At 35.2% G+C, this 249,410-nt stretch overlaps 5 protein-coding genes and 1 long non-coding RNA gene across 20 annotated transcripts in view; 2 read left to right on the forward strand and 4 right to left on the reverse strand.

Moving 5' to 3' along the window:
* LOC138707505 (acidic proline-rich protein HP43A-like) overlaps nucleotides 1-44,606 on the reverse strand; it is a 308,063-nt gene extending 263,457 nt beyond the window's left edge. For all 4 annotated transcript variants that reach the window (XR_011334247.1, XR_011334246.1, XR_011334245.1 and 1 more), the window contains exons 1-3: nucleotides 44,566-44,606; nucleotides 40,321-40,411; nucleotides 34,572-34,607 (exon numbers count right to left, since the gene is read on the reverse strand). The gene's annotated coding sequence lies outside the window, so the exon portion shown is untranslated. The remainder of the gene's footprint in view (nucleotides 1-34,571; nucleotides 34,608-40,320; nucleotides 40,412-44,565) is intronic.
* A 12,293-nt stretch (nucleotides 44,607-56,899) lies between these two features.
* Nucleotides 56,900-65,321, forward strand: LOC138707506 (protein Asterix). Its single transcript, XM_069837019.1, has 4 exons — nucleotides 56,900-57,118; nucleotides 59,617-59,725; nucleotides 64,567-64,664; nucleotides 64,746-65,321. Exons 1-4 carry the CDS (start codon nucleotides 57,063-57,065, stop codon nucleotides 64,825-64,827), a joined length of 345 nt encoding a protein of 114 aa, XP_069693120.1. The 5' UTR covers nucleotides 56,900-57,062; the 3' UTR covers nucleotides 64,828-65,321.
* Nucleotides 64,921-81,096, reverse strand: LOC138707503 (uncharacterized). Its single transcript, XM_069837014.1, has 5 exons — nucleotides 80,775-81,096; nucleotides 78,419-78,524; nucleotides 76,571-76,729; nucleotides 74,539-75,074; nucleotides 64,921-72,696 (listed from the first exon to the last, which is right to left on the reverse strand). The coding sequence occupies exons 1-5, from the start codon at nucleotides 80,991-80,993 to the stop codon at nucleotides 69,481-69,483; spliced, it is 4,236 nt and encodes a 1,411-aa protein (XP_069693115.1). The 5' UTR covers nucleotides 80,994-81,096; the 3' UTR covers nucleotides 64,921-69,480.
* A 13,712-nt stretch (nucleotides 81,097-94,808) lies between these two features.
* LOC138707507 (uncharacterized) lies at nucleotides 94,809-107,736 on the reverse strand. The gene is made up of 4 exons (XR_011334248.1): nucleotides 107,538-107,736; nucleotides 103,041-103,146; nucleotides 97,735-97,893; nucleotides 94,809-94,944 (listed from the first exon to the last, which is right to left on the reverse strand). It is a non-coding gene; the product is annotated as an uncharacterized lncRNA (long non-coding RNA).
* A 3,510-nt stretch (nucleotides 107,737-111,246) lies between these two features.
* On the reverse strand, nucleotides 111,247-211,899 carry LOC138707508 (CTTNBP2 N-terminal-like protein). Of its 9 annotated transcripts, none has more exons than XM_069837025.1 (15): nucleotides 198,631-199,127; nucleotides 191,009-191,110; nucleotides 190,397-190,636; nucleotides 190,132-190,236; nucleotides 186,798-187,138; nucleotides 182,385-182,623; nucleotides 181,617-181,637; nucleotides 178,402-178,563; nucleotides 176,391-176,542; nucleotides 153,458-154,124; nucleotides 141,211-141,281; nucleotides 137,773-137,899; nucleotides 135,837-136,427; nucleotides 131,231-131,347; nucleotides 111,247-130,200 (listed from the first exon to the last, which is right to left on the reverse strand). In XM_069837025.1, exons 1-12 carry the CDS (start codon nucleotides 198,754-198,756, stop codon nucleotides 137,885-137,887), a joined length of 2,241 nt encoding a protein of 746 aa, XP_069693126.1. In that variant the 5' UTR covers nucleotides 198,757-199,127; the 3' UTR covers nucleotides 111,247-130,200; nucleotides 131,231-131,347; nucleotides 135,837-136,427; nucleotides 137,773-137,884. The 9 variants fall into 9 exon arrangements, with proteins under 9 accessions (XP_069693126.1, XP_069693122.1, XP_069693123.1 ...); XM_069837021.1 differs by lacking the exon at nucleotides 141,211-141,281 and adding an exon at nucleotides 137,551-137,695 and having other exon boundaries at nucleotides 198,631-199,126; XM_069837022.1 differs by lacking the exons at nucleotides 141,211-141,281; nucleotides 198,631-199,127 and adding an exon at nucleotides 211,560-211,899.
* A 1,038-nt stretch (nucleotides 211,900-212,937) lies between these two features.
* LOC138707510 (probable cytochrome P450 CYP44) lies at nucleotides 212,938-237,209 on the forward strand. 4 transcript variants are annotated; one of them, XM_069837030.1, is made up of 10 exons: nucleotides 212,943-213,139; nucleotides 215,815-216,002; nucleotides 219,631-219,859; nucleotides 221,962-222,152; nucleotides 224,873-225,071; nucleotides 228,478-228,652; nucleotides 229,525-229,691; nucleotides 233,905-233,983; nucleotides 234,069-234,228; nucleotides 236,964-237,209. In XM_069837030.1, exons 1-10 carry the CDS (start codon nucleotides 213,135-213,137, stop codon nucleotides 237,119-237,121), a joined length of 1,551 nt encoding a protein of 516 aa, XP_069693131.1. In that variant the 5' UTR covers nucleotides 212,943-213,134; the 3' UTR covers nucleotides 237,122-237,209. The 4 variants fall into 4 exon arrangements, with proteins under 4 accessions (XP_069693134.1, XP_069693131.1, XP_069693133.1 ...); XM_069837031.1 differs by lacking the exon at nucleotides 212,943-213,139 and adding an exon at nucleotides 214,982-215,105; XM_069837033.1 differs by lacking the exon at nucleotides 221,962-222,152 and having other exon boundaries at nucleotides 212,938-213,139; nucleotides 219,631-219,774.
* Nucleotides 237,210-249,410: the final 12,201 nt, after the last annotated feature.

Raw genomic sequence — 249,410 nt, forward strand, 5'->3', positions numbered from 1 at the left:
TTTGCTGGATTACTGCAGCGATTACTAGGGAAGATGCGGGGATTGCAACAGATAAAAGGGCTGGTCTCTGAGCTGCTTCGTTCTCCTTGTGTAGAAAAAACCAGTTTTGGAATTTTTTCCAAATGACCATTTTTTTTTTTAATTTGCCGGCCTCTCCCGTACAAAAACGTGGATAGAGAATTTTCTTTTATATCAAAGATAGAGTTCGGCGATCTCTTTTCAACCAATTCATCAGCCTTGTTCTAGCTGTACCTACCGCGGAGTTATGGCGGCTGAAATGTCGAAAATCAGAAAGTGTTCGCGAATGCCATTTTGATGCTATCGTGTAAGAAGTAAATCAAGGGGTAATGCAGAGCCGCATCCCGTTAATCGGTATGGCCATTATATCCGGAATTAGAGACTCATCGGCATTGTTCTAAATTATACGATCTGCGGAGTTATGGCGAATAGAATGTCGGCGGAATTTTTTTCTCGAAAATCAGGAAGTGATCGCTATTGCTACTTTGATGCTATCGTGTAAGGAGTAAGACAAGGGGGAATACAGGGCCGCATCCCATTCCTGGCTATGGCCGTTATTTCCGAAATTAAAGACTGAAATATTTTAGGGCCCGAAAAAATAGGGATAGAAAAAAGTGCGGCTGATATGCTGCACATTTGCGGTGATTACTGGGGAAAATGCGGGGATGCTACCGTTAAAAGGGCGGGCATCTGAAACGCTTCGTTCTCCTTGTGAAAAAAAAGTTTTGGAAGATCAATATGACCATTTTTTGATAATTTGCCGCCCTTTCCTGTCCAAACGCGCGGGGATAGAGTTGTATTTTATACTGAATATAGAGTTCGACGAGGTGTATTCAACGCACCCATCGGCATTGCTCTAACTATACGTACTGCGGAGTTATGGCCGCTAGAATGTCGGCGGAATTTGGTCAATAGTACCCTTTTTTTCTTGAAAATCAGAGTGTGTTCGCGATTGGCATTTTGATTCTACCGTGAAAGAAATAATGCAAGGGGGAATACAGGGCCGCATCCCGTTCCTCGTTATGGCCATTACTTCCGGAATTAGAGACTCAAATATTATAGGTACCCAAAGACTGTGGCTAGAAAAGAGTGCGACGGATTTGTTGGATTTTTGCGGTGATTACTTGGAAAAATGCGGGGATGCTACAGTTAAAATCGGGCATCTGAGATGCTTGGTTCTCTTTGTGTAGAAAAATGTCAGTTTTGGAAGGTCAAAATGACATTTTCTGAAATTTTGCCGGCCTCTCCCGTCCAAACGGGCGGGGATAGAGAGTTGTCTTTTATACTGAAGATAGAGTTCAATGACGTGTATTCAACGCAGCCATCGGCATTGTTCTACCCAAGTTATACGAACTGGGGAGTTATGGCGAATAGAATGTCGGCGGAATTTTTTTTCGACAATCAGAAAGTGTTTTCTATTTCCATTTTGATGCTATCGTGTAAGGAGTAAGCTAAGGGGCAATACAGGGCCACATCCCATTCCTCGTTATGGCCGCTATTTCCGGAATTAGAGACTCAAATATTTTATGTACCGAAATTTAGGGCTAGAAAAAAGTGTGACGGATTTGCTGGATTTTTGCGGTGATTACTAGGGAAGATTCGTTGATGCTACAGTTAAATGGCTTGCCTTGTAGACGCTTCGTTCTACTTGTGTAGAAAAAGTCATTTTTGGAAGGTCAAAATGACAATTTCTTGAAAATTTGCCGGCCTCTCCCGTTCAAACGCGCGGGGATAGAGTGTTTTCCTTTATACAGAAGATAGAGTACGGCGAGCTGTATTCAACGCACTCATCGGCCTTGTTCTAGCTATACGTAACAGAATACAAAGAAATATAACTTGAATATTATTTATAGTGATAAAAAACGATAACAAAATGTATATAACTTGATATCGATCAAGAACGGTAACAGAATATAAAGGATAATTTGAATATTAGTTATATCGCTAAAGATAGACTAAAAATAAAATGAAAATTTGAAGAAGGCCCGAACACACAACCTCCGAATCATTAAGCAAGTACTCTACCGCTGGTCTACGAGATGCAGATGTTATGCCCCGCTAATTTAAGGGATAAATTACGGTGGTCAAACATAGCAACTGTCATGCACTTCATAGTAAGTTTTACGAACATTACCCTGTATGCAAAAGTCCTTCACAAACTGTACACGTTGCATATACGACGCGAACATGTGGGCTCGCATTCTCGAGGAGAACGTGGAGTTAACATTTCAGTTACGACGCGTGCGAGATTAGATAGTTCCATAGGCCTCTCTTGCTCTGGAACTCATATGTAAGGCCGGCTATTCGCAGAGGATCCCATGATTTTCTGTATTCTAAATTAACGCAAACCCAGCGTTTGCGTTGAGAGTAAGACTGGCGTATACGAAATACGCTTCATTTCAGTAGTACTCATCCTTTTCTCACGCGGCCGGGATAGCGTCATGACGCGACCGAACTCAAATACCAAAGGCTCAGTCGGGCCCTTCCTCTTTAGTGTGTTCACTTCGAACAAGATCAGTCAGTTTTGTGACCGCAAGACAGAAGACGGTGAGAAGCATGTAAGTCAACCAGTCGAAGTCAGGACCATGGCGTCCGCCATCGTCAACACTACTTTCGTCTCATGTACTGTAAGTTATAACATTTCATCATATACCAATTGCTACTAGTGTCGAGAGAGATTTACTAAATGTTACTGATGTCAGAGTAATAAACCACATAGAATATAATAAGGAAATATCAGTGCTTGAAATTCAGTGAATCGTGTTTATTTCAAAGTTATATTTTGATCGCATTTATTTAAGACATAATGGATTATTCCGAGGTTTTTGAATGGTACTACCTCACGAGATATTTCGATGGACAATATTATTTTCAGTATTCGGGAATCAAAGCCGAATGGCACCTGAGTCAACAAACGCCTTTGTAGATGAAAACTTTAAATGATTTTACATTGTGTAACGAAGTTTGCTCGACTAATTGCACTTTACGTAACCAAGTTGACGCACTGAAGTTTCCATATTATTTCACTGTTTAATCAATTGCATTCAAATATAATCAATGATTTATTTTCCATTTTGTTTTCATTTAAACTCATGTAACTGAGTAGGTATACCAAGTAGGTATATCCTAGATTCTCTTTTATTGCTTAAGTAAAGTAAAGTAAAGCAAAGTAAAGTAAGGTAAAGTAAAGTAACAAGAACCATACATAACTTACTAGATCTGTTAAACATTCTGCAACTTTTCATAATTTAGCTGAATAGCTAAATGTATAACTCATGTATATAAGAAAGTTTACAATATATTATAGTACAACCAGTGAAGTGACTTATTTGATTTGATTAAGTTGATATTCTTCGAGCCTGATCCAACCTGTGATCCTGTTCTTGAATACGCAGTACCTAATTAAGATAATAGCTCGACCATTACAATCCTGAAATATCCTGACGTAAACTAAAATAAACTGGTGTCAGAATTTAATTATAACCTAACTGTGACCGACAGCATCGGCCATAACAAAGTTGTGCACAACAACAATGTTGAGCCAGAAGAGCTCAAACACAACAATTTGGTGTCCAGAATCGGGATTGTAACTGCGACAATTAAAATCAGGAACAGGAACACGTCAGGCTAATGTTAATCAAGTGTTTATTTTCAGCAGCTGAATTATTTCATGTGTATTGATTTTGTTTTTGTGTGTTTATTGAATTAATCCGTTTTCTTTGTATCCCTCCCATCCAATTGTTACTCGCTGATAATTTTTTTTGGATAGTTATATTAAACATGGCAGAAATAAAGTCCTGCTGTATAGGATTCAAGCGCGTACAGCTTAGGGGTGAAGTCGGTCGCCAGGTTCGTCTTCGTATGCCAAAGACGATGAGTGAAGCAATACAAGTAGCAGTTACGACGCAAAATAATGAGCAGCAGAGCGAGGGACGAAACCGTCAACACGAATCTCAAGGAAAAAATTTCTCTTTTTATCATGAAGAAATTAAGTGTTATGCTTGTAATAGCAAGGGTCATATTGCTCGCGGTTGTAGAACCAAGGTACCAGGGAGTACGTACAAAGCACCCCGAGGGCAAGGTCCACCCTCACAATTTAAGCGAAACCCCACTGCGAACGGAACTTTAGACAATAAGATTCAGACTTGTTTTTATTGCAAGAAGCCAGGGCATATGATGAAAGACTGTAGAAAGAAAAATGGGATAACCAAAAATCGGAAAACGCGAACGCTACTTCGGTAACGGTTACCCGCCGACGCGGCGCAATTACACACTTCATGCCCGAATAACTTGCAAGGCCCGGTGGAGTTACCGGTCATAGTGAATGTTGAAGGTAGGCCGGTTCAGTTTATAGTAGACACAGGCGCTACAGTATCAGTGTTGAAACCAGGCGTTTCAAATAGCAAGTTACAGGAAACAGAAGTGGCTGCAATTGGGGTAACGGGACACAGATTATTGACACAGGGCTCACAGGAAGTACCCCTTGAATTTTTGAACGGAGAATGCATTCATCATAGATTTATGATATGTCCCCCGAGTGTGAAACAAGACGGAATCTTAGGTCTTGATTTTTTGTGCGCGAACGAAATCAATGTCGACATTGTAAATAGAGAACTCCTTACGAACCGAGGGAAGACCACTGTCGCAGCAACCCACTTGTTGCGAAAGGGTGCAGAGCGAAGACTTCGGCCTGATCACCCGAAAACAGTCTCTCACCGGATTTTGTATTAAATCGAACGGTGACTCTCATCAAGTAGGACAAGGAGAGGTGGAAACGACAGATCGTTTAGACGACTCCCCAAAAGTAAGCGAGGGTCCGATTCATGTATACTGTAACGAGAATGTTAAGATCCCTCCGAGGAGTGAGGTGATTGTAAAGAGTAAATTTGGGCAGATAAGAGAACCCCATTGGAGAGGACTGGAGCAGAGTCCTACAGAAGTAATCACAGTGTTAGACCCTGAAGAGCTAGGAATAAATGGAATTTATGTACCTCGGGTAATTAATTCGTTCTTTCCCCATGAATCAAGGAAGATTAAAATACCTGTTATACTGATAAACTGTTCGAATGAATTTATTGAGATCCCTAAGAATAAGAAATTGGGAGTAGCATATGTACAACCCTCACAGGCAGTAAGTGAAGGGGATGAGAAGTTATCAGAAGGCGGTAGGAACGTAACGAAATCGAGAACGTAAGAATAGACGACAATTATAGACACCGCGGATCTGAGTAACTTAGACTATGCGATCACGACGACAAGAAAAAAGCAATAGAGAACGTACTGCTTGAGTATAATGACGTATTTCAAAACCCTAAAGATAATAAGCTGGGATGTACGCATAAAGTAAAACACAGAATAGAGACAGGTAACGCCCGTCCAATAAAAGTAAATCCCTACAGAATACCGTATAGTTTGAAGGAGAAAGCAAGGGAAATGATAACGGATGTTAGACAAAAACATAATACGCCCATCCAGTTCACCCTGGAGTGCTCCGGTTGTTCTTGTAAAGAAACGATCCCCGGACAACGAAGATCAAGTTAGATTTTGCACTGATTTCCGAGGACTAAATAGTGTCACACATGGCGATACGTATCCTATACCCAATATCACGGAGACCCTAGAGAATTTGTCAAACAAAATATTTTAGCAAAATTGATCTGTTCAGTGGATTCTGGCAGGTCGAGATAGAAGAAAAGGATAAAGAGAAAACTGCATTTTGTTCCCCCTACGGAAGTTTCGAATACAACCGTATGGCATTCGGTTTAGTGGGAGCCCCTAGTACACTTCAGAGATTCTCGCAATCTTCCACAAAAAAAAAAAAAATCTTTCAATCTAATTTGAAAGCAAATCCTTTAAAATGTTCATTTGCTGTAAGCAAAATTGAGTATCTAGGCCACATAGTGTCACGAAACGGAGTGTCACCTTATCCAATGAAGGTGGAAGCAATCAAAAACTACCCCCGAGCTAAAACACCTCGCCATATCCGATCCTTTTTAGGACTGGCAGGTTATTATAGGTGCCATATTTGTAATTTTGCTGAGATAGCTAAACCCCTCACAAATTTAATAAAAAAGGATGTAAAGTTTGAATGGACAGATGAGCAACAACAGGCGTTCGACACCCTGCGAGACGCTTTGTGCGACGAACCAATCTTAAAATTTCCCGATTTTAAGTACCCGTTCATCCTTGCCACCGATGCCTCAGGCGTCGCAGTCGGTGCTGTATTATCACAGAAAATAGGAGATTTAGAACATCCGATCGCTTACGCCTCCCGAGTGTTGAACCAAGCGGAAAGGAATTACTCCGTAACCGAGCGAGAATTACTGGCACTCGTATGGGCAACAAAGTATTTCCGTTGTTACCTATACGGCCATGAGTTTGTAGCAGTAACTGATCACTCAGCATTGAGATGGTTACTTAGTCTGAAAGACCCGAGTTCGAGACTTCTCAGATGGAGTCTTCGACTAGCAGAGTTTAAATTCACTGTCCAATACAAGCCAGGAAAAAAGCATCAGAATGCTGACGCCCTGTCTCGCGCATATCTTATTTCATCCATACCACAGGACCCCGACTCAGACTGTACGAAGTCATCAGCTGACTGAGCCTGAGTATTATAAGTGGTTAGTTGATCCCGAGACATTCCGACTGGATGAAAACGGAATTCTATTCTACCAACCAAAAGGAAGCAATCCTAGGCTAGTAGTCCCCAAGACTATGCGGAATATGATTCTTTACAATTTCCACGACACATCATTCTGTGCCCACCAAGGACAAAGACGCACGGTTGAGCTCTTAAAGCGTAGATTCTATTGGCCCGGAATGAAAACGGACGTAGAGACATATTGGTAAGTGTGTATCATGTAATGAGAGAAAAGTCAGAAAACACCCTGTAGCTCCCCTCCAGTCGTTTGAACCTATTCTGCAACCCTTTGAACTTGTGAGCATGGATATTGTAGGACCTTTTGTATATTTATTCAAATTTAGCATTGTAAACATAGAGGTAACCCGCGGAAATTTAGTAAGTCTGTAAGATAACCCAGCTGATTGCCGTAAGGCAACTCTACTCGCAAGATAATAGTTCCGCTAGTTCTACCTCTGTTGATTTATCCTTTTCGGTACTTAGTTGCTGCTCTCGCAATTGATCACCATTGCATATTTTAGGTGCGTTGAGTGGCAGAAAAGATAGCGTCTTGATATGGTATTTTACACTAATAACAGACACATACAATTCCCGCGTTGTATAGTTTAGTGAACTATGTTTAAACATGGGTTCATCGTCAGATATAATGTTGCAATATCGGTTCCAATAAAGAAAAGTTAATTTAGTAGCGAAAGGTTAAAACATATTCGTGGTTAATAAAAGAGAAAACGATTAGCCTGTAGTATTCACTCTATTGTGTGTCCTTCGTATTTTAGCGTTCCTCAAGGAGGCGAGTATTACATTATAAGCACGCGAACACTACTTTGCAGAAAACAACTATACAGTGATGATCAGTCTAATGTCTTAAGTCAGCGTCTGATATCCCGATTTCTCTGGCAGAAAACGTAGCAACTCTGCTGATAGCAGAAACACGGTATTAAAGGTAAATCGCAAAGGAAATTTTGTTCTTGTAAATAAAACCATTTAGCTTTCGGATACGCAATACAACGCGTATTCAAATAGCGGTTTCGAAATCCCGCGCGTTTTCTACCAACAAATGGCGGCTTTCGGCTGCTTCAATTTGGGAACATATTTCTCACTTCTTCGCTACGGCGTGGTAGGGGCTCGATTAGACCGTGATATTACGTCGGTGCATAAAATCGTTGCTTTTTTTGTTAGTCACCACAACACTGAGTTGCTATGAGATTGTTTATCGTTTGTCATTTGTCATTTGAAGCGTTGTGCTTTTAAATACTGTACATCTAGAATAAATTTTTGCGGACTTGAAGGAAGTCTGTGCTAAAGATGGAGTGTCAAGTGGAAAAAACAAACACATCCGACATAATGATATTCTTCTGTTTGAGTTTAATAGAGGAGCAAAGGCAGCGGAGGCGGCTCGAAATATTTCTGTCGCGTACGGGGAGAATTCCATCGCAGATAGCACTGCCATAAAATGGTTCTGTCGTTTCAAAACAACACTCCGTACAAAAGTTAGTGCCCATCCACAGAAGATAATGTTGTGCGTGTGGTAGGATAAAAAAAGGCCCTGTGCTAGGAATTGCTACCGAGGAATGTGACTATAACTGCTCACCTTAAATTTTCCAAAAAATCAGACACCTTGCGACCGCAATTTAAGAAAAACGATTTACTTCCATAAAAACCACAATAAATTTAAATTTGATCCTCACGAATACCATAACAGACAAAATTACAGTTTCTTTCTAAATATTCCGAAATGCCACACAACTGCCGGATTAAAACAGCAGAAGTTTTGGACCCAAAATATATAATGAATTAATTACAGCTTACCCTGTGCTAAGTACACTTAACTCACATAGATTTAAGAAACAAATCAGATTAATTATTTAATTGTTTAAGCTAATTGAGTTAAAATTGATACTCTTAATATTTAGGTACTTTTGTATTTTCTATTTGTATATAGACCCTATTATTACATGCTGTATTATTTTACCACTTATTATTGTTATTGTGCTCAATGAACTCTCTTAATTTTGTGATATATTTTGTATAACTGATCTGAACTGTGCCCGAGCACGAGCTTCTGCTCTTTCGGGCTGCAATACATAATGTAGCTCAAGTGTAAAGTATTAAATTATTATTATTATCATCATCATCATCATTATTATTAGGTAAGACTGCATCAAGTGCTACGATAATGCAATCTCACACTCCGCAAATGTGACGAAAGCAGATATCTAGGAGATTGGTTGGGAGGTGATTTCACATCCCCTAATTTCTCCTGATCTTGCGCTCTGAGATTTACAATTTTTCTGTTCCATATCCATCAATATTCAAGGGAATTCCTTTGATAACGAAGATGCTTTAGAAACTTTGTTTTCTTATTTGTTTAATGCCAACCGGTAGATTTTTTCCGATGCGGAATCTAAATACTACCCCAGCGTTAGCACAGAGTCGTAGATAATGCATGAGATTTTATTACTGACTAATTTGTCATTTGTATATCTGCTATAACTTTTGTCACAGCGAAGAAATGCTACGAACATTTGCATCAACCCAATATAACAGAATAAATGTATTCCATTCATTCTGTTGTTAGAAATACAAATAAACTGACATACAGTGTTATAAGGCTATTTATAAGCAACATAAATCATTTATATTTGAAGCAATGCTTAGTTACAGAATTTAGATGTACTTCTGTTGTTTTATATACGTCAGAAAATACGTAAATAATTTATTTTAGTTACATTACAAAGAAGGGAATATCCGCTAAGAAGACATTTTGCAATTCATTTTGTATTCAGATAAATCTAATATAGTATAGTGAAAATACTGTATTTTGAATTCAATCATAAGATTTATCTGTTTGCAAATGTTTATTTGCTACAATATGTATAAAATATTAACGTTTTCGCCTTTTCGGCACCATCAGATATGTTAAAACACGTAATCTATAACTTGAACAAATTGACGAATATACATTGTAATATACATGACAGATAAATTTCATGAGTTTTATGTATTATGTAGTTACGTAAAATTTTGTAAAAATGAATTCAAACATGTAAATCATGAAGAACAATTGTGATTGCATATACATATAACTTATGTTACAAACATATGTGAATGGTAGGCTGAGGGGTATACACACCAAACCACCCATACGTAGTTCTTCTGAAACCACTACGCTAGTACACAGCAAACCACCTACGATCACTCTATTTTCAGAATACATTAAACCAAGTAGAACACCCACACGTAAGCCGAGACGCACATATACTACATCACCTATTTTAAATCTACAAGCATATATTTCTGCTAACACAACGATGTTCTTGCTACTATTTGGATGCAGTCATCTATATACGTAATCAATAAATCCAAGATTGAAGAACAGCGAAATGTATTGCATAACAACCACCTATGATCAATTGTAACATGACAATACGACACATAAAATTTTATTATTTTATCATTACTATTAATCATTAATCATTTCTTATTGTTTTATAATAATGTTAATTTATTGCTATTATATTACCATTTCACTTATGATTAACAAACTCAAATTAAACCTTTCATATTAGTGATATTCGTACTTGGCAATAATTTAATGTGTGTCATTTAACCATTCACATATGTTTGTAACATGAGTTATATGTATATACAATCACAATTGTCCTTCCTAATTTACATGTTTGAATTCATTTTTACAAAATTTTACGTAACTACATAATACATAAAACTCATGAAATTTATCTGTCATGTATATTACAATGTATATTCGTCAATTTGTTCAAGTTCTAGATTACGTGTTTTAACATATCTGATGATGCCGAAAAGGCCAAAACGTTAATATATTATAGGCTACATATTGTAGCAAATAAACATTTGCAAATAGATAAATCTTATGATTGAACTCAAAATATTTTCACTACGCTAAGAAGACGCATTTTATAAACTCCGAACGCCGTGTAGTGGATACAGCATGCTTAAATAACCAACTAAAATAATGATACTGTATTTTAGAACTTGCGCATTTTATTCCCTGTTCATGATACCGGTATCAGTATCAGACATGAGTTGCCATGTGGATTCTGAATGCTGTTAGTATCGTGTTTCTTTCCGGGTAGTTAATGGGGCTGGAACATTTCTACGCAGGATAAACGGGAATTGAATGAGTACATTTTAATTGTAGTAGATATTGTATTACAACTGCTTGGTTATGTGAAGGATGTGAAAGACAGACCTTTAGACAATAGAATACATGATCACAACTCAACACTACGCAATTAAAATGAATTTCACATGCTGTAATATGACAAAAGTATGCTTATTTTTGTGTAATACTGTACTTCGTACAACTTATAAGCAAATTCTGACAAAAAAATGTGCAGACGCTATAGTTGCCTGCATTCTGATTGGCTGAATTACGCCCAAGACGCCACTGCCCTCTGGCTGCGCCGGTTGGGAACAGCGCTGCCAACTGTAGCTGGAACCGGCTAAACGTAGGATGATTTAAGGACCCGTAGCTGGTAGCCGGATGGCTGTAGCTTGATGACAAAATGTAGCCGTTTCGAGACTCGACCACCGGACCACAATAAAATATTATTCAATTTCTTAAGTTTGTCTGAGAGATGGTATAGTTTTAGGAAGGCAAGTTCAAAGCACGTTCATAAAAAGGGGGAAGGTAGGGTGAAGAATTTTTTTGAACAATCTCTGGGAAAGGTCTCTGAATAAAGTCATAAAAAAGGGACGGGTCTCAATTTATATACAAACCCATGAAAGGACTGCCCGGTCAAAAAGTGAAAGTCTTGTTACCAGTACAAGTTAGCAAGAACTGTGATATGTTTGAAGGTGTAAAGAAGCAGATTCATAAAAAAGGAATAGAGGTTGTTTCGCATTATTCCTGTCCGCTGAGAAGCTATGAATAAAGCCATAGGAAAGGAAGAAGAATGGGGAAACCATTTTTGTATGTTTTTCCTTGAGATAAAAATATTATGGTCAACTTTCTAAACTGAAAACTTGAATGGGCTGCGCAGTGAACGAGTCAACGCATATCATTAAGAGGAGGAAGGAAGGGTGAATAATTTTTTTACAATATCTTGGAAAGATTCTGAATAAAGTCATAAAAAGGAATGAGTCTCATTTTCTAAGCGAACCCATGAAAGGACTGCACGGTCAAGAAGTGTGATATGTTTCAAGGTTTAAAGAAGCCTCTTCGTAAAAAGGAACAGGGGTTGTTTCGCATTATTCCTGTCCCTGAGAAGCTATGAATAAAGTCGTAAAAAAGGATTAATGCAAACGCTATTTCTGTATATTTTTTCTGGATATAAGTAATAGAGTCAACTTTCTAAACAGAAACCTTGAATTGGCTGCCCAGTATAGCCGTCAGTCTTGGACAAAAGGTCCTACAGTATTTTTTTAGCTTTGAAGGTTTCATTTTTATTGTTTTTGAGAGGGACTCTTGAACTGCAATTTTTAACAAACTTTTTTTCTTAAACTTTCTATTTCCCCACCCTTCTTCATCCCCTTCTATGCCCATCGTTTTTTTATATTTTAGCCTCAGTCTGTCTGAAAAATCAGTAGAGTTCACTTAGTTAATCTTGACCTACGTTTGGCCAGTTTTGTGATAGTTTGTCAATGTGCAGTGTCTTACAATAGTGCTAAGTATGAGTTCTTCGGAGAGTGTATGTGAATCCACGCGTAGAAGAGGTGTAGAGACTCCCGAGAAGAAGAAATTAATTCGTGGTGAATCTAAATTGAAACTAGAATCTCGACAACAAAAGTACCTATAGGGGGGAATGTTTAAAGGATGGATACGACTTGTAGTAGGGGTGCCGAATAAAGCATATTGCAGAGCGTGTAGATGGGGAAACTGTGGCGAAATTGAGTAATTTGAGGGAACATTCAAAACTGAGAAACATTTGAAGTCTGTCAAAGGACTTGTTCATGGGCAGCGTACTTTGTTTCAGTGCAATTCACAACCAAGTAGGAATGTACATGCCGACGCGAATACTTCTGTTAAAAGAGCAATTTTATGGGCCGGGTTAATAGCTAATAATATCAACCGTAGATGATGTATTTTTCAAAATGTGTTGAACTGACGATAAATCATCTTCAGTCTATAAATATTATATGTAGGGCTACATAATTATACAATATATATTTAAATGAAATTTAGGACGGTAATAGTGATTTAATTTCAAGACGTACGTGTAAATAGTGATTTAATTCCCACGTGTAGATTAAATAGCGATTTAATTTCAAGACGTATCATGGAGGACAACAATGTTGCATCAGAAATTGGTGAGTTTAATATTCAAAAACTTATTATTAGAATTATTTTTATTCCTTCTTGCTTATGATTATACACTTTTAACACTTGGGTACATATTACTAATCTAATTGTTAGACTTGTTAAATTAACAACTTTTTAAAATTCACTGTGTAAAATAATGAAACTATAATATTATTGTACTTTATCACAGTGACTAGTTTCGTCATAAAGTCTCGCCGTTAATTTAACAAGTTTAACAATATTACGTTAATGATATAACAGTGTAATCAAGAATGAACCTGCAAGACGATACCAATTAATTATTTCTGTTTGGTTCTTTGCTTATTAAACGTATTATTATGTAAAGTAATGTACACGTATTAATTTAAAGATAATTGCGAGCGTTATTTTGGTTTATTTTCATATTTTTATTTGGATAAACAATTCTAAATTTATCCCTACTTTACTTTAAAGGGTTTTCATACTACCAGATGTTCATACAAAGTAGGTTAGTATAACAGCTGTCATTCAGTAGTAAATTTAAGTTCGGGATCTTTGACCGCTGTAAATCAAGAGACCCCTGTTCTTTAGAAAATTCAGGTAGTCGTTTCTAAAGGGAACCTCAATTTCTTTGTTCGTTTGGTTCTCTGTTTACTATAAAACAATAATAATAATAATAATAATAATAATAATAATAATAATAATATAATAATAATAATAATATTTACAATAACATTTCATAGGTAGCTGGTTTTAGAGCAAAGTAGCTGGATTTTGATACAGATATGGCTGGAAATGTAGTTCCGAGGTTGGCAACGCTGGTTGGGAAACGAACTTGGCTTCAGTGTTGCCAGGTCTCCGGAAATTTCCGGAGATCTTCGGAATTTTTTAACATCCCGGAAAAATAGGAAATAAAGTTGTAATCTCCGGATTTTTTAATGTAGGAAATTATTTATTTATTTATTTATTTATTTACTTAGAAAAACCAATCCCTGGCATACATTAAAACTGGTAGATGAACATTATGTAGTTAACATTTTGTTAATATTTTATAACTTGACTACTAATGCTTCCCTAAATGTAAAATATGTAACGCATAAAAATGAACACATCTGGTCTGGAGAAACGTTTCGATTCCGGTATGTTCATTGTATTCTTCCCACTGACGGGCCGTGGGAATTACCGAATTTGTTATTTTTCCGACTCGGCCATGTGGTTTGGAGACAACGTGTCTGAGCTTCGATTTTGTTTAAATGTCACGCGTAGGACCTCGAAGGGCCAATAAAACGTGTCTCACAATGCTACGAGTTGTATTTTTGTAAACGTGCTTTTACATTATTTTTGAGGATATAAACTTTCATTTCTTGAGGTTGTGGGAAAAATTTAGCTCCACCTACGAAGTAATTTCAACAAATAAAATCGCAGAAATTCTGGTAGGACTGGGATATGAAATATTCGTATAATCCAATCAGAAGTAACCTCTTACAACAATGCCTGTAGTACATTAGATTTTTCATTTATAACAAATCAGTTTCTACTAGAGATGGGCCGGAGTCGTTCATTGATGCGAGCTAGCTCTTTGACTCCCGCTCCTTTTGAGGAGTCGTTCATTGAGAGTCGTTCAAAAGAGCGGAGCGGTACAGTGCCCTCCCTCTTTCTCAACCAGCTCGCTCCTAGTGATCACTCATCCCACGCTTCACCACCGCACCGCTCCGACTCTTCTACGATAACTGCAGACGGGTTGTTAACTGTATGACATAGTACACATGCTTCTCAATAGATGCCATTGCAATAGACATTCGAATCGGTTTGCATCGGTCTGTGAATGCGGAGAAAAGCTTCTTGTACACGTACTACTGTACATGGAAACTTACCTTGTACACGTACAGTAGTACGTGTACAAGGTAAGTTTCCATGTTATCCCAGAGGGAGAGAGCCCATTTACATTACTTACGCTATTTTACGAACCAGTAACAATCGTGAAGTATCGGTATGTAGTATAAACAGATCAATTAAAAACGGTTATGAAAGTGTTGGTAAACGGGGACGTCGCTAGGGGGGTGCGAAAGGGTGCGCAAGCACCCCATAAAAAATCGGAGCACCCCTTTCCACACTCCAAAGGGCAACTTATTAACAAAATACTAGGCATAAATTATTTTGAAGAACAAAAACAAACAATTTCTTGGATGTGAAAAAACTGCGTCCCATAGTGTATCGTAATGGATTGAATAATAATAATAATAATAATAATAATAATAATAATAATAATAATAATAATAATAATAATAATAAACAGATGTATAGTATGCGCGCAAGTGCATGAAAGAACATTTTGAATTTTTTATGTACCACATTTTTACAGCTCGCACCCCATTTTTAAATCTCGCACCCCATCCGCACCTCCCTTGCTCTGATCCTGGCGACGTTACTGTTGGTAAAGTAGTATAAATAGCAATTATGAAAGTGTACAATGGTAGGCCTACATAAAAACGGCTAATGTGCAAACATGATCTATTTAGCAATAAGGAGAACAGAAACACGACAATAGGCAACGTTTAAACGTGTCTGCATTGAAGCGCATGACCACACTGACAGACGTGCTGCGTATCGTTGTGATCAGGGATTATATACAGCTGTAAAGGAGTTGTGGAGCGCTGTGCTGTTGTGGAGGGAGCGGAGCGTTGGGAGTGAGCCAGAAGCAAGAGAGCGAGGTGAAGTTGCCTTGCTCTCCCAAGAGTAGGGAGCGAAATGCAATGAACGACTCGCTCTTTTGTAAGGAGGGAGCGGAGAGCCGCTCCAGAGCGGGAGTCGTTCATTCGAAACGACTCGCTCATGAGCGGCCCATCACTAGTTTCTACCAAAACGTTTCGCGGTTTAGACTGTTGCACGTAGTGCTGTGAAACTCACTTTCTATCAAGTGTTTGTATTTTGACAAATAAGTAGGCGTAATGGTATTCGGTTTGTGTTCTAATTATTGGTTTCAGTGATTTTAAAAGTCGTTAATAATGGATTCGAGTTCAGATTCCGACGCTACAGTGGTGTCAAAAAGTAAAAGTAAAAAAAATAAAATACACATACAGTACAAAATATAATCCCGAATGGGAGAAAGACCCAGTATTTTGTGGGTGGTTACAGAAAAGCAAGGACCTTACTATGCTTATTGCTGTGCATGTGATTGTGATTTGAACGTTTCGTCAGGGAAAAATGATCTCAAGAAACACGCGACAGGTAAAAAACACCTAAGTAATTGTGCTGGAGCTAAAAAACAAATGAAAATTAGTGATATGCCGAGCATTAGTGTCAAAACAAAACTTAATGAAACGGTTAAGGCGAGTGAGATACGTCTTGCAAGTTTTGTGACTGAACATGATATACCAATTCGAGTCATAGAGCATTTACCTAAACTCATTCAAGCTGTGTGTCCAGATTCAGAAGTTGCTAAGCATCTACAATGTGGGAGAACAAAACTGACGGGTATCATAAATCACGTCACAGGGAAAGAAAGTTTAAATCAGCTGATTGAATTGCTTAAGAAAAATCAATTTTCTCTCATTGTCGATGAATCCACCGATAAGGGCTGCATTAAGCATTTATGTATGGTAGTACGTGTAATGGGAAAGGGTAACAAAATAATAGACGCCTTTCTTGGACTTATTCCGCTTACTAGTGCCACTAGTGACATATTATACCAAGGAATTGTTAAATTTTTCAACGATAATGAAATTCCCTACAAACAAAATATGATAGGGTTTGCAGCAGATGGAGCAAATGCAATGTTAGGGGCGCGCCATTCATTATCCACTTTATTAAAGCAAGATATCCCTGATCTGTTTATAATGAAATGTATTTGTCATTCCTATGCTCTGTGTGCTTCTTACGCTTGTATGAAACTCCCTAGGGGCATTGAAGATCTTGCAAGGGATGTTTATAATTACTTTCAGAGCAGTCCAAAACGCATCAGTGACCTGAAACAATTTAAAAATTTTGTAAATGTGAAACCTCACAAAATATTACGTCCCAGCCAAACGCGTTGGCTTTCTTTACACATGGTGGTTGCTCGACTTCTGGAACAATATGATTCACTGAAGTTGTTTTTTACTGATGCTTTGGTCAATGATAGGCTTTTGGCAAGTGACTTAATTTTGCAAAAATTGAATGACCCCACAACCAAGCTATACCTTCAGTTCCTGGATTTCATCCTTCCTCTCTTCAATAGCTTAAACATTAAAATGCAGTCCGAAACTCCACAAATTCATACAATGTATCGTGACGTTGAGGGAACTTTTAGGACAATTTTAGACTGCTATATGAAGGAGGGCTATCTTGAGAAAACTTCCTTGAAGGATGTAGAATACCGAAATCCTTCCTATTTTAAGTCACTAGATGACATATTTCGGTGCAAAAGTGGCTTTGAATATCCAGAGAAACACAGATATCCGTGCTGAACAAGTGAAGGGCTTTAAAGTGAGATGTTTAGATTTTTTCATCGAGGGTGCCCAACAGTTATTCAAAAGATTTTCTTTCGGGGATACTGTAATAAAAGATCTAGAGGCTCTTGACCCAAACTGTAAGAAACAAGAAAATCTCATCAATTGCTAATCTTGCGTCAAATTTTCCCAACTTAGTTAAAGACGACGACCTACAGGAGCTTGATACTGAATGGAGGCTACTAAGAAATATAAATATAGTTCAAGCAGAAGTAAAAAGTGTAACACCAACAGAATTTTGGGTGGCTGTAAGTAGTGAAAAAAGGGGGGATGGGGCACCCATGTTTCCAAAACTATCGTCCTTAATGTTGTCACTTCTGTGTTTACCACATTCTTCCGCCAGTGTTGAGAGGGTATTTTCAACTATAAATAGAATGAAAACAAAAACCAGAAATCGATTATCAACCAAGACAATTAGCGGACTCCTGCATACTAAAAGGTTCACTAACTCAGCATCGTGCTACGATTTTGATGTTAGCGCCGACTTAACTCGGCTCATGAACAGTGACATCTATAAGAAAGCAGAGGAAGAAGAGGAAAGAGACTGCTAAGTTAATAAATAAGTGACATCTATGAGGAGAGGAAGGTGGTGACTACTAATCAAATTGGTAAGTAGAAAAATTAAAGTAAAAATCTTTTTATTATAGATTCATGTATTGTGATAGAAGATTATAATAACATCTTATGTGATTTTCGAAAGTGCCTCGGGAAATTGTGGACAATTCTCCGGATTTTTTCATTACGACCTCCGGAAATATTTTTTCAAGACCTGGCAACACTGCCTTGGCTTACTCCAGCGGCAGAGCGAGAGGAGGGCGGTCGTATTTTGTGTAAATCCCGTATTTTAAAATTGTTTGCAGACTCATCGGGGATAATATATTGCACTGAATTAAGAAATTGATTAATAAATTATGTTACAGTTATAATCTATAACTTCACAGACTTAATAAACCCAAGGGTGTAGTTCGTATTTAAGATTTGGAATTAAATTGCGATACGAATTACAGTTCAACTTTCCATGAGCTGTACATTAAATGAACTAATAGACGGAATTTTATGTTCATAGGTTTTTAAGAATATTCGAAAATTAAAAATTTAATAGGCCTACGAGTTTTAGACGAAATTTGATATATGTAGATACATTACTCGAATACGTCTATATAATGTAATGTTAATTTCTCCCATGTTCGATTTTATCTTCGAACGCTGAATATAACATTAATTTTCATAAAGCGCTGTTGAAAAAGTGCGACATTTGCGAATACATTATTTTAAAGTAAGTTTCCAGATTAAAATGACTATTTTCTGTGCATATTTTAACAGTTTGGTTCCATATACATACTATTATGCTTCATAGAGATCGTTTTTTTTCCCCCGATATGCATTTCGTTGCTATGGTAACTGTGATTCTTGTATAAATAATTGTGGTTCAGAATACAGACGGCAATAATTTTTACAATAGTTTTCCCTTTACGAGTTCGTATTGGCCTCGTTCAGTGCTATTACGAATGCAATAGACAATATCTCAATGCATTGAGAATATTTCGAACGTTACATGGTTTGACAAATGGACTGTTCTGTAAAATCATTTCGTAAACTGGTGAAAAAATTTGAGGTAACTGTATAGTTCCCGATAAAAAGCGATCGGGTAGCGGTGATCATACTTGATTTTTTTTTCTTTCTAGTTTCTTCTTGTTAGAATAGAACTCCATTTATTTAGAAGCAAATTGGTGTTTTATTTTTTCAGAATCTAAAATTTGGTAGTCATGACCATTTGAAACTAGGAATTAATTATATATATATATATATATATATATACATACATACATAATTTGAACTCTTAATGGAAATTACGGGAAAACGGCTGAACGGATTTTAATAAATGACCCCTCATTTTGAAGCTTGGAATCCAAAGTTTTACGGCAAGATAGTAGTTTTCAGTGAAATATCAATTTTCCTACATCATTTTCCTTTTTTCCAAAATCCATCTCTCGTCAGTTTTGAGAACTAATTTATTGCATTCACGGCCGACTTGATGTTCGCTTCCTTAAGCGAAGCGAGCATCAATTCTGCCGTATTGCATTTCAGAATAAAACAAAACACACACTACAATAAACAATAGGCTATTACACGAAGGCCATGACCTACAGGATTGCTGACAGAGTTCAGACGGCTCAGATTCTTTCCCATCATAATGCCAATATGTCGATCTTCATTTTTGCAATTTTTTGAGAACTTATAAAAATAATTTACAAGTCTGATTCTCTGGTCTGTAGTTTTCCGAGTGCAGCTGTGTATTGGATATTAAGAACTACAAAACTTAAGAATGCTTGACGACATTATTACCATTAAAAATGAAATATTATAGTTAATGCAACACATAATGCTATACTGTTTATATGAAAGTGAAACCTTTTGCGGCTTTATGTAAGTAGACGCAGAGAAAGAATATTTTATATTAGATCTTCATTTCTATAATTTACTGAGTAACGGCTATAGGCCTATATAAACTTAAGTTACTGAAAACTATCAAACTTACGTAAGGTAACAATATTGTTATTAAAAATGAAATACTTTTACAATTATTAATGAAGTGATGTGGATCCTTTTCATATATCGTCGATTATCTGACGAAGTGACGAAAGCGCCAAAACCAAAAATTTGGAGATACTTCGCCAGCACACTTCGTTGGACCATATCTATATTCTGACGAACTGGCGTACATCCATCTCTAATGGTTACTTGGCAGTGAACATCGTGTTATCGTCGTAAACGCCATCGCTCTTTCATTCTTTTTCAGACGAACTGGCGTATCAGACTCGCAAGTCGCTTACGTCTCTTCGTTAGGTATTACCATTTTTAAAATTGGTCGTTAACGTCTATGTGTGCAGTGTATTGCTAGGCTCCCTATAATCCATGGATTGCCACGTGATGCCAAAAATTAACATTTATTTATAAATTCGAGCAAACTATTTCAACATTATTAAGTTGTCTAGAGTATGAAATTGGCACAAAAAGAAACAGATTGAATGGACTACAGTCAGAGAAGTCAGAGTGACCAAAGACGACTCTAACTGCGTTTTTGTAAAAACCAGTCATTTGGACGAACATTATGAGCAGCTATCTCTGAAATCACTGAATATTTCTGAAATTTTGAAGCTTCCTCTGCCTCTTCTTAATGTCACCTCTCCAAAGATTTCGGTTGAGAAGTACAACGATTTGCAGCAGCTATGCAAAGGGTCGACACCAGTAATAAGAGATGTTGTTTATAAAACGTTCTACAAGGAACTCCCACCTTAATTCTAGGGTACAATAATTATTATTATTAACCCATGAACATTTTCAATACTTGTTTGTGTTTCTTAAAATTGTTTGTAAACAAATAAATACATTGAATAATTTCAAGAGAAAAATTGTTCCGGGGCCGGGTATCGATCCCGGGACCTCTGTTAAACGTACCAGCTCTCTGCCAACTGAGCTACCCGGGAACTCCACCCGACACCGTCTCAACTTTTCCCTTTATATCCACATAACTCGCGTGGGCTGACGAAACGCCAGAGACCCACATCGAGTGCACACAATCTATGTGTGACTTGGAATTGTGGTTTTCTGTTAACGTACACAGTAACGTATATATTATGCAAATATAATCATTCAGGTAAAGCTCCCTGTAAAGCCGATTTGAATAATTTCAAGGGAAAAATTGTTCCGGGGCTGGGTATCGATCCCGGGACCTCTGTTGAACTTACCAGCGCTCTGCCAACTGAGCTACCCGGGAACCCCACCCGACACCGTCTCAACTTTTCCCTTTATATCCACATCGAGTGCACACAATCTCTGTGATTATGTGCACTCGATGTGGGTCTCTGGCGTTTCGTCAGCCCACGCGAGTTATGTGGATATAAAGGGAAAAGTTGAGACGGTGTCGGGTGGAGTTCCCGGGTAGCTCAGTTGGCAGAGCGCTGGTGCGTTCAACAGAGGTCCCGGCATCGATACCCGGCCCCGGAACAATTTTTCCCTTGAAATTATTCAAATCGGCTTTACAGGGAGCTTTACCTGAAAGTTTAGTTTTGCAAATAAATACATTATTCATTAATTTTATGTAATTTAAAAAAATTCTTCATTTTGCTTTATTAAAATAAGTATATAATCCTCTTTATTTCCTAACTTTCAAATAATTATAATGTATAATAAAAATAAAAAATAAATAAAATTAGTCAAAAAATAAATAAAGAATAATACAACTTAAAGAATAGCATAAATTAGTATTATGCGATCAGTCATGTGTATGGCGTAAGTGCCTTCCTATTATGAGTGAAATCTTTCGAACAGACGTATCTCCAATTAAGGCCTTCTTGGCCAATAAGGTATCAAAATTTTAGAGTTTGCCATTAGTCATTAAGAGAAACAATAAACGAACTGAATCAATGTATTATCTTTGACCTGTCAATTTATTACTTTGAGTTGTAGGTCCGCATATAAATACACTTTTCTTTGAACTGCTCTCCTGTAAAATTACACATTTGTCGCTTACGCCACTTCGTCTTTTTAGCGACGATATGTAATGGCAGTGTGAGATATATATATATATATATATATATATATATATATATATATATATATATATATATATATTCTATTATATATTCTCTGATTCTATAACTTTCCTTGGTAGTAATTGAGTCATGCTTCCTATTTTAGCTGCGTCTTTAAACTACATCAAAATTATTTTCATATTTCTTTGGTTTAATTGATTAGATTTGTGATCGCTGCCAAGCATATTTTGTTGTAGGGAAAATAGCATGCCATTTCACTTCTTGCTACCGTGATGAGCAAGTTTATTTCCCGCAACCAGCAACAAATGAAACACTGAAGTTGCTAACGATTTACAATGGACAATTTTATTTAGGGCGCATATAAGATTCTACAACTCTGACATATCATTCGTCTCATTTTCCACATCTTAGCAATAAATTTCTCACAACAGCCTAAATTACAGAAAATATACGAAATAACATTCATTAGTACACAAATTAATCCAGCAGTATTTGATAGATCAGTATTGTCTGGAAGAAGCGCAAAAAATTACAATTCATAAGAAAAGACCAAAAGTATTACTTATTGATAAAATAAGAGGCCTAGAAGACAAGATTTTGTAATCTCTTGATCACCTCAGCAAGATCTCTTAGTGGGGAAAAAAGTGATTCTGCCCTCTACATTTCAGGATAGTTCACGAAACATGCAGCAGCTATACCAAGATGCTAAGTCTTTTGTTCAAAGCATGACAAACCTTACATTTTCTTAACTTTCACATACAATCCGCAATGACCCGAAATAGCTACTGCATTACTCCCATATGAAAACTCCACTGATCATCCTGACATTGTTACTACCGATTTCGCATTGAAACTCAAGAAGTGAAGACTGATAGGTTCAAGGAAAAGTATTTGGCAAAAAAAAAAAAACACATTCAGAGGGAGTATGTTTCACTATTATGGAAGCAAATAACTATCAAAATGTCTGGTATTCTTCATTGAAAATAAATCTGAACAATTTTTATTTGAACATTTTATGGACGTAGTTCGCAGCAATTGCTGCACAAGCCACTAGTATGCATATAATTATAAGTAGGCCTAATTTTATTGTTACGACCAACACAATTGAGCAATCTGAAATAACTGATAGGTTAGGTACGATACATTAAAAGAATAATTCTAAACAGGATTTTTGTTGGAATGCGAGGGAGGTTTCTTAGTATTAATCTGTTATTGTCTTCTGCTGTCTAGGAATATCTGTGAAAGAGGAGTTCGACAGGGGACACAAGAATATCGCCATCTTTTCAAGACGAATTCGAGATTGTTTCTTCACTGATAGCAGGTGAGCATGTTTTTTGATAGTTACAGATATTTTACAGTACCGTTAGTATTTGCTATTTGGTTGTAAAGTTTTCAGAACTAAAAGCTAACTTGGGTACCCATGTTACATTTACGTCTCGATATACTTTTCAAAAATGTTAATAGAAGTCCTTCAGTTTCGAATGTTGAATTAATCTAGATAAATTTGAATGTTAAAATTTAAGTATAAAACCCACGCGCATCTGGGGTAACGTACAACTTAAAACAGCTGATTCTTTACATAGTTACGTTTTATTTGTAATTTCGTTGTAAGAAGAAATTCCTTCCTCACATTTCAGTACGTTTATTTCTTTCTGTGGGGTTAACGTTGAAATCCAGGCGATATTTACAAGAGCATTCAAAAGCAAATTCGCTTTAGAGAAGATTCCGTAACGCGAGTCCCAGGCAGGACGCCTTAGATCACGACGCCACGGCGCGGGACAATCTATGTTTACATATGTATATTTATTTTTTTGACGATATAGGCCTACTGAGTCCGTAGAGGCTATCCTCAATGTGGGGCAGTTTGTAATTATTTTTGTTGTTTAGTCAACTGTCCGAAGACATGTTTGAACTTCGTAAGTAACACGAATAAGCATCACTCATGAGGCAACTAGGCCAGGAGATAATGGGTCCTTTCCCCCCTCCAATGCATACTTCGCCGATCAGCTACATATTCCACTAATCAGACTTCAGATGCATACAAACAATTGTTCTTCAAATGAGATATACTGCCCAGTGCTGTCATGGAGGCCATATGGGGCCATACATCGTGTGGCAACCTACGATTTTTTAATTAATCCTATGGGGAAAAGAAAATTTTGTCTACGGTGCTATACGGCATATGGGTGCCAAAGTTTTGTATGCGGAGCTCTGTAGGTACAGACCTTAGATCATCTCTTGGTGTTCCTAATGTATTTCGTTTGATATTCCTAAACAAAATTGTCCACCTCTGCAGCACTGGAATCGAGAATGATATAAAATAATGGTTGAAAAACAAGAAGTGCTGCAAATACATACTCCAAGATTCATCGAGACAAGTGTGCAACTACGGTGGTGCTACATGGTGTATTCTTTAAATCAAACTTATTGTACAATTAAAATATAGAGCAAAACTATTTCTTTACTTTCTTCAATATTAAAAAAAAATCATTAAATGACAATCGGAGACCTAGAGGAGAGTCTTTTATATGAAAGACCTATTTAACCTTCAGTGTTGTTATTTATGATAGACGAAATAAAATTGATAAAATAATTTATAATATTAACAGCTAATAAATTAACATGCGAGGTAAACGTTAAACGCTGCAGTTAAGTAAAAAAGAAGATAGAAAGAAACTGACTCCACGAAGCACTGCGTAAAGCATTTAAAAAAATAATACACAGAATTGGTTACTATTACAGAAAGTTGATAAAATAGTCAAAAAAACGTGGAACCTTGAACTGAAGAATATAATGTTTATTTATTTTATAATCTGACTAGCCTTCCATAAAATCATGTTCTCTTTGGTGAAGAGTAATATTATTGATAAATTAAATAATTGGGTAATATAAATAACAGAAATAAATACAAATAAAGTGATGGCTGATGAGGTAACAAATCCAAAAAACACAAATATAGAAACATAATGCATATTTCAATATTAATCAAACACTCTAATATATTATTATTATTATTATTATTATTAATAATAATAATAATAATAATAATAATAATTATTATTATTATTATTATTTCCTCATTGAGCTTAAGGAACCTAGAGGTTCATTGCCGCCCTCACATAAGCCCGCCATCCGTCCCTATCAGAGCAATATTAATGCAGTCTCTACATTTATACTCCACCTCCCTCAAATCTATTTTAATATTAACCTCCCATCTACGTCTCGGCCTCCCCAAAGGTCTTATTCCCTCCAACTAACACTCTATATGCATTTCTGTATTCGCCCATACCTACTACATGCCCTGTCCATATCAAATGTTCATCATCGTCATCATCATCAGCCTTCAAGTATTAGACCTACGCGAGTTGTGTGGATATAAAGGGAAAAGTTGAGACGGTGTCGGGGGGGGAGTCCCCGGGTACCTCAGTTGGTAGAGCGCTGGTACGTTCAACCGGAGGTCCCGGGATCGAAACCCTGCCCCGGAACAATTTTTTGCCTTGAAATTATTCAAATCTGCTTCACAGGAAGCTTTACCTGAGAGACTAGATTTGCATAATACTATTTTCATTACATTATACATACAGTATATGTAGATATTGAAATGTTTTTACGTGTAGTAAGGATCCCATACACTATCAGTTGCAATTGAGGGGTTTGCCGGAAGAAAGGCAGATAGAATTCTACGCCCTTCTTCGGGAAAACGGTTTAAAATGCAGTGAATAATTCGCTAATTATAGTAGCGAAATTTTGTTTTGATTGTACTGTACATACCTGCAGGACAGGGCTGCGTGCGTGCGCGATTTAGTCAGTCAGTCTACAAGTAGAGCTAGTGCTGCGCGTTACCGCATACTGTACTGTGTGTGTTTTCTCTTGGTAGAGACTAAGCAAATATATATATATATATATATATATATATATATATATATATATATATATATATATATAGTTCAATTTAGTCAGTCCAGTTGTTTCCTTTGACTGCTTTTATGTTCATTATTGTCCTTGCTTTAAGAGTAAACAAACTTATGAAACTCATAGATTCAGACGGAAATATTTTATGTTCTATAAAGAGATTTGTTACAATATGCAGATTTTTGGGCTTATTGTTATCAGGATTATACAAAGAATAAATTTTATTTATTTATGTTCACAAAATGGAGATTTTCTTTTTCTGTTATATTTAGAGATTTTGCTTTGCGTACTTAATGTCTACTCAGTATATCGGAAATAATGTAAATTACTTTAGAAGTAGATAATAAATGTCATAAACTGTACCTTTGTTTCAATTCCGTATGAAATTTAAATCTGAAATCTACATTAAATCCCCTAAGAAAATAATCATATGGATAATGGGCGTATAGACCGAAGTTTTATATGGTACAAATATAAGGAAATTTAATAATATAAATTACCTAAATGCTACAAAACATTAATTTATACTCGCTAAGATTTTTAATTTAATGTATAATTTTGTTCACTATCTGTATAACATTTTATTCAGGTGAGTTTTAAAATCTTAGATTGCCTGTATCTCAATTCACCATATTGACGTATACGCCCTATTTCTGGCAAACCCCTCAATTGATTAGTCGTGCGAGCGACACATTGAGCGAGCTAGAACATCAAGTAATGAAGTTCAGAGGAGCGATAGACGTCACCGCAACAGGAAAATTGAGTTCTTACCTAGTACCTCCACATCTTTTTGCTGACCTATTAAGTCGAATTGCTTTGAAATTACCAGATAGTGTTTCTTTACTTTCTTTTGTTGAAACTAGCACCATTTTTATGTACTATTCGATCGCTCAAGTTCATGCATTAGCTTCGGAAAATAAGCTCAGAATTTTTATTGATATACCTCTGAAATCTCCTGACAGATATTTCGAATTATATCGTGTAAAGGAACTGCCCTATATAAACGGAACAAGTAAATTATATGAAATTGGCTCAAATGTGATTATCCCCGATTATCCTTATTTTGCTATTACATCGAATCGACTTTATTACGCTCTGTTAGAAGAACGAGACGTTTATAATTGCCACAGCGATTCCTACACCCTATGCCCCGCAGATTTTGTAGTATTTTCAGCAACCCAGCCACACTGCCTAGCAGCTCTATTCCTAGGACGATCTACATCAGCCCTGGAGACCTGTGATCGACGCATCATTGGACACCAGCGCTCACCCATTTGGTATCGACTACCACAGAGAAACTTTTGGATCTACAGTGTACCTACTGTGACAAAGCTCACAAAAAGTTGTATGTATGTCAACAACTCCAGAGCCATTACTCAATCTGTGTTGATCCACAACACAGGAATTCTAGAAACCTCCGCAAATTGTTACTTTTACTCACAAAATTTTAAACCGTTTCCTCAATACGGAAATAGTCATGCATCGTATAAAATTAATGATATAGTAATACCTGAAGTAAATAATGACTTGTTTAGTCTAGATGGTCTCGCCCCAGAAATTACTTTAGATCAAATCAAAGGAACTTTACCTACATTAAAAGACTTCCATACTGAGGGCATAACCATGCATATAATGAAAGATAATTAAAGGAAGTAACCAATTCAGTAAATACATTTGGCGAGCAAGACAATCACTCAATGAGTCTCATAATTATTATAGTTCTATGCACTATAATCGGGTTATTTTTTATTATACAGATGATCCAGTGCTGCAGGAAGAAGCCGTATTTGACTGTGCCTCCAACGCCCCAACCCAGGAGTCCTGAGGAAAGTCGACACCCAACCCTCAACGGCTACACTGATAGCATCGACAGAAACCATAACTTCGCCAGAACGTCCTACTCGAATTACTCCTCAGCGTCGCAGCACCCGAGGAAGACAAGAAGAAACAATTGAATTTGTAGCATAGAAAAGAATTGATGTCACTTTGTTTATCATGTAATAATAGGTTAAGCACACTCAAATGACTTAGTAGCAATTGAGAGATTGGTATAAAACTAAATTTCAGAACTCTCTAAGTGAAGCATGTTTACTACTGAATGATGAAGTTACGTTTCACGCGACAGTACAATGAAACAAATCTAACACTCCTAGTTAACCACCTAACAGACCACATATGAGCCCCACCGACTAGTATCGAACCGTGGAGCCACCCAGTTTGTATGTCCACACGCTATGAGTGGAAGAATGATTCTTACACACTCCGAACAATTGCTCCACAGTGGATTCTAGTAAAGAAGTGGAAAAGCACGTGCTCTTCTGTAGCATCGTCTTTTTCATTGGGGAGAACATTGTTATGCCCCGCTAATTTAAGGGATAAATTACGGTGGTCAAACATAGCAACTGTCATGCACTTCATAGTAAGTTTTACGAACATTATCCTGTATGCAAAAGTCCTTCACAAACTGTACACGTTGCATATACGACGCGAACATGTGGGCTCGCATTCTCGAGGAGAACGTGGAGTCAGCATTTCAGCTACGACGCGTGCGAGATTAGATAGTTCCATAGGCCTCTCTTGCTCTGGAACTCATATGTAAGACCGGCTATTCGCAGAGGATCCCATGATTTTCTGTATTCTAAATTAACGCAAACCCAGCGTTTGCGTTGAGAGTAAGACTGGCGTATACGAAATACGCTTCATTTCAGTAGTACTCATCCTTTTCTCACGCGGCCGGGATAGCGTCATGACGCGACCGAACTCAAATACCAAAGGCTCAGTCGGGCCCTTCCTCTTTAGTGTGTTCACTTCGAACAAGATCAGTCAGTTTTGTGACCGCAAGACAGAAGACGGTGAGAAGCATGTAAGTCAACCAGTCGAAGCCAGGACCATGGCGTCCGCCATCGTCAACACTACTTTCGTCTCATGTACTCTAAGTTATAACGTTTCATCATATACCAATTGCTACTAGTGTCGAGAGAGATTTACTAAATGTTACTGATGTCAGAGTAATATACCACATAGAATATAATAAGGAAATATCAGTGCTTGAAATTCAGTGAATTGTGTTTATTTCAAAGTTATATTTTAATCGCATTTATTTAAGACATAATGGATTATTCCGAGGTTTTTGAATGGTACAGTCACGCAAGAAAAATCTGGCCGATGAGAAGCAAAACTAATGTTACTTATGCCGGTTTTGTTGTGATTATCACAGTACAGAGTGTCTAAGAGGGATAGTGTTTACTCCCCTTCGAAGTTTCTGGGCTAAGAAGGAGAGGCTTTCGGACTGTTTCTGTTCAGAGTGTCTAATAGGGACACTATTGACTTCCCCTCGTAGCTGTTACGCTACGAGAGACTGACTTTCGGAATGGTTTTGTTTAAAGTCTACAATATACTGTATTTGTATAATTGCAACGTTTGTTGTGTTTTAGTCGACATATAAAAAGTTGTTTTGGCATTGGTTTTGCCATTGCGGATATGAAGAATGTTGTTAATGTAATTTCCATCCCCTCTGTTCGTCTGTCTTCACTCTACAGACATACTACATTTATGATTTATGACCACTGTATAGCCTACTTCGTGTTTTTTCTAGAGTCCTAGACACGTGACCCTGTCCATCTTTACCGACAGATTTTGTCTATAAATAGCCACAACCACTTCGAAAATCATCATTAGTATTTCAGTTCGATAGCTATGGACGTCAAAGCCAAAGTAATTGCACTGATCGAGGAAGGCGGATTTAGCGCGGCGCAAGCCAGAGAACGCTATGGAGTTGCGACTAGAACAGCGTCCAGGTGGTGAGCGCAGTATCACAGTTCAGTATATACAGTTGCGAAGCTCAATACTTACTAAATATGCAAACATAGACAGTTGAAATATGCATCCATAGATAGTTGCTCACCACCAGGATCGCTACTATCGCCTCATCACAGACTCTCTCCCTAGCAGACGATAACTAATTTATATGGTTGAAACGCCGCCCTTCGTGATCAGGTTAAGCCAGTCACATGGTCTGCCTTACGGCCTGTATTAGATCACGATGGCAGTGACACAGTCTATTGTTCCTAGTACTCACAGCGCTCCAAGCATCTAGCAACTGTCACGAGATTTGCAAAAAATCATCCCAAGCTTCACAACTGTATATACTAAACTGAGGTAGTATCAAGAGCGAAGATACGTAACTCGTAAACCTTGTAGCGGAAGACCCAAGGCATCAACACCACAAGATCTTATGTTAATAGAACGTTCGAGGCACTTTCCATTTCACACTTCTAAAATGCTTGTTGCCAACACGGGATTTCCTGCTTCCAACAGAACGGCTCGTAGAAGCCTCAATAGTGCCAATATTGTGCCGAGAAGAGTGGCGGTAAAGTTCTGACTGAAGACCATCGAATTGATCGTGTCGCATTTTGCCAAATGCATTACAACTATCCATGGCAAAAGGTCATCTTTTCGAATGATAAAGTGTTTATGAACAGGGTCAGTGCAAGTATATCGACCGAAACAATCAAAGAGATTTGACCCTGAATATGTGGTCCAGAGGCAACGCATTGGTCGATGTCCATGTCGGTGTGGGGATGGATTTCTGGTTATGGTAGCGGCGCGCTATGGAGGATTCATAGGCATATGAATGGGCATCGGTACACCAATATACTGGAAAATGTGATGCTACCTAGTGTGCGTGTGTTTCAGCCCGAAAACAAAATAAAATTCCAACACGACTTTTCTTCCGTACACACATGTGTTGCCGTGCAACGGTGGTTCAACATTCACAGGGATGATGTCGTAGAGGTTCCATGGGTGCCAAGAAGTCCTGACTTAAATCCCATAGAAAATGTGGGGCGGAAGTGCAACGCGATGTTAATGAACTACAGGGTCGGCGTCCTAGGAATACAGACGAATTGTGGGATCTCGTTTCAGATGCTTGGGATGATGTTGCATTGTCAGATATATCCACAACCTTGTTAATTCTGTAAGTAGAAGAATGGATACAGTGAACAATGCCAATAGTTTCCAGAAGGAAACTATTGTATATCACTAGAGCTACATAGGAAGAAGAACATTTTAATTTGTGATAAAAAGAACATTCAATATTAATTATTTTACTTCAGGAATGTATATTTTCCCTTATTTTCAGAACTGAAGTAAATACTGTAGGTTTAAAAATATAATAAATAAATAAGTTATAGTAAACCGCTTATATAATCAAACATTTCCTTAAATCGTACAAAAATTACTTCTAATTAACAAATCTATTTATGTTCCTCTTTCGTCACTATTATTAATTGTTTACCTAAATTAATTTATATATATATTTATTTCAATTTATGTTAATGTTCACTTATGCCATTTGTATTGGATTACGTCATTCAATTTATATTTATTCTACTTTATCTGACTGTTCACTTCTATATCGTCCACACCTGTGGAGTTAACGGTCAGCGCGTCTGGCTGCAAAACCAGGTGGCCCGGGTTCGAATCCCGGTTGGGGCAAGTTACCTGGTTGAGGTTTTTTCCGAGGTTTTCCCTCAACCCAATACGAGCAAATGCTGGTTAACTTTCGGTGCTGGACCCCGGACTCATTTCACCGGCATTATCACCTTCATATCATTCAGACGCTAAATAACCTAGATGTTGATACAGCGTCGTAAAATAACCCAATAAAAAAAACTTCTATATCGTCTTAGAACGAAGTTCCTATGTATTGTATCTTTCTCAATTTTGTTTACTTTTCGTCATATTGGCAGTTGTTTTGCCAGGAAGATATTAAAATAAGAATAAACCATAAATAAACGTAGTATGTCTATAGCAGCTGTGCCCAATACTAAAGTTTCAAACTTAGAATTAAAAAAAAAAATATTTGAACAGACCTGTATTATTAATTAAAATAAATTACAATAATCACTAATTAGCAAGACATTTATGTAAATAATTTATTATTGGACGATGTCTGTGGCCCTCCAACAATATTTCTTTTTAGCATTGGCCCGCAGTATTCATAAGGTTGAGCACTCCTGGTCTATAGACTAAAGAGAGACGAACAGAGGAGATGATAAAGAAATCAGTAACATCTCATACCCGCAATGGTAAAAACAATGAAATAAATTTCTGTAGAATATAATATAACAAATATTTATTTGTTATTCAGTCTAAAGGACTTATCAGTGTTTTAAAGAAGATCAATAAAATTTATAAAATATATATTAATTGAAGTTGAGGTTAAAATAATGCTAACGTTTTGCGCCTATTGGCATCTTCAGGCACTTGAGCCAACAATATCATGTGATACATTAGTTTACAGTAAAAGGCATGACTGTTGAATATATACATTAATCAATCTTAAAACTAACATATTAAAATCATTTGTGCAAATTAAATTATAAACCATAGTTGAGTTAATTATTGTTTTGATATGTGTGAGTTGAATTAATTATCCTCATCTCTACTTAAATTTACGACAATAATTAAAACAGCTATAGGACACAAAGATTAAATTGTAGATTTAAAATGGATTCAAATTAAATAAAATATTACTTTGTAATAAAAATTGATTACTTCTATAATGTCTTATTAATGTATACATTTGGTCGTATATTTTTACCAATTACTGGTTTGTGCCGTTGTTATTGATGTAATTATATGTATTACAATGATAGAATCTTATGGTTCTTATTGATTCCAATATTAAACTTCATATTGAGCGGACGTCGAAATAATTTCAGATGGTTGAAACGTAGAATGCAGGTATGGCTTTTAACAGGAAGTTGAGCTGTTCATGATTCAATTCGTTCTATAATATACACGTATCGTAAGTAACCAATATAAAATATTGTTCAAATGCCTAAAGATGCTAATAGGCGAAAACGTTAGCATTATTTTAACCTTTAACTTCAATGAACATTTATATTTATAAATTTTATTGATCTTTTTTTAAAACACTGATAAGTCATTTAGACTAAATAACAAATAAATATTTATGCTATATTGTATTGTATATTGACTTATCTGAAAATTACTACTACAATGCTTACTAAGAAAATTTTTGTAGGCCTATATCGACAAGAACACAAGAGTTTCAACCTTATGGAATGTGAACAGAAACAGTCCGAAAGCCTCTCCTTCCGAGCCCAGCAACGTCAGGGGGAGTAAACAGTATCCCTCTTAGACACTCAGTACTGTTATAATCACAACAAAACCGGCGTAAGTAACATTACGAGTTTTGCTGCTCATCGGCCAGATTTTTCTTCCGTGACTACTACCTCACAAGATATTTCGATGGACAATATTATTTTCAGTATTCAGGAATCAACGCCGAATGGCACCTGAGTCAAACGCCTTTGTAGATGAAAACTTGAAATGATTTTACATTGTGTAACGAAGTTTGCTCGACTAAATGCACTTTACGTAACCAAGCTGACGCACTGAAGTTTCCATATTATTTCACTGTTTAATCAATTGCATTCAAATATAATCAATGATTTATTTTCCATTTTGTTTTCATTTAAACTCATGTAACTGAGTAGGTATAACCTAGATTCTCTTTTATTGCTTAAGTAAAGTAAAGTAAGGTAAAGTGAAGTAAATTAACAAGAAGCATACATAACTTACTAGATCTGTTAAACATTCTGCAACTTTTCATAATTTAGCTGAATAGCTAAATGTATAACTCATGTATATAATAAAGTTTACAATATATTATAGTATAACCAGTGAAGTGACTTATTTGATTTGATTAAGTTGATATTCTTCGAGCCTGATCCAACCTGTGATCCTGTTCTTGAATACGCAGTACCTAATTAAAATAGCTCGACCATTACCATCCTGAAATATCCTGACGTAAACTAAAATAAACTGGTGTCAGAATTTAATTATAACCTAACTGTGACCGACAGCATCGGCCATAACAAAGTTGTGCACAACAACAATTTTGTGCCAGAAGTAGCACAGGCACAACACATATGGAATCCTTTCATAGTTCCGGAACTACTTCTACAAGCACATGCATCTTGTAACATCGCCATGACCCGAAGTGGACTTAGAAAATATTCGTTGTTCACGAGTGCGGCCATTTTTTTTGACAACTACAATATTGCAAAATTTATAGCAGATTTATGGATTTCACTGGGGATCGTCCTGGATAATAAACATTTACTGCAGGCGTAAAATTCGGAGACTTCTACAACTACTGCATATAATCTAAGCTAACATAGCTCGCTGTCGAGGTTGCATATGTTTTTATTATTTTTCTTTTTCCTCTTCCAAAATGAAACTATAGTCAACAATTCCTTACTTGAAGTAGTTACTTTTATTTAATAGCTAGCACTTTCGAGGGCCAATTTTATTACTTATATTTTTAAGGTTTAAAGCATATATTCAGAATATTTCGGGACCTGATTGAAGACAAAAGCTTTCCCTGGTTTTTACATATAGGAACATAACAAAAATTTGCCAATTTTAGTTGTTTTCATGTGTATGTAATATACTAATACACTACGTATATCCTCACTGTTTATATACCGAAAACAAATGCACACGCAAAGCACATCCCTCATAGTACACGTGCGCTATCTGTTGGTGCTAGTTCAGGATATCCCTATTGGAATGCTCAGCAAGGTGTATTGTGGGGGTTGTGAGACGTCATATTAATATCTGCAGGAGACTCGTAAATCAGGAGAATTCCAACAAGTACTCACCACAGCCCCGCTACGCTCCCCGCAGCACCTCGCGACCTGAAATCATTTGAAAGATATTTTATTACACAGTTCAATTGCGATACGAAACGTAACACGTGTTTAAAATACATTTCATTTGTGTAAGGGACACTAATTGCACCTCAACTTCTTACAAGTCCATAAATACAAAGCGGTGTCTGATGTCCTTTACACCACCAATATGATACGGCACTCTTCCACAAGCGCCTAATACACTAGACTAAAATCAGAGTACTAAGAACGAAACCTGCGAGATCCAAGAACATACTCTTATATTGGCAAACAACTGCTTGAACTGTGTATGTGTCATAGCTCCGTGGTGAAACTCTGACTTCCCACGCAGAAAACCCGGGTTCGTATCCGCCTTCGTATAAGTATATATATTTGTTTCGTTTTATTTTTTCTCAAGCTAGAAACAAATAATACATTTATTAACGTGCACAGGAGTTTGGACTAGTTGAAAAATTAAACAAAAACATTCAATAATATCGAAGACTTCTTCCTAATTACCCTTGAATTCAAATAGATGCTCAGTTCTTGGATCTTCTCCCTTCTCCATAAGGAGTATTGATCAGCCACTATAAGAAGCAGCAATAATAATAATAATAATAATAATAATAATAATAATAATAATAATCATCATCATAATATTAATAGTATTGCAAAAACGAGATAAATAATGTTAAAGAAAAAAACCAATGTGTTCCAGATATTCGCTACACTCGTAAATAGTGTCGTTACATATCTGCTTTGTAATAGCTCCATGGTAACAATCTAGCTTCTTGTGTAGGCGATTCAAGGTCTTGTACCCCGTAGGATGCAGACGGAGGGATTACATACCCGGTATTGAATTTTTTTGTCTATTTTGATTTCTGTTTATTGGTCTCCGAGATGTATTTCTTTATTTTGTTTAATACAAAGAAAAGAATTATGTTTGTTTATTCCTATCCGAGAAGGATTTCTTTTACTTAAGGTTTATTTTTGTTTATTTCTATCCGAGAAGATTTCGTTTAATAAGGGAAATGATTGTTATTATGTATCTACCTTGCCCTTTGTAAATATTAACTTTCTGTTAAGTATTTCACAATATTGGTTATTATCAGTATACAAGAAGTAAAAAATGAGAATGAAAAAACAAAGTATAGACTGAGATTCGAACTGGAAACCTTTCGGATACAAGACCACAATGCTACCGACTACGCTATGCGAGGGAGAGACTCTTTAAGAAGCATGTTATATTATCATCATATAGTGGTGGCAGTGGAGTGTTGGAAACATTTACGACAGAAGAAATTCGTCTGCGTGTGTATCATGCTCTGACGAATGCACCCGAAGTCTTCCGAATCTGATATAGAATCTGGAGCCCCGTTTTTTTTTTGTCTAAGAGTGTACATTTTCTATATTTTTAATGCGTTTAAAATAAACCGAACATAAATTATATAAAAAACAAAAAAGAACAGTTGTACAAATTAAAAATATATATTCACCTCACCTCTTATTCTTCAGCATTACTTATGTTTCCAAGAAGTTGTAAACTTTCCTCCCCTACCGATTCTATCTTTTATATCACTTAAATATGTTTGAACAGTATAACCCTCAGTGCTCAGGTCACTTACCAGCGAAAGAAAAGGGATGAGGGAAGTACTGTATTAAAAGCAAGTCTCCAGGTCCCGCTACTATTGTCGCTTGCACGCACAAGTCATGCGTACTTTGAGTCTTTAATCCCTTCTCACACCCCTCTTTTTGAGATAATACAGTGTTTTTCCCGATCTCTTAAAGAAAATAGAGACAGTCCTTCTGAAATAACTTGATTTAAGTTTGCTCCAATCACTTCAGTAGAAGTAGAAAGATCTTTTTCCACCATGAAAAACGTTGTCTGACAGGCGGCTCACTATGACAGTTGACAACTTAAAAAAGCATCTTGTTGTGACATGTAACCAAGGAAAGTGCGTACCGTATGGGATAGTTTATTATGTGCCTATTTTTTGTCTGTTTCCATGAATAATAAATGCCTATTTCAATGCCTACTCTTATTAATTTTAGTGCTTATATGCCTGCCTATTTTAACCTAAATAAATCCGTAAACATCAGGGCTCTACAATGCTTTTCAAGATGAGAAGAAGACTATCATAACCTTAATTTCTTTTCGTTTTGATGTGGTAATTTCTATATTTCACTTTCCATAACACCACATGTGCATGACAAGTCAATAAATTCCAGAAGAAAATCTTTCGACCATGAGATCACTCTGACAAATCATAAATGTACCAGAAAAATATCCCAAAGTAATAACATTACTTTATTTTCAAGAAACAGACAAGAGCAGAACAATCTGACTCAAACGTGACAGACACTCCATTCAGTCAGGCGGGTCGATAAATCGCTAGACTTTCCTTCAGTTCTTCAGTCACAACGATCAGTGGAAAACAGAACGATAAATTGCCACACCATCAGTTTATCATAACAGTCACGACTAATCAATTGAGGGGTTTGCCAGAAAAAGGGAGTATACGTCAATATGGTGAATTGAGATACAGGCAATCTAAGATTTTAAAACGCACCTGAATAAAATGTTATACAGATAGTGAACAAAATTATACATTAAATTAAAAATCTTAGCAAGTATAAATTAATGTTTTGTAGCATTTAGGCAATTTATATTATTAAATTTCCTTATATTCGTACCATATAAAACTTCGGTCTATATGCCCATTATCAACATGATTATTTTCTTAGGGGATTTAATGTAGATTTCAGATTTAAATTTCATACGGAATTGAAACAAAGATACAGTTTATGATATTTATTATCTACTTCTAAAGTAATTTACATTATTTCAGATATACTGAGTAGACATTAAGTACGCAAAGCAAAATCTCTAAATATAACAGAAAAAGAAAATCTCCATTTTGTGAACATAAATAAATAAAATTCATTCTTTGTTTAATCCTGATAACAATAAGCCCAAAAATCTGAATATTGTAACTTAACAAATCTCTTTATAGAACATAAAATATTTCCGTCTGAATCTATGAGTTTCATAAGTTTGTTTACTCTTAAAGCAAGGACAATAATGAACATAAAAAGCAGTCAAAGGAAACAACTGGACTGACTAAATTGAACTATTTGCTTAGTCTCTACCAAGAGAAAAAACACACAGTACAGTATGCGGTAACGCGCAGCACTAGCTCAACTTTTAGACTGACTAAATGGCCCACGCACGCACGCAGCCCTGTAGGTATGTACAGTACAATCAAAACAAAATTTCGCTACTATAATTAGCGAAATATTCAATGCATTTTGAACCGTTTTCCCGAAAAAGGGCGTAGAATTCTATCCGCCTTTCTTCCGGCAAACCCCTCAATTGCAACTGATAGTGTATGGGATCCTTACTACACGTAAAAACATTTCAATATTTACATATAATGTATTTATATTGTAATGAAAATAGTATTATGCAAATCTAGTCTCTCAGGTAAAGCTTCCTGTAAAGCAGATTTGAATAATTTCAAGGGAAAAATTATTCTGGGGCTGGGTTTCGATCCCGGGACCTCCGGTTGAACGTACCAGTGCTCTACCAACTGAGCTACCCGGAGACTCCCCCCGACACCGACTCAACTTTTCCCTTTATATCCACACAACTCGCGTAGGTCTAATACTTGAAGGATGATGATGATGATGATGAACATTTGATATGGACAGGGCATGTAGTAGGTATGGGCGAATCCAGAAATGCATATGGAGTGTTAGTTTGGAGGCCGGAGGGAATAAGACCTTTGGGGAGGCCGAGACGTAGATGGGAGGTTAATATTAAAATAGATTTGAGGGAGGTGGAGTATAAATGTAGAGACTGCATTAATATTGCTCTGATAGGGACCGATGGTGGGCTTATGTGAGGGCGGCAATGAACCTCTAGGTTCCTTAAAATCCATGAGGAAATAATAATAACAATAATAATAATAATAATAATAATAATAATAATAATAATAATAATAATAATAATAATAATAATAATTATTATTATTATTATTATTATTATTATTATTATTATTATATTAGAATGTTTGATTAATATTGAAATATGCATTATATTTCTATATTTGTGTTTTTTGGATTTGTTACCTCATCAGTCATCACTTTATTTGTATTTATTTATGTGATATATATTACCCAATTATTTAATTTATCAATAATATTACTCTTACCAAAGAGAAGATGGTTTTATGGAAGGCTAGTCAGATTATAAAATAAATAAACATATTCTTCAGTTCAAGGTTCCACGTTTTATTGACTATTTTATCAACTTTCTATAATAGTAACCAATTCTGTGTATTATTTTTTTAAATGCTTTACGCAGTGCTTCATGGAGTCAGTTTCTTTCTATCTTCTTTTTTACTTAACTGCAGCGTTTAACATTTACCTCACATGTTAATTTATTAGCTGTTATTATAAATTATATTATCAATTTTATTTCGTCTGTCATAAATAACAACACTGAAGGTTAAATAGGCCTTTCATATAAAATGACTCCTCTATGTCTCCGATTGTCATTTAATGATTTTTTTTTAATATTGAAGAAGAAAGTAAAGAAATAGTTTTGCTCTATATTTTAATTGTACAATAAGTTTGATTTAAAGAATACACCATGTAGCACCACTGTAGATGCACAATTGTCTCGAATCTTGGAGTATGTATTTGCAGCACTTCTTGTTTTTCAACCATTATTTTATATCATTCTCGATTCCAGTGCTGCAGTGGTGGACAATTTTGTTTAGGAATATCAAACAAAATACATTAGGAACACCAAGAGATGATCTAAGGTCTGTACCTACAGAGCTCCGCATACAAAACTTTGGCACCCATATGCCGTATAGCTCCGTAGACAAAATTTTATTTTCCCCATAGGATTAATTAAAAAATTGTAGGTTGCCACACGATGTACGGCCCCATATGGCCTCCATGACAGCACTGGGCATTATATCTCATTTGAAGAACAATTGTTTGTATGCATCTGAAGTCTGATTAGTGGAATATGTAGCTGATCGGCGAAGTATGCATTGGAGGGGGGAAAGGACCCATTATCTCCTGGCCTAGTTGCCTCATGAGTGATGCTTATTCGTGTTACTTACGAAGTTCAAACATGTCTTCGGACAGTTGACTAAACAACAAAAATAATAATTAATTACAAACTGCCCCACATTGAGGATAGCCTCTACGGACTCAGTAGGCCTATATCGTCAAAAAAATAAATATACATATGTAAACATAGATTGTCCCGCGCCGTGGCGTCGTGATCTAAGGCGTCCTGCCTGGGACTCGCGTTACGGAATCTTCTCTAAAGCGAATTTGCTTTTGAATGCTCTTGTAAATATCGCCTGGATTTCAACGTTAACCCCACAGAAAGAAATAAACGTACTGAAATGTGAGGAAGGAATTTCTTCTTACAACGAAATTACAAATAAAACGTAACTATGTAAAGAATCAGCTGTTTTAAGTTGTACGTTACCCCAGATGGGCGTGGGTTTTATACTTATATTTTTACATTCAAATTTATCTAGATTAATTCAACATTCGAAACTGAAGGACTTCTATTTACATTTTTGACAAGTATATCGAAACGTAAATGTAACATGGGTACCCAACTTAGCTTTCAGTTCTGAAAACTTTACAACCAAATAGCAAATACTAACGGTACTGTAAAATATCTGTAACTATCAAAAAATATGCTCACCTGCTATCAGTGAAGAAACAATCTCGAATTCGTCTTGAAAAGATGGCGATATTCTTGTGTCCCCTGTCGAACTCCTCTTTCACAGATATTCCTAGACAGCAGAAGACAATAACAGATTAATACTAAGAAACCTCCCTCGCATTCCAACAAAAATCCTGTTTAGAATTATTCTTTTAATGTATCGTACCTAACCTATCAGTTATTTCAGATTGCTCAATTGTGTTGGTCGTAACAATAAAATTAGGCCTACTTATAATTATATGCATACTAGTGGCTTGTGCAGCAATTGCTGCAAACTAAGTCCATAAAAAGTTCAAATAACAGATTTATTTTCAATGAAGAATACCAGACATTTTGATAGTTATTTGCTTCCATAATAGTGAAACATACTCCCTCTGAATGTGTGTTTTTTTTTTTTTGCCAAATACTTTTCCTTGAACCTATCCGTCTTCAGTTCTTGAGTTTCAATGCGAAATCGCTAGTAACAATGTCAGGATGATCAGTGGAGTTTTCATATGGGAGTAATGCAGTAGCTATTACGGGTCATTGCGGATTGTATGTGAAAGTTAAGAAAATGTAAGGTTTGTCATGCTTTGAACAAAAGACTTAGCATCTTGGTATAGCTGCTGCATGTTTCGTGAACTATCCTGAAATGTAGAGGGCAGAATCACTTTTTCCCCCACTAAGAGATCTTGCTGAGGTGATCAAGAGATTACAAAATCTTGTCTTCTAGGCCTCTTATTTTATCATTAAGTAATACTTTTGGTCTTTTCTTTTGAATTGTAATTTTTTCCACTTCTTCCAGACAATACTGATCTATCAAATACTGCTGGATTAATTTGTGTACTAATGAATGTTATTTGGTATATTTTCTGTAATATAGGCTGTTGTGAGAAATTTATTGCTAAGATGTGGAAAATGAGACGAAAGATATATCAGAGTTGTAGAATCTTATATGCGCCCTAAATAAAATTGTCCATTGTAAATCAATAGCAACTTCAGTGTTTCATTTGTTGCTGGTTGCGGGAAATAAAGTTACTCATCACGGTAGCAAGAAGTGAAATGGCATGCTATTTTCCCTACAACATAATATGCTTGGCAGCGATCACAAATCTAATCAATTAAACCGAAGAAATATGAAATTAATTTTGATTTCGTTTAAAGACGCAGCTAAAATAGGAAGCATGACTCAATTACTACCAAGGAAAATTATAGAATCAGATATATATATATATATATATATATATATATCACACTGCCATTACATATATGAAAAGGATCCACATCACTTCATTAATAATTGGTAATTTCCTAGAAGACGGGCAAAATCCAACATGGCTGACGAAAACTACCAAAAACGTTCTGCCAACTATGAAGTCCAAATGTCACCAAACATTGCTAAATCAAAGATGAAAAATCAAATATATAATCATATTTTTAAGAACAAGCCCTCCAAAGAAATGGAAATATATTTAATTTTTTTCCTTTGATTTTTTTTTTTGGCGTTTCTAGGCATTCGAACTTCATAGTTGGTAAAACTTTTCTGGCAGTTTTCGTCCGCACTTTACCCCCAAAAATCACTAAAACACAAAACAATTTATCACCTTATCAAATAAATTCAATTCTCATTGACGTCTTCATCGACAACCACTTCACTTCCAGTATAAATGACACAGGCTTTAAGGCAATCTAAACTTAAACCATGCAAGCAACAAAGAACTAAACCAACACTGTCGTAAAGTCAACTGTTCATAAATAAACCATGTCTTTACACTGAATGAAATTCTCTTCGAACACTTATTACACCTTAACATCTACAGAAAATTCAGTAAGTAATTCCTTTAAACCGCAGAAAAACAGTTTTCTCAACATTCAACACAATCCTTATTCACCAGCGAAAGAATCAACCCAAAACCGTCACAAAATGTAATAAATAACTTCAGAACACGGATTCCTTCCTTTCCCTCTTACTTAAAAATTCCAACCTTGTGCACACAAAATAAATTATTGGCACTAAAAAGTGCCTTTTCGTAAGCATGATGCGCATTCGACAAATGCAGACAAATCTACAACGTAACATCACTCACGTCAAACCAAGAACAACTGACGTCATTATCCATTCAAAATTAATGAAAATTCTAGAATAAATTACAACTATAAGCAATCAAATCGAAAGAAAATCATAAAATGACAAACTTTCAATACCTTTAGCCATCAGACAACATAACACCACTCACGTCAAACAACTAAGAACTCATAACGTCCTTATCCATTCAAAATTAACGAAAATTCTAGAACAAATGACAACTATAACCAATCAAATTAAAATAAAATCACGGCGACACCTAGTATAAAAAACCTAGAACTAACATGTAAAAGTCACTAAAAGATCACTAACATTTAACTCTGAAATAAAGTTTGTAATACTATATTCAAAACCAAGTGGCCATCTTCTATGAAATTACCTAATAATTGTAAAAGTATTTCATTTTTAATAATATTGTTACCTTACGTAAGTTTGATAGTTTTCAGTAACTTACGTAAGTTTGATAGTTTTCAGTAACTTTCAGTAACTTAGGCCTATAGCCGTTACTCAGTAAATTATAGAAATGAAGTTCTAATATAAAATATTCTTTCTCTGCGCCTACTTACATAAAGCCGCAAAAGGTTTCACTTTCATATAAACAGTATAGCATTATGTGTTGCATTAACTATATTTCATTTTTAATGGTAATAATGTCGTCAAACATTCTTAAGTTTTGTAGTTCTTAATATCCAATACACAGCTGCACTCTGAAAACTACAGACCAGAGAATCAGACTTTTAAATTATTTTTATAAGTTATCCAAAAATTGCACAAATGAAGATCGACATAGTGGCATTATGATGGGAAAGAATCTGAGCCGTCTGAACTCTGTCAGCAATCCTGTAGGTCATGGCCTTCGTGTAATAGCCTATTGTTTATTGTAGTGTGTGTTTTGTTTTATTCTGAAATGCAATACGGCAGAATTGATGCTCGCTTCGCTTAAGGAAGCGAACATCAAGTCGGCCGTGAATGCAATAAATTAGTTCTCAAAACTGACGAAAGATGGATTTTGGAAAAAAGGAAAATGTAGGAAAATTGATATTTCACTGAAAACTACTATTTTGCCGAAAAACTTTGGATTCCAAGCTTCAAAATGAGGGGTCATTTATTAAAATCCGTTCAGCAGTTTTCCCGTAATTTCCATTACAAGTTCAAATTATATATATAATATTATAAAGTTCCTAGTTTCAAATTGTCATGACCACCAAATTTTAGATTCTGAAAAAATAAAACACCAATTTGCTTCTGAAGAAATGGAGTTTTATTATGACAAGAAGAAACTAGAAACAAAAAAAAAATCAAGTATGATCACCGCTACCCGATCGCTTTTTATTGGGAAATATACAGTTACCTCAAATTTGTTCACCAGATTACGAAATGATTTTACAGAACAGAGTCCATTTGTCAAACCATGTAACGTTCGAAATATTCTCAATGCATTGAGATATTGGCTATTGCATTCGTAATAGCACTGAACGAGACCAATACGAACTCGTAAAGTGAAAACTATTGTAAAAATTATTGCCGTCTGTATTCTGAACCACAATTATTTATACAAGAATCACAGTTACCATAGCAACGAAATGTATATCGGGGGAAAAGAACGATCTCTATAAAGCATAATAGTATGTATATGGAACCAAACTGTTAAAATATGCACAGAAAATAGTCATTTTAATCTGGAAACTTACTTTAAAATATATTCGCAAATGTCGCACTTTTTCAACAGCGCTTTATGAAAATTAATATTATATCCAGCGTTCGAAGATAAAATCGAACATGGGAGAAATTAACATTACATTATATAGACGTATTCGAGTAATGTATCTACATATCAAATTTCGTCTAAAGCTCGTAGGCCTATTAAATTTTTAATTTTAGAATATTCTTAAAACCTATGAACATAAAATTCCGTCTATTAGATCATTTAATGTACAGCGCATGGAAAGTTGAACTGTAATTCGTATAGCAATTTAATTCCAAATCTTAAATACGAAATACACCCTTGGGTTTATTAAGTCTGTGAAGTTATAGATTATAACTGTAACATAATTTATTAATCAATTTCTTAATTCAATGCAATATATTATCCCCGATGAGTCTGCAAACAATTTTAAAATACGGGATTTACACAAAAGACATCCTGAGTAATCACTTACCGCTTCAAACACAGAACACGACCACCCTCCACTCGCTCTGCCGCTGGAGTAAGCCGTGTTCGTTTCCCAACCGGCGTAGCCAGAGGGCAGTGGCGTCTTGGGCATAATTCAGCCAATCAGAATTCAGGCAGCTATAGCGTCTGCACATTTTTTGTCAGAATTTGCTTATAAGTTGTACGAAGTACAGTATTACACAAAAATAAGCATACTTTTGTCATATTACAGCATGTGAAATGCATTTTAATTGCGTAGTGTTGAGTTGTGATCATGTATTCTATTGTCTAAAGGTCTGTCTTTCACATCCTTCACATAACCAAGCAGTTGTAATACAATATCTACTACAATTAAAATGTACTCATTCAATTCCCGTTTATCCTGCGTAGAAATGTTCCAGCCCCATTAACTACCCGGAAAGAAACACGATACTAACAGCATTCAGAATCCACATGGCAACTCATGTCTGATACTGATACCGGTATCATGAACAGGGAATAAAATGCGCAAGTTCTAAAATACGGTATCATTATTTTAGTTGGTTATTTAAGCATGCTGTATCAACTACACGGCGTTCGGAGTTTATAAAATGCGTCTTCTTCGCGTAGTGAAAATATTTTGAGTTCAATCGTAAGATTTATCTATTTGCAAATGTTTATTTGCTACAATATGTATAAAATATTAACGTTTTGGCCTTTTCGGCATCATCAGATATGTTAAAACACGTAATCTAGAACTTGAACAAATTGACGAATATACATTGTAATATACATGACAGATAAATTTCATGAGTTTTATGTATTATGTAGTTAAGTAAAATTTTGTAAAAATGAATTCAAACATGTAAATTAGGAAGGACCATTGTGATTGTATATACATATAACTCATGTTACAAACATATGTGAATGGTTAAATGACACACATTAAATTATTGCCAAGTACGAATATCAGTGATATGAAAGGTTTAAATTGAATTTGTTAATTATAAGTGAAATGGTAATAGCAATAGATTTAAAAGACAAAGTATTATAAAACAATGAGAGATGATTAATGATTGTAAAACGATTTCAGACATGTAACTTTGGAAGGACAATTGTGATTATATATACATATAACTCATGTTACAAACATATGTGAATGGTTAAATGACACACATTAAATTATTGCCAAGTACGAATATCACTAATATGAAAGGTTTAATTTGAATTTGTTAATTATAAGTGAAATGGTAATATAATAGCAATAAATTAACATTATTATAAAACAATAAGAAATGATTAATGATTAATAGTAATGATAAAATAATAAAATCTTATGTGTCGTATTGTCATGTTGTTACAATTGATCATAGGTGGTTGTTATGCAATACATTTCGCTGTTCTTCAATCTTGGATTTATTGATTACGTATATAGATGACTGCATCCAAATAGTAGAAAGAACATCGTTGTTTTAGCAGAAATATATGCTTGTAGATTTAAAATAGGTGATGTAGTATATGTGCGTCTCGGCTTACGTGTGGGTGTTCTACTTGGTTTAATGTATTCTGAAAATAGAGTGATCGTAGGTGGTTTGCTGTGTACTAGCGTAGTGGTTTCAGAAGAACTACGTATGGGTGGTTTGGTGTGTATACCCCTCAGCCTACCATTCACATATGTTTGTAACGTAAGTTATATGTATATGCAATCACAATTGTCCTTCATAATTTACATGTTTGAATTCATTTTTACAAAATTTTACGTAACTACATAATACATAAAATTCATTAAATTTATCTGTCATGTATATTACAATGTATATTCGTCAATTTGTTCAAGTTATAGATTACGTGTTTTAACATATCTGATGATGCCGAAAAGGCGAAAACGTTAATATTTTATACATATATTAGCAAATAAACATTTGCAAATAGATAAATCTTATGATTGAACTCAAAATATTTTCACTATACTATATTAGATTTATCTGAATACAAAATGAATTGCAAAATGTCTTCTTAGCGGATATTCCCTTCTTCGTAATGTAACTAAAATAAATTATTTACGTATTTTCTGACGTATATAAAACAACAGAAGTACATCTAAATTCTGTAACTAAGCATTGCTTCAAATATAAATGATTTATATTGCTTATAAATAGACTTATAATACTGTATGTCAGTTTATTTGTATTTCCAACAACAGAATGAATGGAATACATTTATTCTGTTATATTGGGTTGATGCAAATGTTCGTAGCATTTCTTCGCTGTGACAAAAGTTATAGCAGATATACAAATGACAAATTAGTCAGTAATAAAATCTCATGCATTATCTACGACTCTGTGCTAACGCTGGGGTAGTATTTAGATTCCGCATCGGAAAAAATCTAGCGGTTGGCATTAAACAAATCAGAAAACAAAGTTTCTAAAGCATCTTCGTTATCAAAGGAATTCCCTTGAATATTGATGGATATAGAACAGAAAAATTGTAAATCTCAGAGCGCAAGATCAGGAGAAATTAGGGGATGTGAAATCACCTCCCAACCAATCTCCTAGATATCTGCTTTCGTCACATTTGCGGAGTGTGAGATTGCATTATCGTAGCACTTGATGCAGTCTTACCTAATAATAATAATAATAATAATAATAATAATAATAATAATGATGATGATGATGATGATGATGATGATGATGATGATGATGATGATGATAATAATAATAATAATTTAATACTTTACACTTGAGCTACATTAGGCATTGCAGTCCGAAAGAGCAGAAGCTCGTGCTCGGGCGCAGTTCAGATCAGTTATACAAAATATATCACAAAATTAAGAGAGTTCATTGAGCACAATAACAATAATAAGTGGTAAAATAATACAGCATGTAATAATAGGGTCTATATACAAATAGAAAATACAAAAGTACCTAAATATTAAGAGTATCAATTTTTAACTCAATTAGCTTAAACAATGAAATAATTAATCTGATTTGTTTCTTAAATCTATGTGAGTTAAGTGTACTTAGCTCAGGGTAAGCTCTAATTAATTCATTATATATTTTGGGTCCAAAACTTCTGCTGTGTTTTAATCCGGCAGTGTGTGGCATTTCGGAATATTTAGAAAGAAACTGTAATTTTGTCTGTTATGATATTCGTGAGGATCAAATTTAAATTTATTGTGGTTTTTATGGAAGTAAATCGTTTTTCTTAAATTGCGGCCGCAAGGTGTCTGATTTGTTGGAAAATTTAATGTGAGCAGTTATAGTCACATTCCTCGGAAGCAATTCCTAGCACAGGGCCCTTTTTTATCCTACCACACGCACAACATTATCTTATGTGGATGGGCACTAACTTTTGTACGGAGTGTTGTGTTTTGAAACGACAGAACCATTTTGTGGCAGTGCTATCTGCAGTGCTGTTTGTTTTTTCCACTTGACACTCCATCTTCTTTAGCACAGACTTCCTTCAAGTCCGCAAAAAATTATTCAAGATGTATTTAAAAGCGCAACGCTTCAAATGACAAATGACAAACGATAAACAATCTCATAGCAACTCAGTGTTGTGGTGACTAACAAAAAGCAACGATTTTATGCACCGACGTAATATCACGGTCTAATATATACAGTCAAAAGCTTGAGTTGATGAGGGTACTATGAACAATAGAATGTGCAGGTACTGTTTCAAGGCTTCTAAACTCCTCACAGGTTGCATTATTATCGAGCTTGTGGGCGAGGGATTGACGGGGAAAGGAGAGCGATTCTGACGTCACAAGTTAGCTGAGCGCGCCAAAGCTCAAATGCTTCAAAGCAGTATCTCGTGTTTTTTCTCGTTTATGTTGTTTTGAATGTATTATGCCAGGTCAAAGGTGTGCTGTTACGGTATGTAACAATTCTAACGATAGAAATAAAGAGTTGTCTCTCTTTACCATTCCTAAAGATTTAGAAATTAGAAAAAAGTGGGTAATTGCGTGCAAAAGACAGGATAAATTCAATCCTGATGCAAGCAAATTATGCTCTGATCATTTGAAAGATGACGATTTTGTTCCAGATTTTCGAGCAGCTTTAATAAAATTAAAGCCGAAACGACCGACAATGTTAAAGCCTACAGGTAAGTTTAAATAAATCACGTAGGTGTATATAAGTAGCCTATGTTAATACCAGCTTGTAATTAGATTAGGTTCATCTACTAAGTTAACCTACAAATTATTTTCTTTCTTTTGTAATCATGCTACTTATATAAAAAAATACTAACTACTAATACTACTACTAATACTAACAGTTGCATACCAAAGGGGTGGAGGGTTAACGACTGATACCAGTGATGTTTTTTCACTATAATTCTCATTATATTGATTTTATATCAACGATTTATGACATTTTGTCATTATGGCATAATCAGTGGGTTAATCATAATAGCCTCCAGTGACAATTCATTGTTGAGTTATAATGATTATTGTAAATGAACGTGTTGTTGACATTTCATTAACGGCCCTTTTTCCAAACTTTAGAATGAGATATTAAAATCAATCAATGTTAGATTTTTATAAACATCCATTTAAAACAAAAACACCACCATCTTGGCCCTCTTTAAATTTTAGTACATTATTCTATCTTTTGGAGGTTTAACCATGCCAACACCAGCATGGCTAAGTACTTTCAATATTACTGAAAAATTCTACAATGCGTTTCATGGAAAGAACACGATTAAAAAGGGGCGGAATATTATAAAAAGAACCAAAGAATATGTGGCAATGTTCGTACATAACGTTCCACGTGAAATTTTATTGTTGATTGTACGGTCAAAACTAGGTTCTTTATAGACTCTAGTATGTGAACACAAGACTGGAAACTAGCAGACGAAAACGGACGTCAGACACTGAAAGCAGACGAATTGTTAAGAAATACAGAAAAATAATGCAGTGACAAGTACAGCTTTTACATACAAGGTAATAAACATTTTCAACGTATTTATTTCATTCCATGATACGTACACACTTGGTTTATATTCCTTGTGATGTTTTTATTTGAGGCGATTATTTTTATAATGCACACTTATCATTGAAAATAAAGGACCAATCAGCATGGACTCTTCACCCGTCATCAGCCAACTAGCTATTTGATTGGCTATTGGAAATCGAGATAATCTATTGAAAGTATAGAAGCCTTGGTACTGTTTCACATTGTAGGCCTATGTGATGAGGCGACAGTAGCGATCCTAGTGGTCAGTAAATATCTATGGATGCATATTTCCTACGTATTGAGCTTCGTGACTGTATATACTACAGTGGACAGTGATAATATTATAAACGTTATAAAATACGCAAATAACTTATTTTAGTTATATTACAAAGAAGAGGATGTCAGCTAAGGAGACGCCTATATACCCAATAATAATAATAATCCGTGGCGCTACAGCCCGTGAAGGGCCTAGACCGACCAGCCGGCTGCTGGCCTCACGCCCACATGCCGAAGCAGAGGTGGACGATCATCCAAACAGAATGGAGGTATCGTGTGGTTAGCACGATGATCTCCCCAGCCGTTATAGCTGGTATTCGCAACCGGATTTCGCTACCTATCGTAGCTCCCCAAGTGCATCACGATGCTGGGTGGGCACCGGTCCCATACACTGGCCGAAATTTCATGAGAAAATTTCTTCCCCCATGAGGACTCGAACCAGCGCGCATTCCGTAACGCGAGTCCTAGGCGGGATGCCTTAGACCGCGACGCCACGGCGCGGGACATATACCCAATAGTATTTCCTAAACTTCGAACGCTCTGTAGCTCTATGTTATTTAACAACGCTGTATCAGCTACCGGGTTATTTAGCGTCAATGAAATTGGTGGTAGCTAGATGGTATGTAGTGAGATGAGGCCGAGGATTCACCATAGATTACCTAATTTTCATATACAGTTGGGGAAAACTTCGGAAAAATTCCAAGTAGTGATGAGCCCAAGCGGAAATGTAACCCAGGTGCGGTCGCAGGTCCGGAACAGCAGGTAAACGCACCTGTTGTCTGAGCTAGGCTAGTGACAATACGTATTTTGTCCGGAGTTGTGTGCCCAAAATTATTCACTAACATCACTCAATTATGTTGAAAAGCAGGCGTGTACTGTATATTTTTCTAAAACTACATTCTTTGGTCTAAGGCAGCGGTAATACAAACTACAGTAGGAATGTTAATGTTTTATTTCAAAGCTGTCACCGAATCATTCATTACAAACAAGAGATGGACCTGGTCAATTTTTGCAACAATACTTAGGAACTGTGTCAACTTACTTACTTACTTACTTACTGGCGTTTAAGGAACCCGGAGGTTCATTGCCGCCCTCACATACGAGTAAACCCGCCATTGGTCCCTATCCTGAGCAAGATTAATCCAGTCTCTACCATCATATCCCACCTCCCTCAAATCCATTTTAATATTATCTTCCCATCTACGTCTCGGCTTCCCTAAAGGTCTTTTTCCCTCCGGCCTCCCAACTAACACTCTATATGCATTTCTGGATTCGCCCATACGTGCTACATGCCCTGCCCATCTCAAACGTCTGGATTTAATGTTCCTAATTATGTCAGGTGAAGAATACAATGCGTGCAGTTTTGTGTTCAAGGAGGAAAAACAGCCGTCAGTCACCGATGTTAATCGTCACACTATCAGACTGTGAAGCCCTGCGCCGTGGCGTAGTGGTCTAAGGCATCCTGCCTAGGACTCGCGTTACAGAATGCGCGCTGGTTCGAGTCCTCATGGGGGAAGAAATTTTCTCATGAAGTTTCGGCCAGTGTATGGGACCGGTGCTCACCCAGCATCGTGATGCACTTGGGGAGCTACGATAGCTAACGAAATCCGGTTGCGAAAGCCAGGTATAACAGCTGGGGGAATCACCGTGCTAACCACACAACACCTCCATTCTGGTTGGATGGTCGTCCACCTCTGTTTCGGCATGTGAGCATGAGGCCAGCAGCAGGCTAGTCGGTCTGAGCTTTCACGGATTATTATTATTATTATTATTATTATATTAAGTAAACACAAATAATTAAATTTAAAAATGAACAAAGATAAGGGCATGAAAAATTGCGATTGCTATTAATGCGGCACCATGTGATTAATCAGGATTTGACGGGATTTTTTTAACACTGTTATCACGTCTTCTCTGAGATATGCTGGCAGAGCAAATAACCGTCGAAATTCTTCGAAATAAGCTGGTATAGTCCCTCGAGCACCTATGAGCAAGCCGAATATAATTATATTATAACGTAATACAGGGTGTTTAAAAAATACGGGGCATAATTTCAGGTATGTATTTCCCACATGTAGACAATCAAAATAGTTCATTACAACATGTGTCCGGAAATGCTTCATTTCCGAGTTATGGCCTTCACAACATTGAAATTCACCGGAACGTTTTTCTTTCCGCAGGTCGTTGTCATTACACAAGATGTTCAAAATGTCCAACTCCTGCTTGAATACAGACCTCATATCGATGTCTCATTGACCTGCGAACACGATCCCAAACTCCAGGAGTATTGCGTATTTCCTCAGAACATGCCACAATTCGATTCCGAAGGGATTCCAAATCAGGCACCGGAGACGAATAAACCAATGATTTTAAATGGCCCCACAAGTAGAAATCGAGAGGGTTCAGATCAGGTGAGCGTGGAGGCCAAGCAATTGGCCACCTCTACCTATCCATCGATCAGGAAACCTTCGATCCAAGTACCGGCGAGCCGTACGACTGAAGTGTGCAGGAGCGCCATCATGCAAGAAGTGAATGTGTTGACGATTGATCAGTGGAGTGTCTTCTAAAACATGAGGTATGGTGTTTTCCAGGAAGTTTGTGTACGCCTGCCCCGTAAGTCTGTTTACAAGTACATGGGGTCCAACTAATCGATCACCAATGATACCGGCCCACATGTTGAGGGAGAACCGCAGCTGGTGATGAGATGGAACAGTTGCACGTGGGTTTTCATACGCCCATACATGCTGATTGTGGAAATTTGTTATGCCATCTCGTGTGAACTGTGCTTCATCTGTAAATAATACTAAGGCAGGAAAGTTCGGACTTACACCACACTGCTACAAGAACCATTGACAGAACCTAACTCGTGCAGGGTAATCTGCTGGTGACAGGGCCTGTACATGTTGCAAATGATAAGGATACAATTGATACTCTTTCAACAGTCTCCAGACAGTCGTATGAGGAACATTGACGTGCAACGCTACCCTTAGTGTGCTGATAGGAGTCATGTTCACAGCCTCCAGAATCTCTTCCTGTATTTCTGGAGTTGTAGATCTTGGTCGTCCCCTTCCCAAACCAGGAGAGTTAAATTTTCCATACTCGCACAGACGGTAATGGAGACGTACAAATGTCTTCCGATCTGGACATTGTCGCTGTGGGTACCTCTCCTGGTACAAACGACGAGCCAGCGCAGCATTGCCGTCCGCCTTACCGTACATGAAGTGTATCTCTGACAGCTCTTGACTTGAATACATGCCGCACAGTCTAACGCCTACTCAACACTGAATGTAACCTTCGCCTCGGAATGAACTGTCAGAGTGCCCTCTTAATGTCTCCTTTAACGGCAACGACCTGCGGAAAGAAAACGTTCCGGTGAATTTCAATGTTGTGAAGGCCATAACTCGGAAATAAACCATCTCCGGACACATGTTGTAATGAACTATTTTGATTGTCTACATGTGGGAAATACATACCTGAAATTATGCCCCGTATATATATATATATATATATATATATATATATATATATATATATATATATGCATTCATAGCGTTCTGTCCAAGAGTAGGTCTTTCAGTGCACACCCATCATTCTACAGTCTTTCCTATTTTCTGCTTTCCTCTTTGTCTCCTCTTATGATCCATATAATATATAATTTTCAAGAATGTAATAAATGGCATTTAACTGCTAATTCACACAATACTCAGCTTGGATAGTCTATGTCTATATTCGTAATTTACATATCCTCAACGTTCAAGAACGTCGTAAGGAATGTGTGCAGTATACAACACTTGGGAATGAGCTTATTATCATAAATAAAGACTTGCTACTACATCCATACAGCGAAATCTTGTTCTCCCTATCGGAATTATAATATAACTTGTGCTGCGCATGTATATAGAACAAATGTTTTTCGTACGCTGGTACCAGCGTTCGTAGATGTTGTTAATATAACTCGCTTATCGCGATTACGTCATAATCAGGACTACGGAGTCCAGCTCGCTACTAAACGTGGCCCTACACGAGATACTTTACAAGTGCACACAAATATGTTGCAGTTTCAGTAGCGCAGGCCACAATACAAAACTATTCCTTTCCAAGCGAGGGGAGAGTTATGTACAGTAAAAAGGCAAAGGTATCCCCGTAACATGCCATGAAGGCACTTGGGGGGGGGGGATGGAGGTAGAGCCACATGATTTCCATGACCTCGGCACTAGAATGAGGTGGTGTGGTCGGCATCACGCTCTGACCAACTTTGACACCGGGGAAAGACACGGTCCTCAATTTTATAGGAGGCTGAGTGAATCTCGGGGCCGTTCTGAAAGTTTGGCAACGAGAAAGAATTCTGTCACCAGCTGGCATCGAATCCCGGACTTTCCAGTCCGTTTTCAGCTGCTCTACCAACTGAGCTACATACAGAACTATTAGCCTGATAAGTGATATATTTTAAAAGCAGTGTGCCGTAAAATTGTAGGGACACTCTCTGTACTCATATTCCACACTCTGAACTCTCCGTCAACTCTATGTTCTCTCAGTCCACTCTGTCCTCTCTCTCTCATCTCAGTCCAATCTGTCTCCACTCAGTCCAATCTCTCAAATCTTAGTCCTATCTATGTCCTCGCAGTCCACTGTCTGGCCTTTCAGTCCACTCCCTGTCCTCTGATTCCACTCTCTGGACTCTCAGTCCACTCTATGTCCTCTGAGTCCACTCTTTGAACTCTCAGTCCACTCTCTGACCTCTGAGTCCACTCTCTGAATTCTCAGTCCCCTCTCTGTCATCTCAGTCCACTCTATGTACTCTCAGTCCACTCTATGTGCTCTCAGTCCACTCTCTGTCCTCTAGTACACTCTATGTCCTCGGAGTCCACTCTATGTGCTCTCAGTCAACTCAAAGTTCTCTCAGTCCACTCTATGTCCTCTTAGTCCACTGTATGTCCTCTTAGTCCACTCTATGTGCTCTCAGTCCACTCTCCTCTCAGTCCACTCTATGTCCTCTCAGTCCACTTTATGTGCTCTCAGTCCACTCTCTGTTGTCTCAGTCCACTCTATGTCCTCTTAGTCCACTCACTGTCCTCTAAGTCCACTCTCTTTACTCTGAGTTCAGTCCCTGATCTCTCAGTCCACTCTCTGTCCTCTCAGTCCACTCTATGTACTCTCAGTCCACTCTATGTGCTCTCAGTCCACGCTATGTGCTCTCAGTCCACTCTATGTGCTCTCAGTCCACTCTCTGTCCTCTAAGTCCTCTCTATGTGGTCTCAGTCCATTCTATGTCCTCTCAGTCCACTCTATGTCCTCTTAGGCCACTCTATGTCCTCTCAGTCCCCTTTATGTGCTCTCAGTCCACTCTCTGTTCTCTCAGTCCACTCTATGTGCTCTCAGTCCACTCTATGTCCTCTCAGTCCACTCTATGTGCCCTTAGACCACTGTCGGTCCTCTCAGTCCACTCTATGTGCTCTCAGTCCACTCTATGTCCTCTCAGTCCACTCTATGTCCTCTTAGTCCACTCTATGTCCTCATAGTCCAATCTATGTCCTCTCAGTCCAATCTATTTCCTCATAGTCCACTCCATTTCCTCTTAGTCCACTCTATATCCTCTCAGTCCCCTCTATGTGCTTTTTGGTCCACACCTGTGGAGTAACGGTCAGCGCTCTGGCTGCGAAACCAGGTGGCCCGGGTTCGAATCCCGGTCGGGGCAAGTTACCTGGTTGAGGTTTTTTCCGGGGTTTTCCCTCAACCCAATACGAGCAAATGCTGGGTAACTTTCGGTGCTGGACCCCGGACTCATTTCACTGGCATTATCACCTTCATATCATTCAGACGCTAAATAACCTAGATGCTGATACAGCGTCGTAAAATAACCCAATGAAAAAAAAATCTATGTGCTTTCAGTCCACTCTCTGTCCTCTCAGTCCACTCTATGTGCTCTCAGTCCAAACTATGTGCTCTCAGTCCACTCTATGTGCTCTTAGTCCACTCTATGTCCTCTCAGTCCACTCTCTGTCCTCTCAGTCCAATCTATGTGCTCTCAGTCCGCTCTATGTGCTCTCAGTCCAATCTATGCGCTCTCAGTCCACTCTATGAGCTAACAGTCCACTCTATGTACTCTTAGTCCACTCTATGTGCTCTCAGTCCACTCTCTGTCCTCTCAGTTCACTCTATGTCATCTCAGTCCACTCTATATGCTCTCAGTCCACTCTATGTGCTCTCAGTCCACTCTATGTGCTCTCATTCCACTCTGTGTGCTTTCAGTCCACTCTATGTACTCTCAGTCCACTCTCTGTCATCTCAGTCCACTCTATGTGCTCTCAGTCCACTCTATGTGCCCTTAGACCACTGTCGGTCCTCTCAGTCCACTCTATGTCCTCTCAGTCCACTCTATGTGCTCTCAGTCCACTCTATGTCCCCTCAGTCCTCTCTATGTGCTCTCAGTCCACTGTCTGTCCTCTCAGTGGTCTCTATGTCCTCTCAGTCCACTCTATTTCCTCTTAGTCCACTCTATGTCCTCCTAGTCCACTCAATGTCCTCTCAGTCTCTCTATGTGCTCTCAGTCCACTCTATGTCTTCTTAGTCCACTCTATGTCCTCTCAGTCTACTCTATGTCCTCCCAGTCCACTCTATATCCTCTTAGTGCACTCTATGTGCTCTCAGTCCACTCTATGTCCTCTCAGTCCACTCCATGTCCTCTTAGTGCACTCTATGTCCTCTCAGTCTCTCTATGTGCTCTCAGTCCACTCTATGTCTTCTTAGTCCACTCTATGTCCTCTCAGTCTACTCTATGTCCTCCCAGTCCACTCTATATCCTCTTAGTGCACTCTATGTGCTCTCAGTCCACTCTATGTCCTCTCAGTCCACTCCATGTCCTCTTAGTGCACTCTATGTGCTCTCAGTCTACTCTATGTCCTCTCTGTCCACTCTATGTGCTCTCAGTCCACTCTATGTCTTCTTAGTCTACTCTATGTCCTCTTAATGCAATTACATTTCATTTTAGAGAAATATATACTATTGTTCATGCGCTCCGACTAATTCATATCGTTGAAACGCCGCCGTTCGTGATCAGCTGTTAAGCGAGTCACGTAGATGATAGGCCTGCTCTGCACTGTACTGGCTCATGACTGTTGGGCGGAAATTTTTGTGTTAGAATGGAAATTATCACCCGGGTCGGAGGGAATTTCGGCTCTAAGAATGTGTTAACACTGGTGATGGTGACATTCTGCAAATTGTTCGAGTGTGATATTCATTTGCATTATTTTAAAATATTTGTATAAAACATCACGAAGTTATCAAATAAATCAAAATGCATGGAACTGGGTCGGGTAGTTCCGATCCAAGAAGACCCGATAAAGAACACCGGTACGATGGCATTTACTTATGTCATGCGTAAAGATATGGGTCAAACATAACCCTAATTATTGAGCAATCATATTACGAAAATTAATAATATTAAATGATATTCCAGTATTAAGTGGCTAGTGTCTGAAATGCAGGGGTGGGCATAAATTCCTACCAGGCTTGAGCTAATAAATTAGAAGTTTTGTAAAATATAAAACACGGTAACATTGCATCTGGGAATTGTAAAATGTGGCTCATTGAGTAATTATTTGTACGTTTCTTGTGATTATTTATGAATTAGCCTTGTAAAAGTTACTCTTCCCTAATTGTGAACAAAATACCACATGAAGGGGAAGTGGTACGAAATGAAAGGGCTTATGGGAACTGCATTTGGTTCGTTCGTAGTCTCTCGAACAATTCACTAGCTTGAAAATAATTTTATGGCCAATCCTCTTTATCGCCCCATAACACACAAGGTTAGTGGATCAGTTGAGGGGATTATTTTGTGTAGTGTGGGGGGGGATACTGAAGTTTCACCTAATTTCATTCATATTATAAGAATATTTCCCATACTATGTCATTTCTTGTGAAGTGATCTAATGCAAATTACCTTATTCAACTCGAGAATGCCGCAGTGCAATGTAATATGCAAAGAATGGATTCATTTCAGGTTTAATGTCAGTGGGACAGCAAACACGATTTTTGGCTTCTTCGCGTCCATTCACCTCTGCACAAATAACAACCGAACCTAAACTTGACTCTACTATAGTATCTAGTTTCTAGCCATCTCATAAAATGTTTAAATTTATCACTGTCTAAAGTATAAAAAGTTGGATAATTTCGTCATATGCTACTAAACAAAAGAATTTTATCAGACTTCAGAAGATACTACTGCAATAAATATAAAACAAACATTTTCTTTAGAAGTTAAATATTTACTTTATATGTTACAAAACATTAAAAAAAAAGTAAATTATTCTTTGACACTTTAACATTCATTTTCCCATATTTTCCTAATGGAATATCTCTATCAGAATAAGATTTAGATATGGACATGCACTCAAATGAGAATTTTGGATTTATGGCCATATTAAACCCTTCAAAGTCTGACACTACACGAAATAAATTCATATTTTAAATTTGTATTCAGCTTTGATGGTTCACTAAGTCGGTCTGGGTGGCACAGTCAGTATAGTGCTGGCCTTCTGTGCCTGAAGTTGCGGGTTCGATCACGGCTAAGGTCAATGGCATTTAAGTGTGCTTAAATGCGACAGGCCCATGTCAATAGATATACTGGCTTCTAAAAGAACTCCTGCGAGACAAAATTCCAGCATTCCAGTAATGCTGATATAACCTCTGCAGTTGCGAGCATCATTAAATAAAACATAATTTTTTTTGTTTCACTAAATGTGCTGAGTGAAATCAGAACGAAAAAGTTGTATTAAAAAATGAGTAACTGGAAATTGGGTCACTAAATATGGAGTGACTTCATTATGTTAAGTCTTGATTTGAATTGTAAATGCTTTACCAGTGGCAGCTCGTGCCTTTCTTGGATGGGTGTTCACAAAAAAATATGAGTAATGAACACACATATATTCTCGTATAGCTGAGTCACACGTCAGAGATAAACGAGTTCTAATATGCATGCACCAAATCTACGCATATAAAACCAAAATTAAAACCATTAAACAAGAGTAGAGTAAAACTAATTCATGGAACTCACCTTCACTGTTGTTGTAGATGGTGTTGAAGATCTAGATTTATTTGTAGAGAAACTCCATTCGCCTATTTTTGAGCGATGCAAACTTATCAATAACTATTATTGAAGTTTCTAATGTTGTTAACAAGTTTTTTTTTCTTTTTTCCACTGCCAACATAGTCAATATACTTAATCGGTTTTCTGTCATGGTGTTACGGAGGAATGTTTTAATTCTCTTTTCATTTAATACACTCACAAGTTCACACACGTCCGCCTCCAAAATTCAAGTTTCAACTTTCAGTATGCACCAATGCAGCTTGTATTTTCCTTACTTTGCTGAACAAAAGACAACAGAATCAGCCCCAGTGCGTAACGGTATTTTGAAAAGAAAGAGTAAAGAAAGAAAACGAGGAAAGAGGGAGAAAGGAACACGATGCCAGACCCAAGAGAGATGGAGCATCCTTCTTTCTCTGTCACTAGCATGTTAAGACTTGTGCGAGCCAGAGCTATTGTAACCATTGTAACAAACCAGAAAATATTCTCGCCTCAGGCTATTTCACCCTGCTAGAGAAATATTGTGCGAGCTCCTGTCAAGACACACGTCACACGAACGGGATATTCTCTCGAGACAAAAAAATGTAGGAACGTCATTGCACATTGGAAAGTAATAGATGTACCTGTAATAATATTAATACAGTAATATGTATGATTATTGTTGGTTTTTAAGGTGTTCATGTGCTCCTGTGCTCATATAGAGGAACCGCCGCTGTGCTTTACTGTTCTACATACACACTAGTCAATATGGTGTAATGTTTTCCAGGTACAAACCACCACCACCAACAGCACAGGCGGCTCCAGGAGAAGACTTAACACCAGATTATATGAATATCCTGGGCATGATATTCAGCATGTGTGGCCTGATGATGAGAGTAAATATTAACATATTTATTATACTGAATGTTGGACATGATATCGGTTGAATTCTTTTAACTGTTAGGTGATTCCAGCACTGAGCAAACCATAACTCACATTGAATTACAGTGTTCTGGTTAATAGGACCACAACGAGTCTAGCATAGGCTTACTCTGGTCCAATTATGCGAAGTTTTGTCTAATGAACTAATTGCATAATTTAGACTATACACTATATCTTTTCTAGCAATTCAGCACAAAACAAATTGTAAGTAATATAATACATGAACATTACTACACTAAAAAAACACACACACACACACACATGTATATTACACACACACATACATTCATACATACATACATACATACGCGCGCGCACAGGGTGAACCGTAAGTAATGTCATTAATTCTGGTGGATGATTCCTTGAGTAAAGAGCAACAAAAAAAATCAAATACAATTTTATACAATTTTCTATATTTTGAATAGTTTTCCAGAAAAATGTTACTTACATTACTTACAAATGGCTTTTAAGTAACCCGAAGGTTCATTGCCGCCCTCACATAAGCCCGCCAGCGGTCCCTATCCTGTGCAAGATTAATCCAGTCTCTATCATCATACCCCACCTCCCTCAAATCCATTTTAATATTATCCTCCCATCTACGTCTCGGCCTCCCTAAAGGTCTTTTTCCCTCCGGTCTCCCAACTAACACTCTATATGCATTTCTGGATTCGCCCATACGTGCTACATGCTCTGCCCATCTCAAACGTCTGGATTTTAAGTTCCTAATTATGTCAGGTGAAGAATACAATGCGTGCAGTTCTGTGTTGTGTAACTTTCTCCATTCTCCTGTAACTTCATCCCGCTTAGCCCCAAATATTTTCCTAAGCACCTTATTCTCAAACACCGTTAACCTATGTTCCTCTCTCAGAGTGAGAGTCCAAGTTTCACAACCATACAGAACAACCGGTAATATAACTGTTTTATAAATTCTAACTTTCAGATTTTTGGACAGCAGACTGAATGATAAGAACTTCTCAACCGAATAATAACACGCTTTTCCCATATTTATTCTGCGTTTAATTTCCTCCTGAATGTCATTTATATTTGTTACTGTTGCTCCAAGATATTTGAATTTTTCCACCTCTTCAAAGGATAAATCTCCAATTTTTATATTTCCATTTCATACAATATTCTGGTCACGAGACATAATCATATACTTTGTCTTTTCGGGATTTACTTCCAAACCGATCGCTTTACTTGCTTCAAGTAAAATTTCCGTGTTTTCCCTAACCGTTTGTGTATTTTCTCCTAACATATTCACGTCATCTGCATAGACAAGAAGCTGATGTAACCCGTTCAATTCCAAACCCTGCCTGTTATCCTGAACTTTCCTAATGGCATATTCTAGAGCGAAGTTAAAAAGTAAAGGTGATAGTGCATCTCCCTGCTTTAGCCCTCAGTGAATTGGAAAAGGATCAGATAGAAACTGACCTATACGGACTCTGCTGTATGTTTCATTGAGACACATTTTAATTAATCGAACTCGTTAGGATTTAAAATACTGATACATGAATTATGACATCTTGCAATGCCGCACGCTGCAACCAGCCAGGAGTCACATTCAGTTGTTTTGCTCTGAACAACCCCTTCACCTGGCTTGTTGAAGGTCAATGCCATTGAAGGTCATTGTTTTTAAACTCGTAAGGAAAATACAGACGATATGCCATTTAATTTTTGTGTTTGTGTTAGAGAACGGAGAATGAACAATGCTCATTTCACGTTATACAAAATCTTTTAAAATTTAAAATAAACTCTTAAATCTAAGTTTAATTAAATGTTCAGGGAACAGACAATAAAATGCGCTTATTTCAAACTAAAGTGAAAAGATTAAGAAATATTTCTATACACCCTTTTCAGTTGAATATTCTAGAGATTGTATACAATAATGGTGCATATTTCCGGTTACAAAAACAAAATTTTAAAACATTTAAAATTCTAAAGAAAAAAATAAAAATACGATATGTTTATTATACGTTAAAATAACGAACAAAATTAAAATAGTAATATTATGAAACAAGTTTATAATGTTATCGTTTATTACATGAGCAAAAGTTATGAAACAAACACAGTGAGTTTCATACTTTTACGAATGTAATAATTGTATAATATTTTAAAAGAATTTCATACACAATTTTTTTGTACGGTATCATTATAAAACATTATTAATAAAGAAATAATATCAGATTTGTAATGATGTATATTTTGATATCATGTTCTATGAAGAAAGAACTTGCTATGACAAATTTGATAAATTAAATATTATAGCACTGGCAAATCGTTCCATAATGTTAACTTTATGATACAAGTTATGCCTTCTTAATAGAAGTCCTGATGTTTTGGTTGTCATGGTAATATTTTTACTGCACTAGTACGATAATGTGGCATATTATGCACGATTTTCACTAACGATAAAGACTGTTTATAATGCTGATGTACAACAAATTTTATTTTTAATCTCTTCGATTTAATTTTAATTAAATATTTGGTGAACACAGCTAATAAAAAAGCTTATTTTACATTATACAAATGCAATTAATGATTTAAAAAATCTGTTTTGTCGTACTATGATCATTTTCCTCAGCCAGTTAGAAATAGTACCCTCCCGCCTTAAGTTTTAAAGTAGTAATCGGTAAACTTACATACAAGAAATAAAATTTCCCGACCCATATTTAAAAGGAATTGTGTTGTTTCCATTTCTCGTTGTCTCACCCATTCCTTGCATATGCGAGCTGCATACTCCAGGCAGCTTTACAGTGTTGTCACAGAAAGCAAAGTTTTAAAATATGTTTGCGGAACAGAAACTTACACTGGTTTGGATCAAATTTCTGCACAAGAATAGAACTAAAATTCTTTCATTCATTTATTATCATTTTAATACACTCCTCTCCTAAATTCACTGAGCATATTGGGAATTTATTCAATAGCTTTCCCAAAATACGCTATGAAATGTTTCATATAAAATAATTTTTTTCTCGAAAAGGAAGCACAAAATGAACAGAATTGTATATTAAACTTTTTTGTTTGAAATATCTCAAAGAATAAGCCCTTAATAATAATGACATTGTGGTTCACCGCACACGCATGCGTGTGTTTCCCCCCCCCCCTGAAATTGCTTTGCTATAAATTTTTTACCAGCTATTGGCAACAAATTCCACTGCCACATGCTATGAAATCTTCATCTACTTATATTCATTCTTCCTTAAATCTGATTTAAGTGGGGTAGTGGCTGAAATAAGCTAAGAAAATCAATGTTCTGTTCTTGTGAAGGGTTGCCCCAAGTAAATGGCTGCCTTGACTAAATAATGGTCAAATTAACCAGATTCTGCTGTGTACTCTATTCAATTTCGTGTTACATTCTTCCACATGGTGTATTTCATTATGAAAATAACTGTCAGTGTTGTCCAACAGTTACTAAAACTTATTCGAAATTTTGTAAAAAAAAATGCATTTTGAGAGGAAATCCATAAGATGCAGAAATTTTCTTATTTTAGAACTTAATGAATATGGCAAATGGACAAGTACTAGATTGCAAGTTTCTTACAAAAATAATAATAAAACATTTATATATTTCAACACACAGTAAATAAGCATGAAAAAATAATATACAGTCAAACTCAGTTGATGGGACTAAAGAAATTATGTTGCAATAGAGTGTCCCTATAAAAATAAATAAATACAGTAAGTTATATTCAAAGATATACATTCACAATATTACGTACTTCGTATACCACTATAATTTAATTTGTCATTTTATGTAGGCTTATAGTACTACAATTTTTTCTATAAAAATTAATAAATACAATAAGTAAGTAATATTCAAAGATATACATTTACAATATTACGTATTTCGTATACCACTATAATTTAATTTGTAATTTTATGTAGGCTTACAGTAGTACAACTTTTTTAAATTCCAGTGCTTTAAGCCATTATGCAATTATTTTCTGCTTCAGGTTTGCAAAATACTGCATCTGTAAATCATTCTCAATTCTTCTTTAACCAAACCAAATTCACGACATACATCAGGCTTCTTTCTACCATTCTCAGTTTTTTATAACATTAATTTCTTTTCTTTTCACCTTGCTGCATTCTCCTCTATGAAACACCTGTTCACAAGCTGAATGTCTCAATATCTGGATTATAGTACAGTACACAACTTGGCCTGCTATTGTTGTTGCCAGAACAGAAGAAAGAGTTTGACCTACCCTACAATCCACCCTCTTTTCTTGGGATTTCAGTTCTTGCCTCAAAAAATGCTTTTGCCACAGTAACTGAAAAATGCATTTGTAACTGACTAATGATATTAGCCCCTACCTGCGAATTCCTCTCAATGACATCTGTGGGTTAATATACATGAACATGAATTCTTAGAGAATTTACACTGTTGCTAAGTGTTGCTATAAACGGGTTGCTCATTAAAAACTTGCCCCTATAAAAATAACACATCAAATTTATCTAATACAGATAAAAACCATATTTCTTAATTACTGTTGCTGTAGCTAAGGTGTCGTGCTAACAATGATATCTATAACCAAATTGAATTGTATTAATATAGTTTCGTGGGAATTGTCTAAATGACGTAACACTATATTTCCGACCTGTGGCTAGTGATGTCAGGAATTACCTAAAATGCATTGAAGTGTTTCATAATAGGCCTACTATGATAATTAAGTTAGAGTAGTTCTGTTTCTGTGTATAGTGGGACGAAGCCCTCAAGATAGGTAGGTCATATTAAGGTACATAATCTGGACAATTACTTCAATCAAATTAATATTCTTTTTCCTTTTCTTTTCAGCTTAAGTGGTGTGCTTGGGTGGCGTTATACTGCTCCTTCATCAGTTTTGCTAATTCGCGAGCAAATGATGATACAAAGCAAATTCTGAGTAGCTTCATGTAAGAGATACTTAGTTACTTGAATTATACTTAAGTGAGATATGAGTAATCCTGTACCTCATTAGTGTACTTCATTTTCAGGTTATCCATTTCTGCGGTTGTTATGTCTTACTTGCAAAATCCTCAACCGATGAATCCACCATGGTCAGCAATTTTTGTGTGACAGTTAATTTATAATATAGATCTTGTATTATATCTCTATCTCTGTACAACATCACATATGTCCAACGGGGGAGGGAGAGAAAGAGAAATTCGCAATGCTCTGACACCCATGACTATGCTAAGCCATTTGGAATTTACCGGTCACTCACCGGCAGAGATAGGCCTATAATAAAAGAACTGTAATTATGATGAATTGATTTTAAGGTTGTATTGATTTTTCATTCATTAAGCTGAAACAGTACTGAGATACTTTATGTATGTTTGATTAGTAATTTGTAATAATTATGTTGCATTGATTCATACTAGTTTTTCATTCATTATGCTCAAGCAACACCGAGATACTTTATATGTATGTATGATTGTTAATTAATAATGATTAAATTATGTTGAATTTAGTTGAATTGAAGTTTGTACTGGTTTCTCATTCCTTATGCTAAAAACAACACTGGAATACTTTATGTATGTACCTTATGCAATTATACAAACTGAAAATACCATTCTTGTTTTATTTACAAAACATTTTTCAGAGTATGTTTTACAGTATTGTCATTGTCATTAATATAGTATCTTTTTTCTGTCTTTCTTTTTTGTTCCAGAAAGGGAAGTCTCTAGTAAAGCAATATAGATTCAGTAGAAATTGTTACTTTTTCATAGAAGGATTACTAAGGGATGACAATTATTAACAAGGGAACATCACTCAAAGTTAAGAATACTTCCAAACAATTTATACACCATTCGAAAAAACATCCTGAAATATGTTGAAATCTATAATATTGCATTCTGTGATGCACATATGAATGAGAGAGAGAGAGAGAGAGAGAGAGTTAAAGAGGCAGGGGTGGGGGTCTCCGCCATCCAATCAGAATCTACAGTATTACGTTTGACCTGGTAGGCACGAGGATTGAATAAATATGAAGCAGTGTAGGGAGCGAGATGATGGCAAGCAGTGCACTTCCTAAATGTAACAAGGAGTAATTACATACATTAAAAATAATAAGAAAACACAAATATATGTTAAGCAAAGGTCTAAACAATTTATACATCATTTTTGGAAATATAATTTTGGAACATATTAAAACTGCTAATTTTACATAGCCTACTGCTGTTATATTGTGAGCATGTGGGTGAGTGATTGGAGTGGGGAGGGGGAGTTTTAGACACTTTATAATGAATGCGTATGAAATTCTCGAAACAAATATAAAATCAAACACGTCTCCTTTCCTGTCCTTTTGTAGTGCTGCTGGAATAAATGTCACCAAGCCAAGGTGTCCAGCAGGGTGTGTACAAAGCTGAAAATTTAGGCTAATTTTGTGATTGTTGAAATCTGGGAAAATGACAATATGGGAAATGCCTATTATTATTCGGTTGAAAAGCTTTTATCATCCAGTCTGCTGTCAAAAAATCTGAAAGTTAGAATTTATAAAACAGTTATATTACTGGTTGTTCTTTATGGTTATGAAACTTGGACTCTCACTTTGAGAGAGGAACATAGGTTAAGGGTGTTTGAGACTAAGGTGCTTAGGAAAATATTTGGGGCTAAGAAGGATGAAGTTACAGGAGAATGGAGAAAGTTACACAACATGGAACTGCACGCATTGTATTCTTCACCTGACATAATTAGGAACATTAAATCGAGATGTTTGAGATGGGCAGGGCATGTAGCATGTACGGGCGAATCCAGAAATGCATATAGAGTGTTAGTTGGGAGGGCAGAGGGAAAAAGACCTTTTGGGATACAGAGACGTAGATGGGAAGATAATATTTAAAATGGATTTGAGGGAGGTGGGATATGATGATAGAGACTGGATTAATGTTGCTCAGGATAGGGACCAATGGCGGGCTTATGTGAGGACGGCATTGAACCTCCGGGTTCCTTAAAAGCCGGTAAGTAAGTAAGTAATCTAGTCAGCAATGTATGCATTATTAATTAATAAGGGTTTAATGGGATTTATACCTAGAATAACTATATGATGATTTTTATTAATATCTTGTAATATGGCTGCTCCACCTTCATTGAATTTATTGGGGAAAAGGAACTGGTCACCCTACCCCATTATCTCCTGGCTTAGTTGTCTCATGAATGATGCCATATTGGTATCACTTATGATGTTCAAACCTGTCTTCGGACAGTTTACTGAACAATAGTAATCCACAGTCAATAATTTTTAGTCACATTCCACATACACTTGTACTATAATATATATTTGTGTTTTTCCAAATGTCTCATCTGACTTCAGTACCGGTAATTTGTGTTCTGTATAAACAACAACGAATAATTACCTAATTATGATCTGTACACAGCTCTCTTCCAAGGGAGCATATAGTATTACGTGTATGGGATGTAATTAGTTTCTATGTAGTACAAAGGCAAGATTGCCAGATCCTGTAAGGAAACCATGTACTTGTAATCTCTCCACCTCACTGTTAGAGACGTTCCTCTTTTAACTTTTGTGGCAATGTACATTGTGAATATTTCTCTGTCATCTCGTGGTACAACAACAGTACTGAATTTTTATTGTCCAACTATTAGAGTAAGTGTGCAGGAATGAATCTTATTCAGTTTTGATTAAAATACTTCAATATATTGTGTGAACAATAATACATATAAGTATTGAAAGAAACAGTATTTTATTGCGAGTTATTTGACAAAACTCTGCATGACATTAAGAGAAATACAGTATGATCCTGGCTAAAACAACACCTCTTAGTAGTTACTTTTTTTTGCCACATCATTACTTGTATGTTCTTTGCTATACCAGTGATTTCCAACTGAATACTCTGACATCACAGAATCTCATTCTCACTAAGCATGTACTGCAGAGCTCTAGAGCACTGGGTTAGCAAGGCCGGCTCCGTCTCGATTGTTTGGTGTGAATGAAATACGAAATAAGAATTTTTATAACTTTATTAGTTCTCCGAAACTTGCCAATACAATTTTAGTAAAGGAAAATATAATTATGCCAAAGTCGCATAGTGTGATTTTTACTCTTCCACATTTATTTTTAAATTCGAAATTATCGATTTTAATTTTGTTTATTTCAATGACCAAGCAAACTGAGGTTCGTACTGATGTGTGACTGAATCATGATAATTTCGTTGTCAGTTCAGTAGGCCTATACACTTAATTTTCCTGTTCTTTATCGAGACATATTTAGTGCATCAAAATTTGTTTTTTAAAGTAAAGTCATGACAAACTGAAGTAGGAATGTAATGCAACTAAATACTTGCCTATAAAATAACATATTACAAACTTAGATTAACATAAACTGTGTACATTTTTATTATGTAATATAGTGTGATTTTTTTTATAATTTTTATTTTAGGAACAAATCCTTTAGAACAATGCATTACCCTACCTCTAGTGCTCTAATAAATGTTCTATGCCTCTGCTCCAACATCATAAGTTTTGTGAATTGGAGATTACTAACTTACACCTGAGAGTCATCCATAGCTTTAATGAAAATAATTTGTTACTTGTTGCACTGACACATGTTCGGTAATGAATGACATGCAAGTAACTCAATTAGAAAAAGAAAATTGCAGTTATGTCATTTTGCCATACAAGGACTGACATACAGAAATAGTGAATTCAGTATTTTATAGGATGCGTATTTTCCGGGCTAGAGGGCCGTGGTCTGTCGGTGTTACAACCAAACATTTCGTCCACTACTCCGGTGGACATCTTCAGTGGCGTTGTCCGGTTATAGATGCGGTGTGCCTGTGGTGTTAGTTGTTGGCGTCTCATTCTTAGGAACCGCGGAATGATTCTCGTGTCTCGGCAGCATTGTAGAAAGGTCAGAGAGCGGACGACGCCACTGAAGATGTCCACTGGAGTGGTGGACGAAACGTTTGGTTGTAACACCGACAGACCACGGCCCTCTAGCCCGGAAAATACGCATCCTATCAACGCCGGCCGTGAAAGCCTACATTCCAAGATCAGTATTTTATGTCACGTAAAAATTTCAATATAACGAGTTATTTAGAAAAAATAACAAGAAAATGTTACATGTTAAAAATTGTGGACTTGCAGTAACATACTGGCTAGGATTAGTGCATGATGGAGAAAAGTCTCTTCAGTAGACTCAAGAAGGGGACAATCATTACATGCCATGGGAGATGAACTACATAGCACCATATAAAGTTAATGATGATTAATGAAGCAATGGTGGAATGTTAGTAAGGGAAATGGGAGTACCCCGAGAAAACCTACTATCAATCAGAGTCCACCAAAAATTCTACTTGAATCCGCCAGGATTCGAACCCAGATTACTAGGGTAAGAAGCTGATGCTTTAGCTGTTCTGCTAATGGTCGTGCCATGATTATGAATATTCTGAACTGTTGCTTTCCAGGTATTAAAGGTACGTAATTTTCTTCTTACTTATACATAATTTAGAGTGTATAATATTGTCAACTAGGCAGAAAAAATAAATAATATCATTCATAAATTATTATGCAGAATATTAAGAAAATAGGTGCAATATTTTTTTCATTTGTATATAACACAGAAATGAACAAATAATCTTTATACATTTGGATATATCTCGTAGAGCTTTAATGGATTACAAGAATTTTATGTTTCAGCTTAATATTGATGGTAAATTATACTTTAAAATCAGCTAGAAATAAGTATCAAGTGAGACAAGATTCTGTGAATTAGGCATCAGTATCAAGTGATGAATCCAAGAGCCTATTTTTGTTTCTCTTCCTATCTCTGGCTGGCAATTTCGGAACTTGTATATGAAACCGTTTAGTCAAGAACATGTACCACATCTGTCGTGTTGGTTTTGCATTTAATACAAAGAATACAAAAATGAAAAAACCTTGAAATGCACTTAAAATACTAAACAAATAACTGAAGACAATCTGATTAATTACAATCCTAGCAAATCCAAAAGTCCATGATAAGCCAAGTAATACAAATACACAGAGTGACATTTTTAATTGTATCAACTTGTAGGATTGCTTATAATTCCCAATAATTTTCCTACCACATGTTACGCTGTAAAAAATAATGCAGAAAATGGATACATTTGCTGTCCATATTACGAGAATTGGAAGTAATAATGCGTAAGTAAATGCTGTTTCATGAATCCAACAGTAATGCTCATCAATGTACAATTTGCTGTCGTAACACAACACTGCGATAACTGGAATCAGTGGTACACCCCAAGCTACACTCGAGGCTATCCAAATGAATCGTGGTATGTAGGTGGTAAAAATTTTAACATATTTCAAGTAGTTATGAAATGCTTCTACAAACATCCAACAAAATGAGGCAAGAACAGAGTAATGTAGTATTGCAGCAATAGCTATGCATAAAGACTTCCTGGATACTTGAGTGAATCCTGTGACAAATACAAAATACATAATGAAAAGAGACGCCGAAAGAGAAGTAACTATCTGACTTTGGATACTAGACCTCCATTTCTGAAATGTGATAAATGTGAGTAGTACTAATGCAAGACCTATTAGTGATAGGCAGGAACCAGCTATGGAGATAATATCTAGTACTATGTCATCTTTCTCGTCACCTTTTATCTTAAGAAGTAATGTAAACACACTCAGGTGATTAAATGAACATTCATGTAGTCCATTAGCATTTTCCCCCATGTATTGAGAACCACTGTCATCCCATTTTTCCGACTTTCCATTCCAAAACCCACATACAGGTTTTGAAAGGTTCATATATTCTTTTCCAGCAGTGAAATATATTGTGAATGGAAATTTAATATTGTCCCTATCTGTTACATTCATGAGAACAACTGAACTTATTCTCAGATGCCTACCTGTGCTATTTGGAAAGAGAAACCCATTTTGAAATACAGTTACTGATAGTGAAATATTTTCTTCATCTCTTCTGTTTGGAGTTAGATATATGGCTACTGTAACATCGCCTCCAATTTCATTAGTTATGGTAGGAGTGATTTCAGGTATTTGACTTTTACCATTATAAGTGTATCCCAGAATAGTATGATTAATGTTTGATGTTGAATAAATAGCTGCAGTTTCATTCTGTGACTTATAACTTCCATTCACATCATTGCCACTGATGAGGTCCTCAAATCTTTCTATGAAACCGTTTAAGTTACGAGCTTCCAGGGAGGAGAGATCGTCTTCGATAATTGAGGTAACTGTTTGATCTATCAATTTCTTAGCCTGTGGAAGAATATCTACATTGTTTCTTTCTGTGTTCGAGACTGGTTCCCACACAGCACCTGTAATGTATGACCCATTACATTTCCTTGCCAATAATTTGTTTTCATGTGTAATGCACCATTCTGATCCATAAGATGTTTTGTTTATAGCTGTCAGAGTCCATCTTTCTTTACTTGTGCAGTTGGAAATATTAGGATCGACATGCATATTTTCTTCCATGCAATATTTTGTATTTCTTACATACACCACACTGAAATCCCAGTTTCCCAAAATAACTTTCTTTCCAACAGGGAGGAGTGAGGTCGAAATATTTTTGTAAAGTGCCATCAGATTGCTTTCGTTGGAAAAATGTTCTATATGAAAATCAATGTTGATACCTTTGAAGTTTCTGGTTATTTTGTCAACAGTGACATAATAATTACCTTTCAATATATGAGTAAGCTTATTTTCATAAAAAAAACTTCCAATGTGACCATTTTTAAATGACAGGTCATGTACTGCAAAATCGTAAGGAATATTTGGATTATGAATTTGACAAGCGAAACTTACGATCTCTGGATCTTGAACGAGAATGGTTTTTGACTTAAGCAGAATTATTGGCGAATGTGTTAATGCTTCGCAAAACAAATAACCATGATGTTTAACTGTAACAATGGCAAGTTCGTCTGATTTTACAATTCTTCCATTTAAGTAACACTTAATACCAAATACATAACTTGCTTCATCTGTGCCAGCTAACTCGATCTCATAGCTTTCTCCAGCCTTTATAAGATCAAGCTCTGCTACAATATGATCCTTTCCCTTCACACAAGCATATACTTTAGGACTGTCATCTGTGGTAAGTTGGAACCCCTTATTATACGTGAGAAATACTTTCTTAACCTTTCTTGAGGCATAATCAAACCATTCGTCACATTTATTCTCCAAGGCGACATCAGTAGTCGCAGGCTTATGACTGTTATGTTTTCCATTATACAAGCTTATCTCATTTCCATCAGTCTCTGATTCACTTGTTATATACATGAGATCACCGCCATTTTCCCAGCAAATATCTCTAACGTCCTGCCATTGGAGGCCTTGTTCAGATTTGTAATTCTGAAAACAGTCACTATTACATTTGTGAAAACTGTCATAGGTTACTTTCTGAGTCCAAAACACGGAGGGGAAAAGACAGACAAATGATAGAATTTCATTACAGGCCAGAAGAAGCAACTCCCTACGAGATACATCCAGTGCTAAACATTTTTTATTCACATCATAGAACTTGTTTAGCCAAGTGATGTCATACATACGTGTCTCATTAAAACTGTAACTAAAAGTAGAATTTACCGGTCCAGTATAAGAAAGTGGGCCATAATCAGACTTCCTTTCAGCAGCTAACCAGATATAAGTGATATTTTCTAAACGAAGTGAAGATATTAAATTTCCGACCAGAGTTGAATTTTTCCAGAAGTTTTCATCATCAATTGGCGTCTTCTCAATTCCTTGTTGAAAGCAGTCTTGATATGCTTCATTCCAGCTTGCTTTTCTTGTGACGTGAACACAGTATTGGTTCTGGAGAGTGAAGTTTCTAGGACAGCTTCTTACTGGAACCTGTCGTCTTATTCTTGTATTATTTTGTTGCTTTACACCTGCATTGACAACGTAACTCGTCATATTTACAATTGTCAAGTTGCTTCTAACCTCAGAAACACATTGATGAATATCACGAGTCTGTGGAAAAAGAAAGACACAATGAGAGGAATGCAAATAAGATACATAGTAAGGATATTAGCAAAGACATTTTATTACAGTGTGTTTGAAAGTTTTATGCAGTCTCTGTAAAAGAATTTTGAATGTCTCCCTAAAAGAGTATGTTTAAGGAATTGTAATGCATTAACTAGGTACTTAACAACCATTTTATTCTGGTGAGAAAGATACGTAATATCATCATCTGTCTTGAATTCCTGATGAGAAAATCTGGCAACCCAGGTAACTTCATTGCTTTAAACACATCATAATTTTAGTTATCCAAGGCCTACTGTAATTAATATACTTCATTAAAGATGGTTACCGTATAATTACTTGTTAATTTTTATGAATTCCAATACACTTGTGATCAAAATATTGTGACAGCGACGTGAGATTCGAACTCACGACCAGCGTCCCGCAAGAGAGAAGATCGCGCGGGCTCCACGGAGCACTGAGGGACGGCGCGCGGCGGAGAGAAGAGAGGGGAAAGGGCCTACGCGGCGAGGGAGTGTGTGCGCACAACTGCTGCGTGCGGAGTGAAGGGGGAACGGACCCTCCCGACTCTTCGAGAAGTCCGTCGAAGTGGAAAAATCGGGAATTCGAACTTTCCAGGCTACGTCGCTGTGATTATAAAAGAAGCGCGAGGGAACTCGGACAGTATGTGTGTGATTCATGATTAGTTTCAGTTGGTTAGTCAGCCAGTCAGTGAGTAAGCCAGAGCAAGCAAGCCAGTCTTGTGTACCGGAGTTTGACTCGAGTGTGCGTCCGCAACTGTGACAGCATCCGAAGGCCTGAGTTCGAGTGCAGTGGACCACAGTTGGAGGGACCTGAGTTCGAGTGCAGTGGACCGCAGTTGGAGGGACCTGAGTTCGAGTACAGTGAACTGTCTCTGAAGGTCTGTGGTTCGAGATACTGTGAACTCGAGTGACTGAGCTAGAAGAACTGTGAACTGAGAACTGACAGTTCTGATTTGTAAATAGTGCTTTGTAAATATTAGTTAAGATTAACAGTTCATTGTTGTTCATAATAGTCCAAGTAAATTGTCATTGTCGTCAGTGGAGTGCTACAACGAATACTGTGTTGAGTGAAAATCCTATTGTTGACGAGAGTGTTTAAGGTGAATTGTAGAAAGGAATTATTATTGTTGAGTTGAAATAAATTTACAATATTAATTTAACAGAACAAATGGATGCAAAAATTTTTTTCTGTACATAAAACTGTATAACGTTTTGTAGTATAATAATCAGGGAGTTAATATTTCAAAATATACAGGGTGTAAGTAAAATAACCTTGCAGATTGAAAGGGATGATAGGGTACACTGAAATGAATAGAAAACTTATATTAGGCTACATTTTGTGATTAAATGTACGGTTAATTAGAAAATTAAGCTTCCAGTTTCAGCAGTCTGGCAACATCGCCACTAACACACACTTCTCGTGATACAGATGTAAGAGGTCAACGAACTCGGTGTGTCTCGCTAGATGAGCTGTTCTCTGGCACTGTGTTGCAACCAACTTGCATCAAGCAGTGGTTTCAAATTAGAGGTTTTTAAAATTAAACCGTTCACACTATTGAAATATGCCAGAGGGATAAATTATTATTTATTAGTTTTCCTATCAATATGGACAAATATGACAATTCTACTCGCAATAGTTACCGAATAAGAGGGTGTTAAACATTAGAGAAAATATTTTTTTATGAAGAAACTATTAACGAAAATCTGCAAGGCTATTTCACTTCCACCCGATATATTTCAGCATTCAAATCTCTATGGTGTGTGTTACAATTTTCTTCCTTCTGTAATAAATGTTAATGGTACTTACCATGCCATTTTGTAAATAGATGTTCACTTTTTCTGTTGCAATCATTTTATTTTGTACTTTAGTATAATACTTTTGTAAGTCATACTCAATTTTCATTTTAGGAACACAGGAATTAAATGCCACATTCACTTTCTTTACTATCTCCGTTTCATTTGAGTAAGAACTTTGTGTTGGAAAGAAATGCATGCTAATTTCAATTACGTCTTTGAGTGTCACATTCACTATGTTAGAAGTAAATCTGTGCAAACATCCAGGTTTCCTTGCTTCACACCAGAATGCCCCATGCAGACTGAATTTGTTAGCTGTTTTGGTTGGATCGTGTATGAAAGCAGGTCGAATTTTACTGCTTTCTACTTTAAGATAAACACCGTCTTTAATCCAATTTATTTTCATATTCCTTTCTGTAATTTTGCAACCAAATACTACATTTTTTTGATCTTCCTCTCCAAGTTCGAGATGGCCATTAGGAACATCAGCAGATATTCCTAACACTTCAACACTCAGGGTGGGATTCACATTATGATTGCAGTCTGAAACTGAAGAACAAGATTATGATAGATTACAGCATTGTGTTATGTGTTCAAAATTCTGAAAGGAAAAAAACCTCTTTCTGTTTAGAAACACCCCTAGTATTACCGGTATTCAGTGATCTCTAAGCACTGAACAAACAAGGGAAATCTTAATGACTTATTGAAACCCCTCCTCTAATTTCTCACACTGATCTCCACCCACACACAGCAGGTAAATTAGCTGCCCATACTAGTTTTAAGAGCGTGAAAACTAACTTGAGCATCACCATCACTACTACTTGGTTATTATATAATATACATTTTCATTTATTTGCATCTTTAGTCAGTAATAGTGCATTTCTTAGTTCAAAGTATCATTGAAAGTACTAAACAAGATTTCATAATTTTATTAACAGTTAACCCATTTTCCACTATATGTCAGGATGGAGAGCTCTCTGCAAAGCTTCAACACCTTCGAGTAGAAGAGGACTGACGAAGTGAAGTTAAGTGCATTATATAATAACCCATAACCTAGCATATTTACCGTTGCAGAAAATAAATGTCCCCCCCCCCCACATTCTTAGGGTACCGTAGTGATTAAGTCCAGAATAACAAAGAGGGTTTGGAATTGAAGGGGTTACATTGGCTCTCTGTCTATGCACATGACATGAATATGTTAGGAGAAAATCCACAAACTGTTAGGAAAAACATGGGAATTTTATTTGAAGCAAGTAAAGAGATAGGTTTGGAAGTAAATCCCAAAAGGACAAAGTATATGATTATGTCTCGTGACCAGAACATAGTACGAAATGGAAATATAAAAATTGGAAATTTATCCTTTGAAGTGATGTAAAAATTCAAATATCTTGGAGCAACAGTAACAAATATAAATGACACTCGGGAGGAAATTAAATGCAGAATAAATATGGGAAATGCCTGTTATTATTCGGTTGAGAAGCTTTTGCCATTCAGTCTGGTCTCAAAAAACCTGAAAGTTAGAATTTATAAAACAGTTCTATTACCTGTTGTTTTGTATGGATTTGAAACTTGAACTCTCACTTTGAGAGAGGAACAGAGGTTAAGGGTGTTTGAGAATAAGGTTCTTAGGAAAATATTTGGGGCTAAGAGGGATGAAGTTACAGGAGAATGGAGAAAGTTACAATGCAGAATTGCACGCATTGTATTCTTCACCTAACATAATTAGGAACATTACATCCAGATGTTGAGATGGGTAGGACATGTAGCTCGTATGGACGAATCCAGAAATGCATAAAGAGTGTTAGTTGGGAGGCCGGAGGGAAAAAGACCTTTGGGGAGGCCGAGACGTTGATGGGAGGATAATATTAAAATGGATTTGAGGGAGGTGGGATATGATTGTAGAGACTGGATTATTCTTGCTTAGGATAGAGACTGATGGTGGGTTTATGTGAGGGTGGCAATGAACCTCCAGGTTCCTTAAAAGCCATAAGTAAGTAAGTAGGGTAGAGTTTTAACAAATAACAGGCAAAGGAAAGTTGTATTACCTGGTTCACTGATTTCTTCCAAATCACTTATACATATCACTGGTAATCTGACTGAACAGTTTGTTGCCTCTAGTTTCTTCTCACTTGTTAGTTTTACACATGTGTTATGTTCTAAAACTGGGTATGTTTTCCATAGATCACCAAAAAAAGAAGAATAACCTGAAAAATTTAGGCCAACACATATAGGAAAACTTTGTATAATATCATCAATAAAATTATAGACTACTTTATGAAGAAAATTAACATGGGGTGTTGGATTTCACAAGAAATTTATCCATTTTAATAACAATGCTTCTAACATTAGATTAAATTGTAATGGATTGAAAATGATGCAGGAAGCGGATTTTAACCTCCCTAAAACTGTAACCTTATGGCTTATTCATATTTGACATACTTCAAAGTATATCATGAACTTATTTATTCTGACGTTACAAATTATTTAAGTATAGTCAAACACTGCACAACTTAACGATACTGTATGCATTGTGCAGCTATTTAGCATTAGCGAAATTTGTGTTAGCGAGATAGTATCTGGCAAGATGAGTCCGAGGATTTTCCATATGATTACTTCACATTCGCCTTACAGTTGGGGAAAACCTAGAAAAAACGCAACCAAGTAATCAGCCCAAATTAAATTGGAATCCATGTCCGATTGTAACCTAAGAATATTAGACTAGCTCACTATCCCTTATGCTAAGCTAGTGACAAACAAAATCCTCTTTATTTCTATTTCCTTACATACCTACCTGTAATTTATAGTCTTAAGTGATGATGATGATGATGATGATGATGATGATGATGATGATGATGATGATGATGATGATGATAAGGCTGGATATGACATCGTCAAACTTACAAGTTAGTTTAAACAAACTACACTTACAAGTTGTTTAACTTACAAAAGCTAATTAAAATTACTCTTCCACAAGTTATATTTTACCCTAGGTTGCCTTTTATATTTTCTGAGTTATAAATTCTTGGGTTGTAACTTAACATAATTATGGTTGCTTTTTATTCACGTATATTTAAAATATCAGATCCTTTTCACTGCTTTCTATGAATTCCTTATAGTTATAGAATGCCTTACTTTTTAGATACAGTATTTGTTAATACGAGATTTAAATTTCTGATTACAGACTTCCCTTACTCTTAAAGGTACCAGTAACATGTTGAAGAATTTGATACTTAAAAATCTATAGCTATTGCTGGTTTTACTTAACCTAACATTTGGGGCATCAAATATGTAGTGATACCGTACTATTAAGTTGAAAAGGAATGTGCTAGTTAATGTGTCAATAGTTTGATCTCGTATTTAGATAGACAAATGAAACACTCTTCGCAATTTATACATATAAAATGTGGATTTTTTTAGTAGATTATTTTACGACGCTTTATCAACATCTTAGGTTATTTAGCATCTGAATGAGACGAAGGTGATAATGCCGGTGAAATGAGTCCAGGGTCCAACACCGAAAGTTACCCAGCATTTGCTCATATTGGGTTGAGGGAAAACCCCGGAAAAATCCTCAACCAGATAACTTGCCCCGACCAGGAATCGAACCCGGGCCACCTGGTTTTGCAGCCAGATGCGCTAACCATTACTCCACAGGTGTGGACATATAAAATGTGGCTGGAACATGTATATTTCACATATTTTATTTCACCACTTAAATATTTATTATGGAGCATATTACTCTGAAATGGTGACTATTACAGAGGTAGAGTATGTATGCTCTACAATTCGAAATCATAACAATTTATAGGAATATGTAATATACTGGTACCAGTACTTTAAGTCTCATGAACAATGTTAGCATTTTAAGATGGTACCGGTACCTCCAAACTTACTCATTTGTTTGGCGTCCTCCTGGATGTAACCATTGACCATGTGAAGTGATGTCCAAGTATTATTATTTCCAATTATGGTCTGCAGTAACGTGATTCTTTCAGATGACTACGGATGGAAAAGTATAGTTATTCAAAGGCTAGAACACTTCTGAAATGGCTGTAACTTTGTTCAGAATAAGGTTCACATAAAATAAAAACAAAATTCAGCCACAAAAATAATGTTTAACCTTATGAAGCTTGTTTCCAATTATTTTCTATTTTTGTTAGGCTACTCTAGCAAAATTAATTTCGAAATGTAGCAAATAAAAACTATTGTTTTGTGTGTTACTGCGTCTTTTTTTAATTTCTTTCTAGGCAGATTAGTCTTGTCTCTGTGAAGCTATATAGTAGCATGCCAGCTTCATGTTACTGAAGACTGAATTGCATTATCGGTATCAATGATTAAGTTCGTTTCCTTACATATCCTTCCTATTTTAAAAATTCTACTCATTTCATGATATAGGCTATGACCAATCCTGTGCTTAGACGTATACTAAATTAATTACTGAAAGGAAAAAAAAAAAAAGACTAGTTAGGGCTATTTCATTATATGCATGTCGAAGAGAGTGGGTGAAAGAGATAATCTTTGTCGCACACTTTTGTTTATCTCAACAGGATTTGATCATTTGGAATTTATATTTTATTATTTCGTTCTCTTCGTATCATATATATTTTTTTGTCTTTATTGCTTATGTAAGTGGTAAATATTTGTGCAGTAACTATGAAAATGTAGCTAATTATTCGGGATGTCAATTATTCAGAAATTTCAAAACATGTAATATTATAACCTACGTAATAGGGCATGTCGAAAAATATTATTAATAAAAAACACACAGATCTTGAAGTTGGGACAACTACAGTGGGATGTTTTATTCCATAGACAGAGATTACTGCCATATATCATGCTATGTAACATCTAGCCAGCAACTCAAAGACTGCTGTCCAATTAATCTCACACACATTTTGGGTGATTTAAATCCATACGCTACCACGCAATTATCCTTTACTGGTAATCAATAAAATATAGTCCTACAATGAATTTCCAGTCCCTGTGGACAGATGTGTGAAACTGGCTTGTAAACTACATCCAAAACCGAAGACTTAACTCCAACTTACTGTAGCAATAAAGTAAATTACCTCAATCTTCAAACACATGAAGGGTAGACGGAAAAAAGAGCAGGGTCACATAAAGCAAATTTTTCAGGAGAGCAAAGTTAAAGTTCGAACCTGAGCATTTTTCATACATTGCTCAAATTTACACTGTGTGTTTCTCTGACGCCAACTGTTTATGCTTATTAATATTTAACATGATACACTCGCATATTAGTTACCTATTGCTACCATAAAAACTCGTTTTTCAGTTTTGGTGGACCCTGATTTTTTTCCCTATACCTTTCAAATTTGGACAGATGAATGATCTCTTGGGAAGATGGGTGATTAAGAATATAAAACTCCTGGGAGATATAAATTGGCGAGCATTAGCACAGAATAGAGAAGCCTGGCAGGAACTTCAAAGGAAGGCTATGGTCCAAAGAGGGCTGTTGTGCCAATTACGATGATTAACTGATCACTTGCAAAACTGGCAAAAATAAACAAATTACGAAAGAGCTCAAAGACATTAAAATGTATCTGAACCAACATCGAAATCTACAGATTCCGTCTCTAGAACTAGAACTGGACATCAGGTCAGAGAACAGTACTGGTACCTGCACAGAATTAATCTGTATGTGCGATGGAAGTGAAGAAACACTTCTGCACAACCTTCTGGAATGCCCAGGTCATGAACAGGAAAGAACACCTCTAAGAAAAACACATAGAGCAGATCAAAAATTCACTCAACCTGCAGACAATCCTTACGTAGCCTACTCTGTGACCTTTTGCATACAAACTGTACTGTGAACCTCGTGCTATCAACATATAAGTGAAGAATGAATGCAATATTTCACCTAGATGTAAAATAAGGCAGATTCGAAATTGTACGTTAAATATAATGAAAAAATACGTCAGTGAAATATGTTGTAAGACAAAAGTAATTGCCCACTAAATAATGTATAATGTAGAGAGCGACAACTAGGTCTACATCACTTGGATAGGCTATTCCTCAACTTTTATTACAAATCTCGTATATGGGTATGGAAGATAAAGGTACCGGTATCTGCATTTTTAGGCTTTCATGGTGAATGTGAACAGGATTAGACATCTCGATATTTCTGATGAAAGTAACTCTTCACACAGATATTCCTAAGAGTATGAGATTTTAACTTCTTTATATTTTAAAAAGTAAAGGTTTCTCCGAGCAATGACAAACTCTACTTACATTAATCCACGTGTCATTCAGTAAGTATCCCTGTTCTTTCCGGCACAAGTTGTAGGCCTCAGACCATGTAAGTTTCTTGCCTTTCTCCAAAAGTTTGTAGCAATCATTTTTACTGTAACAATCACTATTCCATTTAGCTCCTTCATTTTCACTTATGTTTTGTATCAGTATACCTAGAACATACAAAACTATGACAAAACGTTTCTTTTGTCTCAACATCTTTGAAGTAAATAAAATCTAATTAAGTGGAAATAAGCAAATCTTTTAGAACATCCTGCCTTTGTTTTATCATCTATGAGGCTGTTATCTGCATTCCTCTACACATTTCCTTTTCCTTACTATTTTAAACATGTTAAAACACAATTTCCGGCCAGATGTGGAAATGATTTCCTTCAGTGTATGAGGTTATGAACTTTAAATGAAGCAGACAAGGAAAAATTGAACAGCATGGAGATGACATATTTTCTCATTACTTTATATACGTTTCACAATTCAGTACCATTGCCATGTTGCAAATGACATTACTATTGTACCAGTACAGACCTAGTATATATACCAGTACATATATTTCCCCCCCCCCCCCCGATAAGACATAGACAACGAAATCATTTAATTTGCACCCAAATAAGAAGATGAAATTTCGTTTCCTGGCTTCCACACAAAATGCATTCTTCATAAATCAGAAGTTAGATAATTGGCTTGTCCACACCTGTGGAGTAACGGTCAGCGCATCTGACCGCGAAACCAGGTGGCCCGGGTTCGAATCCCGGTCGGGGCAAGTTACCTGGTTGAGGTTTTTTCCGGGGTTTTCCTTCAACCCTCCTGGCTTCCACACAAAAATGCATTCTTCATAAATCAGAAGTTAGATAATTGGCTTGTCCACACCTGTGGAGTAACAGTCAGCGCGTCTGACCGCGAAACCAGGTGGCCTGGGTTCGAATCCCGGTTGGGGCAAGTTACCTGGTTGAGGTTTTTCCGGGGTTTTCCCTCAACCCAATACGAGCAAATGCTGGGTAACTTTCGGTGCTGGACCCCGGACTCATTTCACCGGCATTATCACCTTCATTTCATTCAGACGCTAAATAACCTTAGATGTTGATACAGCGTCGTAAAATAACCCAATAAAAAAAATAAAAAAAATAATTGGCTTAATTTATATATTGTACGGTTTAAATGGATATGAAGAGGTATAGGGAAAGAACGAGCTTTGTCCACTTTATCAAATTTTTCAGGAAAGCAATTTAAAGTTTGCCTTTAGCACATTCTTTCATTGTATGCCAAATCTAAGATCTGTCATATCACTTAGACTGTTCACATTATCATAGTGTTTCATTCATACGATTAAACTACATGGAATCCTACTCCACACAAAATGTCTTTTTGAAAAAGGTGGACAAAACACGTTCTTTCTCTATACCCTTCGTATATGTAATTAATTTATGTTGAATCTTTCGTACACTACTTTTAACACTTGAATATAAATAATTGATTAAATGGCGATCTTACTCGTGTTAATTATGTCAGCATGTGCGGCTTACAACTGTTTCGGTGCTACTTGACACCATCCTCAGAGCCTTCTGTGTCTCTGCGCCATCGCAACTTCACTGCCTGTTGTGTGGGTGCGTTCATGTGATGAGTTGTATCAAATAGTGTGTGTGTTCTGAAATTGATCTGTGTGTTGAGAATTTGATTAGGGTGTGTTTTAGTATGTCTGTATATTTCATATTTCTAGAACAACGCCGAAAGCTGCCCAGAAATTGTCCCAACCAGGATTTGAATCCAGGGCCACTTGTTTCACTGTGTTACTCCATAGCTGTGAACTGTCTGAAGGCTTAATGTCTTTGTCAGTGGAATTGGTGATAACAAGATAGTCTTTGGAGAGATTAGCCCAATATGAAATTACCTGACATTCACTTTATAGTTGGGGTAAACCTCGCAAAAAAACATAAGTGGGTTTCGAACTCACACCCGATTCCGGCCTCAGATCTCGAAATATATGTTGTTTGTAAAAACTAAGAATTTCTATGTATTCCTGAGCAAATTCCGAGATACGGTAGTACTCAACATTGAAATTATTGTGTTTGCCTATTTTTCCTCAGATTGGACACAAGAAGAATGAAAATAGTTGTGTACAAATCAACTGTAAGTACAGGAATTGAGATAGATGTAAAGAAATAACAATTAATACTGGTACGTTTTTCTATATGGGGGAGAATGCAATGATGATTCTTTCCATTGCTTATGAACTATAAAACGAGCACGTCAAGTTCAAATTCTAGTTGGGACAAGTTACCTGGTTGAAGTTCTTTCCGGGGTTTTGTCCTCAACTCAGTAAGAGCAAATGCCTGGTAACTTTCGGTGCTGGATCCTGGACTCATTTCTCCGGCATTATCACCTTCATATCACTCAGATGCTAGATAAACAAAGCAGTTGATAAAGCGTCGCAAAATAACCCACAAAAAAACTATACAAAAGTGTACAGTGATTCGAAAGTTGGCTCTTAGGAGTACTTCTTTCTTCAGGCGGACAAAATGGTGAGAACATTATCTTACTCGTGGTTATTACAACAAATAGACTCAGTTTTTGTTCACTTCACCTGCCATGTAAAAGTGTAAGTTGTATCTCTTCTCAATAACTTACCATTCTTTTTCCCTCATTTAATGCAATACTGTACAACCAGTACAGACCACACAGCATCTGTCTCAAAAATAGGGTCTATGTCGCAAGATTTAGCAATTTGTATTCATCTCAGTGAGAAATAGGCCTATACCATTCTCACTTTTTCCATCGTTTGAAAACGAAGTTGAAACCAACCTTCAAAATGTTTTTGGTTTTTGCATACCGACACTTCATGAGTAATGAATAAAGTCCAGACTACAAGTCTTCTAAGCAATTAAACATTTTGTAACCGAACATGATACCTATATGATACAGTATTCAAAATAAAACATACAAAGCCCACACTTCCCAGAAGATTTAACCAAAGAAAAATAAGATGTGTTGGGGAATAGGAAAGTTAACTGTTCATTATATGTAATTTTTGACGTTTATATTATAAGATGGAAAAACAATTGGAAGAAGAGCATTTTGGCTTCAGGAAGGAAAAAGGTATGAGAGATGCAATTAGACTGTTACGAACAATCACCAAACAATACTGGTACCTAGAGAAAAATAAAGAAGTGTGTGCAGTATTTGTGGACGTAGAAAAGGCTTTTGACAGAGTGGATTGGAATAAACTGATGGGAATCCCAAAGAAAATTGGTGTGGATTAGAAAGAGAGAAGGTTGTTCAGTAATCTTCATATATAAAACAACAAGTCGAAGTCAAGATACAAGAAGAAATGAAAGAAGGAAGTGAAATTGGGAAAGGAATATGTCAAAGATGCCCTTTATCACCTACATTGTTCAATATCTACTTGGAGAATTCAGTGAAAAATTGTTTTCAGAACATGGGAGAAGTGATAGTAAGAGGAAGGAGAATAAAGTGCATAAGATTTGCTGATGATATGGCATTGTTAGCAGAAGAAAATATGATACTAAGGGATATGCTACTGAAGCTAAATGATAGCTGTGAGCAGTATGGGATGAAGATAAATGCAAAAAGACGAAGGCCATGGTCATAGGAAGAAAAATAAAGAAGATAAACTTGCGAACCCTAAATGAGGCAGTAGAGCAAGTGCACAGCTTCAAATACTTGGGATGTACTGTAAGCAGTAACATGAACTGCTGCAACGAAGTCAAAAGGAGAATAGCAATGGCCAAAGAAGCTTTTAATAGAAAAGAAGCATATTCTGGAGACCTCTGGAAAAAGAACTAAGGAAGAGACTAGTGAAATGCTTTGTATGGAGTGTGGCACTGTATGGTGCAGAAACATGGACATTACGACGAAGTGAAGAGAAGCGAATAGAAGCATTTCAGATGTAGATATGGAGAAGAATGGAACCTGTGAAGTGAACAGACAGAATAAGAAATTAAGCTGTGTTGAAAAGAGTGAGTGAAGAAAGAGTGATGCTGAAACTGATCAGGAAGAGGAAAACGAATTGGTTGAGTCGCTGGCTGAGAAGAAACTGCCTACTGAAGGATGCACTGGAAGGAATGTTGAATGGGAGAAGAGTTCAGGGCAGAAGAAGATATCAGATGATAGACTACATTAAGATATATGGATCATATGAGAAGACAAAGAGGAAGGCAGAAAATAGGAAAGATTGGAGAAAGTTGGGTTTGCAGTGAAAGATCTGCCCTTGGGCAGAACACTGATTGAATTAATACGTAATTTTTATCTCCCCCCATTCCAGTGGCACAAACATCTGGTTGAGTATGTAGACTTTCAATGGGACAGTGCAATGTTACTGATCTGCCTTTCTGCCGCTGTCATATGTAATTTCAGGCAATATTCAAATTTTTCATAAGTGGCTGTGTGTGTATGTGTGTGTGCGCACGCGCGTGCGTGCGTGCGTGCGTGGGCGCACGCTATTTTGGTGAGCAGGGCTGATAGTAATTATTGAAGAATTTCTCCAGTGTTGTTTTGTTTGTGAATATAATTGTTGTGTGCATTAGTGATGGTAATTATTGAAGAATTTCTCCAGTGTTGTTTTGTTTGTGAATATAATTGTTGTGTGCATTAGTGATGGTAATTATTGAAGAATTTCTCCAGTGTTGTTTTGTTTGTGAATATAATTGTTGTGTGCATTAGTGATGGTAATTATTGAAGAATTTCTCCAGTGTTGTTTTGTTTGTGAATATAATTGTTGTGTACATTAGTGGTTTATTGGCGAGTGTATGTATTTCCTGTTTATGTGGTTTAGTTGTGTGAAGAATGGTTTCGTTTTTGTTGTAGTGTAGACTGTGCTGTTTCTGGTGCGTCTGAGTAGGTGGGTGATTTTGCAGAGGGTTCTTCTTTTACAGGCTTCGAATTCTGATTAGGTCGTGGGAGGGATTTTGTGTGAGGAAGATGAAGTGGTGCATGCAAAAATATTCAACGAATGCTTTGTATAGATGGAGCAGTGTGTTGGTGATGCTGCCTGTTGTTTGATGCCACTTAGATAGATTATTTTTCTGATGGCTACATTATATTTCCTCCAGGTTTGTTTTGCTATTTTGGTTCAGGAGAGTTTGGAGGTGAGTGATAATCCTAGATATGTGAGATGTTGCTGGAGTGGGAATTGGATGTTTCCAATTGTTGTTGGGTTGTTGTAGAAGATTCAGAGTTTTAGGCAGAAGATAATTTATATATATATATTTTTTTACGTTTGGATAGATGCCTTACATTTTTTAACATTCCAGGACAAATATAACTCAATCCAGAACACAGGACACACCATTAAAGTCGAGAACAATCCTGGGAAATCCAGGATGTCTGGCAATCCTGGTTGGATTTGAGGCTGGAGAGCCAGCATGTGATTTCTTGTGGCAGGTTCAGCATCTATCTAAACGTTATAAAAACCTCTTTTGGTGTCTAAGACAATCAGGATGCCGTAATATCTGTAATATAAGCCTTTGCTAAGAGACATTTACTATTGGATGACAAATTATAATAAACCGTGGGTGAGAGCTAAAAAAAAGTACAATTAAATGACAAATTACAGTAAACCATATGGGGAGCCAAGAAGTATTTACATGTTATTTCCTTCAATTTACTAAAAAACCAAGCATTTCTGGACCAATGTTAATATAACATTATTTACGCTTTTTGTATATGGAAAATAATCCTAAAGTTTTGTCCAACATTTAATACTACAATAAAAGAAAAGGTACAGTAATGTTCTAGTGACAATTGAAGGAATGGATAAATAAACAAAACATTTAATAATATTAATTAATGTATACATTTCATGTCATTTATATTCTATACAACATTAACACTCACAACACATGTCTGAAACTTTCTCATATAAATATACAAGTACATTATACTATTTTTCTCACCTCAACACAATGAAAATGAGAAAGGTGGTAGAGGATCCTAAGAAAAGTATTCATGGTCAGTGTTGTCATCCCAAAGCACTAATTATACCCCCATACTTTTTGGTGTTAGGCAAGCTTTCTATAACGCCCGACATGTTAATGCCAAATACACATTTGATGGCGCTAGCTGGTCATTTATACCTGTTATTATTAGGTGTATAGAGCAGGAGGGTTACTAATGTTTACTCAGTATTGAAATGAATGTCTGGATAACACAGAGTTGGCAGATTACAGCTGAATATTTTTACCGACAAGATTTCTCAATAGGCATCATCCGAATTGGGAGATTTGTCTCCACAAAGAGGCGCTTGTGGAAATGTGAGTCGTTTATACGAAAAAGGAAAGAACTTAGTGCCAGAAGAATTGTTTGCAAGCATATCTAACCCACGGTTTTACCCATCTCAAAATACTAATATTAGATTCCCCTCCCATCTGTGCTATTCTGACCTGTTGGACTTAGACATTTTGTATAATATAGGCCAGTGGCATTCAATCTTTCTTGCTAGTGTACTCCCAAAATGCATTTTTTTTACCTTTGTAACCCAAAATTGCATTGCAATTATATAAAAAATAACAAGACTATGATCGATGTATGCAAAATAAATTATATAATAATAATAATAATAATAATAATAATAATAATAATAATAATAATAATAGTAATAATAATAATAATAATAATAATAATAATAATAATAATAATAATACCCTTGAGATAACTCTGTGTAACCCTGGGGGTACGCGTACTACAGATTGAATACCACTGATATAGGCTATATTCTACATATGGAGATTTATTTCTATAATTGTAACATAAATATAACAATGGAATAAAAAAAATAGTTGGTAATAAAATAAAACTTCGTAATTTTTATATGTACGTTCATGTGAATTCGCACATGGATGTACACACAAATAAATCGAAGATCATATTGTCAAGGATTTCAATATATCAAATATTACACGACAACTTTTTAACGTTTCCTTTTCTCAGCAAAGCTTCACGAAACCAAACAAGACATGAGCACATTAAAAAGACAATGATGAATGATAAATTTATTATTCTGCTTTTTAAAGGACTGGGTTGCTTGGTCCAATGCAGCCATAATCTAGTGAAGATTAACCCACACTAGTCACTCATAAGTAGTTTGATTCATTGGTCATATATTCATATTACTAGCATGGCGCAAGAGAACTAAAAGAACTTGATGAACAGTAGGGCTATTCTATATCAAAGTGATTTAAGCATCTTTCTGATAATCTTAAAAACTAATACATTCGATTCGTCTATGTAAGGAAGAAAAAGTAAGACAGATGAAATTGACAATTTTTACTCTAAATTTTAAGCATTTTTGTTGAATATTTTTTGAAAGAAACATGAATTTTGACACTGCTGTTAGTATAGTAGTTATTTTATTTTATTTTTTTTCACGTATGGAGGTCAGAAGCAAAGGAGTATAAGTGCACTTAAGTTATTTTTGAGAAAATGTGGTTAAAAGTACTTAAGCTTTTGTAAATTCATTGAAATTTTTTATTTCAATTTTAGTGTGTGATGTGGTTAAAAAGATATATCCCTTTGCCACTAAAATTTTATATGCTTAAGCTTACCCTGGTGCACTTAACTCATGTTCTTAGAAATGTGACTTGTACCCTTTGCTTCTGACTCCTTTGTACATTAATAAGAACTACAGATAAAATATCACTTCTATAGATTATAAAAATTCATGTAAGTACCTGTATTGTGTATTGTTTTATTTCAATTTTTTAGTTTTACATAACACTCATCAGAAAACATAATTAAACTTTATTAATTTTATGTATTATTTTAATGTACCGAAGTACATATGATGTTTCCATGCAGATATTCTATGTCATCGTACAATGAAAGAGTAGTGGAACGGAGAAAAATTCTCTCCGGCACCGGGATTTGAACCCGGGTTTTCAGCTCTACGTGCTGATGCTTTATCCACTAAGCCACACCAGATTCCCATCCCGGTGTCGGATCGAATCCTCTCAGTTTAAGTTCCACCTCTTGGGTTCCCTCTGGTGGCCACCCACTGCACTACATCATAGATGTCTATGAATGTAGGACTAATGTCCACACATGTGGAATTTTTCTCCATTCCTCTACTCTTTCATCGTATGATGACGCAGAATATCTGCATGGAAACATCATATGTACTTCGGTACATTAAAATAATATATATATGATATGCGTAAATCACTTGTGATTTAAGACGGTGCTTATTCCGTTGGATCCCGGCCAACCAGTCACTCATAACGAGTGCACCTCCGCACATGTGTGGACATAAGTCCTACGTTCATAGACATCTATGACGTAGTGCAGAGGGCGGCCACCAGAGGGAACCCAAGAGGTGGAACTTAAACTGAGAGGATTCGATCTGACACCGGGATGGGAATCTGGTGTGGCTTAGTGGATGAAGCATCAGCACGTAGAGCTGAAAACCCGGGTTCAAATCCTGGTGCCGGAGAGAATTTTTCTCTGTTCCACTACTCTTTCATCGTTTATTAATTTTGTTATAGAATAAAAAAAATAAATCTATAAATATAAAAATTTTCATAATGTGGCTTAGTCCATATAACAATTTAAAAGTCTCACTCACTCACTCACGCACTCACTCACTCACTCGCTCACTCACTCACTCACGCACTCACTCACTCACTCACTCAATCACTCACTCACTCACTCACTCACTCACTCACGTGGTCTGTCCATTCATTCATTCATTCATTCATTCATTTTATATACTGTAGGGTTATGTATGTAAAGGATGCAACAGCATAGGAACTCTTTTACAGATAGATTCAATGCTGCAAGTAATAAGTTTGCATGAACCATCTAACAGTGTTATTAAAATTCAATCATTTTAAGATGAATGTGTAATTTAGTATTCTATTATTTGAATATATCACTTGAATTATTGTGTGTTACAGGGTACTTTCAGAATAAATCCACTACTTTCAAAGTATCTGCAGCAATCAGAAAATAGAAATTTAAGCAAAGATGGAGAGAGGTTCCTAAAAAATGGAGATTACAACTACAAAACTAAATAGCCAGACACAAAGAGAGAAGAAAGAAAATAAAAAAAGATGAATGCTTAAAAATCATCCTCGATGTTCTAGTAACTACTATGCTTGAATTTGATCTGAGATTCAGGGTTCAAACCCAGCTGAGATTGAAAATTTTAAAATCATTTGTATATGACCTTCGTATTATCTGGCTTTCCTAATAATGATGAAACATGATGCATTTTTATGATAGCTTTTTAATTATGAACACGAACTGTTTGAATCAGGAATTAATATTCTGAAGAGGGAAATACAGGTACTTTATGAAGTATGGTTCTAACTAAACATGAAGAAGAAAGAAGATGGGCAAGAGTTTTTAATTAGAGAGCTGACTGAACTGAAGATGAATGTGTTCTAACTGCAGACGAGGGAACATGATCACTAGTCACTTCATGTAACAGCATTCTCCATGAGATCCGCGCCCTTCTTTCTTGTACAATAAAAAATATGAATATTGCAAATCCTTGCAGTGTACTAGTGATGCAAAATAAATAGCTGAACACAATACCACCGCCCAGTACACTTATAAATCCGAAAAACCATGACAAACCAAGCAACATAAACATACAAAATGACATTTTAAGTTGTCCTATTATCAGAGAATGTGATTTATTGTTTTTGCTTGGCAAAACTAGCCTTCTTGCAAAACTGACACTAATTATGATAACTAGAAAGAATATTAAATTTGTTCCACTTATTAGTCCCACAGGAATTATCAGATAAAAGTTAATAACTTCTTTATCAATCCAACAGTATTCTTGATGAACGTAAAGCTCATAATTGTGGCTCAACATCGTAATAACAGGAACAAGTGGAAGTCCCCATGCCAGAGCAGAAGCCTTCCACATGAATCTTGGAATATAGGTTCCTATCACTTTAACAAATTTCAAGTAGTTGTGGAATGCTTCTACTAGCATCCAACAAAATGAGGCAAGAACGAAGTAGTGCAAACATGCAGCAATAATGATACACAAAATTTTGTTGGTAGTTTGTGTGAAACCTGTAACAAATATGAAGTAAGTCATGAACAGTGAAAAGGAGAGAGACGCAATAACTTTACTGTCAATGAAAGTTCTATATTTTCTGAATGCGATAAAGGTAATTAGCACGAGTGCAAGCCCGACGAGGGAAAGAAAACAGCCCACTACTGAAATTATACTTAGTGTTGCATCGCCTTCAACTTGAAGCACCAAGGTAAAAGAACTGAGGTGATCATACCAACATTCATGAAACCCATTAAAATTGGTTCCAATATACCTTGAACCACTCTTGTCCCATTTATTTGTTTCTTCATTCCAAAACGTACATAAGATATTTTCATCATTCTCTGTGTAATTTTGGTTTTTGAAAAAAACTTTAACTGGAAATGTAACATTTAAACGTTCTGGAACTTTGACAAGAAGGACTGGTGAGATTTTCAAGTGATTTTCAGTTCGATTTGGAAATATGTTACTATTCTCGAACACAGAAATCAAAATCGTTGTATTTTTCACTTCTTCAGTTGCGGTGTTATGCGATATAAAAACTGCCACTGCATCATTCTTATCAATTTCATCTTTCCCTACAGGTCTAATTTCAGGTTTCTCTACATGTCCATTGTAAACGTAACCCACAATGTTATTCTCTATGGGAGACGAATAGATGTATACAGTTTCGTTATTATTGTTGTAACTGCCATTCACTATTTTATTTTTGAGCAGGGACTCAAATCTTATTAAAAAATTGTTTGTCAAGTTATGAGTATCATCTACTGTGATGTTACCTTGTAAAACAGAAGTAACAGTCTCATCTATTAATTCTTTAGCTTTTTCAAGAGCATCGTTTTCTTTACATATGACAGTGTTTATATCTGAAAGGCGGTAATTATATGATATCCATTCTGCACCTGTACTGAAGCTACCTTTGCATTTACGACCCATAATAACGTTGTCACATTTAACACATCGCTCTAATGTGTAATATGTTCTTTTTCCAATTGGCATACGAGGCCATGTTGCCTTTTCCGTACAGTTGGAAGTATTAGGGTCTATGAAAACTTCCTCTTCCATACAGTATTTTGTATTTCTTAGATACACCACACTAACTATTCTACTACCCAAATTGACATTTTTTCCAACAGGAAGGAAGGAAGTCGAAATATTTTTGTAAAGTTTCATCAGATTACTTTCATCGGAGGAATGTTCTATATGAAAATCAATATGAATTCCTGATCCTTTCCTGGTTATTTTGTCAACAGTTACATAATAATTATAATTTAATTTTTTACTCAGCTCAATTTCATAGTAGGAAACACTTCCAACTGTAATGCTCTTAAATGAAAGGTCATGCAGCTTAAAATTATATGACTGATTTGGATCAAATATTTGACAAGCAAAACTTACGGATCTTGAGTCGACATTAAGATTGTTTGAAGATATTGGTCCAGCTATTATATTTGGTTGTGAGCGAAGAAGCATAGTTGGTAAATGTGTCAAAACTTCACAGAACATATAACCATGTCGATGAACATTAAGTACATTGCCAATGCTTCTCCCATTCAAATAACATTTAGTTCCAAACAAAACGTTTACTTCTACTGCGTCTCGTAACTCAATAGTATACCTATCTTTGTCTTTTACATGTATAAGTTTCGGCACAGTGTGATTCTTTCCCTCTAAACATGCATAAACTTTTGAATCTTCATTAGTTCCATTGAATAAAAATGTCCCTCTGTATTTCTGATATATACTTTCAATAGGTTCTGAAGTGTGCCTAAGCCATTCTGTGAATTTATGCCATGAAGAAGAGTTTTTTACTGAGGGCTTCCTACTGTTTTGTTTTCCAATATATTTTTTAAGGACTATGTGATCATTGTTTTCGATTTTTATTGCAAAGTTTGTTGCATTGGCGTCCATCAGGTCCCCCTGTTCCTTCACACAGCTTTCCAAAGCTTGCCTCCAGGTAATAATGTCCCCAAATGAGTCTGAACCACCGCAATCACTTCGACATTCCTGGAAAGTATCGTAAGTAATATTCTGTGTCCAAAATTCAGACGGGAAAATGCAGACAAATGCTAACTGTTCCTCACATGATAGAATACGCAATTTCCTCTTCACTACATTCAATGCTAAACATTTATTATTGACACCAAAATCATCTTCTGTCCAACTTATGTTATATTTGTCTATTTCGTTGAACAAATAATTGAAATCTGATTCCACTGGCCCCGAATAATAAAGAGGACCAAAGTCGAACTTCCTCTCAGCAGCCAACCAAACAGAATGTGTATTTTGATCTTTAAGTGAACATATGAAACTTTCCATCAATGTTGTATTCATCCAAAAGTCTTTGTGATCAAAAGGTGTTTTCTCAATTCCGGTCTGGTAACATTTCTGATACGCATCACGCCAACTTCCAGGTTCTGTTACGTGAACACAATATGGTGCTTGCAGAAAATAGTGTGGAGGACATGTCCGGCATTCATCACTTAGAGTGCAATTGTTTGAGATACCAGTAGCACGTTTCCATAATGTATTTTTCTTCTTGCATTTCGGCTGAGAACTAACTCCATGTTTGACTATATCTAACGCAGACAGCTGCTTCTTAGCCTCGGAAATAAAATCATCTGCATCACAGTTCTGGAAAAAGATAAATAAGAAATATAAACAGAATTCATTTAACTATACAGCACCGTAATTCATTTACTTTCTACATTAGTGAACTATGTAGCACAAGGAGAGTATGAGGTAGAATTACTGAAGGGCAAACAATCCAAGGAGAAGAGAATGAAAAAGACAATCCATATATTGCAAGAAAAATTTGGTGAACCGGCACTATACAATTACAGAAGGAACTAACAGTAGAAGTGGAAGAACACAATGAATATTTTTTATGTAGTATAAAGAGAGTACCCAGTAAAATTACAGAAATGGAAAATAATAGAAAGGAGACAATTTATACAACGCAAAAACAGTACCGGTACTAGGTAAAATTAATTAATAGATCAAAAGTTCGAGTTGGAATTAGAAGAAGAGGAAGAACAGTACCAGGTAAAATTATAAATGAACCGACAGTCAAAGTGAAATTAAAAGATTACTATAAAAGCGAAAATTTATATAGCGCATTAATGGGGTCAGGTAAAAATAGAGAAGGTCAAGTAATGGAAGTGTTACAGGAGGATGAAGAAGACAGATTTACATTCTTCTGTTTAACATTGTTCTCGCATCTGGGCAATGAATAGGAAGGATAAAAGTACAGATCTCGGATTTTATATCTGCCGGTGAATGGCAGTTGTGATTCGAGCACTTGTCATTATTGAGGGTGTTGAGTACTAGTACAACCACTGCTTTCCCTCTTCCTCTGCACCTCAAGTTATGATGTCGCCCACCAACAGAGATAAAATCCGAGATCTCTAAGAATATGATGATGACGAATACGGAAAGATTTTTTTGTTAGTCACCGTATTTAACTAGTATAAGTAATAGCATGTGAAGCTGAATGTGATTAAGAAGCAGGAGTCTGCTTTTCAAATAAAAACTATTACAATAATAATTGTCCATAGAGAAGAAATTAACTTACTGTGGCATTGCTGTTCAAGTAAACAAAGAAATTGAGAGTTGCAATCATTGTATCATTAGCATTTGTATAACCTCTTCTTATATCAGGATGCTGGTACTCGCTCTCCTGTGTTAGGCATGACTGAAAACTCATTCGAACTTTTTCAGCTATTTCATTATCATCAAGGTTGCCAGCGTTTTTGTGAAAATTCAAATGAGTTGTAATGACATTCTCAAATATTAAGTCCATTTTATTGGAAGAAAACTTTCTTGAACACCCTGGAATCCAGACTTCACACCAGTAAGTGCCTTGAATATTGTATCCTTTAACATTTTCACTGCTAATAATTTTGGAAGGATCGACAGTAATAGCAGGCTGAATTGTTGCAATTCTTCTCTTCAAATATACCCCATCTTTTATCCAATCAATTCTTGCGTTTCTATTTGCACTTTCACAGCGAAATATTATGTCATCCTTTTCGTCTTCTTTTATTTCTATACTGTTACCCTGAATGTCCACAGATCTTTCTAGAAGTCCCCCAACAGTAAGAATAGGCTTCATCTGCACATCGCAGTCTAGAGCTGAACACAGAAAAAAAAATTATTGACGAAGGGTATGAATTCCATGTGAGCAATTTGTTTAAATGAAATCAGTCGATAATTTCAATACTTTAATTAAATTTCCATTAGCCCAGTTATTTTGAGCTTTAATATTACAACTATTATCTCTTTTGCGTTAGTGAGTATTTTCACCAATAAATTCGTGTGTATAACAAATATTATGCCAAATGGAGTATGCTAAAAGCAGTGGTCGTCAGTACTTGCTAAAATGGTGACAGGTAACGGGTAAGGAGTGTATCGGAATATGCACTGTCGTGCAGAAGGAAGAGGGTGGAAGCATACTTTTACATGCGGTTAAGAGATGCTAGTCCGAGGGTGCACTGTGCTGATGACCACTGCTATAAAGGGAAAGGGAATACAATGTTTGAAGATCATTAATATTTTAGGTTGATGAAAGGGTAGGCTTAATTTTTAATTCAGCATTATCTTTGTGTGATGGAAAGAATGTTCTTCAATTCAGCATATTAAAATGTTTTGCTTGTTGAGAAAAATTGTACAAGGCATGTCTGAATGATAAAATGAGATTATGTCTCCTATAATAATTATGACAGCAAATGGGAAATGAAGTTGAAATAGGACTACCTCATCAAATGATTATTTGTCAGTGGTCAACCAAGTATACGTATTAGTAACTTGCCAGCTCTCTTAGTCAGTCTATGAATAAAGTGAGGCAAAAAATACATTTTTATTATATACAGGGTGTTAAAAAAAAGTATCCAATATTTTAGGAGGTGCTAGTATACATCAAAACAAGAAAATAATGACTAATAAACATGGGTCCTACAACACATTCTTTCTGAGATCTGAACGCTTGTTCATAGGAGGTGCTCAATGTTACGTCCATTCATGACAATGCATTCCTCTGCCCCTCGGCGTAAGGAATCACGCACTCTTTGAAATTTGTTTTAATACATTAATAAGAAAGTCCTGATAACGATCCCTAGATCTCTGTGGTAGCACGTATGACCCTATTAATCTATCACCAAGAACGCCTGCCCATAAGTTGATTGAGAACCGGTGCTGCTGCCTCGTTTCTTCAACAGCATGGGGATTTTCATCAGCCCACACATGCCGATTACGAAAATTCACAACACCATCTCTGTTAAACCCCGCTTATATCCACAACCAGATATTGTTTTCAGTATTCCTTGTGACGTATCATTATTCCATGCCAGGGATGTTAACTACGGTATGATTATCTGGTAGTCTGCAGTATTGTAAGGCAGAGAAATGCATTGCTATGAATGGACGTTACATTGAGCACCTCCTATGAACAAATGTTCAGATCTCAGAAAGTATGTGTCATAGGACCCATGTTTATTAGTCATTATTTTCTTGTTTTGATGTATACTAGCACCTCCTAAAATATTGGATACTTTTTTTAACACCCTGTATTATCTTATTACCACACACGGTAGTGGTGGTGGCGGTGGTGGTAGTGATTGTGGAGGCGGCGGCGGCAGTGGGGGCGGTGGCCGTGGTGGTGGTGGCAGCGGTGGCAGTGGTGTGCTAGACAAAATCTAATTCTAAACTGTGACCGATGTAGAACTTATTTTCAGAATACACTGAAAAATGCAATAGAATGTATGAACTAGTTTCGTGAATAACTGCTCCTATTCATTTCCATATTAATTTCTTAGATTGTATTTGAATTTCTCAAGATTATTTTTAATATTATTTGATAATGTGTCAATGTACGTATGTGATTATTGGCTATATGCGAATACCCACTATCATATCAGGAAATAAGATTTAACTATTTATATATGATTTTACATTTTTTAAACGCTTCTGGAACAGGAAAAGAAGCATAATAAAAAAATCAATGTCATTTATATCGTACAATAATTAAGTAGTACATACAAAAAACTGAAGCATCTCTGCAAAAACAAGCATAGTCCAGAAATGGAATTTTTTTCAGTACCGGTAGACTACAAGAAGTAAATTATGCCCAGAGTTATCTGAATACCTTTTAAAAATTGTTATATATTTTTTTAGTTAGTTGTTTAACGATGCTGTATCAACTACGAGGTTATTTAGCGTCGACGAGATTGGTGATAGCGAGATGATATTTTGGCAAGATGAAGCCGAGGATTCGCCATAGATTACCTGGCATTCACCTTAAGATTGGGAAAAACCTCGGAAAAAACCCAAACAGTAATCAGCCCAAGCGGGGATTGAACCCACGCCCGAGTGCAACTTTAGACCAGCAGGCAAGCGTCTTAACGGACTGAGCTACGCCGGTGGTTCCTTTTAAAATTAAAATTGACTTAAATAAAAGGATAAAAAATTCATATTTTTTTTTAAATTAATGATTAGTTCAGGAAATGGATGCTAGAGGGCATCACTACAGCCACTGTAGTGGTCACTGTTTAAAAGTTCAATTTTTGAATTATGTTTTTTTTTTTTTTTTTTTTGTAAAAGACGCCGTAATTGTAATAAAATTTAACAATTTGCATTATTTTAAATTTAAGAAAGGCCATTCAAAAGGAAAGGGATAAGCAATTTGCATGCGAACTCTGATATGAAGCTAATAACATTGTATGCCTACTTATAACCAGATAGCAGATTTTCGGTCCCTACATAGTAACAAGACGTCATGTCCCTTGGCGTTCAGAGGGAGCGTAACAATGTGTTCATTGACCTCCCTGAAACTGACGCAACCTAACGTCAGTATTGGGACCGAAAATCCACTGTCTGCCTTCAACACAGTAGGTACCGGTAGCTAGAAAGCTATTTGTGCATTATCACCTGGCTCTCTGATTTCTCCCAAGTCACTTGTACATACTACTGGTAGTTTGGTTAAACAGTTTGTCGCCTGAAGCTTCCTCCCTTTAGTTAGCTTCACACACATGTCATTTTCCCAGACTGAGTGCTTTTCCCATAACTCCTCAGAATATGAAGAATAACCTGCAAAATTAAGCATGCTGGTAAATATAAAAGTACCGGTAACAGTTTAGGTAATATTATATTCTCTGTTTACTATGACCAAATACCTATAAATGTATTTGCTATGTCTATCTATATATGCATGCGGGCCGGGTCACCTTCACATTTGCGTTTACTATACAAGGTGTACACAAATTAATATAGGAGTTTTAAAGTTGTTTCATTTCATTCACCTGAGATATAAAATAATAAACTACACATGGGGTGGAAGATTAAGTTCCAACTTTTTACAAGACACACTACAAAGGCTCAATGTGGGCACCCTTTGTTACATTGCATACATCCAACCAATAGTCAAGTTCTTCCCACACTCTGGTCAGTGTGTCTAGTGTAATGGACGCAACAGTCGCAACATTTCTCCATCTCAAGTCAAGTGGGTTGGTAGATAGTGGTGGCACATACACTTGATGTGAATTACCTCAATATAAAGAAATCACACTTGGTAAGTATGGGGGAATTTTGGAGGCCATTGAAGAAAAGTCATGCAATTCCTGTAACATTTTTTCCAAGAAAAGGAATGGCTCATAAGCTTTCTGTGTGGAAATTGCGCAGAAGATGTTAAATGTTGCGGAGTTATTTTCCTATTCCCGTACTTGGCGTGGAAAAATGTTATGTTTTATTTAACGACGCTAACACTTGCACAGGTTATATCAGCATCGCCGGATGTGCCGGAATTTTGTCCCGCAGGAGTTCTTTTACATGCCAGTAAATCTACTGACATCAGCCTGTCGCATTTAAGCACACTTAAATGCCATCGACCTGGCCTGGGATCGAACCCGCAACCTTGGGCATAGAAGGCCAGCGCTATACCAACTCGCCAACCATGTCGACCTTGGCGTGGATTCTCCATCACCCAGATAAGGGCTTTATGTGTGTTCACTTTACCACTAAGGTAAAATGATGATTCATCACTGAAACTAACACAACTAAAGAAATCTTCATTAGCCCTTGTTTGCTCTGAATTTCAATGGCGAAGTTTGTGTGTATAAAAATGGTCTGCATGCTTTAGGGTCTGCACCAGCTGCAGACAGTGTGGCCGCATTTGCAGTCATCTGCAACATTGCTAGTTCAGACTGGCTCATCAAACAGATTTTTTAGGACTGCACGTGAAAGACAGAGGAAATAGATTTGCAAGTAGAATTCAAGATTTCCACAGCATTTTTTTCATCATATGTAGAACAAAATCTCCTACAGCTGCTTACACAACCATACAAACCACTTAAAATCCCGATATATTCTTTCATGTACACTCAGTATTTATTAGACAAATAAAAAACTTACTTTATTTCAAAAGTAACTTCTAAATTTGTTTATATATCTTAGTCTGTTTCTTGCTCAAATTGCTAGAAAATCTATTTTGATTCACTATTATATTACAGATGAACTGTAGATTCCGGAATACAATCTCATTGGTAGTAACCATGTCATTCTGATTCATTGAAACTGCTAAAATAAACAATCGGTAGTATTTTCTGTGAACAAAAATTACATTATTTTGCCTTTTACGAAAACAATTGTATTTTTAAGAGATTTTTGTAAATGAAGAGTAGGCCTACCGGTATTTTCCCAAAAACATAACATGTCGTTGCTACAAGCTTGTTTATATGATTCTTCAACCCCGTAAATATTTCTGTGTTCCTTGTTGATATTTTGCTATTACAGTTTCTGTCAGCTCCATTTCTTTAACTGTTGCACTTTCTTATTATTTAATAACTCATTGCATCATGGTCTGGTGTTCTGTATTTGTATTTATTATTATTATTTTTTTTTTTTTTTTTTTTTTTTTTTTTTTTTTTTTTTTTTTTTTTTTTTTTTGCTCGGCACACCACAGCACTACCAATAATGTGGGTTTATTTATTGAGGTTGTATTCTGTAATCACTCTCAGTTATAGTCCAATATGACCAGTTTGACCAGTTTTGTTCAGATTTTAAGATATGATATTGTAGTCCTCCCCAGTTTGTAATTACTTGCATTTCATTTTGTCAAGTTTAAAAGGATAACTAGAATGGCAGGATCAAAAGTGACATTTCTATTACTATTTCACTATTTTTGTAAATTGAATACTGAAATACAATTCACTGGATTTTGCGACATATATGACAAATGCAAATAATAAGTGTAAATAAAAATGTAGATAATATGGAAAACAGTAAGCAATAGTGAGCTCATATCGTCGGTTTCTTGGTAAAAGTGACCAAGTCCAAAATTGAAAATTGTTGGGAAAAGGCATTTAAAGGTTTAATGATCCATCCAAAGATAACTGTTCTTCTTTAGATGTTAGTAACAAGTTATTTTGAAGGTAAATGTGCTATATTATTAGTTTTTAATATATAATTATGTCTTAAATTTTCATAAAGGTTGGATGCCTTGGAATGTGACTTGGTCACTTTTACCAAGAAACCGACGATATGTCTTTAATCTCATTTCGCAGATTCCAAGATCCCTACCTCAAACTGTTCTGTAGAGCATCCCCTATTTCCTATTTAATTTTGCACACTTTTACTGAAGCACCTTATATGAATATTGTTAAATTTAAATGAGAAATATGTTGAAAGACATTGATTAAAATTTTGGTAATATATGGTGGACAGTAACAGTTAAATTTAAGTTTTTTTAAATAATTGATGAACTAGTGGACTTACTCGTGTTAAATATGTAATATTTTTCCGGCTTACAGCTGTTTCAGTGCATCACGCACCATCATCAGAGCCTACTAGATCTCGGCGTCATCTCTTGGGGAGAGCATGTTCTTGGGGAGAGCATGTTTCTTGGGGAGAGCATGTTGATAATGTTACAGGCAGAGCATGGAGGGCACTTCACTTTATTATGAGAATCTTGAGAAAGGCTAGCCCCAAATCGAGGGAAATAGCATATCTAACATTAGTGCGACCGTTAATGGAATATGGAACTACGTGTTGGGATCCCTATAGAATATATCAGATAAATTCCTTAGAAAGAATCCAGTATAGGGCAGCTAAATTTGTTAAAGGTAAAAGAGAAGATGGGAACGATACGATAAAAGAACTTAAATGGGAAACTTTGGAAAACAGACGTAGGAAAACTAGAATAACATCATTGTATAGAGCACATCTAGGTCAGAAAGCATGGGTAGACATAACGGCTCAGTTAGAAAAGCCAACGTACTATGGTAGGAACGATCATGATTTTCAAATCAAATGTAGGAAACAGAAAACGGATGTAGGTAAATTCTCATTTTTAAATAGAACTATAAATGATTGGAATGACCTACCTGCAGCGGTCTTTGAGGGCTGTCCTTCCTTAAGGAGATTCAAGAATAATTTAAAGAGTTGTGTATAAAGTGAAAATTAAAATTAAGGTGACATTCAACATTTAATTTTTTAAGGTGACATGTATTTATCTAGCCTGACGAGTTTACTTCCTTGGTTTGAATTGTAAATTATTTAAAAATAGCGTGTAAGAGGGCCTTAGACTAGAAATGTTTAGTTTAAATGTAGTTCTGTTTATAAGTATGCATAAGAATGCAATTATTTGACTTATTTGAACTGTTGTATCAGTGAAGCGAGGTGAGTCAGTGAAGTTATGGTTTTACAGTGCAGTGAACAGTTCCGATCAGTGATAATTTATAGCGTCAATGAAATGTGTTCTATAGTGTCAGTGAAATGTGTTACAGAGTGTCAGTGAAATGTGCTAAAGTGTCAGTGAAATGCGTCATAGTGCCACTACAGGGAATGAGATGAGAGTAAAGTGAAAGACTATTGAAACTTATGTTGGACCTATACATAATTATGTAGGTTGTGTTGTAAAATTAGGTATTTTATTTTATGTTTTATTATTATTCTGTTAAATTGTATTGTGTATAAAATTGTATATGTGTTGTAAATTGTATTATGTATTGTAAATTTTATTGTGTATTGCTGATCATTTTAACTGTGTATTGTTAATATTGTATATACCACTGCCACCAGGTGCTTGCCCACTTGCAGTGTAAATAAATACATACATACATCTCGAACTTCTCTGCCTGTTAGGAGGGTGTGTTTTATTGTTGGAATGTGTTGGATTGTGTAGTCGAATAGTGTGTGTGTACTGAAATTGATCTGTGTGTTGAGGATTTGATCGGGGTGTGTGTTTGTATATTTCGTATTGTTCTAGTATGTTGAGTTTTTGGTTCTTGGGTTATGTGTGTAGGATTTCCATGTCCGTATTTATGTTATTGTATGTATGGTTGGCATTGGTTATGTGATCGGCGTATGTAGATGTATTGTGTCCTCTGGTTATAGCTTTAATGTGATCTAGTAGGCTCTGATGATGGTGCGTGATGCACTGAAACAGCTGTAAGCCGGAAAAATATTACATATTTAACACGAGTAAGTCCACTAGTTCATCAATTATTTATATTCAAGTGTTAAAAGTGGTGTACGCAAGATTCAAAATGGATTAAGTTTTTTTGTTTCATGATGATATACATACTTACAGACTAAACAAAACAAAAAAAGCTGTGCTGCTTTAGATCAGCCAAGAGCATGGTTAGTTCATTTACATTCAATTGTAGTTAAAATGTGTTATATAACATTATTATGATAACAGTGTGGTTCTCGGATATCAAACTTCTGATATTAGTATTGAAATTAGCAATTTCCATAAGTGGCTGAAGGAGAACGAAATGACTCAAAATAGTCAGAAACATGCAGCATAGTTGCAGGGTGCTAGCTGCAGATGCTTTTGTGGTTGTAATCCACTAAATCCTAGTAATGAAGATGTGTAGGAGTAACAGTCTTCTCTGCCTAAATCTCCGAAAATCATAACAAACCAGACAAACAAGTAACAACTAAAAATTTTTATGCTTGCTACTTGAACAAATATTCAGAAAATTATGTTAGATTAGAATTGCCAAAATTCAGAACTATTTTCTACCGAGTAAAAACTTTTAATTCTCACATTACATAATTATAGTTATTTTAAAACAAAAATAGAGGCATATTGGCTTAGAGTTGAAAGCTTATCTTTCTGTTTCTTTCTAACTCAACACATTTTTAAATAACTCGGAACGTATAGTAACACTGGTATGATCAATAAAATTTGTAATATATAAGAAAATGATAACACTTAAAATTTGTTAGCTTACTTGTGTAATTGGCAACTTCCTGAATGAACCCATTCACCAACTGAAGCGATGTCCATGTGTCACTGTTATTCACTAACTTCTGAAGTAGCTGGAAATTTTCTGTCACCTACAGACGAAATTGATTCCAAAGAATAACTTTTATATTTCTTAAAATTAATTGAATTAAATTGAAATAGTATATTATAAAATTCATCTCAGTTATACACTAGAGATGTAAAATTGTTTTATTTTATTTTATGTTATTTAACGACGCTGTATCAACTACTAGGTTATTTAGCGTCGATGGGATTGATGATAGCAAAATGGTATTTAGCAAGATGAGGCCGAGGATTCGCCATAGATTATCTGATTTTCGCCGTATGGTTGGGGAAATACTAGGAAAATACCCAATCAGATAATCAGCCCAAGCGGGAATCGAAGCAGAGCTTGAGCGCAACTCTGGATCGGCAGGCAAGTGCCTTAGCTGACTGAGCTATGCCAGTGGCTGAAAAATTGCTTTAAATACAGTTTTTAAGTAAGGGTCTCAAATCTTAAAATAATTGGCCTAAGTGAATAATTAATTAAATTACCAATCCTCTATTTCATTACTACTTAAAATTCTACGTAAAACAATTGAACAGCCACCCAGAACAAGGTTGTAACCAGCAAATACGAAATTCTTCAAAAATGGGGAAAAACACATTGTACTGTACATACCTTTAATTTTTTAGAGCAAGGTTGACAATCAGACATGTGTGCTGATTTTAATATGAGTACAAGCATTACACATAGCGCATCATTAATAACCATTATTCACGAAAAAGTCTACTTATGAGAAATGAGGATTACAACCTTGTTCTGGGCGGATATTCAATTACTGTTGAAAACGTCTTTAGAAAAATAGATGATCACTTTATGGCATATGTTCTTGATTATCATGAAGGTGCAAGTAGAAAGTAACATAATTATTAATTAATTCATAGTTTTCTGCTCAAGAGCTGGTCTTTCACTGCAAACCCAGCATTATTCAATTTTTCCTATTTTCTGCCTTCCTCTTGATATCTGCATATGACCATATATCTTAATGTTGTCTATCCTCTGATAACTTTTCTCCCATTCACCATTCCTTCCAGTGCATCCTTCAGTAGGCAATTTCTTCCCAGCCAGTGACTCAACCAATTTCTTTTTCTCTTCCTGAATAGTTTCAGCATCATTCTTTCTTCACCCCATCTGTCCATTTCACATGCTCCATTCTTCTCCATATCCACATTTTAAATATTTCTAATGGCTTCTCTTCACTTTGTCGTAATGTCCATGTTTCTGCCCATACAGTGCCACATTCCACACAAAGCACTTCACTAGTCTCTTTCTTAGTTCTTTTTCCAGGTGTCCGCAGAAGATGCTCCTTACATAATTATTTGCACTGCATAAATTTACAGTAATATTTCTCGATTTTTATGTAAAATTTTTCTATTCAAAGTAAATAAAGAACCAGAGAGCCAGAAATACAAACACAGACAGACAGACAGCACATACATACGTATATTCCACCACTATGGATTAATGGTTAGCATGTCTAACCAGGAAACAACCGGGCTTGGGTTCAAATCCTGGTTGGGACAAGTTACCTGGTTGAGGTTTTTTCAAGGTGTTTTCCCTCAACCTCTTGAGAGCAAATGCTGGGTAACATTCGACACTGGACCTGAACTCATTTTGCTGACATTATCACCTTCATTTCACCCAGATGCTAGATAACCATCACAGTTGATAAAGTGTCGTAAAATAATACATACATACACACACACAGAACAGAATAGACAGATATATATAGACAGGCATGTAGGCAGGGACAGACAGATATAGAAATAAATAGATGGACAGGTAGACAGATAGATAGGTAGGTAGGTAGGTAGGTAGGTAGGTAGGTAGGTAGGTAGGTAGATGGGTGGGGGGATGACAGTGGCTGTTCGCGAGATTTTTGTTTTGGGAGTCCTGGGCCAGATTTTTCAGCCTATAAAATGATCATCAAATATTACAGTGAAATTTGTATTATTAATTTTTTTATCTTTATTCAAGCTGAAACAATAACGAATCTTTGGTCCAATTCTTGTTGTTTTTCCTGCTGCTGAAAAATATATTTATTTTTAAACTGTGATTCAAGTTACGAAACACTATAAATATTAAGTGTTTAAATAGAAAAGGAAAATATGCAATGTTTGGATGTGTCCTTAATAAGTTTGGAAAATGTCACTGTTTAATACTTTCTCCTTCATTTCGGTTAGAAAACTGATGGATCATTTTATCATTAAAATTAAAGACTTTTTCAATCATGACTTTTTCGATGCCTAATATTGCCAAGGCAGCAAGACAGTTTGTGTCATTGTACAGTCCCAGAAAAAAAATAGCCAGTCTGAATTTTCTAAGTTCCAGATTGAATGCACTGCTCATGCTCAAGCTCAGTGCCCCAAAGCAGTGGTACACATGAGATTGCTTTGACAGTTATTAAAATTCATTTCACTTTAATTTTTGTCATAACTTGAAAGGCTTTTGAAAAATGCGATGAAAATTGTGATGTGTGCTATGTGCCACTTATGGTGAAACATATTTTATTACATTGTAGAAAATATGACTGTGTTCGGCATCTATATGCAATTCAGTCGACATTACATGAAGCTCTTGAAAATTATTTTAATTGTGTAAATGCAGTTCTAAGGTTTTTATCAAGTACAGGTCTTGAGACGGTGATTTAAATTTTATTGGCCTATTGTTGCTTACCCTTCAGACCCTTTACACCTGGAAAGTATTTTTTGTTGCTTATTGATTTACCTAAACTTTCCTTTTACACCTGAAAATTGTATAAAATATTATTGTAACATTGCTTAGGGTCTAAAAGGGCTAAGTATCAAGAAAAACTTACTGAAATATTGATTAAAACATACTACTAAATGCATGTTGAGATACACCCAACACCATCTTTTGGCGCACAAATGAGTCATTTACAGTTGAGCTACAACAGATCACATTTAGTACCGGTATGATATTCTCATATGAATGTACCTCCCTCAGATTGAATAACATAAAATTTGAAAAATTGGTACTTAGTCTCTTTGGAAAAATAAGTTTTCAATTGTTAATTTTTATGATATTTTACGAATCACCTTGTTATTAATGAATTTGTGTACCGGTACCTTATTATAATGTGACAACGTTTTTAGGTTACTTATGGTATTGTTTGTGTTTTGTTTTTTTAAAAGAATCTTAGATAAGGGCGCAAATAACCATAATTTTATTGCTGACACGTCCTATTGAAAATCATTATCTTCATCATTACATCAAGCAGAAATCAGACTTATTCTGAAATTTCATCCTCCTATACATTGTAAGCATAAATGGTTTTGTGGCTGTCCTTAAATATTGGCTATTTTGATTTCCATGCTTGTTATTTGGAGATGATGCAATTGAGACAAAAGCTAGAGTGACTGATTTAAATAAACCTTTAGGAGACAAAGTTAAGCTATACGAAGATTCAGGAAAACATATAGGCTTATCAGTAATCATGGGAGTAGTAGGTATTATCTTAAGAGTGAAAAATTGTGTACAGGTGTTGCCTATTCCTAAATTCAACATCATTTCAATTAGAAGAAGAAGAAGAAGAAGAAGAAGAAGAAGAAGAAGAATTCGAGATATGTCGATATTCGAACAATGGAGAATTATAGCCTATTAGGGATGCAATGATGTTGCTATCTTAGGGGATAATATTTGGGGGTTAGTTTGTTCTTATTTCTTGAACACGCAAAAAAAAAAGAAAACCACTATATATTATCTGCTGTGTATTTTAAATCACTAGTAGCAGAAATTATTGTAAATTTATATGATTGCTTGAGTATAGTTTTTTTTATTATTTTGTATTTATTATTTGTGTACGGTAGGCATTTTGAATATCAAGGAAGAAAAAAGTAATTATCAATAGGCCTACAGAAGAATATTAGATAATTCGGTAGAAAACGTTGGTGAATATGATGACACCATCGAGGATCAGTGTAGACCTATTGATGTTTAATTCATTTTTTCTTCCTCCTGAAAAATTATGCTCTGTACTGTCACATAGGAGGTTTCATAAAATCAACGATACACAATGCGAATAAAGATATAGGCCTAGATATGAGTCTTATGCAAAATATTTGAATTTCAGGGATGTGAACATCATATTTTTCATCAGTACCACCAAATTAATAAACAAAATCATTTAAGAATAGGATAAACAAGAAAACTTTGAAATTTTGAAAATTGGTACAATTACTCCATAATCCTTTCCTTTTTCACAAACTGTAATTACACAATCAGCTCATACAGACGTTGAATAATATTTGCAGAGGAAATAAAGTACACTAATAAAAAAATTAAAACCATGTTAACAACATATGTACGACGGATAGCAAGTAAGTCATGTATATGCAAGAATACTGGTACCGGTACTGCAGTTCAACTTTACTTTGTACATTTAATCTTTGTACTTACAGTAATCCAACTGTCAGTTAATAGATAGCCTCTCTCATTTCGGCACAAATTTAAAGCTTCAGGCCATGTATATTTAGCTCCACCATTCAAGAGTTTATAGCAATAATTTTGGTTCTCACATTCTGTATTCCACTTAGTGCCTTGTGTCCCATTACTGCTCAATATTACTAGGCATAACACAAAGAAAGAAAATATGCTGCACATCTTGCATTGTCGCATATTACGATGCCAGTAATCTATATCTTAAGTTTCCTCTGTGATATAATTTTATTCAACATTTCCTGTTCAACAACTTCCTCTTTCTTATCAAATATGAGTCGGTCCAGCTTGTCATTTTCCTCAATGTGTGACCTCTGTAACTTTTAAATATCTACTTCGCCCATTTCGTTATATCTCATATCATCTCAACCTTTAACAATCATAAAAACATATTTGAAAATAAATGTAATGAGATAAATTAGACTGTTTCCTGTCCTTACATATTATTATATGAAGTAGAGGGAAAAGAATGATGTTCAGAAATTTGTTTCAGGGTTTTGACGGAAATGCACATTTGTGGTTATCATAGCAGGGGTTTCTATTATCACATAATATTACACGTACCCAATGTGCAAGAATCAATTTATCCAAGAAGTGAATAATAAAAGAAAATGTTTTCTATTTGAACTGATGTTGACAAATTCTAAACCAATTATACCGGTACCACAAATTGAAGAAACAGGCATTCAACCATCCACTAATTACTAACTTATTAACAAAGACTTAAGACCCATTCACAATGAAAATTAAATATAAACTTCGGAATATGTATTATATGTCTTTCTTGTGTTAAATTTTATCGTACCTGGTTAACATTTTTCGGCCTGTTATTGGCCTTCTTCAGAATTGGTTGTTGCTGGTCTTGGCGCCTTTTTTGTTTTGTTTCCTGAGGGGGTGCACTTGTGTAGTGTAATGTGGAGTCAAACAGCGTATTCCGAATCTCACCGGACCGGTGGACATCAGTGACGTCACGCTGCAGCGGAATAGGAACAAAACTGCTGGAAGGTTCAATGGGTACCATGGTGGCTGTACAAGTTATTGTGCCACGCTAGCAAGATTTTGTGAAATTCCCAGTGTCATCTCGCTCAAAGAAAAGAGACCATAAACAATTTATTTCTTGAACCAGTAGTAATAAAGTGGCCTGGTAGCTCAGTTGGTAGAGCAGCTGGCTATGGACTGGAAGGTCCGGGGTTCGATCCCAGGTGGTGACGGGATTTTTTTCTCATTGCCAAACTTTCAGAACGGCCCAGAGGAATGGTTTACAAAGCTTTCCAGAATTTATGGTCATCTGTAAATTTTCTTGAATTCTTCTTCTTCATCTTTCCTTTTGCCGCATGGTGTCAGGTCTGCCTCAGTCCATCTCCTCCATTACTCTCTATCCCTCGTAATTCTTCTCAGTTCCCCAATTCCTTTCCATTTTTTCCTTGCCATCATCTCAATATTATCCATATACATTGTCCTTGGTCTTCCCTGCCCTCTTCTCTTGTTTTTCCGTCATTGCCTCAATTACTTGCTTTGGGTTTTTCTTTCTTTTCCCATTCGCACCATGTGTCCTTACCATTTTAGTTTTCTTCTTAACTTCTCTTCTACTGATTTCTGTTTTAATTTCTCTCTAATTCTCTCATTTCATACTCTATCCCTCTTTGTTTTTCCAAATATTATTCAGTAGCATTTCTCTTCAATTGCTGTTATATTATTTATTCTCTCATTTGTCACTGGCCAACTTTCTCTCCCATACAGCAGGGTTGGTTCTATAACGGATTTGTATATCTGTAATTTTGTTTTAGGCAGTATTTCTTTTTTCCCAAATTTTAAGTTACTTAATTGACAGTAAATATTACAGGCTTTCTTGATTCAGTTTAATATTTCTTCTTTTCTTTTTTCCATTTTCATGTATAATAGTTCCAGTATATTCATATGTTTTCACCTGTTCTAGGTCTTCCCTGTCACAATTAATATGGATTGTACCTATTATTTCTTTCGTTCTACCCATTCGCATTACTTTATTCTTTTTCGTATTTACTATCATTCCCTTACTTCTTAATTTCTGTCCATTCAACCACCGATTCTCGTAATTTTTGCTCTGTTTCTGCTACTAATAATATGTCATCTTGAATTATTTAAAACAGTAATTATCTCCTAAAACTCTGTGAAATGCTTTAGCATCATAAATATTGCATCAACAAATGTACCAAAAAAAAAAAAATCAAAGGAGGATGGCTGTAGCATAGACGAAATTTTAGAGTATGAAATTGTGACCGGCAAACACCAAATCCTGACAATAAAAAAAAAAATCATGTTGGAGAAATGCATGTTCCCTGTTCTTCTGTATGATTGCTAACAGAAAAGGAGAAGACAGTGCTCCAAAAATGTCAATGGGAAATGAAGCCAATATTACAAAGATCTTCCTGAGAGATAGAATATGAAGCACTGACATAAGGAATAGGACTGGCATGACTGCCGTGATAATGGCAGCACGACTGAAGTGGAATTGGTTGTCACATGTGTATTTTTAGTATTTTACTATTTATTTAGCCTAGCAGAAATAACATCATCAGGCATTTTTCCCTCTACCAAGAGATGTGAAGACTTAATCTGACAAGGTGGGCACTGACAGTAACAATGTTGGATCAAGAATCAGAAAAAGAAACCTGAAGAGACCACACACACATTGAGCAGACCTCTTCAAGATGGAGACAGGTGGACAGTGGAAAGTGTTAATTGTTAAAAATTATTTCTATGTTCTGTGTACGAAAGAAATTCACCTTTATGATATTTATGGCTTTCAAGATGGGGTTGAGAAGATTCTGAAAATTTCAACCATGTGTTGAGATATATGTTAGATCTGAAGCATGAGAGAAATCTTTTCTTAATACATTTTGGAAAAATCTAGAGTTATCTTTCGAGGACATTTTTTTAAATTCATTTTATTAATTACATGCAATAAGGAACAAGTTGTGCTTTTGTGAATCAGATAAGTAATTCATAAAGCAATCATTTATTTCTCTTTATTTATTATTATTTTATACATCTTGATTACACAACTTTTAACACTATATCACTTCGGAATATGTATTATATGACTTTCGACCTATTATTGGTCTTCTTCAGAACATGTAAACCAGGTACGATAGAATTTAACACGAGAAAGTCATATAATACATATTCCGAAAATATTATTTTTTTTTTAGATTTATTTATTTATTGTCTCTTTAGCTGCAAGGTCATAACACTACTGTCTGTTGAGAATGATGCATTAGACGTCCATTTTTCTGCTGTCTGCCAGCCAGTCCACAGGCATATGTTGCTATCTAGTCGCCATATCTGAACAGCCTGTAGACATGTCCACCATCAGGTCTTGCAAAACAGCATCTGTAACTTTATGTTTGTAGTGGAAGTAGGAACCAATCCGCCACTTGCCTTTTAAATAACTGGTTCCTTAGTTATTATGAATGGGAAAAACTACTAAACATTCTAATTATATTGGTCGATCCCTAGGATCTGAACCTGGAATCCCCTAAATGCTAACAGTGAGTCAGCTTCCTTGGTATTTATTAACTTCTTATTTATCAGTATTAAACATATCATCTTGAATTCTCTTACACAATTTCGTTTTCCTATGCTTCTGATATGGAAAGGACAGAGAGGTATACAAATAAAGAAATGGGGCTTGCTTTGGAAAAGTTTGTTACTGACTTTATTATGTTTAAGTAAGTTGTATTTACAAGTCTTCAGTCTACAATAATTCATTTTGTCCTGCTTAGTTGCACATTTCCTCTGCATTATGCACAATTATCTGGGGTTGAGCATCCCATATTACTTCATTATGTAACTTAATATAATACTATTTTAAAATACCTGCTTACTTATTGCAACATTTTTCATATTTTACAGTATCAATATGCTAAGCAAGCTGCCAATATTTAGAGCATCAATACATATATATGTACACATGTACCCCCACCATCAACACTACTTGCTCAAACGTATCGAAAATAATTTGGCACCATAAAAACAGCAAGTACTGTTAATAATGGCAGACATTAATAAATTCATCACAGTAATTTCATTCATAGGTCATATCTTTTGCCAGCTCGTATCACAAAATGCAAGCCTTGACTCATGCACTAAACTCTAAATGCAACATAATACTGACACATTAAGTTCTGAAGTCAAGTGGCTACATGAGTTGGTGTGCTTGTCTGTTTCCTCCAGATTACATGTGGCACTTGGAAGACTCAATTCCAAATTCTAACACTTGTATTTCGGGCAGCGACAAAGAATAATGCTGCTAGGAACAAACATTTATCATACACTCACAGATGCCAACACACAAAAGATTAAAACTGTCATGATAATTTAGATACCTGTGCACATTACCGCAAAGTGTAATTATGCCTGTACCTTTTCTAGCCGATTAATTCTAACGCAAGTCGCAAAATATAGCAAAAATTAATCATATATTTCGAGAGGAATAAGCAGAAGATTCTTAATCTTGTACAGCACACATGTGGGAATGTTCCTATGATAGCAGCAACATCTTGTTTCTTGGGTTCCTATGATAAATTAAGCAATTTTAACCAATGAATCATGAGGAAAGGACAAAGCTACAAATAATTAAAGCAATACACATCTTGCTTCCTCTCAACCAATTACTTAACTCATTCAGTGTAAAACTCGATTCAACTTATAATTCGATTTCTTATGCTCTGTCTTATCCTTCGAAATATTAAGCATAACAAATTTCATATAATTTATAACACATATTAAATACCCTACCTAATATAAACAAAGCTGCTCAATATTATTGGTAGAATTTGTACTACGTAACACTTGGAAAATTATTATATGTAACAAACATAATACCTGTTACACGTGGGTAAAATCTTCGGATGTTTACATCAGACTAACTACAACTGAAAGGGTTATAACAACTGAAAAAGAAGTTAAATAGATTGTTATAACCCTTTTCACTCCAATTTGGTAATTGTAATGTTTTCTGGCGCAATCCCAATGCATGAGACCTAACACTTATGCAAACATTAAAGTAAGTTTATTGCATAAAGCCATTATGAAATATTATAAAATGAAAAACTGCTGCCAGAATGCATGGAGAAACCAAATTAATAGTATTCACTGTAGAAATAAAATTGTCACACCATTACTGTAATGAATTACTTTTATCTAAGTTGCGTACCATATATAACCATGAAAAGAACAGAGTTAAGGAAAAAATAAGTAAATAAATGGCATTCTTTATTGTGAAGTTTAATTTCACTTATATAATCAAAACTGGATTTTGCCTTTTCATTTTTCCATACAGGTTTGTATGAATATCTAACTTCTTGTGTTAATGTGTGCAACCAGGGACCATAAAGTTTAATATTACAATATTTCATGTTGTTTAGTTTAGTCAACTGTCCAAAGATAGGTTCTAATCTCACAAGTGACACCAATAGGGCATCACTCATGAGGCAACTAAGCCAGGATACTTCATGTATGATTAGGAATATCCTGTTTTCAAAACAGCGAAAACAATGTCATCAATTCCGAAGACAAATAGTTTACTAATTTTGCAGTGGTAAATCTCGCTTGCACCTTATCAGACATATACAATGTAGAAAACTAAAAAACAATGATGTTTCATTCATCCTAGAATCTAAACTATTCACCCAAACAAACACTCCTCTTGCACTCATAAGCTACTGGTCCACAAAAAATGTCTATTTGAGATCAGTTATGATTCTATGGTGCTATGTTTCACGATCAGATCACACCTGACAATGTTTCGAAGTGTTACGGACTGAGAGATCAGAAAAATAGTTATTCTATTGACTTCTTTGTTGGCAGAAGAAAAAATTATGTAATCATTAATATCTGTCTGGGCAGTCCTTATTAATTTTAACATTTAGATTTCTACTCCTATGAGTTACAGTAGTAACAACAGTAAAAAATTAATATACATTCTGTCTTTACAGCCTACCTTGACTATTAACAGTGCACTTTAGCTTTCAGTTATCTACACAATTTTACATTTATTATTAAATTAATGAAAAGTTTGATGTATGTTTTGAGATCAAGGTATTCACATCCCTTACGTTTTCTATTTCCTAACACAACTGAGCACGAAAGATAACCTAAAATAAAATAAGAAATAATAAAATCCCAAATAATTGGACTCACAAAGGCTGGTTTTCGGAATTCTTTATACAGAGTAACATTCATGGTTTACCGAATATAGATTCTGGAGTCTTCTATGCAATTACAGATTCATTTCCTCTCATTGTTGTGATCTCAATTTCCTTAAAATAATGCTGCTTCGAGAAACAACGACATGTTCTATTTTTATTTAAATCTCATATTCGTCACATTTTCATTCATTTTGAAGACAGAATTTTTCAGCCCATCAATAATGAACCTTTATATAACTGACCAGTTCATAAATCTACTTTAATGTTTTAGGAAATATTTAGATTGCAGTTCGTGTCAGGGACTCGAGCATCAGTATTTCTGACTAAAGGCCCAGCAGATCCGGTTCGATTGCTGGCAAGAAAGTGAAGATTTATCATCCTGCATAGGGAATGTCCTAAGTGATGGCCTTGCTCACTCTTGGCCACATGATCAGCAGGTTCCATAACTTGTGAAATGTCTCTATTTGATTCATAATCCTCATACGAGTGACAGCATAACTGACTAATAGGCTCATTCTTCAAGGCTGATTATAAATAAAAGGTTTGGAATTAAGTTTCTCTATTACTAATACACTGTCTTCAATGCAGTGTAGGCTTTCACGGCCGGAGTCTATAGATGTAGATTCATTTTTGGGCTGAGAGGCCGTGGTCTATTAGTTGGTTTTATACCAGACGTTTCGTCTGCAACTGCGGCAGACATCTTCAGTGGAGTGGTATCCGAGGTCGCAAGACTCTTCTCGGCGTACCTGAGGCAACTGATCCTGTGTCTGGTTGTGCGAGCGTATTTATAGTGCGGCTCGCGGGCCGAGGCCTGTTGTCGCTGCGGTCCGCGCCGCTTTGTTCGCTGCTCCCGTTCTGGGTTCCGTCCTTTTGTTGTAGTGGCTTCTTATCTGTTCTGTTTAGGACCGGGTACCAACACTTGTTTAGCTTTACGCCTTCTTCCTTGCGATTAAAGTTGTTGTTGTGTTTATGTATTTCGATCGCTTCTCTATGTAGACGGGGGAAGAAGTGCGTCGTCGTGCTCAAGATGTCCGTGTCCTTGAATCTAATGTTGTGATCGCCCTCTTGATAGGCATGTGCTGCCACTGCCGATTTGTCGATCTGTCCTAGGCGGCAATTCCTATTGCAGTGTAGGCTTTCACGGCCGGAGTCTATAGATGTAGATTCATTTTCCGGGCTGAGAGGCCGTGGTCTATTAGTTGGTTTTATACCAGACGTTTCGTCTGCAACTGCGGCAGACATCTTCAGTGGAGTCATCCAAGGACAAACGAGATAAGCTGCTGTCCGCCGGAGTTTACAGGATTCCGTGTTCGTGCGGGAAGGTCTACATCGGTACTACACAGCGGAGCATCAGGACGAGACTGACAGAACATAATAGGAATTGCCGCCTAGGACAGATCGACAAATCGGCAGTGGCAGCACATGCCTATCAAGAGGGCGATCACAACATTAGATTCAAGGACACGGACATCTTGAGCACGACGACGCACTTCTTCCCCCGTCTACATAGAGAAGCGATCGAAATACATAAACACAACAACAACTTTAATCGCAAGGAAGAAGGCGTAAAGCTAAACAAGTGTTGGTATCCGGTCCTAAACAGAACAGATAAGAAGCCACTACAACAAAAGGACGGAACCCAGAACGGGAGCAGCGAACAAAGCGGCGCGGACCGCAGCGACAACAGGCCTCGGCCCGCGAGCCGCACTATAAATACGCTCGCACAACCAGACACAGGATCAGTTGCCTCAGGTACGCCGAGAAGAGTCTTGCGACCTCGGATACCACTCCACTGAAGATGTCTGCCGCAGTTGCAGACGAAACGTCTGGTATAAAACCAACTAATAGACCACGGCCTCTCAGCCCGGAAAATGAATCTACATCTACTGTCTTCAATGGTCAAGTGATTGTAATGATATCTAAGGTTCGAGTGTTCAAGTCCAACCAAGAATTATGAAAATGTTAGCATTCATTCTTTCATAAGGGAAAAAAAGGCCGAGATTTACAGCTCATGAAAGAACACCATTTCTGAATGAAAAATCTTCAAGCAAAATTTACTGGAAGTTTGAAATTCAAATCTGCCGTCTTATGGACCTTCACTTTAGAAATGGAATTCACAATGCCACTAGCAAAATACAGGACATAGTTGCTCATGTCTACATATATCGAAAACTATCGAGCAATAAATTACAAAAATATACAATACTTCATTTGTCGGTTCTGCTCTTGCCTTGCCGTCACGTGTGAAGCAACCTTTCTCACTGGGGCAGTTGTAACTGTTTAAGCCTAATTAATTGGTTTATAATTCAAAGTGGAGATCTACAAAACCACAAAAACTAGTGTCACAAAGTTGACATACGTTTCATTATGCATTTTATACATTTCGAAACAATTCAGATCTTTATCTTATTTTGAATTATATTTCTGTTTATATATATATAATTTATTTTAACTATTATTCAAAAGAAATTCATACATAAAATCATCTACAAGGTACCTTAGAAATCTGACATCTAAAAATTGCACAGTTTACATACTGTATGTCCTTAGTTCGTACAAACTGATATGAAAGAGCTATATGTATGGAGTATGCTAATTTTTTGTAATGTTATTGGTTTACGAGATTAATTATGATGTAACAAACAGTATACTATTAAATAAAATACTTGAAGGAAAAATTGTAAAATTTAATTATTTACATGCACATTGTGTGCACATTATTAAATTTCATATGTGCAATTCCTGGTTAAATTGACCCAGACCTGAATAGTTTTTTTTATGAATTTAAATACTATTATAGTCACAATCATGCCATGCTATGAAAGAAAAATTTCACCTCAAGCAGGATTCGAACCTGCGACTTCCCGCTCGAGGTTGTGAAATTTTTCTTTCATACCATGGCATGATTGTGACTATAATAGTATTTAAATTCATTACTATGTCACATCAAAGGACGTATATGCGTCATCCAACATCGTAAGATGAAGATTACAGTTTTTTTTACTAATGGCAGGTACTTGACTGTTCATTTCACCCATCTGAAGCCAGTTGTGGAGATCAATTTACCGACAGTCATTGCCTAAGGTGCATTGTAGGAAGCTGCTCTAAGCTACAGTCATAATGAGATGAGATGATGGAGATTTGTTGGGATGCCACAGGGGAATCGGAGCTCCCATAGAAAACCCCTGTGTTACCTGAACCACAGGCTTGCCCAACACAAGTAGTTCACTACTTCCCAATCAGGGGTCATAGATGTATGCACCGACAGTATTTTTGGTGCCATCGCAAAAGAATTAAGAAAACTTGAAACCATAACCCTACCATCACAATACCATGAGGTCTTGAGCTAACATGGAACCTGTTTAGTTTGGGACAAGGATTGGCATGTTTATGATTTGAAAGACACTGCTAGTGAACTAATGAAGAGGAAACTGCCATTCAAGATATCTGAAGCCAGAGTTCTTATTTATAAGAAAACTGATAAAAATGACGTCATATGCAAAGTAAAGACAACCTATTTCTCATCACCAATCAGTGTTGTAACACATAAAACACAAATACATAGTTTCAAGGACGTTGACCAGTCACCTGTAATAAGGCCTACAAACTATGTCAGTGTTAAAAAGGCTGAAGATGTAAAAAAGCTAATGGGATTCTTTGATATTTCTTCAGAAGAGGCTCTATAGTTCTATTCAAAGGTATACAGGGCTGCAATCTAGATGACAATGACTACAATGAAGAAGAGTACCTTTGTGAACCAATTCATAAATATTGTTTAATTACTTCAGTTCTGATGGGTTCAAATGATTGTAAAGTTAACTGTATAAAAATACTACTTCGTGGATGTTAAGTTTTGGGAAAAACTCTTGACTTTCAAAATTATTTTTCTTATATTATAAAGGTGAGGAAAATGCTGTTATTTCATTATCTTATGTATCTAGACTCCATTTTTCAAGTGATACTTTGTAAAACCTTAATAATAAATACTGTAAGAGATATTCAATAAAATGTTTTTCCTGATTTTTTTTTTTTTTTTTTTTTGCAGATATTAAGTTTTGCAAAAACGGTCCTCGTGAAAATATTGTGACAAGTGGCAGATAAAATCAGTACAAGCTGAAAATTCCACCACAAATTTTCCTTACTCTCAACAGTATGTAAAGTAATTAGTTTATAGTTTTTGAAAGAAGGAATACCTTATGTTAAACATAAAACTGAAGAAACTGTTTCTAGCTTTAGGAACAAAATGGGTTGTTAAACTCAATGTATTATTTGGATCAACATAATATGCTCAGTTTGTTTACTAATTTGTCAGAAGAAATTAATGATAGCAAGTTCTAGGATACATTTTATTACGTATATTTCAAGTAGAAACACATGGAATGGTGCATAACCAATAGGCTATAGGAGTACAAGAGATATGGACAACACTTGAATAACTGTACTAGTAGACTGCCACTGAGCCGGTTTCAACTAGCATCCCCTCCCCACTCCTGCACAGCGACTGATTCATGTATAGACTTGTGCACTGTGCAGCTCCAGCCAGCATGTCTGTGCAATCTGTTAACGACGCCTGGTTTATTTTATAAGAATAAATTAAAAACAAACCCTTTTTCGAATGAAAAAATTTGCATGTATTTTAGAACACCAAACCATACCATAGCTTATTATTAAATTTTGAAACCAACATTATGTTCATGACTCTCTAAAATAGATGTTTTTAAAATTTCATTGTCTTACAATAAGTAGTTGCTGAGAAAAATGGGTTCAGCAAATTGAAAATGTAAATTATGGAGATGGTCATCAACTAAAGAGATAAACTTCCCGCTAATAGGTATGCATGACTGCTGACATTAAAATTTTTAAGAACACCTATGGCTGAGTGCGTCGACCTCGATTAATTTTGGCTGTTTCATAAAGACTACTGAAATTTATGGGTATTAAAACTGCTTGTAGGATGCACTGAACTTAACTGTTACTATGTTACTGATGTTACTTGGCAATCGAACTTAACCGCTGAACCTACCAATTTCCCCACTGATTGTAAAATTGAGCATATCTTAGCCTTTCCGTTTGTAGATTGTTTGGCTCGCAATACGAAAACTTTGACATTGTTGTTAAAATGGAGCCGAAAGAGAGAGAGAGAGAGAACAGCAAATTTTTCGAAATATGAAGTGGCATTATTTCGTAGATATTTTATGTAAATACAAAGACGTAAATTTTGTAACAAATATTATGTTTGATTACTCAGTAAAACAATGTGGAATGGTATGCAGTGTATAAAAATTCTTGTCTTCAACTTTCCTAGTGTATCTGTATGCTAAGCTAACTAAAATTTTTCCAGCACTTCTAATAATAATTTATTATATTACAGTTTCAAATAAAAACATAATTTTCTATACACTGAAATCTTACTTTATGGAGCAGCTGGATTATGCAAATCTATCTTTCAGGTGTAGCTTTCTGTAAAGCTGATTTGAATAATTTCAAGGGAAAAATTGTTCCAGGACTGGGTATCGAACTTGGGACCGTTGGCTAAACATGCCAAGGCTCTACCAACTGAGCTACCCAGGAACTATACCAGACCCCGACTAAATTTCTCCCTTTGTATCCACAGACCTCAAAGTGGGCGCTGTTCATTATCACAAAACCACAATTCATGTCACACAGAGTTTGTGTGCACTCAATGTTGGTTGCTTGGCGATTGTCAGCCCACTCTGAGGTCTATGGTTATAAAGGGAGAAATTGAGTCGGGGTCTAGTATAGTCCCTGGGTAGCTCAGTTGGTAGAGGCATGGTGCATTTAGCCAAAGGTCCCGGATTCGATACCCGGCCCCGGAACAATTTTTCGCTTGAAATTATTCAGCTGAATTATGTTCACTAATCAGCTGAGTTTCCTTATACAAACAGCTATGAAGGAATTACATGGAAGGTAAATTGTGCTCGAAGCAAGTTTTTTATAGCATTGTGTCTTTCTATGAAGTAGGGTGTTCAAATTCAAATTTCGCCATGCTTACAAGGAAAAGGAATTCATATTCGTTTAATCAAAGACATTGAAATAAAAATGAAGAGGCATGTTTTAATAAAATATATGTTTCATTCAGAATAAAATAATATTTTATTTATGCATCAATTCTGTGACATAGTGGACAGTGTATAGATATCAGTAGCTTAGGTAATGATTCTACATGCGAAGGTGATTGGAAAATTCTAAAATCATTTTTTAACTTTAAGGGCAAGTTTCAGCCTATATAAATAAATAAATAAAAAAAAACATTTCCTAGCCTCCTTATCAACAAAAAAATTATAAAAGCAAGACATAATGGGGGGGGGGTGATATAACGGAAGCACTTCTACATTTTTGGTCTTTTCTTCTTTGGATGTCTAATTTTTATTTAATCACGTTCGCCGTCATGTCGAATTAGATAATCTAACTACAGCATTTCATCTTCAAAATTGTCATTGCAGAATGTTTCTGCCATCTTTTGCTCTTCAAAGTAATTAACTCTTGTTAACTAATTTAATTGACTATCAATCACCAATTAAAGTTTACAGCTGTTAAGCAAACTTTTAACAATCATTATCATTGGTGTACCATACTTATTACTTAACAGGCATAAAGTTAGTAGTTAATGGTTGTTAAAACTTAAACAATGTTAATGCAACCTGACCATAAGAAACATAATATAATCGAAATATTTTGTGATATGCTAAACAACACCCCATACTATTTTTAAGACCATACATAATTTAAATTTTGTTGTAATTTTTCCTTATGCCTCCCTTAATTGCTTATATATTCACAATACTTTGAAAAATAAATATGGTACTACTAAAGCTAAAATGGAAACCCAGCAGTGGCTGAGTGGTCAGACCTTCAACCTGTCATGCAGGTGGTTTGGGTTCAATTCCCAGGCATTGAAAAATCTTGACACTTGTGGCAGGCAAGGTAGCAATTGGGGTTTTTTTTCCGGAGTTCTCCCGTTTCTCCATATTAGGCATCTACATTATTCCAACAACATCTCTCCATTCTGTCATAATTGCATAACATTCCCTGAATGCCAGCTGGTGAAGTATGGAATTGCCTGCTTGAAACCTGGGTATGCAGCGAACCTTAGTGTGGTCAGCCGGTGTGGGTTGGGAATGCACCTAGCTTGATGGCCAGCACAATAGATTGAATGAGTTCGCAGTGCTGTGTCATAGTGCTCCCTCCCTTAAATTCAATAAGGTAAAATGAAGGATTTCTGTATTGCAATAAGGACTAAGACATATCAAATTTCTGAACGATTTTTTTTTCTTTCATTGTTCCCCATCACTGCAACAACCATTTTCACTTATTTCCTTAATACTCTATATACAGTGCTGAAGTTGTAAAAATATTTTAAGCGAAACTATGCAATCATAAACCCATAAATTTACAATTTTTACCATAGAAAAAAGGGATAAGCAATATAGCTTTTAACATGAATAAGCACACCAAATATATTAGGATAATATTAATTCTTAAAATATAATACTTTATGAATTTAACTTACATACTGTGACAGTCAGTTGAGTAACTTCCAAATTGTATCACAGTGACATTCTGGAAAAAGACTCTTTTTACATCGGCTGATCTTCTCCCTGAATGTACCCATGACTGTAGATATGACAGTGGATTGATGCAGATATTGACAAGGATTCAAATAGCTGCAACAGGGGATGAATCTCTTGGGGTTTAGTTTTAGTGTCCAAAAAGATTCTAAAGGTTTTGAATAGATCTCCTGTTGTCTGGCAGATGAAAAATATCACACAGATTAGATACTGTCGCTGCATCTCCCAAAATCAGCTATGTGTTTTTAGAAAGATTTTGCAGGAGAAAGAAAAAAGTACTGTCACTTTTAATTCCCTTGATCTTCAAAGCTACTTTCCGTATAATTTCATCATTTATCATGTAGTGATTGAAATTATACGGAAAGTAGCTTTGAAAATCAAGGGAATTAAAAATGGCAATGCTTTTTTCTTTCTCCTGCAAAGTCTTTTGAAAAACACATAGCGGATTTTGGAGGCACAGTGACAATATACATTTATCCACACGAGTTATCTCAATTCCTTTATTCTGGCTTCTATTGGACACAATGTGTTGGTTAACTTCTCTGATGATGCAAGTTTTCATCTGGCATCAATATTACATTTCTATCTCTACTCGGCAAAGATAACTGCGTATTTTTACATTAAATAGTAGTACATACCTCTGGATTCACTATCCATATTGAAATTACCACAGTTTGACACAATACACAGCACAGGATTCTTTTGTATCAGCTACAAGGGTCGGTCCGGTTTTCTTTGCCACTACTGCACAGTCTTAGAAAAAAGTTTTGTCACACAGATACTTTGTAAGTCCCAGAAAGGAGGCAGTGTGCATGATCAGACATACAATGAAACAAAGCTAATGTTATTACCTCAACTATTTCTCTTATGAACCAGGTTGGACGTCATCTGATCATGTGCACTGCCTCCTTTCTGGGACTTACAAAGTATCAGTGCAAGAAAACTTTTTTCCAAGACTGTACACAACACTTTACTGAAACACGTGAATCATAACCATAAAGAAAATGTCGGCTATTTTTACTAGTTCTCGCTTTTCACTCAGCCGTTAGCAGTGTTACCAATGATTAAGAAATTAATCTGTTTGTAAGCACGAGTTTCTAAATGGAATAGCAGAAAGAATGTGATTTAAGAGATTCATAACAATGGATGAAACACGCGGAAGGATAACCAATAGCAAATTAAATAATTGAGAATGGTGAATTACTATTTAAAAAATATATAGATAATATAAATTGTCACAATAAGAATATAAGATTATGATGTTACAAAAAGTTCAGATTAAACTTATTATCAAAATATATTTCAAAATACTTTCGAGATTATTGTACCTGTACCTTCATGCATTTATGTCAGAACTCTCGAGACTAGATTTTAATTATGCCAGAACTCTGTTTCAGCATGTTCCAGCCCAACTTCAGCACTGTCTATATATTCACAGCATGAAACAGTTTTCCATTGGAAACCAGCCAAAAAAAAAAAAAAATGGTAAAAATGATTGCTTTTAATGAAACTGAAATATGTCCACTTGCAGTATATAGTGACTGGAGCAATTTACGAGTGACATACCTATTAATAAACGACATTTCTACTTTGTAACAGTGTACTGAGATTTTTCCGCATATATTTTAAAGGATATGATTATTCGATAAAGAGAAGTTTGGGGGTATAAAAGTACTGTTTAGTCAGTCTACTGAATATGTAAATAGGTCCTATGAATTTTCATTCGGTTCAATATCATGACAAAAATATATAACTAATCTTCTAAGGAAGAAATTAAATGTAAGAGAAAACACATAATCAGTACGTGATCCCAGTGAGTACTACTTCATCAAAATAAATTATGTCAAGATATACAGAGGGTGGGACACGCTATATTTAACACTAAATGAAGACAAAATAGTTATTTGCAGTGAAACTAGTGCAATAATGACACTTTCCCTTCAGTCAATATGATTTATGAAAGGAGGAAGAACTCTTCCTGAAAGCTACTGGTGTATGGTTTTAGAATATCCAATTTTATTAGTAACTTAACATAGTTGTCTAGATAATTAGAGTACTGTTTCCTCTTACCATCCTGTTGCCTTATATTAAGTGTTTAATAAAATTTTCACGAGACTTCGTACCCAACATTTCAAATTCGCACATCATATGGAATTTGTATTATTATTCCCAAATGTGACTAAAATAAATAGTTTCTTGTTCTAAGTACAAAAAGTCTGTCTCTCACTCCGGTAGTCGAGCATCCTTACTGCCTCAAAGGCGATCAATGGAAGTCCAGTAAGGTAAAACATTTGGATCTTTGCATTAATGCCATGGGTGAAGAAGATATTTTCAACATCTTGATACACATTACTGGTTCCATCTTCAGTATAAGACAATTCTTCATTTAATGACACTTTTAAATGCCAGAGTTTACTCATATAGGGTGATAATACAACGATGTTTCAATAGTGGAATGAAAGTGTCGTCAGATTTGAAAGCTCCAGCTGTTCTTGCACAAAGATTCTGAAACTATTTTCTGGTAATCAAACAAGAGACCATTCGGTAGTGAACCATGAAGTAAATGACTAAGCAAGGGACTGGTCCTTCAGCCAAACCCCCAAAAAGAAAGAAAAATTTCCAGTATATGAACAATTGATTAGGCGTAAATTTGCCTAAAATTTAGTAAATTCCTCTATAAGTATTGTAAATGCATATACGTAACAGCAGTAAATTTCCCTAATCTGAGGATAGGTATGATAGAACACGTAGGTACAGTTGTTTTCAAAATAGATAGATTTCTGGCGCTATAGAAAGAGAAAGAGGAAGTCTGCTGCTGCTGCACACTTGTGATTGGACAGGTTTTTGAAATCACGTTCTGTATAGTTTAGCTGTGTGCCTTTGATAAACTTCAGTTCAATGTAATCAATGGGTTTACAATATTGAAGTAGGCTAACAGTACCCTGAAATACGATTAACTGTCAGTGTTATCATTCATCAATCACTTTTAGAAAGTTATTTCGAACAATCTCTGATTACTGATGAAGAAAAGTGACAGTGCACTATGTTTTAGTAAAAATGTTTTGCATCTTCTAAGTTTTAGGATTTGAAAATAATTTTATTTCATTTAATAAAGACCTTCCAGTATCAACAAAGTTATAACTCGTTTACAATCATATTCCAAAGATGTTTATAATGTAGTTCATGGAAAGGAAATAATTGATTGGGGAGAGCATTTTTTTTAACAAATTAATAATGTAGATGACAGGCTAATAAAATTGTGCTGTTCTATCAATATAAGAGTTTTGAGCAAAGCCGAAATTGTGTACAAATATAGAATTAAGCTAATTTGAATAATTTCGAGGAAAAATTGTTCCGGGGCCGGGTATCGAACCCGGGACCTTTGGTTAAACGTACCAACGCTCTCCCACTGAGCTACCCGGGAACTCTACCCGACACCGATCCAATTTTTCCCTCTATATCCACAGACCTCAAAGTGGGCTGACAACCGTCAAGCAACCAACATTTGAGTGCACACTAACTCTGTGTGACTTTAAATTGTGGTTTTCTGTTACGTACAGTGACGTGTATTATGCAAATTAAGCTTTCAGGAATAACTTCCTGTAAAGGTTAATTTGAATAATTTCGAGGAAAAATTGTTCCGGGGCCGGGTATCGAACCCGGGACCTTTGGTTAAACGTACCAACGCTCTCCCACTGCGCTACCCGGGAACTCTACCTGACACCGATCCAATTTTTCCCTCTATATCCACAGACCTCAAAGTGGGCTGACAACCGTCAAGCAACCAACATTTGAGTGCACACTAACTCTATGTGACTTTAAATTGTGGTTTTCTGTTACGTACAGTGACGTGTATTATGCAAATTAAGCTTTCAGGAATAACTTCCTGTAAAGGTTAATTTGAATAATTTCGAGGAAAAATTGTTCCGGGGCCGGGTATCGAACCCGGGACCTTTGGTTAAACGTACCAATGCTCTCCCACTGAGCTACCCAGGAACTCTACCCGACACCGATCCAATTTTTCCCTCTATATCCACAGACCTCAATTTGCAGAATTAAGCTATTTTGCCAATATCCGGGTAACACTTCCATAAATGAAAATGAGACATACTCTCCCACATGAATGAGCAGAACCCTATGCTGACCTAACAAAAACAACTAATGCACGTAAGTTATTCCGTGTGTTAATTTTAATGTCAACTTCAATCACAGTCATCTGAATATATTACTTTTCACTCATTTGATCAAACATTTCCAGAAAGACATTTGTATAGAACTGCACAGAGATGACAAGTGTTACGAATTTCAAAATTCAAGATCAAAAGAGCGGCAATAATTATTGGGTGTATTACTATAGATATATAACAATGGTCAAATATCATGGCCAGATATCGTCACAGCTATTTCTATTATAATCTTTTAAAGAAGAAATTACTCACAAAATTACGATTTACAAAGACGGCGTAGGCCTAGACAAAAATATTGACAAAAGGAAAACTGACAGAATTTTTGGAGGACAGTCACAACTAACTTCTCACGTTTTCCTCTGGGTAACATTAAATGGTTTTGGGCTTTGAGTTTACACTTGCCAAACATTCTACCTGTTCTGTTTTCAAGGGAATTTACTATAATATGATTTTAAATAATTTCAGGTTAGGGAAATTTACAATTGCTAAAAACTTCACGATCATCATTTTACTCTCTCTGGATAAAAAGGGGAATGTAAGATTTTGTATAGAGGTGAAGTCTATTGCATCAACATGGAACAAGAAGCACCTCTTATAGGTCTATGTTAGAATATGGTTTATTATTCTCCAGCTAAATTTAGATTCCCGACATTAACTGGAACAATATTTGTGATGAAGATTCCCCTTAGGATTTTATTCCCCTCAATATTACAAATTTCATTCCACTATCACTATTCATTTCACCCAACCTCATCCTTCATTTCAAATGATTCAATTTCATTAAGTAATACAGTTTGCAGGATGGCATAAGAGTTTAGATGATATAAAATGTACCTAAGTGGTCATAAATATTTACAGATTTCTCTGTGTGTAACACTCATGATCATGTGCCAGTGAAAGCTGAAAATGCCCAGTTTACAAGATCTGTTGGTAGATACCAATGGTCTGTAATATCTGGTGACCATTACGTAACTTTTTGAGCCTTTCTCTCTAATTATCTCCGGGCTATAAATCGACACTTGGAGTAAGCTCATCTCATGTTACTCTCTTCTGTTGTTGTATGTATAATAGTTCAATTAATGATTGTAGTGCAGAAGGACTTCCATCTGCCCATAGGTAGGCTAAAAAAAGCTTTTGATGGAACCAGCAAATGAATCTGAAAGACAGTTGTCTTTGAAGGCGAATAAAGTTATTTGAATATTTTACGTCAATCTAATCACCATGAAAGTTTAAGATTCTTAAAATTATTGGTAGCGATATTACTGCTTTTGAATAAAACATATCAAATATTAAAACTGTCAGTTACATGTTGGGACAGTCTATTATAATCAATATACGTTCCCTACAATAAATTTGTGATTCAACATTCACCTTCACAAACAGAAGCAGCAGACATATGCAATCTGTAAAAGTGGTCTCATCCTTTATTACATTTCGGTATAATTAAAGAATTGAAATTTAATGAATGAGTCAAAATTGAATAAAATGAAGCAATTCCTCAAATATATCACTATATTTCATTAAGGAAAAAATAATGATAATGGGTTGTGATCAATATTATGATGATAATGATAATGATGATAATAATAATAATAATAATAATAATAATAATAATAATAATAATAATAATAATATATTGTTATAATTGAGGTATTGACGTGGGAAAGCATGTAAGTCACAAAAAATCGAAAATCCATTTTTTCAAGGATAAGATAGTACAAACCCACACCAGTGGCATGGTAAAGCCAGTATGTCACTAGCAGAAACCGTTTAGTTTTGGCAGCTCATCAAAGATGGCGTTAGCGTCAAGTAACGTCCTTTGTAACAGACCCACAAACGTTTTTTGCTTGTCCTGGAAAATTTCGTTTTTGTGACTTACATGCTTTCCCATGTCAATGCCTCAATTATATAGATCAATTTGTTTATACCGTATTTCATCGCGTAATTGATACCATCGCACAATGGTTGCATCCTTGTTTATAGACAAACTGATAAGGAATTTAAAATTTCACTGCATAGGCACTGGATATTTCTGTTCATCGCGATCAAGAATTATTTAAAAATAATGTGCTGGCACTGCAACACAAAGTACCTTTATGCTCAAGATTGAAAAATCCGAGAAACAGTAATTCCAGTTGACGAAAGTGAACGAAATGGGGGTGCGAGATGTTAGCACCAAGCCAATAACCATCGACTTTAGTGTATCAGATGTATTGTTACATGTGATTCAACAATACTGTGAATGTTTTTAGTCACTAAAAAGTTTTTGATTCAATAACACCACAGTAATTTTTATTTTTTAAGGTAGGCCCTATTATTCACATTACAGTACCAGCATCACACACTAGTACCAGTTTCCCTCCTTCCTGTTCTGCTACAAATCACGCAATTTGATTCTACTTGCTCGTACACTCTCCTGTTACATGGAAGCTGATCACTGAAAGTTGACTTGACCAATCGTTACCATTTTAATTTATTATCCACATCATGGTCGCACTGTATATTTTTCAAGCAAAAAAAAAAGTGCGACGATTACACGATGAAATACAGTACTATCATCTAATAATATGCAAGAAAGTGACGAGTTCTTCCATGAAATATGACACAAATTTCATGTTCGCATGAGAAGTTTTTTGTGCAAATTTGTTGAAATTTAAACATCTTTGTGCAAATGAGGATGAAGAGAAAAGTTGAACAATTCAAGAGAAATATTATTTCCTTCTATTAATTTAAGATTAGTTTCAACTGTTGATTTATACGTCTCTAGTTCAAATCAACAGTATGTGTCTTGCCTAATACTTTATTTTAACCTAAAGCAACATAGAGATTATATTATCAATTCTAAATAGATTGGACCAACAACAATAAAGATGTACTATGATGATGAAACAGTTATAACATGTAGTGTTCCAAAAACGTGTTATCTTCAGCATATTTTATACTGGTCACTTCATTAATTCAATGCTTCTTTTGACATATGCAAAATAAGTTTCATTCCATATTTTGTGAATTTAATATAAATTATTATATCAATTCACTCGTAAAGTCGAAATATGACTCACATATTACATAAATTCTAGGTTTTAAATTTATAGTCTCGAAGTCAGTTAGGCAAAAAGAAAAAGACAAATTTCCAGAATTTGTTTCGTTGAAAAAAAAACGTACATAATGTAACTACTTGACACTATGAAGTCATTGTTAGGGGGGCGGATTCATAAACAAAAAAAAAAGGGGGGAGGCAAAATATGCATGCACATACGCACTTAGAAACCAGGCTATATGCACTAAAATAAAATATTAAAATAAAATAAAAAAACACTTATTTTATTTTAAACAATTTGATGGTTTTTAGTTATAAACAACAAAAGAATATTGAGATATCATCAGTTGTTACAGCTGCATGTCCTTCAACCCACTGCTTATGCAGTACACTTCTGGCACATTTTTCATTAGGCATTGTTGAAATAACTAATTCAAAATTAACCATATTCTTCTGGCTAAGATGCTCTAAAATACAATGCATTCTACACACTGTCGAAGTTTCTCTGACTTGTCACCATAATAAAATGAAATATTCTGATTTACCACATCTGCAAGTAGAAAACAGAAATTTGGATTACCATGCCTATATTACTGATAAGTGGCAAAATTCGAATTTAGCAAGTGCAAAGAAGTCTAGCAACAGTTCCTGTAATTTCCATACTGACCATATTGCAGCTTCTCGTGACAACTGTCAAAACCTTATGTACGTGTAAAGTAGATGCTAAGGTAGCTTTTAGTATTGATTATCTGTTTTTCTATCACAATTTCCAACTATCATAATATCCCAATATTACACATTTGTACAGAATCAGCAATGCATTTAATTATAAAGTACATTGTTGATTGCCGCAAAACTGTGAATCAATACAACAGTGCCCTGTCTGCATGTTGTCAGATTGCAATAAATAAAAATTAACTATTTTAAAGTGTTTCAATGTCCGCATTTCTTCTGTATTCCATTTTTTCGATTTTCCACATTCTTAATCTTGTCTTAAGCACCAGATTTCCAAATAAATAACAAAATATGCTTTTATATGCACTAAAAGTTGAAATATGCATTAGCCCCATAAATATGCACTATAAAATCTTGACCTTTCGTTATAAACAACTTGAAATGCATTTACAGTATAATGGTAGCATATGATTTGCAACAAAGGAATAAAATATGCACATATGCTAAAATCCGCCCCCTAGTTATTGTACTCAAAATGTGTAATATTGATATGGCTGACACTTTCTCATCCTCGTGTTAAATTCGGAGATTTACGTAATGATCTTTTTAAAATTCGTATGAATTGCCAGACAATAGTTACACACAAACCACTCTCTGAACCCCATCTCAAGCTTCCAGTCATATTGTCTATGTTCAAAGATAACAAAGCTCATACTCTAAGATACCCTCATTATTCAATTATATGGAGAGACAAAATGAGACAGCATTATAACTCCAAAACCAACACAATTATACTTTCCTCTATCAGAACATAATACGGAAATCTGGACAATCCTTTCTTCATCTCTTTTCATGGTTATGAAGTTGCGTGACTCCTGACGGTGAATCTCTGGCAGTCAATAATCGTTGGTAGGTTGAACTAACACTAGATGGGCATCTTCTCTGTGGAAATTCAAAACAGGTCATGTACAAATACATTATATACAAAGTGTGTTTTAACGTGGTGTTTTTCTGCTGTCAGATCTCGTCCGACATTACCACTGCTAGGAAAAATTTTGAATGAGCTTACAATGTCTAGTTTATCTTCGCATTTGTAAGTTCAAATTCTGTGACTATAAAGCTGTATATGAAATGCAAATTTAAAACGTTGCCGTGAAAGCTTGAAAGCACCTCATTAAATGCGGTAATTCACAGTGTGATTATGAAAAATTAGCTCCAAGAGCTTTCCAGTTTAAAGACTATGTCAAGTGACGCTATACTAAAAGATCAAGAATCGAATCAAAACACACGATAAACAATTTACCATTTCATTGTATTTGTATTATGGTGTTCGGTAGGTCCTACTGTCAATCTAAATGGTAGAGTGACTGCTAAGAACTATGTACACATTTTATAGGACAAAGTTACGCCAATGGTTCAAACTTTGTTTCTTTCAGAGCCTGCAATTTTTCGATGTGATAAAATGTTTCTCTTCACATGTGTAAAAATTGATTTGGTGAGCATGAGCGTAAAGTTAAACAACTTTCAAGGACACAACCATCTCCAGATCTGAATATCGTTAAGCCATTACTTTCTTTAGAAAACAGAAGGAACACATTCTCTCCCACTTCTTTTCGTAAGGTGTTTGAAGCTACCATGTTCTGCATGAGGAAGGGTATAATATTCCAACTATACCAATGAAATTCCAGATTATCGAATCTCTTCTTAAAATAAATGGTGACGCAAAACCATATTAAAAAATAATTTTCCTATTTTAAACGTGATTCCTTTATTTTGCCTACTCCTTCATCTCCATGTTCTTGACGTTAACTAACAAAAGACATGAAAATCTAAATATCTAACATTCTTATTACCTGAAAAATGACTCACTGCATGAATACATTATGAATGATGAACTCACTAGATAAAAGATACCTTCTTTTAACACTATAGTTAGTTTCATAGTGCAAAATTCTCAGAAGAATTTGAGTACCTGCTATGTCTGAACACCAAGCCAACTTTCCAGGAAGCCATAGTCTTGAAGAATAAAGCATTATTCTAGTCCTTCCTTCACTCCCAAGTTGTAACAGGACTTTACTGATGACAGACTCTGCAAATCAGTAAAAATCATTGTATTAATTTTTTTGTTTAATGACATCCTTCAACTACTAAAACTTAAATGAGTGATCGATGTTATAATAATGAAGAATCCATGAAATGACGAGCTCAGGGAATACACACCTCAAAGATACTTTATCCATACTATATTTTACAGAACTGACCAAATATGGGATATTAATTACTTTGTTATCAATTAAATTACCAACATCTTATTGGACAATCTATAAAATTACAGACAATTTGAACTGTAACGTGAATTGAATAAGATTCTGGGTATTTATATAATTATTTTAGGTTTCAGGTATGTTCGTCCATACACATATGCCCAACAGAACTTTCGTCCAAGAAGTTTTGTCGAATGCTCAAATATTCATGTATGTTGGTCCATTTCATGTTCGTCCTGCTTCGTTTTTTGTCCAATGTAAATGTCTGTTCTTACAATAAATGTCAACTCATCCATCGACTATTAGTTTATAGTCTATCTACATACAACAAACTATGTCTCTGCCAAATAAATCTTGAGGACAATGAAGTAAAAATAATAGGATACATTATTATTATTATTATTATTGTAACTATGGATATGTGTGGTTACATTACTAACATTCACTAATCACTTCTCAAGTCATATTTATAATTCTTGTGCACAGTACAAGTGACTCCAAAGGTTGTAATGTCTAAAAAGAACAAAACATTAGTCATAAATGAAGGATACAGTTATCAGTATCACTCCTGATCAGAAATCACACGAGAAAATACTAGCATTGTGAAGTCTGATCAACATGCAATGCAAGACCAAGCATCACGTGTCTGGACTATAATATTTATTTTAAATTTCTGAATGTATAAGAATTTCTATACCTCATTTGAGGAATGGAAGCACTGTAATGTTTCTTTTGTAACAGCCTGTACTCAAGTGTTAGAAGTCTGCAGGTGTTCAGGCCGTCACTTGGATATGTATGAATAACACTGCACAATAATGCAGAAAAAATAAAAGTGATCCTGGTATAATGTGCACACTTAAAGACGAGATTATAATAAAATAATTAGAGTTTACATTACATATGATATCTTCAGGAAGGTAAGCTTCATATAAAAAAGTTTCTGTTAGCACTTTACATAGTTTTATTGATGCATGCATGTGTTTCTGTATGAGAAAAAGAGGGAAATTATTTTAAATTATGCCTATTATAATTTGTAGTAAACCTACAGTTCAAGACCTATACAACTCAATCCGAAACATCGCGGATATGGATGTAACACTGTAAGAAACATGCCACCCGAAAATACCTTTATTAAAAGATCATATTCCGATATATTGTACCACGGTCAAGCTATAATGGGGGGAAGAGGTAAATGATGTCCCCATAACCCCGTTATATGGGGATTAAATGGTTTTACTTAGCTCCCTCCAAGGAAATGGTTCTCTCCACCTATGAACCCAATGCTAGGAATAATTCTTTGTAGAGTTAATAGGGTTGCCATTTGTATCTATAGAAAATCCTCTTGAAACCTTTGATTACCTATACAAGACATAGATGATGCAGTTGAGTTTACCACGTACATGGTAGCAAGCCAGCATGTGGTCGAAGACGTAAAATTCCGAAAATGTTTCCTTCCATAATGGGAATGCACATGAACTAGTACTAAATTATCAGCAAAAACCAATAATGTAGTACAGAGATTCCATTCCAAATTGGAAGATAGTTGCAACACACCATGCAAATATATGGCAGTTTTCATATATGTAGAAAGACCTTCAGCAAGAAATGTCACAAATAATGGTGAGGGACATGTAAGATATAAATATTCAGCGTATAAATAGTACATTATGCAACGAGCCTATAATGATAGTAATTAAGACGCAAGTATGTTTGTTTATGAAACGAGCGCAAGCGAGTTTCATAATTTTCATACGAGCGTCTTAATTACCATTATAGGCAAGTTTCATACGACTTTTTATGCTCGACCATATTTCTAACTTGAAATTATTCAGAAGTACCGGTATTCATTTTATTTGTATTTGACAGAAGATCGGAAGTGACCTTGTTCATAGCTCGTGAATTGTGAGATGTGCGCAGATGCGAAAGTATTTATTTTTTCCGAGGAACAATAATGTCATTGACCTTGATGTAATGCAGAGAATGTATAACCTGGAAATTGATTTAGAATTGAAAAACGAGATGACAAATTGAATTTATTTGAATATTATTTACAATTAACGCTAATTATTATAGTAACAGAACATAACCTTCTGCGACAGTATTGGATTTCCAGCCTCTGTGACGTTTCCCTCATTATCTTTCGATTGCATATCTGAGAATAATAGAAAACCTGAACTTTAATGAATAGGTGTACTTTAATGACATGCATTAAAGTACTGCTACCAGGTGTATAATTACTACATTTCGGCATGGTCGAGCATAAACATATTTAATAAACCCGCAATGTGTTGAACAGTTTTCAGTTATAATCAGTACAAATAAAATGGCGAAATTAAAGAGTGTCTTCGAGCTGTCTCTTACTGCTTGAAATTACATACAAATCCACAACTCAATGAAGCAAATGAAGATGAACAATGAGTAATTGAAATTTAATTGCATTCATATATATGTATACACACATACACAGTATCTTACAAAGTAATAATCTTACTTCGTCAAAAGTCTCCTTGTATAGGTAATCAAAGGTTTCAAGAAGATCTTCCATAGGTACAAATGGCAACCCTATTAACTCTGCTATACAGCAACGGTAGTAGTAGTAACAACAACAGAGGCGTACAACAACAACAACAACAACAACAGAGGCGTAACTATTACGAAGATACAGTCATAACCCATTGTACAAGAAAAACTATTTCAATAAAATACATTTGAGAGATTGGAATATTTTCATCTGCCTGACCTGAGAAAACTTTAATTTTACTACCTGCATTTTCACTTTTCGTAAGTATATGAATAAAAGTTGAATTCCCATATTTAAATCATAGATATGACTCACAAAATAGAAAAATTTACCTGTTCGAGATGATGAAAAACAGTCTTTAACAGTAAAAATTGATATGATTTAGCCCTACCTGTAATGAACTTGGCAGAAATTAGTAATTATATTACATTAATGACCTATGATGTGTTCCTGTATTTACGAAGCAAATATGAACTCGAGTTTGTTGTGATACTTCTTAAGCCTGACTATGACAAAACTGATTTAATTAATTTATCGATGTTATGCTAATTTAAAAAAAAATAAACTGTAGCTGTTATTTAGTGTAGTAGTCATGGTGATAGTGGCAGTCAAGATTTAGGTGGTGTAGAAAAATAAGAGACAGAGAAGGAGGAGAAACAAGAACATCAAGGTGTTTGATAGTGGAGAAGATTAAGACCAAAAGCCACCTGCGTCAAATTCGTGACCTATGGGATTGAAAAACAAATCATCAAAATTAAGTCAGCATATCTCTGGTAACTGCCATCAGGCTTTATTATGTATGAAAGCTTTTCTTTATCAATATAGTGAAACCTCGTTTTATCATTTTTATTTTAAGGAAAAATTTCAAAAGTCCTAGCAGAACTATCATAAAAACAATGTAACTGATTCACACTTTTAAGAAACTCCACTTTAAGAAATTCTCACTTTTAAGAAATGCATCTGAATGGACTTGTGAATACACAAACCATTTTTGCGATTTTCCAGACATATTCCAAACGTTTATCATGATTTCTGTACTAAGTAATGGTCAAAGCAGTCACTGAATTACGAAGACATCAGTATGGTACTGGGAGCAGTAAACTGTGATGGATAGTACCTCAATTGAAAGTAAAGTTATATATAATAATCCGTAGCACTACAGCCCGTGAAGGGCCTAGACCGACCAGCCGGCTGCTGGCCTCACGCCCACATGCGAAGCAGAGGTGGACGATCATCCAACAAGAATGGAGGTATCGTGTGGTTAGCACGATGATCCCCCCAGCCGTTATAGCTGGCTTTCGCAACCGGATTTCGCTACCTATTGTAGCTCCCCAAGTGCATCACGATGCTGGGTGGGCACCGGTCCCATACACTGGCCGAAATTTCATGAGAAAATTTCTTCCCCTATGAGGACTCGAACCAGCGTGCATTCCGTAACGCGAGTCCTAGGCAGGATGCCTTAGACCACGACACCACGGCGCGGGACAAAAGTTATATATACATATGAAAATTAAAAATTTAATTACATTAACAGGCACTTACAGTGTGTTTGCGAAAGTTTTATGTTAATGTGTGTTTGCTAATAGAAAATTTAATGGGTGTTAAGAATATTCAAATGCAATGTAGTTTCATGGCCTAAGGATTTCTATTCACAGCATTTCCTCACTTATATTGAGCAAAAACACCTTTCAAAAAAACCTGCAATTAAGGAAAAATAATTAGTACCCTAGAGATAGTTAAAAAGTGGTTTTACTGTATAGACCTCTTCTAAAAGGAAATCAATCTCTGCTTACCAATTTCTAGCCGATAATGCAAGGCCTGTTTTGCCTTGCGTCTTCATTCTCCCTCTTCCTTTCCATCAGGCAGCAAACTGTATGTTCCTTTGTCTATTTTGTCTGCATATCCATTCTACAGTCATTGTCACGACTTCTGTTCAGATTATTGCGAATCTGCTCATTCCTCTATTGTGTTATCTACTTTACAGGAAACAAGGAATGCTTGTCAGCATCCAGACTCTTTACTATGTACTGCTAAACTTTCCATAGCTACTAATGCTGACCAAGCTCCTCATCCAAGAGATAAGGGGAGAACAAGGCTCTTGCCATGCCTTCAAAAACAAACTATTTGGGATATGATAGACATTCTTACATCAAATTTATAGATGCACTTTTTGAAATTCTGATAATTTTTCTGAAGACAAAATCTACTGCAGGTAATTTGTTTTAGTCAGATTGTTTCAACTTCATCTGTTCAACAAATATATGCATTTTAGTCTCCAGATGCAGGTACTCGATATATTTTTAACTTGTCTGTAAAGTGATGTGCCAGTTACCACAAAAAATGCTGAATACTACATTTGTATCTTCCTACATGGTGCATCATATCTGAAATAGAATCCTACACATTAATGAATTTCAATTAAATACTAACTCTGATACTATTATATTAAAAAATAATACTAAAATAGCCAATGTTCAGTTTGGAAAGTAGTGTAATTTAGTTAGAGTGGGTATATATTAGAATGTAATAGAATATTGAATTAAGCACAGTACAACATGCCTTAATTTTGAACTTTTATCATAAATTGATTTCCTTCATCTACATTTTTTACTCTACAAAACCACCAGCAGAAAGGAGTACTAACAGTACATTCTTCATGTCACCTTAATAATAAACATACATACGTAACATATGAGATTATCAGATGAAGTAAACAAATACTTTGAAGGTTAGCATTACATCTTATTATGCACAGAAAATCACGCTGGAACTATTCATCAAGTTTCTGAACAATATCGAATCTATTTGACAATAAGTTAAGTATTGTAATGTTGCCTGACAATAGACCTCTAATTTTTCTTTTAATTAACTTTGTTCTTTCTATGAATTTACACTGCTGCTTTCAAACATATAGTCGTTTGAAATTTGTTTGCAGGAACGAAGTAACCCATCCTCATTAAATGAAAGGTTATACACTTTCAACTTATAGGAAAATATAGGAAGAAAGAATAACTGTAAGAAAGAATAGCTGTTAATGAGAAAAAACTCTCGAATTTAAAAAAAAAAAAATGGTAAAAACATATATTTTACCCAGAACATTTTTAGAACTGTCAAATTAACTTACATTACAAAAATTAATAAATTTTCACGTTTAATGGTTAATATAAAGAATGAAAAACGAGGTTCATACTGGTTGAAGTAGAGACTTTTCTTTCACCATTTGAAATTAGTCCAGGGTTGAATTGTTAAAAATTGGTGCCAGAAATTTTCTTACTAAGGTTGAAGTTACTGGAATGAGATAATATATATCCACTCATCATCTGTGATGCCAAATTTAACACAAATTAAATTTTACATTTAAAATTCTCTCAGAGTTAACTCGTTTATTTTAACAATACCAATTTATTACAGTCCTCTCTTAATCATTGGCTACTGTGTATAATGAAGTCACTTACTGAAAAAAAAAAAAAAGTATAGCTTGTATTCATACACATGAACTAAAATCACCTTGAACATGAATTATGAGTTGTCCACAAATCACAAATCGAGTTATACATTTTTTGTGGTGTACGAAAGCCAAGATCCATTCTGGTCTGAACCACTTACTATGGGAATTGGATTACTATCACTTCAATGAAGAGGAGAATCTGACCTGCAGCAGAAATTACTATTAATGATATATGGGCAAACAAGACGCTCATTTTACCAATATAGGAAATTTGTACTCACTCTGTGGATTGAGATTGTGCTATATCGATCTTGCTTAAATTACAATATATTGTCATGTCAGTTTCTACAATATTGGCAGCTTGAGCAGGAAGTATCTGAGGTATTGGTGCAGCTATGTTAGTGGTACCTGAAATAAAGTGACATGATCATTAGTAGCTGCAATATTGTTTAAAACTTACTATGTTTATCTGAATTCTAAATAAAAAATAAGAATTCGGGCAAAAATATACAAAGCAAGGAGCAGGGTTAATTTTTATTTGTTCATAAGCACCAATTACAGTAATAGAGCTTCACACATCTTAGCAACAAGACATAAGCTGTAATAAATTACCACTTATTAGCAGCAAACATACAAAAAAAGTTGGTTAAAAATACAAACACGAATCCCAAATAGTTACTGCAATGTGAGGAACCAAAAGATTTTAGATTAGTGACCATACGTGTGCCATATCAACTCTGGTGTCTGTAAGAAGCATACATTTAATTCCATGTAGCTGCTTAAGTAGTAAAATTTTGTCACTGTAGGCATAACACAATTACAAAAAAGGAAAACATATGTTAGAGACAGGAATATAAAATAACTCCCTGAGTAAAACGCGAAAATATATATAAACACATAATTGGTTCATAATCTAAGACGCAACATAAACTTTTTATTGCACTAGTGTTTTGAGAGCCAGGAAGGACTTCTTGTCCATAAATTATACACATTTATGGTGAGACAATTTGAGGCTTTGGACTGTATCACAGATTAAAAATTATACAATGTTTCAGATCCACATATCAGCTCCATTACCACGGAAGACAGAAAAACAAGTGTCACAAAGATACATACTCTCATTTTACATTTTACGCATTCTGTAGCAATTCAATTGCTTTATCATGATATTTACGCATAATATTACTGTTTCTGATTTACTTTCTTGACCTCGTTAAAAAAAAAAAACGCGCGCGCGCGCACACGCACACACACACGCGCGCGCGCGCGCGCGCGCGCGCACGCACGCACGCACGCACGCACGCACGCACGCACGCACGCACGCACGCACGCACGCACGCACGCACGCACGCACGCACGCACGCACGCACGCACGCACGCACGCACGCACGCACGCACGCACGCACGCACGCACGCACGCACGCACGCACGCACGCACGCACGCACGCACGCACGCACGCACGCACGCACGCACGCACGCACGCACGCACGCACGCACGCACGCACGCACGCACGCACGCACGCACGCACGCACGCACGCACGCACGCACGCACGCACGCACGCACGCACGCACGCACGCACGCACGCACGCACGCACGCACGCACGCACGCACGCACGCACGCACGCACGCACGCACGCACGCACGCACGCACGCACGCACGCACGCACGCACGCACGCACGCACGCACGCACGCACGCACGCACGCACGCACGCACGCACGCACGCACACACACACACACACACACACACACACACACACACACACACACACACACACACACACACACACACACACACACACACACACACACACACACACACACACACACACACACACACACACACACACACACACACACACACACACACACACACACACACACACACACACACACACACACACACACACACACACACACACACACACACACACACACACACACACACACACACACACACACACACACACACACACACACACACACACACACACACACACACACACACACACACACACACACACACACACACACACACACACACACACACACACACACACACACACACACACACACACACACACACACACACACACACACACACACACACACACACACACACACACACACACACACACACACACACACACACACACACACACACACACACACACACACACACACACACACACACACACGGTGAAAGTTAAATAATCTTGCAGATGGAAAGGGGTGAAAAAAGTTATGGTTTATTTAACGACACTTGCAACTGGGCCGGGATCGAACCAGCAACCACGAGAACAGAAGGCCGGCACTATACCAACTGCACTCCCAGGCCAACGAAAGGGATGATAGATACACATAAATGAATAGAAAACCTATATTACAATTCCCGCCTGGGATCTGCAAGCATGAGTGACATCACACGGTGGATAGAAGCAGTACTGTAGTAAATGCTGGTGCATGTGCACACACTGTTTTACAGACAAATCTAATGGCCACTATGCTTTCAGATTCCAGGCAACTAGTGTACGTTTTGTGATTAAATGCACAGTTAATTAGAAAATTAAGTTTCAAGTTTCAGCAATCCAGCAACATCGTCGCTAATACGCTCTACTCGAGATAGATGTAAGAGGTCAATGAACTCGAGTCTCCGTACGTAAGTTGCTGTCTTCCAAGATGTTGTCACAAGCTTGCTTCGTGCAATGCCTTGAATTTAGGGGGTTTTAAAATTAAATTTACACGAAAGCCATGCACGCTATTGAAATATACCGAGGGATGAATTATTCTTTAATAGATTTCCTATTGATGTAGATAAAAATCACGATTCTACTCGCAAGAGTTACTGAATAAGAAATTGTTAAACATTTGGGAAAGAACATTTTCTCTGAAAAATCTATGAACTTTCCACCAATATGATATGATAGTTTTTTGTTACATACAACATAGCTATTTGCTCTGAAAATCTACAAGGCTATTTCACTTCCACCCTGTATATATGGGACAGTGCAAGAAGAGAAGCTTGCAAGGTTATCAATCAGAAATCATACCACTTCATTACTTTCAATCCTTACGAGGATTATAGCCATAGCCTCTCCCCTCCTTGCCACTGTACTGTGCATATTAATTACACATTGCAATTGTCATAGAGATCTGGATAATAGATCTCGGTAACAAACAAATTAATTTGTCTTCCCTGGTGCTAACACGTAGCTCTGAAACGTAAATATTTGTTCATCTATGTTAAAGTGCAAAAACCCGAAAATCTCAAACCATATTGAACATGAGGGAACATTTTAACCTCCTGATTCCTGAGAGTTTGTAGTTTTATTTTTGAAGTTCAATATAATTCTACACTTAAAAAAGCCATCGATATGAGGAAAAATGCTAAAGAAGTTCTGCAGGTTACAGTTAGGGCACAAATGCAGATATATTACACTATACTTCGGGGGTCTGCACATATATCTTATATCATAGATATGTATGAAATATGGTACAGTATACTATACTCTCAGGACTCAGGATGATGGTATCACAGTTAAAAGAGTTTTGTTTCATGTTTCATTTACAAGTCATAATTACAACCTGGCAATGAAAAATTACTATATAATTTGAATAGGACTGTAAAAAATGTGTATATATGGGACAAGAAAGCTTCATTAAAAACAAAAAGCCAGAAAACATGAAAGCAGATATCATACAAATTCAGCAACTGGCCTGTGAAAGCAGAAAGGAGACATAATCTCCTAATATCCCTGCAGACTCCAAGGCGGCAAGAGTGTCTGGACCTGTAATGCATGCCAGTCTAATATAAAACACAGATGTCACTGACAAATATGAGTCATCTGAAACTTCAGTCACATCAATGTAGCTTCTTATAAATGGTGAAGTGTCTTTCATTTGTATTAATTTTCAGAATATGAAACAGAGTAATCACCATCTTAAATTTCTCATACCATACTCAATGTGTGCATTATTAAACATTTATATGGAGATGATGAAATATTTGTCTTTCACTGATTGACAGGATTGAAGGACAAAAAGCGAAATGTTTAATAATGGCGTTCAATTATTCCGATTTGGCTTCGAGATACAAAATCCCAGATTTCACAATGAATGACTTGAAGGAAACTGACTTTCAAAAGATCCAACTCAAAAAAAAAGTGTACATTTACAATGCTTCCACCAATAATGAAGGAAAGCTTCCACCTGTAGTTTACAGTACTTGATTTCCTGCACCAAGTAATTCTCTTTGGATCAATAATGCCCAGATGCATGCCAAGCTACAACTGGTGCATACTATGAGACACAATAAGATGTATATTAAAACTTGGAAAAAAAAAAGTTAACATGGCTTATCACAACTCAGTGTCTGCATATACAGGATGAGTTACGTCCAACATGCATAAATTGGGAGATTACTCAAGTTGCCGAGGTAAAACAGAACCAATAAACATGGTTCCAATTTTAAAATGCAAAACAAGCTTTGTCTGTATACAGATAAAAATAGAGTCTAAATCATTTAAATTTACAAGACTCAATTATAATAGAGTACAAAACAAAAATTAGGACATTATTAAGACTATGGTAAGTTAATTATTCGTCTGAGTTATATCCAGCAATATTTGGGGGTTTCAAATGTTACAAGCAACACCTAACGTGAAATTATCACTCATGAATGAAGTGCATACTAATAGTTCAGATAAGGTCACATTTACGAGTTCTACAAAGTACCTGTTGTCAAAATGATTGGACAAGGGTGATTCAGCAATTCAGTTGATATTCCTTACAGTATGTTATTAAGATGACAATTAACAAACTAACTAACTGGCATGTGTAGAGTATACGAAAATAAAAAATTATTGAAATGTAATGCATTGAAAATTCAGTACACAAAATTATTGTATTGAATACAAGCATTAAATGTCAAATTACACTAATCCATACTGTATTAAGTTATATTCATTATGGCTTCAAAATGTGTGTTTGGTCCCACTATTTGCAGCATTTTTTTTTTCTTCTAGAATTCCATGCGTTCTGAATTAGAAAATGTGTATAGCCTGTTAATGGAATTTCACAAACTCGTAAGACTGTGCGCACTTATCAAAGCCTTAAACATAACTTGTAAGGTTGGTCTGTTGCTTGCTTACCACTTGAGTGGAAGTGGTGTTTACAGGAGTGTATTCTCAGAAATAAAAGAAATTGATAGCTCTCCAATAGTTGAGAAGGGGATTCATATTTATAGGATATATTTTACCAGAATAACCTAAAGGCTCACATCCTTAAATTATGCATGTTAGTCATGAATCACTCTGTATTAAAAAAAAAAATGTTCCAAATATTGTCAATTTTCAATGGCACAGTACTAACAGAGTTGATAGAAAGTAAATACACATTATATTTAAGCCTATTTCTGAAGTATGAATGATCTAAAACGTGAACATGTTTATAATATTAATTTCAAACTATACTACAAAAATGAAGAAGTATGTACCAAATTTGAAAAATCATTTATATCATTCAGACTTTCTGATTTGGCAAAAGTGGTCATTATTTGAAAGTCACTTTCTCCACTTTCGAAAGATTATTTATTTCCCCATTCATATTTGCTGCAATTTTAATAGCAATCATTTTCCTCGTTTATATAACATTTTATCTTGCTAATTCGTAATTGGGAAAGAAACTGGCCACCCTAACCCGTTATCTCCTGGCTTAGTTGCCTGATTGGTGTCACTTATGAGGTTCAAAGCTGTCTGTGGACAGTTGACTAAACAACAATAATTCGTAATTGTTGCCTGCCAAGTTGCTTATATTTCAGCTCAATTCAGTACACTTGTTTAAATTTCAGTACACTGTATCTGGATGTTATTTAAATTTGTCCAGTTATGCTCTGTGGCAAATAATGCAGTGGTTGTATCACAAACAGTTCTGTGATGAGCTCCCTAATAAATCTCCATAATTTCTCAAGAGAGAGACATTGTACATCATCATTGATATAAAGGGGGGGGGGGAACAGTTTCTACACAATGAAATATTGAAATTCGGAAAAGGTGGCCAGTACATTATTAGTTAACTTTCATAACAGTCAAATCTTGTCATAAATCTTTCAAATCAAATATATACAGTATAAGAGAAAAACGTGAACATTCATGTTTGGAATATTATGTTTATACCCTAAATTTGATTGATATCAATAAATCATTAATAGTACATTCATTTTTCAACAAAAGACTGTAATGCATGCCATATGCAAACCATAAAGCAATGCAATAAACACGCCAGTTTCAAAAATGCCCTTCGCCTCATGGATAGCTCCAGCAAACTATAAGTTTGCCTTTGCCTTTCATAATGGCTATAAGCTTTTGGAAAATATACTACAGATACAAGCTTACTGAAAGCAGGAATGGAACAATAAACACTAGTACAGTATAACAAAAACAGAGACAATTATTCACTAAAGTTATAGAGTAAACCAAAGCAAAGATATAAGATAATATGTCTTCACAGTATGAACACCAGTTAAGAGTCTGTAAAGTAAATGATGCAAAGCCTTTTAATGTCATATTTTATGCAATTTATCAATACATACTAATCTTCCAGAAATTTTATAAATTCATTTGCTTTAATCCATTACCTACAAATGTATAAATTTCATGCTTATTTTTAGAGCTGGATATTAGTTTCAGTAGTGAAAAATGTTTTTATACATTTGATGGTATGTGTCAGAGGAAGAACAATTGTTTGTATACATCTTAAGTCTGACTAATGTAATATGTAGCTAGTCGGCAATGTATGCAATGGAGAGAAAGGAACTGGCCACCCTATCCCATTATACCTTGGCCTAGTTGCCTGTGGGGCTAGGTTTCACTACAAGAACGAACTGTCAGGGACTATAAGTGAATAAATATACTATACCGAGATATTTAACCGTGAAAAAAAATCTTGTTAGCATATATGAAAATTTAAGCAGCACTTACAGAAGTTATATGTATAGACGCAGAAACAAAATTACTGAGCATATGCAGTATGTTACAACTGGAACTTAGAAAATTCAGGTGGCCCAAATTTTGCTTCTGGGTCTGTACATGTTGCCACCCGCACGCACACGCAAACGCACACCCTCCCCCCCTCCCCTACAACATCCGTCTCATAAAAAACACAATGTCTAAGTTTAAACACTGATAGGTATATTATCCTGATTTTGTAGACTTTTTTCAATCAATAAGAGGATGACTACCAATAATGTGTGAAGACTCCACGATCATCTAACCTTACACCCTGTGACTATGTTTTCAAGGGCACAATGAAAGGAAGAGTATTTATTTGGTTGCAGTTTGTTACAATGTTGAATGACAGCACTGACCACACGACTAAGATGAATTGAAGAACAATATATGACAGAAAATAGCCCCTAATCATGATGTCAACTACAATCAGTGATGGAGGATTTAAGCTGGTGTCAAAAATGTATAGAAAAAGAAAAAGGAGGACAATTTCACATCTCGGAAAAATTAGCTAAGTAAAACACTTTGTAATACTTCGCCACCACAAATAGTTGTGACAGATATCTAACAGTGTGTGGAATAAGTGAGCCTATCTGCTGAAAGCAAAAATGCCGTGCTACAGATTCGGCCTTAACTGATCAGCTGGTGCTTATGTATCTTCTCTTTAAAACAAGACAGCTGCTGTTCCGAACCCTTGCATCTCCAGGCAAGTGATTATCTTACGTCACAGTGCTCTGCTATTACCTCTCGTGATATGCATGAGATTTACAGCAGTCTAGTATATTCCACTTTCTGTTCAAAACTCTTCCCATCAGTTCATATAGGAAAATAACTATGTAAAAAAAAACACCAGAAACTCTAAACCTGCAGTAATCTTGATGAGAGAATATTTCATCACCTACTACATTCTTCAGCTTAGTGGACCACAAATGAGCTTAATGACAGAACTGATTATAAGGAAATATCTGCTTACCATGAATGTCTATAGAAGAAGATTCTATCTGCAAATTATGCAATGAGCAGTTATCTTCCTCTCATACAATTTTCTGGAAGGTAATCCGAAAGGGAATCTCTTAAACGTAGCGCAGCGAGACTTGCAAAATCTCTTTCAGAAAGTGAATTATTTACACATAAGAATGGAGATATAATCTGCCACTAGAGTGGGATGATAAAACTGTCTTCAATTAATCACAATCAATCGAGAGTTCTTTAACAGAATTTATATACAATTTTTCACTGTCACATATTACCCGACCATTCTGTTTTTGGAGCGGCAGTTGCTTGTACTAATACATAGCATGCTGCTGTTATGGCATCTGTGCAGTACGATCATTCACTTATTCTAGTCGTAGACTATCACTCTCTTTCCCACAGAGTAACAACATAAGATCGCAGCAGAGCTGTTTACGTTCCACATACAACATGGTCACCTAGTAAATTATTTTTTTTCTAACATCAAACAACTTTCTGATCTTCAGCAATTCTTTGACAATTTCTCTTCATTAAAATAGACTAAATATCATGTCTTATTCAGGGAGACAGCCAGAAAACTGTTTCACATTTTCTGGAAAAGTATTGAATTTTGAGTAATTGCTATTAAATTTTATTTCTGAAGAATTAGATATGTAAAATTTCATTAAGATAAGACAGTGTTAATATCACCACACAAAGGATAAAACAGAAATAGCATAATTTTAGTCATGAGTAAATCTTCAAAATTCTTACATTGAATAGCTTTGAATACATTCATTCCTACAAGCCAGGAAGAAAAACCTTGGTTTTAGTGGAAAAATAATTATGAAAGAATGGCTATCACCACAGACACGTGTGCTGTCATCATATTTAAAGTTAAAAGACTTTCTGGCGTGCAAATATATGAACATTAATTTGTTAATAATGTTAGCAACTGAAGCACACAATTACAAGCAGTTTCATTTTGGAGCGAATTTAATGATGATGTAGCATTGAAAATAGGTGTCATTAAATTACATGCACTTTCAAATTATCATACAGACAAAAATTAAAATGATCACTACACTGAGCAAAGTTTTGTCATTCTGTCCACGGTCAAATTATATATGCCTACGTTTACAAGGAATGGTATATCCTTGAGCAATGAGTCATTTCTACACTGTTTCTGCCGTACTTTCCTTGCTGCATCATTACCTTGCACTTCCAAAACACAAAGCGGAATATTTTCTTAAAGAAAAGTAAAATTTTGTATATAACAATTAATCTCTCTCAAATAAACGTTTTTCCACTTATGCTATGTAATCCATCTTATATTAGTTTATTCTGAATAACACAAAAAGTCGTGAAAAAAATCATGGGATGATTCTTGCAGTTCAGCACGATTGTACTTTTCTTTTCTTATTTAAATTTCAAATGATTAATTCTTTACTAAAAGTTATTATATTTCTTGTGCATCATTGCTAGATGAATAGACTTACGGATAATGTATATGAAAAACATCTGACTAATGGTTTAGGACAGTGTTCCGCAACTGGTGTGACGCGCCACACTAGTGTGCCTCCCCAAGGTGAAAGGTGTGACGTGAACTTTTACTTATTATTGTAAGAAATTAATAAAATTAAAGTAATAAAAGTGTATATTTTAAGTAAGATGGTGCTTGTTTATTCCTTATTACATGCCGCGAATTTTATGTCATCAAAGAAATTAAATGTAATTTATTTACTCAACATTGTTGTTGTATCGTTGTTTGCTTATTGATATATTAATTTTTGTATTCTCGCCTCTACCTCTGTGCCGGCTATGGTGCGGTTTCTTTGTAACACTTACTATATGTTTTGTGTACCATATCCAGGCCTTTCGGAACATTATATTTTATTACTTTATTGCCTGCCACTTTGTCAGAAGCTGGGAGCAAGACTGACCTGACTATATAGAAACTGTCGCCAGGTTTGAAGTTTTCCATTTCTTATAATAACACAACCTTAAAATATTTGTTATAATAACCGACAATAACCAATCCCTCTCTGACATTTTTAAAAACATTTACAATTTTCGCAGACAGTATGTCAGAGTTACTAAACTCTTTTAATGTCACGTACAGGTTCAATAAAACGTGTCAAATTACCCTTAGCAGAGGATTTTTCAAGAAATGTTTCTGCATGATTTTTCCGAATTTAAAATTTCGCTAGAAGGCAGTGTGAGAAAAAATTTAACAAACAGGATTGGTCATTTGGATGGCCAATTACAAGACACCAATTATGTCGTGTCTCAAAGCAACAGTAGTTACAATTATTTGTAACACGAAAAATTCATTAATCATAATCTAATAGCTTCGTAAATTATACGATTTTGAATAATGGTAGTACTGTATCTATTGATACTATGCGACATCTAGTCTCGGTTCCTAACTTCAACGTATTATGTTATTCACAAGCCTATACAGCATGCATGTACTAACTTGCATGCTGTGATAATAGAGCAAATAATGATCAATATTTCAGTGGAATAATACATCTGTACGGCTGTGTTTGTTGACATAAGGTTTTTCCATGGGTGACTTATGGTTTTTATATACCGTTTGCATATTAAAAAACGAAACAGATGGTTAAGCTGAAAAAGTGACAACCAGGAGACAGAAAATCGAGGTTCCACTGTGTTATGATGTATCTTCACTTAATGTATTTGCCTTGCACAGTCTTAATGCTCGAAGTGAATAAACAATGATCCTGTCAAAAAGATCAACTGATGGTCAATGATTTCAGTAAATACTCTTTGAAGAAATATGAATAGAGCCAAAATAATATTTTTCTCTTCGCTACAAATTCCTTACATTATCTGATGTGTCTTCAAAACAAATTTGATTGCACAAAATAAATTTCCTTACACTGACATTTCATTGCAGCTATATACTATAAGTAGGAACAGAAAGTCTTCTCTGTGTGAAATGATCCTGAACCTGTTAATATAACCATGCACATGCTATGTTAAGTCAATCAAACATACATGTTCAAACAGTATACGAACTCTCTCTCAATGGCTGCAGTCCTCCAGCTTCAGCTTCGTTTACATGCATCTGGCATTTTCTTTAAAGTTGCTAATAAATAAAAATTACCAAAATCAAAAGTTGTCTTGGCCACTTTTCCACAGAACTATCATGTTATAACGAACATTGAAAATATTAGATTTCATTATAAACATAAATGATGTTTCTTTTCATGCAACAAATGTTATCCTAAGAACTACATATCTGAAACATAAAAACTAAAAACACAGCAGTTAACATTCTGCAGTCTTACTAGTTGACACAAAGCACAAGCAGTAGTGAATGGATGAATTAATGTTTTTCAAGTGGAAATAATGATGCCAATACGTTTACTGTAATAGAAGTAATCTCTTGTACAAAACTGCTAATATATTTGTTAACAGATCAACATGGACAATATTATAAATTATGTCCAATAAGCTTGGTTAATATGATTCAAATTGTGGACAAACCGAACTACTGAAATTTGAGGCACACTTAAACTGTCTGTCTCTTACAGAATTGATCTCCATTCGTGTTGAGTGTATCATAATACAAATGTTCCAATAACAAATAACCACAAGCACCAGTCTTCATTAAATTGCTGCAAGTGCATTTAAGTATGCAAAATAAAGAAATAACAATACATGGATAACATTCCATGGAAATGTATCATAAGCAATATATTTAAAAAATAATTTCAATAATTTCAAGGGAAAAATTGTTCCGGGGCCGGGTATCGATCCCGGGACCTCTGGTTGAACGTACCAGCGCTCTGCCAACTGAGCTACCCGGGAACTCCACCTGACACCGTCTCAACTTTTCCCTTTATATCCACACAACTCGCGTGGGCTGACGAAATGCCAGAGACCCACATCGAGTGCACACAAACTCTGTGTGACTTGAAATTGTGGTTCTGCATATTAAAAAAAGTATAAACAGGGAATTTATTTTGGGAATTTCTACACAGATTAACACCAGATGCATCCAAAATGGTACCTCATATAAATTTCTCAACTGACAAGATTAAATACTTAGAAACCTTCTATTACTTGGAAGATTGGACACGAGTCAAACATATGCTCTTCCTCCCTTCTGCCACTAGCTACTGCCAAACTACCATGTTTGGCTCAGGTCTCAGCAAACACGCACAGAGAGGAAGACATTTACTTCCTTCAGACAGCCTCTGCAGAGCAGATGATATCATAGTCTACAGCTTATACAATATTTGGCTCATGTCTATCTTCCTAGTAATAATTGTAATTCCAGATCAGGTGACCTCAAACGGAACAATATAAAAATTCATTATGACAACATTCACTGAACTGCTTGTAGAAAATAACTTATTATGTATTATGACTAGTATCACATAATACTAATGCAAAACAAATTACAACAAGGGATGAAAGTGCATTCTACAAACGCAAATTAACAAGGCAACACATGCACTGGTGTAATGTTGGAAGGTAGCAAACCTACAGAATCACAGTGAAAAGTACAAGCTGCATTAAAAGAAAAAAAAAAAAAACTGATAAATTCGGTCATTAACATTATAGCAAAATAAAAATCTGAAGCCTACAGCATGCTAAACAATGCAAAACAAAAACATATAGTCTATTTTCAGTGTACAAAATGGCCACTTCCGAAGGTTGTATGGCTTCAGGTTTCTATTCTTCCAAAAATTAAAAGAGGGTAGGACAGATGGCAACACTATATATCCATATTCTGAAATTCACAGCAACATAATTATATCACCACAAATTCCAAATTTATGTCTTGAAAATTTATACTTGGAATGATGAAGATAGCTCAAAACAGCAAATTCCAATTCTATCTCTAGTAAATGCTTCGGATACAAGTATCATTTGGGAAAAAATTATTACTTATTATGTATAAATTGGAGGTCAATATAGTTGTAAAATATGTTCCTATGTATGAAGATTTTATAAATTCCCCTGTATTATTTAATAGTGTAAAATGTGGAATTACATTCACTTGCATCGCAAAAAGATTATTAACGTGAGCTTAATTAATTTTATATAAAAAGAAGATACAGACTCAAAGATAACATGCATTTGTGTTTCATTCAATATTAATGTATGTCTGTCTTTATATAGTAAACAATATTTGATTGCACGTAATGTAAATAATAATAATAATAATAAATCCTTGTTGCAAAACAATCCACGAACTGTAATGGTCTTTTGCGAGAATCTAGCCTTTGATTGGTAATTTATGATTTGAGGTGAACATCTTTCATATAAAGTACATGGACGATGTTATTTCCAGTTGAGTCTGAATATACCAACGTGAAATTTTACTGGTTCTATTTTAATTCTCGCAGAACATCCATATTTAATTAGTTTTCAACTTTACTACACAAAGAAACAGAAGATTTTTAAAAAGTGTCCACCTATTCACCTACTTACTTTTTCTCCATTAGAAATGGTGTACTGTAGAGGATTTAAAAATCTGTATTAAGAACTACCTAGGAAAGATACAAATAAACAAGTTGCCATGAGAACTATTCTCTGAAATTAGTTCAGAATAAAGATGTTCAAATTTGATAGAGAATAGTTGCTTTTAAATTCACATAATTAAAAAAATTGATGAACACAATTTTTTTACGTAATAAAGTCAGCAAGAACATTTATGGCATTCTAAGTGTAGCAAAGAAAATTTCAAGTATTATATGAAATTTTAGTTCATATTACAGTAATTAAATGGACATTGAAATTTAAAAACCAAAGTTTAAATATTAAGAGTATTCATAGCAAATAAATTAGACGAAAGTAAGGGAATTATTTCTATCTCCTTACTGGATCCACATTTACAGAAAAGGTAGGAGGTTAAGTACTCAACTCTAACCATTATGTAAAGTTGGAATTTGCTTCATAACCTAACATCTTGATAATAAAACATGACATTGTAATGTGCTAAAATAGATAACTACAATATTTGAGCTTTATATCTTCTTCTACATCATTCTTCATTTATTTAGATCACTATGTAGATATCAGCAAATATGATATTCTCCACATCAAAGTCTCTCTGCAGAAATGGATCTATTAACCCAAAGCTTTCCTCTCAATAACATGTATTTTCCTCTTTGTTCTTTTCTGCTCCTCATAGTTAAATCTGTGAAGTCGTTTCCAAGTTTATGAGTTCAATATTGATAATTCATTAAAAATTATTCTCTGTTTTTCTATTAGGTACATTAACGGAATTCTTATACACTATCTCATGAATTTCAACAAATCATATTTTTATGCAACATACTATAGTTTCAGTCAACCTAACCATATTTCAGTTGATTATCCCTTCCAGTTTCTCTACAGTTATATTTAAAATAAAAGTTAGCAAGCTTGATGCAATTTCATGATTATAGCAAAGCAGCACTAGTCCAAAGGCATTATTAACCCTCTAGCCCTAATCAAGAATTTCCACCATTAGAGTATGCTTGCCAGATGTTATGAAGGTTTTTATGTACTGTATTGTTATAAAGCTTGCTTAGCTAAGTTTCTGTATTCATATAATGCTGATAACATGAAGTAAGCGTTATTGTTCTTGCAATAGTTTAATGTTTGTAATGCTTTTAAATTCCATGAGGGATTTAGGCCTGTTCAAGAGCAATTATGAAGTGCTTCTAAGCAGCGATACCAAGTGACACACTGCTGTTAAGCAGTGATGCAACTGAACTCATTGACAGTTAAGAGACTACATCAGGGATGGAAAACTGTGCTACAATTGAAGCACGCGTCATAAGCCGGAACATGTAACTCTCGCGTCATTGTACGATAGGGGGAGAAGTGAAGAGAGAACAGTGTGTTTGCCAAATGTCACACAAACGACATTGAAGGCTCCGGCCTTGTGGATGGGAGAACGAACTCTTTCCCCATGTTTCCACCCTTCTCTTCCTCAGTTCTGTAACCCTGGACTACACATCACTTTATGTACTGGATCACTCAATAAAAGTTCATTGACCTGCCACAATCATGTGTAATTTACTTTCTGAATGGCCATCATACAAGTGAAACCAATGAGTATTCACATATCAGATTATAACAGATGATTCCCAACAGCTTTCTGATCATTTTGCACATGTAACTTATTTTTGGCCAAAATGTTACACAGTTTCTTGAGGTGCAATGACGATAGTCCACTGCTGTGGACTAATGGTTACCACATCTAACTGTCCTGGTTGGGACACGTTATCTGATTGGGTTTTTCTCCGAGGCTTTCCCTCAACCAACTAAAGCAGAACTCCTAGGAAATTTTCGGAATTGAACCTCGGGCTCATTTTGCCATAATTTATTCACGTATTAATATCATCATTACAATAAGCTGAATTAAGTTCACGGTGGGGCATGCTGTATTTATACAACAGTGTAACTGATGGGCGACAAATACAAGTGGTAAGCACAATAAGCTTCAGACTATGGAGCAAGCCTTCAAGACCCCTACTCCATAACAGAAAGAAAAAACATAAGACCTTCACAAATAGGGAATGTGAAAGAATTATATATTAAAAAAAAAAAAAAAAAACAAATGCTTTAATAAGAGCACTGCTACTGAGAAGCACCTCGTTGTGGCTAATTCTGGCTCCTGAACATGAACACCATGAGGATTTTATAGTGTCTTATCAGTTGACGGAAAAAAGAAAATTAATAAAAATTAGTGTTCGAGATAGACATTTTAAATGGGACGTACTGTAAAAGCAATGTACCAATAAGTGATTTTAGGCTTTCAGATTTGGATTTTGGTGTAGCTCCTGATTGTTTCAACTGTGTGGCGTAATTCCCAAATCTTGAAAACCATACATTTCACAGATTTGAACACCAAAAAGGTACACCAGAATGTAATTCTAGTTGTGCTCTTATATGAATTGGGAAGGGAGAGTAGGGGAAGGCCATCTTTATCTGTCCAACCCTCTTAAACCAATTAAAAAAACATCAAGCCCTTTTACCTGCAGCCATGCTAATTAATATCTGCTGGAAATCTGCCAGCTCTGGATCGAGCATTTCAAACCCATGACCGGTTGTAGTGGCAGGAGGTGACTCATGCAAGCCTGTAGGGACGGATGCAGGAGCAGGCCCACTGCGTGCATTATTGGCTGCTTCTACATGAGTGGAAGAGGCACAGGCAGGTGAAGACGGGGACCCAGCACCCACCTGAGGGTCCCTCCTACCATCCACCAGCTCCCCACCCTGTGTAGGGATCTTGTCCTTAGTTACAGAGATACCGAACTTCACTCCTTGAGCACCTCCAGACATCACCTTCTGACTCTTGCCTTCTGCCGGGAGGGTGTCGGTAGCAGGAGAAGCCGGCTCGGGTCGACGTGCTGCCACTGACACGGCCTCCTTTTTGGGGGGTACCACAGGCTTGTTAGGCGGAACAGGCGGAGGAACACCCCGACCTGGTGGTATGGGCTTCTTGGTCTGTGGGGGCAAGGCTTCTGGAGCTTTAGTCTGAGGCACCCCTGCAGGCAGGCCTGCATTGGCTGTCACATGGAACGTGAGTTTGCCACCTTGTGTGGTTGTGAACACCTTTGTACCAGGGGAGGCAGATAAACTCACGTGGGGTGACACCTGAACCACTTGTGCTTGTTGCTGACTCCTTTTCTCTGCTGACACCTGGTGAAAGATGTGGATGATACACGGTTTACATTTCTAACACATGTGGATGTTTTTTGAGTCAGAAAACAATATAAAAATAAACATAATTTTCAAACACTTCAATCACTTTGCAAATTACAATACAAATTTCAATAGCAGCAGCAATATGTATACAATTTGAAGAACCATAATTCTGAAAATTACCTCTGTAGTTCCAAAATTTCTAGACTTACACTGAATAGTATTTCATAGGTTTCCCACGCTTCACAGTTCAATCTACTGTTCGAAGGACTAGAGATTAGGGATGGATTATAACACAGCCTGTTTCTATGTCTCCAATAATAGGTTAAGAAGTTTCATTAACATTTTCGTATTCTATTTCGTTCACTTACCAAGCTATGAAATCAATGGAAGAGTGCGATTTTATACTCATTATTGAACATCTTAGGACATAAAGAATTGAGTAAGAAAACAATTTCTGAGTAATAGGACCACTATGATCCAGTGGAGACTTGTAGTTCACGAAAAAATTTCCACTGTCTTTAGTTTTTATATATATATATTCTCCTTAAAATGTATAATTAACCATCTTAATTGGCTTCAACTGTAATTAACCTTCATAAAGTTGTGGCACATTAACATAATGGTGAAGTGAAATACACAAGTGGCACCATGTAGGTAATTCAAATGTAGTGAGTTTGCTTCAAAAGTTTTGTTTATTCTCTCACAAATTACTTTTTTTTTTTAAGTGGTGTGCACTAAACCATTACTTAGATGTAATGAACAGAAAATTCACATAACCACTGCAACAACTCCTTTATAAACATTATTAACAACATACAATGATCAAAGTTCACATATAAAGATATCAAATAGCTTTCCTCATACAAAAACATAGTCGATGAAAAAAAAAATGTCTAGAGTTTAGTTGAGTATAGTTTTTCTTCGCAACTGTAAGTCTCATTACAGCTTGTAAGTAAAAATGCTGAAAATTAATAATTTATTCCTACCTAGCATTGTTAGAAAGACAAGTGTGTGTACTGATATATGCTGATGAGTAGACCATTTAGTTATATTATTTTTAAGTAAAGATACGAACTGAATATTCAGTGTCAAGAAGGAAGGGGGTAGGAACTTATTTCCTGCGACAATCAAATCATGGACTACTATCTTCATAAGTTTGCATATATACAAATTTAAAAGCCAGGAAGGAAGAACAAAATCATTGAAGCATATTTCTCACTTATACATATAATAAAATATTTCAATGTTAATAGACAAAATGTTTAACACAGGCATATATTTTTCAAAATAACATTTTTCGTGTACCTTTCTTCACAACTCTATCATAGAAACAGTTAATGAAAAGTTCAGTTAATATTTTCTTTCAGTGAAGAATGTAATATTCTTTTTTTTTTTTTATTTTTATAGACAGTATTTCGTATTTTGCCTCTTAATTTCACCACAGCTTTCCAGGTTTACAGAATACAAGTGGCGAAATGTCACTTGAAAATCACTTCAAACTTTAAAGTTATAATTATATTAGTGATAAAAAAAAAAAGGCAATTAATGATGTTATTGCTACAAAGGTGCATCAGACAACTAATGAAATAAAAAATAATAATTATGGAATTATTAGTGTCAGTCAGGCATCATGCATCTTCAAAAGGGTTACAGTATAGTCTGAAGTATTTTGTGCTCATATGAATTGAAACATGTATTCACAAAAAAAAAATAAATAAATAAATAAGTAAAAAGGTAAAGGTAAAGGTAAAGGTATCCCCGTAACATGCCATGAAGGCACTTGGGGGGCATGGAGGTAGAGCCCCATGCTTTCCATGACCTCGGCACTAGAATGAGATGGTGTGGTCGGCACCACGCTCTGACCGCCTTTCACCCCCGGGAAAGACCCGGTACTCAATTTTATAGGAGGCTGAGTGAACCTTGGGGCCGTTCTGAAAGTTTGGCAACGAGAAAAAATCCTGTCACCACCTGGGATCGAACCCCGGACCTTTCAGTCCGTAGCCAGCTGCTCTACCAACTGAGCTACCCAGCCGCCAAATAAATAAATAAATAAAAAAAAATAAAAAATAAAAATAGAAACAAAGTTATCGGTTTACTTAATTTGTGCTATTATACAATTTGGTCTGATAATAATTCCCAGATTTTAACTCAATAATATATTCATGATTTGAAAGTCACTGCTGTGGCTTCACTTCGCAATTCATCATTGGTCCATATTTCTTCTCAGAAGAAAACAACGGAGTTACAGAGACTGTCAGAGTAAATGGGGGAGTGCTACTGAAGTATGCTACATAACTTCGTCACTCCTAGAGTGTCTGAGACTGACAGTGTATGGCAAACTTGCACACATGGGTGGACAGTGTGATGACTGCCCAATATGAATTCATGAACATCACATAACACAAGGATGATGTAAAGGAACAAGCATTCAGTATTGTCATAGACTGCATCATATGTCTGCATTCCACATCCAGTTTCATCATTAAGACTGATAGAAAGTAAAAGCAGATATGACAACACTGTTTTCATGCCATGAAATAGCATGTAATGTCAATCACAACCTTATTTCTAAGGCACTGTGGACTGAGGAATCGCGACCTGGAAAATGTAACCTTCATGCTAGATGGCGCAACATTCTCACTTATACCAAGGTCGCTAGATGTCACTGTCAAACAGCTCTTAGTCAGGTCCTCTCATCCCATTCCACCAATGTATTTTATTATTGGGTTATTTTACGACGCTGTATCAACATCTAGGTTATTTAGCATCTGAATGAAATGAAGGTGATAATGCCGGTGAAATGAGTCCGGGGTCCAGCACCGAAAGTTACCCAGCATTTGCTCGTATTGGGTTGAGGGAAAACCCCGGAAAAAACCTCAACCATGTAACTTGCCCCGACCGAGATTCGAACCCGGGTAACCTGGTTTCATCGCCAGACGCGCTGACCGTTACTCCACAGGTGTGGACTCCACCAATGTATAAGCATTGGAAAGACAAATCGAAAACCTTTATTGGAATCTCTTGAGCAATTTGGGGCTGCACATCCAGGCATTTTGAAAACTCGTTTTATGAAATATATAAATCTTAACACAAGTTCCTTCCACAACCCAATGTAAACAAACCGAATAGATGGCGCAAATATGGCAGCACGCAACGACCTGACTTATATCGACGGACCTCGACTTACACCGCTGCCAAACAATTAGATGGATCTTTATCAATCATGTCATCATTAGGCACTTTCCAACACTATGGCCTCCACAACTCAGATCTCCATCCAGCCGAATTTTGGTTGTGGGGTTACCCCACAGAAAGAGTTTTCATGGCACATCCAATAATCCTGTAGCAACTGAAACATGCCACCACACCACATGAAACTGGAAATATTCAAAGACAATATTTGCAAAATGCTATGAATGGTGTCACAGGAAGACTGGTGTTTGCTCAAGAAGTTAACGGCAGACATATTTCCAATATTTTATAAAATCTAACTCCATTGTTTGCCTAACAGTGATTTTTTTCCTACCCGAAATATTAAAATATCCATAATGCTTTAAAATTTTAAGTGACTTTTGAATGACCTTATAATTAAAAAAGAAGGGAGGAGGGAATTCTATTTTGGGCTTTATTACCACAAAATCCACTTGAAAAGTATTCCTTAAAAGCACGATTTTCCTTAAACTGGGTTTCCTTAAAAGTGGAAATTAATTACATTATTCTTATGGCAACTTTGGAACTTGTCACACAAAATGAAACTCACTCCTTGCGCAATTATTAGGTCTATAAAACAATAGAAGCTATTTGATTAAAAAACAGTATTTTGAAATGCAATGGTATTGATAGACAATTGTACATCAAGGTGAGTAAAACAATATCTCCAATTTTAGTTGAAGTTAGACAAAATCTACGTGATATAAAAAATGATCCAGAATATTTGTTAAGATTTTTAACATTTTTATTCATGCGAATTAATGTAATAATTAATTTGTTAAATGTGTATTGAATTACACAAAACATGAAAAGCTTAAGCATAACATAAAAATGCTGGAAAAGTTGTATGGAGCTGTTCAATTTGCCCTTATAATCTACTCTTTTTTTAATATAAATTATTTTTACTCTTTGAAGAAGCATCTCTTTTTTCAGTCAGAACTGATACACACTCTTTACTTTCTCATTACATGTACACACTTAATAAAATGTCAGTTATATTACCAATTATATTCTATATATAATTCACTTTCTTGAACTATAATTTAAAAGACACACATAAATGAAATCAATTACAGTGCATCCAAATAAGACGAAGAATCTTATTTACATTATACACAAGAGGCATTATAAACTCTTCTATTCCGAGAAAGTGAAATATATTATTTCATTTATGAATTATATGGTTCAAATAATGTATGTAATAAATTTTTCACAAATTCACATGAATCATTCAAATATTCTTTTGCTAAACTCCAAACTATTAAGGATTATTAAGTTAGAGTTGTTAATAAAGATATTTTCATAAACATTACTTGGCAGGCATGCAACCACGAGTGGGTGTACTATGAACGCCAATGGCTTCTCCCCTTTCCAATTAGGGGAGAGAAATTGTAAATTAATATTGTGTTATGTCAATCACCTGGAAAGCGTCTGTGGCTGTTGTGAAAGAAACCCTCGTATAAAGACATCATTCCCAGCCTGAAAATTCAACTCAAAAGCAGGTACATCACCTTGACATATTTGAAACTTACATTTTGCTACAGCTTGCTCTACAAGTATTTTTGGAGACAACCAGCCAACACAATAATTCTCTGCTTTATTCTTTGTAAAAAATAAAAATCAAGAAAATAATCTGAACCAATTTTGAGAAAATTATCAGTTTTAAGACTCATTTGTTCCTTATAAAATTATATTTCATGCCATCTCTAAAAAAACAAATGCTCTACACACATGGGCACAAACCAAAATCCATTTCTTCATATTAGAGATGCTGGAAACGTGCATTTCTGTAAAAATCTCGAAATATATTTATGTTTGCAACATCGCAGTTCTTTCTTTACACTCTTCATGTGTGAAAATGTGATAAACTATATTGCCTTGCATGCAATAAATTTCGTTGAAATAAAAAATATATGAACTGTATTAAGAGCCATTCAGTGGTAAATAAATTTATTCGAAATTGATGTCACTTAATACAGTTAAACCTCGTTTTAAAGTTCACGTTTTTAAGGAAAAATGTGTTAAGTCCCAGCCAAATTGCCATAAGAATAATGTAATTAACTCTCGCTTTTAAGGAAACCCGGTTTAAGGAAAATCCCATTTTTAAGGAATACTTTTAAAGTGCTTTTGTGATAACGAAGCCTGAAATATTGACTCGACTTTCAATAATCAAAAGTAGCCTGTTGGCATATTCAATAGAGCATCTCAATTGATAGAAATGTGGCGCCACATGGTGGTTATTCTTTATGGTCTAGCTTTGTGTTGCTTTCACAGAGTGGTTGCGTTGCTTGTTTCGTTCTCTCAAGTTGTGTGGATCCTGTTTCCAAGAGTTTTTCTTTTCCTTTCTTTGTTAGTTTACTGGGTGTTCAGTTCAAAATGTGTCTTGGCTCGCTGTATGCCGTCATGTGGCTAGCTGATGAGCCTAGAGAATTCAATCTTCCTACACTTCCGCAGCTCAGGTGTATAATCTAAGAGGCAGAGAAGTTGGCTAGCAAGTACGGCGTTCATTCTGAAGAGTACGTACCGATACGTACGGTAACGCCGGTAGTGGCAGGAATGTGAACTGTTTGGAAATACGTACTGTCGGGATATGGGGAGAGGGTTAAGACGATTACTTACGTATTTGTTGACATTAACTTCGACGGTCAACATGGACACGGAGCATTTGATTTGTGTTGTGGAATGTTACCGTACGCAACCGATAACAGATACCCTGCGTACGACTTGCCGGCGCAAAACACAGCTCGAAAGAGGTTATGGTAGCACACACACTGTACAGACCGCCATCTGTTGCTACGACGTTCAAGTTATACCGTACACGTTCTCAAGTTCAGATTGAAGAACGCCTTAAATAATAGGCAACTTCTCTAACATATAAGTTGAAACTCGCTTCAAATCGGTGACCCAACAACAGTGACGTCATGACACACTTTGAAATGAACACCCAGTATATTGTTTATTCTTCGTTACAATGGTGATTTAAAATGAAAGAAATTAACTATTGGACAGAAAGAGAAAATAATAAGGGATGTCGAGGCTAATACTCATATGGCAAAAAAAGCAAAGGAAAAGAAAAGTAATCCCCCAGAGATTCGTTAAAAAAGGGTCCTATTGTATATTCATTTTAAGTCCACACATGTGGTGCAGAACTTTTCAGAAATTCTTGTCTACTAGTGCTCCCCTACTTCCCAAAAATCAAAGTTGCTGAAAGGACAAAATAACCATTTTACTGTAAAGTACGTTATATGTGAAATAACACAGAATATATATATATATATATATATATATATATATATATATATATATATGTGAAATAACACAGAAATATATATATATATATATATATATATATATATCTGTGTTATTTCATTTGCATGTATAATAAATTTTGTTCCAACACATCAAAATAGGCACTTAAATTTTACGTATTAAGGACTGATTGTCAGTAAACTGAGAAAGTTTCATACTTTTATAACATGTAAGCATACACATCTGATAACGCATTAAATGCGAAAATTTCGTTTTAATTACCCATTCTTTCGCATTTATTAACGGAAAATATATACGATTTTTCCATGTCGAGTTGTCTATTGATATTTCAATCAGCTGAACCAAAAGCAATGAATTGAAAAATGTTTTGATTAAAAAACAAGTGTTACAAGATAGCAATTTTATTTTCAAACATGATGCACAAATTTTAATACAATTCTAAATATTGCTTAATTTTGTAAATACCTCAATGTAAAACACACAACGTAAATGCTGTGTTGTTTTGTGTATAATTTCATGTAATTACTGTAAATTTTAAGTGATTTAAGATAATCTGTTTTTCGAAGATATTCTGAACGGAAAAATGTGTACCTAACATGGAAAGCGGGCTTCAATACATAAATGTTTAACCAAATGATATAACATCTGGTTTTTTAATAGACCTAGATTTCACAGTCAAATAAATCTCGTAAAAAATTCTCTTAGATGTGTTTAAGACAAATGCTATTTACATTACAAAATTTATTAAGGATTCTAAAAGGAATAAAAGATGTATGCTGTTCATTATGCACTATCGTTTATTTCATATTGTTGTAGTTACAGGTTTAAAACATAGATAAAAAATACTATGAAATTTCACTCGATGCAGAGCTTAATCTCCACTTCACAATTCGAGCACTAAAATCACTGTACACCTTGGGCACTAGAACTCCTAGAACTGCTTAGCCATTCCTCATTAATGAAGTATACACAAAATAACATTCTACTTTTCTGACTAGTTGGTGTTCATTATACCTAATAACCATAATATGCATTGTACCTATTGTGACAGTTGAGTTTATTATCTAAATATATTTTGGAAAGCTGCATATAATATAACAGAAAATTAGAAGATCATTACTAAGTACACTGGCTGCTATGTCAGTCTTTAGTTGTGGAAGTCAACCAACTTTGAAGTGAATATTTTCTAATTATATGTTTATTTGTTTTCTTTAACACGCACGCACGCACACACACACACAGATATATATAATGAAACCTCTATCAATCGCTCCATACACTATAGTCCATTGTCTCCGAAAAAGTCACATATGGAAAAGGTTTTGTTACCTCTATTTATCTCGTATTTCATCAAGAGTCCAAATTTTCAACTACAAGAAAAAACTAGAAGAATGATGAAAAGGGAAGAGAGAATAGGGTGTAATAATATTTTTTTGGAATTATGTTGTTCAGCAATTTCTGTCCCCCAAGAGCTGCTGTAATTCTTATTGAACGTTATTCTTCTCAAACCCACCTTTTCCTCCTTACCAAACTATCACCAACTGAGGTTCTACCCATATTGAGACTACTGAAATCTATCATGTTAAGAAAATTTTATTTTCATATACGAAGTAACCAGTTTCTGTGTGTTTGACAACTCTCTTTTCAAAATATCGGCATGCGGCATTATATGCACTACAGTATCATTCTAATGTGATGAACAACAACACAAAACACTGGAAACTGTTAATAATGACTTAACAATACCAATAAAAATTTGTCTTCTAATGCTAAAAGTTGTGATGAAAGTAACATAGGAGCATAAACAAATATTTCAGGTGAAAATCCTTCAGAAGGCTGGGTTTCAGTTTGAGGCACATTGTAGGCTTTGGCTATCTCCTGTAAGTTTATTATAATAGGTGTCATGCCTGTTATCATGCAGAGTGCTTCAGTAGACGTTGTTCTGAATGTTTTCACGATTTTCAGATTTATTAATTGCTGGATCCATATTAGTTTCGTCCGATTCAATTGTTTCTGGAGACTTTCGATCCATACTGGATCACAGTATGATAATAAGGGCAGAATTGCACCTTCATAGATCATTCTCAGAGCTCCATGATTCAGTCCCCAATCGAGCTTAGCTGACTTCGATAGTGTGTTGGTAAGTCTTGTGCTTCTGTCTGCTACGTGTTGGATGTGAGTGCTGAAGTCGAACTTTTCGTCCAATACAATTCCCAGGTACTTCATTGTTTTTACTTGTTCCAGGAGTTTGTTGTTTAAGAATATGTTGATCCTTTTATCAATATTGCGCCTGTTCTTTCTTATCAACAATACTTTAAATTTTTGCGAATTCAATTTTATTTTATTGTTTTTGGCCCAGTTTGAGATCTTCTGAAGTTCCACGTTGGCATAATTTTCTGCTTCCAGTAAGGTTTTGCCTTTTGTCATTAATAACATCGTCAGTAAATGCGATGACTTTGGTGTGGTTGGTGTATTCCAGGTTAAAGCAAAGAATTGTACTGAATGTTCCACATTCCTGGCCCACAGCATGATCCTAGTGGACAACCTTTTGTTACAGCTTTTCCTACTTTGATGTATTTCACGCACAAAGTCGCTCTTCTCTGAGTAAAGTAGCTCCTTACAAGGTTGTATAAGTTCTGAGGACAGTTGTAATTTCTCAAGGCACTCATAATGCTGGGCCACCAAGCTGCATCGAACGCACCTTGGACGTCCAAACTAACTAAGACCAGAAACTGTTTATCTTCAAGACTTTGCTGTATGTACTCCTTCACTGCCATCATGGCGTCTACTGTGCTCATAGTTGGCGTAAATCCAAACTGATTTTGGTTCAGTAGACAGTTTGAGTGCACATGATGCATTATCCTTCTCTTAGAAGTTTTTCCAGGATTTTTCCGCCAGTATTGATTAAACTAATCGGGCAAAACTTAGATGCCTCTGTGCTGGTGTCTTTTCAAGGTTTGGTGATAGGTATGAGTTGTGCTTTCTTCCATATTTGTGGGAAGTGACTATTTTTAAGGCATGACTTATAGATGGTTGTCATGTACCTTGGGAACAGTCTGAAGACTTGGAGTAGAATTGAACTGTTTACTCCGTCCTCTCCTGATGCTTTCTTTGGATGCATTCTTGTGAGGATTGCTTTTATTTCTTGCGGTGTGAAATCTCTGTCATCTGGAGTATCTATTGGTTGGCAGGTACCCTCACGAATTAATCTATGATAATCACTATCTTCACACTCCTTGTCTTCTGGCACAAAATGATCTAGCATGTAGTTTAATGTTTCAGTTATATCCGAAGTCATGGAACCATCAGGTTTCTTTAGAGTTGTCAGCTGTGTAGTTTTCTTTATTTTCCCAGACAACAAGCGGTACACTGCATTCCATGGATTGTTGGCCCGGGTTAAGCTGCAATATGCTTTGCAAGAGTTCAATTTTTCATTTTTTTTTATAGCTCTATCATATTTTCTGTTCTCGATGTACGCATTCTTCCTTTGTTCCTTAAGGTTCTGGTCATTTTTTGTTTTCTGGTAGTGTCTTCTTAGTGCATTAGTTCTTTTGCGTGAGATAGTTAATGCATCTGACCACCAAGGAACTGTCTTCTTTTGGATAGATCTCCCGTTGGCTTGCTAGTTTTGAGACACATTTTGCAAGTTAGTTGTATAGTTTCTGTGTAATCTCTCACGAGTTTCTCAGTGTCTGATTCCGTGCTGGCCATATTAGACAGTTGTTCATCTATTTCTTTGATATAAGCACTTCTCTGCGAGTTAGTCTGAAGATATCTATTGGCGAATTTCCTTGTGAGGACACTGCTGAACTCTTCAAGTTTGTCTTCTTTTATGATAAATTTTGAGCTACGGAAATTAACTGTCCTGTTATGAGTTGTGTGATGAGATAGAGTGAAGGTGATGTAGCGATGGTCGGAGCAGCTTTCTTCTCCGCTGCACTCCCAGTCTTTCAGTCTTGATAGTAGTAAGCCATTTGTTATTGTCACATCAACGTTGCTCCTGCCTCTGTTGTTTTCAAAAGTTGTGTTATCACTTTCCTCATTCAGTACATGTGACTATAGGCCAGATATTCAACTGATTTTCCTCTCGCATTTGTGATTATATCATGCTTTAGACCTGGAGTTGCTGTCCATATGGAATATATGGTCGTCTTTCTCTTCTGTAGGGGCGTGAGCATTTATAACTATGAGATTGCATCATCTACCCGAAAGTACTAAATACGATAATCTGTCACTGATAAATTCGACCTTTTTTACTGATGATTGTATTATTTTAAAAATAACAGCATGCAAAAAGAAATTATACACTTGTGATCTAGTTAACAAAAATTACTTCAAGCAGTCAAGCATTTTATATGAACAAGAATGTGTACTTGGTAAAAGTAGAAGATACAATATTATCAAGTAATTTGATGAAAACTACTGCTTTCAAACTGTTTCAAAGTGAAGGGAGATCATGTACATTAACGCCTAAACAGAGACCTACATGCCAATATAGAAGAAATAACACAGCAAACAAAAACTACATCTAGTAATGCAAGAAGAATGTCAGCTATTTCACAAATAATTTTTAAATACATTAACATGCTATACATGGAGATTTCCAAAGTAGGATGCACAATTATGGAAATGACATAAGGAATAGATTTTTAAATTGTACCATTGCAGTCTTCACTTGAACTTCCCAATTTATACACTGGAGAGAGTGACAAGAACATAAAGGCTGTTTGTAAATTTCAAAACAAAGTAACTGTCAATGATTAATTTAAAATATGCAACATTTGCACTATGAAATAATTTTATTGCTTTTGTCCGAACTAAAATTTTAATTCGTAATTAATTTCTAATTCTTGCATAGGACTGACATAAATGCTTTTCTGAACTAAATACTCTCATTGTTGTACCTCTCTCCTCTACAATTTCCTGCAACTGACGGAGGTTTCAACATATAAAGATTTAACTTAATTAGTTGGGCATACTATTATATATATATATATATATATATATATATATATATATATATATATATCACCTTAGCGTCTTTGGATGGACTTAATTTCATCCTGTAATGTAAGTATTTACATCGAATTTCATCACATCACACACAAAAAACATTACTAAATAAATTAAATAAAAATAAAAAGACTAAGACTAAATTACATATAACAAAACTAAACAGAAGTGCGTAATTACAATGTGTATAAAATGAAACCACTAAATATAGGTGTGGATAATTCACGGCATACCACATAACCTTCAACTTTCTAGAACAATTTTAATTGTCTATTTCATACAATGATGTAATTGCTGACCTCATTGTGAATATGAATGATATTTTACACCAAATGCAAATTGTTTCAACAATTAAAAAATTAGTAGTCATTATATGGGTAAGTTTTAAAATCACGAGAAATGACAAGCCAGAGATAAAAAATAATCTGACTAATTATTACAGTAATCAACAGTTTAGAACTTATTACACAATCTTAAATTATTTATGGACAAAAATTGTTTCTTTATTAGTATTCCAGTTTACTACTAGTGAGCACAGAAAATAAGAGTAAATAATTAAACTTCCATCAGATGGGTTAAAAAAAAAGGGAAAGCTTCGTTTTGTAACTTCAAAAAGTCTCAACTCAAACACTGACACCGACAGCCAAGAGAAAACCGCGAACATTTTCTTACATAAATATAAAATAATTTTTTTTGTTTAATTACTGATAATATATAGTGTAATATAATGGGATCCAGGAATGTGTAGACAGTAAAAAATTTGGAAGGCCAATGAATATGGAGTAATCAGTCTTCCATCTCAGTTCCCTCACAGTAAAAGATCCAGTTTACATATGCGCATATAAAGTAAATACCTAGCTAACTACGAAAGAATTAAAAAAAAATACATTTATCACATCTTCTGTGGAAGTCCAATTACAGGACAATTGGGGGCTTTGAATGTCCAAAGTTGTATCATTCCCACTACTTATATTCACTTTATAATGAAGTGATTATAATTATTTACACACTGAATGAAGTAATCTGTTTTTAAAAGATTCTTTCAATATACAGTAATGTTTAGCATTACTAAAAAGTCTATGCACTATAGATGGGACAGCAGCAAGATTTCTCAGTAATAAATTATTATTATTATTATTATTATTATTATTATTATTATTACTACTACTACTACTACTATTACTGGTATTACAATTATTCTTTTCCAATCCACAATGAACCATAAAGAAATAAATGTTAATTCTTATTCAAAATAAAAATTGAAGTACAAGCATTTCAGGTTATGATACTACAGCACAAAGTGCACGCACACGCGCATGCATGTTTGCACTTAATTTCGACACATCTCAGCTACATATAATATCAATTTAAATCACAAACGATTCTTGTAATGTGGTCATTTCTTGCAAAATTTTGTTGAAGTGTGGAAAGGTGATATCTGCAATGTGTTTCGTATTTTAATATATGTTTATATTTATAATAAACAGCTACTTGGTGCCTTCACGGCATCACAATTAGTTTTTTAAAGTAACTAGAATACTGCCATAAGTAAAAATGATTTTATATTTTTAAATTATCATTATACAAAATGTGATTAGCACCTTTGAGAACATATGATATTTACTCTATATGAAGAGCTTTGTATAATAATTGATTTATATGTCAAATTTCATTTCGGGATCTCGACTGGTTTAAGAGATATTCATAAGGGTTTAATATCTCTTAAGCTGCAGTGGCACACCAAGGTCACATGTTCTCTGACACTGTCAGTTGCTCACACAATCGTCACGTTTTAAGGACATTATATGCAATTTCCTCATAGTTTGTGGGACTTCAGTTCATTAGTTTCGTGTGCGTTGGTTAAATTCATTGATTTATTCCATAATTATCCCTAAAACAAAACAAACTTGGAAATTATGGTGTTGTAATTCTTTCAGATTGGAAAGACATTCAAAATGAATTGGTAAGAGAAAAGTGACAATGAACATTTATAAAAAAAAGTTCCGCACTTAGTATTAGGTGACTCAATTTGTCATAGTTGTCATCTTAAAGTTTAAAAAATCAACACTTCTTATGAGGACAATGGGGCTGGAACTGAGACTGGTAGGTTAACAAGTGAAGAAAAGGGTGTGCACACTGAGACAGAGAGTTGATGAGGAGGAATACATTTCTGTAAGTACTGAAGACAAAGTGAGTAATTTGAATTAACCAACTCCATTGGGTGAATCTCTCGTTTCCAAACCTAATTTTCATGTGTTGAATTTTACGCACAAAAAAAGCCAGTGCTATAACATGTGCAATAAATGAGATTACATTTAGCATTTCTACTGGTAGTGACACGAATGGTCAGGAAATAATTAATCAATTCAAAGAAAAGACTGTAATTTCGTAAAAAGAAATGAGAAATACATTTTAACCTGGCTTCCTAAAAGCTGGAATAAATGTAAAATTACTTCTAAATTAGGAGAGTCTTATGTGGCGCATGTTGCAAAGCAAACACAAACAAATAAAGATGTCATGTTAGTGCCAGACAGACCATACAAGTACAGTAAGTCTCCATGATGATATACAGTAGTTGAACTTTTGAAAAGTTTTTATCAAGAAGACTATATCAGTAGGATAATTGCCGGTATGGAAGACACCAAATCTGTCAGAGAAGGAGGGAAAAAAATAAAAAGCAAAAGAGATTACTTTTAGCAAACCTTAAGAAAATATACAAGGAATTTATATTCAGACATCCAAGTTCTTCTGAAGTCAGGTTTTCTAGGTTTGCATTTCTCAGACCTAAACTATGCATTTTCACAAGAGGAGCAGGGACATGCAATGTTCGTGTTTGTACGACACATGAAAATACAAAATTAATGGATATGAACCTATAGAAGCTTAAACATGACAGTGATAACTCATTCCAAGACCTTAATGAAGTAATAAAAACAATGGTATACAATGATCTGTCACCAGATTGTGTCTCAGTAAGTCCGAAACATGTTCTTGAGATATAATTGTTTTGGTGCTGTTGAATTCTTTCTTACAGAAAAATCTAATTGAAGAAATTACGCACTAAAAATGGACAACAGACAGAACCCAGATGACTTTGGTGAAAAAATCTTCTGAAGATGTTGTCCGCTACTTCTTGATATGGCTGAAAAAATGCAGTGCACAATTTTACAGCAAAGGCACAATCAAATTATTTAAGAAAATTGAAGAATGAGAAAGCCAGGTGAATTCACTGCAATTGGGGATTATTCCGAAAATTATATATTTATAATTCAGGATGTCATACAGGGCTATCACTGGAGAAATTCACAAGCAACCTTTCATCCATTTGTTATTTATTACAGAAATTCTGTTGATGATGTAAATCATACTTGTTTTTCAACTATGTCCTAATTTTTAGTTCACGACACCACAGGAGTTCATATTTTTTTTTTTTTTTTCAAAATAAACTTGTATCATACTTAAAGCAGACATACCCTGAAATTCGAAAAATATTTAATTTCAGTGACAGAGCGGCAGGACAATATAAAGACAAGAAAACTTTGTCTATTTCCTGTATCATGAACAAGATCCCCAAGTGTTAACCAGGGGCATTTCTTCATGATGAGTCACAGTAAAGTTCCACGTGATAGTATAGAGGGTATAATAAAGCAACTAGCTGCACATATGAGTCTGCAGGGAACCATGAGAACGTATCCCACAAAACTGTATGAGGGCAAAATTGCATGTGGAAAGAATTGTGTTTTCCTGCATTTTTAATGAAGAACACGAAAATGAAACCCATTACTTAAATCATTCAAGATTTGTAGATTTAAAGACAGTTCCTGGAACACGAAGCATTCATTGTATTGTGCCTGTCAATGGAAAAACCGCCAGTAAGACGATTTCAGTTCATCAGAAGTCCCTAAAAAGTCTCAGTCCAATGGGTGGCATGCAGTGAATGCAGGCACAGTCACCTTCTGACAGTAAAATGCAGCTATGAGAGGTAGGCCAGGGAGCTATTCCACTTCGCAGTGAGTTGTATTTTTATTTATAACCAGCTTATTTTTTAACATTCGATCTTAAAACTTTGATAGTTTAAAGAAAACATTCAATATAATAGTACAAAAAAAAATTAGTACAATCAAAAGATTCCAGTTATGTTATTTACTTAAAATATGTATGATTTATTTTCTCTAACTATAAATTTTCAAATGTTGCCTGTTCTTAGCATGTTTTTAAGTCTCTGCAGCCCTTTATTTACTAAAAGATACGAAATATAGTTGCGATTGTTCATGTTATTAACAAAAAAATACACTATATAAGCATGTATGCGAAAATTTTCATATTTCAACCTCCCACACTATGGAAGTGGCAGATTATATGAAGTTCATATTGCATATGTTTATATATGATAATGAAAGTGAGAGTGAGTGAGTGAGTGAGTGAGAGAGAGAGAGAGAGAGAGAGATTGATGTAAATACTAACACAGTTTGAATTGTTGATGTTTTTCGACATACTGTTTTGCATTTAATGACCCCATGATAAAATCGTTCTAAAAATATTATTGTGGCTGTATGTAGTCATATAACACTAGTTTGTAGACTTCGAAGAAAACCCAGACATATTTCACGTGATAATTGTGGGCTTCAATTCAAGGAGAGCTAGGAAAATTATTAAAAATAAATAATCAGAGGTTCATAATTTGTTGGGTAATGCTAACAACACCGAATACTTTGGAATATAGGTAACAATACCGAAGTTCCATCCATAGTACACAGAACAAATATACATTAAATTGGCGAGACATAACGGGTACACGGGAATAAGGATCAAGGTCCATTTCACAAAGTTTAGAGAAAAACACATTTTGAAAATATGTGTATTTAACTGAAAATAACATAGTGGAATATGAAGAACTATGCTTTCTTATTAACTGAACAAAGTTATTTTGTTCTAAAATTGGACGACAGAAAACGTAATATAAACAAAGTGTAAACTTTCAAAATAAGAAAAATCAAGGTCCAAACAGAAAACTTAAAACAGGAGATACAGGATGAATTGTAATGAAACACTACTTCTAACTCAAACAGTTAATTTGTTTTTTGGCACTCTGATGTGTAATTTCAAAATACTGAGATTACTGAGAGTGCTTAAAAATGATATTAAATTGAGTGTTATAAGCTGTACCAACAACTTCACTTGCACTTCTAAATTGATGCTAGAACATTCCACATGTGGCGGGCACATGTACATGTATATAAGTACATGTGTGTATAAGTAATACAGTATAACATATGGCACCAGTGCAAATTTCCCAAAAAACTATTACAGTATAAGTGATAGGAAGTACACTAGAAGGAGGATGGATAAATGAAAAGCCAGATTACTGAGGGCCGGAGTAGCGAGAGTCTGGTGTATAATTCTTCTTCTTTTCCTTTCATTGGCAATGAGATAAAATACTCTTGTACTGCAGAACTGTTTCACTTTTGCAAGTCATTGAATTTTGCCCATTTGATACATAATGACATAACGTGCAGCTGTTGCATTGTTTTTCTTCAGATTCCTTTCAGTGGTCTGAAATATAATTAAAATAATGTTGGACAATAGCTATTATAGGCTAAAGCGAATGCCTAATAGTTTTTGAAATTAAAATATAATATAAAAATTAACGAGAAAGTATTGTAAAAAACTCATTACATAGCTTTAGTATGATTCATTGTATGACTATCAGAAACACTAGTTTAGTACTTATTTTACATGGTACATTGCAATGGACCTCTGGGTGAAAGGGATTTCTTTCTGCAGTAGCCATTCAAAAATTCTACCCATCCATAAAACACATATTTCTTGCAGTCAACTACACAAATGGTCCAGGTTTCTTACTAGCATTGACAATCTGGCAATCTCATGCCTCTAGTCATCAGGCAAATCACATCTTGCCTTCTGGTTTATAAAGTCCATATCCTTATCGCACTCAAGGTACAATGTCCCAACAGGAATGACAAAATATATTTAGTTCACATACAGGGCAGAAATGCCGCAACATTGAGCATACTTCATCAGGCACTTTGTTCGAAACTGTTTCATCATATGTACAAAATACAGATTCCCGAGTAGAAATTGTATGGACATTGAATGAAAAAATTATTGCCTGCTTCTCATAAATAGAAATTGTATGGACATTGAACGAAAAAATGTATGTATTTGCTTGCGATAATATGTTTCACTTGTTGAAATATTAGAAATTAGAGATTCTTTTGCTAATCCATACGAAATGATTCTTTAATCACTGACTCTCTAGATTTCAAATGTACCCGAACATCCAGAACGTTCTATCTCATACAACCTATCTCTTTCCCTCTTATGAAGTTTATTTTCAGTTGTCGTTAGATGATGTTTCTATTTATTCGAATTTTGTATCTGAGTTGCATCTTTCTCGTAATTTATTTCTATAGCAGGTTTATAAAAATCAGCTCAAAATTTATCGAAAATAAAAGTGCCAGTTCTGGGATACCCAAAACTTAAGCTGTATTTAAAAAAAATAGCAGTTAGTATTGTTTACGAGATACATAATTTTCAGGTAGTTTCCCTAAATATAATTGGTGCAACTTTCGAATATTAAGCTCTTCTGGCCAGTTAAACATTTTGTTGTTATGAATACTATAATGCCTTTATGGCCTTTCAGTGACTGTGTATGTTTATGGATTTTTAGATAAGCGTACTGTTTCTCCTTTTTTGGGGGGTCTATCGTTATACTTCCCTCGTATTCAAGTTCTTTGGGTCTACTGTTATGTTTCTCTCTTGCTCCACATGTGCTTTTCCTATGGTAGACATTGCCTTTTCAGGGCAATAAGACATCTATTGGTGACTCAATGAATGCAACTATAAGAATGTTAGCTGGCATACTTGAACATCTTGTATTTGTAAGTCTCCATTCATATATGCACCTGACAGACATAAGGAAAATTTTGGCACATAGCTTCACTGGACCTTCATTTGTTCTTTGATACACAGGATTTACAATAAGCCCTGTCAGGTGAGCATTCTATACAATACAGTAAGCCATTATATTAAATTTCTTTATTAATCTATTCCTTTCCGTAAGTGCAACATTCTGAAAACATCTCAATCCTGAACACTTACAATCATCTCCTTTAATGTGACTCATGATACATATCCTTTTTGGCGAGTCAGAAATGCATTTCTTTTCTTTCTACTCGCATTCTCCATAGCACTTGAATGTTCATGTACATTCTCAGTTATTCCTAATGCCTCCATTTCACTTATCATTTAACTTCACATACAACCTCAGGACCAACTAACACAAGACTGAAAGAATATTGATGGGACAATCTGCAATAAGACCTTGCTTACTTTAACGCGAAAAATAATCTCTGCATTCATACTCAACAATGGAAAACTGATTAAATTATCATCCAGGTAATTTTACTTAAGTTGCAGCATTATGCAGTGAAACAAAGGAGAAAAAACAAATAGGAAAATGGATCTTGAGCGTCCTTCCAAAGAACTGGGTGAAGCTTGATGGTTCTTCTGAAGTACATGAAAATTAAACTCTCATTTTCGAGCACAATGATCATTTTAACATAAAACTAGTTTAACCACATGATAGTACTCCCTTTCCACTATAAGATGGCATTATTAACTCAATTTCGATTTTTGACTGACCTTGGTCATTTTTCCCATGTACCCTTCGTATCTGTTTTGAATTTTTTCAATAACATTGAGAAAAACAAAGACTTGCAAAGTACCTATGCTTTAAAGGCTCTTTGGTAATGACCACTTTAAACTAACAATACCTGAAGACATATCTGCTTTATTTCATATCACAGAGAGAGTCTTGAGACAACAGTCATGTCTACAAGGACAACAAAATCTGTCATAAAGTAAGTCACAGTAGAAAAAATTGTCTCATTTGTTTGTAGATGGCCTGCAGTCTTCAACAAGTGCATGGAAATGTCTAACTGCCTTGCAGGTTTACAAATATGGGGAACCTCGATTCATTTCAAACCATTTGGTTCTCCTTTAAAGGGATGAGTGTCCTTATTTTAATTTGATTTTGTGGTCTCGTCCCACTTGTTGTCCGACTACCATTGTCGTCGAGGTCTTGAACTTCTGGGTTGTCTTCAGGTGTAACACTTTCGTCATCACATTGGTAAGCATCACTATCACAGTCCAACACGAGTTCATCCCCACTATCTCTGCAACAGTCAATCGATGCTTTCAAGCCAATTCAGACCACTAAGGAATCGACTGTGTGTATGTATGTTGGTATCAATATGTCAACTAAACTTGATTCACTTTCTGCGCACTCTCATTTCCTCTTTCATGATAGGCATTGCATTCCATTCACATGATATGCTAATTTTCGACTCTCCTTCCACAAACTTGTGAAATATATGATTAAACATCTTGCAATGGATTGTTGACAACTAACTTCAATGTACCATACATCACATCTTGAAACATGGGCTTAACATCAATATTCATATTTCTTTGTAAAAATTATTTGGAGAGTAAATATGCAATTTCTAATTGTATTGTTTTGAAATGTATGGATGGGATACCAATTACCATATTTCATTTTCTAAATGTCTATATTTGTGTGTCTAAATACACATAATTATCATCCTGACCCATAGAAATGTGTAAAACAAAAAATGTTATATTCCACAAGAAGGCATCGAGATTTACTTCAGAAACATAGACATTTTTCACATGCAGGACACAAACACGAAATAAATTATTTTTATAAGCTTTTGATGACCACTTTTTAACATACACGCAAGGGGACACTGACAAATATTCTGAAGTTACATAAAAAAAGGACGAACTCAAAATTTATAGTACTATTTTTACATATACCTGGATAAGAAATTTTATAGCTTCTCTCTACCACATCAAAGTATAAGCAAGGCAGATTACAATCTTCCTCATGAAAATTAAAGTGTGAATATGGAAGTGAGATGAACTTAATATATCACGATATATTTTTATGTATGTAACTACAGTAGAATTCTGGTTAACCGAAACCCAGCTTAACTGAAAGGGTGGAGTAAAATACATGCCATGTTTCTTCAAACATAATGCATGCTTTTTCTTTTTCAGTTTGCTATTTCACACTGTTACCAGGTTATTTAGCATCGATGGAATTGGTGGAAGTGAGATGCTATATGGCGAGATGAAGCCAAGTAACTGCCACAGACTGACATTCCCCTTATACTGTAGTTGGGGAAAATCTCGGAAAAAACCCAACAATATAATCAGCCCAAGTGGCAATCTAAGCCTAGATCTGAATCAGCAGGCACGTGGTGGCTTTTTCTTACAAAAATAGCCTAAAATATAACTGTGTCTTATGTTCTATTCAATGTATGCCAATGAGACAGCTACAGTCTTGTTCTCAACACCACTGCAAGGCTACAAATATGGATGAATTCTCTTTAAGGAAGGCAGTAGGTAAAAAACCTGCTTTTCACACCCTCAGTTCACTTGTCTTGTGTTTTGTGTTCAGTAGTGGCCAGCAAGTGTATGTTGATCCCATCAAGTAAAAAGAGTTATTCTTTGTTTATGTACCTTTTGTTCAACCTATCCCCTACCCCAAGAATTGTGGAACCAGTTGTGAGTGAATGAAAAGTAACAACTAAATCCGCGTGTATTCACTTGCGTGACACTCTGGGTGTTAAGCAGCTATTAGTGCACAGCCGAAAATAGTAGCCATGGATTATCCCGGAAAAAAAAAAAATGTTATACAAAACTGCTCTACACCCATTAGTTCAGATAAACGGGGTTCTACTACATATGGAAAATAATTCTGTAGCTTCAATACCTAGTGTTACCTGAATCTTCATTACATTCACTCCTATTCCTAATACCCAACGATATTTCTCAGTATCAAATATGAGGAGAATAATAGGGTTAGTGGGATATTAATGCCAAGAAAGGGAAAATAAATCATACAATTAAAGAGTACAGAGAAAAAATAATCAAAGTCACAATTCTCTTAAAGGTGATATTATCTAATTCAGTACATTACTGCAAAATTTATGTTTTCCTTATCAAAACTGGTAAAGGAGAATTATCACCATGGATACAGTCATTCCTTCCTACTTTTCCATTAGGAGCAGCAATTAATTTTGAAGTAACATACTGAATTAGATGACATCAACCTTAAGAGAAATGTGACTTTGTTCTTTCCCCTGTACTCTTCAATAATTATGTTCAACTAAGTAAGCTCAAGGACAAATGCTAATTAAGAATTTGGCACTCAATGTTACTGTGATTAGGCAGAAATTTAATTTTATGATAATTATATCCAAAACAAAATCTTCAATCTCTTGGAACTCAATGCTGTTTCATCTCAGAGAAAGAAAAATGACACGAGTTATGCATAATGTGAATATGTTCGCTTTTCTGATAATTTGGTAAGAATAGGGAACAGTTACTCTTTTCCCAAGTAACATTGAAATCTGTGCTGCTATTGTAATGTAAATTTTGGCATTTATATCTGTACTGAGAGAATGTGCAAATAATCACAGCATATATGCCAGTAAATACAATGTTCCTCTTAGTGGAAACTCAATTGTGTGTATTGGCACAAAGTCTGTTAGGCATACCAGCCTTAATTTTGATGATCTTCACTTGTCTGAGTAGTCCCTGGAACAGAATGGAACTAGACCCTGTATTATGTGAAGGAAAGTGAACAAAAAAAATAAATAAAGTTTTAACAACAAAACAGGCCCCAAAACAATTAATTTCGTTTACACTGCTTACCTGAGCAGGTTGCTCAGCTGAACCTGAAGATTGAGCTGGAGAAGACCAGGAAGACACAGGGGTTGCTGATCGCACTTCACTAGCTGCAGTAGGAGAATAAACCACACTGCGTAGTCCTTGACCTGGTGACACTGAACGGGCAATCCCAGTGGCTGTAAGGATAAATCAAAATTCCTGTATTCTTGTAATGAAATAAGTATAATTATAAAGCACTTTTTATAGCCATTAGTTTTGTGAACATATTAAGATTAAAAGTAAGTTTAACACTTTCACTCTGAAATTATTATGGTATTACAATATAGGTGCCATGAAATGACATACTTCGAGTGCTTTTTTTTTTACAGTTTTTCACAATGTCTGACTATACCTGGCAGGAAATGTTGCATCACTGCTGGAAAGATGGATGAATAAGCAAGAGTAAGTTTAATTGATCCTCCAGTGTTATTAAATTTTGTGACAAAGGCTACATTGCGTGTGCAAACTAAAATATCCTGATGTGAACAGAAAAATAAGAGAGAAAATTTAAGCATTCAGAATGAGTTCTTAATGCAAATTAACCAGTAGTTAGTCATTTTAACAGATATTATTATACAGTTCGTAATTTCAGTTATGCACTCCATGATCCAATGATTATTGTATTATCTTTTGGACCAAAGTTGTCAGGTTCAAACATGTGATTTTCGGGCAAGAAAATCTATAGTATGGCTTCTTCTGGGAGGGAAGTACAACTGTGTCCCATGTTGCTTAATTTGCAACATGTAAAAATCTTATATTAATCGTATGTGTTAGCAAAATTATGGTTCGATGAAAGAGTAATGGAACGGAGAAAAATTCTCTCCGGTGCCGGGATTTGAACCCGGGTTTTCAGCTCTACGTGCTGATGCTTTATCCACTAAGCCACACCGGATACAACTCCGACGCTGGATAGAATCGTCTCAGATTAAGCTCCAACTCTTGGGTTCCCTCTAGTGGCCGCCCTCTGCACTATGTCATAGATGTCTATGAACGCAGGACCGGAGTCCACACATGTGCTGAGGTGCACTCGATATGAGTGACTAGTTGGCCGGGATCCGACGGAGTAAGCACCGTCTTAAATCACGAAGTGATTTACGCATATCATATATATTATTTTAATGTACCGAAGTACATATGATATTTCCATGCAGATATTCTGCGTCATCATACGATGAAAGAGTAATGGAACAGAGAAAAATTCTCTCCGGCGCCGGGAAATATCATATGTACTTCAGTACATTAAAATAATATATATGATATGCGTAAATCACTTCGTGATTTAAGACGGCGCTTATTCCGTCGGATCCCGGCCAACTAGTCACTCATATCGAGTGCACCTCAGCACATGTGTGGACTCCGGTCCTGCGTTCATAGACATCTATGACGTAGTGCAGAGGGCGGCCACTAGAGGGAACCCAAGAGTTGGAGCTTAATCTGAGACGATTCTATCCGGCGTCGGAGTTGTATCCGGTGTGGCTTAGTGGATAAAGCATCAGCACGTAGAGCTGAAAACCCAGGTTCAAATCCCGGCGCTGGAGAGAATTTTTCTCCGTTCCATTAATCTTTCATCGTATGACGACGCAGAATATCTGCATGGAAATATCATATGTACTTCGGTACATTAAAATAATATAAAATTATGGTTGTTCAGTTGGTTGCTAATACTCTGGTAGTTGGATGCTCTCCATTAGCTGTCTTGTATTCCAATAGTATAATGTTTAGCTTTGTCTGTGGGTATGCCTTATGCTTGGTGATTCCCAGGCACTGGGGGAGATGGTGGATATTCATGGAGTTCTTAACCTTGCACAATATGAATAGTGGCCTACATAGTTATGATAAAATAGCAACCTGAAAATCAGAAGTAATTCAGACATCAGTGAACTGCCTACAATTTTATGAGGATCAACTCCTCACTATTGCAACATTCGATTAGGAAAGGTAATAAAATCAAATGTATTTTTATTTCTACAAAATATGCAAGAAACACATTCCTTACTTGGTCCACAAACTGGTACACTTGAAACTGTTGCTGTAGGCTGAACCACCTTGGCTACTGAACTAATCATTGGTGTGCCTGCTGCTGGAGGTGGTGGCGAAATACTACCATCAGCAGGCTGCCCCCAACCTCCTACCTTTGGTGGAGTAAGTGGAACACCAGCTACGAGAAAGAAAGCGTCATATTACAACAATATTCTTAAGGAAGATTTGCAATAAAACAAAATCAAATTAGAAATGTGTCTACTAAATATTATTTTTCTTTAATTTGTAATAATATGTTACATTAACATCATAAAAATTACTATTAGACATAGGTCTGTTTTGGGTTTATTTAATAATATTAATTTCACTTTCCTCAATGTAGAATGTGTGAAAATTAATTATACAGGTGACAGTACTTTAAAACAAAATGTAACAATGTTCGCTTCGTATACAATGATCAGCCTTCTGGAGCTTCTCCATGTCATGCATTCCACCAATGAAAAAACTATCATCCTTTAAGGCATTGCAGTGGAGCAAATTTTTAACCATTGCAGAATGAGCTTTCTTACACAATACACATTTTGGTGATAGTCGCATATTTTGTGTAAAATGTGTACAAATGAAAAGTCAAGCAGATATCTGTAGACTTCTCAAACATCTTGTTACTGATGGTTCTCCATCTGTTGTATACTACTTGTTGCTCAGTTGTCTTCTTGATAAATTTTGCAATGTGCAATAATATTTCTTCAGAACTATTCTGAAGTGTATCTCTTTGGCACAGAATACCCATTCCAGGGATCTATGGTGAAAAAAAAATGGCACAAATTCAAATGCTTACTGTAACAAGACTACGAGCCATAGTCGAATGTTAATGCTATTAGTAGTTAGGCCATGAACCAATATAACTTGTGTGACCACGCCCAATAATGCCATCTCTCCTCGCAATGGGCACCAAAGTTACATATATTTAAACCATGTTGAGTGTTCTCTCTGGATATTATCTCGGCAGCTGCAGACCTGTGCAACTTCTTGTTTGATGTGTAATCGTGAGTTCTGCAATATTAAAGTGATAATAGACACATATGATGCACTTTGAGTGAACCATAGCAAAACATTTATTGCGAGCTGAGACATTTCAGAATGTTGCTTCATATGAAGAGAAAATATGTTGCATGTCCTGCATTAATTAAGTTACCTCTCTTATCATAGAACCATACTCTTCATCTGTAAACAGAAACAAATTTTATTTCTGGGTCTGTACAAATTACAGAAATTGATCGGAAAACACTTTTTTTTTTTTTAATTTACACAAGTAAAAATGGTGGAAAAACTTGTTCATACATCAAAACGCCCTCTATACAAGAAACATTAAAACAAACACACCAACTTCACTCTGAAGAAGATGGGGGGAATTATCAAAGAGATGCAAGGATATGACAGTGATATGGATGTTAATCCTATCACGTTACCAGGTTATAAATTTTGTCCCCTCACTTCATATGATATAGACAGAACATTTTCTATGCACAAATTTATTTTTAAAGACAGGAGAAACAAGATGGATCCTAAAAACATGGACAAGATTACTGTGTCACGAAGTTTCACAGAGTCATGAAAGAAAATGAATTGTTTGTATGCCCCATAAATTGAATATTTCCCATTATATGGCTAGTGTACTGTTTTTCGTGAGATCCTATACTATGGAAAGTTCGATGGCTCTTCGAATTTTAGTGCCTATATAAATGCATATTTTGACATTTTTAAGTGTATATTTGCTTGCATAGTTTAGGGTTTTTAGTGATCAAAAATACTTTTAGTTCAAAGTCTTCTTAGTTCCTCTTTTTATATGGAAGGTAGTACAAAAAAATTTTCAGTGAAGGCTTCTAGTACTGCTCCAATCATTGGGCTCAGAGCCAGGTTATAAAATTGTTCAAATTTATTTCACTGACAAAATGGGAGGGACATAACTATGACAATGACTTAAATTTGTAGAAAAATATGCACCGTGTACTTGGTGACTAATAAAAAAGTACACGAGCTTTTCTTACTGTCAGCCTTTCCACATAGTTAAAGCTGCATAATGTAGTACATGTTACCACATCTTATCTCTTGGTTGATTTTTCAGCTTTAACAGTATACAATCCTGCCAAACTGAAATCTCTTCTACATTTTGTTTATTCAGTATTTTTCTGCAGGACTGGCAAAAGCCAGTAAGTATCTGTTTCAGATTTTCAGAGAAAGTTTCCCTTAGTTGTCTGTATATAAATTTGAAGTAAATTTCCAATATATCTTGTAACCTTTAGAAATGTTGTTTTCGCAGTATCCATGGATTAATATAAAAATAACTCTTTCATGGCTTCTTTCCAGCAGATGCGCAAATTGTCTACTGTGTTCCTAAAAATTCAAAGCTGACACTCGAAAACTGTGCCATTTCATCTTATTTCAAAATGGCAACTGGAATCTAGGTGAATCATCCTTACTGGAAAAAAAATACGGGAAATAATTTATGTTTCAGCAAACAATATTAATACTTAGTATTTAATAAAATGAATTAGTTTCCTCCACACAATGTCCGTTTAGGAGAGAGACATATTGATACATTAAAATAACACAAAATTAAAATGCTTGTTTCTGTCTGACATTCTGGATACAAGCAGATTGTTTAATATACTTTATTTACTGTTGGGTAAGCAGTAAAGGTACTATTGTAGTAGCAGTAGCAATGGAAGCAGTAGTCACAGTGGTGTTGGTTAAACTTGTCCTTTTTTCTTTTCTTTGCTAGGAAATATCGTCTTAAAAGCATCTATACAACAATGGAATGCTTTGGAAAGAAATTTTCGCTAATTCAAATAATTTTTGTATATATTCTGAACATCTCCACTGTTAAACTAAAATCTTACACAAATCAGAGAAAGCAGAAAGATGAATAAAAAAATATGATTACTTTCAAATAATCCTGTCAGATGCTCCAGTGCAACAATCACTTCGCTTAATAGTTTTCTCATAAAAGTAATAAAACATAAAAGTGAAGCTTCTTTTTTGACTAAGTACATTGAACAACACATTTATAATAAAACTCTGCACTAAGCTTTCATACCACAATACTTTTACTTTAATATATTAAGGTTGTGAAAGGTTGTTTTCTCTGGTGACAACATTTTGATGCTCAATAATTGTTAACTGAACTGTCTAATAACACAGATATAAATGGAAGAGTAGCATGTGACTAACCTGCAAAGGCCCAGCACGCTCCTTGAAAGAGATACACAAAGAAGTCATGAACATGCCCAATAACCAATTAGATACTGAAAAAATTTTCTTGAGGAATAAAGATAAAGTAACTTTTATATGCATGAACTATAATATTTTAGTTTGAGCATAAAAATACCTAAAGAAATTATCATATTATAAAATTAAATATACAAAATGTATTACATATATTAAATTCAACATAGCTTTAGAAAATAGAAAATAGAAAAAAGCGTGTTTCATATTTAACAAATAATGCTAACATGTAAATTTTGTTATGACTAGGAGATCTTCAAACAAATGAAATACTCACATCAGAAAGAATTCACCTTCTTTTTAATGGCAGTAATTTTTAATCATCCCCACCCACTGCAGATATTAATTGTGCATTAAAAAAGGTCAAGCATTTTTTATTACCTGAACACTGAAAATTATTTCAATTCACACTCATTGTTTATAGTTAAATTCTTCATCCTCCTCACAATTTTGATAATGTGATCATAAAAGTATTAACATATATGCACTGATAAAGGCATAGGAAAATACATATAAGGTAAAGCGTTATTATCTCTCATAGTCATCTTTTCATTATGAAAATTATAAAAAATGTCACTGGAAATACCGAAAATGGAAAGCTGTGTATGTAGTGCACGTATGTCATGCAACAACATACTTCAAAATTATTATTATTTTTTTTTTTTAATTTCGATGAGAATTTGGAACAAATCAAAGCTTGCCTCCCATTCTTACTTGGTGGTTGTACTGCAGGAGTTGGCCTAGGCGATGTCTGTGGAGGAATCACAGCAGGCTTTGCTGGTGGTTGTGGAGGAGTACCTGCTACCCCAGGGCGTTGCAGAACCATTCTTGGTGGACTAACACTGGCGGTTCCAGCTTGAAACATAGCTACTTGGTGAGCTTCAGCGAGTTGCTTCTTGAGTGCTTCAGCTTCAGCCTTGGCCTTTTCTAATTCCACTTCAAGATCTTTGGCACTGATAGAAATAAAGTACAATTACTTACAAAATTATGAAATTGATTGTAAATTTTATTATTTAATGAAAAACAATTTACTATGAAGTGATTTTATAAATAATACTACACTGCATCTCATATTGGGAAATGAAGTGATTAACTCTTAAACCTTAAGGGAAATAATATTGTTAGCATGTGTGGAACTTCTCAATCCATGCATGTTCCCTGGGTGTTTCCAAATGATAAAAATAAACTAATACATTTTGGACTCAAAATAACCCTCCAATCAATTCTACAAGCAGGGACTACTGTGGGAATTAGAAAAAATGTACAACACGGCTAATCTTACAAAAATGTTGATGGTGTATCTGGAACTAAATTGTCAAAATTAAAATAAACTCATATTCTCCATATCAGAAGCTAACTTAACAGAATACTAGCATTCCGCAGTTTAAAGAGTTCTGCTGCTCAATTCTTGTTCCTGAAACAAAGTAAAGAGTCAGTGGTTTACTAGTAAGAACAAAACTAACTATCTCAACATCACGAAGTTACCGAAGAAATGTAAGAAAATAACACAAAATCTGCAAAAGTGACCCATGATTAAATAAGATACATTACAAATTTTACAGCCTATGAAACTCACCTAATTTGCTGAATATGAATATAAGAAAAATAGAACCCAAAATCATCATAATAGGTGATTTCAGTGCACATTTCAAGAAATAGTTTATGAAGACACTAATGCTCCAGGTCAAGTCATTGAAAACAAATCAACCAACATCAAAATATTCCTTCATAGCTATGACTCAACTAACTCCAATCTTACAGTGGTTTCTTTAGATCTTTCACACTGTATAAAAAAAAAGATATAAAAGACCCTGGTCATGGACACAAGACATTTTTCTTTCAAGCATCTCCGGCAATAGTAAGTGTTCACAAAATTTCAAGCAAGTAACTGAAAAGAGTATTTAAAAAATAATAACAGAAAGTTTCAAGTTAGTAAATTTAATTCAAGAAAGAAAACTGGCTTATTGATTAAGAAAATAAATGAAGACATAAAAAAGTTAATCCTAGGCATAGTCCGCATTATTTAATATTTTAATAGTTTAATAAAAAATTTACACAGCTAAAACTTCAAAACAATGTAGCTAGAATGTGTACAGGTAAAGGGGAAGGAGCAGCTGGAGGAAGAAAGCTCTTAATTTTAAATAAAATATGAATTCTAAAAAACTCTCATTCATAAAGTTAGAGAAATAATAACAAATGTGACATGGTTATTGCAAGAATATTCAATAACGCCTACACTAAAGCCTATGGAACCACAAAACATTCCAGAAAATTGAGGACAAACAGAATAAAACCACCAAAAGCAAGAAAGTAAATGTTTTTACATCAACAATTGACAATACTTTTAAATGACCATAAAATATGAACTCTATTTTCCAATTAAATTTCATAACAAGGAAAAAGCCCTATGTCCTGATCTCCTGATCATATACTACAGAATTCAGAATGTCTCTCTGAAGTTTTTGTAACCAAGCTAAGTAAATAGCTTTATCAGCAATCCTTCGGTCAATCCTTATAAATGAACAAGCCTGCCATCAGACATCAATGTTGCAGGCCAATAATATTATTCAGTTACAGTGTTAAAGTAATTAAGAAAATTATTTATGTGCATCTGTATTAGTTCCTGGATCTCATAACCTTTCACCTCCAAAGCACACAAAATTTTATCCTAACAATGAACAAGTTATATAAATAATGTATATTAAGGATACACTGAATATGATGGAACACATTGCAGTTGCACTTACAGATTTGAAATCAGTTTATAACACGTGTTGCAAACTAACTTAAATATTATTAATTATATAAAATATATAATGATATAAAATATAGAAGTTTCAGGAAACATGTTAAGTTGGATTTTAATATTCATAAAACGCTTTATTGTAGACAAACACAATTTTTGTCATTTATAACATTTGTAGATCTAAATCAAGTTACAATATCTGCATTAATGGTTTGCCTTTTTCTACTGTATCTTAAACTGAGTTAGCCTTTGTTGATGACTTTGTAATAGTAATAACGATGTTCGCGAGGGGAGGGGGGGAGGATCCCACAATCTTGAATCTGCACTGAAATGTCTTTAGTAAGTGATGTCTAGAGAATCTAATGGACATAAATGTAGATGAAACTTAATATCAATCTTCACATTAGCCAAGAAAGCAATCGATATCCAGCTATATTGTAAAAAAAAAAAAAATCCCACTGCGTTCAAATAGGGAAGTCAATGAAGAACCTTTTACACTACGTACAAAATGAAAACATAATATGCAAAACTATATATTTTATTTCTTTCTTACAGCATCTCTCAAATTTACAACATTATAGAAAGAGTCAATCACACCAGCTGACAAATCAACACCTAGTAATCCCATAACAATGTTAAAAGAAAATAAGACAATGAAACCAGAATAGTAAGGAACTGTTATCCGAAAAATTTGTAAGACTGCTGAACACAAAATGCTGGGAATTTTTTTCCTAGGTTCAAAAGGCAAGAAGTATTTGTCCAAGAACATCGAAGAATTAAGAAATAAAATATATTTACCCCATCACAGGAAAATTATAGCTACACAAAACTAACAGCTATATATATAATAACAATTTCAAACCAGAGCATTACAGTTCATTTAAAAAGTGACACTAAACCCCAAGAAGTGAGTCTACTTACAATAGAAACTATCTACACTAGCGGTCATCAGAACACTGCACTCTCAGGCTAGTGTGTCTTATCTGCAAACAAGACACTGTCCTAGCGTGCATTCGTGGCTGCTGACTCTGTATCCCTTGTACACGACGGAGCATATTTCCTTACCCTCCATGCACTTTACCCATTTCAGTAAGTGGTGACGACCACTAATTTACACTAACAAGGGAACTGTTAATGAGCTGATATCGAAACCTCTCCTCTAACAGTGCACATTGTTAGATCTCCATAGCAGATAGACAAATAGAAAAAATTAGTTGCTCATACTTATTCTAAGGCTGGGAAATTAGAGCATGAATAAAATCAATGGCCCCTGATTTTGAGTAGCTAGTACTGACTCAGCTGGCAAAGCATGTTGAGTTCAAGACATTATCTCGCATGTCACGTGACAAAGTCGGCATTTACACAAGATGACAACACAATTATTATTCTCTCAAAGTATGCACCACTGTTTAAAGCAAAATTCCAAGTAAACTTTCAAACCTTTACAGTTTGTACAAGAGACAATTTTTTTTTTTTTTTACATTTGTCTACGTGTTGTGGAGATCTAACAGTTTATGCACTTTCAGGTGAGGTTTTGACATAAGTTCATTAGAAGTCTCCTTGTATCAATCAGATATCTGGCTACATATTTAAACAGATGATTGATCAGCAGAAAATTATGGTGGGATTGGTGCAATCAGTGGCACATTTCTCTTTTAAAACTCTGCTCGAAATTAGACACACTTTTATGGTGAAACAGTCAAATACAAAGTACTTTCACAACTTCTGCACAAAATGGATAACTTCAACAATGCTGTAATTTTCAACGACTCCAAAGCTGTAATTCAAGTGACAGAAAATGAGACTATCCAGAAAAAAGAAAATTGAAGAATGTAGTGTTATCAGTCAACAACTTCTAATATTTCAGAAAGCCACTGTTCTCCAAAGGTTTCTAGCACAATGCTACATCACTAGAAATGAAATAGCCAACCAACTTGCAAAGCAGGTACACCAATTATAAAAGAATCTTACTAACCACTAGCAACATTTCAAAGAAAATGCATCACATAAATCATGGGAATACCTTTGCTATGAATGATTCATTATACCAGATGAGCAGTGATTTTGTTTTTTAGGAAAAAATCTTTACTTTTCATAAGCAAGACTGTCTGCCCAAGCATTTACACAACACTAAAATTTTGGTTTTGCCGAATTCTATGGTGTGAAAAGAATCTGTGTTGAGAGTTAGCAGACAACTTCATTGTCAAAGATCATTAGGTCCAAACAACCATACTTCTGCATTTAATGAAGTTTCATATTTATGAACATACAGAATGAATTAGCATTACCTAAATAAAAGATTGTCTTTGGAATTTGAATCATAGGCCCATACAAACTTAACAAATTTTTTGTTTTGGAAACTTAAGGGATTCTCTGCTTACCGTTTTTCTTCTTTTGCTACTGCAGCTCTAAGTTGCTGTCTTTCTGTATCGAACTGTGCCAGCTGTTTTTCTAGTTCAGCTTCCATTTGAAGAGATTTCTTACTTTCTTCCTCTAGTCCTTCAGCCATTGAGTCAATTCTTCCCTTCTCTTCTGTTAGAATTTGGGCAAGGTCCTCGGAACGTTTCCTTTCTTCTACATACTTCATTATCAATTTCTTTCTTTCAGCAAGTAATAGTAGAACAATTTGTTTTTGTCTATTCCGTTCTTCTTCAAGAACATCTGAAACCCTTTTCAGTTCCTTTTCTTGTTTCTTTTTTGCTTGTCTCTCTAATTCAAGTTCCTTATAAAAGAGAAAATTAAAAGTGAATATTTCACATCAAAACTAAACAAAATTGCACATACCACTCTACCAAATAGTACAAAATAATTCACCAGCACAAGTACACATCATTACAAAGTTCAAATATAGGGATTCCAGAAATTCCAATTTTGGCACTATGTTACCAATTCTGAGACCTTGGTCCTTTGCCCCATCAACATGCCATGCATGACCTACATTTGTGCATTTTCAAAATGTTACTTTTGTATACGTTTTCATTTATTATTTGACGAATTGGCAACATTGCATCTCACAAGTTTACCTTGTAGTTACATGATTTTTTTGTGGGTGTGAAGATGGCATGTGTATTTATACAATGTGTGAAGTAATTACACCCCATCTGCTATTTAATACATATTAATAAACTGTTCCATGAAATAGTGTAGAAGAATTTATATGGACTAGTGCACTTAGCTTGAAAGGGTTTTTGTCCACAACTCTTGTTACCGTATAACAACATTTTGCTTTAATAATATCTGGTGGGGAAAAAAATACTGACAGCACTGTTCTGTACTATCAACATGAAGGCGACAGCACAATTTAACTTGAGATCAGGTTAGGTTAGTTTGCGATTAAAAGTCTTTGTTTCCCCACAATGAATACAGAAGAGTGTGTTCTCGTCATATTCTGGTGGTACAACTGAAAACATCATTTAAAAGTAAGCCTAATTATATTGTAATTTAACAATGTTTCAGGTGTACTGCTTTCTGTTTATAAAATGTGGGAACACAGAATGTTATACTCAGAACTTGCAAGCTGGCACAACGAAATGACACATTATTTACACACATACTTGTTATATACATCACTTTTCTCCAGTTTTCCCCACTGTTTCTTTCAAAATCTACTCCAACATCATATTCTAATTTCCCTTAATTTGAAACCATTACAGAATTCTAGGATGAATAAAAATCACATAAAAGTGAACCACCATTTAAATAGTATATAATTTCGTTAATTAGATTCCTTAGAAGAATGTGGGTGTAGTTAAATTTTAAAACAGGATGAGGGTTTCTGTAGTCACATTGTTCGGAACATTGAAGACAATGAAAACATGTTAACACTGTAATACAATATGATTTCCAAGAACATTTTCTGTATGCTTTAAAATGTATTTATATTGAATGATATTTTGTAAATATGGTTTGTGATATATGCCTGTAATTCAGTTCTCACTGAGCGACGAGTGGAGCTGGATGTGAATGACCGCGTGCCGTATAAAGTAGCGAAGAAAAAATAGTACAAACAAATCGTTCTAAAGTTTAAAGAATTGTGAAGTGAGTGTTTCGAGTAAAATGGATCCGGAAAGTCTTAGGGAAAGCATCGTTAAAATTAATAAGAAGATAGAAGAATTGCAAGAGGAGAACATGATGTTGAAGAGGAAAGTGAAAGACTTAGAAGAAGAGAAGCGGAAGAATAATTTAGTATTTTTCGGGATCGAAGAACAGGAAAGAGAGCAATCTTGGGAAACATATGAAGTGATACTGACTGTGTGCTGGGAGGGGATGGGATTAGATATTGGTAACGGACAAGCGAAAAAGGTCTACAGAGTGGGACATGGGGCTAACTGGCCTATACTAGTCAAATTGGCGAACTCTATGGTAAAGGATATGATAATGAGCAAAAAGAGTGAGTTAAAGGACTCTAATATTAGCATCGATAGTGACTTTGATTATGAAGTGAGGTGCAGGAGGAAAGTATTAGTGCCTTTTTTGAAAACGGCAAAGGCAAACGGTCACTACGCGAGGCTAGTGAAGGACAAGTTAAAAATTAATGGCGTGACTTTCGACGTAGAGTTATGTTTGGACAGCCTGAATAAATCTGGAATAGGTGAAAATATAAGCGAAGAAAAAAGAAAAATGCTTAAGGATAAAGTAATGGCGATAGTGAAAGAAAACTCATTTAGTACGAGGAACGAAGGCGAGAAGAGCAAGAAACCTGACATGCTAGAGAGTGCGGAAGTCCGAGTTTTGTCGAGGACAGCAAATTCCAGTGGCAGAACGACGACCCCGGCCCGGTGGATGACGAAAGGTGAAGATAGAGGGATGACCGTGAGTAGTCGAGAGGGGAAAAGTGGCATGAACATATGGAAGAAATCGGTAGTGACGTCACCACAAGGTCACAACAAGAGTGTAATGTGTCAAATGAATAAGAGCGGTAATGTAGACGTGTGTGGTGTCAGCGAAAGAAATGAAGGCAACGTGAGCCAACAGCTGGGAAAGGTTAATGTGCATAAGAATGATGATAGGGATAAGAAAGAGGGGTTAGGGGTAAGAAGTGAAAGTAAAGAGAAGGTAAATAGAGCAGTTAGAGGAAATAAGGCGGAGAGCAGCAAGGATAAACCAGCATACAATCTAAGGAAATGGTGTATCAGTGGTTTGAAGGATTGAATATGGATGAATAGTGTTTAAGTATGAGAAGGGTCATGATGAGTTATTTAATTATTAGGAATGAGTAGGACGTATTGTAAATATAGGAAGAGTAGAGGAGCTAAAAGTAGGACTAGACTATATGTTAAATAAGTTGGGTCTGTGAAAATACTGAGTAGAAAAAAGTAATTGTTACGTTGTTATTAGGAATAGGAAATAGTAGAAGGTAGGAGTAGAGGGAAAGAAGGAATATTTAATAAACGCAGAAATATAGGAAGTGTGGTGAACGATCATGAAAGACATAGTGAGTGAACATTAAATGCTGAAGAGATGTCGGTCATTAACATCGAGTATTGTGCAAGTTGTAAATAGTATATCGAAGGGACTGCTGGCCCGAATACTATAATGTGAAGGGCCAGCAGGACCAAAGGTTTGAGTGAGAATAAACCATACCATACATACCATATGCCTGTAATTTAAATTTTTCATTATTTATTACGTTAAAATATGAAAATATTAATTATCTCTTACATGTAGCTTATTTTAACATTGGGTTCATTAAATTTGCATCACAACCAACCTTACCTGTTTTAAACGTGTTCTTTCTCGTTCTAATCCGTAAGTAATATCATCGCCTTGAGCAGTGTCATGCTCATGTTTCCTCTTTTCTTCATCCAGTTCTTGAACAACCTACATAATTTAAAAAAATTGAATGTAGTTAACATTACAAAAATTTACATGACTCCTATCTGACAGGTTTTCCCTTATGAATATTCACATTCAACATCAATAATCCCATGTCAGAGAAATTCTGAAATTAATGTATGTTCAATAGCATATGGTAACATACCTTCCGATGACGTTCTTCTGCATCACGCAAAATTCTAGCAAGACGCATTTGTGATCTTCTTTGTTGAATTACTAGATTATCTAAAGTAGCCATTTGTTGATTTGCAATTGCCCGTATTTCTGCCTCATCAACTCGAGCTTCAGCAGCAGCAAAGCTGTCTCTTTGAAGAGCTGCTAGTGGATCATTCAACAATATTGGTCTGTAACGACCTTGGTTTAATAGTTGCTTCACTCTTTCAGACTTTAAAAAAGAAAAGGACGCAATAAATAACACAATGTTGGTAGCATTTTCAGTAAGTATCTGACAAACCATTCCACTGAATATGATTAGAACACATAACAAGTAACATGTGTAACACTAAGTAAATAGGTGGATGAACACTAACAAATAACATTAAATAACATAACAGATGTCCTTCTCATGTCATTTACGTATGTAATGGCTAAAATTCTGATACACAGCTGTTACTTGCTGGTGCACATAGTAGTTTGTGCCTTAAAAGATTGATTTTGCCTACAAATTGAATGGAACATTTTCGTGATTATAATACTTCATCAACATTTAAACTTCCCTACTGCCACCATGAAGAAAAATACATGACATTTTACTCACCTTCAAAGTTGCTATGACAATATCGCGAGCTTGTAATTCACCCTCCAGATAACTCAGAAGTTTAAGTAAATCAGTTTTATTTAATTCCATTTTTGGATTTCGCTGAAACAAAAGAATTACAATGGAAGAAATCAATATCAGTAAGTACAATTAATTGAAGTTATCCAATGTGTGTCTGTAAGTACTGTTTCAAGCACTAGGAGGAGACAAGTCCTTGTCATCAGAGAAATTATAGACCAAGTATTCTTTTGTAAAGGATGTGACGTGTACACAGTTTTAGAAGTTAGTTTTTTAAAATATAAATTTTTTAGACATTCCATTCTCACTCCATCACCCTGCAGTCTTTATTGGACTCAAGTCAATATTCACAATGCTCTGAACATTTTCATTTTATATAATTTCAAGGGAAAAATTGTTCCCGGGGCCAGGTAACGATCCCGGGACCTCTGGTTGAACGTACCAGCATTCTGCCAACTGAGCTACCCGGGAAGTCCACCCGACACCGTCTCAGCTTTGGGAAGCTTGGGTAGCTCAGTTGGCACAGTGCTGAACGATCCCGGGACCTCTGGTTGAACGTACCAGCATTCTGCCAACTGAGCTACCCGGGAAGTCCACCCGACACCGTCTCAGCTTTGGGAAGCTTGGGTAGCTCAGTTGGCACAGTGCTGGTACGTTCAACCAGAGGTCCCGGGATCGATACACAACCCCGGAACAATTTTTCCCTTGAAATTATTCAAATCTGCTTTACAGGGAGCTTCACCTGAAAGACTAGATTTGCATTTTCATTCTATTTTAATTTTTTGTGCTGCAACGAATGTGAAAAAAATGTCGCCCAACTCAACACTTCATTTTATATTTGCTTAAAAATCTGTTAATCCTTCTGGGTTATTATATATTAAAAATTATTTACTGGTACCTAAAGCATGACAATAACTACACATGCCGTTAAGTTCCACGACTGTTTATTTTAATGAAAAAAATAAGATATATTTTCTGTTATGAATGTAACATGGATTTCTAACGTATCTGACAAGTGAGTAGCTTAATATCGAAGGTGGACATCTGATCTACAGATGAAATTTAGATAATGTGGATTCTCATACATTTTTTCATGCTTTTTTCAGTTATGGTGAAACTATATACAAACTCTAACACTACATTTATAAAAATAAATTGTTTTAAGATACTACAAAGAACACTGTGAAAAAAAAAAGTGCCTCTAGATCAAAACTATGGAGATGGCAGATGTCCGTCTTTGATATTAAACTACTCAAGTAATGCATAACACGTTTAACTTTATTTTCGTGGAAAATTAATGCTTCACAAAAATTCGGTGAACACATTAAGCTGCGAGATAATCTGATATTTTACTACACATTATTATTATCATCATCATCATTATCATCATATTTTCACACTAGGGTAAATTATTTTATTTTTATTTTTTAGTATGAGGTGTCTTATAAACGAATAGCTGAGACATTTTCCATTATACAGGGGACAATTAATTACCTTAGGATACCCATGACCTTGAAAGGAAAAGGAATGTCCATTTTTTTTTCTTTTTGTGAAGAAGGAATTACGCGGGGAAAATTAAATTCTTAAAAACATATCCTGAAAATCTTGGAGTAGAGGAGGAATTACTTGAGAGGGGGTATTATGCGAGGAAATACAGTGAATATATCTTTAGTCAACAGTCCGAAGAATAGTTGAAACCTTGTGAAACCAAGAATACGCCAAGAGATAATGGGGTAGAGTGGCCAATTCATTTTCCCCTCCATTGCATACATTGCTGACTAGTAACAATGTTCACTAGTTAGTGAACTTAACCAGCCTTGAGATATGAAAAAGAATAATCAATTGCTATATGAGGGGCTCACAACCAGAGTGGACCAAGTCTATGAGTGTTCAGTTTGTGGATTAATACAATCTCGGATGAAGAAAACTTATATTTATTCATTGCCATAAAAACCAAGTCCATAACTCGTTTGTTACTCCACAGAGGGCAACATTTCCTATGGAAGGTGAAGATTACTAATCATGAGCCAGGGAAAACTTTAAGATTCAATTTCTCAAAATTATTCCAGAAGGACTTGGTCCACTCTGGTTGTGAACCCCTCATATAATCGTCACTAAAAGTTCTTAATTTCATTTAATGTTACAGAATAAGTGCCTAAAATATTCAACTGAAACATAAATTACTAAGGAATTTAACTTACTAAGAAGTCAAAAGATTCCCAGAAGATGCCTACAGGAGAGCTCAAGATTTTTCTGATAGGATTCTGATGTGATGTTTGGTGTAAAGTATTAATAAAACAATGTGATCTGCTGAGCTACCCTGATCTCACTCACACACTTTCACAGTCCAACTCAGTCAAAAAGGAGAGAGATACTCTCAACTACATTACACTTATAGTTATATAAAATTTTGAAGCCTTTTATATACATAAATTTTATTTTAAGAACTATGCAAAAATTAATCAATACAAATATCTAATGTGACAGTTACATTTGTATGCTGTATTAGCTACAGAAGTCATTACAATAACTTATTACAGAAACCTCTTTATTACTAAATATTAACAGCAATATATTTATACATTTTTTAATAAATCTGCCACATCCAAGTTGATGGTAGTGAAAATCCTTTATTCAAAGCTAATTTAAGTATCAGGCTGCAGAGTATATGATTCAATGATTCACTACTATAAAATGAAAATGTTCTGGACCTTTATTTAGTTTCCTGACCTACAGTTTGTAGCCTGCTATTGTTCTCAGGAACCAATTTCTAACATTTAAATAAATAAATAAACTCAAATAATTAATAGCCTATGCAACAGAAGTGGCCACTTGCGCTGGAATGGCATAAAACTCTTCAAATCTTGAATAAGAGGAACAAAAAGAGAAAAATGAGGAGGAAAAGAGAAAGAAATAGAATTGAAGCCATTTAAATTTGGAAAGCCAACAATATTACAAAATAACGCTAAAGATATATATTTCACTGCTCTCGAAAATAAAGTTTGACTTATAATATTGTATTTTTTTTTTACATAATAATAGAATAACACTTTTCACTGCAAAGTCTGCACAGAGACGTTAAGGCATAGCACGGATGGAATGTGATGAACAGGAACATCAAATATTAATGTACATGAAGTAATCCTACTCTGCTACCTCTTATGCAGAAAGCAGTATTTTAATCAGCTATTTAATTATACTGTGTAGCTTCACAATTATCTAGCATTGTTGGAATTGTTAAAAAGAGAAGTTCAAGTACTTGCCACGGGACTACTTTTCCGTCGCATTATAGACCTAGTTGAGAACATCAAAATGGAATCAACTATTCAGCCAAAAGTAGGTCAGAACCTACGCCCCTGCATGATATGTTGCTAACAATTATAACAGAGAAGAGTCCACCTCAACAAAAATATATATAATTGCCAGATAAACGGCCATATCTTCATATATACCATCATAAACCAACATTTCTCCAAACGTTAAATTCTGTACACATTTTTAATATAAGCCTATACCTGCCACAGGTGAAGTTGCTCATTATGGCGATGAAATTACTCATTATGAGACACGAAAGTCGATTCTCCAGTAGAAATTCGACCACACATAGATTATAGGTTTGCCATAACCTGGCTCAATATAAGTGAGACAAAAACAATGTTACTGTACCGAACCATATCGCGTATTATGAATGCACAACAGCGTCTTCACAATATTATTTAGCAAGAATAATTAATTACACATTTAAAATATAAGTCGAATTTGTTATATGGCTAATTGTGCATGTTCCTTACAAAACTTCCATTTCCCCTTCTTACAAAGCCAGACAAAATTGTCTGATTCGAGCACATAATCAAAAACTGTATCTGTTCGGTAGGATCCAAGGCAGAATCGCTACTTTCCCGACCAAGAAGTTGGATGATTTAATTGGCTTATATGACGTCACGTATGTCGGCAGATTACATTGCAAGTACGAAAAACTGTTTTAATAATAATGTGGCAATTTAACTTACCTCAATAAGATTAATAAAATACTAAAGGGGGTAGTGTAGTGAATAGATATAATATACATATAGTAAGACAATTGATAGTACAGCAAAACCTTGCTAAAACGTACCCTCTATAAGAAGGAAACCTGTACAAACGAAAAATAAATTTTGGAATGGAATGATGTCCAATGTAAAATAATACTTTAAAATGGAAAACTGCCTAATGCGAAAACGGAATCATTTTTGGGCACCATTTAGGTAAGAAACCTGACTAAAACAGATAATTTTAAGTGTAACTGTTAAATTCTTTCAAATCATTTTTAATTTTGCGATAATACTATACGAAGCATGACAATTTTTTGTGTGACTGTACATGCAATGCTCTGGAAGACTTTTGCTATTCTCTGTCAGGCGTTGGAGGTGAAGCTTCTCTAACCATGTCACTATTCTGTAAACTGAGCGATTTAATAAAATAGCCTAGATGACCAGTTCTATCTTGGAAGAGTGGCTTCAAAATTTTAATGGAGCAATGAAACGTCAAGGTCGTAAGGTCATACTGTTTTTAGACAATGTTACCTGGCATCCAAGGATTGATTTGTCAAACATTAAGTTAATTTATTTTCCATCAAACACAACCTCAGTTACACAGCCGATGGATAAGGGTGCAATTTACACTGTGAATTGATGCAGGACGTGAAGGAAATCCTACGACGTTCCCTTCAAAAAAAAAAAAGTCGTGGCAATGCACTTTAAAAGAAAAGTAGGGGTCAAGAAACTAGGGCACAGAGAGAAAGAGAGAGAGGCTGCAATTACATTAATAATATTATGAAAATAAAATTCACTTTGCATGTAATGTAGTAACATTTATTTCAAATTATTTATTCATTATGTTCTTCATACAGTGAGCATATTGCAGTATTTTATTCTTAGTTTTGGTAAACTCAACCCTTTGTAGAACGAAAAACTGTGAAAACAGAAAAAAAATTCTGGAATGATCGCATTTCATTTTAGGGAGGTTTTACTGTATATAAGTGTAGTAACGCCATAATTCAGATATTTATCATATCAGTCCCTTGTACAATGTAGGCCTCAGTTAATTAATTCGTGATCTATTTGCCATATTAACTGTAATAAGGTTAATAAAACAAACTAATGAATTCACTTCTATTATATAATAAAGTCATATGTTTAATACCTTTGGAAGTACTTGATGTTAATTGTGCGTAAATATAATTTAAGGGGTTAATCATCAACGAATTCATAGCATAATGGTTACGATAGTGGTTCACTAAACAAAAGGTCCTAGACTCGAATCCTGGCATATTCAAAGGTAAGTCAAGTATTCCAATTTAATATAAAGTTGTTAGCAGAATAAAGTTGGTAGTTAGAGAAAGAGAGAAATAGAGGAAAATACGTGAGGAAGTGGAGTGATGTAGAGTGGGGTGTCGTGTCATGTTGGAAAGGGGGGAGGGGTTGTGGCAGTCCCCGATAAAATTAACATTTTGAAGTACTACCATCCTGCACGATGTTGTATATCGTGTCATGGGTCTCCTATTGGCCTGGAAAAGCAGCGACTGATTCTTGGATATTACCATCACTTCTTGGAAATCTGAGCAACTGAAATGGCCTACCTAATGTTTTATACTGGAACTTTGATAGTCTGTTCCTTTCTTTTCTCTAGATATTCATAAGAGAAAATATCTCTTCTGCATTTGCATTTTGCAACATGGCTGTTAAAAGTGAAATAACTCAATTGAATAACAAATACTAGACACCAATAACAAATATATTCATCTGTCAAACAACCAACTACAGTGGAGTCTAATGAATTCAATTGGACCAAAGAGTGTATAAATACTACATTTCAAAATAAGATGTTGCTGGAATCTAGTGCAAAAACTAAAATGTCATACATTTTAAGTTATTTCAAACTATGTAAGATTTTCAATCACTCAGAATTATTTACATGCTTATAATAGGTTCTCTGGTGAGTGTGACAATCCTAGAGTGCTTGAGTTGTAACGGCAGTAATTCTTCACAAAAAACAAACGAACTTTCACCTCGCGAATCAAATGTTAATTGTGTAAACAACCTAGCCAATCAAATGTTGTGTAAACAGTCACATAAGGGAAAGAAAAACACTTCGTACAATATAGCACCAATTACTAGGTTATGAAATTGGTACAGTGATCGTGCCTATTCTGAGAAGTGTAAATATTTAATGCTGACGTAAAATAATGCCGAATCTTTATTTTTGAAGATTTTTTACCCTAAATAGTAAAGTATTAGATTTCCCAACGAAACAAAAACTAACACATGGTGTGCATTTCTTGTCGTAACTTCTTAGAATGTTAGCCACAAATTTTAAATTTAAAGAAAATTGCAGAAGATTTTAGCCTATATCTTGGCGGGTGGTCAAAACTTAATAAACTGTGAGGGCGCAATTCTGAACAGGGGCAGCGGCATTTCTCCTTAAGGTTAGAGCTCAGTTTAGGTGTGTGTGTGTGTGTATTAATCGAAAATTAGGGGCTAGAAAGTATTGAAAATAGGGCGCATGTTTATATGACATTTTTTTCGATTAATACACACACACCTAAACTGAGCTCTAACCTTAGGGGAAATGCCACTGCCCCTGTTTGGAAGCGCGCCCAACTGTGATTGTGTAGGCGCAAAATAAATAATACTAAAAATAAAGGAAATATGAAATTCTCTGACGTCTAAAACGACTTAGTCTCGTTAAAATTTTTCATATACTTGAGAAGTAGAGTAACAAAATAACAATATTTTCAAATGTTAAATGACAATATAAACAACTTTTAAAAATTAATTACTGTATAATAATTCTCACTTAGGCCTACTTTCTAAATAAGTCTTGTTTCATGTTTCACAAGTCACCAAAACAATGAATTGTTCATGACACAAAATGCAAGTAGCTGTAAAATTTGTTTACATTCCCCTGCCAAAATAACGGTAAATATATTAATTAAATTAAAAACACCATGTAGCTACAGAATGGAAACTCGCATGATATTAAGGATACCAGCAATAGAACTTTCACTAAAAAATGCTATATGGCGTTTAGATTTACATTCCCTTATTTTACATGTGAATCTGTAAAAATAAATAAAACTGTTGGTTAAAAACCTACACCAATACAAGAACAACACTAAGTACTAAAAGCCTTAATTTTTTTTCATACCAGAAGAGTCTTAATGACGCTACCTAAAAAAAATTCAAAATGAATATTGGCGCCGTAAATGTTACTATACTTTTTATGATACGTAAATAATTAAAGAAGTTTCAACCATTACTTAAAAATATACACCAAGGATCAGAATCCATTTTCACATTCAACACGACTTTCCTTCTTGGGTACCGGTACAGGTAAAAATACCATACCTAACCTAACCTGTCACTACGAAACGCTCAACAAAGGAGCATTGCTTTCACATAAAAACAAGCAACTGCTCTAACATTGTCAATAGTTTCAATGATTATAATCGACGTAAAATAATGTAACTTACTTGGATGACTACGGAATAGAATGACAAAACCTGTCAAACGCAAATTAATTCAAGCAAATAACAAAGGCAGTTAATATATGCAACAAATATCTACCTTTAGTGTGTTGCTAGAAGATTTGTCTATTGGCTCAAAACTAGAACCTTGCGCCTGCTGATGCTGTGGTGATTTTGACGACGTTCCATAACTCGAACCCTTTGGACTATTTAGATTCGTGGCCATTTTGGAATAGGTTAAGACAAAACTTTAAGCTATGACAGTACACAATTATAACGCCTATGCACGTATGTATCACTTCGGTGTCATGAGTAAATATGTATACTTGTCCCAAGAACGAATACGTTAATATGAAAATTTTTAACACGTCATTTTTCGTATAATTAAAACTATATAAGCCATCTTTAACCTGATAACTACATTTCAACACAGTATGTTCATAAATTTGCAAAGGAAGGAACGTCTTAGTCGCGTTCCATTGAAATCCAACCCTCAACCAATAACATTCATCTGCTTCTACAAACCTCCAACGTTGGCAGCACTTGCATCGTATTCTAAAAGACGTGGGAATTACGAACTCGCCAAGTTACGTTCTTTTCATATACAACAAAGACACAAAACGATAGATATGCTCAAAATTATAATGTCCGTTCTATCAAACGTAATTTTATATTTAAAACTGCGAGTAAGAGCAACAACTAAAACATTATAAAGAGTGGAGAAAATACACAAATAACAATAAAAATAAAACAACATAAATTCATTTTTTTTTCTCTTAAATAAATTGGGGTTGAAACGATTTTGAAAGCCATGGCAATTTAATCAATGCATTAAAAATAAACTCATCATCCAAGGTACAAATGCATAAAAAGTGATGTGAACATAATATCTTGATAGCCTAAAATACATTTTATGAATTTTAAAATTATACACTTATTTACCATGTAACCAATTATAATTTATTTTGTTCTGTTATTCGTGAAGGATGTAAATTTATTTACTGTGGTACAAAATAAACTAAATTTTTGTTTATAGCATTCACGAAGCCATTTTATTAAATCCCGAAAAGTATGAAATCTCGGTTAATTTGAGATTTATAATTAATTCACAACAATTATATTAAACAGTTATTCGTAGGCTTATAACAATATCATCTAGATCGGCAGTGGCGATGTAATAACATTCAAAGACACCGCACAGATGAGGGAGGGGGGAATTATTAAAAGAGTAATGAAATCTTAATTAAAAAATGTCTAATATCTCATTCTTTACTTATATAATAAAATACATTTATCAGTATTTAGTATACCTATTAAATGAACACAAAATGCCAATTTGCTGTTATTCATGAAAGTGTGTCCCATTACTTCCCAAATAATGAACAGTCCTAAGAAAATAACTGGAGTACCAGATGGAGTACCCATGCATAAAGGACCGAATAGAGCAGGTGGCTCTTCATGGTCGTATCTATTTACCCTGATGATGGAACTATGTAGTTCGGAAACATTGGAAATGTTAATTTCCAGGACACGGTAAAATAACGAAAAGTCTACTTCTGAACACAAATAACGTGAAAGCCTAAAAAAAAAGAAGAAGAAGAAACGAGCGTTGAGGTGGTTTTGCAGATTTTGGAAGTGAAAATGGTCGAAATTGTAAGGGATTCCTTGCGGAGATGGATTTCAAGAGTTAAGGATTTTATAGGGAAATATTTCAAGAAAAGGAAACTGTTCGGAAATTTAGTAAATTACGTGTGAAATGAGAGGTGCGTGGTAATGGAAGTGCAAACATTGTGATTTCTAGTGAAGAAAAGGAATGTAGAGACATAAAATGGTCATTCCATGAAAATGCGACATTTTCATGAAAAATAAAAATCTCACGAATCTCTGCTTGTTATATGTCAACTTTTCGTTATGATCCGAATTTTTTTAATCTGACAACACTGATTGTATAACAACACGAATGTGGGAGAAAAAGCACAAATAAATCTGTGGTTTAAGAGCGCGAAATTATCTGTTAGAAATCACATATTTGAATGGTACACATATTTTAAGGTAAATAAATCATTACTTCTGTATGTTAAGTTCAATTAATAATGAAGTGCTGACCTTTGTTAATAATTACAATGCATAGAAACCGTAATACAATGATTATTTGGTGCAAATAAAGGTTGAGAGTTCATGTGTCACGCTCAAATGGACATTTGTTTATATTTCTTCAAAACCATTTCATTTTTTAATGTTTCATAAATGTAAAAGTGAGACACATCACATAACAATCAATTTCTAATATGGACAACATTGTGATTTATGTACAAATTCTACAAGAAAAACACCTGACACACGTAACACAATGACTGTGACACATGAAAAAAAAAGTTATGTTCGTGTGTCACTGAAGTTTATCCTAAAATCCAGTTACAATTTTTGTTGTTATTGGAAGTCTTTACGCCTAAACATAATTAGCAGTGGAATTTGAAGTACTTAGTGTTGATTTAGATAACTGTGTGTGTGTGCGCGCGCACACGCATGCACACACACACGCACCTGTGCGTTTTTTTTTTCAATGTACATATACTGTAGGTTAAACTCTCTTGAAAATATGTGTTCCATAACTGTTGTAAGGGGGAAAGGAACTGGCCACACTACCCCATTATCTCCTGGCCTAGTTGTCTCATAAGTGGTGCCTTGGTATCACTTGTGAGGTTCACACTTGTCTTTGGACAGTTGACTATATAACAATTGTAAAAATGTAGTATGTAGGCCCAAAATTAGCATAAAACATTTCATTTATGCCTAAAGTTCGTATAAAATACTTATTAGTTTTTAATTCCTTGAATTAAAAACTTACAAACATTGGTTTATGTTAATTTATTTCATATAAGAAACAAGCTTATTCAGTACATTTTTATGGTAAGTAGGTAGCTACCATACTAGGCCAATATATAAATAAATTGATGTAATTATTTGCACATTACATAAATGGTACTAAGTTCCTTGTGTTAATTTAAAATAGTTTTATTTAATAACATTAATTAACTTGCCCTAGCTATCACGTAGCAATTCTAAAAGATAGGCCTTTTTAAATCTATATTAGTTGTTCTATTGATATAGCTAAATATTTATGTATTTTGAACATTTTTTATAGTATTTTCAAGGATTTAAGTTGGGCTATTACTTGGATGGGTTTTTTCCGAGGTTTTCTCCCACCATAAGTGAATGTCACGTAATCTATGGCGAATCCTCGGCCTCATCTCGCCAAATACCATTTCGCTATCACCAATCCCATTGACACTAAATAACCTAGTTGTTGATACAGTGTCGTTAAATGATCAAGTAAAAAAAAAAAAAGACATCAAATATACAGGTGAAGTTACAAAAGCTTGTGGTGGCGAAGAATTTAAAGTGTCTGTGATGTCCAAGGAAGGGAAGTACTACAAATGGCTGACATATTGGTATATTCGTCACATGGCATTACACAGGAAATATCACCACATATGGTTGTAAACAATCGTGGTATTTTAAATTTAAAAGTGTATTTTAGTGTAATCTAGTGTTGTTTTGCATAAGAACTGTTGGCATAGTGTATAAATCTTTCACAAGAAGTGATGTACTATAGTGCATTTAAAACAATTAGTAACCAACATGACAGAAATGTTCATGTGTCACAACATATTTGCAATATTTTATTTCTTAATAGTACTGTTAATTTTTTTTTTTAATTTGTGATTTAGCAGTTACATGTACTACACAAGTGTCTTAATTGTTTGGGAAACAACTGAATGCATTTTTGTCATTTGGCACAATAATATGAACATTTTCAATTTTGGTAGCAAATCAAGTGGCAAGAAAATGTTCGTGTATTACACCATACAATATTTCATATTTTTTACATTATTAATTATTCTTTTTCATTAAGAATTTGTGTTTATATTTAGGAATGCTTATGTTAAAAGACAGTAATGTCTTTTTCATGAACTACTAAGTATTTAATTAAATATCCTGTGAAAATCACAGTTACTTAAAAAATGTTACGTATGTCACTATGGAATAACCCAAAACACACGATATGATGTAATGTGAAGATTGAATTCGTGAGAGCTTAGGCTTACACGTGAATGAAGTTCTTATGTAAGACTCGGCTCTGTTTTTCATTTGTTTTGTTTGTTTTCGTCTGTTTATAGATCAAATGTTATAAATAATCTGTAACAAAGATATATTCTATAAATAATCTATAACAAAGATATATTCTATAAATAATCTATTAGATATATTCAAGGGATAAATTAGGTGCAAAATAAACATCCTTTCCCTAGTCGTGTGAACCAGGCGCTGCCAGAAAGTAGGTCATTTTTTATAATGCTGAGCAATGGATCACATTGAAAATGGTACAAGTCTTGTAGCTGCGACTTCAAAGTTGTGACGTTGGGTTCATACAAGTATTATTTATACATTATTCAATATGTGACTAGTGAGAATTTATAGTACGCAGAAATAGAACTGACTCAACATTAATTGATTCTTTGCAATGGAATGACCTGAGAAAAATATGTAGTGTCACTTTTATATGAGAGACATTAATTTTCTTTGCAATGCATAAATACCAGATAATTAGCTTTTCGATCATTTTGCAAATTTGACTATCCTGACCAAATGCTAAAATAGATTCGACTATAAACGTAACACTGCAATTTACTATACTGTCATCTAAAATTACTCTCAATGAGACAGATTTGACTCTTAATATGTAACAGCTAGATTTTATTAAACATGATAAAACGTAAAAAAAAAAGTACAATTTTCTAAATTATATGTGCCTATTTACAAATTATTGCACTATTCCACTATAATTCCAAAATATGCACATTAAAACAGCAGAACATTAATTGTAAGAAAGATTTCAATTTTTGGTATAGGTCGTTGATTAACACATTCCATCACTGTATTACACATGTCAGCATGAAGACAAGATGAACATACTTATTTTCTATTTACTAGAGCAGAATTACTATACATTCAGAAAACATAGAAGTTACACAATAATGTTGTTCAATTATTTATTTTTCAGAGTAGGATTCCAGAAATATACAAGACTTTTTATTGCCAATGAATGAGAGTTTTCCCCTTTTTTGCCTAGTAATACGAGTATTTGAATTAATTTTCATCTCATCAACACCGTTCCATTAATTAAATGTGATACTGAATAATGGCAACAGCAGTGATGGAGGTGTGGTGGTGGCATAGGTACTGATGGTAATGGCAGGGGCAGCATCAGGTTTGGTGATGATGGTGGCAATGGCAACAGCAGAGGTGATGGTGGTAGTGTCAGCACCAAAGTGGTGGTGGCAGCAGAAGTGGTGGTAGCAGCAGCAGCAGCAGTGGTGATGGTGGCAGCAGGAGTGATAACGTTAATGGCAGCAGCAGTGATAGCTTAGTGGCAGTGATTGTGGTGGTAACAATGGCAGTGGCAGCAGCAAAGAAGGTGGTGGTGATGATGGCAGTGGCACAGCAGAGATAGTTGCAATAGCTGAGGTGATGGTTGTAGTATCAGCAGCAGAAGTGGTAATGGTAACAGCAGCAGCATCAGTAGTGTTGGTGATAGTGGTAATGGCAGTAGGAGTGATAATGTTAATGGCAACAGCAGAGGTAGCAGTGATAGTTTAGTAGCAGCAGCAGGGGTTGTGGTGGTAACAATGATAATGGCACAGCAGAGGTAGTGATGATAGTGGTAGTTGCAACAGTGGTAGTGATGGTGATAATTAAAATGGTAGCAGAGCTGTTGGTAGTGGTGGAAGTGGCACCAGGAGTGATGTTAGTGGCAGAGCAGAAGAGGTAGCAGTGATGGTCTAGTGCGGGCATGGCAAAAATATGATCGTGCGCCAAGCCACTGTGTAACCTGCAACGTTCATAGCACCTATGGAGGGAGGCGGACACCCGAAAGGGAAGTGAAGCAACTGTCTGACTTATTAACGGATTTTCATTTTCCTTATGTCAAGCACTTAAATATAATTTTATACAGTATAAGATTGCAAACTTGCTGTCAAAAAATCTGAAAGTTAGAATTTATAAAACAGGTATATTACCAGTTGTTCTTTATGGTTGTGCAACTTGGACTCTCACTTTGAGAGAGGAACATAGGTTAAGGGTGTTTGAGAATAAGGTGCTTAGGAAAATATTTGGGGCTAAGAGGGATGAAGTTACAGGAGAATGGAGAAAGTTACACAACACAGAACTGCAGGCATTGTATTCTTCACCTGACATAATTAGGAACATTAAATCCAGACGTTTGAGATGGGCAGACATGTAGCACGTATGGGCGAATCCAGAAATGCATATAGAGTGTTAGTTGGGAGGCCAGAGGGAAAAAGACCTTTGGGAAGGCCGAGACGTAGATGGGAGGATAATATTAAAATGGATTTGAGGGAGGTGGGATATGATGATAGAGACTGGATTAATCTTGCTCAGGATAGGGACCAATGGTGGGCTTATGTGAGGGCGGCAATGAACCTCCGGGTTCCTTAAAAGCCAGTAAGTAAGTAAGTAAGTATAAGATTGCAAACTAATGTTTAGTACGTATAATGAAGAAAGAAATGAATAAGAAAACATAGGACACATTATCACAACCAAAAATTAACTGTCTTCAGATTGTCTCTGCAACAAAGTTTCAAAATCAGGAATTACGTCACTTACTGTTAGTCGTAGTTGATCATGAAGGTATTTGTCTGTCAGTCGTGATCTAAATTTGGTTTTTACTATTTTCATTGTTGAAAATAATTTTTCACAAATGTAAGTTGTAGCGAACATGGCTTCAACAGAGTAAGCGAAAGAATGAAGTTTTGGATATATATTTTTTGGCAAAGATTTGAAAAGTTCAACATTTGTCAAGTCCTTACATCTAGTTTTCATTTAACATCACATTGTAAATCTGTGAGTTTGAATTGAAGATCTAGCCGCATTATTCGTACATCTGCTGAACAAGGATCGACGTACAGAGATAATAACAATAACAATAATAATAATAATAATAGTAATAATAATAATAATAATAATAATAATAATAATAATAATAATAATAACAACAACAACAACACAACCTTTTAATGTTTCATGAGTGACATGTAGTATAATGCCATTTTATGTCATACAACCGTTTTCCTCGTAATACTTCTGAACAAATCATACATTTAATATTCTCATCATATTGGCAGCAAAAAAAAATGAGTCCTTCCATCCTACATGAAACTTTCGTTTTTGTAGAGGTACATGGTTTCGAGAGAGACATTGCGACGATACGCTACTCGCAGGTCAGAGACAAATACAAATGGAATGGAGTTTGACTCCAGTGAGTGAGAGGGTGGGGGTTGGAGGAAGTAGGAAGCAAGAGAAATACGTAGCTATCATTGCGAGCCACATTTTTGCCACAGCTGGTCTAGTGGCAACAGCAGGGTTGTGGTGTTAACAATGGCAGTGATGGCAACAGGTAGTAGTGGTGGTGATGATGTCAGTGGCAACAGCAAAGGCGGTAGATGGTGGTGGTGTCAGTAGCAGCATCAAAAGTGTTGGTGATCGTGGCACAGTCAGGAAGAGAGACGGTTGTGATGGCAATAACAGTAGGAGAGGTTGTGGTGATGGTAGTTACAGTAGCAGAAGTGGCTTTGGTAATGGTGTTAGTGGCAACAGAAATAGTGGTTTTGAAGATAGCCGTGACAGCAGCACATATGGTGGTGGTGATAGCAGCAGAGTGATGGTGATGGCAATAGTAGCAGCATCAGAAATGTTGGTGACGACGGCACTGGCAGAAATAGAGATATGTAGTGAGTTTTGTTGTTGATAGCAATGGCATTGGCAGTAACAGTGGTACTCGTGATGGTAACAGTAACAGTGGAAGCAACAACTGTGATGTTGGTGGTTGTGACATTGCTAGAAGTAGTGGTGCTTGTGGTTGTAATTGTGAGAGCAGCAGCATAGGTAGAAACGGTAACTGTATGGTGATAGTAATGTCAGTGCAATTGAAATTATGGTGGTGGCAGTGACAATGATGATCATGGTAGTGGCAGTATCAGTGATAATGGTGGTCAGAGCAGTGACTGTGATCATGGTGGTTTCAATGACATTATGATAGTAGTGATGGTGGCAGATTGATTTTGATTAGAGGAGAAGTTAGTGGTTGTTGTGGTTATGGTAGTGACAGTGACAATAATGGTAAGTAACATTTCTGGTGGTCATGTTCATAGAAGTGGCGGAGATGATGGTGAATACATAATAATTTGGAAAGAGGCAAAGTCTATAACTTAATAATCTTCATTTAATGCAGTAGCCTAACACACCCCTGTAGAATATGAAAAATTAGTTGCTAACATCATTGCTAAATTGAGACCACACTGTTAAATCTGCCTTTGCTATTCAACTCATTTACATTACAATACAGAAGCGACACATATGCCTGCCAGCCCAGAGCTGCACTCAGGCGTTGGTTCCATTTCCACTTGGGCTGAATATAGAGTTCGGTTTTTTCAGAGATTTTCCCTCAACTGTAAAATGACATCCAAGTAATCACATGGCGAACCCTCGTCCTCATATAGCCAAATACCACCTTACTATCACCTATTTCTTGAAGATTAAACAATCTAGTCTTTGATACGGTATCTTTAAGTTACCTACCAAAAAAGAGAGAAGTGAGTTTTCTTATTTACAGCATTTAAAATGTATTTAACTACAGACAATTATGTACAGAAATGCAATGCTTTCTAGTCTAACTTAAGGGGGGTCTGTACACCGAATTTTGAGAAAAAATGAAATTTTGGTTTTTATCGTTTTTCGGTAGTTTAATGTGTAAAATGATAATATGATTTTATTTCTTCTTTTAGCCTTATTTTCAGGAAAAAAAAAAGAACTATAATTTGTACTAATTCTTCATGAAAAAAATGTTATCAATTAAAATTCTTTTTTAGCAATTGCTCAGTGGAATTTTAAATTTATTTAGCCAGTTGTATACATAATGGTAGTTACATACGCCATATTTTTTCTACATTTGTATCTTTTATAACTTCTGAGGAGAGTGCACCCAAAATTGAGGAATTTAACATTGTAAGATATGGAAACTTTGACATATTTTTTCTGCACTTTATTTTTTGTGACATTTGTGCACTTTTCTCAAAGTATCGTACCCAGAAGACTGAAATAAAAATAAGAAAAATCATTTGTAGTGATTCTTAATGCAAAAAATGTTATCAATGATCTTTTTTTTTTGCTCAGTGGAATTATAAATGTATTAGCTGGTTGTATACATATGCCCGTTTTTTCTACATTTATATCTTTCATAACTTGAGAAAAATGCATCAAAATTTGAGAAATTTAACATTGTAAGATAAGGAAGTACAGACTCTCCGTAAGTGTATCTGTTCACATCTAGATAAAATACTACATAAATCTGTCGTACAAAGTTCGTGAGAACAATGATGCTGAAATACTTGTGTCTCGCAACATTGCACATGTTTTATCTCACAACGCATATCAGGATCAATTTAGCATCATATAAAATTGAGTAACGGTTATTTTCCATGTGCATAAAGACATTCTTGGTGGTATAGAAGTTTCATCTGCAGTTTGCCGGTTCAAAGTTGCTGAGGACAAATTTTTAAGGATGATGAAACCCTAAGTATGATTGCCTCCAGGAGGGAAATAAAGCTCTGGGTTCCATATCATAGATTTATGGTGCGTAAAAGATCACTATCCCTCGCACTGTAGAAAATTTCTTCAACCACATCTCGCCCATGTAGAAATTTGGACATAACACAATGTGCCCCTGGCAGTGGCTGAAGTGTTCATTGGCATGTCCGACCTCCACAACTTAATCTATCCATCTAGAGTCATTAATTCATCCATCCATTCCAGAGGTACAAAATGGCTGAATGTAAATATATTTCTTAAGAGTCCCTTTGATAGTTGATCAGAAATTACAAAATTAATACAATCTTTCCTTTTAGTGTATATTTTAATTAATGAAACAGAGCCTAATAAATAACTTAGGGCTCTGTAGAATGTATTTCAATGAATACAAAAATGCTGACTACAGTGTCTGTGAAAATGAGTTCATAATATTGTGCACTTTAAAAATTGTGGGGTCTATCACTACTTGGACTCTCACTTTGATAGAGGAACAGAGGTTAAGGGTGTTTGAGAATAAGGTGCTTAGAAAAATATTTGGAGCTAAGAGAGATGAAGTTACAGGAGACTGGAGAAAGTTACACAACACAGAACTGCATACATTGTATTCACCAAATATAATTAGGAACATTAAATCCAGACGTTTGAGATGGGCAAGGCATGTAGCATATATGGGGGAATCCAAAAATGCATATAGTGTGTTAGCTGGGAGGCCAGAAGGGAAAAAGACCTTTGGGGAGGCCGAGACGTAGAAGGGAGGATAATATTAAATTGGATTTGAGGGATGTGGGATATGATTGTAGAGAATGGATTAATCTTGCTCAGGATAGGGACTGATGGTGGGCTTATGTGAGTGCGGCAAAGAACCTCCAGGTTCCTTAAAAGTCATACGTAAGTAAGGGGGGGGGGGGGTCTATCACTGATACTGATAACAAAAATAGGTTGATTAAAGGACTACGTAGATCATAAAGGAATTTGTAGTGGATAAAGCGAGGTAATCTCATTTCCCCTCACCATTACCATCATTCCATCAATACTGCACAATCACCCTCACTCTGCGAGATCCTCAACCAGGTCTCCAGATAAAAAACGAATGAAAGTTGCAACAAACACCTTTGTTTAATACATCACATTATTAAAGCTCTAGGGACCCAAGACAGATCCGAGAAGTCTAATTGCACAGAGATGCGCCACATATAAGTTAATCTACTCAATTGTTTTAATGTTATATATGACCAAAAGCAAGTATATCTCCTTTGTGGAATGAAAGAACGCATTTTTAAACAGGAACAAAAACAGAGTACAATTCTATAATATTTGAGAAAGAAAATCATGTTTTCTACCTCATATTCTTTTTACTATTAACATTTCTTAATAAGTTATCAGTTGTGTTACGTGTTTCTAATATATGGGCCTACTACTAATAATAATAATAATAATAATAATAATAATAATAATAATAATCTGAGGCACGACACTCCATGAAGGACCATGACCGACCAGCCGACTGCTGGTCTTACGTCCACATGCCAAAGCAGAGGAAGATGATCATCCAACCAGAATGGAGGTATTGTGTGGTTAGCACGATGATCCCCCCAGCTGTTATAGCTGGCTTTCGTAACTGGATTTCGCTATCTATTGTAGCTCCCCAAGTGCACCACGATGCTGGGTGGGCATCGATCCCATACGCTGGCCGAAATTTCATGAAAAAATGTCTTCCCTCATGAGGACTCGAACCAACGCGTATTCCGTAACGGAGTCCTAGGCAGGATGCCTTAAACCATGGCGCTACAGCATGGAACATATGAGCCTACTATAAACATGAAATAAGTTTTTGGACCAAGTGAACACATCTTTGTACATTATCATGAAGATGTGTAAGAATGATTTGGTCCCTCTGTTAACACGTAAACATTGACTTGTTAGAAATTTAATGAAATATAAACGAAATAGTCCTAATCAAATGTAAAACAAAACATTATGCGTACCGGTATTATGGGATTTATTTTAACCTAAGTTAGACCTATGTACATGTATGAATGGTTCTAGTTAGTCGAAATTTTTCACATTTCTAAGTAAAATATATTCATTTTCCCGTGAATTATTTCACATATTTCCTGTCTATTTCCACACTTATTCACTATCACCACTGCTATGATATTCGATATTCCCTTTCTCATCAAAATAGAGAATAGGGCCAATAAACACTATTAAAATTGCTCATGGGAAGGTGTCTAGTTTTAAAAACAAATTAGGCTATAAAACGGTACCGTATTCTCGACATTTTCTTATTTTAGATTAATTTTCTGGTCGTTAAATAATTATAAAAAAATTTTAAAACAGAAAAGGGTTTTCGTTTTTCTTCTCGGTTTCTTAGTACACTATTTAAAGAAGATGTATCAACTATTGGGCTATTTAGCTTCAGTAAAATTGGTATAGCGAGATAAGGCCGAGAATTCTCAATGATTTACCTGACATTCTCCTTGCACTTGGAAAAAGTCTGAAAAAAAAAAAAAACAGCCAAAGCAGGAATCGACCCCTCACCCGAGCGCAACTTGGTTCACTGAACAAATGTGCTTACCGCCTGGGCTATGCCGGTGACTTTCTTCTAGATTTTAGAACACAATCAGTTACATGATGCTACATTTTACTCGCATGGCTTTCTAAGCATTATAATAGGAGCAAGCAATGTACGGAGATGAAGACTTCTTCGTGGTGTTGCAGAATACTTCGACCTACAAGAATGAGATGTTGAAGATGCCACATTGATCTAACTTCAACTTTTATGGACCAATCTTCGATATCACTCCACATCACAAGGTTAGTGGGTTAGTTGAGATTATTTAAGTAATATGAGGCAGAGGAATTGTAATATGAGAAGATACTAAAGTTTCAGCCTTTTATGCTGTTATTTCTCAGCATGTGATCGTTTACTCACCTCACACTGTAATATGATGTAGACTAAAGTAGGCCTATTGTAAGCATACAAGAATATCATTCAAAGGATGTAGGCCTACCTCAAAACGTCCATGACATTGTAAATTATTATTCTGTTGTGTGACTTCGTGTAACGACTCCAACTTCGAAAATGTGCGGATATTATTTTTGGTGCTCTTCATTAACCTAAACATCTCACTAAACAGGAGTTTCTCCATGGTGATTATAGTCTCCAATGCCCCCTTACACCACAATTCATTCGAGAAATTCTGTTAGATTATGCAGTTGTCGCGTTTAGTGTTTACTGCAGTAATATTTCCAGTTTATTACAGTTTGTTTCATAAAGAAATAGAGTGAATAAACAGACCAGAATCAAATTTTCAAACATTCCAATGAGATTAAAATGAACCAGTTAGGTGCAAGTAATACCTTCAACGTGTTGCTAGATGACTTGTCAAGGGCCTGATAATCTGTTGATTGCACTTCCTCATGTTGAGGAGATTTCGTCGATTTTCCTTGACTGGGGTTCGAAGCCATCTTGGTCCTCTCAAAATTTCTGTTAATTTGTCTACAGCATTTGTCCAAGAATCATATTCACGTTTTGTATATTTTCACATATATACAACGCTTCCATTAATTTTTGTGTAGCGACATTTCACACTATAATAAGAGTTAATTCCATAACTCAATATAGTTTCAAAACACCTTGTCTTACACATCAATACACATGTACTCGCATGTATTTAACTAAACAACTTTGCGCAGCATTGTAGCGCGTGTTCCATTATTCACGAAATGTACTCAACCGCTGCCAAGCAGCACGTTGTCACCATGGATAAAACAAAGTTGAGTCTGGTTAGGATATGTTTTATCTATGGCCACAATACAATCACAGTCTGTGATACAATAAAGTAAATAATTCATGTTCAGCCAACCGGAGAGTAATTGGATTAATTCACATATTTTAAATGTATTTTTCATTCAGAAACACGAGTAGACATGACCTGTTAAGGCTGTAGAGCCGGAAAACATAAACGTAAAAGTTGTATAAAATAAATATGAATTTGGAAAGGAAATTAAAATTACCTTTTAGGGCCATTAGTGAAACGCAATTAATTAATATCAGACGATTTAGCATTTATTATTTATCTCAGTGCTATGGCAATGGTTCCTACCTAGCATGACCTAGAGGTTGAGAAGTTACGTGTAAAAAATTAATAACAATCTGAAAATATACTTAATCTGCATACTGGGTCATTTCTCGCTATTACGGATAGGAACTATCAGAGTAATATAATAAAGACAACAAATTAGTCTGGTGGGGGAGTCGGTTAAAACTTCAATTTACAAATAGGCTTGCTTTGGCCACGTGTTCTGTCTCCACGGCTTCCTTCCTTCACCAACAATATCATTCTTCCTAGGAACAATAGCCTGTGCCGGTACTATTTTGCATTGGACGCATTGTCTGTAATGAGGCGATATTAGCGATCCTAGTGGTTAGCAACTATCTATGGATGCATATTTACTACGTATTGACCTTCGTGACTGTATATACTAGACTGTGCTATTACATATAGTCATGAAACTTGAGGTGATTTTTTTGCATTTCTCGCGATACAATGCTCCAAGCGGTTATAAAATAGCAACTGAGAGTGCTATAGGAACAATAGACTGTGCGATAATAGCGATCCTAGTGGCTGGTAACTAAAGTTCAACTGTCATTGGATGCATATTTCCTACGTATTGAGTTTCGTGACTGTATGTACTAGACTGTGATGCTACTGTTGAACGAAATACGAATGAGATACCCACCGACGATAAGTACATTTCAATTTCCGCATGCGCTCTATTAAAGGGAAAAACCATGCACAATTGAATGCATTTCGTTCACTCTTGCATGCATTGCTTGGATGCTTAAAGTTGAAAGAAAAGTTGAACCGTGTAGATGCACCTTAAGTGACACCAATAAGGCATCATTCATGAGGGCAGCTAAGCCAGGAGATAATGGGGTAAGGTGGCCAATAAAGACCTTATAGATTTTATATTTATACGCCGAGAGAATATGAATTTAACTTATAATACTTTTTGATGACAACTGTATTGTTTGGCAGACGTATAAACATACAGCAAATAGATTTTTTTTTCCAAATGTATGCCCTAATTTCGCCACATATGTGGCTCAAGTGTAGCGTGCTGGTCTTCCATTCTGGTGACCTATGTTCGACCCCTGGCGAGGTCGTGATGGAATTTGTGGCGGAAAATCAGACGTTGCAGAGGGTTTTTCTCGCGGTACTCGCGTTTCCCTCTTTCATTCCACCAACACTCTCCATCTTCCCCTCATTTCATCAATCATCTGCAATAGTAAAAATAGTTTTCGGAGTAGTATGAAGGACAACGCCTATGGCGGCAAATAAAAGGACTACAGTTTCATACATGAAGGCACTTGCGTGAATTACGTAAAGTCAAGTATCCGCCATTGCATAAAAAAATTAACAAAATTATCTTATGATACACACATGAAATGTTATTGCCTCGTAGACCTGTATTCACAAGCACAATATATATGTTTCCAATGTATGAAATAATTAGCCATCTTTGATTTAAGGTTTTATTAAAATTTAGTTGTTATTTATATTGCATTATTATGAACTGACATGGTTATAGTCAATACGACGCAATATTTCCGTTAGTTTTGCAATGTACAAAGAGTTCCTATGCAGACTGGTCCCACTGTCTCCCACTCCAACCTCTACCTAACAAAATCTGTTGGAAAGCAAGTAGTCATACACCGTCATATGGACAGGTCCATGCACACTTCCCTATGCGGACTGGTCACATTCCACCCCTTACTGCTTAGCTTCTTTGGGACATGCACTCCACCCCTCCATCATTAAGTCAATGGAACATTACTACTCGGGACCGATCTGCACAGGAACTGTGTGTATTTTGTTCTTAATTTCGTTTGTAATAATACAAATTATAGTTATAAACCCTGATATTCTGGGAATTTATTTTGTTTGTTCTCTAATAAAACAAACCTTGTATCATCTTCCAGGTGAATTCCCAAATTATGAATATTAAATTTTTCCAACTTTCCTTTAGTAACAGTTTTATGTTACAGGACTTTTCGATTTTCTTTATGGAAGGTATTTTAACACACAGTTATCGGCTATAATTTAGTAGACCTAAGTACTGCTCTTGACTGTTTACTGTTTTAGTGACATGTCAAACAAAGCGGAAATTACGATATTTGTCGGGGGCCAGAGACAGGATGAATCCTTCCGACTGGTGGCCTAGATGGCATTCATGAATCCAATACTGACAGGAGGGCCATCCTGCATAAGTCCCAGGAACCAGAGCCCCTAGCTCTTCCAATATATCAATATTGGAAACCTGGTGCAGCATGAGACATGAATTACATAGTACTGCATGATGATAATTAATGGAGTAATGGTAATGTGCTAGTATGGGAGACGAGAGTATCTCATGAAAACCTACCACCAAACCCATCTTTGTCCACCACAATGTCCACTTGGACTCGCTGGGATTCGAACGCTGGTTATCAGTGTCGAAAGCTGACACACTAACTGTTTGGTTAATGGTGCATCTTTTTTACCAACAGCAACATTATTATTATTATTATTATTATTATTATTATTATTATTATTATTATTATTATTATTATTATTATTATTATAAGGTGGCTGTCATTTGAAAATCGTATGACGTCTTAATACAAAACAAAATTTAAATTCTTGGTGCTTATGAAAGTTTTCAATAAGCCTGCTTGTTCCAGGAAGAACAATAGCCTAATCTTTTTTAGTTCCAGAGCATGAGAACAGAAATGAGTGCGCTAGTAGCGACCTTTGACAATTTATATCAGCATGAGGGCAATTAAATTAACAATGGACTTTGTAACTTGTGTGTTTACTGTCAAGTAACAGAATAGACTTGGAACATCAGTTGTTACAGGGAGTATGAGAAATTACAATCAAATTAACTTTGGCTATATTTTGTTGTGAAAACTGTATATGACATAATGTTAATTTTCATATATTCATCTTAAAATACTATGAATACTTTCATCAGTTTTAATAAATATCTTTAATACCGGTACTCATTTCTTTGTATGATATCAATTTGAATCCATAATTCGAGTATAAGGCAAAAGAAATTATACTTTTAGTTATTGGATTGTAACTATTGCTTTTATGAAGATTATTATACTTGTATACCTACTACTAGAAATGAAAAAAATTAAATGTAAATGTGATGCTAATAAGATATTCAGTTCTCATCTTATCAAAAGTTTACCAGTATGTTTCTGTTATTTAAAATACGAATGAAATTAAAGTTGTTAGTTTTGCACTAACCAGTACATTATTACTTAATGCAAGACATATAAAAATACAAAATGCTACGTCATCATTGTTGATATTTCAACAGTTTTACTTAGTGTCAGGTTAAGATTGGATGTATTGGTACCATAAGTTACTGTTCAGTAAATTTATATCTTGAGAAATAGGATGTATGATATTAGTGATTTATAATTCCTAGTTATGAATATTTCACCAATATATTAACGAAATTAAATTGTATAAAAGGAATACTACGGTAAATAGTCCCAGATTTTGACAGAACACTTCAAAATGAATGTCACAATATAACTTTCTGTTTGTTTCAGATGGTATGTGACAATGGAACTGATAGTTACGTATCCCAAATGTTACAATAAATGTTTTGCAATTAAGTTTACAAGATATTTCTCCAAACATGTACATTTTGCAAAGATTGGTGAAACGAAACACTTCAAAGAAATTCCTGGACCAATAAGGCTCCCAATAATTGGAAATTTGTATCAATATAAATTTGGTATGTTCAATAAGACTTAGTTGAGGCAGGAATCATTATTATGTATGTAAGGATTTTGAATAATTTTTCCTCTTTTCTATGCAAGCAAGTGGAAGATTTCGACTCACTTCTAATTTATATTTCTTAAATGTGTAAATTATGTTAAACCAATGTAATGCCTTCACACAATATAAAATTTACCAGATCTTTGATTTTAGTATCAATTGTTTATAAATGAATATTGCAATGGATTTAATTAGAAGCGTTTATTATAATGTAATTTCTTAAAATTTGAGAAATACTTACTTACAAATGGCTTTTAAGGAACCCGGAGGTTCATTGCCACCCTCACATAAGCCCACCATCGGTCCCTATCCTGTGCAAGATTAATCCAGTCTCTACCATCATTTCCCACCTCCCTCAAATCTATTTTAATATTATCCTTCCGTCTATGTCTCTGCCTGCCCAAAGGTCTTTTTCCCTCCAGCCTCCCAACTAACACTCTCTATGCATTTCTGGATTCGCGTATACGTGCTACATGCTCTGCCCATCTCAAATGTCTGGATTTAATGTTCCTAATTATGTCAGGTGAAGAATACAATGCGTGCAGTTCTGCGTTGTGTAACTTTCTCCATTCTCCTGTAACTTCATTCCTCTTAGCCTCAAATATTTTCCTAAGAACCTTATTCTCAAACACCCTTAATCTGTGTTCCTCTCTCAAAGTGAGAGTCCAAGTTTCACAACTATTTGCTGTGGTTGTGCCAGAGAATCAGTCCCATTCCGAGGCTTATTGTAAGGTTTCGTAACAAGCTGTTTTTTTTTACGGTGATGCGTTGTTAGCCCTTCACCCAACCCCCAAGCTGAAGTTGAGAAGTATGAGAAACAATTTCTAAAGCCGATCAAAGTTTTGCTACATTCTCTGTAGGCCTACAGAAATGCAAACAAGGTAACATATACCATTTTTAAATCTTTTTCGTTTCAAATTTCATTGTCCTATCATTTTACAGACATTGAATAACAAATATTCCAATTATAATTGCTTAAACCAGCAAAAAAACATCAAGTGACCCTTTAATTTTATTGTGGTGTGTTTCTGTTTCTAGCACCTAAATAATTCATGTTCTTTACTTGAAAACGAATTAAATAGTTTTCAGTTCCAAAATATTCGACAGGGAGAAACAACTGTTATATTCTCAGTTTCATTTAACATAAAAAAGTAAATAGAGCTATCATAAAACTAATGACAATTTTTGTTTTGAGAATTATGTATAAAAAACTTCATGAGATAAAAGACCAATTACGGTATTTGTTTGAAATGTACCTTGTTTAAGTTTCCCATGGTGAAATACATAATCTGATGGTCAGTCATCTCTGTAATATAAACGTTACCACTATCATTCAAAACACCACATTTTCCACGTCAGATTTTTTAAAATACAGTAGTTCTGCGCGTTTTTATTTTTCAAACTAGGAAAGGTAGGGAATAGGGACTATCAGTTGAGGGTACCATGGAAGCCAGTCCTTGCTTACCATTCCACTAAATAATTTGGAAGTATTTCTGAAAACTGTTGTTTTTCATGATACAAGATTTTTCTCTTTCCTTGGGTGCAACTGGGAAGACTTTATGTTAGAAGTTTTTTCACATTCCTCAGAATAAATGATTTATTAGTTTCGGAAAGGTCCATCAGCTGATTCTATGAGATTTCTGGTAGACGAACCAGCAAGTGAACATGAGTTTCCTTCACTCTTGAGCAATTCTCATAATTATGATCACCGCTCCAGGATTTACAGTATGTATAGATGTTTCAGTATTTGAACAACCTTCGAATTTTATAAATTCCTTTATACAGAGTGATTCAAAATCCGTGTAAAAATTTTAAAAGATGACACAGTAGGGGCTACAATGAATTAATTTTTTCAGACAACATGGGTTTGTTGTTGCTTTCTTAGCCCAGTGGATGACGCGAAAATCAGGAGAACTGCGCCAGATGTAACAATCATCCTGCTGGATACTTACTCAGTGCACAGTTGCTGAAGGTGTTCGAAGTATCCACCATTTCCCTCTAAACAGGGCTCAAAAGGAAAATCATTGGTTGTCAAACTCTCTCAAAGATTCTAGGAGTAGCACGAATTGTATCTACTGTGGCCACAATCCTTTTCTTCAATAATTACTGCTCCTCGTCCTTCTTTTAATTCGATTATTTAACGTTGTTGTATAAACTAATATGTTATTAATATCAATTAAATTAGTGATAGCGAGATAAGACCGAGGATTCACCTTGGATTCTCATTACATTTGGGGAAAACCTGGGAAAAATCCCTACCAGGTAGTCACTTCACGCAGAATTCGAACCCTCACTCAATCGCAGCTCCAGATCAGTAGACAAATACACTACCACCTAAGCTATGCTGGTATCTCTCTCATTGTTAGCCGATGAGGTGTACAGTAACGTATCCAAGTGATTGCACAAGAAACAGTTCAGGTTGGTGAAATCTGGTGATCTTGAGTTGAAAACAATGGGCCTACCACAACCAATCAACCTGTATGAAAAATGTTATTCAGTAACTCGAGAATGAAGCACGTGAAATGTTCTGGGAGACCATTATGTTGAAAATATATGCCCTGTTCATTGCCAAGGCAATCTCCTTCAGATGCAGCCATGATACAATGCTAGCCCCATTTTGTATATTGTACATCCCCCTTTCTGCGATCCCTTAAAGATTTTGCAATGCTGAGTCACAGGAGTCTGAACATAAGGGATTCTGCTATTTGTTTTGTAATGAAGAAAATCTTGCTAGATTGTGGCAAGGAAAAAAGCATCGAACTCCTTTCTCCTTAGTATCATAAGTTCTGTGACAGAATGTGACTATGTTCCCTCCTCTGACAACATTTTTTACTAAACACAAAGCACAAGTCATATTATGTAAACCATACTAAAGTCAACAATTATGTCATGCTTGGGCTACAAATACTGTGTGTTCAGTTCAAAGTGTGTCATGGCTCGCTGTATGCCGTCATGTGGCTAGCCGATGAGCCTAGAGAATTCAATCTTCCTACACTTCCGCAAAGACGTATTACCTATGTGCCAGAGAAGTTGCCTAGCAAGTACGGCGTTCATTCTGAAGAGTACTTACCGATACATACGGTAACGCCGGTAGTGGCAGGAATGTGAACTGTTTGGAAACACGTACTGAGGTGAGTTTTTTTCTTACTATCGGGATGGGGAGAGGATTAAGACGATTACTTACGTACAGTATTTGTTGACATTAACTTTGACGGTCAACATGGACAAGGAGCCGGAGCATTTGATTTGTGTTGTGGAATGTTGCCATACGCAACCGATGATAACAAATACCCTGCATACGACTTGCCCGCGCAAAACACAGTTCGAAAGAGGTTATGGTAGCACACAGACCATACAGACTGTCATCTGTTGCTACGACGTTCAAGTTATACCGTACACGTTCTCAAGTTCAGATTGAACGCCTTGATTAATAGGCAACTTCTCTGACATAAAAGCTGAAACTCGCTTCAAATCGCTGATTCACATCAGTGACGTCATGACACACTTTGAAATGAACACCCAGTATATGCATAAAACGTATCATAGAAGATCGAAACGCTAACATAATATTGTTTTATTTTCAGGGAAGCATAAAGTTGAAAAATATCATATGGTGTTAGAAGATCTGTACAAACAATACGGGCCATTAGTACGGCAAGATTTGGGAACAAATACAATCATTCATGTTTTCGATCCGGATGATATAAAAACTGTCTACATCAATGAAGGTACTACACCATATGTTGTTCCTCTGCAAGAAACTGTTCAGTTATACAGAAAAACACGAGATATGTCTCTTGGCTTAGGAAATGTGTAAGTTGATTAAGCACATATTATAAGTTACCTATAATTGTTATTTTATGTGCGAAATAAATTTGTATTGAACAGTGATGGTGTAAGTAGTAGTAGTAGTAAAAATAGTAGTAGTAGTAGTAGTAGTAGTAGTAGTAGTAGTAGTAATAATAATAATAATAATAATAATAATAATAATAATAATAAATCTGCAAAGCAAAGTCAAAAGACAAAGCAATAGCATTTGTGGAGGTGTATCAAATCTGTCGATCACTACTCTAGGACAGAGTGGAGAAGGAAAGACCTCTAACGAGGAATCCAAATTGTAGAATAATAAATCGTCTAATTTACATCAATATACCCGTAAGGTGCCAGTACTTTTACAAAGACAAATGACTTTCTTCAGTATGTAAATAAAAGTTGAATGTGGAGTAGTAATAGATAAAAAATTTGAAGATTATCACTTTATATAACTAAAATAATATAATACTATCACTTTGATAAAAAATTTGATCTACAAATCACTTCTCATGCATGTGTAACAACGAGATGAAATGTCATACTTACTGTAATGTTAAAGCAATAAATTATCGACAATGGAATCTTAGGTCCGTATGTGTTTCTGAAGTCCGGCATGTCAAATTTACCGTAATTTAAGAACTTTACATGAAAATGTGAAGGAGAGGTGGCCAAATTATTAGACTAAAGTGATTATATGCAACAAAGCTTTATTTATGGACATATCTGCTAGCTTAAGCCTAGTGTCTACATAAAGTTACAATACCACCCTACCCTTTTCCTACACCCTCTTTCTCAAACGACTTTCCTTAGTCAGCTATAATTCTGGAAAGTTTTATTGGTCAGCTAGTTTTCTTTTGTGCATTGAAGTCTCTGTGACTATGGTTCTGATTAAACGGAAATCTCTTGTTCTGATGATATGTCATTCAGAGTATATTCATATTTCAATCGTCTTTGAAATGTGATTATTCATTGTAAAAGTTCATACTCCAGGAAAACTATAAAATACTTTTTCTTTTTCTCGAAAGAACTAAGTACATACTGGTACTATAAATGTCTTTGACATATTACATAAAGGGGTAATACTGTACTACTGTCCATGAATGAAGTAATTCAATAAGAAAATGATAATAGGTATACTACATATAAGTGAAAATTAGGACACCTGCCTAAAACACAGTCCCAGTAAATACATATGCAGGTTAACAAGCAGTTCCTTGAAGAGCATCTTGTTGGAGTTTTACGCTTATAATAATAATAATAATAATAATAATAATAATAATAATAATAATAATAATAATAATAGTATTCATCACAATAAACTTTTCGCGAAGTGCTCTGGTACAAGTGCTATTTTATTTACTACACCCTACTGAATATTTTGAGTAATCAAATAAATAACAGATACCCGTATTAAAATTAATTTGTACAAAATGAACAAAATTTCACTAAAATAGTATCAATAGAAGTAGCTTTAAGAATGAAAATTTTTTGGAGTACCTATATAAGTAAAGCACCAATGGCACCAATACAGCTAAACCAAATATGTCGAAACATTGGAAAAATATACCAGAAGATGTAACCAATCATATTTACAACAATATACACTCTGTGAATTATCCTGACAGTTATAACGAATGAGATTGTGATGTTTCAAAGGAAAAAAATCTTTAATCTAATAGATTGGCCACCTCTGTAGAACTTGTGTTGCTTAGTTAGATGCAATATTAGGTATATGCACCAATGATAATGTGTGTTAGTATTCATTTATAAGCACTACTGAATTGGTGAGATAGGTAAAACAAATTATGTGTTGCAAATTCCCAGTACCGGTATGTGTCTGAATCGTGTACATTACAAACATATTCTTATATATGTTTATAATAAGATTCTGTCTACATGGTAAAATATTTTACTAAGTTATTCCACAGAATAAATTCAGAAATACCTGTAATGTCGAACACATCCTATATGAGAACATGCATTTTAGTCATCTAATCATTTTTCCTTAATTTTCTAGCCAATGATTTCTCTTTTGTATCATACGATTAAAGAACTAAACACGTACCATACTTATTAAACGTTGGAATATGATTGTTGTTCAGGAATGGAGAAGAATGGTACAAGTTGAGAAGTGCAGTTCGGAAAATGATGCTTCGGAAAAGGGAAGTCCATTACTACTTACCATTAGTGCAAGAAGTCGCAAGAGATCTAGTTAAACACATTATTAAAAAGAGAGGAGCAAATGGAGAGGTTGAAAACCTTGCGGACGAAATTGCAAAATGGTCCCACGAATGTGAGCATTTTTTTGCACTGCATGACATTTTAACATTTTTGGCCATATTTGATATATCTGTATGCAGAAAGAAAAGAACACACTGACATTACATTATTCATAATACATCTTACACTATTTAAATTTCCTATGCATCATTTTCTTCCTCTATCATCATCATCATCATCATCATCATCATCATCATCATCATCGTCATCGTCATCATCATCATCATCAGACAATGACGACAATGACAGTTGTTATGGTGGTGTTCATGATGATGATGATGATGATGATGATGATGATGATGATGATGATTCACCACACCACCACCATCATAATTAACATAGTCGACTTAGATGTCCTAGTTATCCTTGCCATCATTGCAGATAATGTTTGAGGTGGGAAGAGATTTACAGTTTTGTCACATGACCACAAGTGAGGATGACTGAATCAGAGATGTGCACATTATTATATTCAATGCTGTAGAATAGTTTAATTTCAGCAATTAATTCATAAAGGTTCCTTTCCCTTCCTCTAAGCATGGTAATTAATTTTTAAATATATTCATAGAAATTAGGAAGAAAGAAGACCAAATTGTACATTTTATATAATTTATCTGATACAACAGCCATGGTACTGATAGTAAAAAGAAACACAACACATTTCTGAAGACTTTAATATCTAAATTGTATGACTTAATTTTTATATAGTGTCTGAAATGGCATTCCCTGAAATTAACAGCAGACAGAGACATTCAACAGATCATCACTGCATGATGTTTAAGTTTGTTACTGTTATTAATTATATACGTGAAGCTGAGCTCGGTTTTCTCTTAGTGCAGTGTGTAGTAGGTATGTTGAGTGTAATGCGAATTTTATGTGTGGTCTTTCTCTCCTGCTCCTAGTGGGAAGTAAATAAACAGAGTTTTTGTATGACAATTTCGTAAAGCGTTCATTGTGGTAAAAATACCAGAGAAAATTTCTTTGAAAATGGTCTAAATTCCGAAGTAGCAAACAAATTCACTATTGGTGTCAAGATTTCGTGAAACGGGGTTCATTGTTCAATAAGTAGAAAATAAAAGAATGCATATCTTACTGAAGAAATACACGCTTGATTAGAATCTAGTCCAAAATACGCACACAGTATTCAAGTTCATATAACTAATATCATGAGCAAATCTAGTCTTTCAGGTAAAGCTTCCTGTAAAGCAGATTTGAATAATTTCAAGGGAAAAATTGTTCCGGGGCCGGGTATCGATCCCGGGACCTCTGGTTGAACGTACCAGCGCTCTCCCAACTAAGCTACCCGGGAACTCCACCCGACACCGTCTCAACTTTTCCCTTTATATCCACACAACTCGCCTGAAAGACTAGATTTGCATAATATATACGTCACTGTGTACGTTAACAGAAAACCACAATTCCAAGTCACACAGAGTTTGTGTGCACTCGATGTGGATCTCTGGCGTTTCGTCAGCCCACGCGAGTTGTGTGGATATAAAGGGAAAAGTTGAGACGGTGTCGGGTGGAGTTCCCGGGTAGCATATTAATATCATGAGATAAGAATTGTGCAGTGCTTTTTGGGTTATCTTTAGAAGATATGTGGCATATATTCAATAAGATGGTCTTAACAGTAGTAATATTTTATTTAACAGCACTTTCAACTGTAGAGTTTATCCAATGTAGATATTCAGCAAAGGTAAGTACTACAGACAAATTTTGTTTGTCTCAAGCGGTGAGCTACTTTGCGTAAGAGATGTTTGCATGCTTGGAATAGTTCACTTGGTTCACATTCTGCACTGTTTTGATACTGTCACTTAACTTGTTTCTGTCGCACTGTTTTTAGTCACTGTTCACTTGTCTTCTTAGGTCTTTCTTATTTCTTGCTCTGCTTGACCAATGGCTTCCTAAACGTTCTCTGAAGAGGTCAGCCCATCTTCTTCTTGGTCTTTTGCGTAATCTCTTGCCAATGCAGGGGTCCCATAGTGCGACTTTCTGGTATATAATATGCCATTTTATTTTCGAAGATGACATTTTTTAAGTGGCCACCATTTCGTTGCAGGAAATCCTCACATCTGGACTTTGTACATAGTGCAATGTAACATTTCTCCAGGATTGTCAGCAATCTCTTCATGAATACCAGTTTTAAATATCTCAATGTCCTGTGGTCGTTTGGAATACTTTCTGTTTTTCACATACCCCATAAAGAACACAAGGGGTCAAATCAGGAGATCTGGCCAGTCAAGAAACGTCATCTCTCTTGAGACTGATTGACTTGGTATACTTGTATCATAGCATTCTCAGCTGATGTATGGAAATTCTTCTTCCTCCAGGAGACTTCTTTTTAGATATGAACCTTTTCTTCAAAGTTTGTGAGCCAATACTTTTAGGGCTGATAGAACATGTTACAGCACCGGTAATTCATTTCTCAGAAAACGCAAACCACACAACCCCATAGCTGCCATTATTTTTGTAAAACAGCATGTTTTTGATTCGTTCACTATGCCATTATATAACTGCATGACATAGTAGTGGTTAAATGAAAACAGATGAAATCACTCTTTCACTACAACCCTGTAAAATGATGTCTGCCTGCCGGATCCTGTATTGTAGTGTAATACCTATTAATGTTCATAAAAATGTGTAAACAGTTTAAATACGATATCCTCTCATACTAAATCACCTCCGTAACAATTTTATATTTAAATATATTTATAGAATGATGTGCTTTATTCACAGCTGCAGGAATGGTATGTTTTGAGAACAGATTGAGTTCGTTTGATGACAATGAAGCTGGAGAAAGAGCTCAGGCAATGATAAATGCTAATAAAGTCATGTTCAAATTGTCTAGTCAATTAAAGTTTTCACTTCCTATCTACATGTACATCAAGACACCAAAGTGGAAGAAACTGATTCAAGCTGAAGATTTTTTCTATGGGTGAGAGAAGTTCAGACAGTTACAGCCGTAGTCATAAGTTTTTCGTATCTTATGAATCTTAAATAAAGCTTGGTGTGTCGATATGGAACAGACTGATATACTAGTATATTTTATTGAATTGCTTGTTACTTGAATACATATGTATTTTTAGACCTGAATCCATTGTCATGGAGTAGGAGACCTGCTAACAGAGGTGGGGGGAAACAGTGCAGAATGAAGCATTCTGGAGTACAGTAGGTTAGAAGGTACCACAAAATAAATCTTACCTCTTGACTCGAGTTTCTATTGGTAGTGGAAGAGTCTCTGCATAATAGAGGACTGTAATGTATTTCCAAGCTTCCATGATTAGAATCTGTGTGATTTTTATCTGTGAGGAAAGTTTAAATGAAAAGTATGAAAATAATTATTTTCATTCTGTGAATTAATTAAAATATAATTCAAGAAGTTAATTATTTTCAAAATTAGCTGTCAATAATAATGGATACAGTAAAACCTGTTTACATTGGAATCTACAATTACTGAATCATTCATAAAGGAAATTTTTTCTGGTCCAGTGAATTTTTACCATTATGATGCTATACAGAACTAGCCTACCCATATTTAGCGAAAGTTGTCTAATGCATAAACAGAAGGTAAAATTAATACTGTACCAGAAAATAAGCGCCTTGATTTTATTATTTATAGCATGATACTGATACTGTTTTCGTTCACAGTTAATACTCAAAATCAATACTGTAAAAAAAAAAAAACACGCACGCACACACAGATGTATATTATTTTCTTCAGTCAACAGATTTCACCAGACAGCACTCAAACAGAGAAATAGAGGTTTTACAAAGGACATGCCAATATTTTAAGAATAGACAGTCAGTGATCTGTAAGGACTCAAATTTTCATAGACGCACCAAAGATGTCATGATCTACCAACTGACACCCCTTCCCAACACTCCAGTCACTGTCAGGTTTGGCCAGGCACCTGCTAAACAATATCCATATAATTTGAAGTGAAAAATTGTTCCGGGGCAGGGCATCGAACTTGGGACCTTTCGCTGAGTGCGCCAATGCTCTACTGACAGAGCTACCCAGGTACTCTAACGGACCCAGGCTCAATTATTCCCTTTATATCCACATACCTCAAATGGATTGACAAGACAACAGAGACCGAGCATTGAGTGCACACCAAGTTCTGTGTGACTTAAATTTGTGGTTTTCTCTTAATGAACAGTGACGTATATTATACCTGAAAGCCAGATTTGAATATCTATATAGTAAATTGGAAGGCTTGAATACCTCTCAAAAAAATGACAAAGAAAATATTGATGTAATAGGAGAATATATTAGTAGTGTTTTTAAAAAGTTATGCACATACTAGTATATGCCGTGGATTTATGAAAATATGTACTTTCTTTAAAATTGAGTTTATTTCATGTGTTGTACACTTAGGCATATGTAATCAATTTTTTCATCAGAAGTTTCAACCCCACCACTAAATACTAGAGATAATTTCCTGTACAATCATTTTTAATTTAGGTTATGTAATAATTGCTATTATTCAGTCGAGAAGCTTTTGTTATCTAGTGTGCTTTCAAAAAAACTAAAAGTTAGAATGTATAAAGCAGTTATATTACCGGTTATTCTGTATGGTTGTGAAACTAGAACGTTCATTTTGAGAGAAACAGAGGTTAAAGGTGTTCAAGAATAAGGTGCTTAAAAATATTTGGGATTAAGAGGGATGAAGTTACAGGAAAATGGAGAAAGTTACACAATGCAGAACTGCACACATTGTATTTTTCACCTAACATACTCAGGAACATTAAATCCAGACGTTTGAGATGAGCAGGGCATGCAGCACGTATGGGAGAAATAAAAAATGCATATACAGTGTTAGTTGGGATACCTGAGGGAAAAAGATCTTTGGGGAGGCCTAGACGGAAATGGGAGGATAATATTAAAATGGATTTGAGGGAGTTGGGATATGATGCTAGGGACTGGATTACTCTTGCTCAGGATAGGGACCAACTGCAGGCTTATGTGAGGGCGGAAATGAACCTCCGGGCTCTGTAAAAGCCATTTGTAAAAAAGTAATTAGGTTCTACATTTACTGCGTGGAAATCTGATTATCACGGAAATACATTATGGTCCAATGAAATTCCGTTATAGACAAGTATAGTATGTACACTTAATCATAAAATTCGTTACAACTTACTGACAGATGGCTCATTGAAATAGCAGATACGGATCATAAGACTGGTTTAGAGAGGAAAGGACCCGATGATTTATCCAGTGTAACTGGACAACAATTTGCTTGGCCATTCCTTCCATTACTTACAGAGCGAAGCAAGTGTACACCATGCGATTCTTTGGCAAAAATCAAGAATATCTTCTATCCACGAAAATATCCAATTTTGTGTATTTTTTACAGAATAAAAGATTGGCAGGTTGTAACACTAATTAATATATTGATACTCATTGCTAGATATCAATTCAATAAAAGAAAGTCTCCAGCCCAGCTGCTTGCGTGAAAAGCTATTATCATTTTGGCTTATGGAACAATAAATGTGGGTTCAATTTCAAGTGTTGCTCATTCCTTAAACTGAGATATGAATAAAATTTTATATCTTGTTAGATAATACTTAACAACATATTTTTGAAGTAATTGCAAAATCAGTTTCTCAGGGTGCTTTTTAGTTCTGCTTTGCTACAAAGCCGTAAATATTTACAACAGTGTGCAGCAGGTTGTTGTTATTTTATGTTACTAAATCAAGACAAGTAAAATAAGAGTTGAGATAAGAAAGTTCCTTAATTTTATGTAATACGTATCATTAGTTGAAAAAATGACAAAAGAAAATATAAACAAAAAGAATCCTACGTTTTGAAATAAAAGGAAAGAAAGTGGGGACTGAATTCGAGATTCTGTTCTCCTAAACCGAAAATATAACCATTCATCCCAACACTCCTGAAGGAAACATCAGTCAAGAACTTTCAGTGTTCCCACATCCTCAAATTTAATTCATATTTCTGAAAAAAATATGCAAGAATGGAAATATATGAAGACAAAGCAGGAAGAAAGCTTCATGTCACATGTCTGTGGTGTTGAGATAATTCCATTATTATGTGGACATGAAGCATACTTTTCCCTGTGGTGGCCAAATTTCAAAGCAACTTTTGTATGATTCAAATCATTTTTCCATTCCGTGATTTAAGCACGTGATAGTTTTCGTGCTAAGCCAGTAGATGGCAACATCAGTTCGTTTTACACAGAAAGTGGAAATGAAGAGTTTTTCCTGCTTGGTCTTCATATTATGTAAATAAAAAACTGTTTTAATTTTCATTGAAGAATCCCATAGTGAAGTGCATATATATATCTGTATGTTTATGTAATTAATTAAAATGTCTTTAATTTTAGGATGGCTGTTCATTATATTAATACAACAATTGAAAAAATAGAAAATCTGATCCAAAGAAATGAACTACCAGAAGGGAAGTATAATTTCTTGACGTACCTTCTGTCAAGGAAAGAACTGAATAGGAAGGATATTACAATTATTACGTTTTCCTTGTTTACTGATGGCTTGAGCACAGTAAGTTTTAAATAATTACTTTTTTTTTTTTTTTTTTTTTTTTTTTTTTTTTTTTTTTTGCAATTTTATATATTTATTGGAATAGCAGAATTTTGACTGTGGTCTCAATGTAAAAAATTATTGCATTTTTTTTAGAATTAAGTAGGTCATTTTACGACGCTTTTTCAACATCTTAGGCTATTTAGTGTCTGAATGAGATGATGATAATGCCAGTGAAATGAGTCTGGGGTCCAACACCAAAAGTTACCCTGCATTTGCTAATATTGGGTTGAGGGAAAATCCCGGAAAAAACCTCAACCAGGTAACTTACCCCGACTGGGAATGTAACCTGGGCCACCTGGTTTCACGGCCAGACGCTCTAACTGTTACTCCACAGGTGTGGACAAAAATTATTGACATAATAACTCCACCACCACCACATGTTGTTTTATACTTTGGAAATCACACTGTAGAAAGAATGTAATAATAAATATATAAACTGAAATTACTTGCTTCGCTGGCTGGATTTTGAAGGGGAGGACTAGGATGAATCGGTACACTTATGCTCACGTTGGTTCATTGTGTGCCCTAAATGTGGTAACAGTCCCAAACCAACATGTGGCCCAGGTGGTATTTGTGAATTTGATGGGCAGGCAGGACATCTAACCTCAGCCCTGACAAAGCCATGTCTCACTCTCATGCCCCATGGTCTGGAGCACCAAGCCCATAAATCCTGTATCAGCACTAGAGATACCACCCTCACCTATTTTTCAACTACCGGTATTGTAGATGATAGATGAAATTAGGGATAGGTGGAATGAAAGAGGAAAACGAGAGACCAGCACTGAGTCAGAAACACAGTAAGTGAAATTACTTAAAAATACTATTGTCAGACTGTTCCAGCTCTTCTGTATAACCTATATTGTTTGGCAACTAATCCTGAAGTTCAAGAGAAAGCATATCAAGAAATTCAGGATAATCTGAAGAGAGAAGATGTTATTACATATAGCACTATACAGAAGTTATCGTACTTGAAAGCTGTAGTGAAGGAAACATTCAGGTACACAATCAAAAATATACATTGTACTAAAATATACTGTTATAAATATGGGAGAAATAATGAACTATAGCTTGGAGTTTTCTATTGTTAATGAAGTGTATAGAAAACAACATTTCGAATGTCAGAAATTTCATTTTCTTCAGTTAGAAGTTGTTGAAATAGGTAGCTAAATTTATGTAATTAACCCTTGTCTTCTATCCAGACAGGGAATATGGTATACTGGTATAATATAGGCCTACGTTTGCACATATCACACCTACCATGAAAATTACCAAAATTCATGCTGGATTTTCACTGTATTCCAAATTCTGGCAGGATCAGTTACGTGAGTTCAGTAATTTGTAACGGCTCCGAGTATATACCCTTCTCACCTCATTGTCGACCTGTAAGTAGAGTCAACCATCAAAACATCCAAACTACACATTTTATGAATGTAGATAGTTTCATTACTAAAGATAAATACTGGTTATTTATGAATTTAAATACTACTATAGTCACAATCATGCCATGGTATGAAAGAAAAATTTCACAACCTCGAGCGGGAATCGAACCTGCGACTTCCTGTTCTCCGGTCAGGCGCTCTACCACTGACCTATCGAGTTCGTCTCACGCCAAAGGCTTGGAATTATCCTTTCATACTGGCGACTCTGTTATAGAGTACTGTCCATAGCGTCTGATCTAGTCAGCACTGCTTGTGGCTTGAAAGAAACTTTACAAATGTATTCTTCATCTTACGATGTTTGGTGACGTATACACGTCCGTTGATGTGACATATTAATGAATTTAAATACCATTATAGTCACAATCATGCCATGGTATGAAAGAAAAATTTCACAACCTCGAGCGGGAATCGAACCTGCGACTTCATACCATGGCATGATTGTGACTATAATAGTATTTAAATTCATTAATATGTCACATCAACGGACGTGTATACGTCACCAAACATCGTAAGATGAAGAATACATTTGTAAAGTTTCTTTCAAGCCATAAGCAGTGCTGACTAGATCAGACGCTATGGACAGTACTCTATAACAGAGTCGCCAGTATGAAGGGATAATTCCAAGCTTTTGGCGTGAGACGAACTCGATAGCTCAGTGGTATAGCGCCTGACCGGAGAACAGGAAGTCGCAGGTTCGATTCCCGCTCGAGGTTGTGAAATTTTTCTTTCATACCATGGCATGATTGTGACTATAATAGTATTTAAATTCATTAATATGTCACATCAACGGACGTGTATACGTCACCAAACATCGTAAGGTGAAGAATACACTGGTTATTTAAATTGTAAAACAGTCACTAGTGAGGAAAGCTTCGTTAAACAATAATAAACGTCTTTCATTATTAGTAGACTACTGTAGTATATTATGTCTACTATAGATATTGACTGACAAGTATTCTCGGTTCATTTTCCTTGAAAGGAAATAGAAATTTGTCTCCTTTTCATTTACAGAGAAGCAATATAGACGAATTCTACATAACATATTTTTGTAAATTTACCCCACACCAAAGTGTGTACAATGAACATGGGCATAAGTAGCATGTTCTTACTACGTCCCAAAGTCACTTGTTTACGAATGTTACTTAAAATTACTGCTGTTAGTTTCAGTGTGCTGTTTGTATGTAATGGTATTTTTGGACGCAATACTTAGAAAGTATTTTAGAACAGGTACAGGCAGGCAACCTCAATCTTCTGGTGATTTCTGAGAAGTTCTCTGACTTCGACATGATCTACACCTATAACCACGGCAATTACCACGTCATTTTTACTTCCGGGAAAGTTAATTAACATAACAGAATAAATGACTAAGGCAGTAGAATTAAATAATTATCAACAAAAGGAAATTAAAATAAACCTATTGAACTATCTGCGAAAAAACAAGACACTGCAATACAATCATTCTCCCAGTTACTCAGTGCGAAGCTTGACAGCTTTGATATTTGGTGAATACATCATTTCAAATGTTTCACCAGCCCAGATGTGTATTTATTTTTTATGAAGTTCTTGTTCTGAAAACGATGATTCATAATGATAAACTGAAGCAAACAAGACCTTTTCTCGAAGTACAAAATATAATATTTCTCTAGAGGATCAACAGCCAACATTTCTTAAGTTTTGCAACACTTTTCACACACAAATCGTCTCCTAATGAGATAAATATAAGTTCAGCAGCTGGTTCATCTATATTGAATTTTGTCTGCATTAAAGAATATAAATCTTCGAGAATTATGTTTGCCCATGTAAAAAACTCAAACTAAGATATCAAAGAAATGTTCTTTAAAACTAAAAACTTACCAACAAAATAATCTTTCAAGTTGGATATAATTTTTATACGACCTTCCTTTTCATATAGCTCCACTTCTTATTCTACTTGAGATTTCAAAGTAGGAATGTACTTTAAGTTACCATTTCTAGAATTTCATTACCTTTATCTTGAAGTTTTAAGCACAGATCTATAAGTTTCTCTGTCAGATCAACTAACGAAACTAAATTTTGATACCCATGTGAAACTTCAAGACAATTATTTACCATAGTATTTCTTTCTTGTACAGTTAAAAATGCTGTGATGACAGACAACACCTAAATGAACCACTGAAGGAATTTGATTTTGCTTAGTAACACACCACTCAATGAAGAATTAATTCTCTCTTGTATAGTTCTAATTCATCCACCAATGTTTTGAAGTCTTCTCTGGAGAAGTTAGGTCCGTATTTTGTTCACAATCTGCACTACAGTTTATCATTATTTCATTCATGTTTGAGACATTTCTGCAGTTTTTGACGTACGATATTATAAATAAGACATACAATTTGGGAAAACTTCTATCTTTTCGGTACTGAGTCAGGAAGCCAGTATTGGAACCTCTCTTGAGCCGGAGCTCCATCAGTGGTAATACTTACAAGCTTGTGTATTGGAATTTTCTTCAGAACAAGAAACTGCTAATCTATTCTTGTGACCTACTGGTAGGTCGAAATTGACTTGTTATTGACAGGGTAGAATGCAAGTTAGGGTAACGAAAAAAAAATCCTTTTCTGTACTGTAGCAGATGTACGTAAAAGACAAAGTATATGATTATGTCTCGTGACCAGAATATTGTACGAAATGGAAATATAAAAATTGGAGATTTATCCTTCGAAGAGGTGGAAAAATTCAAATATCTTGGAGCAACAGTAACAAATATAAATGACACTCGAGAGGAAATTAAACGCAGAATAAATATGGGAAATGCCTGTTATTATTCGGTTGAGAAGCTCTTATCATCCAGTCTGCTGTCGAAAAATCTGAAAGTTAGAATTTATAAAACAGTTATATTACCGGTTCTTCTGTATGGTTGTGAAACTTGGACTCTCACTCTGAGAGAGGAACATAGGTTAAGGGTGTTTGAGAATAAGGTGCTAAGGAAAATATTTGGGGCTAAGCGGGATGAAGTTACAGGAGAATGGAGAAAGTTACACAACACAGAACTGCACGCATTGTATTCTTCACCTGACATAATTAGGAACATTAAATCCAGACGTTTGAGATGGGCAGGACATGTAGCATGTATGGGCGAATCCAGAAATGCATATAGAGTGTTAGTTGGGAGACCGGAGGGAAAAAGACCTTTAGGGAGGCCGAGACGTAGATGGGAGGATAATATTAAAATGGATTTGAGGGAGGTGGGGTATGATGATAGAGACTGGATTAATCTTGCACAGGATAGGGACCGCTGGCGGGCTTATGTGAGGGCGGCAATGAACTTTCGGGTTCCTTAAAAGCCATTTGTAAGTAAGTAAGCAGATGTACGTACTTTGTCATGTGTTGTCTAAAGCAGAACTTTGCACTATGTTAACGTAAGGTGAAAAGGAAAGTTACTGTTGAATTCATAGAATTGATGTAACATCTCCACAATAGCGAGGACAGAATAGGACACAATTTTTCCCAGTTCATTATGAATTATACCCTGGAAAAATATTCAAGAAGAAATTGTGAGGCTGTAAAGAGTTAGAGAGCACTGATGACAATCGAAAGAGATAGAAGTCTTTATTGCTGTCCTGTGCTTCATTGGGATTCACAGGAACTGATGATGTTGGTGCTACTACCAAAGTTAAGTAATCTTCCCTAATTCTCCAGGAAAAAGAATAGAAGGCTAACATTTGTGTAAGGCTTATTATTGAGTAGGTACATTACCACTGCAATACAATTGGGTTAAAATATTTTTACTCATTCCAGATTATATCCCACTGGAACTGAGATTTCCAGAATCATTCAAAAGGACTTGGTCCTTTCTGGATACCATGTGCCAGCAGGTGTAAGTATGTTTTCAAGGAATCAAAATGAATAATTAGATATCTTTTAATGAAAAATATTTTTAGGAACCATCTTTATCATTTCAGTCTCATGTAAATTTGAGTCCACACGTGCACTTCAAATCAAACAAATATTTTTCAAGAGCATCAGAATTCTTGCCTGAGCGCTGGATTCGAGGAAATGAAACCAGTGATGTCCATCCATACTTACTCACGCCATTTGGACATGGAGTCAGAACATGTGCAGGTAACTTGGTTGTCAAATGTCCCAAGACCACATGTATCCTTAAGATGGTCATTTGCTATGCCTATTATTGAGTGCCACCTTTGGGTGCACTACAGTGGAAATATGATTCTGCCAATGTTGTACATAACAATGAATAGATAAATTCTGGAATGATAATTGAATCAAATATTCAATAACTTTGAAGGTAATAAATTTAGTTATTACCAGGACATTGTAATCCCATCTCTGAATAAATTATGCATTTGAAGGAAAATATTAAATAATACATTACCAAACATCACTAAAATTAATATCATTTTAGCTGTAATGGATCATACTTAGAGATCAAGTAATGTGTAACGAGATACTGTTTGCATCTCAGCTCTCCACCTCTATGCATCCAGGTTAAGGTTAGAGGAAATGGCACCAAGAAGTGTCAGTAAGGTATTCAGTATATGGTCACAGTCTACTATATACAGTCGCGAAGCTTGAGGTGATTTTTTGCAAATCTCGTGATAAAGTGCTCCAAGCGGTTAGCAACTAAAAACAATAGACCGTCCACGGTCGAATTTGGACTGTCGTATTTCCATCGAGTGCTAGCTCGTTGCGTATTTCACATTGATGCTTGTGAAATGTTCGTTATTGGTTGTAATGAAAATGTTAATGGCTAAAATACAATAATTGTAATAATTAAGTTTGTTTTAATGAAATTTATTGATCACGTTTTATTTTCTATTCTGGTGGGATTATTATTGCTTAGGCCTACTTTTTTTTTTCAAAGGATATGTTTTTTAATTGTGTTATTTTTATTTGTTACTTTACTAGAGACGTAGAAAAAGTCTGTTACAATAAAATTTATTGATCATGTTTTATTTCCAATTCTGGTGTGATTATTATTGCTTAACCTCATCCCACTTTGTTAACTACGTAAGCCTACACTACAAGTACTGGTAAACGTAAGTTACTCCATTAATTCATATTTCCATTATTATTGCTGTAAAGGGAAATGCAAATTAATATTTATTGGTTTCATAGTTAATTATCGCTATAATCTTGAATGAGTGAAGCGATTATAGTAAATTTCAGTTCGTTTTGCACAAAAAAAAAATAATATTAACCTATTTCTTGCAGGTATCTTCGAGTTTATGGTGGAATTTAATATACTTCATTAAAATAATAAATTAACTTTATGCATTTACTATTTCAATAATGGAAGGAAGGTGTTAATTTTTCCAAAAGAACACGACAACGAAAGTGTAACATATTTTGTCGTCTGCTAGGAGAGAGATCTGCGATGATGAGGTGTTAGTAGCGATCCTAGTGGTGAGCAACTACCCATGTTTGCATTTTTACTACATATTGAGCTTCGCGACTGTATATAGTAGACTGTGATATGGTGTTAAATTAAAACTAGTTCTTTTCAGTCAGAGTAAGACTTCTATACTAAAGTAAGCATGTTTTGAAATACAATAATCACCCCCACTTTTATATAACTTCAGAACAATTCCTAGCTTGGACTGGTTATTAAATAAATCAGGGTTTAATTTTCAGCATACTCCCTATTATCCGTTTGCAGACTAACAGTGCTTGATTCTTTTTGCTCATTAATAATAATGACATAGTTTTAATTCCTGGACGTATGTGAATCTTCAAATATTGTGTTGTGAAATTCTTCAGGGACCACAAACTTAATCTACGTACTTCTAACTGGAAACATGGTCTCAGCAAGTATTTAACAAGAGGCAGGATTTTTTATCGTCTGTGCTTCTGGATTATCCACGCCTGTTCTCCCAGTCATTAGCCTGGATAATCGGGAGTACACTGTGAAATTCTTGGATATGGTGGCTATGGAAATATTTCTTCTGATATTCAGTTAACGCTCTTGATTTCTCCCCTTCTCCATTACTACCACTTGACATTAGACATACCCATTGACATTTTAAGAACAGCACCAAGTGGTAAACCAGGTCCAAGAACCCTTCTAAAGAATATCACATTCAGGCTCTGGTAACAGTAACTTCAAATTTCATATTCATGTTTCAGCCTTATGTAATTCCTCCAAAAAATAATCAATTACCATAATCATGTAATGGTTGTGAAGATCCACAAGTAACTTCCTTGTTTACCAAATTTATTCCAGTCCACTTCACTGGCAAATGTGGATGTACCTTTCTATACTTCTTTTAATAACGACAGCTAGTATGAAGTGATGTTCCAAATGAAAATAATCGTTAGGAAATATGTATGAAATGACATTGCAATATAACATATCCTCAGACTTTTAGCTTTTTCGACAAGGTTCCATATTATAAGCTCTGAGGATTCCAAAATCTAACAGAAAACTGAGTCATATAAACTGTAGAATGCATCAAGTGAGCTGCACGCAGTTAATACTGTGAACAGTATCACAACATATTGTACTTTGAATTTGTACAGTTAATACTCTCAACCACCATATACACATCAGCATGTGGTTTACTTGATGCATTCTCTAGTCCATGTAAATCAATTCTCCGTTGTTACATTTTGGAGACTTAAGACCCTGACCTAACTTGATGCTTCAAGGCAAAAGGGGATGACAAAAAGAGAACCAGACCTATATCTGGTACATTTTTAACTTTAGTGCATATAAATCTAGTGTCTACTTTTGACTGATACTAATCTAACTAAAATCTTAGAGGACTGAATTTATCAAAGTATATTTGAAGATGTTACTATGTGCAAAACTCAACAAATTTTTACCCTCTTTCTCGCAGGTATGCGATTTGCTGAACAAGATCTTCATGTTGCACTTTGCTCCATCCTTCTGAATTTCAAGCTCAAATATCCAGTCAGTGAGCCTCTGGAGCAGATATATTCCACTCTGCTCTTTCCTGACGGTCCAGTGAAAGTTCAATTCATTTCAAGAAACTGATGTTGACTTATGGAATTTTATTACCAGAAGACAATTTTATTTCCACTATGTATCTAATCAAACAAAATAAATGTGGAGTTTTAATTTACCCTTTTATATCACTGCGATTAATTTTTATTAGTAGCACATATATATTTTAGTGTTTCAGATTAACCCTCATACTTTTCAACTAATCGACACAAATCTAGGCTGTGTACAGAAATATACAGAATATTAAAACAAAAGGAACTTCTGCATGCATACTAAGTACGCCTATACCCTCTCTCCTAGGTATCTGCTTCATTAAAATTTAAAAGATACATGGATTTCGAGATTTTGGCGGAGATAAAAGTTTTCAGCATCCCTGATATCAAAGAAATGATTTTGGCATGCTGCCAGTGTGTGATTCCTCTGAAAAAAAAAGAGAGAGGGAGGGAGGGGGGGAAGAAAAAAGAGAGAGAGGAACCCCCCCCCCCCCCAATTGTTAGAGGATTAAAACTCATCGCTAACATATTATACTTTTAACACATATCAATTTTAAATACCAATTTCCGTAATTTGAAAATATCAGATACAGCAATAATGACCTCACAGCTATATTATGTATGGACTATTCCAGCTCAAATCGGCCGAAATATAGAGAAAATTGATCTTGCAATTTTTAAATACAATGAAACTTTTTCTGTCCATAGACAACTGTGATATAATGCTTTGCGCAAAGTTTGAGGCATCAGAACTTAATAGTGTTTAAATTAATAATATTTAAATTTATCGTATTTTCATAAAATTAGCAACTTTAAACTGTTGTGGCTCCGAAACCCTTTCACCCAATGATCAAAATCATGGTTTATTTTGATGCTGAGAAGTTAAAGTTTATATTGACATGTAAACAGTTTTTTTTACTTTTTATGGAAATGGAGAAATTTAGATTTTTCTTCATTAAGACGCGCTTTGACCACGAAAAAATATTTTTAAAATATATGGTTAGATTCCGCATTGAAAGTACAAATAAACACAAATTTTGTACTAGTGGTACGTTGATAAGAAAGTATTGAAAATATCAAATAAAGAAAATAAATAGTATGTGCGTGAACTAACCAGCTGACTGTGAGACGGGAGGTAGTCGAGACAAGCAAGGCCAGGAGACAAACACGTGATGTGTTGTCTAGCAGTCATGGCTGGGCTAGCTTTATCACAAGTTTTCATAAACACAGGAGTAAAATGACGCCCAATGCTCGCTTATCTTAAGCTCTCAGCCAGTGCATGCAGTCTTGGTGCGGTACTGAGACGTTCAAGTCTAGGCTTGTGAAAATAATTTATTTAATACCCTCGAAACTTATTGCCGAGCCACTAAGCAAACAATGCTGAATTCCTCTTAATAATGCAAAGTTTTTTCTCAATATTTTTTTACATTTTTACAAATGGCCAAAAAGCCTAAAAGCAAGTAAAATCAGATTATCTGTCTCTCTGTGTACAATAAAAAATAATGATTACTTCTTAACATTACCTACCAAATGTCAGCTTCAAAATAAGCTCTCGTTCAATGTTCTGCAGTAAATGGTTCCAGAGTTCTGAGCGCTGAAAGAGGCTTGTTTTTATAAAATACGCTAAATTTGTCGCTCAATAATACGAAAACCGTTTGACTTTCGATAATATATTTTTGAAAATGCACTTCCCTCAGCACCTTGTATAAATAGGGAAAAAATTGGAGTATAATAAAAATGCGAGGTCTTTTACTGATCGATTTCATATGGAATAGGCCATATAATTAATTACAAATAAATGAAGTTAATGTCTTTAATTTGAAATTACCTATAAACAAAGCTTTTCTTGTGCGATCCAAACACCTTCAAGTTCCTCTCCTCATTTGGATGCCATTCAATGATTTCATTTATGTAATTCTTGAATAACAGTTCAAGAAAATAAATTATAAACAGAAATATCATCTGCAATATGATAAAATAACAGAATGGTTAGAGAACACGTAAAGTTTGAGAAAGTATGAGCAATTTTCGTGAACCTCACTTTTTTCATTATAAGAGTTCCTGGAAGTGTTTTGGAGGGAGGGAATATTAACAAATATTTTTGACTTGCAACCTAAATAGAGACTTGAAACATTTGTACAGGGGATCTATGATGGAACAGGTAAGAGGAAGAAGGAACTGAGAGTCCACATGGATGGTATGAACAATGAAGGGCTTTAAAAAATTGCAATGAATATTTCATGGCACAGGGTCTCCCACAAAATCAAAAGCAGGCTTATAAGAGGTATGTATTTTTCATAATAAACACATATAGCAACATTTTTCATTTATTTCATTAAGATATTATAAATACAAAGTGTATAAACTATTATCTCAAAAATAATAAAATAAAGCTGTACACTAAAAAGCGACCCTGAGAAGGTCCCCAACCAATCAGAGTGAAGATGAAGTGGAAATGTTAAGCCTTTACAATACAATGTACATATATTCAATTTACAGACTTAAAGCTTTCACACTATTTTTTGTTATTTACACATTCATACTTCTTTTTCTTAGGTTTTTAAAGTTACATATTAAAGAAGCTCAAGTTTTAATACCTATGTTCCAATTCATTGTCTTACACAACAAACCAAAAAGGTTTAACAGGTACAACATATGACTAATATTAACTGAATTCCAATTTTAAGCAGCACTGGTAACTGAACTATCTTCTACACTGCACCAAGTTCACTATCACAAAATTATTTTATATGAGAAACCAGGTTGAAAATATAATAAATCTCTCTTTAATAAAATAAATCTATAAAAACTGCGAGACTCGTACAACACAATTATGCACTAGAAATAAACTTATGGATACTTTTATGTATGTTGGAAACAGACTAACCTGAAGACACTCCTTACCCAAGGCAAAACTGATCACTTTACTAAATTTTAAGCATTCCACAATAACGGACTGTTTGAATCTGCTTCTAATTCAATATGAAGAAACCAACAAGGTTTGAAGTTAAGATTCGTCAGATGATTTTTCATAAGGCACATCATTGTCATAGACATGGTAGATGAATTAATATCATAGTTAAATATACCATATTATGAACATCAACACATAATTTTTCTAGTCTCATATGTGAACCCTGTGCAAAGAGAGAGAAAAAAAAACACACACACGTATATATTGACGAAATTTTGTAGGGTAAAGCATATGCCAATGATTTAAATAAACAGACTGTGTACAAATTGGGAACAAAACGAACTTTAAATGTTTATGTAATTCAGCCCCCGATACTTAATGGTCCAGTATTAACTGGACACTTAACTAGCGTTAATTAAATTGGTGATAGCAAGTTCGTACTCTGGTGAGATGTGTCTGGGAGAAAATCTCTGTAGGGAGTGGGTGATCAACCAGATATAGCCCAAGGAGGATTCTAACCCACACCCAAATTAATCCTTTGAGCATGAGTCCTTAGTGCTACCCCTAGACCACAGTGGTGCAGATCATAATAATCAGGCAGGTGAGTCTGTTTTATACGTGGAAAATATATATCCTTATCTTGCAATCAAAAAGGTACATAAGTAATTAGTAACTATAAAACATGGTCTTGTTTGACAAAATAAGCCTTATATCTGAAAGGTGCCACTGTATGTAAGGTCATTCAACATTTTTAAATAATTTAGAAAGAGCTGAGAAATGAAGGTGACAATAGCATGCTCTGGAGCTATCGAATTTCTTTGGCATCAAGATCAACTTAAGCATGTTAATATGTCTCACATTTCTGCAACAAATAATAATATTGTTGTGGGAGTTGGAAAGGAATAATCAGTGCTGTTACCATAAAACATAACAAAGACAAAAGCCAAATTAGCAATGCCATTCTAGAGAAGTATTCTGGAAAGAAAATAATCTCCAAAAGTACACAAAATTGTCCTTAAGAGACTTAGGACCAATGGGACTTGGATAATTGTGACTTGATGGTGATAAAAGCCATTTTAATATGTGTATATCCCTGTGGTGTGACAGAACAATATAACATTAAATTGAAGACAACTATAGTACCCTTCCATGCAGCAATTTTTTCAGTATTTAAATATTTTCTTTTTGACAAGAGTTCTGGATTAATAGGAAAAGCTTAATTACAGAACTGTACCAAATGATATTCATGTCAACCATGCTATTTAAAATTTACGTAGATGCAAAAGAAGCTGAATTTTAACGTCTTTAATCGAAAAATTAAAATCGAGAGAACTGCATGAGAATGATGCTTTTGAGAATAGTGTTGTTCCACTGCACAATAAGTAAGAAATTAATGCGTAACTTTGGAGACGGGGGAAGGACGATAGTAGAACATTTGATACATATCGATGGCCCAGAACCAGACTGTTCCAAGTCCATTTCACAATTTTTTTCTTCTTCAGGAGAGCTATTTTAAGCTCCTGACATTCAAAGCTTCATGGAACAATTTGGAATAGCTTCATAGCAACCTTATGGAGAGGAATATTTACAATTTTGTTTAATTCATATATGCAGACAAGAACTGGAACACAATGAAACACAGATTTCTTTCTTACAAAAAGTTGGACTTAGAGCAGTCTGGTTCTCAGCCATCGATATGTAGAAATACTGATGGTTAAGAAGATTCAACACTAGTATCCAATAACCATCATATTTACTAGTGCAATCTTTTCATAATGGACCTGTGAGGAGTAAACATTTTTGTGCTTGTGATTATTGAAAGAGCATTATTAAAATGAAATTAGTTCTGTAATACTTGCTTCTTTCATTTTTCTTACTCTACTTTAACGTTCCCTTCTACCTGAAGGTAGGTATGGGAAATTCATTTGATGGTATATTAAACGTCTCACAAATGTGGGCCTTCTTCGTCATGGGATTGATATAATGCAGGGCCACCAGTGATACATCACAAGACAACAGACGAACACCCACTCCCATAGACAAAAGATGAATTTCTTCCATTGCTCATGCTAAGAATCGAACCTCGGACTGCTTGGTCAGGAAGTGTACTTGCTATCTACATAGCCACAATGACATTCTTCAAATTATTTCTTTCACTGTAGGTTTTAGACTGAATAAAAATGGGGAACGGGAAACAATGTGTACTGATGAGTTTAATTCCAAATTGTGGTATGATTGATGTAGCACAAAAAACTGTAATGTATAACATTTGGATAATAAGGTAAAGGTAAAGGTATCCCCGTAACATGCCATGAAGGCACTTGGGGGGCATGGAGGTAGAGCCCCATGCTTTCCATGACCTCGGCACTAGAATGAGGTGGTGTGGTCGGCACCACGCTCTGACCGCCTTTTACCCCCGGGAAAGACCCGGTACTCAATTTGATAGGAGGCTGAGTGAACCTCGGGACCGTTCTGAAAGTTTGGCAACGAGAAAAAATCCTGTCACCACCTGGGATCGAACCCCGGACCTTCCAGTCCGTAGCCAGCTGTGGATAATAGAGAATAAAATTATATACATGCACTAACTTATATATATAAATAAAATCACAAGCCATTAACTAAAAATTAAATAATTTTATGCTACCGCATGATATTAATAATACATATTTCCTGTTTTTATCAGTATATGTGAGGAACTTCTACATAATAAATCCTAAAATGGGCGAGCTGAAGTATTTATGTTATATTAAGGACATTATTAGAGTCTCAAAATCAGTATAATATATATTTATAGGTACTACAACAAATAAATGGTCCTTTTATGACAACTTGAAAACATCAGGATTTAGAGAGTGGCCCTGAAGTTGCTACACACTTTTACCACTAAATATTAAGACAAATTGTCCCCTAGGAGAGGGAACAAACAACTACAACTTGCTCAGTTGTTTGCAGTAGAAAAATCAGAGGAGGAAAGCAGCAAACCTACATTCCAGTCATTATTTCATGTGTTGAAAGTAATAGCCTTAGAACTAAGTGCTAGAGAAGCGCAAACTGTCTGCTCCCAGATTTCAGTTAGTTGGAACAGCACAGGAAAGTTATATTGTATATAAACAGAAATTAGTTCGTTACAATTAAATTTTCTTACATTTTAACAAAGAAATTGCATAATAAATTTTGTGCAGAAGGAGACCTTATTTTTGTGTATTTCATTACTTTGGTGTTCCTCAGTGCTTGTTACAATTAAATGAGGAGCATCGTTTCAAAACATATTAAGTCCACCAGTGGACGAAATTAAAGTTGTTACTTTCTACTTCTTTATCCTTCATGCTGTGAAGTCTGGTGGTTCCAAGTCGTCATATTTGTAAACTGTGAAACAAGTACTTAAAAATGGTTTTGTGTAGTGTTTTGAAAACTTGTCCAGTTTATGAGTAATTCAGTTTTTCGTCACTTGTGTAAAAAGAAATTCTAAGTTGGACTTAATACGATTTGAAACGATGCTCCTCAAATATCCTTACATTTTAACAAAGAAATTTATTAATAAATTTTGTGCAGAGGCGGACCTTATTTTTGTGTATTTCATTACTTTGGTATTCCTTAGTGCTAATATTTCAATGTAATAATTACCACAATACAAAGCTGAAAACTGATGTGCAAGAACTGCCACTGTTTTGGCAACTGGACTTTCATTCACTTGGACATTAAACATACAGGCCACTAGTAGATGTGAGTACATGATATTTAAACATCCCTTGAAAATGAACGTAGTAGTAGTAAAAAAAGGTAAAGGTATCCCTGTAACATGCCATGAAGGCACTTGGGGGACATGGAGGTAGAGCCCCATGCTTTCCATGACCTCAGCACTAGAATGAGGTGGTGTGGTCGGCACCATGCTCTGACCGCCTTTTACCCCCGGGAAAGACACGGTACTCAATTTTATAGGAGGCTGAGTGAACCTTGGGGCCGTTCTGAAAGTTTGGCAACGAGAAAAAATCCTGTTACCACCTGGGATCGAACCCCGGACCTTCCAGTAGTAGTAGTAGTAGTAATAATAATAATAATAATAATAATAATAATAATAATAATAACCACCTCTTACTATACTTTCAAATTACAATTCTTCTAGTGCAACATTCTGTGATGTTCTCTTGTATATAAATATGGGCCTAAGTAGACACTATGGTGAGTTTATAAAAATCAGGATGAGTTATAATTCAACCTGGTTTCACACAACATTTGCCACTGATAATTGTTAAAACATTCATACTGCAGTGATGTGCTACAAATTCATTAAAAAATAACACATATTGTTTATGCTCCTAATAACCGTTAATTACACATCCAATATAGCACCGGGAAAGTATTTTATGCATTTATTAATGACGAGGAATCTCATAAAATTTTAATTCTCATACCCGTGTGAAATTTAACATGTTACCTCCTCTGTCATTTACAGTTATAATGTCATAGACGTGAAAAAAACATATTATAACTATCATTGCATAAAAAGTTAAGAAAAATCCCATGTGTCTAAGTAAAATGTGGTACATATTAAAAAAATCTATAAACTGCTATTCTATCTACTGCAGAGGTCAGCAGTAATATGTTGGAAGTGTTTAAATAGAAGGGGCAACTAATTCACAGTACTGATATTTACCATCAACATTTTTTAGGACATTGGCGACCATAATACTAACAAGGAACAAACAGCTAGCTTTCACGTGTAGATTTCACTGGACTAAATTTGGTAACTAGAGATACATTTCAATCTAATCTTCTATTGCATAAAAATAATGCAATATACTATTAATATAACATCCAAGTAGCATACAGAATTAAATATACAATAATGCCAAACTGATAAAATATTTTTCATGTATGATTAGTCACAAAATAGTTATGCTTCTCAGAGATTTCTATGAACGTATAATACAATAAATTCTTGCCGAAATGTTTAACAAACGAAAACAGGGCCTCGATTTTGACACTTTTATTCAATACTTTAGAAATAATGAAAATTTGCACGTAAATTCTTCATCATGATACCCTGCATCATTTTGTGAAAGTAATAGGCATTATTTTTGTCAGTTTGAACATTTAAGCAGAGCTGGATAACTGCTAACCACTAAATGGTTGCTCACTCAACTATTGAACTGTAAGCAAACTGTACCGGTAGGCAGCTTCGTTGACTGAAAACTGGTTGAAGTGTAAAATAGTTACAACAACTGTGGTTAATCAGTAAGGTTGCTTTTCGAAATAACAAAATCGTTACAAAACAATGATGAAATATACTTTATGACAGTTTGAAAATATATATATATATATATATATATATATATATATATATATATATATATATATTATATAGAGACCAGAGAATGAAGGAAAGCTCTGAGGTTTGCGCCTCCTGATCACTATGAGGTGTGATGTGATATATTGCTTTACTCAAAATCATTCACCATATGCTTAGTTTACACAAAAGAAAACCTTTACAGTGTGCAACTATGTTTTACTCATATAACAGGATGGAAGCTATTCATTTACCCCTCTCCTTTTCAGAAGCCTTAATATAATTTCATCTGCAGCTCTTCCAGCAAAACAGAACTGGGACTTGAACAGTAATTATAGCATCGTTAAAATTTGAAAAGTTCCATCTTCGGAATAAAGACAAAATTTGAAACTTGGTATACAGTATATGAGATATGTGTTCAAGCATATGCGACATTTCTTAAAAAATATATCAATGTAATATCATTTCATTAATAGAATTTCTGGAAGAAAACCACAAACATTAGAAAAATAAACAAATTTAACTGAAAAAGATTTAAACACAGTAAAGGAGACAATTATTTAAAAATGAATAATGGCAGTTCTGCAGGTCCAGGAAATATTCCTATAGAGTTGATTAAAAGTGGCAGCCAGAAGTTATTGAAAATGATCATCATACTGTTTAATAAGGTAATAAATGGTGAAGAAGTACCAGGAGTGTGGAAAGTCACTATTACAACATCAATATATAAGAAAGGAGGCAAGAGAGAGAGTGAAAACTATAGAGGTATATCTGTAACTAGCATATTTAGTAGAATTTATGGTCGTATATTAACTGCAATGGTTGAAATGGAATATAAAGATATGGAAATGGAAGAGCAGTCTGGAATCTGGTTTCAGAAAAGGTAGGTCACGCACAGATAACTTATTTTGTATAAAGCAAATGATTGGGGGGGGGGGGGGGGGGAGCGAGCCACTAACAGATACTTAAATCTGCTCTTCGTTGACCTAATTAAAGCACATGATAATTTTCCTGAAAAAATGTTATGGAAAACTTAAGACAGTTCAAACATCAATACAATGTTAATAGAAGCCATAAAATCATTATATAAAGGATCAGTTTCGAAGATAAAAATTGAAAATTAGATTACAGAGGACTTCAAAGTAACAAAGGGATTAAGGCAAGCTGCAGCTTATCTCAGTAGTGAAATTAAGTGTTGTGGAGTTGGGAGTAATAACAGAGGTGTTGTAAGTGCAGGAGTATTCTGGATATAAGTATATGGAAAGGAGCACTAAAAAAGGGAATTAGGAAGCAGGAGAGATGAGTAAAGAGATAAGTGCGTAAATAAATATAGGAGGCAACAGTAAGGAAATAATAAGTGATATAAGTTTTGTTAAATAGAGAAAATGAACATGCATACAAATGAATCGTTGAGTTGGAAAAGGGGTCATGTCCTGAAAAGTAAATTGTTCAGGAAAGACAAAAAAAACTCTGGACATGACCCCTTCTCCAGCTCAGTACTAATCTAACGCACACTTCTGTGGACGGGACATGACACCTTGTTATACCAAACAATGCGTAAAGACATAGCAGTCAGGTATCGCAATAAATGCCATTTTGAAAAATGATGGACTTGACCCCTTTTCCAACTCACCGATTCAAATAATTCTAGGAGAAAATGTCTGGGAAAGAATGAGTAAGAATAGATGGATTTGAGAAACGAGAATAAAAATAATGAAAATGATTAATGAAAGGAATATACAATAATTAATAGAAAAGCGGGAAATGGGAGGAAGACAGTTTAGGTATGAGAGGGAATAGAAAGGGATGGACAGGGAAGGACGGATGGCAATGCAGTCAGAACAGAAGGACAGGAATTAAACGGGAAATACTTGGCAAATTAATTTATTAACACAACAGTGGGGTAAAAAATAGATGGTAAGAATTAGACAAGATGAATGAAGAAACAAGTTAGAGCGTGAATAATAAATCAATGGACAGGGATGGTATGTGTGTTGTGTATATATTAAAGTGATGGTAAATCGAAAAGCAGAAATGTGAAGGTCCACCATAACTATGAATTTTAAAGTTGGCTGACAAATATTATATCATATATACAATTACAGAAGAAAGGAAAAACTGGAATGGGAGACATTCAGACCTATGATATAATATACACAAGAAATAACAATGTCCAATGCATCATAGATATTGTTGGGGGACAATCTGCATTTCATATTTATTGTGATTAAATCTAATGATGAACTCTTCATAGATGATTGTTTAAAAAAAAAATTACTGTCTCCATATTCAATGTAGGCTAGGTGCTTTTAATCTACTTGTTAATTTATTGCCCTGCATTGCGCAAAGACAAGAAATTAACTGGTTATACGAAGAGTATTGTCTGTATTAACCCAGTCAAAGAGAGGTGATTAAGTTAATTTGTTTTCCTCGGTTTTAGAGCACTGTAATTTTAGGAATATACGGCAAATGATTCATAGATATCTTCTACTTATCCAGGCCCTGATAACAGTAACTTCAAATTTCATATTCATATTCATGTTCCAGACTTTTCTTTTATGTAATTCCTTCAATAAATAATTAATCATGCAATGGATGTGGAGATCCACAAGTAACTTCCTCGTTTACCAAACTTATTCCAGTCCATTTCACTGGCAAATGTGGATGGTAACTTTTTATACTTCTTTGGGTAATGACAGCTAGCATGAAGTGATGTTCCTAATGAAAATAATCATTAGGCAATATGCATGACATGACATTGCGATAGAACATCTCCACAGACTTTTTAGCGCTTTCGCCAAAGATCCATATTACAGTCTATGTAACTTCTTTGCCATTTAAAGATGACATTGTTAAAAATACATAATGTGGCATAAACACCTTAGATTACAAAGTATAACTAAAGAATTCTAAATAAACTACTGTAGGTTAGCACTGGACCATCAAAATGGAAACATTACATTGTCAATGACGAAAAGTTTACTGTGTTTTTTTATAGACGTATTTTTCAAATAGCCACCAAATCACAAATCGTACCCTGCAAGGCGTAGTGCCGTAAGTGCCACTTTGACCTAATATGAGTTATGATGCTTAGGATAAATTCCCTAGCATTGAGCATCGACTGTAAAAGTTCTATCAGCCCAAATCTTTTTTCCTTCTGAGAAGTTGGTTTAAAATTAAGACTATTGTATTTTTGGACAAGTATCATAATCGTCTCTCCTGTAAAGTTGGCAAAATGGTGCTTATGATACTCTGCCTTGGATGGAACAATATGTAGGTATATAATTTGGATGAGCATGATGTAACTTTTCCAATTTGGAAGTACTGTAGTTTATTTGGAATTGGTTAACTTTTCACAAAATTTCATTAATCTCTTAAAATTATGCATCAATAAAATCAGAAGTCTCTTTTACAGTAAAAACATATTTCTAACAAAAATCGTCACCACATTTATGCTAGCTGCAAAGCTTACTAACATCGCACAACAGAAATTACGTAATAAGCACAATACGGGTAATAAAATATTAAAATAATCTGCAAAATCTATTACAAATTGAGAGAGCAATGTCCTATGCAAATATTCGCAAAATGAGCAGAAAGAAAATTAACCCTTTTCTTTATCTCTCTTTCAGTTAAAAATATGAATACAATAATTTGTATTAGTATTGGAGTATAGGTACAAGAGAGATTTTAATAATATTCAAACGTGCACAGTAAAAAAATACTGTACATATACAAATGTATGCTTAGAATTAAAAAACATTGTCAACGTTAAAGAAATATACATCAATACTACACGTAAACCGCGCAACTGAAGAAAGTGCACTTCCTCCACATACATTACAGCAGTGTCACTTTCATCAAGAATGAACTCAAGGTAGTTCAAACTTCAATTTTTTTCAAAGTGTAACATTGCTAAACATGAGTGATTTACCATGTACAAAATTCATCTAGTCTCATTACTGAAATAAAGTCAATTTCATTTAGAGTATTTGAAACTGTTTTTATGGAGCAGGAGTATGAGACATTCTGCAATCATTTGAGAAAATGAATAAATGACTAAAATTCTTTAACATAGAAGACCATGTTCACGAATTTTGGTAGTAATAAACCGAAATATTACAA

The sequence above is a fragment of the Periplaneta americana genome, chromosome 10, assembly GCF_040183065.1.
Source record: "Periplaneta americana isolate PAMFEO1 chromosome 10, P.americana_PAMFEO1_priV1, whole genome shotgun sequence".
Lineage (NCBI taxonomy): Eukaryota > Metazoa > Arthropoda > Insecta > Blattodea > Blattidae > Periplaneta > Periplaneta americana.

What these genes read in the sequence shown, in the direction of transcription:
- LOC138707503 (XM_069837014.1), bottom strand. Translation starts at nt 80,993, where the DNA reads ATGTTGAGACAAAAGAAACGTTTTGTCATAGTTTTGTATGTTCTAGGT. An exon ending in GGAAGAAATCAGTGAACCAG is followed by an intron (nt 75,075 to 76,570) that starts GTAATACAACTT and finishes CTTGTTCTTCAG; the next exon opens with TTTCAGACTGCAATCATAAT. An exon ending in TCTATTTACAAAATGGCATG is followed by an intron (nt 72,697 to 74,538) that starts GTAAGTACCATT and finishes CTTTTTCCACAG; the next exon opens with ACTCGTGATATTCATCAATG.
- LOC138707510 (XM_069837030.1), top strand. An exon ending in TTTGTATCAATATAAATTTG is followed by an intron (nt 216,003 to 219,630) that starts GTATGTTCAATA and finishes TTTTATTTTCAG; the next exon opens with GGAAGCATAAAGTTGAAAAA. An exon ending in TGCAAAATGGTCCCACGAAT is followed by an intron (nt 222,153 to 224,872) that starts GTGAGCATTTTT and finishes CTTTATTCACAG; the next exon opens with CTGCAGGAATGGTATGTTTT.
- LOC138707508 (XM_069837020.1), bottom strand. Translation starts at nt 198,756, where the DNA reads ATGGCCACGAATCTAAATAGTCCAAAGGGTTCGAGTTATGGAACGTCG. An exon ending in AAAGAACACGTTTAAAACAG is followed by an intron (nt 187,139 to 190,131) that starts GTAAGGTTGGTT and finishes CTCTTTTATAAG; the next exon opens with GAACTTGAATTAGAGAGACA. An exon ending in GCACAATCTCAATCCACAGA is followed by an intron (nt 136,428 to 137,772) that starts GTGAGTACAAAT and finishes ATTCTATTTCAG; the next exon opens with ATATGATGCACCATGTAGGA.
- LOC138707506 (XM_069837019.1), top strand. Translation starts at nt 57,063, where the DNA reads ATGCATGGAACTGGGTCGGGTAGTTCCGATCCAAGAAGACCCGATAAA. An exon ending in AGACCCGATAAAGAACACCG is followed by an intron (nt 57,119 to 59,616) that starts GTACGATGGCAT and finishes AATGTTTTCCAG; the next exon opens with GTACAAACCACCACCACCAA. An exon ending in CAAATTCTGAGTAGCTTCAT is followed by an intron (nt 64,665 to 64,745) that starts GTAAGAGATACT and finishes CTTCATTTTCAG; the next exon opens with GTTATCCATTTCTGCGGTTG.